Source organism: Doryrhamphus excisus, linkage group LG3, assembly GCF_037039965.1.
Source record: "Doryrhamphus excisus strain RoL-2023G ecotype Guam linkage group LG3, RoL_Dexc_Guam_v1.1, whole genome shotgun sequence".
Classification (NCBI taxonomy): domain Eukaryota; kingdom Metazoa; phylum Chordata; class Actinopteri; order Syngnathiformes; family Syngnathidae; genus Doryrhamphus; species Doryrhamphus excisus.
This window is the reverse complement of record NC_136359.1, coordinates 20970623-21229913: the sequence shown is the minus strand read 5'-3', so window position 1 is coordinate 21229913 and position 259291 is coordinate 20970623. Positions and strand designations below refer to the sequence as shown.

The window sequence follows — 259291 nt, the reverse complement described above, 5'->3', positions numbered from 1 at the left end:
TGCGAGACCTGGTTAAAACCAAACGATTTTATATCCCTTAATGAGGCATCTCCACCTAATTATTTGAGTTCTCAGGTTTCACGTCCTAATAGGAAAGGTGGGGGTGTTGCCCTCATCCATGAATCTGCTCTTAACCTCAGCACGTGGTCAAAATCTGAAATTAAAACATTTGAGGTCCTCGTTTTGCGATCGACCGCATCATTACCATTTTATCTAGCTCTTCTCTATCGTCCTCCTGGTCCGTACTCGGGCTTCTTGGATGAATTTTCTGAATTTATTGCAGACCTGGTAACCCACGCAGACAATATTGTACTCATGGGTGATTTCAATATCCATGTCAATTCTCCTGAAGAGTCCCTTAGTGTGGCTTTTCAGACAATAATCGATACCTTTGGTTTTGTTCAATTAATTAATGAGCCAACTCACATCAGTGGTAATACCCTGGATCTGGTTTTAATTCGAGGTATTAGGACCTCCAACGTAACAGTCCTCCCTTACATAACCACTGTGTCTGACCATTACTTTATAACATTTGAAATCTTGACCCAATGCCAGCGCTTGGACCGGAACCAGTGCTCTAGCAGTCGTAATATTAGTTCTTCGACTGCTACTGCACTTGCTGAGTTACTGCCCTCAGTGGTCTCCTCCTTCCCTTCCTATAAGGGTCCTATAGACAACCTTACAAATGATTTCAACAAGGTGTTATGTAAAGCTCTTGATACTGTTGCACCTTTGAGATTTAAGTGTCATGCCAAAAGACTTACTCCCTGGTTTACAGCTGAAACTCGAAGGCTGAAACAATTTTGTCGGAGATTGGAGCGCAGATGGCGTGCAACTAAACTTGAGGTCTTCCGACAGGCATGGGGAGATAGTCTGACTAAATATAAACAGGCTCTTGTTGCGGCAAAAAACAACTATTTTTCTAGACTAATTGACCTCCATAAAAATAACCCTAAATACTTATTTGACACAGTTGCATTGCTAACCCAGAAGAGGACCTCTCCTAGTAGTTCCCCCTTCTCAGCCGACGAGTTCTTGCGATTCTTCGCAAATAAAGTTGAGCTCATCAGGAAGGAAATAAAGGACACCCTACCGCCAGATGGGCTTAACATGTCAACCGCCATGACCGCTGCTGGGACTACTTCCAGCCTCTGTCCCACTAGTTTCTCCTACTTTGAGGAAGTATCTCTGGATGAGCTTACAAAACTTGTCAGCGCAGCAAAGCAGACAACATGTCTGCTTGACCCGCTTCCTGGGAAACTTGTTAAAGAACTGTTCCCAATTTTAGCCCCCTCACTCTTAAATATAATTAATCTATCACTCTCATCTGGCACTGTGCCTGCAGCTTTCAAGACTGCAGTGATTCGACCCATGCTGAAGAAACCAACCCTCGACCCCGGGAGTATTTCCCACTATAGGCCGGTGTCTAACCTCCCATTTCTGTCCAAGATCCTTGAAAGAATTGTAGCACAACAGCTCAATGACCACATGGCTTTGGGTGATCTTTTTGAACCTTTTCAGTCTGGTTTCAGGGGAAACCATTCCACTGAATCAGCCCTTGCAAAAGTGACAAATGATCTTCTTCTTTCTATGGACTGTGACACATCTACAATATTGTTATTACTTGATCTCAGTGCTGCTTTCGACACTGTCGATCACTCTATCTTACTGGAACGCCTTCAAACATATGTTGGTGTTACTGGTCCGGTACTCTCTTGGTTTAGATCTTATCTTGAGGATCGGACGCATCGTGTCGTCTGTGATGATATGACTTCAGAGTTCTGTGATGTCACTTGTGGAGTTCCACAAGGTTCAGTGCTCGGCCCTCTTTTATTTAACATTTACATGTTACCGCTTGGCGACATCATTCGCAAACATAAGATTAGCTTTCACTCTTATGCTGATGACACTCAGCTTTATGTCCCACTAAAGTTAACTGACCCGCACGACTGCTCTAATTTGGAGGCTTGCCTCATTGATATTAAACATTGGATGTCCTGTAACTTTTTACTCCTGAACTCTGATAAAACTGAGATGGTGATTATCGGCCCTGCTAAACAGAGCCGCCTGTTTAAGGACACCACTCTGAGTTTTGATAATAGTATAATTTCCCAAAGTGACTCTGTAAAAAATCTGGGTGTGATATTGGACCCGACTTTATCCTTTCATAAACACATTAAGAATGTTACTAAAACAGCATTTTTTCATCTTCGCAATATTGCAAAGATACGACCTATTCTATCAACTTCTGATGCAGAGACCCTAGTCCATGCATTTGTCACGTCTCGCCTTGACTACTGTAATGTACTGCTTTCTGGTCTTCCAATGGCGAGTCTCAAAAGCTTACAGTTAGTACAAAATGCTGCAGCGCGACTTCTTACAAGGACACGTAAGTGTGACCATATTTCACCAATACTAGCCAACCTGCACTGGCTCCCAGTTCACTTAAGATGTGACTTTAAGGTACTGCTTCTGGTTTACAAAATATTACACGGGTTGGCACCTTTTTATCTGGTGGACCTAATTGTACCCTATGCTCCGTCTAGAAACCTACGCTCACAACACGCCGGTCTTTTGACTATCCCGAGAGCCAGAAAGAAGTATGCAGGCTCTAGAGCCTTTTCCATTCGGGCCCCAACGTTGTGGAATGATCTACCTGTTAATATTAGAGCTGCTACCTCAGTAGAAATGTTCAAGTCCCGACTTAAGACTCATTTCTATACTTTAGCGTTTTGTTAAAAATATTCCCCGCCTGCTTTGACTGCCGCTCCTTCTCTCTCCCATACCGCCCCTCCGGCTGAGGGGGCGGGTCCAGGAGAGGCTGTTTTGGAAGTCTGCCTTGACGAAATTGGACATCGGACGTGGCCTACCTTGGAGGCGCTGCAGCAGAGGGATAGTGATCATCTCAAGACCCACGGCTGCCCAACTGTCCTAATGGCATCACATCTTGGACCTGGACTATTATACTCTATGTTTTTATTTAACTGTCACATGTAAACCTCTCCACATCCATTGCAGCCTGGTCATCCTAGAAGGGGGATTCCCCCATCTGCGGTCCCTTCTCAAGGTTTCTTTTTCCCTAATGGGTTTTTGAGTTTTTCCTTGCCCTGATGGGGGTTCAGATCAGGGGATGTCGTCTGTCGTCTATTGTCTGTCTTCTACTGTTGCCTGCTTGTTAAGCCCTTTGAGGCTCTTTTGTGATTAAGGGCTATATAAATAAACTTGACTTGACTTGACTTGACTTCTCAGACACACATTCGCATTTTCTCACATTTCTTTTTTGTTTAAACACTCTCAAAATTCAAATTCATTTTAAAATTTTTACGATTATCTTACTAGGATGGACACAAGAAATTATGCCTCACATATAATTTCACTTTTCTGATCATCATCCTCATCCAAAACACAATGGGCGGGTTCTCCCTCAGCCAATAAGGACTGTTTTGACTCTATATTTAGGTAGCTAAAAACAGAGCACCAATAGATTGTGCTAATACACTACAAGGTTGTAGAATACAGCTGGGATAGGCTCCAGCAGCCCCCACGACCCTCGTGAGGAAAAGCAGTAGAAATTAATGAATGAGTAAATTTGCCTAACCTAATAAATTGTAAATTCCATCATTTAATAATTTATTCACAGCATTTTGTAGTGTAAAACAGTTATTAAATGACAAAATACCTAAATATGCATTGTTATGAGGATGCAATACTGAGTTCTCCACAAAGAACTCCCACACCATGGATTTAAACCTCATTTTTTCATTGACTCATTCTCTTCCAGATTCTCCATGGTGACACGCAAAATCAACCGATGACAATATTGGCAACAGCTGTTTCCTCAGGATGTAATGGCTGAACACCCGGTGCTTCTTTTACTGTGATGCATTTCACAAATCAACACTGTTTGTTCAAAATAAGAAACATACTGCAATATGCAATAGACGATGAAAAAATTTCATTCATTCATTCATTTTCTAATATATATTTATATATTAAAAATGAATATAGAAACATCCATGCATCCATTTTCTCTGCCGGTTATCCTCACTAGACACGTTTCATGTTTTTCCAACTTATATGCACCCCTTTTAATTTGCAGCTTCTTCACCCTGAGATTTCATGCTTCTCTGAGTCGAGTCATCTCATATAAGCAATGCATCATCCCTGTGTCCTTTAAGTGAAGACTGCTCCAGTCTTCCCAGAGTAATATGCTATTCTGGTCTGTGGTTTACAAACATAGCAAGTCTCATAATGGTTGTGTCAAGAAATAGCATGCGCCAGGAAATGTATTGCTCTTGCATACTGTGGGTTTTTTTATATGGTGAGTGACTCAGAGAAGCCGTTTTGCATTGTGCAAGATACAAATATGTTTGCATTATATGTATTGCACTTGTAGTGATGACTGATGAATACGCAATGTCAGAAATCCCTAAACAAAATGATCGTTGTGCATTATCTGTCTGAGTTGACCTCCATTTATTCTCTATGACCTTACACAGACAGGCCTCTTCATTTCAATAATAACTGGGGCTGTCTGATAATGGCTGATAATACGCCGATCTTGGCATAAATATGTGATATCAATAGGGTTCGGCATCATTGACACCAATGGAGGAGCCCGAGGCTATGGGCCTCACTGCTGGGTTTTTAACGTCATCTCACTTTTAAAGTGAACAAATTTGATGCTAAAGAATCGAATCGTTCAACCATTGAAAATAAAATCTGAATTATAAAAATGTTATCAATTCCCATCCCTAACAGCAAATAACAGCATGCAATTGAAGGAAAATACATTTCTGGGGATCACAATAGATGAAAATATGAGCTGGAAACATCATATTACAAATATACAACATAAGGTGGCCAGAAATATTTCAATATTGAACATAGCAAAATTTGTTCTCAATCAGAAATCACTCCACACTCTTTATTGCTCTCTCGTTCTACCATATCTTACTTATTGTGTGGAAATATGAACTAACTATAAAAGCAATCTTCACTCACTAAATGTCCTGCAAAAAAGGGCAGTAAGGATAATTCATAATGCCGCCTACAGAGAAACAATACAAGCAGTTGATGTTTGCTAAATACAAGGATGAAGAGTCTTGAACCAGTCATGATGTGCTATATATATCACTATATTGACACTTACTATGGTACCCATTATGTCATTGGATGCTCATATCATCTCGTATTTCAGTACATGACAAAAATAAAAAAACTATATTAGGAAAGCAGGAAGTGAACAAATGTAACAGTTACTGATTGTAAAAGTACCAGATGGAGGGGTAGGATTTAATAAGCTTTGCTTCTTCCTACTACTATGAGCGGTTCATTCAAAGTTCCTTTGACCCGTTCGTTCATGAATGGCACACCACTACTCAGAATCAATATGGGCAGATCATTTATAAATATTCATTCATTCATTTTCTACCGCTTATACTCACAAGGGTGCTGGAGCCTATCCCAGCTGTCTTCAGGCGAGAGGCAGGGTACACCCTGGACTGGTCACCAGCCAATCACAGGGCACATATAGACAAACAACCATTCACACTCACATTCATACCTACGGACAATTTGGAGTCGCCAATTAACCTAGCATGTTTTTGGAATGTGGGAGGAAACCGGAGTACCCGGAGAAAAACCACGGATGCACGGGGAGAACATGCAAACTCCACACAAAGGTGGCCGAGTGTGGAATTGAACCGAGGTCTCCTAGTTGTGAGGTCACAGTGCCATTTAGAAATTCATTCATTCATTTTCTACCGCTTTTTCCTCACGAGGGTCGCAGGGGGTGCTGGAGCCTATCCCAGCTGTCTTTGGGCGAGAGGCGGGGTACACCCTGGACTGATGGCCAGCCAATCACAGGGCACATATAGACAAACAACCATTCACACTCACATTCATACCTATGGACAATTTAGAGTCGCCAATTAACCTAGCATGTTTTTGGAATGTGGGAGGAAACCGGAGTACCCGGAGAAAACCCACGCATGCACAGGGAGAACATGCAAACTCCACACAGAGATGGCCGAGGGTGGAATTGAACCCTGGTCTCCTAGCTGTGAGGTCTGTGCGCTAACCACACGACCACGGTGCCATTTACAAATATATATATATATTTATTAACCTGTGCATGTGTTTTTGGTTTATGTTTTCAGGGACTTTCAGGGATTAATCGATGCATCAAAAAACTATTCTCTAGATTAATCGATTACAGAAATAATGGTTTAACCCAGCCCTAATGTGAGCATGACATGATTGTGTCCCTATGACTGCAGGCAGATTTGCTGATGTTATTTTGGCAGACTGCACACGGAACGTTGCAACACTGAATGTTGTAAGCCACACGGACCGCCTGTGTTTCGGATTGATGTCTTTGCTGTGACACATCATGTTGACTCTAACAAGTAGGAGGCAGCAAAATTGTTCAAATGATCACCGTGTGAAACACATCTGTAGGGTTGCTCTCAGCATCAATCAGGCCTACACTGTTTTTTGTCCTCCACTGTTTTCGCCCCTCTACTTCCCCTCGGCTGACACACATACAGTATCCATTATCCAGTTACTCTCCAAGAGGAGAACAGGTAACACAGAATCCATTCCAGAACCCATTCCTACTATTCTTGTCTCATCCATTACGGGTGCACTCACAACAACCAATTGAGCCCTCGATCAGCCTAAAAAGGAAGTCTCCGTGAACAGTTTCTATTTCCCTCAGAGTGGACAGCAGAGTGACAATGACTGATGGACTGGTATAAAAATGCGGTGCTGGGGCGGGGAATGGTGTGGTTTGAGGAGGGGTCACATGGACAAGGACAATGTATCCGTCTCATAAGCAGGGGAGCCACGTTAGCACTCATTGTGATGCTGACAACACCCTTTTTTTTAACGTCTGGGCCCCTGCCAAGAGATAGAGGTGACTTCATTATTCAGAATGCTGCAGGCTGGCTGGCTGGGTAGCATCTGGTGGAACCGTTTCAAAAGCTACCACTTCTATTGCGAGGCCACGCCAAAGCTAATTCTATGCCTGAGAGGATATTGTAAATTCTGTATTTAAGAAGTGACCGAGTCTGTTTAGAAAGCAGAGGACTGAATAGCTACTTCTGTATGCAGATATTGGACTCTTCGTAAGCAAAGGAAAAATAACACAAAACCTATTCACCAGTAAAATCAGCATAACAATTCAAGCCCATATCTAATCCAATCAGTTTTTTAATGGGGATTTTAAAAAATACGTCTTATCAGTGTACAGAGACACAGCGGTTTCTGGTGAACAATAAATGATATGCAATGAATGCATGAAAGAGAGTAGTAAAATAATTCATACATTGAAATAGATAAGATAGATAGATAGTTTGGTAGATAGAGCAGCCAGGTGAGGGCTTGCTGACTGGGGCTGCAGCCCACTCTCAACAGGCCCACTCTACACCCTGGCATTTTAATGCATGACACTATGTAGGGACGGCAAAGAGGAAGGGATAAAAAATAAAATGAAATAAATTACTAAATAAACAAAAAATGAAGTGGAAGTGAAAAACACTGTAGTTGGGATAGCAGTGACAATTGGGAAGTAGACTCAAGTGTGATAATATAATAATATATTATAATATAATATATATATTATATAATAATATAAAAATAATATAATAGTATTAAATATATTAAATATTATTTTTATATATTATATTACATTAATATTATTATATTAATATTATTAAAAATAATATTATTATGGGCGGCACGGCGGATGAGTGGTTAGCGCACAGACCTCACAGCTAGGAGACCAGGGTTCAATTCCACCCACGGCCATCTCTGTGTGGAGTTTGCATGTTCTCCCCGTGCATGCGTGGGTTTTCTCCGGGTACTCCGGTTTCCTCCCACATTCCAAAAACATGCTTGTCTATATGTGCCCTGTGATTGGCTGGCCACCAGTCCAGGGTGTACCCCGCCTCTCACCCGAAGATAGCTGGGATAGGTTCCAGCACCCCCGCGACCCTTGTGAGAAAATGAATGAATAAATAAATAAAAATAATATAATATATTTTTATTTGTATTGATCTTGGTTGGTTGGTTGTGCTTTGGATATTTTTCATGTTTGAAATAAAGAAGAAAAAAAAAGAAATATTACACTGATTATTAAAGTAAGCATGGAAGGAATTGTGTACAATTTAGCGATGATTGTACAAACTGCCCTCCTTAGGTGTAGGTATATTGGGATATGAGGGCCATGATCCACTGTAAGTTTTTGCCACACGGCCAGGTGATCACGCCTACAAAGAGATCCTGCAGCTATAGAGTTGTGGCAGGAGTTGTGTGTCACCATGACAACGTGTCTCCTGACAGTGCCCTGTGGAAGAAATATCACTGTGCTGAAGTAACCTCCCCTCAGTTACGGACAAAAATGTTAGTAGCTGGTAGCGCTCAACCATTTCTTCTTCTCCAGGACAAGATTTTTTTCCAGATGCCCAAACAATCAGAAAGGGGTTCATTAGAGAACATTATTTCACTCTTATTGGCACCAGGCATTTACTGAAAAAGTCTTAGCCTTAGTGTGCGAGCGATGCACTCCATTTCTGACCAAGCGCTGCATTGGTGGTGCCCCGATTCCGCAGCTGCCAGACTTTCTTGGGGGCCCTGATACCTTCATCTCAACAACTTGAACGTCTCACTTTTACGAGCCACATTTACATGGACCCAAATATTCCAATTCCATCCGGATTATTTGCTCAAACAGAAAGAATGTAACCTTTGTATACACCTCATTCCAAAAGAAAAGTACCAATCCGAATGAATATATAATGGGATTCCCAGGGGTGGAATATTCCTTTCCCCAATCCGATTGAGGTATCTTGTACCCGCTCAATCGGAAAGTTGTCAGACTGCGTTCTTCTTTGTGGTGTTTTTCTTCTTCTGTTGTTTATTGGCGGTTGGCAAGCAGCTTTGGTGTGCATTAGCGCCATCTGTGGAACAGAATCTAAACCCTTCTATACGCCATTCACAAGTCCACTTTTATTCAAAAAGAAAATACATATCTATATAAAACATGTGCCGAGCTTAATTATAAAATATTAGCAAGATTGAACTTTATCTTTTCCTGTTCCCGGGTGCGTTCTTTCAGCGAATGCTGAGATATGACGGAACACGCAGTTCGAGACGTTCTTCGCTTTAAAAAAAATGGAGGCGAGCAATCGGCACTGGACTGCTAAGGAAAGTTTGTTTTTGATTCAAACTAAATTTCAAGACTGGACGAAGGAAAAACTTGTTATTCCAACAAGTGAAAGAAAAACTCCAGGAAGTGGGTATCACGTGATGTTGGTGTTTACGCTTTACTGGGCATGCCCCATTGACTATTCTGGTTGATTATAGCGCCGCATGTAGACACGCCATTGGAATATTCCTTTCCATGGATACCATTGCTTTCGGAAAGGTCATTCGGAAAGAGAAAAACTCCTCATGTAAACATGGCTAATGTCTAATTTTATGAATTTTTATAATGTGTTTCCTTGCAGGGAACCATGGTTAACAGAAGAAGCACCACCTTCCTTATAAGGCTTCCACTCTGTTATTCTCACTCAATCAGGATGACAGGGTCATCTCCAGCCTTTGTCCTTGTCAACACTCTCACCTAAGTTATCTAGACAATTACTAACATGATGTCAGCTGGTCCTTTTGTAGCAGGGTTGAAGCAGTGTTTACACTTATTTATTTATGGCATGCCTGAAAAGCATGAAGACTAGCTGGCACTGGTCACTCATTATGCACTTGGCACGCAGTTAGTGATGGAAAATGGTGCACATTGGCATGAAACGACCACTTATTTACACCTCATCAAGTACTCTTTACGTTTACGTTAGTACATGACAAGGCATAAGTTGAAAAAGAATGCACAAATAGCAAGAATTAGGCAATAAACTAATAAAAAATGGCATTTCACACTGGGCTGTTTTTGTGAACATGAAATATCAAATATCCTCCAAACTGTTGCTGAAGCCAGAAGCAGCAGGCTCCCGGCGGGAGAAGTGCATTAATGTCAGACAAACTGTGCGTGCACAGAGGTAGCGAGAACTACAGTGCTCACCGATGTCTGGACCACGGTAGTGCCGCAAAAAAAAAAGTGCAATGATCATATTTCCACCACTGATGTTGTGCCAAGATTGTCTGCAGTTCGTAAACACGGCACCATCATGTCCGGTTTCTGAGCTCCACGACACTAATGGTGCTTCTGACGAAATGTGTAGTTATGGTAATGGTAATGGTTTTATTTCATTTCAACATGCATCAGATTACAATTGAATGCATCACATAATTAGTTCACAGTTCCACATGTCCAAAAGGAGTAGGAAGAAGCAAAGCTTATTAAATCCTACCCCTTCATCTGGTACTTTTACAATCAGTAGCTGTTATATTTGTTCACTTCCTGCTTTCCTAATATAGTTAAATTTTTTTTTTGTCCTGTACCAAAGTACAAGGTGATATGAGCATCCAATGACATAATGGGTACCATAGTAAGTGTCAATATAGTGATATATATATAGCACATCATGACTGGTTCAAGACTCTTCATCTTTGTATTTAGCAAACATCAACTGATTGTATTGTATAGTTAGAAAGTACTTTGGGCATGTGACAAACAGTGGCGTGGGAAAAAGACACGTGCATATAGGTGCAGATTCTGGAAGATCTAGAAAGTTTTCTGTGCAGGTTATTGTATGTAGCTGCTTTATAGGAGTCTACAATTCAATACAAAGGGTCAAGAAATGAGTATAATAGGCCCCCCTTTAATTTAAACCAGCAGATAGCTAGCTGGCATGTCCTCATGAATACTAACCAGACCATTCTTGTATATTGATAATCGCTGTATCACCAGTATCACCTGTATCGTGGGATAATTGTTATTGGACCCTTGTATCATCAGGATCGAGCTAACCAATGAAAAATGGATGGATGAATGGAATTAATTGGACGTCTTTCAGTTAAGAAGAGATTTAGTTTTCATTCAATCAGTTCCAGACTGTGAATTTCCATAAAGTAGGAGATTGAATATTTTTGTAGAGCATAGAAAACCTGTTAACAACCTTCTGAATACAGCTTTTCACATTACACATCAGATAAAATCCCTATTGTGATCTTTGCACTCATAGTATCTGGGCTAAATTTAGTCCAAAAAGAATAAATAACATGTTTTAAATATGCATAATTCGGACTAAAAGGCCTTTGCTAACTGCAAAACAGCAAGGTACCGCAATATGAGTTTTTAATGAATCCATTTGTATAAAGCGTGACTGTGTGAAGCCATGAAAGTCAAAGCAAAGGAAGACCGTATTCAATTACCAGTACATTGTTTTCTCAGACAAACTTTTGCTTCAATCTTTTTAAACACACCCAACAAACGGAGACATATTCTGTATTCATCACAGCCTGAAGGCATCTTCACACCTCATCGGTTTATCGCAGTTATTCTCAATTCTGGAGCTGTCTCCTCCGCATTTCAGCAGCTTTGAGTATGTGGGACAGCTGCAGTCCAAACAAATGGTGCAGAGACCTTGCTGAGGGCGGGTTCCTCTGAGTTTCCAAATCAGCCTGGAGCTTCATGTGGAGAACCAAAGCGAGCTGACGAGCTAGACTGCATGGAGCCAAGATAAAGTTGTACGAGCTTTTGGTATTTTGGCTTGGGAAATGAAATCAAACAATGCAAAATCACACTTGAAATGGAACATGATGAATGGAAATGAGTGTGTTGTTTAGTATAGAAAGCCGTGTGCGGTATTGCATCCTCAGTTATCACGCACACCAGTAACCAATGCACAATTTCACATTTTCACACACAGTATTAGCTCGGTGCTGACTGTACAGCGCGAAGGAAGAGCAACACTGCGCCTAATTGTGTCTTGGAGCTACAGCGCTCACATCTCAGGAGATCTCATTATAAGATCCGCAAGCTGTTCAGGCACGTAGCAATTCCCTCACTCTTACATACCATCATCTTGGACAACTGTCGGAGATCTCTTTCGCCACTCCACTCAAGTATTGACAGAAGAAAAGCATGATTGGTTTATAAGGAAATTGCAACATCTACAGACAGAGATGCACATTGGAAAAAGGGTAAACGGCAATTTGAACTCGCCCTTCGATGTTAATAGCACAGTTATGTGCTTCAATTTCTTTTCACACTGTAGTTTTCCCTCGATATTGACTAGAATTGCCAATGCAGCTGCTACGAATAATAAAAAACGTTGTAAAGATCCAATTAATACTGAATATATTATATATATATATATATATATATATATATTCAGTTTATTATTGTTAATCATGAGCCGGTTGTTCCAACAGTCACATTGGTTAGAGCAATCAAAGTGAAATGTTACCGCATTGCTTCTTTGCAGCACAACTTGTGGTTTTATTTCATTTGAACATGCATCAGATTACAATTGAATGCATCCCATAATCAGTTCACAGTTCCACATGTCCAAAAGGAGTAGGAAGAAGCAAAGCTTATTAAATCCTACCCCTCCATCTGGTACTTTTACAATCAGTAACTGTTACATTTGTTCACTTTCTGCTTTCTTAATTTAATTTAATTTAATTTAATTTAATTTAATTTAATTTAATTTAATTTAATTTAATTTAATTTAATTTAATTTAATTTAATTTAATTTAATTTAATTTAATTTAATTTAATTTAATTCATCAAAAAAATCAGTAACTGTTACATTTGTTCACTTCCTGCTTTCCTAATATAGTTTAAGTTTAAATATTTTTTTTTATCACGTACCGAAGTACGAGGTGATATGAGCATCCAATGACATAATGTGTACCATAGTAAGTGTCAATATAGTGATATATATAGCACATCATGACTGGTTCAAGACTCTTCATCCTGGTATTTAGCAAACATCAACTGCTTGTATTGTTTCTTGAATTGGCTCATCGTTGTGCATTGTTTGATTTCCTTACTCAATCCATTCCATAGTTTGATTCCACATACTGAAATGCTATGGCTTTTTAACGTAGTCCTAGCATATAAGTGTTTCAAATGTAGTTCTTCCCTGAGATCATATTTCTCCTCTCTTGTAGAGAAGTATTGGATGACATTTTTAGGTAATTGGTTATTTTTAGCCTTATGCATTATTTTAGCTGTTTGAACATGAACTATATCAGCAAGTTGAAGTATTAGTATAAGGAGTTAGTATGTTCTCTGTAGGCGCCATTATGAATTATCCTTACTGACCTTTTTTGCAGTACTTTTTTTGCGGCTCCCTGCAGATTTGATGAATTTATCTCCAAATATAGGCTTGTTTTTCACAGAAAACGTCGTATCGGTCACTCTAAATTTGTAATAATGTATAACCTGAATCAGCTTTATTCACCATGTACTGTATTTTAACCACAGTAACACCCCCGCCCCCCTTCCTGCGGTCCTCTGCCATTCCCAAATTGGGATTTTGAGTTTTTCCTTGCTCGGTTGGGGGTTCAGTTTGGGTTGCAAAGGCCTTTGAGACGCTTTTGTGATTAAGGGCTACATAAATAAACTTGACTTGACAGCCACTATTTTTTATTTTTTTAGCCAAACCAGACTGTGATTTAAGTGCAAAGAACAGACGACCGTTGCACTGTTGAAAACTGTTAGAAGCTCTCGCTTCCTCAGAAGCAATCTCTTCCTCAGAAGCAATGTCTTCCTCAGAACCAAGTAGCAAGCCATGCGTCAAAAATATTAATTTTAATGGACGTATCAATTACTCGCAATTTTTTTTTTCCAATTCACTGGTGGTCCCAGAACTCTCATGAAATGTGAGATTTCAGCTAAGTGTTTGAGTGTTTATGCAGCAGTGTTTATCTTTATGCTGCAGGGGTAGTTTTAGTTGGATTTTTAAAATATTCTGCAGTTAACACTTATATACCTTTTTATACATTTTTACTTGGGACATTGGGTATGCGGTTAATGCTAAAGATTTTTATGAAGGGGACAGTTTGTCTCTGATTACTTAAATGTCCATTGGGTAGTGCTATTAATCTGTTCCAGGAGGCCCGACTCAAACCAAAATGACCTCTAACCAAAACATTTTTTCCCATAGAAAATAATGTAAATCCAATTAATCTATTTGAAACCATATAATACACATTTTAAAGACAATCACAGGAGAAATGTGCATAACGAACACTAATCAGGCCGTGTGTATGTACTGTGGGTGAAGGAAGTATACATGGATAACTAGTCTAGTCAAAAACCGAACCCAAAAAGGCCACAAAGGATAGTTCCACAAGAGATCATAAATACATGTAGAGAGCAGATATGCACTGTGAAGTGTTCCCACATGAAGGAAGAGAAGCACAGCAAGAGTCGCTAATGAAATACAGATACTTTTTAGTGTCGAGGATTATTTGACTTGCTGTTTGTGTCACTCTCCTAAGACTCTGTCAGGAGTCCCTAGTGTGCGGATGTTTGAGATTTTGTGGTGTTACCAAGTAATGTGCAAGGGAGCAGCTTCTAAAGATTTATGGCAGGGGGCCGGAGGGCCATTTGCGGGCTGCTGCTTGACTTTGAAAAACCCTGCAAAAATGGGGAAAATGCAGCAAAAGAGCAAAATGTGAAGATAACAAGGAGAAATTTTGATACTAATAACTAGTAATAACTAGTAATAACTAGTATTAACTATCCTGTCAGGTGAAATAGTGATATCGACATACATTGGTGTATATTTACAGGCCAAACACACAAAGAAATGCAACATCTGTTTATAGCCTTGTGAAAACAAAACATTAAAAACTGATATCTGACATACCCATAGATTAAAAAAAACTAACAAAAAAAAATCACCAGCGAAACAGATGAGAATGAGCATGTGCAAAAGTGGTTTTATATCCAGTTTGACCTTTTTATGGTGCCCAAGGAGAAGGTAGGGGAACCCACGGTGATTAGGATTCATTGTGGTGTGTACATTGAATATTTGAACATATGAAATGGTCCTAGAGCCAATATTTGTCCAGACAGTTCACTCAAAACTACAAATGTCATGTCAATTATAGCGGCAAGGCAATGCATCAGCAATTACCGTGATTGTTAAAATTCCAAGGGGCTTTTGCTCCAAATCTATTTGCAGTGCTCTACTCTGTCTTTCTACCTCAAACCGACCTTCGTGCGAGAGGCGGGGTACACCGTGGGCTGGTGCGATAGCAGGGATGTAATAAAAAAGCAAAGAAACGTGGAAGTACCGACAGCCGTGGTAGGATGCGCTGAAGAAAATAATTTTGATGAGATTGTGGGGCATCGTGGAGACAAGGCATCTGAGCCCGGTGACATCATAATACTAATTGAATGAGTGACTTTACTCTCAGGCCACACGGTGGATGAGTGGTATAATTTCAGAAGATGGGGAAGTCCTGGAATCGATTCTCCGGTGTGTTCCGGTGAGTGTGAATGGTTGTTTGTCTGTATGTGCCCTGTGATTGGCTGGCCACCAGTCCAGGGTGTACCCTCTAATGAAGATAAGCAGCATAGAAAATGGGTGTATGGATGGAATTTACTCTAATCACGAACTTTGGGTCATACTGATGATTTCCAGTATGTGTTTATCTATTACCATTTTCAAGCTACAACCTTTTGAAAAAGTAACATCAAAACTGAATATTTTCTTGAAAGGGTTGGTAATGGTAATGGTTTTATTTCATTTGAACATGCATCAGATTACAATTGAATGCATCACATAATCAGTTCACAGTTCCACATGTCCAAAAGGAGTATGAAGAAGCAAAGTTTAATAAATCCTACCCCTCCATCTGGTACTTTTACAATCAGTAACTGTTACATTTGTTCACTTCCTGCTTTCCTAATATAATTATTCCTAATATTTTTTTACTTTATTTTACTTTTATTTAATTTTTTGTCACGTACCAAAGTACGAGGTGATATGAGCATCCAATGACATAATGGGTACCATAGTAAGTGTCAATATAGTGATATATATAGCACATCATGACTGGTTCAAGACTCTTCATCCTTGTATTTAGCAAACATCAACTGCTTGTATTGTTTCTTGAATTGGCTCATCGTTGTGCATTGTTTGAGGGTCTTACTCAATCCATTGAGCCATGCTATGGCTTTTTAACGTAGTCCTAGCATATAAGTGTTTCAAATGTAGTTCTTCCCTGAGATCATATTTCTCCTCTCTTGTAGAGAAGTATTGGATGACATTTTTAGCTAATTGGTTATTTTTAGCCTTATGCATTATTTTAGCTGTTTGAAGTTTAATTATAAAACATGGTCATGGTAGTGTCAGGAAGTAGTGACGTGTCGCCATGACCATTAGTGACTCGAATGACAACAAGATCCGGGAAGTGGAGGTAAAAACCAGGGCAGGATGGAAGTGGGTTTCTGCAGCATTGGCCCAAAAATCCAAAGACATGCATAGGAAGGCAAATTCTAGGAGTAACCCACCTTTAAAAGTGGGGGAAAGCTAATCTATATATTCCTGGCAGAAATGTGTACTCCAGAAGAGGAGCAGAGAATGACGAGAGCAGTGGACTTTGGATCTCAAAGAGCCTGGTTTAGTTCCATTACTATTTATATGTGAGAAAAACTAAATAAACAGGGGCACTTGTAATCCATGTCTCCACAGAATGATACAAAACACAAGGGTGCCTTACTTATATTCTACAAAAATAAAACAAGGTATTCTTAAAACCTGTTTTTGTGTTTTCTAACACTGAGTCTTATTTCATACGGTCATTAGGCCAAAGCCAATCTCTGAGGTGCAAGTGACAGGAGCCACCTCCACTCTCCACCCCCCAAAGATCTGAATTAACCTCAATAATCACAATGCCAGTCGTAGTTTCAGACAGACCCAAAGATGACATCTATTTGCATAGGTTGTCAGCAAAAAACTACTGATGCAGGTCATGTGGATGCTAGGGAAATGGGAAAGGCAAATTGAATTGTCAGACAAGCTCTGCTTTGCCATATAATACAATGTGTTCATTGGCTGCCCTCCAGGCCTCTAATAACACGGATGAATGGAATCAATCAGACCTTATAGTGGGGTCGTAATAGGATATTCACATATTCATGTATTTTGGGGAACAATGGAAACAACCTTCTAATAAAGGAAACAGATTTCTAGCTCTTTTAAAACGTTTCCTAGACCCCATCAGGCCACAACTTTAGGTACACAAGGACAAAAATATTCAAAAAAGTTGGGGTGACCATATTTTGAGATGCAAGTCTAAGTCTTGTCATTAAATGTTGTTGTCGGGGAGGGAAAGACGTTCCTGGCCTGGGAAGTAGATCATAGTCATGGGATCGACTATATGTATGTGTAGATTGTATCCATCCATTTTCTACCGCTTATCCTTACCAGGGTCCCAGGTGTCAAGGTACAACCTGGACTGGTCGCCAGCCAATCACAGGGCACATATAGACAAACAACCATTCACACTCACATTCATACCTATGGACAATTTGGAGTCTGCAATTAACCTAGCATGTTTTTGGAATGTGGGAGGAAACCGGAGTACCCGGAGAAAACCCATGCATGCACGGGGAGAACATGCAAACTCCATACAGAGATACCTGAGCAGGGAATTGAACCCTGGTCTCCTAGCTGTGATTGTGTTGCATGGAATTTGGCACTGATAAAAGAAAACATTGGAAAGAAAGTCTTGATTATTGAACCAGTTTGGTTTTCCAAGTAAAGGAAGTTTGACACAATATTGGCATTTGCAAACGTTTACAGAAAGAAATAGAAAAAGGTGGTAATCGACCAAAACAAAAGACTTACAGAAAATCGAGAAACAGGACAAATGATGGGGATGTGGAACGAGGTAAATAAGAAACAAAGTGAACAAGCTGCAGTGACAAAGATACAAGTTTTTGGAAAAAAAAATATGGAAATACAAGTTATATGTAGTGTGGGTTGGGTCCATTTTACAAAATTGAAAGGGGAAAAAAAACTATTTGTTGTAATTTTTTCATTTTGAGTTTGGAAAAAAAATACTGGAAAAAAAGTAGTTTTTAGGCTGCACGGTGGTCTAGTGGTTAGCATGTAGACCTCACAGATAGGAGACCCGAGTTCAATTCCACCCTCGGCCATCTCTGTGTGGAGTTTGCATGTTCTCCCCGTGCATGCGTGGGTTCTCTCCGGGTACTCCGGTTTCCTCCCACATTCCAAAAACATGCTAGGTTAATTGGCGACTCCAAATTGTCCATAGGTATGAATGTGAGTGTGAATGGTTGTTTGTCTATATGTGCCCTGTGATTGGTTGGCGACCAGTTCAGGGTGTACCCCGCCTCTCGCCCTAAGACAGCTGGGATAGGCTCCAGCACCCCTTGTGAGGATAATCGGTAGAAAATGAATGAATGAAAAAGTCATTTTTAGGTTTGGTTGGTTGGTCCCTGCGTTTGTTTATGTTCCCTTTTTGAGGTTTACTTTCTCTTTGGATGCTCTTATTTTTGTACTCACTTCCTGCTTTGCCCTGTTCCATTGTCCTGCTTTTCTATTATGACCCACACCTGTTTCTAATTTCAGTTATGTCTATTTATTTCAGGTGTGTGTGCCTTCCTTTGTTGGGTCATAGTCATTTGTTTGTTGTTTGGTTTGCAGCATCTCTGCTGTTTCCTGTTGCTGTACAGTTGAATTAATATTAAAAGATACATTTTTGCCTGCACATGAGAACATAAATAGCAATATCATGTCAGTTGACCAGTCCATTTCTGCACAATAGTACCTTTATTTTATTAAAATACTCCATAAATCTCACATTGGGTACAAAGTGTCTCCTCTTGTTTTAGGGTCCCTTTAAATGTATCTTCCACCTGTGGTTCATTTATTCTTCTTATTCAGTCTTATGTGCACATTTGGTTTCCTTCACTGGCACCCCAACATTGTTGGCATTCATTAAACTGTTGGAAAGGAAAATGTTATTAAGAATATAAATGTTCTTGCTTCACTACGTTGCAGTGATATTGTAGGCAGAGTATTGATTTGAGCTACGGGTTGCTCTCATTTGCAAATATGTGTCCTACTCAAGAGTGATGGACTTACTTGGCCCTCTCCACACACCCCAGAATACAAATGAGCTTTCTTTTATCTATCTAAATAATCAGGCGTGTCTGCTCAAATAGACACAGCCACAGATGCCCTTGATGTCATTTTTGGGGGACATTTGCACAACAAACATGCGTGACTGACAGTGCTTGTCTTTCTTTCGCTTCTCCAAGGAGGAAACAAACAGATTTTCAGGCATCTGACAAAAATTCAGAGGACAAGTCTAGGAAATTGAGGTTGAATTTGGCCAAGGTTGTTCTTGTATGTTTTCATTTTACTTCAAGACAACCTGAGCAATCTGTTGATGAATTGTTGTAATAGTAAATACGGTGATAAAGTACAAGAATGGTTGCTTCGCTAATGGAAAAAACACATTTGATTACCCTGACTGGCTGGACGATTATCGTCAATCGGTGTGACTCACTGTTCTCCCCGTGCATGCGTGGGTTTTCTCCGGGTACTTCGGTTTCCTCCCACATTCCAAAAACATGCTAGGTTAATTGGCCACTCCAAATTGTCCATAGGTATGAATGTGAGTGTGAATGGTTGTTTGTCTATATGTGCCCTGTGATTGGCTGGCGACCAGTCCAGGGTGTACCCCGCCTCTCAACTGAAGATATTTGGGATAGGCTCCAGCATGACCACAACCCTTGTGAGGATAAGCGGTATAGAAAATGGATGGATTGTTTCAAGTTGTCTTTTATAAAGAAAGAAGGTTATTCGGACATGATGTCATACGTATACGCCCATATTTTGTCATTCTTTCCCAGTTTTCCTGTTTTAAGAATTTCCTATATTTTTCCTGCACAGATTCTGATCCGGTCTGCACCAATTGGGCAACATTGGCATAATGCAAAGTTCTTACAGAACTTTGAAGGCTTCACTTCAGGATGAACTTTGAAGAACTTCAAAATCAGTTGTGCTCTTGACTACTTTCGACATACCCTTGAGCAAGGCTCTCAAACTCAGTTCAGGGGCCCAGTCACTATTGAGGGTAAACTGAATTTTTTTTTTTCTTTAAAAAAATAAAATAAAATGTGCCGATATGTATTGTTGTCAATATATGGAGTCATTGAATTTTAGATCTTAATTTAGTACATTATTGTTTTAAGTTAAAAAAGAAAACAAGGACAGTCTCAACTTTATTCTGTTACAGGTTTTGCAACATATATTAATTAATAAATCCTGTTTTCATGGTTGAACACCGACTTATTACACAAGATTATGCATATTGAAGGAAATTTGGTGTTCAACCACAACTTTTAAGACATTATTCATTCATTCATTCATTTTCTACCGCTTATCCTCACAAGGGTTACAAGGGGTGCTGGAGCCTATCCCAGCTGTCTTTGGGCGAGAGGCGGGGTACAAACTGGACTGGTCGCCAACCAATCAAAGGGCACATATAGACAAACAACCATTCACACTCACATTCATACCTATGGACAATTTGGAGTCGCCAATTAACCTAGCATGTTTTTGGAATGTGGGAGGAAACCGGAGTACCCGGAAAAAACCCACGCATGCACACAGAGATGGCCGAGGGTGGAATTGAACCCGGGTCTCCTAGCTGTGAGGTCTGCGCGCTAACCACACGACCGCAATGCACTGAATTAATTAACTAAAATAAAACTAAAATAAAGCATAAGTCATTCATGTTTTAACTGTGAATCTCCAAGGTTTGCATTAAGAAGAGCCAGATTAGTTGACTCAGGCACCTGGTTCGGATGTCCCCATGACGCCTCCCTCCGGAGGTGTTTCGGGCACAACCGTTCAGTACGAGGCTTTGGGGAAGAGCGAGGACAAGTTGCCTCAGGATCCTCCAGGAGGAGCTGGATGAAGTCGCAGCGGAGAGGGAAGTCTGGGCCCAATTTCGAATAAGCCGAATTAGATGGATGGATAATTATAAATGTAGTTTTCTAAATTGGCCGCTCGGTGTCAATAATTGTTTGGTGAGACAAGCGCCATACTTGAATGGAACGATGAACAAATTATCTCACAACTGGCACAATAAAATAATAGTAATTATAATAATAACACAGTTGCGGCTGTAATTCCTAACGTCACTTCCTGTTAACAACATACAAGTTGTATTTTTGTCTCTAATGCCTTATTTTCTCAGATAATATATACAATATTGGGTAATACAGGTGAAAATACGGGTATTATTTCATGTTCAGAGGACTCTAATGATGTTAAAGAACAATTAGAAGATCTGAACCAGATTTTATACCCCATAACTAGAAAAATATTGTATTGTATATGAAAGGTCTTGATTCATACATGATGTCTGCTGTGATAAAACCAGTTATGGCCACACTGCATCAGTAGTGATTTATGGTTTGTTTGTTCTGCAAGAGAGAGAAGGTTATCCCTCGATACGCTTAAACAATTGTGGCGCCAGGTGCTCTTGACTCAAATTGATTCTCTTCTGTTGTCTGCTTAGAAAAAAAAATGTACTTGCTCAACCATAGAGTTCAATTTCTTTTCAGCCTCTTCAGGCCAAGATGAAATAAACAAAATAGTGTAGATAGGGAAAAGGGTTAAATTGCAACAACAACAGAGCAAGAATGTCATACTATTTATGTTGGCATCATTAATTAACTCATGGAACACTGGACAGTATCATTGTGCGGTAATATTTTTATGTGATTGAGTGGTACACAACGTTGCTGGTTGCTCCAGGTTTAAACTACACAATTTCCATCATTAATCATTCTTCTTGCGAATCACCTGGGAATGTTGTGTGTTTATTCAAAGCAATCGGAACAGATTTGTCAAAGTCAACGTCTGACTCACAGATGCACTAGTCCAAAACCGTTGTACTTGGCTCAGAACGCAGGTGGAAGATAAACAGAAGCATGCCATTATGAACCACTTTGTTACAGTGGAGAAAGGAACATTTGGTACAGGTTGTTTGCTTGATTATTTCTATGTTGTAACAATAAAGGCTTCAGTCTCTCCATTTATTTTCTATAATGCTTGCACGTTTTAATTTCATGGGTATCCACTAGGGATGAAACTGAAGCATTTTTGCCAGACATTTTGTCATTATTTGTATTTGTGTTTAAGGAAAAAGCTCATTATGTATTCAATCTTCATGCTCTGTGATTGGCCAGTCACACAAAGCGTCCTCCTCTCCGTGGATGGACTCCGCACACGGATGCCACAGAGGAGCTGAGTGGTGCCTCATTCATGTACACGGTACAAATGGAAAGTTAAAAAACGGCTCGTGTTTTGTTGGTCATTACAAAAGCACTAGTCACTAGTCAACAATAAGAGCTCATTTATTCTTGGCACAGCTAAACTCATTTAGTAACTCACCTTGATAGGTTTGTGGTTTTGTTGGACATGGACAAAAGTGACAAGTTATTTTCAATTAATTTGATTATATGGGGGTCGAGTGGTTAGCACGTAGACCTCACAGCTAGGAGACCCGAGTTCAATTCCACCCTCGGCCATTTCTGTGTGGAGTTTGCATGTTCTCCCCGTGCATGCATGGGTACTCCAATTTCCTCCCACATTCCAAAAACATGCTAGGTTAATTGGCGACTCCAAATTGTCCATACGTATGAATGTGAGTGTGAATGGTTGTTTGTCTATATGTGCCCTGTGATTGGCTGGCGACCAGTCCAGGGTGTACCCCGCCTCTCGCCCGAAGACAGCTGGGATAGGCTCCAGCACGCTCATGACCCTTGTGAGGATAAGTGGTATATAAAATGGATGGATGATTATATTGGTATGAGCGAAAGAGGGACTCCAAGTTTTTTAGAACTTGTGAATTTTAACAACCCGTCATTTGAGAGGTGATACTCTTAGAGAGCAGCGAACATAAAGGTCACAAGAAAAATTGGGTTTTATTATAATAATGATAAAAAAATACAATTCTGAAATATTATGCCACTTACACCAGTGGGAGGGACGGAGGCGTGGGTGCGCAGTGCTCGGCCAGACTGCGCCTCTCACAAAAATTGCAAAGTGGACTGGCCACACGTTGTTGGCACGGTCTACAAAATTAGAGCCCAATGATATAAAGGCATTTTTTGTTAGCATACGCTAGCTTACATTGTTCCCTCAAAATGAAATTCAACTTTACAGCAAAATGAGTTTAACATTTTTGCATCTACTTTCTCTAATGATTATAATCACAGTCCTAGTTTGTCGTTTTTTTTTTTTTTAATCAGAACTTGCTGCAGTCTAATAGCAAATAGGGCGCATATGCTAGGATGGACTTGTGTTTTTTTATGGCAAACCCACTTTCAACTTCTGGATGTATTTTTATCCCAGCAATTTTCCAATTGAGGCAAGAGCGAGGATGTGTCTAGCAGCAAAAAAAAAAAAAAACATGGGGGCCCATTTTTATCTGGTGTTGGCTCTCTGCTCACCAAAAATCCCTCCAGTATCCTGTAAAGAAGGTTTTACGCTTGATTGATGAAAAAGTGAGACATGAACACTCTAGTCATTCTTTTTGAAAGCTCCATCTCTTGTGAGAGACACTTCATAATTTATTCAGTTGCTAAGATGCCACTCTGTCCTGAAAGACCCGATGACTCAGAAAGCATACAGTACTTTTTGAAAGCACCCTGACTACAGGTGTTTTTTTTAAGATGAGATTCAACATCTCATCAAAATGCCAGCTTGTTGCTGCCGTGCTGCCAATGACGTCATCACCCTGTCGCTGTCACCTGACCAGAAGAAAAAGATGAAGCTCTGCATACGTAACAATGGTGGACTACACAGCTGTGTTTTTGCTGCAGTTGCATTCTCTTGATCTATTTTTGTCTTACACTACAAAGTGACTTGCAGGAGTAGTTTCACTTTGTCATCAGTTCAGACAAAAGTCACTCGTTCACAATCATCTTCTTGTTTTAGTTTGTGTCTAGAAGAAGATGACAGACCTTCTTTCTTCTTCTTTAGTTTTGGTCATGTGGTTGTGTCTGTGTGTCTGTTTAAAACGCTACATGTAGGTGTGTCTTTGTTTTACATCATTTTCACCATGTCATCTGACCTGAAAGTCTTTGCTAATGGTAATGGTTTTATTTCATTTGAACATGCATCAGATTACAATTGAATGCATCACATAATCAGTTCACAGTTCCACATATCCAAAAGGAGTAGGAAGAAGCAAAGCTTATTAAATCCTACCCCTCCATCTGGTACTTTTACAATCAGTAACTGCTACATTTGTTCACTTCCTGCTTTCCTAATATAATTTGTTTTGTTTTGTTTTGACTTTATTTTACTTTTATTTAATGTTTTGTCACGTACCGAAGTGTGAGGTGATATGACCATCCAATGACATAATGGGTACCATAGTAAGTGTCAATATAGTGATATGTATAGCACATCATGACTGGTTCAAGACTCTTCATCCTTGTATTCAGCAAACATCAACTGCTTGTATTGTTTCTTGAATTGGCTCATCGTTGTGCATTGTTTGATTTCCTTACTCAATCCATTCCATAGTTTGATTCCACATACTGAAATGCTATGGCTTTTTAACGTAGTCCTAGCATATAAGTGTTTCAAATGTACTTCTTCCCTGAGATCATATTTCTCCTCTCTTGTAGAGAAGTATTGGATGACATTTTTAGCTAATTGGTTATTTTTAGCCTTATGCATTATTTCAGCTGTTTGAAAATGAACTATATCAGCAAGTTTAAGTATTTGTGATTTTAAAAATAAGGAGTTAGTATGTTCTCTGTAGGCGGCATTATGAATTATCCTTACTGACCTTTTTGGCAGTACATTTAGTGAGTGAAGATTGCTTTTATAGTTCATTTTCATTAATTTAATTTTCTACCGCTTATCCTCACAAGGGTCGTGGGGGTGCTGGAGCCTATCCCAGCTGTCTTCAGGCGAGAGGCGGGGTACACCCTGGACTGGTGGCCAGCCAATCACAGGGCACAAATAGACAAACAACCATTCACACTCACATTCATACCTATGGACAATTTGGAGTCGCCAACTAGCCTCGCATGTTTTTGGAATGTGGGAGGAAATCGGAGTACCCGGAGAAAACCCACGCATGCATGGGGAGAACATGCAAACTCCACACAGAGATGGCCGAGGGTGGAATTGAACCCTGGTCAAAACATTATGTGTTACGATAATTTTGACTATAGTAGTTTACCTTTTATGTTGTATGACTGTTTAAAAGGGTCAAATTGTGCTTTATTTTCATCATTCTGTACAGTTAGTCACGGTTTTATTATACTATAAGCATCATCAGTTGAAATCAACTAACTGAAAGGTTCATAGGTTCCACCTTATGGACTGAACTACTAATTAGTAAACTCCTATCAAGATGATAGGTAATGCACAGCTTGGGAAGACGTACTGAATCTTTCCAAGGGAATTCTCAGAGCCAGAGGACGTGTTTATTCTTGCACAACAGGTTTTCATGCCGTTGTCTCGATAGATCAATGTACATGCTTTGTAATATAAAAAGAACATACAGGATAAAGGTCATGCACGATTCAGTCAATCTAAGCATGAAACATGACCTTCAGTATTTTCAAGCCTCCTTGAACATCATTGATACTGTGGTTCAAAATGTAGGCCGCATTTAAAAAAATATGCCCTGACACCGGAAACCATTGCAAAGTGTTTTTTTGACATTCTTTCTCACTTGTAAACTGTATCACAGGCTCTCAGCCAGTATTTTTCCTTGTGATGTGATTGCTGCTGACAGCTGTTAGCTTGAGTGTTTGATCAGGGGCTTAGGGGTTTGACAGTGATGGTGCTGCCCAGCCCCAGGGACCCTGAATCGGTCACTGTTTCCTGGTGTAAGCCAAGCATTTTCTCCTTTCAACACTGGTCAAACATTCCCAAAACCTCAGCACACTCACAAACATATTGCACATGCAATGTCAGAAGGCCCTGTCAGTGTAAGCCAGATTAGTTCAAGACGAGGCTATTTTTTTTACTTTCACTTTGCAAATGGACAGCTGTTTCTGGAGTTACGACAATGGCTGTGGTATTTTGACTTTCAAACTTTAATTATGAAATTCATTCATTCATTTTCTACCGCTTATCCTCACAAGGATCGCGGGGGTGCTGGAGCCTATCCCAGCTGTCTTTGGGCGAGAGGCGGTTGCCAGCCAATCACAGGGCACATAGAGACAAACCATTCACACTCACATTCATACCTATGGACAATTTGGAGTCACCAATTAACCTAGCATGTTTTTGGAATGTGGGAGGAAACCGGATTACCCGGAGAAAACCCACGCATGCACGGGGAGAACATGCATACTCCACACAGAGATGGCCGAGGGAGGAATTGAACCCGGGTCTCCTAGCTGTGAGGTCTGCGTGCTAACCACACGACCGCCATGCAGCTCCTAACTGAATTAATTAACTACATTCATTCATTCATTCATTTTCTACCGCTTTTTCCTCACGAGGGTCGCGGGGGTGCTGGAGCCTATCCCAGCTGTCTTTGGGCGAGAGGCGGGGTACACCCTGGACCGGTCGCCAGCCAATCACAGGGCACATATAGACAAACAACCATTCATACTCACATTCATACCTATGGACAATTTGGAGTCGCCAATTAACCTAGCATGTTTTTGGAATGTGGGAGGAAACCGGATTACCCGGAGAAAACCCACGCATGCACGAGGAGTACATGCAAACTCCACACAGAGATGGCCGAGGGAGGAATTGAACCCGGGTCTCCTAGCTGTGAGGTCTGCACACTAACCACACGACCACCATGCAGCCCCTAACTGAATTAATTAACTACAATAAAACTAAAATAAATCATAAGCCATTAATGTTTTAACTGTGAATCTCCAAGGTTTGCATTCGAACTTCCCGATGTCCTGGCTTTGTGGCCTTCATGCTAACCACTCACCACCATGCGGCTCTCAATGGTAATGGTAATGGTTTTACTTCATTTGAACATGCATCAGATTACAATTGAATGCATCACATAATCAGTTCACAGTTCCACATGTCCAAAAGGAGTAGGAAGAAGCAAAACTTATTAAATCCTACCCCTCCATCTGGTACGTTTACAATCAGTAACTGTTATATTTGTTCACTTCCTGCTTTCCTAATATGGTTTAAGGTTTTTTTGGGGGGGGGTTGTTTTTTTGTCACATACCGAAATACAAGGTGATATGACCATACAATGACATAATGGGTACCATAGTAACTGTTAATATAGTGATATATATATAGCACATCATGTATAGCACATCAAAGCAACCTAGTTTGCTTATTTAAAAAAAAATACTTTCTTAACATCCGATCCATAGAAAACTAAATTTCCTCTGTCCAGCTATTTCTCTCTTTCAGGGCATATGTTCCAGGGGAATCTCCAATACCCTGTATATGTTTGAATTTTCAGGAGCAGCCATGTTAAATCTTCTGTCAAGGAAGATAAGGAGGTGAGAGGGCTGCCTGTCAGAGCGAGACACTGATCCGAAATGTAATAAAACTAACGCTCCCGCTGACACCTCAATGGGAAAAAAGTGTTATTGATGCCCCAAAAACCAAGCCAAAATATAGAGGTGTAGCCAGAGGAGCCAGACGAGAGCAATCAACCAGTAATTTGTCAGATGAGGGATCATCACAGTCACATGTACTTCCCCAAATTGCAAGAAAAATGTATTCCTTGGTGCTGCCATGCTGCATTCGGGATCACTGCCTTGACCACACACCACAATGAGATTTTTCAAGCAGCACATAATGACCAAATTGTTGACCTTTTCCATTTGTATGCAGTTCAGACCATTTTTATTTAATGACCGATTGGAATAAAGAGTAATGTTTCCACCTGGCAGCTAAGTGAGTATATCTGTTTACACTTTAAAGGGCACCTTTTTGCTATAATGGAGGGAGGGAACGTTGGATATTTGTACACACACAGCATTCATAATTACTGGGCACATTTTCAACCATTAATTTCATTTAGGTTTTTTCTACAACTACAGCCCTGCCACTTTATATTCAAGAACATTAATGTACATGCTTAAATTGGACCTATTATGCTAATTTTCCGGCCCTTTGTATTGAATTATGGACTCCTGTAGAGCAGCTACACAGGATAACCAACACAGAAAGCATTCTAGTTCATTCATTCATTAATTTTCTACCGCTTATCCTCACAAGGGTTGCGGGGGTGCTGGAGCCTATCCCAGCTATCTTCGGGAAAGAGGTGGGGTACACCCCAGCCAATCACAGGGCACATATAGACAAACAACCATTCACACTCACATTCATACCTTTGGACAATTTGGAGTCGCCAATTAACCTAGCATGTTTTTGGAATGTTGGAGGACCCTACACTTATGGAAAAGTGTAGGGTCCAGTCACTCATGCATCTAAGGGTTAAGTCGAAAGAACATAAGAATTTGAACCACTGTTGTGCATGACATCTCCAATTTTACAATTATTTATCTCAGCAAGCATTAGAGAGTTAACTCTGCATAACAGTGCATTTGTTTTGCTTTTTCTTTGGCTTTTTGAGGGTTTCTGGCTATACAAATCCAAAACTCAGTAAAATCATTAAACTCAGGACTGCGAGAAGAAGATGCAAAAACAGGACACGAGCTAGCATCCTAGCAAAATAGAAAGTTTGGTAACTTGCTACTACTTCCTTCTTAATGGGGTTCATGCTGTTGTGTACCACCAGTCTTTATTATTTTCAGGAAAAATTGTACATCCACAATTATTCAGGCTTTACTGTGTAAAACATGTATTTACTCTGAAAAACATAGCTTGAGAACCTGAATATTCAATGTATTGACCAAGTTGGAGTTTTCCAACCTTGTTGGCAGGCAGACACGTATACACTTCAAAAACATTCTCTGCTGTACTACCTGATCAATGAAATATATGTAGTAGTAGTGTAAACTAGAAATCATAATTCATGTTCAAATCTCACAATACCCATAGTTAATAAATTACTGAAGATATAAAGTATGTTACATAAACATGTTTCACAAAATATGATGTGCTTTTTTATAACCAATAGCTAATATTTTTGTCTGTTGTTACAAATTTCTTATTATGCCCTTAAATATTTTAAATATAATACTGTTTTCAAATGAAATATGGTTACATAAGTTCCTTGGTGGTTTTAGTTTGAAGTTGTGCTCCAGACAGTGGTGGTGCGAAATAGCCTTGGGCATCCTTTAAAGTCTGGTACTGATCCCAAACACCATCTGTTGGTGTCTGAAATATAGTTCATTCATTTATAAATTCGACTTAAGTTGAATCTCATTAGAAATGTATCTAAAGGTTGATGAACCCTCAGGGACTGAGCAGCTTGCGGGTTTGAAGAAATGAACAAACATATCTTGTCATTACTTTGACAACACAGGAAGTAATCATCACTTAAACCAAGGGCGTATGAAACACTGTCACTTCTAAAAGTAATCCTTAATCCCTCGACTCTCTGTAAACAATTTCCGAATTGCCCTTGGTGGGTCAGGAATCTGTGTTGGAAATTTCTGGATTGACATAAAAAGAATCTCAGTCACCAAGCAAGAAGAAAATGAAATGAGTCAAGACCTCATAAAAGTCTGCTTCTGATATTGGACTAGATGCACCATTGCAGGCACTTGCCACTGTGGTGACCTTTTAGAAATGTATGCAGTCTGTGTAAATGTATTCCTTTAAAGCTCTGCAAAGTTGACTGGAGATATTTCACTGTACACTTTGGGAGAAAAAAAAATATTTCCATGCATCTGTTTGACATAGAGTGAGAAGTCGTAGAGCAGAGACATTTGGTTCTCATCAACAGTTGTCCAAAATCCTTCAGAGCCTGGTCAGGCGGCTGTCAAGCAAATGCAAGGTAAAAGGCAAACAGGGGTTAGATGAATGGAGATTGTCTGTTCTGGGCTGCTCCTTTAAAAATTGAGAAGGTCCTCCACTCGGTGGCGAGTACAGAATGGTAGTAACAAGTATCATATTACTACAAGACATTTAGTAGAGTTAAAAGAAAACTATTTTCATTCATTCATTTTCTACCGCTTATCCTCACAAGGGTCGCCGGGGTGCTGGAGCCTATCCCAACTGTCTTCAGGCTTCGAGAGGGGGGGTACACCCTGGACTGGTCGCCAGCCAATCACAGGGCACATATAGACAAACAACCATTCACACTCACATTCATACCTATGGACAATTTGGAGTCGCCAATTAACCTAGCATGTTTTTGGAATGTGGGAGGAAACCGGAGTACCCGGAGAAAACCCACGCATGCACGGAGAGAACATGCAAACTCCACACAGAGAGGGCCGAGGGTGGAATTGAACCCTGGTCTCCTAGCTGTGAGGTCTGTGCGCTAACCACTCGACCACCGTGCAGCCTGAAAACTATTTTAGTTTTATTTAGTTTATTATAGTTTTCAGATAGCTACTTAAAAAAAATAATCTAGTATTATTTTTTTATTTATAGTGTCTTCTGTTTAGTGTTACACATCAAGTGTCAATCATGGGAACTGGGACTAACATTGCAGTTCTCCCGACATCTTTCAAGTGTTTTTATGTAGAGTCTTACTTTCAATGCTTACTTTTATCATTAAAAAATAGCTTAAGGATGAGCAATTATATCTGTATCTGTATTTGTTTGTATTTGTTCACCCATCAAAATTATCTGTACTTGGAATGGGTGGGGCATAAACTGGAAGTAGGTGCATTTTTTTTCAGAAAATGGGAACAGGAAGTAGGTATTAAATCGGTCCATTATTTTAAATCTGAAAAGAGCATGGATTGATGAGAAGTTGCTATATTTATTATTATTATTCAGCTATATGTGTACTGTGTATGTGGCCTGTCAAACTCATAATTTTTTCATATCAACTCTTGTACAACTCTCATTTTTGTCTTGGAACAAATCTGTAGAAAACTTCAGGCTTGTTCACAGGCTCATAAAAAAATGCGGTCCACAAATGGCCCACGGGCCACACTTTGCCTGGTTGACAATGCGGACACATACCAGGTTGAGGTGCGCTTCGGCAGTAAGCCTCTCGTGAGGATTACACATTTTGTGTGATGAAAGAAACACTTCATCTCTTTCTCCTTTAATGTGCATCCTGTGGGAATTCAGAGCGGAGTTACGATGCATACAAACAAAAACAAAAGTATTTTTAGCAAATGAGTGGCACAGCACTTATGTCATAGAGTCTTTCCTGTGGAGTGTTTCCTGTAACGATCCAGTGTATTGGATCCATCTGATAACATGGGCTCCATAGGCGACTGTTGGCCTGCACACAACAAAAGTTCCTCCTCCACTAAAAGTGCAACGTTGTGTCTGCATGCTAAATAATATTAAACATAACAATAAGAACTGATGGAAAGGTTGAGAGAAATAGTTGGTTGACGAGTGAGCACAGACAATGTTCTCACAAAAGATGAAGCGTTAGTAATTGCAAACGTGATTAGGCATAGTATAGTACAGGGGTCGGCAACCTTTACTATGAAAAGAGACATTTTACCCAATGCCCCCTGAAGAAAAATAGCCTGGAGCCGCAAAACATATAGTATGTTTAAAACAACATTGGAGGGAATTTGGGGGTATCAAAGTAGTTCAGATAAGAAAAGACGAGTTGGAGTACTCTTGCTAGTATTGGAGATAAACTTACATAAATGTATGTGTAAACTACTGTAAACGTAAAAACAAGTTCCCATTCCGCTGTTTTTAAATTATCTCGAATTTTTTTTTTAGATTTGTAGGTAAGTATTACTTGTTTTTCTTCATGTACTGAACTGGATAGCAGTCAGAACTCACTCAGGATGCATTCATGGTCTCAGACAAAGTTGGATTTTTTAAAACTCATTACAAAAGACGTCCATTTTCCCCACTCGGGTGTTAAAAATATTCAAGCATCGCAAAGGGAGCCACAATAAAGAGGCTGAAGAGCCACATGCGGCTCTGGAGCCGCAGGTTGCTGACCCCTGGTATAGTATGTACACAGTGGTTGAGGACTCTTCCTTGTATTTCTTAGATATCGACTCCCTCTACTGCTTATTTCTGTGCATTGTTCTTTACTCAATCCGTTCCATAATTTCATTCAACAGACTGAAAGGTTTTTGGCGTTATAGAGTAAGTGCTTTAGGTTTAAAGTTTTTCCCTGAGGTCATATTTCTTCTCCGCTGTTGAGAAGAATTGTATAAAATTTTTGCATAGCAGTATTATTTGCTTTATGTATAATTTTAGATGTTTGAAAATTTACCAGATCATCAAATTTGAGTAATTTATGCTGCTGTAGCCACACACACACAGGGCGCCATCACCTTGTACTGACATCACATTGTTATATTGTAAATTGAAATTGAATTAAGAAGCTATTGATATGCTGTCCATTTTATGCCGTATCATCACAGATTTAAGGTGAAGGATATGTGGAATTCAAATTTAAATAGTTATTTTATGGACCAAAAAGCTGCAAATTTGCAGTTTTGTTTGGATCCAATGTAAGTGTGTAGAATTGTGTAGTTATAAATGGGAGCTTTGGCCATGGGTGCATGGGGTTATAATATATATGTAATGTTTCTCCTGCGTACAACTGTTATATTGCTGGGTTGTCATACAGGTATTATTCACTTTTACCATGGAAACAGATATTAACACTTCAAGGCTACATCGCAGCCCATAATTAATAATTATAATTATTATTATTAATAATAATTTCAGCTCTTACAATATTTACCTTTTTGAATGACCATGATGTAAATTTGACATTGTTTACCTACCGAGTACTTAAGTGAGCAAAAAAAAAATGACTGTTTTTTGCGGCTTGGCATGTTGTAAACTAAAAAGGAGGTGGTGGTGGGAGGCAGAGGAGGAGGTGGTAAAGGGAGTTCATCTAGGCTCCTGGCCAACATCCCCACGGCAACATGGAACGCTGATGGACTTGATAAACTAGGACTTTGGGCTAAGAAGCACACTGACAGCGCTCCAGCACTTTGGAGGAAAAATAAACTTGGCTGACCCCAGCCGAGAGATACAGTATCTGCTCCATTTTTCCTGAAATAAGTCAGAATGGTTTATCACAGAACTACTAAATTTGTATTTACTTCATGTCATTGCATTACTTGATTTTTGCAATTGAGGCGCCATTTTGCACCAGGATAGTCTGGATGTGCAGAGAAAACTACCTTTTTTTTAAAAAATGATAAATGGTAAACTCCAAATTGTCCATAGGTATGAATGTGAGTGTGAATGGTTGTTTGTCTATATGTGCCCTGTGATTGGCTGACGCCCAGTCCAGGGTGTACCCCGCCTCTTGCCCGAAGACAGCATGTCCCTCGACCCTCGTGAGGATAAGCAGTATAGAAAATGGATTGATGGATGGATGGAACACCTTCAAAAAAGAGGGGAAAATGAGGGAGGAAAATAGGGAAAATTATTTTTTTTTCCATCAGACTTTAGCAGCTACTTTAGCAACTGATGTTGCCCAAGTGTTGCTCTGAGGAAGCAATGTTCCTCTGGAAATCCTTTTTCACATAAAAGTTCCAACATAAAATACAATAAGAAATTATTAAAACGGGATGACAGCAAGAAAGATGGGCAAAATACAGCAGTTTCCTAAAGAAAACAGGAAAGTTGACAGGTATGCATACAGAGAAACAAGCAGTCACATTCACATTAACACCTATGACCTATTTTGAGTTTCCCATTACCGTATAATGTTCATGTTTTAGAGATGTGGGAGGGAGTCTGAAATTCAAACCCTCAACCCTGACTTCAAGGTCTACATGCTAACTCCTAACCCACCTGGCAGCCTGTTAAATGCCATATATTTTTAACTGTCTTTATTAAAGCAGACACTATACACTTCAATCACATTTATTACTATTGTTTATATATTTCAAATATATGGTCATGAAAAAAAAACATCATTGTCCAAATACTTTTGGATCTAACTATGTTGGACTCAATCAGGAGTCACCTTCTCAGAAGGCAGAGACTTTAATCAGACAAAGTAAATCTGGATCTCAAGGGATCCAATGAAGGAGATGTGAAGGCCAGGGAGGATGGGGTCTTAAGGCTTTTATCCAGTGACAGTGATGTGTCTCCTTCATTTGTGTCCAATGGAGGCAGTCTTTGCTCGGAATGCCTTGTCACAGACACCGCGATACAGTCTATCAAAATAAAAGGTGATAAGAAAATGACCAGTTATGTATATTGAGTCAAAAGACACACAAGTACTAATCAATATCATTCAATATGCTTTATTCTGCAGAGCATCTTAAGACTGGCTGCACCATCCACTGTTTACTCTAGGCTAAAGTTGCACGCAATCAGACTGTGTGCCTAGACCGTAATTTATGATGAAAGTGTCATTTTCAGAATGATATGCCACGCTTGAAGGAGCTCAATTCTCAAGGAAAATAGAAATGTTCATCCCCAGGAAGGAAAACAAATTCTCCTTGGGTTCTGTGCACTTTCATTCACAAGTTGATTGATCTGGGATGCCATGAAAGCTACAAGCACAGCAACGCATTCAAAGTGGCAATGGGTGACGGATGACAGGAAGACGATATTTGAGATCACTGTTGGGAAGCGGAGAACACACTACATCAAGGTACATACGTATATACATACTTGTGTGAAGTACAATTACAAGGCGATACAAACTCATACTTTGCTTCAGTAAGATATATATCATATTTACTTTACTTAAAGGGGGGGCTTTTATGCCTTTTCTACTTGTCCACTTGTATTCTCGTGATAAACGATGCCAAAATTTCACATAATGTGGTTTGTACATTAATCACCCTCATCAATGTAACATAATGTATAAATGACACTAAGTGACCAGTGTACTACTGTGATACTACATGCTGTGATACTACATACCACAGCATGTCTTTCAATGCATTTTTCGAATGCCTTAAATTTGTGTTGTAGTATATTTAGCTATACTATTTACACTTCAAAATGCTTAATTTAGCTACAAAAATATATAAAATATGGGTATTTGATTAATAATAGGACATATTCAAACATGAAACAGCAATGATTTCTTAATTAATGTTTTGAAAACAAGTAAGAATAAAGCTGTGAAATTCCAAGTGCGATGTGGTGAGGAATTGTAATTTGGACAGGCCACCGTTGCATCACTATGAAGCTTGGCCCAATGGATTACGTAGTAACAAGCATTTAATTGTGTAAACTTGCCTTTTTAGTTGAAGTTGTAGACAATGTTGTGTATAACTAGACAAAAAAGTTCTTTATCACAACCTCAAATCAAATGACTGGGCTGAGCATTCTAGTTTGTTGTTTTGAATTCCTCATGGAAGTAGGCTTGGAGGCCAACATGGTTATCTATAGGTAGTTGCCAAGGCAACATAGCAAAAAGGGAACAATAACCATAATGAATATCTGGCGGATCATAGCTCAACAGAATGTTAGTCAGGGGTAAAACATATAATTCTGTAATCTTTACACCCGGAAATATTAAATTCGACCAGGTTAATTATTTAGTTGTTTTGTATGTTTATACAGCAAGATGGTTACAGCAGAAGGTTAAATGAGGATTGTAAAAATAACATTCATTGATTTTTTTTCAATGTTTCAATATGATTTATATAGTGTAGTCCAAAGTTCCATTCATGTCATCTGGGCATCCATCCATCCACCGCTTATCCTCATGAGGGTCGCAGGCATGCTGGAGCCTATCCCATCGGACTGGTCGCCAGCCAATCACAGGGCACATATAGACAAACAACCATTCACACTCACATTCATACCTATGGACAATTTGGAGTGGCCAATTAACCTAGCATGTTTTTGGAATGTGGGAGGAAACCGGAGTGCCCGGAGAAAAAACCTACGCACGGGGAGGGTGAATTGAACCGAGGTCTGCTAGCTGTGTGGCCTGCGCGACCACCGTCCAGCCCTTGTCATTTTGGTATATCAGAGTAATTTTTTAGAAATAAAGACAAATTTTTAATGCTATTAGGACCCCAAGTGCTTGGATAATGACAATTAATGTTATGGATTTTTGCTTTGCACACCACAATAGATTTGAAATAACAATCAAAATGTGTAACCAATCCAGTTTTTGCTTTGGTCAGCAGCTACTTCATCAATAAACACCACCAAGTCCAACTCATTAGCATCCACTCATGCTTATGCATAATAAGTCCCTCAACAATATTTGTCATCTGATATACTTTGCTTTTTTTTTTTTTAAGGAAGCTCACAGTTTGTTGTTGACTTAGTCTAAAACTGTAGGCAGTATGAAAAAAAGGCCTGATAAATACTCAAGTCTTCAGGTTGTCTTTGGGGAACTGCACTTTTTTGGAATTCTGCCCATCATTCACAATTCTTATGTGAAACATGAACATATATTTATTTCCCTTTTCTGTGTATTATAACATGAGAAAACGAGTTAATATGAGCTAACATTGCACGTCATTGGAACACAGCTAAATCTTCATCCAACTGACTAACAAACTAATTTCCCCATCACATCAAGATGTCTGAAATCAGCCTTTCCTGTATGCATGAATATGGTATGGCCCGTCGGGAGTGCAAAGCCTTTTTACCTGTCAGAGGTGATAGCAGAGAAAGAGAACAAATAGTCTTTTTAAGCAGCCTTCTTTTTCATCTTGCCAGTTGTCTTGGTAACCATGGTGAGGCCCTTGGAGTTGAGGAAACTGCACAAGCTGTCAATCTAGAGAAACAGCTGTAATCATCTTTTATTTTCTGGTCACTGGAATGAAAAAAAAAAAAGAACAGAGAACCTGAGAATTATTTTTGTTGAGCAGTGGTGCATCTCACCCAGACATTGGTTCTGTCAGTTGCTGCTGGTTCTGCCAAATTCAATCAATTTCAACAAATGTCATACTTTAAGAAAGTGCAAAAAGCAAAGGTCCAAAGAAAATATGACTTTAGGATGAGAAACCTACTCACAAAAAGAAATATTCAGCTTTTGGATAATTTTTTTTTAGGATGAATCTAAAACTTAACAAACTTAATTTGCACATGTTCGACAGACCTGGTCCCTGATGTATGGATCTGATGCAGTACTGTTTTTTTTCCCAGAGTCAGGCCACAAAATGTTTTTTTTTTCTTTCTGTTTAATAAATGAAATGAAATGAATGATTGCATATATCTAAAACTCGTCTTTTAGAGGTTTTAGTGTGATTTTAGTTTGATTTTAGTGATTTTAGTGGTGTGTCAGAGATTGGCACTGAGGTCATACGAAGAAGTCGTATGACTTGAGCAAGCGATATTTACTCAAACAGAGAACAATAGTCAGCAACAGTAGGTATAAGGAAAATCTCATTTTCTAATGCTTTGCGGATTTTTCAGACAGGTTTTGTTTGGGGCCAGAGGGGGTTTTTTTCACCTTCACGGTCTTAAGAGGCTGCTCATGCTGTTTTTTTGTTGTGCTGCTTCGGTTCTGTGTACTTTCCCGGCTCTGTGCCAATGACATTCATGAATGGCTTTGCATGTCTTTTTTGGACTTTTTGGACTTGCAAGAGGTCGGTCCTGCTTCTTTATTGTTAGAACTGTTGTTATGATCACGTGGGTTCTGGATGCGGGAGAGAAGTCCTGGAGTGGAGTTTGAAATGGGAAGCTGGCATCCGATTGCTATAATGGATGTGGGGTGAAACTATACAATAATACTCCCTTTTTAGCTGATATCGGACCAATAGCTGATATCAACACTATTCATTCATTTTCTACCGCTTTTCCTCACAAGGGTCGCGGGGGTGCTGGAGCCTATCCCAGCTGTCTTCGGGCGTGAGGCGGGGTACACCCTGGACTGGTCGCCAGCCAATCACAGGGCACATATAGACAAACAACCATTCACACTCACATTCATACCTATGGACAATTTGGAGTCGCCAATTAACCTAGCATGTTTTTGGAATGTGGGAGGAAACCGGAGTACCCGGAGAAAACCCACGCATGCACGGGAAGAATATGCAAACTCCACACAGAGATGGCCGAGGGTGGGATATCAACACTAGTATTTATTAAAATAACAAAAATGCAGACCCTAATATTATACTGTACTAAATTTGTTATTTTCAACTGCTTGACAACTTACTTATATATTCACTATCTGACCAAAAAAGATGGCAGATTGATGCTAAAATATGAAAGTACATGATGTTAAAAATGTCTCAAATTATCACTCAAGTAAACCATTTCTGTTCTTTGGGACATTGACAAAAGCATCAATCAATTTATTTATATAACACCAAATCATAGCAACAATTAAACAAAAAAAACAACAACAAATATACACCCTTAAGCATTCCATAAGTTGCCACCACTAATAAATCTCCTCGTAAGATGGAAAATATAATAAAAAGCTGTGATGTGACCAACATTAACACCTTGCACACTGAACGTGGTTAGAGTCACTGTTTGATCATTTTTACAGTGATGAAGAAAAGTATTCCAGCCGGAGTGAAAAATCTTGTACAATGTAGTGTGTAATAAGTCATAAACTCCCAGTGATAATGCATTAGCTGGTGTCTCTGTCTCTATAGCAACTGAACAATCAGTTGCCAGACTGTGTCTCTATAGAGAAAGGATTTAGTGTGTGAATGTTTTCAGCTGTGGTATGGTGAAGCTTGACAGCCCTGCCAGCTGATTTTTTTTTTTTGTCTACCCACTTGAGAGTGGCTGTTTAGGCACGGTGCAAGGTGTTGTGGGAATGTGGAACCCCAGCTGCACTTTGCAGATACACAAGCTTGCACGTTGCTGCCCAGACCCATCAAAATGGTGCTGTTTGGCTGCTATCTCCTGGGGCACCGCAGCAGTAAAAGCGGGGGATTAAGCCTTTTTATAAAGTATTTTCAGGGCCAGAGGTGTGTTCAATAGCAGTCATGTGTGCCATTTTCTTCAACAAGACCAGACTTTCAATTGTATAATGCTTCAAGCTTAGACTTTCACATCCTAATTGGACTACACAAGGGACTTTGAGCCCTCTTACCTTCCAAAGGGATAAAATGAAAACAATAAACAATAGCAAAGACATAAAAATAATGTTTTTGTTCCATTGTTCGAAAACCTAATTATGCTCTTAGAGGAGAATAACCGGTCAGTCAGGAGAGGAAAGCAGTGGAAGCATGTAGAAAACAAAGCCAATGTGCAAAAATAAAACAAAATTCTGCTTCAACATTAATCTGTATTCCCTGAGTAAAATATCACAAATACATTTTAGGGTTTTAAACTGCATTTTGTCTCAGCCCCTTTATTCTATTGTCCAAGTCCAAATCCCTGACCAAAGATCCATCTGGATACAGGCTATAACCGCATTTCCACATTTATTGCACAATCTGCGACAATTAACAATCCCATTGACCCCTGTGTGATAAATAGCAGTCGAGGGAATCCCATTTGTTAGGGTCTTATCTTTGAGTCCCCTCAGAAGACGGGATAATCCGTTATCAAACCGTAATGGAAATGAGTAAAAGCCAAACACATATGCGGTTTTAAGATTTGTAAAACTGTTTGCACTATTTTCCCCAAAATATTTATGTTATATATTATTTGTCCTACATCCAACCCTTGCATGCTTTTAATCTCCATGGTGAATAAAGTCAGTGTGACATACAGTGTATGTGACATGTATAGATATCATAACCTAATCAATATCCAAATATCTAGATTGTGTGCAATAGTAAAAAAATATTCCTCGTTATTATGTTATTGTCTAACATTATTTACAGTTAATGTTTATCTCAACCTGCTGCAGTCTTGTGGACGCTGTCCATGGTTCTGATGTTTGTAGCGCTGTGCAAAGTCTGCTCTCTAGTGGGGACTTTTTGTAATGACAAACATTGTCTCCTGTTCCGGAAATACAGGAAGTTTATGTTTCCACCCGACGTAGTATACGCGACGTACCCCAGGTTCGTGTATATTTACATCCTCTAAATCGTCTTCGGTAAGATTGTCACTTTTAACGTGTAAGTACAGTTTTGCATGGTAAAAAAATATTGAATTATGTTCGTTTATCACTGACTGCGTTGTCCGGCAGCACACATTGAACTGAAGAGACGCAGGTTCATAGCCGTAGCTTCCTATAAGGTGCTATGGTGCGTTGTTGCCGGTGGAATTTAATTGTAAAAAAATTAATGAACAAAATAAGTTTATGCCCTTCCTAAGTTAGCTGTAATTATGGGAAGCAGTGCTTTAATTTTTTTTACAGATGGATTGTTATCGTCAATTTATAAAACTACTGTGATTTACTGTATTTAAATCATTGACAGTGCGCACTACTGATAGCACTTGGAGTATAAGTATTCAATCATTTTATTTTATGGGTTCATAATATTTGAAATCATTTAACTTTTAAGTTAATTTTGGAGGACAGGTTTTGAAAATGTGGCAACAAATAAATTGAACATGTACACTTGTTCATACAACAGGCATGCATTACATTTATGATGCTATTATAGAAGTACCTATCTGCCTGTGTTGTGTTCACCTGACTTCTACCACACCAATTCAGTAAGCCGATGGACTGACATCAGGTAGCTGAGATGCTGAAAGATCTTCCCCGGGAGGCTCTGTTGAGGCCATTGACCAGGAATGAGGTGGTGGGCATGCTAGTAAGGTTGACCATCTTTGGAGCGGCCACCTACTACAGCATCAAATGGGTGGTGGAAGCAATGGACCCTACCTCCAAACAGAAAAACCAAGCCAAGAAAAGGGTATGTGTTTCAACCTTGATCAATTGATTTGATTTTTAATGAATAATTTTTTATAATTTTGTATTTACAATCATTATGTGACACCGGAACACATTCAATTTTTCTGTGCATTATAACGCCAGAAAACACGTCATTGGAACACACCTATTTTGACTACAAAGCCCTCTAAGATTAAAAACATTCCGCCCCCCCAGGCAGAGAATCACGTTGCTGTGTTCAAGCCAGATCAGGCTATAGTGAAACATACACACACACACAAAACAGTTAGAATGGCCGCTGTCATTGGGATGCCGACTGGTGGAATAGCATCGATAGTATCTTTCATCACAAGATGTGTGCTCCCTGTTGAGCAAAATAATCCTCAGGTTAATAAAAAGAAACATTCGGAATAAACTAGCATCTTGCTAAGTCTTAGGAGCGATGTTGTCGGGTCTAAATTGAGAGGTGGTATCTTCAGTCTGTCCTGTTGTTTTGTTAGTAGCTTGTGGAATCTTCAACTATTCAGCTTATTGCCACAATCTTCAACAGTAAACATGCAAGGCATGATTTACAGTGGTATGAAAAAGTTTGGGCACCCCAGGATAAATCACTGGTTGTTTGGATCAGCTATTTCAGTTTAATATATCATATAGCAATCAAACATATTGATGTATAAGAGGTGAAAAGAAGTTTATAGGATTTACAGAAAGTGTGCAATATTTTTTTAAACAACAGGGAGATGCATAAATTTGGCAACCCTTTTGACCCCTGACCTGCATACACAGGTGAAGCCAATCATGAGAACGGGTATTTAAGGGGACATATTATGCTCTTTATTCGACTCTAACCAGCACACAAAACTTTATAGTTCTTCCAGAATCTGCACATGTTCGGCTGTATTTTGGGGGATTTTGTGGTACCTGTGAAAACGTTCTGTTTTAAAGTCACACTTGCAAATACTTAAAAGGAGTTCCAGTTTGTGCCGGCAGAATTCTGCATCTATTAAAGTTTATTGAGAACTTTGGATGATGAGCTATAGAGGACGCTCTTACAGTAGTCAAGTGTGAAGGTGGTGGATGCACGGATAAGAATTTGAGCAGAGGAGAAGGGAAGTGATGGTCGTAGGCAGGCAACGCTTTTGAGGTGAAAGAAAGCAAGTTTTGTAATGTGGTTGACGTGGTGTTCAGAGGTTATTGTCGAGAAAAACGCCAAGGTTGTGGATGTAAGTGGAGAGTGAGTGTAGGTATCGAAGGTAGAAGTCAAATTCAGATACTTTTTTGTGGCAGATTTGGGACCGATGATGAAATTTGAAGGAAGTTTGAGTGCATCCAAGATTTAATTTCAGTGAGGCAGTTTGTCAAGGTGGAGTGAGTTATAGTGGTGATGTACTGTGATGGATGTCATGGATGACAGCGTAGCAGTGAAAGTGGAGACCATGCCGGCAGATGATGTTACCAAGGGGGAGCATTTAAAGAATGAAAAGTAGTGGGCCAAGCACTGAAGCCTGGGGGGCACCTTGTGATAGTGGAGCAGTGGAAGAGGTGCAATTGTTAATACTTATAAATTGTCGTCTGTTTGTGAGGTATGATGTTAGCCAGGAGAGGGCAGAGCCAGTAATGTTCAGGGAAAATTCCAAACCGGAGAGGAGAATGGAACGGCTGATGGTGTCAAATGCAGCTGTGAGGTAGCTACGGAGGAGAATGCTGAGGTCGCCACAGTCTGAAGAAAGTAGGAGGTCATTGGTGACTTTAAGGAGTGCTGTTTCTGTGCTGTAATGAGATTAGAAGGGTTCAAACAGGTCATGGGTGGATGTTAAGATGGATGGCCACAGCACGTTCCTGAATTTTAGACTGTAATAGGAGATTTGGGATCGGTCGGAAGTTGCTCATGGGACAGTGGAGTGAACTGTGACAGGGGCAGAGTGGTATAGGGGAGCAGATTAGTGATTGAAGAGGAGGCCATGTTGGAGTAGATAGTGTCAATCTTGCTTTGAAAGAATGATAGAAAAGTATTGCATTTGTCAACTGAACTCCACAAAAAGAAATGAAATCCCGTAAGCGACAACTAGAAAGACTCGGCAAGAAAACTGGTTTGACTATCCACCACCAAGCCATTACTGACTACATTCATCAATACAACGATGCTATCAACTTAGGTCGGCCCCCCGACTACTCCAACCTCATACACTCTGGCTCTTCAAATCACAAGACTCTCTTCTCTACAATAAATAAGCTTGTTGCAAGATTTTCGTTGTATAAACTATCTGAAAGCCATATTTTCTTGAATCGTTAATTGTATTAAAATATTTTTTTGCAGCGCAGTTGACAAGTGTGATTCATATGAAGATGCTTGGCCAAAATGTGGGAGTTTTTTGCAGTTGGGAGTTGAATTTAAATGAATTGGCGTGAAATATTGTAGGCTGCACGACGGTCGAGTGGTTAGCACGCAGACCTCACAGCTAGGAGACCAGGGTTCTATTCCACCCTCGGCCATCTCTGTGTGGAGTTTGCATGTTCTCCCCGTGCATGCGTGGGTTTTCTCCGGGTACTCCGGTTTCCTCCCATATTCCAAAAACATGCTAGGTTAATTGGCGACTCCAAATTGTCCATAGGTATGAATGTGCGTGTTAATGGTTGTTTGTCAATTTGTGCCCTGCGATTGGCTGGCGACCAGTCCAGGGTGTACCTGGTAGAAAATGAATGAATGAATGAATATTGTAGGTTTTGATTTCTGAATTTCTCTATGGTGGAATCTGAAGTTTTGGTCTACTATTAATCAGCCATTATGCCCCCAGGCGGAGAAGCTTATGAAGAGGATTGGTGTTGAAGGCGTCAAACTTACTGAATATGAGATGAACATTGCAACCCACCTCGTTGATCCACAAACAATGAAGGTAACTATTTTAATCCAATGTCCATAACATCAAGTGTTATTAAAAAACGAACTCGTAGGCCGCAATGGTTGGTACACCCACACCATCTAATCAGCACCTTTGCAAGAGCTGCATCAAACAACTGGTTGACACTGTAAGCTACTGTAATGATTGATTTAACATATAAGTATATATCAGTATGACTTTTGTTTGCACTACTGCATTGCAGTGTGGCGTTTGTAATAATTTGGTCCCTCTTGGAGCAAATTCATAAAGTGACAGTGACAGTTTTATAATACCCCTTAATTGCTTTGCAAAGACAAATGCTCACATCTTAACTGCATGTTGCCTTCCCCCTTGCAGGTGTCCTGGAGAGATATAGCAGGACTAGATGAGATAATCAATGAGCTACAAGACACAGTCATTTTGCCCTTTCAGAAAAGACACCTTTTGGCTGGATCCAAACTGTTTCAGCCACCTAAAGGTACATCAGCAATATGTTGTTAAACTGAACTACAATGAAGTTATTAGGTTTTGTTTATTATTATATTATATTGTTGTTTATTATTAGGTTTTGTTTCAATTTATGCAAATATGTTATGTTTAAAAGCATCAGGCTTAGGTCATGCATTCAAAGTTGTAAAATATTTCAAAATGTGCCTGCATTGTTTTGTAGTTTTTTTCGTAAAAAAAATATTGTCCCGTATTAGAGACCATTTTGGCAGAAGGCACAAATCAAAGGAAATACAGCTGGAAAAAGTGTATTCCAGATTCTAAAGCGTTTTCTGTGTAGGTTATTGTGTGTAGCTGCTCTACAGGAGTCCACAACTCATACAAATGGGCAACCATGATAGGCCCCCTTTACAAAGTGTAAATTATGACCTGTTCATATTTTGTCCCTGCAGGTGTTTTGTTGTTTGGTCCACCGGGATGTGGGAAGACCATGATTGCTAAGGCAACGGCCAAAGCTTCTGGCTGCAAGTTTATCAACCTGCAGGCGTCCACGCTTACCGACATGTGGTACGGCGAATCCCAAAAGCTGACGGCTGCCGTCTTCTCATTGGCGGTCAAACTTCAGCCTTGTATAATTTTCATTGATGAAATTGGTGAGTGAAACAATGACTAGATTATTTTAAAAATGTTTAATAAATACATATATTAGGGTTAGGCGATATTTTTTATGTACCTGTATACCGGTTTAGATTCTTCCCATGATAAGAAAATGACTTATACCGGTATAAATGATAAATATGAACAAGCCGAGTTGATGACTGCCTGCTCGGCGCAGTGGATAGATAAGATGAATGAAATGTTGTCATTGTGAGGAGTAGGAACATTTGTATTTACTTGACAGACCGCTCGGTCGTGGCACAAAATCATTATAAACACTGAATAATCCCTTCCAGACCAAAACAGGTTGAATTGGCGATAAACATAAAACATATAAAAATATATTACATATGCAGTTGGAATTGCATGTGTGACTACATTTTCCTTTATCACAAGCACAGGCATTGTTGAAGATTCAGTAGAAATGTGTGTAGTTAGCCAATTTGGCTTAAACGAATAGTTTATTTGTTTTTATTTGACATGGAGTTGTGTGATAATTTAGACCAAGAATAAGTACAATTTGCTTAAATATCCATGCATCCATTTTCTATACCGCTTATCCACGAGGGTGGAGGGCATGCTGGAGCCTATCCCAACTGTCTTTGGGCGAGAGGTGGGGTACACCCTGGACTGGTCGCCAGCCAATCATAGGGCACATATAGACAACCATTCACACTCACATTCATACCTATGGACAGTTATTTTTAATGATAATAAAACATAATACTAGTCCAAATTCAAACACAACACAGTGATCATTTTTTTTTTTTGAGTGAGGGCGCGAGCTTCGAACGGTGATGTAGCGAGCGCAGTAGTTTTTGGCAGTCCGTCATTTGCACAGCTCATATTCATTCATTTTCTACCGCTTTTCCTCACAAGGGCGAGAGGCGGGGTACACCCTGGACTGGTGGCCAGCCAATCACAGGGCACATATAGACAAACAACCATTCACACTCATTCACATTCATACCTATGGACAATTTGGAGTCGACAATTAACCTAGCATGTTTTTGGAAGGAAACCAAAGTCCCCCGAGAAAATCCACGCATGCACAGGGAGAACATGCAAACTCCACACAGAGATGGCCGAGGGTGTAATTGAAGGAATTGAGGTCTGCGCGCTAACCACTCGACCGCCGTGCACAGAGCTCATATCAAACAGTAAAATTGAGTCAACTGCATGAACAAATTCCACATGCTCATCATAAACATGTGATCAAATTACTTTGTGCCACAAGCAGCACTGTCAAAATGACATTTGACAGCAACATTTTCCAGAAGTGTCACAAATAATTGGTTCAGGCTTCTAAACAAGCATCACTGTCCCGCATATGCTCGTGTTACACCTAGGGCTGGCTGACAACACAGCTGATATGGTTACAACATAGTTCAAATTACTGTTTGTAAAATGATGAATGATTTTCATCCTCACACTCTGAAACTTCATCAGAATGTATTAACATTTTAGTCATCAAGCAGGCACATCAGTACATGAGGAACAAAGCCATGCATTTCACACAAAAACATTCCTTAAATTGTGGTTTAGTCTTCAAGTCTGCTGTGTTGAATCAGTACACACATCCTGGTTTTGTCTAATGCTGCAAAAACTATTTGTGATCCCACTTTGATTTTCATGTACACATGAATCTTCTCTACATTTGTCTTTGTTAGAGTCATTTCTCAGGAACCGCTCCAGCCTTGATCACGAGGCCACTGCCATGATGAAGGCCCAGTTCATGAGCCTGTGGGACGGGCTGGAAACATCCTCAGCCACTCAGGTATAAATTGAAAGATCTGACTCGGTGCCAGCAGCTGTTGGGTGTGTTTAGAGCAGTGGTCTCCAACCTTCTTTTTTCTTCTACAAGCTAATTTTACAAAATGAAAATGGACCACAGATACTGGTACCTTTTGCAGTGGTGCCACATTTTACTTGTTGCTTCCAGACTATCATGACATGTTATTGTTCTCACTTTAGGTCATGATCATGGGGGCAACAAATCGACCACAAGATGTGGACCCTGCTATCCTGCGCAGAATGCCCACCACTTTTCATGTTGGTCTTCCTGTAAGAACTCTTCTTCTGTTCCTTAGTTCATTTGCTGTGTCTAATCAGAATATGATCCTAAGTTTGAGGGATCTTGGATTGCCTCACTTTTTCTACATTTTTATTCATAGAACAAAGCATGGTTCTACATAAGGATATTATATATAAGTACAAAATAAGATATCTTTGAATCCGGTCTTGAATCCGGTATACAGTATAAGTTTAATCTTTTACATGTCACACATCTATGGTGCGTTCAATGACCACTAAACAAAGTGGGAAATCTCAGCGTCCTATATTTATTAAATATAACTATGAGGAAAACTGCTGTTTTTTTTAAATATCACCATCATCTACAATCCTTGTGTGAGACATGAACACATGTCTTTGTCTCCTCTGTGCGTTCTGAAGATATAAATGATGTTTGCTAAATACAAGGATGAAGAGTCTTGAACCGGTCATGATGTGCTATATATATCACTATATTGACACTTACTATGGTACACATTATGCCATTGTATGGTCATATCACCTTGTACTTCGGTACGGGACAAAAAATAAAAAATAAAAAACCTTGAACTATATTAGGAAAGCAGGAAGTGAAGAAATGTAACACTTACTGATTGTAAAAGTACCAGATGGAGGGGTAGGATTTAATAAGCTTTGCTTCTTCCTACTCCTTTTGGACATGTGGAACTGTCAACTGATTATGGGATGCATTCAATTGTAATCTGATGCATGTTCAAATGAAATAAAACCATTACCATTAAAAACCGATAAAAAGAGGCAGCTCATCAATGCACGTAATGGGACATACATAGTCCGCCTAGAAAACACCCCCAAAAATGTTCTATGGTTTTACGGTTATTAACATGCTGTGACCATTTAGTCATGGGTACGTTCATGATAACATGTAATACTTACAGTATTTTGCCCTACTTAATACATTAATACGCCGGTAACGTTATGTCAATGGAGCGTTTTGGAGGCATTATAGGCGGAATAGTTGCATCCCACTACATGCATTATTAGCTGTCTCTTTTTAGCTGTTTAAAGAATGATAAATTGCAATTATGCGAGGACATAAATGAAATCATTGAGTAAAATCTTTTTCAACTTCTCAAGAACAGGTTTTGCATTCAATGTCACGGCACTTGTGTCCTAGTTAATGTGCTTTATTTTTGTCTTAACAAGAGTCGTTGTCTTTTTCTGCAGAACGCACGACAGAGACAGGACATCATGAGGCTGATTTTAGCTGGAGAAAATGTAAGATATGTGCAGTGCAGAGGATTTAACACTACTGCCCTGGCTGTGATTCTCTCATTTTACCATCCTACTTTCTCCTGAGCAGCTGAGCAACACCATTAATCTGAAGGAGATAGCCGAGAAGACGGAAGGCTACTCTGGCAGCGACCTCCGGGAACTTTGCCGCGATGCCGCTATGTACAGAGTTCGAGACTACGTGCGTAAGGAGCAGATGAGGCAGATCGCTCAGCAGTTAGGAGAAGTCCAGGAGGAAGAAAAGTAAGACACTCACACATTTCTGATGAGCTTCTATTTGCAGAATAACAGTAGCAACAACCTCAAACTGCAGCTTGAGGGTAGGCTCTCATGCCGACTGTACATTTTTAATGCTACAATTTACAAATTATTCATGTTGCGGTATTTAGATCACAAAGCACTCAAAGTGATTGTGATATTATGAATCATGAATTGAAAAAGTATACAAATTCAAATGATAAAGGTCAGTGCTAATTTAAGTGTTCTCGTTAGAGGGTGAGATATTTGAATACACCAAAAAGTGTGATTCTTGTTGCTTTCATATCAGGATAACTAATGTATAACAACTTATAACCACTCAACAGACACTCCATTGTAATGGTAATGGTTTTATTTCATTTGAACATGCATCAGATTACAATTGAATGCATCACATAATCAGTTCACAGTTCCACATGTCCAAAAGGAGTAGGAAGAAGCAAAGCTTATTAAATCCTACCCCTCCATCTGGTACTTTTACAATCAGTAACTGTTACATTTGTTCACTTCCTGCTTTCCTAAAAGTTTTTTTTTATTTTTTTAAAATTATTATTATTTTTTTTTTTAGTTTTATGTTTAGTTTTGTTTTTTGTTACGTACCGAAGTACGAGGTGATATGTCCATCCAATGACATAATGGGTACCATAGTAAGTGTCAATATAGTGATATATATAGCACATCATGACTGGTTCAAGACTCTTCATCCTTGTATTCAGCAAACATCAACTGCTTGTATTGTTTCTTGAATTGTGCATTGTTTGATTTCCTTACTCAATCCATTCCATAGTTTGATTCCACATACTGAAATGCTATGGCTTTTTAACATAGTCCTAGCATATAAGTGTTTCAAATGTACTTCTTCCCTGAGATCATATTTCTCCTCTCTTGTAGAGAAGTATTGGATGACATTTTTAGGTAATTGGTTATTTTTAGCCTGATGCATTGTTTTAGCTGTTTGAAGTTGTGATTTTAGAAATAAGGAGTTCTCTGTAGGCGGCATTATGAATTATCCTTACTGACCTTTTTTGCAGTACATTTAGCAAGTGAAGATTGCTTTCATAGTTATTAGCCCATATTTCCACACAATAAGTAAGATATGGTAGAACCACAGAGCAATAAAGAGTGTGGAGTGATTTCTGATTGAGAACAAATTTTCCTTTGTTCAATACTGAAATATTTCTGGCCACCATTCAATACACATACGTAATATAATAATGACAATCCTAATCAACTGACTATATTAATGAACTCTGCTCGCGTGAACTTAGTTTCATGTTCTCTTCTGCAGACCAGTGGATGAGGAGCAATTGCGTCCAGTCACCCAGCTCGACCTCCTCTTTGGGCTGGATAAGATGAGGGAATCCAAACGAGCCACAGCATCTATGTTACCGAGCGTTTCTGAAGTTCCACTGGACTGAACTGAAGTTGCAAGGACTTTTTTAAAGTATTTATTTTTTCTGTTCTTAATTATCCACAGCGGTTTTACTCCTCCAATCATCGGTATACTATAAGTAAATCCCTGCATATTTGTGATTCAACATTTGGAACTCTACAAATGTATAAATTTTTGGTCAAAAAAGTAAAAAAATTTATTATATATTTTTTCCTCCAGTAGTAGGCTGTTGTCTCAGTAGAAAACACGTAATTCCCCATACGTCAGTAAAAATTTATAAATAGATAAGAGGTGTTCTTAGACCAGTTAAGAACTTCGCCTAGTCCACAAAACACATGGAGACTGGTTGGGCAAACTCCATGCACCTTCTGACATTGAAGGACCCTCCTCTCCAGATCCCTTGAATAGACCTTACCAGGATCCTGAGAAGTGTGATCCAATTTTAGTTTATGCACCCTTCAGTCCCCTTTCTTAAAAATGGGAACCAGCAACTTGGTTGCTTTTATTGCAAATGTTGATCCCAAATCAGAGGAGAACATCAGCATCAAGCTAGCAGGTTTGGAGGTGGAGGAGCATCTCAATTGACTGGTGGTCTCAGCAACTGTAAACTATTGTCTTCAGGCTGGCAGCATTGGTTCTTAAAGCCTTATTTAATGAACTATATATGAAAAAGGTCCACTTTTTCACTCCTTCCACTCCTCCAGCTCTCTAATGGGATCCATTATTACAACATCACTCCTCCATGTTCAACCATAGTCAATGCAGAGCACTTGATGAATATGGATGAGCTGGATGATTTTTTAAATAGTGAATCATGGTGGCAGCTAAAAGACAGTTTGCATGATGTTCCATCTGCCATCTTAATGAGTGCTATGCTTTTTACTTAAATTATACCAGGGATGATATACAGACAATTTGACAGTTATGTGTTTCTATAGAAATAGTTGAAAAATACACACAGGCCTAATTGTTTTCAATTAATGGAATGGAACATTTTGTTTCCCCTCCTGGTTATAAAATTCCATATAGACTTTCCTGACCCTAAGTAGTACAAAACATTGATTGTCGACACTTTGTGTTTTGCATATGTTCCCAATATTATGTTTGTGTTATCCATACTTGTGTATTATCATAAATAAGCATTATTTTTGCTGTCAAGCCAGGTCTAATATAGCTGTTATTGGGCAAATAGGGAAAAAATAACTTGTTTTGCACACTTTGTACCAAAAAGGGTATCTTTGTGTAATGTAATGAATACCTCGTCAACAACTGTATGGTCATAATAATAGATCTAAGTCAGGGGTGTCCAAAGGTGGCCATTTGCGACCCATGGTACATTGTCAAAACAATGTGAAAACAAGAAAATAGCAAAAATGTCAGTAATACGACAAGAATAAAATAGAATTCTTAAGAGAATAAAATCAGAATATTGCAAGAAAAAGAGGTCATCTTATGGGAAAGAAAGTTTTACGAGAGTAAAGTGATAATAAAGCAGCGGGCAGACCAACATAGATTTGTTTACAAAATCTGAAATATCAAAGTGGCCAATCCCTCCTTACATTTTTCAATATGCAGCCCTCAATGGAAAAAGTTTAAATAAAGACACCTCTGATCTAAGTGATGGCACTCGTGAGTCAGAATATGCAAGGATTTGGATGTAAATATCAGCTTCTCATACGGCACGCATCATATGTAATAATGTACAGTATTGAACATGTATGTCTCTACGCAAGCACACGGGGGCGCTACGGCTGTACTGCTTCTCACATTTAGGTGACCATGAGCCTTGCATGTACCATCCAGTCACTGATTGTTGCTCCAGGGTTCATTTTCAAATCAATACGTATTTATCTGTGGCTTGATTAGAATACCACAGGTGACAAAAATATCAGATTGTTGCCGTGTCAACCAGTGCAGCTTTTAAAAAAATGTGTCTTTATTTGACTCATGTTGTACTGGTGCAGGTTGAACTGCATAATGTATATATTTATTACATTTACAAAGAAGAAAATGTCGGTTAAATGTTGCATCAGTCATTTCTTGTATGGATTTGTTACAATCACATACATAATAAACTGTCTGTGTTGTCACACGTCAAAGAAAATAATGATTGACATGACAATGTTTGTATTGTATCATCTCTGCAGTATTCTTATTGTATTTTAGAAGCTCAACGTAAAGATGTTGCGCGTCGATCGATGGTTCCATTGTTGGCGCTGCTTAACAAAAATGTCACATCGCCTTTCATCAAACCTGTTGACAGTCTAAATATGTGAAAATTATAGTCTACGGCTGTAATAGCTGTCTGGCTAAGTGGTCAGAGGTCATGAATTCCTAATTATATGCTGCTTCAAAAAAATCTTAGAAGAAGTAAAAGCTTTTTATGTGACAGCAGCAATTTAGAATGCAATAATGGCTTCTCATCTGGCTTTATGTGTCCTAACAATCAGATCTGCTCTGAGTGACCCTGCCGTGTGAGTGTGCAGAGCATTTGTCCCATAAGTCAATTTTTACTGACACTTGCCTTTAAAGCTATTGTGCATAATTACAGTCTGGTATTAACATTTAGTACCCAATCAATACTATGTTTAATTTAATCAATAGTATATTTGCAGAGATTGTAATATGAGATGACAGGTGACAGGTCCTTATCAGGGGCGTATTTAGTAATTTTGGGGCCCTCCACATCCACATTTATTTATTTTTTTTACCAAATGTGAGTGTGTAATTTTGGCCACTTTTTCCTGCTTTTGAAATCTGTTAGCTACAGTAGTTACATTGCCATGTTTATACCCCTCCCCGTAGAAAATGATTTGAAATATTAATGTGGATCTTCTATCAAGTGTGAATATGAGGGATTATTACCTCCGCCAAGCACAGCACGGAGGTTATGTTTTTTTTTTTTTAGTTTTTTTCCGCTTACCGAGTCAGACACTTCCAAAGTCAAAATTCCCAACTTAGCATACTAGCATTTTTATTTTTAGCTCTTTTCAATGGTAGACACTTTATATAAAGGCTAAGCTAATACTATTATTCTATGTGTTAGCATGCTAACATTAGCATAGTAGCATTTTTTTATAGCTCGACACTTATATAAACAGCATTATTATGCTAGGTGTTAGCATGCTAGGTGTTAACATGTTAGCATTGATGGCACGATAATATTAGCATTGTCTTATTTGAGCTCTTTTCATAGGTAGATTATTATATAAACACTTAGCACTATCATGATAGGTGTTAGCATGTATTGTTTAGGGGACGTCCGCACTGTCTCGCTTTACCAAGTCAGACCCAAAGTCAAAATTCTCAACTTAGCATACTAGCATTTTTATTTTTAGCTGTTTTCAAAGGTAGACACTTTATATAAAGGCTAAGCTAATACTATTATTCTGTGTTAGCATGCTAACATTAGCATAGTAGCATTTTTTATAGCTCGACACTTATATAAACAGCATTATTATGCTAGGTGTTAGCATGCTAGGTGTTAACATGTTAGCATTGATGGCACGATAATATTAGCATTGTCTTATTTGAGCTCTTTTCATAGGTAGATTATTATATAAACACTTAGCACTATCATGATAGGTGTTAGCATGTATTGTTTAGGGGACGTCTGCACTGTCTCGCTTTACCAAGTCAGACCCAAAGTCAAAATTCTCAACTTAGCATACTAGCATTTTTATTTTTAGCTGTTTTCAAAGGTAGACACTTTATATAAAGGCTAAGCTAATACTATTATTCTGTGTGTTAGCATGCTAACATTACCATAGTAGCATTTTTATAGTTCCGCACTTATATAAACAGCATTATTATGCTTGGTGTTAGCATGCTAGGTGTTAACATGTTAGCATTGCTGGCACGTTAGTATTAGCATCATCTTATTTTAGCTCTTTTCATAGGTAGATTATTATATAAACATTTATCACTATCATGATAGGTGTTAGCATGTATTGTTTAGCGGACGTCTGCACTGTCTCGCTTTACCGAGTCAGACCCAAAGTCAAAATTCTCAACTTAGCATACTAGCATTTTTATTTTCAGCTGTTTTCAAAGGTAGATACTTTATATAAAGGCTTAGCACTATTATTTTATGTTAGCATGTTAACATTAGCATAGTGCGCCAACAGGTTTGTTTTGCTCCCGTCTTCAGTCAATGTGCATATGTGCAGTAACATGGAATAGTCCATTGCATGAGACAATTTTAAATACATTTTGATGTCGTTTTAAGTGTGTTTTTTTTAAGTACAGTCATCTGTTTTGATGAGACCTTTGGGAGCCCCTGGAAATATCAGGGCCCCAGCAAATTACCTGCTTTTGCCTAAGTAAGTCCGGCCCTGGTCCTTGTAAAGGTTGTGCGTCATTTAATAGAGGCGTCATAGTATCCGTAGGCCAAAGTCTTGTTTGATTGACAGCTGCAGGCTACCAGTGTCTTAATGCATTAACTGAGAGTGGCGCAGCATCAAATTCACTTGCCAACAACACCATCATAAATTGATGCCCTCATAAATGCTCAGTGACCATGATCATTTAAATGATGGAGATCCTCGTCGAATCACAAGTACACGGAGGAGAATTGATACTTTTTATCATTTACGGCAGTTTCTAACTGGGAGAAAAATTTTAACATAATGTAGGTCAAACACCTTTGGGGGAATCCTTTGTTTCATATTCATAAATGACATTTGTTTGTTTTCTTAGTCTGGATGTTGCGAAAGAAAAATGAAACTATGACAAAGTATAAACCTACATAAATTAAAATTTCATGTAAAATGTTGTTCTTCCCGTGCATGCGTGGGTTTTCTCCGGGTACTCCGGTTTCCTCCCACATTCCAAAAACATGCTAGGTTAATTGGCGACTCCAAATTGTCCATAGGTATGAATGTGAGTGTGAATGGTTGTTTGTCTATATGTGCCCTGTGATTGGCTGGCGACCAGTCCAGGGTGTACCCCGCCTCACGCCCGAAGACGCGACCCTCGTGAGGAAAAGCGGTAGAAAATGAATGAATGAATGTAAAATGTTATTTTTTAAATACTTCTTGGTCCCATGTTTTATTGTCAAATTAACAATAATGATGTCACACCTACATTAGACATTACATAGGCTGTTTTGAGAGTGTGCTATTCATCACTAGGAATACATCACCGAAGAGAAAAACATCGGAGTTTAATTATTGATGGACGTATTCCATTGCCTTCACTGCCAATGATGCTGGCTTGCCCACCCGTGTGCTTCATAGGTGGCGAGAAAATTAGCAAACAACAGAAAATGTAACGCTGAAAGACAATTTTAAATGCAGACGCGTGTACGGGGGCGATATGACGGAAGGTTGAGCAGAGCAAACGTACTTCAACGTACAACGTACTTCCACTTCAAGAAGTGGATGACCGATCGAAAACTCAACAACAGATGCTAGAGGTGTGACTGCACTAGATAAAGATAACATTTAAAAATAATTTTAAAAAATGGAAACATACAAAAATAGGGCATTCAGAAGGTGCATTCAAGCGGCAGGTTTCAATGACAATGATATAAACATAATAATATTGCTACTGTTTCGGCTGTAATTCACTCCATTCACTGCATTAAATAGCTTGTTTTGGGCTACATGGGGGTAGAGTGGTTAGCGTGCAGACCTCACAGCTCGGAGACCCAAGTTCAATTCCACCCTCGGCCATCTCTCTGTGTGGAGTTTGCATGTTCTCCCCGTGCATGCGTGGGTTTTCTCCGAGTACTCTGGTTTCCTCCCACATTCCAAAAACATGCTAGGTTAATTGGCGACTCCAAATTGTCCATAGGTATGAATGTGAGTGTGAATGGTTGTTTGTCTATATGTGCCCTGTGATTGGCTGGCCACCAGTCCAGAGTGTACCCCGCCTCTTGCCTGAAGACAGCTGGGATAGGCTCCAGCACCCCCCGCGACCCTTGTGCGGATAAGCGGTAGAAAATGAATGAATGAATAGCTCTTTTTCTCTGATTGTGTCCATTATATTTAGTAATACAAATGTGAAGATGACTGTAGGGGTGTTATATCATGTCACAAGAGCTCTAACAATGTTTTAAAAACTGTATTTAAAAGGTATTTGACAGGTTTTTCTATGCTATAACTACAAAAACATGTTTTATCAATAAAGAATCCTGAATATGACTGAATATTGTAATATTGTAAAAAAATAATATATGTATAAAAAACCCCTTGAACATTCAATTATTTAGGTTGGGTCTGGAACCACTTAACTGCGATATAATTAATTAAGTTATTTGGTTTTTGGGAGGAATGTTTCAAAATGGCAGAGCCTCAACTACCTCCCCTGACCACACTTCACTAGCATTGCTGCTAACGTTGTTTAGACCACATTGCCTACCGCTTATATGCAAGCTACAGGAGCTCTGAAGTGACACATGAGACACACCGAGCTAACTAGTTAACATCCAATTTATTGCTTCTAAATGTAATACTGTAATGGGTTTAAAACTGAGCGAGGAAGAAGGACAAAATAAGCAGCAAAAATGTACCACTTCCACACAGGTAAGAGGCCTTAGTCAGGCCACTAAATAGCAATCATTTAGTAATTCATTGAGGTTGTTTTTTGGTAAAGTGGGAAAATGAGGGAGCGATATTTGAACGCCTGCATGTGACTGACATCATCAAGCGGCTGCAGTTCCTCTTATCGGTATGTAGTCGGAGCCATGTTTGCACGGTTGATTACTTCTCCAATGGAGCACTTGTAGTTCCCTATTAGTTTTATCTTATTACAATAATAATTACATAATAGCAAAGAAATCTATTTAGGCCACCTGAGTGTGTCTTCATGTTGTGATGCATGGATGTGTCTTTTGTGTCTCTTTATGTGGAGGGTGTGAATCCGTTTTGCAGGCTTATTTGCAATCATAATGACATAACTGCTCTCAGCCAAGCCCATTCACATCTTCAGTGTCACAGCCTAAATGTGTCGTCATGAATGTGTGAGCTACGCCGCATGTTGCACGAACAGATGGCGGGGTGAATATTCACAGTTGTGTCTTTAAAGGGGCAGAGTGCAATATTTTCCTTTGCGTACGTTCTTGCAAAGCCGTGCCTCTGATGATGAACCATTGATCAGTTATTCATAAATTATTGGTGAGTTATTCATAAATGAAGTGGAAGTGATGTTTCCGTTCCAGTTTCTCTTCAATCAAAGGACAGCCCTGGTCGATAGACATGATGGAAGAATCTCCCAACTGTAGCACAGCTGCTTAGAGATGTCAAAGACTTCCCATGGAGGGAGAACTTAATGTCTGATAGACCCACTTTGGTCTAACCACAGCCTATCTGTACAGTTGCACTCGGGTCCGGTCCGGCGGTCTCTGACTTTTTCTCCATCAGATACGAGATGAAACAAGCTTATAATGTCTCCACTGTTCTTCGTGATGGTGCTCGAAGAGCTTCAGCGCTATCAGACGTGATTGAACGGGCACAGAAAAATCACATTTCTCAGCTTGAGATCCTGATGCCCACCAATGCTTGGGATTTCAGAATAGGTGTGGCTCTCTTCCAAAGGTGCATCTCATAATCATCGGAGCAGGAAGTAGCACACTGACTATGAAGATTCACGGAAAAAGAGTGGAAGTTGTTTTTTTTTATCATAGTGATAAAAGAGCAACTCATGTGAAATAATGTCTGTGGCTCCGTGCAAATACTGAATAGGTCAAAGGGAAAAGTAAGATATTGAAAACTGACATTTTTAAAACTCCATTTTGAATTAATGAGACATTTTGAGTCAGTCGCAGTCATGCTAAGATCAACACACCCTGTGTAAACTACACCCTCGGAAGGGGGGTGGGAGTACATTAATATGTCTTTAGGGGCTCAGTGGCTTATCACTAGGGTGGTACCCTCAAAGACTGTATATTTGTAGCCACAACACGTCTGAGTGTCAATCAGAACCGCAGTAAAAACGTATTTCATTGTATAAATATCAAGATGCATGGTGACTCATTGAAGTCATTTATATACATCGAAAAAAAAAAAAAAAAAACCTGCTTCATCTTGATAACTCATTGTGCGTGGGTGCTGTACGCCTCCCCCATTTAGAGAGCCTGCATCCTCAGGGTCCTTGCTGAAGCCTATCCGGGTCAGGGACTTTTCACTTGCATTTTATATGTCTTTGCACGACACTGAGGCTTTGCCCTAGATTAGCCTGCTTCCAAAATCTTTGCAGGCTCTTAAAGGAAAGACTATAATGATGCGAGACTTTGCTTGTTTGCACTCTTTTAAATGTGTCAGTTTCTATGCTGACACTGGAATTAAAACCAGTCACAGGGCACATATAGACAAACAACCATTCACACTCACATTCATACCTATGGACAATTTGGAGTCGCCAGTTAACCTAGCATGTTTTTGGAATGTGGGAGGAAACCAGAGTAGAAAACCCACACATGCACGGGGAGAACATGCAAACTCTACACAGAGATGCACAAGGGTGGAATCGAATTCGGGTCTCCTAGCTGTGTGACCTGCGCGCTTGTATAGGTATTGACTTCATTCATTCATTCATTCATTTTCTATGGCTTATCCTCACAAGGGTCGTGGGGGTGCTGGAGCCTATCCCAGCTGTCTTCGGGTGAGAGGCGGGGTACACCCTGGACCGGTGGCCAGCCAATCACAGGGCACATATAGACAAACAACCATTCACACTCACATTCATACCTCAGACAATTTGGAGTCGCTAATTAACCTAGCATGTTTTTGGAATGTGGGAGGAAACCGGAGTACCCGGAGAAAACCCACGCATGCACGGGGAGAACATGCAAACTCTACACAGAAATGCATGAGGGTGGAATCGAACATAGGTCTCCTAGCTGTGTGACCAGCGCGCTTGTATATATATTCACTTCATTTATTCATTAATTCTTCATTTTCTACTGCTTATCCTCACAAGAGTCGCGGGGGTGCTGGAGAGGCGGGGTACACCCTGGACTGGTGGCCAGCCAATCACAGGGCACATATAGACAAACAACCATTCACACTCACATTCATACCTATGTACAATTTGGAGTCGCCAATTAACCTAGCATGTTTTTGGAATGTGGGAGGAAACCGGAGTACACTGAGATGCCCAAGTAACAGAGATGCCCGAGAGTGGAATCAAACTCGGGTCTTCTAGCTGTGTGACCTGCGTACTTGTATAGGTATTCACTTCATTAAAAGCAAAAAAAGGCCATCATTTACATAATCACACCTTCACCCTGAAAGAAATGTATTGTATCATGGAATGTTACTAATAATAGACACCCAACACATCAGGAACAGTTTCTAGTTTTCTATTTTTAATACTTCATCCATTTGTTCATTTGCCTACAATGATCACACACCTGATGCCAATCACTGATTGGCATTTAAGCGCCTCACTCCCACACACCTGTACCAGATTGTACTGCCTTGTACTGGTTGTACTACCTACAGCCAGTTTGTTTGCTGGTAGCTACGTTGACTTTCTGCTGTTGTGAGTTTTTTGCCTTTGTCTGTCTCTGTTTGGTCCATCTGCCATCTGTCCATGTGCGGAGACACACTCGACCGCCATGCAGCCCGGTCAAATTCAAATTGGAAAATATAGCATGTAGTGTTATGGTGACTCAAATGGCCCTGAATAGTAGGCGTGACATTCCTGTCACCCTCTCAGTTAAATATTTTTCTGTGAATTTTGCATATTTAAAGTCCCATTTAAAAAATAACCTCTCCAGTACCGCAGGAGACATACTTGAGCCACAGCAATTTGTGAGGACAGTAGTGCAGCACATTGGCAGGTGGCAAACGGGTCAATCCATCACCACCTCGGCTGAACTATTTTTCTTGGGTTATTTTCCCTTTCCAGAAAATGTCCCTTATTTTCAAATGCAAATATTAACATGTCTGGTCTGCAGGGGTCAGTCGCCGTACAAAAAAACAACAGAGTGCAAGTAAACTTGAGTTGAGAAAGTCCAAAAAAAGTCCAAAAACAACATAATATTTATTGGACTATGACTCAAAGTCTTTCTATCTAAACGACACCAGTGATAAATTGAAAAAGTATGACCTCACTTACCTTCTCTGTGATGTGTGATGATCACCCTGGGGCCCAGTTCTCCGTGGCAGTCGAGAAAATAACATCTTTTACACATTGGAACCCGTTTATGTCGACTACCCGTCTATGTCAAACAACTCAGCAAGTCCTGGTCGACTGGGTTAATTGGCGACTCCAAATTGTCCATAGGTATGAATGTGAGTGTGAATGGTTGTTTGTCTATATGTGCCCTGTGATTGGCTGGTCGACCAGTCCAGGGAGTACCCTGCCTCTCGCTTGAAGACAGCTGGGGTAGGCTCCAGCACCCCCGCGACCCTTGTGAGAATAAGCAGTAGAAAATGAATGAATGAATGGTTATAGTCCATACAACCATGTCCTGGAAAAAGAAATAAACCGCTTAAGTACCACATAACAGACATGCAACAGGCTGACCAAGGAAAACATAAGAAGTTTATGGCAGAAACATTGTGAGAAATGTAAATAAAGACCCTAAAATAACTGTTAGTGACGTCAGCGACAACCTGCATAGAACAGTAGTGAAGGTCTCATTATCTAATGTTCATAGACGACTTAAAACAGAGGATGCAAACTATGGTAATGGTAATGGTTTTATTTTATTTGAACATGCATCAGATTACAATTGAATGCATCACATAATCAATTCACAGTTCCACATGTCCAAAAGGAGTAGGAAGAAGCAAAGCTTATTAAATCCTACCCCTCTATCTGGTACTTTTACAACCAGTAACTGTTACATTTGTTCACTTCCTGCTTTCCAAATATTTTTTTTAACTTTATTTTACTTTTATTTAATTTTTTGTTACGTACCAAAGTACGAGGTCATTATACTGTCAATACTGTCAATATACTGTCAATATAGTATGTATAGCACATCATGACTGGTTAAGATCAACTATATCAGCAAGTTTTATTATTTGTCATTTTAGAAATAAGGAATTAGTATGTTCTCTTTATGAATTATTATGATTATGAACTATTCATTAGAAAGAAGAGTATGAAGGGGAATGGAATTCTCCAAAAAACTACAGGGATGAACCCAAATCATTTGGAGACAAGTTGATTAATTTTTGGCTATCACAAAGATGTCTGTGTGGCCTTCCAAGTATGTTTCCTCACAACATCGCTGACCCTCCCCCAAACCAGGCAGGCTTGAAGACATCGCATTAGCAAAACATTCTCGAAAGTGTCTCAAGAGTATCAGTCTGTCAAATGATGTGCTCGTGAACCTGCTGTCATCAGTTTAGAGCACAGCGAGTCAAGATGGAATCTGTCAATTCTGCTGTTCTCTGGAGCAAAAGCCACATTTGTGGACACCAGACCTTTCATGTCACCGCCTGCTTGGAGGTCAATTTGCGGACTCTGGCAGTTCTGTTCCTTCCACAAGATGGTGATTGTGTGACTGGGCTTCTGCCATCCTGCTGCTGCTTCACCCCCGGTAGACTGGCCTGTCTACTGGTATCTCCTCCACACTCTTGACACTGTGCTAGTAGCAACGTATTTGCCCTCTAGAAATCATTTAATGCAACCACTACTGGGGTACTACGGAAATGTAAAAGTCACCCCAAAGGATGGGGGAAAAGAAACGGTCCGTGGTCATCACCCGCTAAACGATTCCTTAATAGGGATTGGGATGCTAATTGCCCTTCCTTCTCCATTGTCTGTCTGCCACAATCGTTTTTAGCTTCAGACATAGGAATACTCGTGATAATGCTAATATGTCCCAAGTGTTCTGTTTCTCCCTTTTCTTTGGAAAATTTGTCGTCAGTTTTAGTTACATATGTCAAGTATTTCCATTAATAGCAACATTTATTTACCATGACCTTTGTGTGTGGATAGGGCCGTGTGCATGAAGTTAAACTTATTTGTTTCCTTTTCGGGCCGCATGGCGGCCAAGTGGTTAGCGCGCAGACCTCACAGCTAGGAGACCAGGGTTCAATTCCACCCTCGGCCATCTCTGTGTGGAGTTTGCATGGGTTTTCTCTGGAGACTCCGGTTTCCTCCCACATTCCAAAAACATGCTAGGTTAGTTTGCGAAACCAAATTGTCCATAGGTATGAATGTGAGTGTGAATGGTTGTTTGTCTATAAGTATGTGCCCTGTGATTGGCTGGCGACCAGTCCAGGGTGTATGGTCTGGGGCTGTTTTCACTTGCTGTGATATTCTGCTGTATGCATTGAAAATGCTAAATTGCTAAATCTAATAGTTGGTCCAAAAGTGTGGCCACTATTTTGCAATCCCACCGACTAGCTAGAACTACCTTCTTCTACACCAAAAACTGACCCAAACTCTGCTCACCGGATAAAGTGGGGGAAAGTCACAGTTGATGTACTACACCGCTGATAGGGATGTCATACATTCATTCATTTATTTTCTACCGCTTTTTCCTCACCAGGGTCGCGGGGGTGCTGGAGCCTATCCCAGCTGTCTTCGGGCAAGAGGCGGGGTACACCCTGGACTGGTCGCCAGCCAATCACAGGGCACATATAGACAAACAACCATTCACACTCACATTCATACCTATGGACAATTTGGAGTCGCCAATTAACCTAGCATGTTTTTGGAATGTGGGAGGAAACCGGAGTACCCGGAGAAAACCCACACATGCACAGGGAGAACATGCAAACTCCACACAGAGATGGCCGAGGGTGGAATTGAACCCTGGTCTCCTAGCTGTGAGGTCTGTGCGCTAACCACTCGACCGTCATGCCACCCGGATGCCATACAACTTCATGTAAAAAAAAAATCCGAACTATCCCTTTAACAATTCATCAACGTTAGATAATAGTCTACTCTGTTAGCAAATGTAATTGCAAAGTGTCACAGACGCATCACACCTCACAGAAGGTAATCAGAAGGTGTAAGGCTGAGCTGGAGAATCGGAAATCTCTTTGGGATTAGTGCTGCTGTTATCGAGTTTCACTTCTTAGTAGGATGAGAGCAGTCAAAAATAAGGCGGGCTGCTCCACTTTTAGTTGGAGTGAAACTACCAGTGTGAGCCTTATTATACGCAATCTACATAACAACATTATAAAACCAAGCATTCAGAGAAGACAAAATGATGAATTAAATATCCGATACAGATATTTATGCTGTGGAATCAGACTTTACATTATTATCCTGTGTATATAGAGAAAGGGTGAAAACATGTACTGTATATGAAATGCAATTAAAAGAGTACACGATCTTTGGTTTATCACTTGGGACGCAGCTGATTGTGATTCCCAGGTACATCTGTTCTTCTCACACTGCCCTTGGCCTCTTCTTCCCCACTGAGCCTCCTCTTTCGTGATCTGAGAGAGAAATCTTCAAATTCCCCATCCTAAAAAAAAGAGGCTTTGTCTAAGGGAATAGAATTATAACAGCATTGCCGTGTCTGAATTATGACCCTTATATAAAACATTACAAATGTCATTCTGACAGGGGAAAATAAAATATTACTAATATGGTCATGCATCTGAGATGATATCCACCGGCAACTATTGGTTCTTATCGGTATTGTGTAGTCAAACTTATTCATAAGCAAAGTTAAAGACAAACTGGGTTGACCAAAGTGCTGCACAAGCCATATAAAAAGTTTTGGAGCAGTCACAGAAACGGCTTTGTCCCGTCTTGTGGTGAGTCTACAGACAGAAGCAGTTTATCTGAGTGATGACATAATGCCGGGCGGCACGGCGGTCAAGTGGTTAGCGCGCAGACCTCACAGCCAGGGTTCAATTCCACCCTCGGCCATCTCTGTGTGGAGTTTGCATGTTCTCCCCGTGCATGCGTGGGTTTTCTCCTCCCACATTCCAAAAACATGCTAGGTTAATTGGTGACTCCAAATTGTCCATAGGTATGAAGGTTGTTTGTCTATATGCGCCCTGTGATTGGCTGGTGACCAGTCTAGGGTGTACCCCGCCACTCGCCCAAAGACAGCTGGGATAGGCTCCAGCACCCCCCCTCGTGAGGAAAAAGATGAATAAATGAATGACATAATGCCTGTGAATATTATCATTCATCCAGCTCGTTATATTTTCTGGTCTAATCTGTGCATTTTTTGGGCGAGGACTCTCCCACCGATACTACAGACTACATACAGATCCTTTCGGTTTTTTTTTACATTCCCGCGATTCACCTCACTGTTAGCGGTGTTAGCGACTGTTAGCTGTTAGCGACAACACACCATGTCCCCTCCGGCCACTCCAAACGTGATTGAAGGGGACCTATTATGCTTTTTCCATTTTTCTGACTTATTAGTGTTGCATTATCGTGTTAAACTATGCCAAAGTTTCAGATAATAAAGTTCGCGCATTTGGAATTGAGCCCTGAAAAAAGTTTGGGATTCCTCTGAACGCTTAGTTTTGTCTAACACCGGCTCAAGCTGTAGGCTTGTCCTGCTCCCACTCTGCTGTTTGTTTTAGGTTTCACCATGTTAGCACGGAGCAATGGCTTCCAGGAAATATTTGTTCAGGTTTGATGGAAAGCTAACTAGCCTAAAGAGGCAAACATCAAGCAGAAGTGGTTGGAGTTGCAGATTCCCGACCAGCAAAAGGTAAATATGGGACTGTTTTGTGAACATTCTGCTGGTGACCCACCACCTGTCCTCCCACCACAAACTGCTTTTATAACTCTGAACTTTTGTCCTTAAGAGGGGGTACTGTCATGCTCTGTGTAGTAGTATACATGACATTTTAGTTTAACTGTTATGCTTTATTTCTGGTTTTATGCTCTTATTTTGGAGTTCTTCCTGTTTGTCCTGTGTTTGTGTTTAATGCACTCGGATTTCATTTAGTGTTAGAGTATTTAGTTTAGTCTGTGCTGTCTGTCAGCGTTTGTTTCTGCTGATAATTGGATCCCTGCCGCTGCACAGCAGCATTCATTTTTTAAAAGTACTTTTTACCTGCAATCGGGTCTCATCTTTCTTCATACCTTGGGGTCACGCTGCAGCATCACCAAGCCAAGATGTGACAATTTTAATGTAACTCATGCTGTTTAATCTACCATCCATGGCCAACAAGTTTGAATCCGCTGGTGTTATGATACTGGCGGACGTGGCTATTTAGATGAAGGCCAATGGAATCATTAAACAGCGCGGTGGGATTTCCACTTTGTGCAGTAGAAATAAATAAAATCTTGGGATAAGGTTGACTTCCTACAGCACTACTTTGCAGAGCTCAGAAATACTGTAGGTATTTTAACCTAGCACATCATATTGATTGATTGCCTTTAGGGCAATTTAATGGGTGCAGCACAACATGTTACCCAGTCTTGTATCCTTTGGAGAATGTGGATGTTTACCTAATTAGAACCAGCTGGTCAGTGCTTGTAATTTACAAGCAAATGGACTTGGAATAACAATTCTAATTAGTGACGCTTCCACTAGTATTGAGCGATTTCCGTGAAAAAGCATGTGATCGACATATACCGATCAATGTCTTTCAAAGCGTGTGGCCTGCACACTAACTAGTCACCACCGTGCAGCCTATGTAAAATATGTTTTTGTCTGAATTAACATTCATTCATTCATTTTCTACTGCTTTTTCCTTACAAGGGTCGCGGGGGTGCTGGAGCCTATCCCAGCTGTGGTCGGGCGAGAGGTGGGGTACACCCTGGACTGGTCGCCAGCCAATCACAGGGCACATATAGACAAACAACCATTCACACTCACATTCATACCGATGGAGTCACCAATTAACCTAGCATGTTTTTGGAATGCACGGGGAGAACATGCAAACTCCACACAGAGATGGCCGAGGGTGGAATTGAACCCTGGTGTCCTAGCTGTGAGATCTGCGCGCTAACCACTAGACCACCGTGCCGCCCCTGAATTAACATGATTTTATAATTCCTTTTTTCAGAACATAGGAATTCTGGGCCCCATGAAAAAAAAAACACTTTTTAATTTTTTTATTTTATTTTTTCTTTTTTTAGTATTTTTAGTTGCTCCTGGCAGTATGGGCCCTTGGAATTTAGTACTCATAGTACTCTTCTTCTTAATTTATTTCAGACATGCATACTATGTTACATTATTGTTTCTCACATATACATACACACACACAACACCTCATTACTACACGTGTCTGAAAAGGAGCAGGAAGAAGCAAAGCTTATTAAATCCTACCCCTTCTCCACGCCATAGCAGTTACCAATTCAATAAGTGATTTTTTTTCCCACACATATAATCACAGAATCTTACATAAGACAAAACAACAAAAGAAGAGTGGGAACATCGGACACCCCAACAAAACCCCAGGACATTGCTGAAGCACACCACCAACTCCGCCAGCCAATCCACCTGGCCCCGACCCCCCTAGCCCCGGAGTGCACCCACCTAGTGCCCAGCACCCCAGCAGTCCCCCAATAAGAAGCCATTTTTGTTGGACCCACAAGTATGTGTGATCCCTACTCAAATATATTGAACATTTTACAAGTAATACATGTAATTGGTGTTGGTCAATCTCACTCATGGATGATTGGTATCGGAATCTGCAGCATAAAACTCTGACCGGAACATCCCTAATACTAATGTCATTATTTTTACCACAATGCTGCAGTGAAATATAATTGAAAATGCCACATTTCTCCGGAAAAGTAAAATCGTAGTTAGTGAAAGTGGCCCAATGAACATATTGAACAATAAACTGAGGAGTGTAATTGAAACCACTGCTGCTCATTTCCCTCCAAAGAATGACATTTCCTTTACTTCCCTCCCCGCTTTCGCACTTCATCACAGGAAAACAGACAAATTGGAACCACACTGATCTAATCAGGATATAGAACAGGCTGTGCCGGACCGTTGCAGCATACATTCTTATGTTTTAGAGACTCTTCAAAAGACTCCTAAAGAAAAGGACAAAGGCACAGCAGCCACTGAAGAAAACGGAGATGGGATAATGACAACTAATTATTCATTCACTTGGGTGAGGGGAGATCATGTGGTTTGCCGCTTCTCCAGCAATATATAGGAGCAAAACGCTGTGACTCACTTCCACTTTTGGATGCAGCTGAATAAAACCAGACACTGGTATCGCAGCAAGATGTCATTTTTTTCTTCTGCGGCTGATTTAAATATGTCAGCTACACTGGGAAAAAGGTTATTTATACATGTCCAATCATTTATTAATTAAAACTCATACTGTGTATTTATACATAATGGCTCTTCTTGCGTCCAAAGCGTGTCTTTCACACCACATAGAGCAGGAAAACACACCATGCACAAATCTGTACTTCTACATAGATTAACATGTTTTGGAATTCTATGCTGCATTCCAGACTTTGCTAAAGATGTACAGATGACTTTGGTTGTACAAGAAACTCGGAAAAAACTTGACTTTTAAGAAAAGTACAATGAAAAATGATTGCAAATGTTACACTCGGGGCTGCACGGCAGTCGAGTGGTTAGCACGCAGACCTCACAGCTAGGAGACTCGAGTTCAATTCCACCCTCGGCCATCTCTGTGTGGAGTTTGCATGTTCTCCCCGTGCATGCGTGGGTTTTCTCCTGGTACTCCGGTTTCCTCCCACATTCCAAAAACATGCTAGGTTAATTGGCGACTCCAAATTGTCCATAGGTATGAATGTGAGTGTGAATGGTTGTTTGTCTATATGTGCCCTGTGATTGGCTAGCAACCAGTCCGGGATGTACGGCGGCTCTCGCCCGAAGACAGCTGGGATAGGCTCCAGCACCTCCCGTGACCCTTGTGGGGATAAGTGGTAGAAAATGAATGAAGGAATGTTACATTCTTCGGCATGCTCAAGACCCCACCTCCAACAGCCAAGGCAGACATTGTATGACTGACAAAAAGGGCTCATTCCATTCATGCCATTGTTCTGTGGAGCAAATGCTGAAACAATGCAAAGTGCCTGCCTGCTTTGGGGTGAGAAATTAGTATAAAAAGTAGTGTAACAGACACGTATGCACATGTCTATCCATCCATTTTCTATGCCGCTTATTATCACTAAAGTCGCGGGTATGCTGGAGCCTATCCCAGCTGTCTTCAAGCAAGAGGCGGGGTACACCCTGGACTGGTCGCCAGCCAATCACAGGGCACATATAGACAAACAACCCTTCACACTCACATTCATACCTATGGACAATTAACCTAGCATGTTTTTGGAATGTGGGAGGAAACCGGAGTACCCGGAGAAAACCCACGCATGCATGAGGAGGATCTGTACACAATTCCTGGAAGCTGAAAAATCCCAGTTCTCCAAAACAATAAAACTGCATTTGAGTGACCTGTTCTTGTGGCCAGCAGAAGCAACATCTGACATTGATATGCCACACGTGTGAGATGGATAGCAAAGGAGACTCCGTCACAGATTTTGACAGATCTGTGAAGAATATTTGAGGCATTTTTTGTACAAAGAAAACTTTATTTAGTAAATTCAGTTCATGAACAATGGGTGCAGTCTATCATCTCAAATTGTGTACAAGGTAAATCTGTGCTCCCAACCACTCCTATTCCGGTGGCTACATGTATAATATAGTAAATATAATATGAATATAGTAATATAATATAAATATATAATATATAGTAATATAATATTTGACATCAACATCATAGAAAAAGAATAACATGTTGGGTTTGTCGATGTCCTGGCATCTCATGAAAACAAGCTTTCAGGACACAGCATAATGTATATCAAGCTGTTTTGTAAATGTTGTGCATTTTTAACATTAAAATTCATGGATGGAGTTTATACATTTTCATGCATTTTTTTTTTTTTACAGATTTTCAAGCGCATAATCAAGAAGGATGTTTCACTAATGAATATTCAGATAAGAACTTGAAAGGGATTTAGAGGAACGAGCTGGAAATGCTGCTCTACTTGTTTTTGACACTGATGCTCTGCATCTGCATCGTTCCACCATTAAGATAGCCTTCACATTATATAGCGTCAGTATAAACAGGGAAATTCCCCCTTTACAGCAAGCAAGCAGCTCCCAGGATGTGTGGACCACATTTAATCTGCTGCAAGTGTGACTCTTGTATTAAAGGTTAACAACAAACAGTAAAAAAAAAAAAAACAATTGGAAATTGGATGTCATTGACTGAATGAATTTGGTGATTGGATTGTGCTTTGTCTCCAGCTCCCTAGAAAACAAAAAAGCTTCCCATTTCATGCTGTTATTACATTCAAAAAACACATTCTGGCTGCCATTTTCAATAAAAAGCGACGGCAACAACGCCTTGTGGAGGAAAAAGTGTGAAAAGCTGTGTCAGGGTGCAGTGAGCTCGCACGTGATAGTGCCACTCTAACCGTTAATCGTTAATACTACGGATCGTCAATAAAGAGACTAGTTTGTTTAAAAAAAGAATCATACTAAATGTGTTGTGGTACAAGAACGTAAATTCAGCAACGCTTTAGTTGTATTATTTTTAATCCATTCATAATAATATTCAATTCCACAAATTAATGTTTTTAACAAAAGGATCAGTACCAGATTGGATCGGCAAGTCTAAAAAAAAAAAGCAGGAAGTGAACAAATGTAACAGTTACTGATTGTAAGTACCGGATGGAGGGGTAGGATTTAATAAGCTTTGCTTCTTCCTACTCCTTTTGGACATGTGGAAGTGTGAACTGATTATGTGATGCATTCAATTGTAATCTGATGCATGTTCAAATGAAATAAAACCATTACCATTACCATTACAAAGAAATACAGCTGAATAGGTGCAGATTCTGGAAGAACGAGAAAGCTTTCACAACCCAATACAAAGAGACAAAAAATTAGCATAATACGTCCTCCTTAACACATACATAAGGTGTACTGTATTACGGACCCCCTAGCACTACACTGTTTACAAAGAAAAAAGGAAACAGAACCAAAACAGTGAGTTGAATTGAACTTTATTCAACTATTTAACTTAACACTCGCCACATTTCTTTTTCTTCCACCAATTCATCATTGTCCTCATCTTCTATATCTGAATTAAACAGCTGGGCAATTTCAATTTCCGCATGTAGGTTTGGATATTTTCCTCCCTTTTATAATAAAGTTTCATTTAAACATTTATTTTGTGCTCAGTTGCGTTGTCATTGACTAATTTGTGTGACAAACAAAAAAAAAATAAATCAGGAATGGTAAAATATTTATAGGGCTTTTTTAAATATTTGGTTAAAATAGAACAAGCACATAAACAACAGTAAAAAATACTAGACGTTAATAATAAAAAGAGTGGAGTTCACACACTTAAAATGTAAAGACAACATGAAGGATTAGGCCAACAGCTGCGTGTCCTTTAGAAAGCCACTTATCAGTGAAGCTAATGGGATAAAAAGGCATCAATTTGTTCGGGAGCATACTTATTGCTCTCTGAGAAAAGGTCATGCGAATTTAGACTGATGATCTAATTTTCAGCATAAACAAAAGCCAGATGTACTTCTTGCATAGTCTATACACTTCCAACCGCTAACAGAGTACAAAATATCTCTTTGTGGCATGAGATAGTCATTTTTGGTAGAAAACTATCCAAACAGTCTTGTTTACCTCTCGCAGCAAACAATTAGCAACGTTGAAAATACATTCACCGACCTGATGGTGACACTGGAGTTCATGCCTGATGAAAGTAACATCATCAAATGTTTGCACCAATGTCAAGACATTTTTGTAAAAAAAAAAAAACAGCAGCTCCATAATGTCATTGGGATTGATTCTCAAAGATCAGAAAGTGTCTGCAGCAAATGTCATGTCACGCCATCAAACAGTTGTCGAGACAGTTCGGTGCAGAGGGACAGAAGAGCAGTCGGCAATGTCATGTCAATCAGCCACTGGCAGGACACAGGAGTGTCATGTGTGAAGTGAATAACTGGCAAATATTGAAGCACAAATTAAAACTGGAAAAGGATTTAACATGGATTTTACTTTATTGTACTTTATTTTAATAGTCAAGTCTTGTATCACAAATATTTTTCTGATGGCTTCAATTACTTTTAATGTTTGAATAAATGTAATCCGATCATTTATTATGTCTGTTGTATTTATTTAGGGATTTCGTTCCAGACAAAACGGAAACGAATGAAAACTAAAACTTGAAAAGGATTTAACATGGATTTTACTTTATTGTACTTTATTTTAATAGTCAAGTCTTGTGTCACAAATATTTTTCTGGTGGCTTCAATTACTTTTAATGTTTGAATAAATGTAGTCCGATCATTTCTTATGTCTGTTGTATTTATTTAGGGATTTCGTTCCAGACAAAAAAGGAACAAATGAAAAGGATTTAACATGGATTTTACTTTATTGTACTTTATTTTAATAGTCAAGTCTTGTGTCACAAATATTTTTCTGGTGGCTTCAATTACTTTTAATGTTTGAATAAATGTAGTCCGATCATTTATTATGTCTGTTGTATTTATTTAGGGATTTCGTTCCAGAAAAAAAGAAATGAATGAAAACTAAACCTCGAAAAGGATTTAACATGGATTTTACTTTATTGTACTTTATTTTAATAATCAAGTCTTGTATCACAAATATTTTTCTGATGGCTTCAATTACTTTTAATGTTTGAATAAATGTAGTCCGATCATTTATTATGTCTGTTGTATTTATTTAGGGATTTCGTTCCAGACAAAAAAGGAACAAATGAAAAGGATTTAACATGGATTTTACTTTATTGTACTTTATTTTAATAGTCAAGTCTTGTATCACAAATATTTTTTCTGATGGCTTCAATTACTTTTAATGTTTGAATAAATGTAGTCCGATCATTTATTATGTCTGTTGTATTTATTTAGGGATTTCGTTCCAGACAAAAAAGGAACAAATGAAAAGGATTTAACATGGATTTTACTTTATTGTACTTTATTTTAATAGTCAAGTCTTGTGTCACAAATATTTTTCTGGTGGCTTCAATTACTTTTAATGTTTGAATAAATGTAGTCCGATCATTTATTATGTCTGTTGTATTTATTTAGGGATTTCGTTCCAGACAAAAAAGGAACAAATGAAAAGGATTTAACATGGATTTTACTTTATTGTACTTTATTTTAATAGTCAAGTCTTGTGTCACAAATATTTTTCTGGTGGCTTCAATTACTTTTAATGTTTGAATAAATGTAGTCCGATCATTTATTATGTCTGTTGTATTTATTTAGGGATTTCGTTCCAGAAAAAAAGAAATGAATGAAAACTAAACCTCGAAAAGGATTTAACATGGATTTTACTTTATTGTACTTTATTTTAATAATCAAGTCTTGTATCACAAATATTTTTCTGATGGCTTCAATTACTTTTAATGTTTGAATAAATGTAGTCCGATCATTTATTATGTCTGTTGTATTTATTTAGGGATTTCGTTCCAGACAAAAAAGGAACAAATGAAAAGGATTTAACATGGATTTTACTTTATTGTACTTTATTTTAATAGTCAAGTCTTGTATCACAAATATTTTTTCTGATGGCTTCAATTACTTTTAATGTTTGAATAAATGTAGTCCGATCATTTATTATTTCTGTTTTTTTTTATTTAGGGATTTTGTTCCAGACAAAAAAGAAACAAATGAAAATCAAAGCAATTTTTTAATGTAAATCCAATTAATCCATTAATCCAAAATGGATTTATTTGTAAATCCATTGAATTCATTAACTCAATTAATCAAATTAATCTGTTCTGGCCGAGTGGTTAGCGCACATGACACACACCTCAGAGAACTGGGTTCAATTCTCCGCTCGGCACCTCTATGTGGAGTTTGCATGTTCTCCACGTGCATGCGTGGGTTTTTTCCGGGTACTCCGGTTTCCTCCCACATTCCAAAAACATGCTAGGTTAATTGGCGACTCCAAATTGTCCATAGGTATGAATGTGAGTGTGAATGGTTGTTTGTCTATATGTGCCCTGTGATTGGCTGGCGACCAGTCCAGGGTGTACCCCGCCTCTCGTTTGAAAACAGCTGGGATAGGCTCCAGCACCCCCTGACCCTCAAGGGGATAAGCGGTATAGAAAATGAATGAATTAATGAATTTACATGCAGAAAATGCTAAATAATGCTAGAAATGAAAATCAGTTTTACCTTTATTGAAGACTTTATTGAATGAGGTGAGGGGACTGCAGCTCACTCATTTTGGTCTCCCCCAGTTACTCCATAAACCTAAACTGGTCCAGAACTCTGCTGACCGTCCTACAGCAACTCCACTGGCTGCCAGTAGAGCAGAGAATAGAGTAGAAACTCCTCTTCAACACCTTCAAGACCATAGACATCCTCCTCCTTTATACGCCTCAGCACCGCAGAGCAGAGTGCCAGACTCTAGAACTCATTAGCATCCAACACCCGAAATATTGACTCACTGCCCATCTTCATATCCAGACTCATAACTCATCTGTTCAAAATTGCATACTCTTTCTCTGACTTGTTTATGTTTTTATTTAACTGTGTCATGTGAAGTGTCCTCGGGTTTTTAGAAAGGCGCTTACAAATTAAATGTCTTTTTATTAAATGAATAATACATTCTTTTCTTCTATAGGCAGGCACTTTATCATAAATGACAAAAAAGTTGCATTCAAATATAAAATCTGATGAGTCCTGACTCATTTCCATCCCTTACTCATGGAACCTGGTCCTTGAAGCAGATGATTCACAGTGAACTGAAAAAACATCCAGGAGTCCTGTTAGAATGAATCATGCTGTTTGTTGAGGTGGCATTTTCTCAAACGCTGAAGCTTTTGTAGAAGATATCTGGGTCAAGCACATGCAGATAAAATGCCAAGCCGAATGCCTCAAGCTCTTACAATTAATTTCCTGTCAGTTAAATTGTCGTCTTTTCAGGTAACCTCTATGTGAATTAAGTAAGGTGATGCATTTTGGGGTTAAGTAAATGAATAGTTATGGTTGATCAGTCATATAAATGACTGTCTGTCAGCCTCTGATGTCATTTGCTTAATTCTATGTGTCTTCTTTGTTCTCATAATTTTTTTATTAATTCTTTTCCATTGCCACTTCGTCCTCTGGTGTGGATGTTCCGTACCTTGTTTTACTAGACCAAACTTGCATTCTATTTAAATCTATTCTGTTTTCCGTCTACCTCACTGTGTGAAAGGAGGTACCGATTGAGCATGTCATTGATCTGACACAGCAGCAACAACATATCCGCACTCTCACACCATGTCGCTGATCTCTCCATGCAGAGTTTTTGTGGACAGCAGTACAAAAGTCGAATCAATGCAGGTCATAGCTGATTGATGAGGCCCACTTGTCATTAGCTGCCGCTGAGAGATTGCTAAGAAGGTCACCCCCCCCCCCAAAAAAAAACCCAAACAAAATAAACCATGAAGTCTCTGACAGAGGAGGCATCACCCTCTCAGTGCCCACAGTACGCATGGCTGATCTGAGGCCAAGTGGACCACCATCAGTGTACTCACTTCATGCAGCATAGACTGACAGTTAATAATTCAGACTGAAAGTTCACATACACACCATTTTTTTCCAAGGTGAGCCTCACACATTTGTACATTCATGTGTACCTAGGGTTGTAAACTTCTGAAAAATAAATGAGGGACATTGTGATTTTTACATTTTTACCTTTTTTGTGTGTGAAAACATTTTTATACAAGCGTGGAGAAATCATCCATTTTTCATTTGAACAAAAATATGTGACCGACGGGTGTGTTATGTTGCCCAAGTGTGTCCAATTGCATTACTTAAAAATAACAGTTTAATACAAGCAGCGTTTGTCCCACTTTTCATGACAGTACTTTGTCCTATGCTGCACAGTACTACAAAAGTAGTATTACTATTATACTGTTTTTTTTTTTACAATTTTCCTTTCATCTCACAGTCCATTCCAAATGCTGATACTCTGTGGGAATGAATAAAAGTAAGATTTGACGACCTTATAGTGCTAATGTGCATATTTGTGAAAAGCCAAGTCCAGGCTTGTACTGGTGGATGGTTTTTGAATCCTGAATGATGCAGTTTTGTCCCACTTTCTTCGACCGTCCTTGAATGCACCTTCTCCTGTTGTCACAATGCACAAACAGATACTTATTCATCTCCAAGAAAAAAATCACTGTACTGTATTTTTGCCTTTTTCCTTTCACTTTTGAGTTCTAATGTGCATATTTGTGGTACACAAACTCTTTGAAAAACAAGTCTGTATCTTATTCATTTCATGATTTATCTTTTATACGTCATTCATATATGGGGTGAGGTGGATACAGAGATAGCAGATGGGGCCAATACAAGCGTTAGAATAAAATGTAGATAGAATGAATATAACATTAGTTATCACCCTTATATCCATTTGCTTAGACAATAGAAAGTGTTTGATTGTGCTGAAGAGGGAATGTTCCCGTGACCCTGATCAGAGACCCCCAGGTACTGGAGATGCCTGGATGCGCCAACAGCGACCCTGCAGATGTTCATGTTAATGTTAAAGAATGTGTCAAGATAAGAACTCATAAAACAATAAAAGTAATGACTCTCACATACACACACACATATAGACAAACAAATACAGCTCGTGCAACTGCCCCCCCCCTTAGAGTTGCACGACCATGTAGTAGGGACCCCCAAAAGAGAATAAAAAGAGAGGAGTCTAAACTGCATATTCACTGGGTATGTGGTTTCACTCCCCTCGCTGCGAGTAACTTTCAATATTGTTGTGCATTTATTGGCAAAATCCAGCTTGGTCTTCTTATTCTTGTAACTCTACCTGTTAAACCTTGAAATTACTATAGTAAATACTCGTGATATGTATTCCACATTCACAGTTTCCAAGCTTACAGGTCATCAAAATTGTTTACATCATTCAATAATTGACAATTCAATTCAATATGGCAATAAAGATAATTACACATCCTTCCATTGTTCTGTACATAACACGATAAGTATGTAAAAATAGCTAAGTAGCATTTATTTTATTATACCTGCAGTTCATGTATTATGTCCACGTAGCATTTCCTGTCAAACATTACTGATATAAAAGAAATGATTATGCAATAGACAATGCAGCTGAAGTCAAGACAACATATTAAAAAGGTTTCAACAATTGGCACATTTTATAATTTATCATGAAATAAAAAATAATAATAAAAACACACATTTTCATACTACGAAGGGTGTCCACATGAAGGTTTTTTTAAATTTAAATATGCATCCCCTTTGAATAAATCTTTTGTCATGGGTGGTTGTATTCGATAACTGGATTCCAAAATGCTCTGCATTTTGGAAGAGGCTGATGAGTAACAACATTTATTACAAATTGTCCGTACATAAAAAAAATATACAAAAAGGTACAAAACAGACAAAATATAGCATAAACTACCAGGACAAGCCTCTGAGAAAAATACTAGAAAAAACACAGAGCTGCTAGACACGGATATAGCAGAAGATGAATAATAAAACAAACAAACGAAAAAAAAATCACTGCACTAAGCTAAGCAGGAAAAATAGAGAATAACATAAGGTGCTGCTGAAACAGCAGGAGAACAAAGAACAAAGTAGCAACAAAAAACACTGGGGGAATTAGCCAAGCAGGGACTACAGAAGTACCTAGGGTTAGCAAGCTAAGGTAACACAGAAAAACATGAAGGGAGGCACTGAACACAGACCTGGAACCAACAACAATCTGGCAACAGGTAAGTGGAACGGCAGGGCATAAATAGTCCAGATGAGATTGTTTGCAGGAGCGTGATGAGCTCCTCCCTTCCAACATATTGAAGATAAAGTAGGCAGCAAAGTAGCACCACAGCACATGACCTCTTTCACACGAGTACAATGCTTATTTTACTTAATAATGCTATATTAGTGTAGTCTTTCATGTCCTATACATTTTACATTGCAACGCGTTGTGCTCTTTGGTTCTACCATATCTTACTTATTGTGTGGAAATAAATGGGGTAATAACTATAAAAGCAATCTTCACACGCTAAATGTACTGCAAAAAAGGTCAGTAAAGATAATTCATAATGCCGCCTACAGAGAACATACTAACTCCTTATTTATAAAATCACAAATACTTGAACTTGCATAATGCATAAGGCTAAAAATAACCAATTACCAAAAAATGTCATCCAATACTTCTCTACAAGAGAGGAGAAATATGATCTCAGGGAAGAAGTACATTTGAAACACTTCTATGCTAGGACTACGTTAAAAAGCCATAGCATTTCAGTATGTGGAATCAAACTATGGAATGGATTGAGTAAGGAACTCAAACAATGCACAACGATGAGCCAATTCAAGAAACAATACAAGCAGTTGATGTTTGCTAAATACAAGGATGAAGAGTCTTGAACCAGTCATGATGTGCTATACATATCACTATATTGACAGTTACTATGGTAACCATTATGTCATTGGATGGTCATATCACAAAAAAATAAAAATAAAAAAATATATAAAAAAAAACATAAACCTTAAATTGTATTATGGAAAGCAGGAAGTGAACAAATGTAACAGTTACTGATTGTAAAAGTACCAGATGGAGGGGTAGGATTTAATAAGCTTTGCTTCTTCCTACTCCTTTTGGACATGTGGAACTGTGAGCTGATTATGTGATGCATTCAATTGTAATCTGATGCATGTTCAAATGAAATAAAACCATTACCATTACCATTACAATTACCATTACCATTACCATACTTGAGTACACTACTTGTACAAGCAATTAAATGATACAATACATGTAACAATACATGTAAACCATTTGATACAAGGGTCACAGTTTGGTGTATCAAACAATATGTAACACAAATTTTTGACTTTTCAACTCAATACGACATGCGTACTTTTGTTTCTGAATATGTGATACTTTGTTTTTCAAGAGACGGTTGGCATAGCTGTTGATCATAATTGCCTTATGATTTGCATGCACAAAACAACATAGCTGAACCAGTCAGGTCAGTTACACCCGCCATTTTTCCACTAATCGTGTGCACAGTTCCTGGAGAGAGAAGACGTTCACACCACCTATGATCATGCAGCGTGGGTATCAGTCTGGTTTGCCCTGCCATGTGTTGATGGTGACTTTTGGGTCCCGGAAGCGCTGAGGCGTGTCTCCTTCCACGCTCAATATTATTTTCACCCTGGTGAGTCAGCACAGGCTGCTGTTGACATTCAGTCAGCAGCCCACTGACTGTATTTATCCTTTTCTTTCTCTGCCTCATGCATGCTTATACTCTCGCTTGTTAATGCTTCGATTGGCTTAGTCTTTCAGTATCCTGCGGGTTCGCACAGCTAAACAAAAAACATGCAGATTCTGGATAATGCGGAACAAGAAATTGCAGTAGTAAGAAAATAATTAATCTGATTATTTCTTTGATTTTCATTGTCATTGTATTGTTTTTATATTTATCTCATATATATATATAGGTTTTTCAGAGTATAATTAGAACCTTTGATTAATAATGAACATATATCTTCATGTCGGTAGAGGGGAATTAGTCAAACTCAATCATTATGCTCATTGGCCGAGTTGATTAAAATTTGGTCTGATTTTAAAAATGACAACAACTTAACAAATTGCATGCTATCCTCATTAAAATATGAAAACATACAAATGTTTGGGCGGTTTTAGTTAAAGCAGACACTGTTTTTTCATCTGTGTGATTTTGACAAAGATCAGATCACATTTGATGGTGATTTTATGCAGAAATGTCAGAAATTCCAAAAGGTTCAGATATCCATATATCCATATCCACAGCTTGTATTATATATGTTTTGGTTTTAAATTTACCACACACATTACGGTGTATTTGCAACAAGTACCAGTGTTGGATCGGTATCACTGATACTTTTACATACGTACATCAATGCCTGAATCCCTGAATGTGTTTTTTTTTTGTTTGGTTTGGCTGGTAGAAAAGTACTTGTAATACTGAAGGCGGTGCTTTTGAAAAAAATACAGCAAGGCTGTCAAATTATTGTTATATTTGCCATGTTTTCATGACTCACCAACTTCACACAGCTCATAAAATAATGACTAAAGAATAAAGTCTCATGGATCACTTCCACTCATACACATATAGCTGAATAATAAACAAGACATATAGCAAGTTCTGATCAATCCAAATTTCAGACTTAAAATTCAATTTTATTATTATTATTATTATTATTATTATTATTATTATTATTATTATTATTATTATTATTATTATTATTATTATTATTATTATTATTATTATTATTATTATTATTATTATTATTATTATTGTTGTTGTTGTTGTTGAAATAATAATTTTCATGTGTTACATTTTAATGCTGCAAAAATAACTTTCAAATCTCTGAAAGTAAATACTATAATAACAGAAATTAAAGTAGAAATATTATTTGTAAAAGAAAGATTGGCCTGTAAGAAAGTCTCTTGAAGCAGTTTCTTTTCAAGTCTTACCATACAAATAATTAATAAAATATGAAATATCCAAACCAGGACATTTCCATCACTTTCATAAAAAACAAAAACAGGACGGGAACCCTGGGAAAACATGACATCATGTCACCCTAATTAAAACGGATTCCAGTCCGTTTGCTCTACTAGTACAGTTTGTATGGTTAAGTGTGAAAAGAGTGAAAACCAAACGGGACCGGACAAAAAAAACAAGATCAAGACGACCTAAGATATTGGTCTTGGTCCTCCTTCACGCGGACTCCAGTCCAGAATCGCATCAACAGACCAAGACACCGGACATCATGTTTTCAAATGTGGGTGAAACCAGGTAGTTCATTGCAAAACCTTACAGAAAGCTTAAATGTAAGTTATATAAATGTAGGGACTGGTGGTCAGTTCGGGGGTCAGTCTGTTTTTTGGTCATGGTAGGGAAGGAGCCCAAACTTGTGCGAGAGGTTAAGACATTCCGATTAGTTATGGTTATAGTTATTAGTTATTAGTTAAATCGGAATTGACCTGCAGCCCAAGTAAATGTGCAAGCGATGGCTATGATGTGAAGCAGCCACTTAAAAGGGCTCAACTGTATTGCTTCTATTCAAAAGCTGCACCAATATTTGCCTGAATTTACAGTACTATGAATTATTTTACTTGCTATAGAAGGGTTGGGTTGTTTTTTTTTTTCCATTGATGCGCCATAAGAGTGTGAGACTGAAAGTAAGTGTCACTAGAAGCATAAAAGGTGTTTTTTTGCTAGTGTGAACTCACTTATGAAGTCAAAGCTGGCAAGTAGAAGTATGGAACAATGTGCGACAAGTGACAGTGACACATACGCTGTCATCTCAACTTTCAGGTCAAAATGTAGAGTTTCTGTGTTATGAATGTGTGTAGTTATTCCGGCCTGACTGAACTACTGTACAACAACAGTACAGTTCAACAGTCCAACACAGTATAATGACAGATGTACAGTACATATAGAAACCTTTCTATGATGGTTATTGTGTGTAACTGCTCTATAGGAGTCTACAACTCAATTCAAAGCGCAATAAATGAGCATACTCGGTCCCCTTTAAATTACATGATGTCTTTGAACGCAGCCCGTCAATGTTCATAATAATAATGATAATAATAATGATGCTACTATTAAAGATACTAGGTTTTTATACTAGTGTGGTCGTTTAGCTTGATTGATGTTTTCAGTTAATTTGGAGTTATTAATACAAACAAATCAATAATCCTGTTCTGTCATTTATCTTTCTGTTAATTAAATACAGTACAAATGGGCATATTTCATGCACAGTCGCTAATTTTAATTAATTATAATTAATTTTTTCATTAAAACTCAAATGATTTGACAGCCGTAGTTTTTTAATATTTTAATTTCACTCTAATTAAGGTATTAGTTTCTAATAGAAAGAGCTCTGATGATACTATGGAGTTTTGAACCACAGCAAATCGCCTCAGTTCGCCATCATTCATTCTTGCATAACAAATTTTTAAATTTTTTGTTTTTAATAAATGCATTTTTTTGTTTTTTTGTTGGAAAACCTGATGCGGCCCAGTCTCACCCAGACCCAAGCTCCAGTGGGCCCCAGGTAAATGGAGTTTGAGACCCCTGGTTTAGACCATCATGAGACATCATTACTACATCATCTCTTCTGTTGATGCTCTTTAGATTGTACCATTGTACCTAAAGCAGCGGCAATGAGAGTCTGTGCAGTCTGCCTTGACAGTAATTGGAGCTCTGAGAGAGTATACTATGTGCATGCATTCTTGTTTGTAAAGTATGAATGTAGAGTGGGGCTGGCGGCCTGAGGCGAGGCCCCTTGTAAAGAGAGGTGTGTGTGTGTGTGTGGGTGGGGGTCATGCCACAACAAAGACAACCTTTCGAATAAAAGCCATTTCCCTGCGAGTAGCCCAAACGAGGAGGGATCCCGTAGTTACAATTTAATTCAGAATTCCGCTAATCTAATTTTGTTGCTTCATTTGATTGCTTCATTTCACACAATAGTAACTGACTTTTAAAAACATTATTATAGTCAATAATCTGAAACCGGACACAGAGTCCAACCATCTGTGTTTGGTCTAACAAAATTGTGTAATCATAATTTCATCGTCATTCGTCATTTGGGGGTCAAGCTTGCCTCGTTTAAATGTTGCATGTAGCAGAATTCAAATCACTGCCGAAACTGCTTGTTATTACACATTTCTCGCAGCTGCAGCCTGCTGCCTGGGCTTCCTAATTGCCATATCTTGGCACTAACTGCTGCAAGGTGAACATTTAATGCTTGTCTAACCGTGTACTCGTATGCAAAGTACGATAAGTGTCCATTCAATTAGTTTGTGCAGTGGTGGCGGTGACTTGTCTAATTGGATGAATTAATATAAACCAAGTTCAGCTGAAGTTCAGCGAGCTTCTGTCGTACCAAGATCAAGATCAACACCTTCCTTGTTTAGTCTTTTAGTCTCTGGTACTAGAATCTTGGCCCCTTTTTCGCTGTAAATGGTTCAGGTGGATGAACCGTTTGCATAATGAGGTGAGAGGATAATGCGCAGTGTCAACGACTACAGTGAATTGTGTGTTTTGATAAAAAAATGATCAACACTTTAAATTCCTGTTATTTTCTGATCAACGACGTAACGCCTGTTATGTAATGACACAGCTCCATCTGGCTGCAAAGTGAATCCAACACCAAAATTCGATTCAGTGGAAAAGGGGTAACACACAACCAGGCTAAAGGCTCTACACGGCCCAATTCCATCCATTCATGGATCATGTTACCTTATGTTATCATTCATTAGTAGTATTGGGCATTGTTTGAATTTGAGCAGTTCCGATTCCGCATTTCAATTCTGATTCCTAACGATTCTTGATTCCGATTCTTTTCTGAAGGATGATCATAAAAACGTTCACAATTTTTAAAAAGCATATGAAAAAACAATTGCACATATGCTGTTATGTGTTGTAGAGTGTCTTATGATGCAGAAAAGACAAAGTGTAACTTAGCCATGTTAGTTTCTACTAATCTGCATGGAGGAAGTCAGTGGTTAATTTAGAATATATTGATTTTTTTTAAAACAATGCAATAGTCATTTATTGACTATCCAGAGTATGAGTGGGACCTACATAGCAACAGCGCCATCACTGTTGCTAAGGAGACATATATGTACAAATGGCCAACTTGAAAATAACAGTGAAGTAGATGAATATCCAACACCCAATGTGAAAAACTAACTTCGTCATTGTAAACAAGGAGAGTGAATAGAGTAACGCAAGGTCTGGTCGAGCATGAGTGTCAGGTAAAGTCCAGTGTAGTCCATCATAAAAACGCAGTAAACCGTGAATCCGGGTGTGTTTAATCCTGTGAGTGGTGCATCCTTTTTTGTGCAATCCTCATTTTTTGCTAAATTTCAGCCAAATTAGCAATTTCCCTGGCACACTATCCATGGTTGAAATGGATAAACAAATGCTCACTCGGCATTTCTTTTCGTTTGATGTTATGCCGCTGCCCCGTCACCAAACATAGGCACCGGAAATTTAAAAAAATGAAGTATTCCGGGAGAATCGGAATGTGTGAAACGGTTCCAATTGATTCTCGATGCCCAACCCTATTCATTAGTGGTATACATTTTATACTTTAAATGTGTTTAGTAAGCGTGTGTGTGGCATATTTAGGGCTTCAACCTGGACTGTTTTTGTGAGTGAACAATGGCAATTGAAGAGAGAATGGGAGAGTTCCGGGGCTGAACCTAAGCAAGGATGATGCATCATAAATCCTGTTCCTTTTATACATAGGTTTGAATTACCAGCTCATGTCAATGGGAAACAATATACAAGACTGTTATGATTCATTCATTCATTCATTCATTCATTTTCTACCGCTTTCGGGCAAGAGGCGGGGTACACCCTGGACTGGTCGCCAGCCAATCACAGGGCACATATAGACAAACAACCATTCACACTCACATTCATACCTATGGACAATTTGGAGTCGCCAATTAACCTAGCATGTTTTTGGAAACCAGAGTACCTGTAGAAAACCCACGTATGCACGGGGAGAACATGCAAACTCCACACAGAGAGATGGCCAAGGGTGGAACCCTGGTCTCCTAGATGTGAGGTCTGCGCACCAACCACTCGACCGCCGTGCAGCCCTACTGTTATGATTATGTTTTTTTTTTGTTTATGTATCATGCATTTCCATTTCCATTGTTGGTTAAACATGAGAAAACCTCTCATCTTTACCTCTTAACTTCTGACTACTTTAGTTTTTGAAAAGGCTATTCTTGAATTGCTGCAGTTGTTCTTCACAGCCTTAAAGTTCAGTGATGTGAATGAATCTTTAATTTACTCATTATACCCGACTTCCTGTGCAAGAGTGTGGGGAGTCTGTTCCAGCTGATATTTGTCAAAAGCGAGGTTCCACCCTTAACAGGTAGACCATCGCTCACAGGAACGACAATCATAAACAATAGTAAAATGTACATAGAATCAGGGATTGAATACGCAAGAATACCACACTACTAAACAGTTCACAGGCCGACATAAGACTTCTATGAGTATTTCCACCCCTGCTGCTTTTCAGAGCTGCTCACAGCCCGGAGAATCAATGGGATCAGTGTCAGACGAATCAACTGGCTCAGTGCACTAACAAACCACCTGCAGCCTTCCACACAGAACTCTGACATCTCAGTAATAGAAATCAACTTTTAGCAAGAGTCTAATCCATAAACAACCAACAGAATATGTATCCTGTATGTACTTTACGTACTAAAGTTGACTTAATAAACATTGTATAATTCACGCAGCAATTAACCGATGTACAGTCCAAGGTGTACCCTTCCTCTCATCCCAAGTCAGCTCTGATATTTACCAAGTGACCCTGAACAAGATCAACACTAGAAGGAGCTTAATAGTTTTTGACCGAATAATTGACCAGGACTGGCAGACCGGAAGGACGTAGAAACCAATTATGGACACAAAACCAGAAGACTTGTTATTCAAATTTGCTACAAAGATGTTACAATGAATATTTTCCTTAGCACTGCTAAGGTGTCCTTGAGCAAAGGTTACCGAATTCTCAGCACAACCTTGTTTACACAGTTCGATCACTTGGATGCAACTGCATTAACAATTGGCTTTGTTTATTAGTATAAGGATTTTTTTTTATCAAACATTTTTGGAATGTGTCCGTCCTGTGAGCCAAGAATGTAGGAATTCCATATTTGAATGTGCGAATGATGCAGTCATCGTTTCAACATAGACCTGTCAAACTTGTTTTCAGTGGAAAACTGCCATATTTTGCCCATTTCTACCTATAATTTCTCATATTTAAATTTTCATGGGAATAAAAAAATCCTCTACAAATTCTTGCAGAATTTTCCGGGAAACGTTTAACAGGCATGGTTCAACAGTGAAGGAATAGCACTACATTCTATGGAACGACTGCAGGTTTGAAGCAGAGCAGAACCACAATGGTCAGTGGTCAGGGTCTAGACCAGGGGTCTCAAACATGCGGCCCGTGGGCCAAATGTGGCCTGCAGGACACTACCTTGAGGCCCCCGCCTTGATATGAAAGTTTAATGTTAGTGCGGCCCACGCAAGTTTGATATGGATATATTTTAATTATATATTAAATATATATTTTTGAATATATATTTTGATATGGATGCTGTATGGTATAATGTACCCAGAAAACATTATTATGTTTGATTAATGTTCATGTTAAAGGTTAAATAACTGTTAATAGTTATCCTCCCTATCCGTGTGGAAGTGGTAAGTTTTTAGCTATTTAAGTTTAAAGGAAATAACTTGAAGGCTACCGTTTAGGTCGCTAGCTCTCTAGTTTGCGAGTTAGCATGTGTCTCAAGACCCTGCAGTTGCGCAATATGTTGTAAATAAAAAGAGTATAAATGTGACTATAGTCGTGTTTTGTCATGTCTACAGGGCTCTAATAATGCTTTGTTCATTTTAATCTGAAAAAAGATAATTTGTCTACCCACCAACTATATGTATGTGGTTTCTTATGTTTTTATTAGTTGCCGTTTTATTATTTATTAATATTATTTATTTATTTATTACTGATTGATTGATTTTCTTTATTCTTGATTTGTTTATTTATTTTTCATCTTATTTTGTGTAGAAAAATAAAAAGTAAGATATTTGAGAGCAGTGGAATGTTTCATCAGAGCTTTTATTGTAGAAAATTGGAACCAAGCTCCAGCTCCAGTGGCCCCCAAGTAAATTGAGTTTAAGACCCCTGGTCTAGACCATGCTACTATATATGTGCTAAAATGTTGTGATTTCATAGTTACACAAGTGTCCAACCAGAGTAGAAGACAAAGACACCAGAGGTCCAATCAGAGTGCCTCCGATCACATCAGTCTCTCTTTCTGTCTTTTATCATCACCCTCTCCCTTCCTCGCTCGATGTCACAACCTTGCATCTTATTGATGGGAATGTCACAAATGAACTTGAACTTCCCATGGTCACATTTTGCCAGGGATGTACTGTACTTGCAGCAATAAATCCTCTCCTAATGACTGACTGACTCTTTTGCTTGGTTCACTCTCCTGAATGACAGTGGAAAAGTTGAAGAGGATGCAGCATGATTCTAATCTCAAATCTCAAAAATTGCACTTCAATGCATTTTAGTTATCACAAGACTAAGAGAAATATGATGTATGATTTTCTGTCATGAAATATTTTTATGTTGTTATTTTCCATAGGGAAAATATTTTTAAGGTGTGTGTTGCTGTCAAGTAATCAAGGAATTGCTACACTGTTTGCAAATGTTCACTCATGCACATTGTATAATTGATGTGCAACGTGTTTCCGGCTACGTATGGTGTGTGTTCAAGCTTCACCATCGGGGAATAACCAGATGTTCCTTTCAATGCTGTCTGCCTCAGCTGCTCTTCAGCAAAAAGCATTGCGGTAGCACAACATGGTGAACTGAGATGTTCAGTATGTAGGACTAGATAGGTTAGTGACACTATTTCAGTAATTGACAATTACATTGTTATTTCATACTCCATCACAAAAATACCGCTGAATCGTCATGACGGTGTGGGTTGATTGGTTTTGTAGATATACGTATGATATCAGTCAGCTGACATTAAGCTCCCCTAATGATTCAGTCTTGGTTCCCCATAGCGTTTCAAGCTATACACGGAGATATCTGATTATGGATAAATTAACTCATCGGTAAGATGGTTATGTCGATAACAAAAGTTATCTGTTCACTTGTAGTGAATAAGTTAGAAACATATTCACATGAAATGATACCACTTTGTAACCATGCAAACATATACAAAGAAATACACTGCATGTATGTCATGGGTATTGGTATCAGACGATTTCACTCATGCATCATCGATATCGGTATCGGCAGCATAAAACCCTGATTGGAACATCCCGAATATTCATACTTGCACTATAAACCCGAATGTTCAAAGTACTTAAATAAATGAAGTTATGCATACTCAAAGTTCTAATAACTTCATTATGTCAAGTTTATTTAACATGTTGTTCCATTTTGAGTACTTTTAACTAATATGTTTTGATTAAATTGAACTATGGCTATATTAAGTTAGATTAACTTAAAGTTTTCAGTTTATTTAACTTGCAATTTTTGATTAATATGAACTTTTTGCAGGGCGGCACGGCGGATGAGTGGTTAGCGCGCAGACCTCACAGCAAGGAGGACCAGGGTTCGATTCCACCCTCGCCATCTCTGTGTGGAGTTTGCATGTTCTCCCCGTGCATGCGTGGGTTTTCTCCGGGTACTCCGGTTTCCTCCCACATTCCAAAAACATGCTAGGTTAATTGGTGACTCCAAATTGTCCATAGGTATGAATGTGAGTGTGAATGGTTGTTTGTCTATATATGCCCTGTGATTGGCTGGCAACCAGTCCAGGGTGTACCCCGCCTCTCGCCCGAAGACAGCTGGGATAGGCTCCAGCACCTCCACGACCCCCGTGAGGAAAAAGCGGTAGAAAATGAATGAATGAATAAACTTTTTGCAGATTTGTGTTACCTACTTAAAATAATTAACTCGTAGTTAATTAAAAGGTTGAAAAGTATCTATGAAACATGAATGAATCAAACCAAGAATCAATTAAGAATAAATCCATTGCATCAGATAGATTTGTACTGTCTGGGTTACACATGCGCATGCTTCTTCCTATGGAAAGAGTTGAAATGAGAACGAAAATTAAAGAATGGAGAATGCATGGCAGACAGAATGCAAAAAAGAAAGCTATTTCTCTTTTCACCCCAAAATTTAAAAAGTATATCTAATATCAACTCCAAATATTTAAGCACTAATATACTCAAATGTTTGAGTTGATGAACTCCAAAAAAAAAATGTGGCAACCGATTGCCTTACTTTTTTTGAGTTCTGCTAACTTATTGGGGTTTACAGTGTGGGATCAATGAGCTTGGATCTACTGTATACTGTAGTTGTAAGATTTATAATTAACTTTTCAAGCTAACATAAAAAAATATTAAGTGTAATGAAATCACTTGTGGTTTAACCTTGTCAGCCTCCGGTTTCATTATATTATTCAGATGTTTACTTTTGATTCTGCCTGCCTCAATTCCACCCTAAACCTAACAACACTGAGGTCAACAAGATTTGCTGATTTAATAGACACGTCATTAAGCCAAAGGGGCCAAACAAATGCTGTAATAGGATGTCTGAAAACATTGTTTCCAAGAAAATGTCAAAGTCAAGCATTACAGGTTAATAAAGGGTTCTAAACATATAATACTGTACATGTATATGCACATGATCAGAAGAGGAAGCTGAGCAAGGCTGTTTTTGCTGCCGGTGTACTCAGTAGAGCCCTGTTCACATTTTACCTTGTAGGCACTTTGAATACATCCTGCAGGAGGGCCCCTGAACTCAAACGAGTTAACATATATTCTGCCACATTCTAAAATTCCCATAGATGTGGTGGACAGCATGCTTTATTTTGGCATTACCTGCTAATGCACTCACTGATGACTTATTTCAATGGATGCGTCCATAGTTGCAATTGAATCTTTCTATTGGTTTGCTTTCTGTGTAGACATTAGCCACGTTTACATGAGGAGTTTTTCTCTTTCCGAATGACCTTTCCAAAAGCAATGGTATACATGGAAAGGAATATTACAATGGCGTGTCTACATGCGCCGCTATAATCAACCAGAATAGTCAATGGGGCATGCGCAGTAAAGCGTAAACACCAACATCACATGATACCGACTTCCTGGAGTTTTTCTTTCACTTGTTGGAATAACTCCGTATTGCCAGTTTTTCCTTCGTCCAGTCTTGGAATTTAGTTTGAATCAAAAACAAACTTTCCGCAGCAGTCCAGTGCCGATTGCTCTCCTCCATTTTTTTTAAATCGAAGAACGTCTGGAGCTGCGTGTTACGTCATATCTCAGCATTCGTTGAAAGAACGCACCCGGGAACAGGAAAAGATCAAGTTCAATCTTGCTAATATTTTATAATTAAGCTCGGCACATGTTTTATATAGATATGTATTTTCTTTTTGAATAAAAGCGGACTTGTGAATGGCGTATAGAAGGGTTTAGATTCTGTTCCACAGATGGCGCTAATGCACACCAAAGCTGCTTGCCAACCGCCAATAAACAACAGAAGAAGAAAAACACCACGAAGAAGAACGCAGTCTGACAACTTTCCATTTGAGCGGGAACAAAATACCTCAATCGGATTGGGGAAAGGAATATTAAACCCCTGTGAATCCCATTATATTCATTCGGATTGGTACTTTTCTTTCGGAATGAGGTGTATAGAAAGGTTACATTCTTTCCGTTTGGAATGGAATTGGAATATTTGGGTCCTTTTATACGTGGCTACTGTCAGCAGTGACTGAGCCACACTTGTCATGTGTTATTTCCAAGCGCCTCAATCATCTGTTTACATGTTCGCTCTTTCCAACACAGATTCCATCCTGGAGTTGTGACATCTTGGTGTTACATCACTAAATTTGAGATGACACTTTTTTTTTAATGTATTAATGTATGTCCAATGACATGAGAATACATGGGCTCTGCTACCAACCAGGCAAGCTGTATTCCAAGCAGAACTGAGGAGGGTTGCAAATAAGACGTGAGAAATACGTACCATCTGGTGCCGTTCATTTGATGATATTCTAGTTTTGTAGTGAGTTTTGAGTGTTAGCATTGATTCATTGTTTACAGGCGGCATAGTGGACGTGGTAGCCTGATCTGTCCAAGTCAATTTCAGACTTAAAATAATGTACAGGTTCCATATGTCATGTTTGTGGCTGATGCATAAGCCTTAAATCTGTAGCTGCCATGAAAAAAAAAGCAAAAGCAAAGTTACTTTTTGATGAGACAGTCTTTGGGAGTGAATGAGTTAATAATTGCTTCACGGTGGTCGTGTGGTTAGTGCGCAGGCCTCACAGCTAGGAGACCCGGGTTTGATTCCCCACTCGGGCATCTCTGTGTGGAGTTTGCATGTTTTCCTCGTGCATGTGTGGGTTTTCTCCGGGTACTCCGGTTTCCTCCCACATTCCAAAAACATGCTAGGTTAATTAGCGACTCCAAATTGTATGGTATGAATGTGAGTGTGAATGGTTGTTTGTCTAAATGTGCCCTGTGATTGGCTGGCAACCAGTCCAGGGTGTACCCCGCCTCTCGCCTGAAGAACGCCGGGATAGGCTCCAGCATACCCCCCGTGACCCTCGTGAGGATAAGCGGTAGAAAATGAATGAATGAGTTAATAATGAACTTTATGCACATCTCTGTTTACTTCCACCGACACATTTTATGTTAACCGTTACACTTGACTGCCAAGCCTTAAAGGAACAGTAACCCCTCACAATACACACACTCATGTATGAACATAACAGCCATCATGGTGAAAATGAAAATAAAGATCATAGGAAGCTTCTGCAAAAGTGAGCCTCTTGTGTTTTTTTTAGGAGAAGGTTAAAATATTTTTTTTCAACCACTTGTATTTGAATACCAACCAGTTTCTTGACTACTGATTGATTATCTTCACCTTTCATTAGATTGGGCACACACCTTTTGACATTTCCTATCATATAATACCTGCGGCTTGAAATACTAAACCCAGCATTGATTAAAGGCTTGAACTGCCACCTTGCTTTGAAACCTCAATCATATTTTCTCCTAAGTTTTGGAGCTTCATGGTTTCTATATTCATGTGTGAGATGACTATAATTATGAATAGAAATTGATTAGATGGTAAGGAAAAGCTTGTTTTTAAATGTTCATCCCCATTTTTGAATAAACATGCAGACTTACATCCACCCTGTCAGTCGTTGTTTTAACATTTGTTTGCTCCCATTATTCAATAAGAGCTTAGAATGATTGTGATTACAGACGTCGTCCTTGTCGAGTTGTTTTGCATAAGAGTCTCTTAAGTCTCAGAGAACTTGAGCGCCTGTCTGGGAATTGTAAAGCATTTTATTGTGTCCTCTTTTTCTGACTATAAATAGGTCTATATCAATTCGAAACATCAGTGAATATACTGCATACATCAAGTGTGAAAAGTACAGCAATTAGTCATATAAGTCATCTGTGAGTGATTGCACCTTTTACTTGAGAAAAAATGTCTCATTTTGGAACATTTTTAATCTTCACAAGCTGTGTGTAAAATGATTATGCTGTCCAAAGACGTCCACACACATTCACAGCATCAACCCACAATGTGTGTCTGGATATCTTTTTCACACAGTGTCACAAATACAAATAATGATGCGATTCAGATTTAATGAGATGATTATTACAGTACTACTTGAAGTAACATTAGACAAAGGAAGATCCCACACGTAAAGTTGCAGGGGTGGACATCATAATGGATTAGTCAGGTGAAAGTTGCATTGTTGGATCTTAAGGAGGGCCGAGTGGTTAGCGCGCAGGGCACACAGCTAGAAGACCCGGGTTTGATTCCCCACTCGGGCATCTCTGTGTGGAGTTTCCATGTTTTCCTCGTGCATGTGTGGGTTTTCTCCCGGTACTTCGGTTTCCTCCCACATTCCAAAAACATGCTAGGTTAATTAGCGACTCCAAATTGTCCATAGGTATGAATGTGAGTGTGAATGGTTGTTTGTCTATATGTGCCCTGTGATTGGCTGCCCACAAGTCCAGGGTTTACCCCGCCTCTCGCCCAAAGACAGCTGGGATAGGCTCCAACATGCCTGCGACCCTTGTGAGGATAAGCAGTAGTGAAAATGGATGGATCTTAAGGAGGTTCTAAGTAGAACCACAAGTTGTATGGGAGTGATACAAGTTATTAAAAACAACCCTTAAAGTGAAAAAGGCTTGATTGATGTCCATTTATGCAAACATCCCTTAAGCTTTTTCCACTTTTCTAACCTATAAATATAGTAAGAATGTTAATGTGAGCCCTGATAGAAGTTTGGGATGGCTCAAAACGCTTGGTTTCAAAAGGTGTGGTAAAAACTGTCCCTTTGTGATGTCACAGAGGGTGGACTTCCTTATATGGCTCATAGTAAGGAAGCACTTTGGGTGTGTGACCAATCACAATGGAGTGGGCATTCCCGGAAGCAGGCCGTGGGTGGAAAAAATTAAAACTGAAAACTTTAACTTTTTGCAGGAAGCACAAGGGAAATACAGCTGAAATAGGTGCAAATTCTGCAAAATCTAAAAAGTTTTTTGTTTGGGTTATTGTGTGTAGCTGCTTTATAGGACAATACAAAGGGTGAAAAAATGAGCACAATAGGTCCGCTTTAAAGGCTGTGGTTTTAAACTTTTAATCAGCTCATGAACAGCCTATTTCAGTTTAATGGTTGTTGGCAATAAATTGCTGACTCAGCCTCCTTAAGATCCAACAGTGTTGCAATTTTTCAACTGGTCTTAAACTTTTGATAAGGGGTGTATCTACTATATTGGGTAATGAGCGTAAAGATGACAATATGGGAGTCCACAGGGACCTAATAATGTTAAAGCCCACATTTAGAAGGTCATAAAGTTTTGTTATGGTCCAATCCTACTTTGTAGAAATTCACTTATCACTGTTTGGTCTAGAACAGGGGCCTCAAACACGCGGCCCGCAGGCCAAATGTGGCCCGCAGGACACTAGTTTGAGGCCCCCGCCTTGATATGAAAGTTTAATGTTAGTGCGGCCCGCGTAAGTTTGATATGGATGCTGTATGGTATCATGTACCCAGAAAAAAAAATCACGTTTGATTAATGTTCATGTTAAGGTTCAAGGTTAAATAACTGTTAATAGTTATCCTCCCTATCCGTGTGGAAGTGGTAAATTTTTGGCTATTTAAGTTTAAAGGAAATAACTTGAAGGCTACCGTTTAGGTCGCTAGCTCTCTCATTTGCGAGTTAGCATGTGTCTATGTGACTATAGTCATGTTTTGTCATGTCTACAGGGCTCTAATCATGCTTTGTTAATTTTAATCTGAAAAAAATAATTTGTCTACCCACCAACTATACGTGGTTTCTTAAGTTTTTATTATTTGCCGTTTTATTATTATTATTATATTTATTTATTATTTATTACTGATTTGATTGATTTTCTTTATTCTTGATTTGTTTATTTATTTTTCATCTTATTTTGTGTAGAAAAATAAAAAGTAAGATATTTGAGAACAGTGGAATGTTTTATCAGAGATTTTCTTGTAGAAAATCGAAACCAAAGCAAAGTTTATTCATTTTTCAGTTTTTAATAAATGCGTTTTGGTTTTTTTGGGGGGGGGGACCTGATGCGGCCCAGTCTCACCCAGACCTTAGCTCCAGTGGCCCCCCAAGTAAATTGAGTTTGAGACCCCTAACCATGATAAACAAGGGATTCTCATTTTGAGATAAATTGAATGAATGGTTGTTTTTTGTTTTTATGGGCCCTGTGATTGGTTAGTGTACCCTGCCTCTTGCAGCTGGGATAGGCTCCAGCATGCCTGTGACCTTAGTGAGGATAAACGGTATAGAAAATGGATGGATGGATGAGTTTAAGTTTAAAGATTGACCCAGCCAGTCAAATCCCTGAACTCCTTTGTTGTTTTTCCTCCATCCCAATCAGTTTGGTTGCATTTTTATTTAAATTGTCAACCTGTGTATTAGATACACATATAAATAACTGCATATATTTGCTTAAATTAAAAAAAAAATCAACTCAGTGTGCTAATGTAAACTGAAATAACTGCAGTAAACTTGATTGTTGTATTCACTGCAAAACACATTGAACATTTTCTAGTAGCTTAGAGGAAGCCATCAGTTTCTTCAAACTGTTGAAATGAACAAACTACTTGGCGACCACTGTTCATTAGAACAGTAATGTGTGTGCACAGCCTGAATGAGTCACTAAGTCCTGCATTGCATCCACATGCTGCTGTGAAGCCACTGATTGTTTCAGTTTGCCCGCCGCCGGTCCCCACATTCTTTCATCTTAAAGTGTAAGTCACATAAAAAAAAAGGTGTTTTCTATACAAGTGAAATGACATATAGCAACGTCTACTCTCATCCCCTCTAATCCATCATGGGGTAGCAAACCACACAAAGTGAGATCTAATATCTCAGTGCACACAATTTTTGGTGATAAACTTGCTAACAGTGCTTGCAGCCATGCTTTAAAGATGACTCGATCAAGTTGCCGTGGCGACTATGTCCTGCTGGACTGCTTGGCTACAGCATCAGTGCTTGCAGCTACATTTATTTCCCCCTCTTTTGGAAGACTAGGTTGAAAGTGTGCAATGTATTTCCATGTAAGGTATATCCTGTATATTGTCCACAATAGGACACAAATTGTGTCGGTATGTTTAAAAAGTATATTTCTGAAGTCATTTATCAAAAGCCAGAAATGTAACACAATATAGTAAGGATGGAAAGCGCCTGTTTTATTTCATAGCCATTTTCAAACCCTCTGAAGAAACCATTTATTTGTGTCCTTGTCTTGGAGCAAGGCATACTTACACACAATCCCTACTAATGTTTCATTTGGCTGCTAATACTTTGTCCATTTCACATTTTCCAGTTCTTACCAGAGGAAAAAAAAAAAAAAAACAGGCTAATTTGTGATATTCTTTAATATTGCAACAGCAAGTGTGAAAACTGAGGGTGTTGAACACAGAGGTGTTATTTTTTTCCTGTGACTGTGATTCATTCTTTTTAGCATTTTAACACTACATGCCCTGTCTGTGGAAGCAGGATCATGGTTGGTAGCGTGAGATCATAATTTGTAGCACCTACGTTTATAGTAATGATGTGCAAGTTTTTTTTTGTTTTGTTTTTATATATATATATATATATATATATATATATATATATATATATATATATAATTTGCAGCTCTGGCTAAACTGTAAAATTAATGTCTCACCATTTTACTTTGTATGTATTGTATTGTGTGTATCACAAGAAAATAGATTAATTCTGAATGGACATATTCCTTTACCTTCACTGTCAATGATGTTGGCTTACGCATATGTGATGACATATTAGCAAATAACAAAAAGTGTAACGTTCTAGGACACATTTGAATATAGCACTTTGCTCCCGGAAGCCTCCCTGGTGAGGTGTTCTGGGCATGCCCAGCCGGGAAAAGGCCCCCGGGCAGACCTAGGACACGTTGGAGGGATTATGTCTCACAGCTGGTCTGGGAACGCCTTGGTGTCCTCCCGGTGGAGCTGGAGGAGGTGGCCGGGGACCGGGAAGTCTGGGTTTCCCTACTAAGACTGCTGCCCCCACGACCCGGACCCGGATAAGCGGAGGAAAATGGATGGATGGATGGATGAACATTGTTTACAGAATCCACTCCCCGTTTATGTCTCAGTCCATCCTATTATGCCATCCATCCATTTTCCTCCGCTTATCCGGGTCCGGACCCAGACTTCCCGGTCCCTGGCCACCTCCTCCAGCTCCACCGGGAGGACACCAAGGCGTTCCCAGGCCAACTGTGAGACATAGTCCCTCCAGCGTGTCCTAGGTCTGCCCCAGGGCCTTTTCCTGCCTGGGCATGCCCGGAACACCTCACCAGGGAGGCGTCCGGGTCCATGTCCCAAGAACCAGATTTGACCCTTATGCTTGCCCCCGTAGGTGGTGGGTCTACGAGGGGGAGATCCCGTGTGGCTTCTTTGGGCTGAGCCCCTCCCCCGGGCCTGGCTCCAGGGTGAGGCCCCGGTATCCCACATCCGTGCGAGGTATGGGTCTTCTGAATCACTCTTGGTATGTCCCGTCAGTTGAGGTGGCTCGGGCATCTAGTCCGGATACCTCCCGGAAGCCTCCCTGGTGAGGTGTTCCGGGCATGCCCAGCCGGGAAAAGGCCCCGGGGCAGATCTAGGACACGCTAGAGGGTCTCACAGCTGGTCTGGGAATGCCTTGGTGTGCTCCCGGTGGAGGACAGCTGGGATAGGGAAGGGAAGTCTGGTTTTCCCACTACGACTGCTGCCCCCGCAACCCGGACCCGGATAAACAGAGAAAAATGGATGGATGGATGGATGGATGGATGAACATTATTTACAGAATCCACTCCCCATTTATGTCTCAGTCCATCCTATTATGATGTACAGTAAAGCAAACTAACCCAAACATTTGGATGAGCGTGTCATGAGGGTCTTTTAACTGATCTGCTGTCAGTGATTTTATTGCTGCCCTCCAGTCAAGAGTCTCCGAGGAGGGCTGACATAAATGCACTCACCGATGCACATTTTGTTTAACCACACAATGTTTGCTGCACAGATAATGCAAATGCAAGACCGTGGTTGGGTTGAAAATATTGATTTCATTGTCAATTACTTCAATCTTATCTCGGCAAAGTGGGCTGTGAGGCTTTTTTTTTCAGTTTTGTGTTCCCCTTTCGGTTTGAGATAAAGTATAGAATTCTGATTTCCACAGAGCTCACGCTACATTTAGATACAGTATTTTTTTTCTTTCAGCTTGTGACCTTTTGTTTACTGACATTTGTAAAAAAAAAAAAATAGTCTAATCTTGGACCACATACACACGAATGAATTGGCTTCATTTGCTCCTTTTTGCTTTGCCTCTTAAATGTGTATTCATAAATTTACATTCAGGCACTGTACAGGACTGTGCAATTTTATGATTTAATTATCCACAATTCATGTGTATAATTATTGCAGAAGCTGTTTTCGTGGCCACTTTGAGCCCTCAAGCATTGTTCCCTTGTCTTCATACATTAGATTAGCAGTAAAAGGCTTTGTGTGCGAGCTGAGCAGAGGTCAAAGGAGGTGGTAGTGTGACAAGAGTAAATATCACCCAATAAGAACAGACTGTCTTTCGGACAATACAAAGTTATTGCATGTTGATATGTTAGTAAAACAATATTTTGTCAAACCTTGATAATCTGATGGCTGCCAGAGCTGTGCAGACAGCTGGTGGAACAGGATTATAATCGGTGCCTCACTGCCAGCCTCATTATGTCTGAGTTACCAGATTGTATTTATGGTTTTAGTGGGAAAAAAAAAAGATATCTCGGTCTCCATAGAAACAGCTGAGACAAGTGCTTAGTGATTTCAAGCACCTTCTCTGACCAACTCCCCTGGACTCAGCACCAAGTAGAAGAAGACCCAAATCAACATGAAATGTTTCTCAGTGATGAATTAGGACCCCTTAATTGCTCATGCACTTGATTGTTAAACTTTATTAGGTACGACCATATGACTTGATATGGCACACAATTACACAACTTGACTTTAATGGATCGTGTCATCACACTGTCCTGATCAGTAAAATCTATGAGGTGAATGATTGTTGGCATCATTATTGTCATAGATACACATCCTGTATGAAGGATACAACACTGTATTTATTAGTGGCGGGCAGTCAGGGCCAGCAAAGCCGTCTCAGATGGCCTAAATCAGTGATTTTCAACCACTGTGCCGCGGCACACTAGTGTACCTTGAGAAACCGTCAGGTGTGCCGTGAGGAATTATCCAATATCACTTTTTATAATTAACATTTATTAATCATCATTTACAAATATTATGTCACTTTTAAAAATGGAGGCCAGCAATCGGCACTGGACTAAGCAAAGTTTGTTTTGATTCAAACTAAATTTCAAGACTGGACAGACGAAAAACTGGCAATATGGAGTTATTCCAACAAGTGAAAGAAGAACTCGGGGAAGCCGGTATCACGTGATGTTGATGTTTACGTTTTACTGGGCATGCCCTATTGACTATTCTGGTAGATTTTTCATGTAGACAAGAGATTGGAATATTCCTTTCTATGGATACCATAGTTTCCCGGAAGGTCATTCGGAAAGAGAAAAACTTGTCATGTAAAAACATGGCTACTGTGGAGTGTCTGTGGTGTAAAGACTGACAGAGCAATGTAATATTGGTACGTGTGGCAACACCTACCTTGTTCCTCCGATAGACTTATTGATGCACGTGTGAGGTCGTGGTGACATTTTGTAACATTTATGGTTAGTGGTGTGCCACAAGATTTTTCCAATGTAAAAAAACATGCCCTTATTTTGTAACCACTTCCTTTCTTGTTCCCTTCCGTTTTCTTTATCCCTGCTCATTTCACGCACCTGCTTCTAATTTCATACTCCCTATTTAGTTCAGGTGTGCGCTCTTTCTGTGGTGGTTTCAATGTCTTTTGTTTGGCTTGTTTGGTAGTTGTTGTATGCTGGTGCTTCCATTAATTCAACGGTTTTATCTGCAGTTTTGGTCGCATCGCAAAGCTCCCAAGCCTGAATGTGACAGTTCATGAGCTGATTAAAAGTTTAAGACCACAGTCTTTAAAGGGGGGACCTATTATGCTCATTTTTTTACCCTTTGTATTGTGTTGTGGACTCCTGTAGAGCAGCCACACACAATAACCCAAACAAAAAACTTGTTAGATTTTGCAGAATCTGCACCTATTCCAGTTTGTGCTTCCTGCCAAAACATTCATTCATTCATTCATTCATTCATTCTCTACCGCTTATCCTCACAAGGGTCTCGGGGGTGCTGGAGTCTATCCCAGTTGTCTATCGGCTGGTCACCAGCCAATCACAGGGCACATACGTATAGGCAAACAACCATTCACACTCACGCTAACTGCCCGCTAACCACTCATCCACCGTGCAGCCACACTGATCAACATTGACAAGTTAAATTTAGTGATGCACATGAGGTGGTTAATTGTGTGCCGCAAGATTTTTCAATGTAAAAAAAAATGCTGGTTTAGACAACATCTACTGTAAAACACAGTGAATTATAATAATCATAATTACACTCAGCTTCATTGTCCAGTTTATTAGTTACCATATTAAAGAACACCATACCTTAGCTGATTATATGCTAGTTACTGCTAAACATCCTGTTTCTGGTTTGTTTATCAATCACACTATGTTGAGCTTTGATGAGGGAGACTCTGTGGACATACATCCTCTACTTTGAGGACAGCTGCAAGCTCAGCATCATGTGGACCCCTAAAATGAGGGAATCATCCTTGAGGCCAGCCTTGTAATGGAAGCACTCACCAGCCTACCTCAAGCAATGTGTCTCTTGTTTGGCTTGACCTACGCACTCCACCTGCAGTGCTTGAAAAACACTTTTAATCTTGTCAATAATCAAACTGTGCTGTGGTTGTATTTGGGAGGAAGTGTTATATAGCATATAAATATGTAGTTTCATTTTCTATGCTGCTTATCCTCACAAGGGACGCAGGGGTATGCTGGAACCTATCCCAGCTGCTATTATCCCATCATTTTTAATGCATTCATATTTGCTTTAATAAAACTAGCATTTTAAGTGCATTTAACTTCATTCATTCATTCATTCATTTTCTACCACTTTTTCCTTACGAGGGTCGCGGGGGTGCTGGAACCTATCCCAGCTGCTATTATCCCATCATTTTTTAATGCATTCATATTTGCTTTAATAAAACTAGCATTTTAAGTGCATTTAACTTCATTCATTCATTCATTCATTTTCTACCACTTTTTCCTCACGAGGGTCGCGGGGGTGCTGGAGCCTATCCCGGCTGCTATTATCCCATCATTTTTTAATGCATTCATATTTGCTTTAATAAAACTAGCATTTTAAGTGCATTCATTCATTCATTTTCTACCGCTTTTTCCTCACGAGGGTCGCGGGGTGCTGGAGCCTATCCCAGCTGCTATTATCCCATAATTTTTAATGCATTCATATTTGCTTTAATAAAACTAGCATTTTAAGTGCATTTAACTTCATTCATTCATTCATTCATTCATTTTCTACCACTTTTTCCTCACGAGGGTCGCGGGGGTGCTGGAGCCTATCCCGGCTGCTATTATCCCATAATATTTAATGCATTCATATTTGCTTTAATAAAACTAGCATTTTAAGTGCATTCATTCATTCATTTTCTACCGCTTTTTCCTCACAAGGGTCGCGGGGGTGCTGGAGCCTATCCCAGCTGCTATTATCCCATAATTTTTAATGCATTCATATTTGCTTTAATAAAACTAGCATTTTAAGTGCATTTAACTTCATTCATTCATTCATTCATTTTCTACCATTTTTTCCTCACGAGGGTCGTGGGGGTGCTGGAGCCTATCCCGGCTGCTATTATCCCATCATTTTTAATGCATTCATATTTGCTTTAATAAAACTAGCATTTTAAGTGCATTCATTCATTCATTTTCTACCGCTTTTTCCTCACGAGGGTCGCGGGGGTGCTGGAGCCTATCCCGGCTGCTATTATCCCATAATTTTTTAATGCATTCATATTTGCTTTAATAAAACTAGCATTTTAAGTGCATTCATTCATTCATTTTCTACCGCTTTTTCCTCACGAGGGTCGCGGGGGTGCTGGAGCCTATCCCAGCTGCTATTATCCCATCATTTTTTAATGCATTCATATTTGCTTCAATTAAAACTAGCATTTTAAGTGCATTTAACTTAAAATATCAATTGCACTTTTAAGTAGATTCCACTGTGCTTCTCTATTATTGATAACTAAAATCGTTTCTCTATTATTGATTGGAGCCTATCCCAGCTGTTTTGAGGCGAGAGGTGGGGTACACCCTGGACTGGTGGCCAGCCAATCACAGGGCACATATAGACAAACAACCATTCACACTCACATTCATACCTATGGACAATTTGGAGTCGGCAATTAACCTAGCATGCACACGGGAAGAACATGCAAAGTCCACACAGCGATGGAATCAAACTCGGGTCTCCGAGCTGAAGCCTGCATGCTAACCACTCTCCACTGTGCAGCCCTAAATTGTCAACAGACCTTTTAATTAAGTAAAGATATTTTTCTGTGAATCACTTAAAAACAAACATGTGCTACAGTACAAGTCATGCACATCCATTCAAACAGCTTCCCTTCTTTTTTCTTTCTTTTTCTTGAAATGGTGGTTGACACGGTGTATAAAGTGTATAACCACCACCATTAGTGTTTAACAGGGATTGAAGCTGTTAATTTTCCACCTCGATTATGGGGTGCAGGTGTGCTGGTCCACAACATGACAGTTTTCATCAGTTTGCCAATGTTCATTCAGCATCTGTTTTTCATTGAAATTTCAATGTCAACCTTTCTAATGGAAAATCAACAACAAACATTCTTTCATTGTTTCATTCACCTTACTATCTGGGATCTTTCAGTCCTTGTGACTTCTCTGATATGTACTATACTCGACAGAAATATGACATCTTTGCTTTTGCTTCCATCTTTCATGAGCTGAACTGAAAGATTAAAAATTGTTTTATGTACACAAGGGACTTATTTTTGTGAAGTAATGTATTGTATACCCTCATTACGTCATATACAGAAATGATGCTAAGCTCCAAGAACTATTCATCTATTCATCCCATACATTTTACTATGCAGCTCTTCACTAGGGTTGTGAGGGTATGCTGGAGCCTATCCCAGCTGACTTCCGGTGAGAGGCGGGGTACTGGTCTTCAGCCAATCACAGGGCAAATATAGACAAACAACCATTCACACTCACATTCATACCTATGGACAATTTGGAGTCGCCAATTAACTTAGCATGTTTTTGGAATGTGGGAGAAAACCCCCATACACATGGGAAAACACTCATCCACCGTGCAGCCCTGTTTCAAGAACTAGTTGTGAATGTAATTTTTGCTAATTTACAGTTTGCTTTCAACAAATCGAACAATGTAGAACATAAGTACAAACGATATATATAATATATTTAAGCAAAGTTGATGAATCATTTCAGGGAATTCACAAGTTGATGTTTAGAGTGTAGTTTTTGGGACTTCCCATCATACTTAAATGCTGCAAACTGCCATTCTGCCGTACACTACGAATTACTTTAGTGACCAATAAGAATATGCACCTGCTGGTTTTTTTTTGTCTTTGTTATATAGACCACACATACACCCATAATAAAGACATTGTTGTAATTTCCAGAGTGTCAGCGAATGCACCTGTTGTCTCATGTTTTTTTTCCCCAGGACAAGCTGACAAGAGACATGTTTGAGTTGAAGATACATACTTGGTGTTGAAATTGCACTGCTGTTGGTGTATTCAGGTCTGAATAAAGTTATTAAAGAGCAGCAGACTGTGTGATTCCCTGGGGGACGCCATTTAGAAAACACAAAGAACTTCAGATTTTGTTTCCTGCTGCTCATTGTCCTCACCGTTCCAGCTTTTTTGTGTGTGTGTAACATTTCCTCCACCTTCTTTGTGTCGACACACACGGTAATACACATTTTCACAGATCGTGTACAGCGATAACGAGATGAAATATGAGGAAAAAAATGACAGTTCATTCACTTCAAAGAACCGGTTGAGATTGTTCACTTTGCTGTAAGAGCCACTATGTTTGCGATCAAGACAATCTTGATGGGTGACATCATAAGTGGTGTACCTCTGGATCCTTGAGTTGGACTTTGAATAGAAAAACAGACCCATTAGGCTGACATGTGTGTCTTTTAGTCAAGTGATTCAAACTCTTTGTGTTTGTCAGCCCGGCTGAGTTTTCCTCTTCAAGCACAGTCAAAAATTAGAGCGCTCAACAGCCTCTGTGTGGGCTTTCACGGTCATCCTGTTGAACTGTTTGGCTCTCAACTCCCTTAGGAGTCTCTGTCGCCCGTATTCACTGAATGCACCTGAATGTTCCGGCTTTGGATAATACAGATTTGTCTGAATGTCTGCAATGTAAGATGCATTTTGTACATACTTTATAAAACGTGGTTATGATTAATACAATCCAGAGAAAGAGCACTGTGTTTAATAATAGAACTGTATTGATTTTGTGATAGACTAGGCATTCTGTGTCACCTCACAGGTGGTGTGATGCACTTAAATGAAGAGGCGGTTGGTTATTTTTGTTCACGGCTGCAAATATGCCTCAACCAAAGTCACTGAACTAAAACGCTTCTGCCCGTCACAATGTTTTTCCAAATGTACAGTTAGACAAGCCGTACTCTAAATCCACTGACTTGGAGAAAGAAGTTGAAGAAAGGAAGTGCAGTACCCTGTGTCAGCAAGCATTGAAATCTCAAGATGAAAGCGCTGTCTAACTGTGTCCTTTGAGGCTAGCGTCTTGAAGGTCATTTGGGCTGCTTGAGTTGTGTTCAGGCTCTGCAAAGCATCGCTACCCACACGAGGGTCAAAACTGTCATACAAATATCACAGAGCCATGTGTCATCATCGGTAACTACGCGAGATGGGTACAGGAAATCAATAAGGCCAAAACCACAGGGGAATGTTTTGCTGCTGAAAATAGCCAGCATTAGTCACTCTCATTCAGTTCTTGGTAAATTGTTTCTCATGAGTCACCTTTGAAGGAAATCAGTTGAAAACAAATACTTCTCTCCATGTAAGAAATAAAAGCTTAATAGCAGTTTTTGGTCAGAAGATACGTAGTACATTCCCTTACACCAGGGGTCTCAAACTCAATTTACCTGGGAGCCATTGGAGCTAGGGTCTGGGCAAGGCTGGGCCGCATCAGGTTTTCCAAAAAATTTATTAAAAACAGAAAAATATACAAACTTTTTCAGTGCTTTGGTTCCGATTTTCTCTAATAAAGCTCTAATAAAACATTCCACTGTTCTCAAATATCTTAATTTTTATTTTTCTGCATAAAATAAGATGAAAAATAAATAAGCAAATCAAGAATAAAGAAAATCAATCAATCAGTAATAAATAAATAAATATAATAATAATAATAAAACGGCAAATAATAAACATTTAAGAAACCACATATAGTTGGTGGGTAGAAATAATTTTTTTCAGATTAAAATGAACAAAGCATTATTAGAGCCCTGTAGACATGACAAAACACGACTATAGTCGCATTTATACTCTTTTTATTTACAACATATTGCGCAACTGCAGGGTCTTGAGACACATGCTAACTCGCAAACTAGAGCACTAGCGACCTAAACGGTAGCCTTCAAGTTATTTCCTTTAAACTTAAAAAGCCAAAAACGTACCACTTCCACACGGATAGGGAGGATAACTATTAACAGTTATTTAACCTTTAACATGAACATTAATCAAACGTAATAATTTTTTCTGGGTACATGATACCATACAGCATCCATATTAAACTTGCGCGGGCCGCACTAACATTAAACTTTCATATCAAGGCGGGGGCCTCAAACTAGTGTCCTGCGGGCCACATTTGGCCCGTGAGCCGCGTGTTTGAGACCCCTGGTTTACATGGTAAAATATTGTAGATACTTTCCAGTTAGCATACAATATGGCACATGTCTTATTGTGTTATTAATACATTGCGTGAGTGTAATTGTGTCCTTAATGTATTTTTATCACAAAACATCCTTGTTAGCAGCTTGCTAATACATGGAAACAGGAAGTGAAAGTTAGATCTGTCACCTGTCTGTGATGTCATCTGAGGTTGACTGTAGTTCTTTGCCTACTGACACAGTTATGGGGCAAATCGAAGAAATATAGTTTTACACACATACAACAATTATAATCATACAGCATCCATGTGAAACTTGCGTGGGCCGCACTAACATTAAACTTTCATATCAAGGTGGGGGCCTCAAACTAGTGTCCTGCGGGCCACATTTGGCCCGCGGGCCGTGTGTTTGAGACCCCTGCCTTACACATTAAAGATGACCCTCAATCTGTGCATTCTAGACAGATATCTTTTTTAAATATGTTACTGTCCAGCAGGCATATAGCAGTATGTCCTTTAGGAGAGATGTCAAATGATACTTGATGGCGTCTTGGTGGTGAGAAACCAAACAGCAGTGTGCTGTGGAAACCAGCAGGAACAAGTAGAACTGAGATTTGTGACTAGTCAGACATCACACTGGGACAGGAAATCCTTGGACCAGCTCAGCACAGGAGATCAGGAATAATGCGCAGTGACAAGAGGCAGGTGCAGACTGACTGTTGCTGTAACAGCTTCAGACAGCATGGAACACCTGAGTGTACTTGAGTTTACATTTACCGACCAGCTGCTGTCGCTCCTCATTTTGCTGTACAAGCCCAATTGTAACAAACTAATATGGGCAAGCATGACTTGGTTGCCACCCCACAAGCTTGTTCAAGGGTGGCAGCGGGGATAAGTAGACTCTTAAAATAATCACTGGCCCTCATCACCGCAGTCCAGCATAAGTGTTCTAACCAGAACCCAACAGACCACCACGCATCTGTAAAATATCGTATTTTCTGGACTATAAGTCGCTCCGGAGTATAAGTCACACAAAGCCAAAAATGCATTATTAGGTAGAAAAAAACATACATAAGTCGCACTGGAGTATAAGTCGCAATTTTTGCGGGTAATTTATTTTACAAAATACTTGACCAACCTACCGCTTACCGCGGGAGAGAGGCGGGGTACACCCACTATGGACAATTTGGGGTTGCCAATTAACCTAGCATGTTTTTAGAATGTGGGAGGAAACCGGAGTACCCGTGGAAAACCCACGCATGCACTGGGAGAACATGCAAACTCCACACAGAGATTGCCGAGGGTGGAATTGAACCCTGGTCTCCTAGCTGTGAGGTCTGCACGCTAACCACTCAACCGCCGTGCATCCCCCAATGGTTATTCAGCTACACAAAAAATAAACATGAACACAAAAGGTGTCCAGTGTTTATGTAACATTACCATTTTTTTTCATTTATAAGTCGCTCTGGAGTATAAGTCGCAGGAACAGCCAACCTATGAAAACAAGTGTGACTTATAGTCCGGAAAATACGGTATCAGTAATAAATATAGATATATTATTGGGATGAGATAGATAAACAACATTAACACCTGCACTGTTGTACAAGAGTGGCATCAAGCATTCTGCATGTATGCCTAACATACGTAAGCATGCAAAAAAAAAATATTACACCCCTCTAAATATGTTGCAGTATGCACCTTGCAATCTTAAACTTGTTTCATAATATACATCGTGCATGCATTTCACAAGACAGCGGGCACGATCGTGCATCAGTCACTGACTTTTTTTGTCTGCTTGCTTCGGTTGGTATAACTCGTGATAAAAACTGAGTTGGAAAACTGCTTGTAGTACTGAACGAGGTGTTTTTGAAAAAAAAACACAGTCAACAAGGCTAACAGATTATTTCAATGAATCACCAACTTCACACAGATCATTAAAAATAATAAAAGAATCAAGTATACACAGAATCATACATATACACAGTACACATACAGTATAGCTGAATAATAAACAACACATACAGCAACTTCAGATCAAGCCATGTCAATCCATTACTTAAAATGATGTACAGACTTAAGCCCCGCCCACTTCCGGTAAACCCACACCAATAGGCATGGTTTAAATCACTACATTATATTAAGTCTGAAAGTAACATGGATTAATGAGACGTTGCTGTTGATGAATATTTAATAATTAACAGATAAAAGATAGATAAAAAATTAAAGATACAATCATGTCAATGTTTGAAAATTGTTTTAAGAATGCAACAAATATTTTGTGCAATGTTACTGTCTACTAAAAAGGCTTGCTCTGCATTAACTCTATAATGTGGTCTACTAATGATGACCGATGAGGAATTATTTACACTTTATTATGCCTTTTTTAAAGTCTTTTTCATAAGCAGTGGACTGCTTTCTTTTGGGTGCAGAAGGCCATCCATCATGAGTATTGTATTTTCTTCCGCAGCGACCAAAAAAGAAAAAAGAATCAATAGATAAAAATAAGCTGTTCTATGCTGGTGGCTGCCACAAACAATATGACTAGATGGTTATCATAAAACGTGGATTTGAAGCATTGAACGTCTGATATTGGGAGAAAAAAAAGTAAATGATCTAGATTGTTTTTTTTTTTAAGAATTAGACTTCTGACCCTGACATTGCTCAGACTTTTGGCTCATATCTGCAGTTAAATAGCGCACAGGTCCTCCTGGGGGAGACAGTGAACTGTGAAGGGTTGCGCAAAATGCTTTCAATGTGAGTGTATACCTGCCAACATGTACATATTTATAGTACTCAACATGCAATTTGACTCTTGAATACGCTTGCATGCTCTCTATTTTGTTGCATTTTCCCAGTTTCAGTTTCAAGTAAAGAACAAAAAAATAAATATATACTATAAGATGAAGGGCGGCATGGTGATCGAGTGGTTAACGTGCAGACCTCACAGCTTGGAGACCAGGGTTCAATTCCACCCTCGGCCATCTCTGTGTGGAGTTTGCATGTTCTCCCGGTACTCCGGTTTTCTCCCACATTCCAAAAACATGCTAGGTTAATTGGCGACTCCAAATTGTCCATAGGTATGAATATGAGTGTGAATGGTTGTTTGTCTATATGTGCTCTGTGATTGGCTGGCCACCAGTCCAGGGTGTATTCCGCCTCTCGCCCAAAGACAGCTGGGATAGGCTCCAGCACCCCCGCGACCCTCGTGAGGAAAAGCGGTAGAAAATGAATGAATGAATGAATGAACTATAAGATGAAAACATTAACTATGTCCTTAGCGGGGGCATAACAGAAAGTTAGTTAGTTAATTAATTAGTTCTCACAGGAACGATTCACCTTCCAGCCATTAGATGATACAGTGCTTAACCAATAAATATCAGCACCTCAATGAAAAATAACACTTTGGTCCAAGTAAACACAATATTCCAGATGCCTTCAAAGCCACACCTCTACCACATCTTGGACAAAATGGCTTGATTATTTCTGTGTGCCACAATAATCAATTAACCGCACGATTAAAAAAATTGACTTGAAAATTTTGTCACCCTCCATATATATATTGACATGTGCATGCATGTTTGTTTTCCTCTTGACAGTAGTTTAAAAGGTGACTATAGGGGTGTTATTTCATATCTACAGGGCTCTAATAATGTTAAAAACCACCATATTTATAAAGTCCCGACCGGGTTTTCTATGGTTCTAACTACAAAAATATTCATTTAATTCATATTGATTCCTACTTCACAGAAATTCAAGCAAAGGTTAATTGGTTTCAGACCCGACCACAGTCATACCTCGTCTGGGACGACTGTATTTGCACATAGTATTGGTATCGGAAGCAGTATTGCCAATACCAGCATGAATTTTACTCAGTATCAGATCGGAAAAAGGATCATTGATATAGTGTGTCACTACATGCAAGCTTACGTATGAATGCAATGGTTCCACACTACTGCAGTTAAACACAACATATATTGCAGTAAAATCAATAAAACATGAGAAGGAAAGACATTATGTATACTTTGAAGTGTACAGGGTGCATGGCCTCATGTTCGGCTCCTTTGATGCTGGCAACCTTAAAAAGCATGCTTTTACCTCCCAGCCAAACCTAATTACAGAAAGCTGCCTCAAGAAAAAAAGGAGAGAAAATAAATTATTTCAGCTGTCACTTTCACACTTTGCAGATAACTTCTCTGCATGTTCATTTGCTGCAAGACCATACCTGCAGGAAGTCATACGGACTAACTGCAGACTCTCGGGCAGTGACTGGCCCCCGATAGTGGCCGTGGGAGGAAGTTGATATTTCAGGACGCACTACACAAATTAGATTAGCATATAACTGACATGTTTACTGTAGTATTTATAGCTTCTATTGGACAGCTTCTATTTGAAAGAGGTTGATGAGGAAACACACACAGTGGATCCCAAAGTTGATTTTTTTGATTTGTTTGACATTTTCACCTGGGAACTAATTAATTTTTTTTTTCCTGTGGGATTTTTTTAAAATATAAAAACTAGTCAACTAGTATGAGAATGTGATCGGCTTTGTTGGTTTCACTAAACGCACATAAAATGTCTTACAAATCTCATTTCTGTTGCTTTGTGATATTAATAGGGGGTGAGCTAGATAAGGAGAGGTTAATTGCACAATTTCCCACTGATAAGTAAAATGTAATATTTGGCCGCTGGATGAGGGTGGGTGCTTCCAAAAGCAAAAATGGAGAAAATGCGAGTTAAGCAACACTGCATATTTTAGTGTTGGTCTAATCCATAAGGTTTTCGACATATTTTGTCATTGTTTATTCATATTTTGTTTGGTTGGATGTTTCCTGCCTGTAAAGTGGATGTTTTTTTTCCTGCTGTTTGAATTTCCCTATGCAAACCCCAAAATAATACTCTGACCATGAAAGGTCCCAGCACAACCCTCCTGTCATCAGCCATTTTGCCATCTGCCGTATACCCCCAGCTGGTTCATAATTATCCAGAGCGCATAGATGACATTGTTTTTGAATAACTCATCGCCCTCAGTGAGTTATCCTGCAGCCACCAAACAGTCACGTACGTATTCTGTGGAACTGTGCTCCCATCCCCAATCCTTCTAGTTCCACTCCACAGCAGCCCAATACAGCAGCTCCCATTCCAACAATTGCAACCCTGACGTACTGATAACATTTCTGACACTGTCCGTGTGTCCGTGTATAATAATAATAATACTAATACATTTTATTTATGTTGCACTTTATATTACAGAAATCTCAAAGTGCTAAAAAGAAAGCATAAAACCTACAGTGAAGCAATAAAACAACACATCACAACAAAAAATAAAAATAAAAATGAAAATAAAAATAAAAATAAAAATAAAAATAAAAATAAAAATAAAAATAAAAATAAAAATAAAAATAAAAATAAAAATAAAAATAAAAATAAAAATAAAAATAAAAATAAAAATAAAAATAAAAATAAAAATAAAAATAAAAATAAAAATAAAATTTCTACCACTTTTTCCTCACGAGGGTCTCGGGGGTGCTGGAGCCTATCCCAGCTGTCTTTGGGCGAGAGGCGGGGTACACCCTGGACTGATCGCCAGCCAATCACAGGGCACATATAGACAAACAACCATTCACACTCACATTCATACCTATGGACAATTTGGAGTGGCCAATTAACCTAGCATGTTTTTGGAATGTGGGAGGAAACCGGAGTACCCGGAGAAAACCCACGCATGCACGGGGAGAACATGCAAACTCCACACAGAAATGGCCGAGGGTGGAATTGAACCCTGGTCTCCTAGCTGTGAGGTCTGCGCGCTAACCACACGACCGCCGTGCCGCCATAAAAATAAAAATAAAAATAAAAATAAAAATAAAAATAAAAATAAAAATAAAAATAAAAATAAAAATAAAAATAAAAATAAAAATAAAAATAAAAATAAAAATAAAAATAAAAATAAAAATAAAAATAAAAATAAAAATAAAAGGCCTTAATAAAAGTTGAGCCTCAAGAGATCCAGAGGTATAAATGAATACATGGACGATATCAATACTCAAGTACAATAACCCATTTCATTTGATTGCAATGCTTTGGTAGGGTCAGTGAACGTAAGCATCCATTTTCCAAATGGCTCATCATTAGGTTCACAAGGAAGCCAGAATCTGGCATGTAGGGCGTGAGTGTTACACACACACGATTCACACTCACATTCACACCATCAGGGAATATAGGACGTTTTCACACGTTTTACTCAAGTATATTTGACCCCAAAAGTCTGGTTCATTTCTTAAGTGCAACCGCAAGTGTACAGTGTGTATCAGGCACCAGGTTCGGGTCCACTGGGAAAGGTGGTCTTGGCCGTGGTTCAGTTGTGGTGTGAAAATTGTCCTCAATCCATTCCAACTAGTAAATGAATCAGGAACAATATTATTTCAGAGTTATCTAGCAAAAACATTAACTTATTTTCTCCTTTTCTCCTTTGTCGATAATAGTCACTGCATTTGTTTTCTTTTGAAGCCTTTTGTTTTTTTGTGGGTCACTTCTGTTGTGCCTCTTTGTACTCATGCTTTCGCCTTTGCTGTGTTGCTGTTCTGTATGTGTTCTCAATGGGGCAGGCAATCGATGAAAATATTTAATCGGGATCAATCACGTTTGTCCATAACTTAACTTATAATTAATCATATGGGTGAAAATTTGATAAGAAATCTCTTTGATACGCAACCACAACGATAACTACATCAAATGTTATGTCAAGGGAGGTCAATTTTTGAAATATGGGCCACAATTTTATTTTTAAAATTACACACAATTAGAAATCCCCTAATTTTTGCATGTTTAACAGTACTTGAGGGCGGCACGGCGGTCTAGTGGTTAGCGCGCAGACCAGCTAGGAGATCAGGGTTCAATTCCCACCCTCGGCCATCTCTGTGTGGAGTTCGCATGTTCTCCCCGTGCACGCGTGGGTTTTCTCCGGGTACTCTGGTTTCCTCCCACATTCCAAAAACATGCTAAGTTAATTGGTGACTCCAAATTGTCCATAGGTATGAATGTGAGTGTGAATGGTTGTTTGTCTATATGTGCCCTGTGATTGGCTGGCCACCAGTCCAGGGTGTATTCCGCCTCTCGCCCAAAGACAGCTGGGATAGGCTCCAGCACCCCCGCGACCCTCGTGAGGAAAAAGCGGTAGAAAATGAATGAATGAATGAATGAATGAACAGTACTTGAAAATACTTGATAGTCAGTAAGGATAATTCATAATGCCGCCTACAGTGAACATTCCTTATTTCTAAAATCACAAAATACTTAAACTTGCTGATATAGTTAATCTTCAAACAGCTAAAGTAATACATAAGGCTAAAAATAACCAATTAGCTAAAAATGTCATCCAATACTTCTCTACAAGAGAGGAAAAATATGATCTCAGGGAAGAACTACATTTGAAACACTTATATACTAGGACTGCAAAATTTAAACATTTAAAAAAAAAAAAACCTTAAACTGTATTATGGAAAGCAGGAAGTGAACAAATGTAACAGTTTTGGAGGGGTAGGATTTAATAAGCTTTGCTTCTTCCTACTCCTTTTGGACATGTGGAACTGTGAACTGATTATGTGATGCATTCAATTGTAATCTGATGCATGTTTAAATTAAATAAAATCATTAGCATTACCTTATAACTTACCATTACCTTATAACTATGACAGTACTACTACCACTACACCCCCCGCCCCATGTCACCTTCAAAGATCCAGATAAGGGCATACATTTATCAGCAATGAGTTTATTGATTAAAACATAGTGGACAATCAGTGTTGCTATAACTTCTTCTGCTAGTTTGTTGTAGAGAAGGTAACATTGTTTTTAACCCCAGGCTTTGTTTTGTATATCTCAACAAAACCCACCATCCCAGAAGATTGTGAGTACCCCAGCATCTTTGATGATCAACTGCTGATTGAGAGCTCAATAAGATTTCCATCTATCCATTTTCTACACTGCAATAAATCTCTGTCCAAAGTCCGCTGGAATAAACGCCACCTCACAGGTAAACCGAATGAGGACAAGCACTAAACAAAAGATGGATGTATTTGATACAGGCATACAGTAATACAGTAATAATATACAGTAAATTTATTGCGGTTAATTAGTTCAAGACCAGAACTTATTTATAAAAAATATATTTTGTAGTTGAGCATAGAAAACCCGTTGATGACCTTCTCAATAAGTTTTATGTTATAGTTTTATTAACTAACACCCAGATAGTTACCTATACACTCATATTACACAATATAGTAGGGATTTGTATTTGGGGTTATTGTGTCTGTTGTGAGATAATTCAAACCTGCAATAAAACCTGTTGTTCCGGCTATCAAATCTGAGTGTCCACTGAAACATTACAGTAACATTACTGACACCTAGTGACCAGTATAGAATACTACATACCATCAGTGTCTTTGAATGCCTTATGTTATTGTATTTTAGTTAATTTAGACATATTGAAAAAATGATGTAAAAGCATGATTCATTAATTTACAGATGATACAACGAAGCCACAAAACAACTACAGATAGTATATAAAACGGAACATGGGTTTCATTTTCCATATAGACTCTTATTTTCAATGTGACATAAACATACACTCACATACACTATTTTATTTAGATGTAAACGCTAACAATGTAAGCAAATAATACAAAGGCTTTGAAACAAGAGAATTGTGGGCATATAACATGTGCTGCTTCAGTCTGTGTGGGCTGGAACTGACCAACAGCTTACAGAAAAAGACAGAAGAGTGTTATAACAATCCAGCCTGGAGATAAAAGTGTGCATCAACTTTTTTTTTTTTATGTCTGCCGAGAATAGAAACAGTCTGACTGACAATATTGTACATTAAATGATGGAAGGACACATATACCAGAATACATTTCAAAGCAGAACACAATCTGTGATAACACACTGAATCAAGTCTGTAAAGAGGGCCTATCCTGCTCATTTCAGAGGTTTTTTGATGATATTGGATCCCAGAGAGGCACTATAGTAATTGTTTTACTCCGTAAAGCTTGAGTCTCGGTGGCAGCTGATCAGGTGTTGACTCAAGCCTCCCTCCTGATGATCACATGTTGTAAAGACGTAAAGTGGAGCAGCAGAAAAGCAGTGACAGTACGGGCGTGTTAAGTCCCCATTCAATGACTTCCCCATCCCGCTCACGTTTGACAAAGTCAAACATGGCACATAATCCTTGGTGGCGTAGCAAGCAAAGACAAGAATGTAGGGGGCATTCAAGGAAAGCTGCTTATTATTTATTCATTCATTCATTCATTTTCTACCGCTTATCCTCATGAGGGTTGCGGGGGTGCTGGAGCCTATCCCAGCTGTCTTTGGACAAGAGGCGGGGTACACCCTGGACTGGTGGCCAGCCAATCACAGTGCACATATAGACAAACAACCATTCACACTCACATTCATACCTATGGACAATTTGGAGTCGCCAATTAACCTAGCATGTTTTTGGAATGTGGGAGGAAACCGGAGTACTGGAAACCGGAATTGAACCCTGGTCTACTAACTGTGAGGTCTGCGCGCTAACCACTCGAGCACTGTGCAGCCCATTATTTATTTATTTATTCATTCATTCATTCATTCATTTATTTGTTTGTTTGTTTATTTATAAACATTCAACCCAATGAAAATGGCTCCACGAGCATCACTGGTCTACACTGCAGAATGTTAGCCTGGTTTTGTTGAAGGAATACAGTGGCTTCTAGGATTAGAACTGTCTCAAGTTATTAAGCCTCGAGGAGAATGGGAATCAGATGAGTTTGTCTTAATTCCCTCAAAGCTGCGAGAAAGATTCTTCTTTCTAAGGTTTGATTGATTACATCTTAAAAATCACAGCAGTTTAAAAGTAACTTTTCTATTTGCATATTTCACACCATGATAATCAAATTGTACTGCTTATTTGCTTCTGTTGACATATTTAGCTTCTTGTGCGGTGGCTTATTCAGCACACTTTTTTTGTTTCCTGTATTTCCCACTTCCAACATGCCTCCATAACAGGTATTTTCCAAATTTTCATTCCTTCATTTTCTAGCGCTTATCCTCACGAGGGTCGCGGGGGGTGCTGGAGCCTATAACAGCTGTCTTCGGGCGAGAGGCGGGGTACACCCTGGACTGGTGGCCAGCCAATCACAGGGCACATATATAGACAAACAACCATTCACACTCACATTCACATTCATTTCCTAAAAATTGCAGAGCTTGTGCCTGTGGTAACACACAGCTGCGTTGCTTTCTATCTGCCGGAAGTGAGCGCTGACTGTGCTGCTTTGTTGTGCTGCGTAGGGGAGACAATGAAATGGTAGAGTTTCATGCCCATTCATTCATTATGCCGCTTGTCCTCACGTGGGTGGCATGGGTATGTTGGAGCCTATCCAAGCTCCTTTGGTCGAGATGATTCTTACAGAAGAGGAATCATGTCAAGAGGTTGTTCTTGAAGAACACAACCATGTCTACATATGCTGACAATATACCAAATAGCAGTTTAAGAACATAACATTCTTAAAGTGTCTGATATCTTGACAAAAACCATTCAGGAGATGAAAACATTAGATACTTTTTCTTTAAACCTTGGGTCCGATAAGTGCGAAGAAAGGGTACACCACACATCTAAAAGGAAATCTTTGTTCTCCCAAAAAAAACCAAATAAAATCACATTCTCCGGAAAACCGCTTGAAACTGTTATGTATCTGAAACGGAACACAAACCACGTGATTCAAAGTAGGACCAATTTAACATCCCTGGATGTGAAGGCCGCCATCCAAACTGTTCAGGAAGCTATACAAATATATTTCAACATGGCTAACATCATTACAAATGTATGCACTGACAACACTTGAGATTGAGAGCAATGTGCACTGAACCAAAGTGGGAGAAAAAGAAAGGGCCCAAAAAGTCAAACAATGAATGGAAAAACAAGAAAACGCTTTAGAAGACCCCTTCCATTTTTCCCAGGACAATACAGGTATTCCAAACGCAACCTTAAATAAGTTAATGGTCCACAAAGATGAAGATACTAAGCTCTTAATGTGTGGGGTCAAAGACGATACATTTGACAAAAGACCCAATTGTAGCACAAATGAATGCTTCAGCAGACAAAAGTTTCAAATAACCGATTCCCCCTGTGGTCAAGCACAGGAACAAACATCAAACCAAGCATTGCTGTTGAGAAACGTTAAAGGTTTCTGTGATTGTGGCAGAAGGACCACAAGCTCTGGCTGCCTGAAATCCAAGACTGCTGCATCATCGGGTATGATCTGCTGTCAAAATGGAACTCAGGGGTGTTTGCACTGCAATGACAAGAACACAATCCAAGACCCACAGTCATCTTACGACCAAGAAAGCAAGCCTGTGCCACAGTGACCATCCTGACAAAGATCCCGCAGGCATCATCCACCGAGACTAAACAAGCCATCGATGAGCTGCACTGGCGGGGCGACAAGGGTTTCGAAACCAGTTACAAGAGCTTTTTTACTGTAAAAGCCTGAGATTACTGGCACACAAGTCTGTTCCAACAGAAAATTGACCACCTATCCACCTCCGTCCTTGTCGCTTGACCTTTGCAAAGCGAGCCACCACAGCAAGTGCAAGAGTTCCTGGAAGCAGGAGTTCCTATCAACCACAACCTTGACTACATTCCCTATAACAGGGATATTGACAAGCGGAGCTATTTCCGGAGGTGCACACAAAACTCGTATTTTCCCTGTGTAGAGCTGTGGTAGTTCGAAGTAATGCCATTTCGAATTTTCTTGCCACCTTTGAACGCTTGATAAAGAGAGTCCTTTCCGCCACCAACACTGCATCATCTACCTTGACAACCTCCTGGTCAGCAAGCAGCAAGCTTCTAGAATATTTTTGACAACCTACAGGAGGTCTTAAATGCCATCCAACAAGCTGCGCTTCGTCTCCACACTAAGGCGAGAGATATCATTTTTGGGGCATGTCATCAAGGATCAGTGGGTGGCATTGATGCAGCAAAAACAGCACCATAAGGGACTGGGCAGTGCCAAACAACATCAGCAAAGACCTGCAGATTCTGGGCCATTGCCATGACTTTGCCATGAAAGGACATATATTATATATTATATATATCACAACTAGGAGACCAGGGTTCAATTCCACCCTCGCCCATCTCTGCGCACAGTGTTCTTCTTCAACTGAGTGCTTCTCAAATAGTTGGGCAGGTCCCCCTGGGGGAGACAGTGAACTGTGAAGGGTTGCGCAAAATGCTTTCAATGTGAGTGTATACCTGCCAACATGTACATATTTATAGTACTCAACATGCAATTTGACTCTTGAATACGCTTGCATGCTCTCTATTTTGTTGCATTTTCCCAGTTTCAGTTTCAAGTAAAGAACAGATGAATAAATATATACTATAAGATGAAGGGCGGCACGGCGGTCAGTTGGACACCAGGGTTCAATTCCACCCTCTGCCATCTCTGTGTGGAGTTTGCATGTTGTCCCCGTGCATGCGTGGGTTTTCTCCGGGTACTCCGGTTTCCTCCCACATTCCAAAAACACGCTAGGTTAATTGGCGACTCCAAATTGTCCATAGGTATGAATGTGAGTGTGAATGGTTGTTTGTCTATATGTGCCCTGTGATTGGCTGGCGACCAGTCCAGGGTGTACTGTAAAGACAGCTGGGATAGGCTCCAGCACCCCCAGTAGAAAATGAATGAATGAATGAGTGGTCATATTTTAGCATGCTAATGGTATAAATAACATGATGTGTTTATAGTATATAACAAACAACAATTAATGAAAGTGACGTCACTTAATTACAGCGTCACATAACAGAGAGCAAAGCCAGCTTGTGCATTACATTGTCAGTATCCACAGCTTATCAGCTTTGTCAGTAAAGCCTGTGGGCAGAATATGGCATGGAAAAGATTCCTTTTCTCTCCTGCTTTGCTTTGATGGATATACAACATTAGATGCACATTTCCCCCTCTTTATCTCCCACCCAGCATTGTGACACACACTAAGAGGTGGCTCATGATGCAAACCATATTTACCGCAAGACAGTCCCCTTCTTAGATTCAGTGGTGCTGTGTAAGTGTAATGCCTGTTGACATGGTTGCTTGGGACTGGAAATTGTGTTCAAGTCCCGAATTTACGCTTCCGGGATTTTCAAGTATTTGCAAGCCACTCTGCCCTAAATATCCATACATCAGGCCACTAATCCTCGCTTAAATATGAAAGAAAAGGAAGGATTATGATTATGTTGACTATGCTAACCATTTTGACAGAAATGCCTATGGTAAGATGAAATACATTCTTGTGTCAAATTTGAAGGAGTTACAATAATTATCGATACATACGAAAAGCACATCTTAAAGAGGACCTATTATGCTTTTTCCACTTTTCTGACCTATAAATGTAGTTAGAATGTTGTATTCTCATGTTAAACGATACCAAAGTTTCAGATGATGAGGTTTGTGCATTTGGAAGAGAGCCCTGAAAGCGGTTTGAGATGACGAGTTTTTTCTAACACTGGCTCATTGTGAGGTCACAGGTAGTTGGACTTCCTTATATGGGCGTGCCGGGGTATGCCCGCCCTCCTCCCCGCTCTACTGAACTCTTGTGGAATATTTCACCGTGTTAGCATTGTGTTTATTTTGTGTAAGTAAGCGATTGTCATGTAGCACTGTAGAGCGTGCATAAGGGACGTCTTATCTGTATGAATGCAAATTAGCTCACCGATGTCTGGAACACTGGTAGTCCCACAAAAGGTGTAATGACCACATTTCCACTACCAATGTTGTGCCAAGATTGTCTGCAACCTCACGTCCAGCTTTTGAACTCCACAAAGTGTGTACGACAATGAGTGCTCCTCCTCGGGCAGTCGTGGTGAATGCAGCGCCCTTACGTCCCAGTTCTCCTGAGCTCCACCGCACCAGCAGTGCCTACGTTACCTACGTCGATCTTGAGCTACCAGTAGCTCCTAACTACTTTTTATGTATTCATTTATTATCAACTCCTATAGGGACAAAATTAGAAAGTGGGGTTCCAGAAGTAGTCACAAGAAGTAGCTTGGAAGAGTGACCAAGTGGAGTGGGCGTGCCCGGAGGCGGGGAACAAATTAAAACAGTTTTGGAAAAACAAGGTAATACAGCTGAATAGGTGCAGATTCTGAAAGATCTAGAAAGTTTTCTGTGTGTGTTATTGTGTGTAGCTCCTCTATGGGAGTACATAACTCAATAAAAAGGGCTGATAATTAGCATAATAGGTCCCATTTAATCTTATTTCATCAAATACTTGGGCGCTGATTGTGTAAGTAATTACAGGTGAATCAATTATTTACCAGCTCAGCTATCGAACCCTCCGTTTCTCTCTTCAATTGCCATTGTTCACTCGTAACATATTCTAAATTTAAGCCTAACACACTTACAAAAACATTTAAAGTATTAAATATATAGGTACTCACCAGTATTGAACGATGATGTAAGATGATCGATTTGGAGTCACTGTGTCGTTTTTAACCCCGATCGTCAGGCTAGCAATAGAGCCCAGCAGGCCAGACAAGGTGTTTGTTCGAGCCCATCCATCCATCCCTCCACAACCAAGGTAGGGGCAGCATTCTAAGCATGGAATTCCAGATTTTCTTCTCCCGGCTCCTCCTGGAGGATCCCATGGCCGGATGCGACCTGAAAAATCTCAGCATTGTACACATATTATAAGTGAAAGGACATTTAATGTTGCTGCATATGTTGTGTTTCACACCACACAGAGAACTGGGGGGCCCGCAAAAAGCGCTTGGTTTTAGGAGATTTTGTACTTGCACAATATTGAGATTTAAACCCTGCCTCTCTGGCTCCAAATGTTTGTTGACGATATATTGTACTGTTTTGATGCTACCCACATTTGTTAGTAAATCAACAAAAAATGGTGTCATTACATCAGGATGGAGACAATTGAATTTCTCTCAAAATAAATCTGCAGTGCTCTTTTGCTTCACTGGTTCCTCCATGTGATTCCTTTCATTATCTTTTCTCTGAGCATGTACGAGTCAAGTAGGATTACACCTTCCTGCTGCACTGACGGCATGTATTGAGGTCAAGTAAGTTTTCTCCTCTTGTCAGAGGTTTTGAAATGCACTCCTGCACAGTTGAAAGCGCAACAAAGATCATACGTCCTCCTTCTTCCTCTTAATGTCTGTGCACTACAGTGCAGTTTCATCAAGAAACCAGCAGATAGCTGTCCCCCAGACTATGAATCAAATATTCAGCTGCAAACAAACAAAAGAATATGAGTGTTTCTTTGGGTAAACAGTCTGTAAAGGCTTTAAATAAGGCTTCAAGTGTGTTTTTGTCAGAATGATGACAAACTTTTTAAGAAAATACTGAGCTTAACCAAATGAACGCAGGACTGGCCTCAGGAGCTCAGGAGAACTGAGCCTGCCCGAGGAGGAGCACTCATTGTCGTACACACTTTGTAGAGTTCAGAAGCTGGACGTGAGGTTGCAGACAATCTTGGCACAACATTGGTAGTGGAAATGTGGTCATTACACCTTTTGTGGGACTACCAGTGTTCCAGACATCGGTGAGCTAATTTGCATACATACAGGTAAAACGTCCCTTATGCACGCTCTACAATGCTACGCCGCGCACCCATGCCCTTGTCCCTCCCACCGGCGCAAGTGGCAAAGAGGCGAGAGAAGCTGAGTATAATCTTAACCAAATGAACGCAGGACTGGCCTCAGGAGCTCAGGAGAACTGAGACGTAAGGGCGCTGCATTCACCACGCCTGCCCGAGGAGGGGCACTCATTGTCGTACACACTTTGTAGAGTTCAGAAGCTGGACGTGAGGTTGCAGACAATCTTGGCACAACATTGGTAGTGGAAATGTGGTCATTACACCTTTTGCGGGACTACCAGTGTTTCAGACATCGGTGAGCTAATTTGCATTCATACAGATAAGATGTCCCTTATGCACGCTCTACAATGCTACATGACAACCGCTTACTTACACAAAATAAACACAATGCTAACACGGTGAAATCGAAGTCCTCAATTACGGTCCACTAATTTATTATTATCATTATTATTATTTTAAAAGGGATTGTTTAAGTAGATGTTGACATATATGGTCGACCACTTTTCTCAACATAAAAGACGTTATTAGATTGTAGATTATTACAAAATCTTTGTAGTCAAGACAACAATACCATAACAACGCTGGTAGAGCCATGTCACAGGGGCAGCAAGCCTGGTAATGGGCTCTACCTTCGTAAACCAGGCATAAGCACGGCGCAGCACCACACCAACGGGGTGAAGCCAGCGCACTCTGCAAGTTTTGTGAGCAGCGCAGTCAAGTGCAACGCCGCGCACCCACGCCTCTGTCCCTCCCACCGGCGCAAGTGGCAAAGAGGTGAGAGAAGCCGAGTGGGGCCCGACTGGCCTGCTCATTAGAGGCCAGCGTCATGCACCACGTACGCCACATCGTGGGACACGTCATCTGTTCCTGACAGTTAAATTAAACACAGCATCACGCTATTCCAGGCATATTGCTTGTTTTCCACCAGCACTCTTGCAAGTTCCCAAAGTTGCCACTTTGGGAACATGGGCTCTAATACAGGAGTACTAACACTTTACACAAACTATTCTATCTCTTACTATAAAACATATAACGTGTATTAGATCTAACCGGTAAACCGATTAAATGATTAAAATGTCACATTCACAGTTTGACATTTTACAGGTAATCAAATTATCATTCACATAGTATAATTCACAATTGAATTCAATATGGCAATAACGATAATTAGACATAATAGCTACGTAGCGTTCATTAGATATACAGTTCATGTATTATGTCCAGTTAGCGAACTGCAAATGCTCGCATTCATCAACCATTAGATGAGAAAATGAAAATGACAATACATCTGAACATATTAAAAATGTTTCTGCAATAGGCACATTTTGTAATTATTCATGAAATCATAGGAGGAAATGTTGAAAACACATTGGCGGCATGGATCAGATGGGATGAGTTGTTATCTCCCAACCTGGAGGTTGCGGGTTCCATCTCCCGGCTTCCCTTGATCATGTCCAAGTATCCAAGTATCCAAGAGCGAATCAGGAGGGGAGTTTAATGTCAGCTGAAGTGAAGTTCAGGGGACCCAAACTACCTTTGTTATCCACCGGTAGCTCCCGATTCACGTAATGGGCACCCCTACTCTAGTATGGAGTAGAGTATAAAGAGAGAAGAGTATAAAATATTTTATTGTTAGCGCTGTGACATTGTGTCAGGATGACAAATCGGGCCTTTTATTGGGGTCTAAAAAAAGCGCTGTGCACCATACAGCAAGACGTGGCTCGGCAACCCTTCTCTCTTGACCTGCCTCTAACTAACAGGCTCCACTGTCCTTTATTACCTAACCACTGAATCACAGCTCAGAACCATTCACAATACACACAACATAGCTTATGAACACGGACGAATGAAAATAAAAATACAAAGACAAATTCTAAATCATTTTCTAATTACGGCTCTGGCATAAATGAGCAAGCAATGGTTAGTTTCAGTTTTGATTTCAGCTACAGGGGTCTCAAACACCCGGCCCGCGGGCCAAATGTGGCCCGCAGGACACTAGTTTGAGCCCCCCGCCTTGATATGAAAGTTTAATGTCAGTGCGGCCCGTGCAAGTTTGATATGGATGCTGTATGGTATCATGTACCCAGAAAAAATTACTACGTTTGATTAATGTTCATGTTAAAGGTTAAATAACTGTTAATAGTTATCCTCCCTATCCGTGTGGAAGTGGTGAATTTTTGGCTATTTAAGTTTAAAGGAAATAACTTGAAGGCTACCGTTTAGGTCGCTAGCTCTCTAGTTTGCGAGCTAGCATGTGTCTCAAGACCCTGCAGTTGCGCAATATGTTGTAAATAAAAAGAGTATAAATGTGACTATAGTCGTGTTTTGTCATGTCTACAGGGCTCTAATAATGCTATGTTCATTTTAATCTGAAAAAAATAATTTGTCTACCCACCAACTATATGTGGTTTCTTAAGTTTTTATTATTTGCCGTTTTATTATTATTATTATATTTATTTATTTATTACTGATTGATTGATTTTCTTTACTCTTGATTTGTTGATTTATTTTTCATCTTATTTTGTGTAGAAAAATAAAAAGTAGTGGAATTTTTTATCAGAGCTTTTCTTGTAGAAAATTGGAACAAAGTGAAGTTTTTGAAATTTTTTTGTTTTTAATTAATGCGTTTTTTGGGTTTTGTTTTTTTTTTTGGAAAACCTGATGCGGCCCAGTCTGACCCAGACCCGAGCTCCAGTGGCCCCCAAGTAAATTGAGTTTGAGACCCCTGGCCCTAGGGGGTGTTGAAATTAGGTTCCACTATATAAACAAATCTGGTTTAAGATAAATACAAGCCCATATAAGGTTAATTCATATCAAAAGAGGATGCAGCCTTGATGGATTTTCTGCAGTTTGAATATGAGAAAAAAAAATGTGAGGATTTACCATTATGAGCATGTGTGTCTTTATTTACAAAAGTAATAGATGTAATTCCACTGAGTATTTAAACAGGCCAATCACAGAGCAGTTGTATATACACTTGACAAAGCTTGAAAAAGAGCTGCTGATTACAAAAAGATAAGAGTCACATATGTTTCGGAGGAAATGTGCAGTAAGTAAAGTCGAGGTAGAATCAGCACACACTGTTTGATTGGCAGCCTGTGACACACATTTGCACAAGCCGTCAAAAGAGTTGTAACGGTTGATCACTTCTCATCTCAAAAGAACGATAGAGATACTTGTTGACTACCAGTGTGAAGCAGCCTCTGGAACACATTGTCCTTTAAAGTGTTTTTAAAGTTTTCTTGCTGTATCATCAAGGTTAGCAAGCCGACTGCAGTGTGAATAAACAACAGTCGTGAAAATAACTCATTCAAGTGCATGACTGTGTGAAACATGGAACACTTATGGTAATAGCTACGGTACCGTTCACTATTCAGAGTCTAAAAATATCTGTTTCAGGCAACATATCGTTTTCTTTATAAGAATAAAAACTGAGGTTTTCACGAGAATAATATGTTCAACCCAAGTTGTCACCTGTTATTATTTAACCCCACATTGTGAACATTTGTTTTGTTTCGGTGACAGGACTACTTTAAAACTATGATTTGTGTGTGATACCAAATGATACGTAAGTGTACAGCAAAATACAACATTAATGTGCAGTGAGGTTCAAATTCTGACTCAAATTCTTCTTAACCCCATTTATTTATTTTTTTAATGAAAACTATATTATTTATTTAATGTATTTATTTGGATTTTCTTGTTTATTTACTTCATTATGACTTTTGGAGACCTGCTGGAAATGTGTATTTAGCTGTACTACTATGATGTAAAAGTGCTCCTTATTTTCTCTTAGCTGATCGGCCGCCCTTGTAAAAAGGTGGCAGCGACAAGCACCAGCTCACGTATACTCCTTCCACGGCGAAGCAGTGCACCTCAGCTGTCTGTTTCACAAAAATAGTGTTGTAAGACGTACAATACAGTCAAAACACAAGAATGCATGGTGTATAATAAAAGGGTAGGCTAAGCTAACATAGCCTACTCCGTATATCAGAAAATGTTCAAATTCCGACTCAAATTCTTCTTAACCCATTTATTTATTTTTTAATGAAAACCATGTTATTTATTTAATTTATTTATTTGGATTTTCTTATCTTCTCTTCTTATTCCGCCGGTCTCGCCTTGTTTATTTACTTCATTATGACTTTTGGAGACCTGCTGGAAATGTGTATTTAGCTGTACTACTATGATGTAAAAGTGCTCCTTATTTTCTCTTAGCTGATCGGCCGCCCTTGTAAAAAGGTGGCAGCGACAAGCACCAGCTCACGTATACTCCTCCTTCCACGGCGAAGCAGTGCACCTCAGCTGTGTGTTTCACAAAAATAGTGATGTAAGACGTACAATATAGTCAAAACACAAGAATGCATGGTGTATAATAAATGTTTCTGCAGACATCTGCAATCAAAGGGTAGGCTCAGCTAATATAGCCTACTCCGTGTATCAGAAAATGTTCGGTTTTTACTTAAGAAAATGTAAAAAAAAAAAAAAAAAAAAGTGATTGGACAGCTCATACAGAATCACATTCATATACAGAATCAATACATTTTAAAAATAAATAAATTTTTAACGATGGTGTCACCTCCCCTGCCTCCCCTGATATGGTTAGCATAAGATGCTAAAATGCATTGTCCTCGAGGGCAAACACTCTTTTTTTGTAGTATACACAAATTGTCTGGCTTCCATTGTCTTTATCTCGATGTGTCCATGATATATGGTGTGATCACCCAACAACAAATGCACAAAAGCAGTGTCAACTTGGATATTTCAGTTCTCTACCATTTTGTTTCTAAAAATAGCTCACAACTGAGTCCCTCTCTTGCTCTCTCACACACACACACACACACACACACACACTAAAGTGATCAGAGAGCTTCCAACAGTGACCCCCATTCTGTCAGAATGTTTCTTATCTACATGCCCGCTGCGTTCACACCACAATCCACGAGGTACACGAGAACAAGTGCGAGGCCACCATGTTGCACTCTGTGAGTCAGTGTATGCTGGCAAAACCTTCCTTAAACCCTGAGGGCTTCGTGCACACCCACCGCTGACAGACGGCGGTTGATGTTGCGATATCGGCAGCGAAGAAGGTCGCGATAAGTGGAGCGCAGGTCTCGGTTGAAGAAGGCATAGATGAAGGGGTTCATGAGGGAGTTGGCGTAACCTAACCACAGCAGCGTGCGCTCCAGCCAGATGGGCACGCAGCTGCACTCGACCCCACAGATGAAGGGCCTGGCAGTGGACAGGATGAAAAACGGCAGCCAGCACACAGCAAAGACCCCCACGATAACCCCCAATGTCGTGGCTGCTTTCTGCTCTCGTTTGAAAATGGAGATGTTTCTGCGTTCACGGTTCAGCAGTCGGGACAATGCGGCGCACTCCTCCGCCACACCAGGAGGCTTTAGGCCCTGCATTCGTAGCGCCTCATTAGCCACTGTTTCGAGGCGCTCACGGCGGGAAAGGTCAGTGAAGCGGTGCTTGGCCCCACTCTTGCGGGCCGCCCGGAAGATTTTGTAGTACATGACCAGCATGACCAGCATAGGGATGTAGAAGGCTACGGCTGTGGAATAGATGGTGTAGCCAAAGTCTTGGCTGATGAGGCACACGCCGGCTGTGTGGACATTTTTGGCCCAGCCGCAGAATGGGGGCAAAGTGATGGAGGCAGACACCAGCCACACGCCCAAGATCATCTTTGCCATCAGCTGACCATTCTGTCGGGCCGGGTAGGTAAGGGGCCGTGTGATCCCGAGATACCTATGGGTGGGACACAAAAACAGCATTAAAATCGGTGACTAAAAGCTACTGTTTTGTACCCTTGACCAGTGGAAACGACACCAGGGTCCATTTTCTATACCGCTTGTTAGGGAATGACAATGTTAGGCCAATTGCATAATAAGTCATTATTACTAGTTACTGTAACGTTAATGTTCATTCATTCTTTCATTTTCTACCGCTTTTCCTCACGAGGGTCGCGGGGGGTGCTGGAGCCTATCCCAGCTGTCTTCGGGCGTGAGGCGGGGTACACCCTGGACTGGTCGCCAGCCAATCACAGGGCACATATAGACAAACAACCATTCACAATGGCTGTAGTAACGCATTGATTCGCTCTAGCCACCACCCTCTTTGCTTCTCTCTTTAATTACCATAGTTCGGTCATTCGTCAATAAGTGTTGCGGTTGCTCCCAGAGTTAATAATAATAATAATAATAATAATAATACATTTGAATGTGAGTGTGAATGGTTGTTTGTCTATATGTACCCTATTATTGGCTGGCGACCAGTCCAGGGTGTACCCCGCCTCTCGCCCGAAGACAGCTGGGATAGGCTCCAGCACCCCCCGCGACCCTCGTGAGGAAAAGCGGTAGAAAATGAATGAATGAATGAATGAATAATACATTTTATTTGTATAGCGCTTTTCAAAATACTCAAAGACACTTTATAGAAGAATGGAGTTGAATAAAAGCAAGTAAACACAGTAAATGATACATTAAAATACAACATTCATTCATTAATACACAGTTAAAACATGAGTAAAAGCGGGACAGGGCACAGCAGTCAGTTGATGTTCATAATGCACTCAACCTCCCTGACAAAGAGCCTATTGCAGCCTCTAAATTGTTTGTTATTTGTGGCTCGTGGCACACTGTAGAAATACAATTAAAGAATAATAATTCATACCTATGGACAATTTGGAGTCGTCAATTAACCTAGCATGTTTTTGGAATGTGGGAGGAAACCGGAGTACCTGGAGAAAACCCATGCATGCACGGGGAGAACATGCAAACTCCACACAGAGATGGCCGAGGGTGGAATTGAACCCTGGTCTCCAAGTTGTGAGGTCTGCGCGCTAACCACTAGACCGCCATTAATGATTGAAATTGTAATTTTATTAGATTACGCTGTTATTTCTAATGCCATTATTCCCAACACTAATCGCGGGTGAGCTATACTCGGGGCGAGAGGCGGGGTACACCATAGATTAGTAAACAGGCCAGTAGTGGAGCCTTAGTTATAGACTCATTAATTCATTCCACAATGTCCAACTCTAACCAAAACGGACGCTAACCAAATCATTCATTCATTCATTCATTTTCTACCGCTTATCCTCACGAGGGTCACGGGGGGTGCTGGAGCCTATCCCAGCTGTGTAACTGAGAAGGGAATGAATAATGGCTTCACTTCATTATGAAGTGCTTTGGGTACTTTGAAAGCACTATAAAATGTAATACTTTATTTGTATTATTAATTTTCCATCTACAGTAAAATTTAAGAATTTGGCACCAGTGTTCCAACATTTTTGCAGGGCACTGGAATTCAATTGAACGGGAATTTCATTCTGACAATATTTTTAAGCAGCCTGGTGAAAATGCTCTTTTCATTCACTGAAATATATTTATTAAGGCAGTCAATTGATTGAAATATTTAATCACGATGAATCACATTTGTCCATAGTTAACTCAGAATTAATCACATTTAATCGCAGACAGAAATAAGTTTTTATTCATTCATTTTCACGTGGGTTGCGGGCATGCTGAAGCCTATCCCAGCTGTCTTCGGGCGAGAGGTGGTGTACACCCTGGACTGGTGGCCAGCCAATCACAGGGCACATATAGACAAACAACCATTCACACTCACATTCATACATATGGACAATTTGGAGTCGCCAATGAGCCTAAATGTTGTTTGGTCCAGAGACTGGAACTGGAACAGAACTGGAGGTAGCAGAGATGAGGATGCTGAGGTTCTCATTGGGTGTGACCAGGATGGATAGGATCAGGAACGAGTTCATCGGAATGACATGACATGAGAGGCCAGACTGACATGGTTCGTCATGTCCAGAGGAGAGTGAGGGAACTAGTTGTATTAATTTATTTAAACGGTTTTCTACCTTCATGTAGTAGTGTTTCTCTTAGTTGTACTGCTTCCAGTAGTGTATGTGTATGTTTGTTTTATTATCCATATCATATTTCAGCTTCTATGTGTGGCCAGGTTTGATCTGTGCAGGGCCTTCAGAATCAAGAGTGCTGGCCCATTTCATTTCAAAACTATTATCAATAGGGATGTTTCTGACTCAATCAGATTTCAGATTTGCCTCATGAAGCCAACTAGCCGGCCCACAATAGCGTCACAATTTTTCCATCTTCTGATTTGTTGATGAAGGCAAAACTGAACAAGAAGCCAAGTGAGGCCCCCAAAGGCTGATGGCGAGGCAGAAATGGACAGCTCTGGTGAGTATTTATTATTTTAAGTCTGGGTGATTGGCAATATACGTTAAGGTTATCATTGTTTTTCAAACAATACTGAACCTCACAAAAAAAAATCACGGCCAGCTAAGTCGCCACTGAAGGCCCAGAGGTACACAAGGTACATCCAGGTAGAGCATCTGTCTATGACTATGAATCTATGGTTATTCTGACAGTGTAGTACTTTATCTAGAACACTCTCACTTTGCCCTAAGCTCCTTGATAGCTAACTTGCTCACTACATTAGTGTCAACATCAAGTGTGTCAAATCAATCTGCCACATTTTGTTCTTTAAAAAGCTGAAATTTCAGGTGATGTCAAACATGTGTCATGACCCTTCAAAGAAAGACATTACAATAAGAGGTCATATAAACCATAATTACCAGGAGGTGACTGACTTTAAAGGAACGTTGCAGCAAAAGAGGGAGCCATCAATCAAACAAAGCAGCAAGAGTGCAAAAAATAACGAAAATGTGGTGTTGGAAAGAAGAGCTGTTTTTCTCACAAAATGCAAAGGTTGTGTATGTTGCAGTGTAGTATTTTGGCAGTATGCCGTAAGCGTTCTGCATTCAGCATCAAATGCGTCATTAATTAAAGCTGTATATTTCAGTCTCTAGGCTGTTTTGTCTGGTTTCTGCTCTGGTTTATCAGAAGATAAAACGCTTTAAGGAGCACAAACCAATCCTCGCCCATGTCCACAAGAGATGCTATCGGCAGTGTGGAAATCAAATTTAGCTCGGTCAGCCTGGTCAGCTTCACCACTTGCAAAATTGCAGACACTTTAAAAAAGGAGGTATTGAATATATTACATATACCTGCCAATGCACCCTTATGGAAAAAAAAATATTGCAGTATATTGGCAAATATAATGCAATGTATTAGGAAATATATGTCCATATATGGGATCTTATGTTTATATTTTCCAATATAGTGCAATATATGCATAGATCATATATGTGTATATATTGATACATATAAAAAAATATCTTGCGATCAAGACCAAAAAAGGACTATATTTTTACATATATAAAATTGCATATAATTTGGGATATATAAACTCATATATTATATATTTCAATATATTGAAAGCGGCAATCATTTGTATATTCTGCAATATATTGCCATATATTACATGAATATATAATATATTGTATAATATATGTACAAAAATATATTATTCCATGTATTTATAATATATAATGTATTGGAAAATATAATGGAAAAATAATAAATGATAATATAATACAATATATTTAAAGTAATATATTGATAAATATATTTTCTTTTCGTAAGGGCAACTACATTTGATCTAACTGTAAATTATTTTGGAGTTTTTTTAGGATGATGCAAGTTGTAAAATGTGCTAACTAATTCAAATAAACTGAACAATGGCAATGTTATTGGATTATGAAAAACAGCACTAATCCATCTTGTCTGTTTAATATGCCAGCCTTAAAACATTAGATGCAGTCCAGCACATTAAATTTATGACAGCTGAAAGCGCCCAATTTAATTTCCCCCATGCATGTCTCACAGCTGATGTAAAATGATCACTTTAAAACGCAAAAATGCACCAAAAACGGCAAAGTAACTTAACCGCAACTTTACCAGCATGCCTTGCAGCAGGAATATACAATGGTTTTTTTTTACATAGGTATTCAGCATAGATATTTATTTTTATGTAGGGATTTCATGTGTCTTAAAGTGTTGTGTTGTTTAGATGGCTTTTTAGATGACTATTTTAGTGACTAGGTGCTACACTCTTAAAAATGCTGGGTTAAAAACAACCCAATAGGGGTTGTTTCCCAACCCAGCGCTGGTTAAATATTGGACCAACCTCGCGTTGGGTTATTTTAACCCAACAAGTTGGGTTGGTTATCTTAACCCAACAATTGGGTTGTTCATATGACCCAACGATGGGTTCATATTTACTACACTGCTGGGTTATTTCAACCCAGCAAATTGGGTTGCCAATATACCATTTATTTTTTATTTTTATTTTTATTTTTATTTTTATTTTTATTTTTATTTTTATTTTTATTTTTATTTTTATTTTTATTTTTATTTTTATTTTTATTTTTATTTTTATTTTTATTTTTATTTTTACTTTTACTTTTATTTTTATTTTTATTTTTATTGTTATTGTTATTTTTATTTTATTTTTATTTTTATTTTTATTTTTATTTTTATTTTTATTTTTATTTTTATTTTTATTTTTATTTTTATTTTTATTTTTATTTTTATTTTTATTTTTATTTTAAGTTTTTAAGTTTTATTTTATTTTTACATAATGGAAATCCCAACCCAGCAGCAAATAACACCCAACAGAGATAACCCAGTGAATTGGGTTCTCAGAATACCCAGTTCAATAAAAATTACCCAATTAAATGACCCAACAGGCTCAACCCAGCGGTTGGGTCAAAAAAACAACCCAGCATTTTTAAGAATGAGCTACACTTATTTTATTTGGAAATGTCCGGTGGGCCGTAATAGGACGCTTAGCAGGCCTGATGTGGCCCGCAGGCCGCAGTTTGCCCACCCTTGGTATAAACAGATTCTGGACAGAGAATCCTTTATTATCTTTATTATGTGTGCGTGGATTATTTGTCCAAAGAACACACAGAACAATTAACAAATTGTATCGGTCTCCTTTGTTCACCGAATAAGCACAGTGGGCCGTAAGCTAGGTCATGATCTGTACTCTGTTTTGGTCTGCAGCCCTTTGCTGGACTCCGCCCCACTTGCCTGGACTTCGCACTTGCAACTAATCAGTCATTAGATCTTCTTAAACCAAGCCACCTTGATATATGCATATATGTATATATATATGCACGGTTTGTTTGCTCCTGACATTTTTGCTTTGTGGTTTTGTATTCCTTGCTGCGTACTTTTCCTGTAAGTAGCTGAGATATCTAGTATTTCCTTGTTTGCTACTTTGTACTTTTTGTTTGTAATTCTAGTTTCCCAGTGACCTTCTGTCACCGCCGTATGTTGTTGTACTTTGTTTTTTCTGCTTTCCGCCTTTTGTTATCATTAAATACTATTTTCACCATTTTTGCCTCTGTCTCTGCTCCAGTGTTCACAAAACCTGGCACACGTGCCAGCCACTGTACCATGCTAACAAGTATCAAGAGCAAAGGCATCCCGTCAGCCACCAGTTCCAGCCGCAACAAAATCACCATCGCTCACTTGTGAGGGAGGCACCAAGCCAAACAGAGTTTGCTCAAAGAGTTGACACTAGACACCAGACCCTAATGAAGATCCACAAGCATGGGTGCCCAAAGGGTGGCCCAGGGGCTATCCGTAGCCTATGGCTCATTTTTCATTCGCCCTAGGCACATTGCAGAAACAATGGTACAAACAGAGCAAAAGGTTCAATTAGAGAAAGCTGAAATAACCAATAACCATTAATTTGGGATTTTCAAAATCCCATTAACAAAAAACACATATAGATTTTTAAATTCTAAAAACAAAAAAATATATACATTTTTACTGTACAGAGTTCCCTCGCTCTCACTCAGTTCACCTTTTGCTGGCTTGTTGATCTCAGTGCAAATTTAGTGCTTTTTTGCAGCATATGAATGCTCTTACAAGCCGAGTCTAGCCCTTTAAGAAGAACTGCATTGTGGGACAAAACCCACAATGTTGACGAAACATTCTGTGCCCAAAAGTCAAAGGTGGATGCTAACCATCGCACAAAAGGTAGGACTTCTGGACATGCTCCAGAAATGTAGTAGTTACACAGCTGTAGGGTGCCTTTACAGACTGAATCTTTGGATTGAGGAGTACTACAACAATATGTTTTAACCAGGATACAAAAATGCTACAGTACAGCGGCACCATGATGGAAAGGAACCGTGAAATACATGTAAGTTACTTAATAATTTCTTGTGTCCAACCTTGTAGGTTGATCATTAAAAATCAAACAAACAAGGAAGAAATGTGAGAAAATGTTAATGCCTGTCTGAAAAAAAGCGTATAAAGTGCAGGGTGACTGGTTTTGCAGCCGTACAACACATGTAATAAACGCTGTATATCCAAATATCACAGGAGGTGAGTGTGTCGGGGGGAGGGGTTATTTCTTAGGTAGGTTCATGGCCGAGACCAAGGATTATGGGCTCAAAAAGGTTGGTGGCCATTACAATAAACACACAATTACCTTCCATCCATCTATTTTCTATGCTCCTTATTAAGCTACCTATGGACAATTTGGAGTCACCGATTAACCTAGCATGCATGTTTTTGGAATGTGGGAGGAAATCTAATTACCCGGAGAAAACCCACGCACGCACAGGGAGAACATGCAAACTCCACACAGAGATGCCAAGCGGAGAATCGAACACAATTAACTTGTCCTCTAAAAAGATTCCTCTCTTCACAGGAAAGAGCAAGATGGCTCAGCTCATCTCACCTAAAATTCAATGCACTTCCAAGTCTCCTTTGAAGACTACTTAAACTTATCAGAGGGATCAGTGAGCAATGTCAAATAGAAACATGACAGATCCCAAGATGGGAAGATCTTATGCAGTGGGAATTCCCGGAGATTTATAATGGATTCCAAGTAAATCAATATTTCTCTTTGCATGCATTATTCAGTAATGATGGTGGTTATTTAGTGTTTGTGTGTCTGTGGGCATCTCTAAGACCATCTATGACTCATCGTTATCCAACTGTTTTCAGAAGCACCAAAAATGTCAAACATTTGTTTTGTTTATGAAGGCATACAATCAGCAGTGACTTGTACGGTTTCCATATAAATGCTAAAGATGTTGTCAAACAACTTAATGTGCTGTGCTATGTGTTTATACTGTAATGACTATAAAAGAGGAGGAAATGATAATGTAGTCATCATCCTCACCGAACCGAGTGTCCCAAGGTGAACCCACAGTGCTTGGAAAAATCCTCCTTAGTATCACCCTGCCCTCCCACAAGGCAAGAGGAAAACGAAGAAAAAGTAACACATAATGAATGTTTATAAATTTTCAACAACAATTTGCAAAAAGGCGGCACAGTGGACGAGTGGTTATTGCGCACAGACCTCACAGCTAGGAGACCAGGGTTCAATTCCACCCTCGACCATCTCTGTGTGGAGTTTACATGTTCTCCCCGTGCATGCGTGGGTTTTCTCCGGGTACTCCGGTTTCCTCCCACATTCCAAAAACATGCTAGGTTAATTGGCGACTCCAAATTGTCCATAGGTATGAATGTGAGTGTGAATGGTTGTTTGTCTATATGTGCCCTGTGATTGGCTGGTGATTGGCTTGTTGGTCATACCACAATTTCTGTTTCTTCTGGGCCTCCTAGGTTCTCTCTGTCTTCCCCTTGCTACCTGGCCAAGCTGTCCCTCATGTGGAGCATGTATTGCACTCCCCGCTCACTGGTGTGGGTTGTTGATGCTTCCCAGGTCTGAGTAGGTCCCGTGGGCCTTGAACATCCCAGCCATACAAAGTTCAAAATGCCAAAATCCTGTTGAGGTTTGAGGAACTTCACGGGAAGTCTCAACCAAACATTTGTACCATTCTTTGGTTCAATGTTTCCAACCGTCCATCCATTTGAGGAGGTAATGGTGTGGTCTTGATGGAGGTAATTCCTAGCTCTTTATGGAACAACTGCATCAGTTAAGAAGGGAAATTGGTCCCCTGGTTAGTCAGCATCGCATCCGGGAGGACGGGTTCTGAGAATAGTTGAACCGGTGCATGCAGAAAGTGGGAAGTCTTCAGGAAATCTGGTGGCATAATCGTACACAACCAATGGACCCACAATGGCTCTCACCCAAAAAAGTGGAAAAGGTTTGGACTCCTCTATCATATCCATACAAACAGATTTTAGTACATGTTTTGAATGTGCTGGCAAAAAAAAATATTATTTCAAATACAGCAGCTTGCCATTAAAAAAGCTGTTAACGATGTCATAAAATGATTAATGGATTATTTTGTTGAGGAAGTGAGTGAGTCTGATGACATGGTACATATATTGCTCAAGGACATGACAACAAGGATGGAACATCTGCAGTGTTTCCCATACTTTAATTTATTTCTGACGGCGTGTCACAAATAAATTTGGACTGCCACAGATACATTTTATGCTATCTTTTCTTTCTTTTTGTTAAGATTGTTGTGAGTGATCGTATCCCAACTTGACGTTTTCTGATTCGAACCTCTGTACGGTTGATGGCATCATAATTTAACACTACACAACTGACTTGGTTGCGCATTATAACACATGTGTTGATCAGTATAGTGAGATATTAGATATACAATGACATGTACATTATTTTCAAAATCAGCACCCATCTGCATGGAACCCAGGAAACAACATGAATGTTTTTTTTTTATGGCACGCAAACTCGACAAAATAAAATCAACTTCAACATTCTGTTGTCAAATAAGGTAAAAATTAATTAGATAATAATGTCCACAAACCAAAAACCTGTTTCACCCGTTTACATACAAACACTGAGTCAGTCTATTTGAAAATCCCAAATGCAAATGAGATGATGTCATCATATACCCACATACCATGTCAATAATACACAATGCTGCACCCAGTTCAAAAAAGTACAGGATTTTTTAATATGTATATCATATTCATTGCTGCACCCTGTCACAGACCAACAGTGTGGCCAAACTAATGGAGAATTCCATTACTTCCACTGGGCTACCAGCTAGGTCACTGTGAACGGTATTATTTTTTGAAACACTGTAACCGGCCATAGTGGGCAACAGCCGTCTGTCTCCTGGGCTATCTCTCAAACCTTTTATGTCTGAGAGGGAATACACGGTGAAATATTTACCGAGCTGTGGTTGGGTTTGGGTGGCAGAGTGGTAAATTTAGAATACTAAAAAGAGGAACAGGACAGTGGGGAAGTCAATTTACTTTTTGCCACAGAAACTTTCCACTCATTCACTCATCCTTTCATTTTTTCCGACTTCCAAGGCCATTGATGGAGTTCTAAGGAGGTAAGGTTGTGAAAAAAAGTGAAGTGGGACACATTTTAGAGCGAGAGCTCATGCTTAGTTTTTTTTTTATATTATTTGAGACTGCTGAAAAGGAAATAATACAAAAACTCCCCATTGTTCACAGAATGCTGATTTCTGTCACATATATTTTTGGTAGAAGATTCTTATGATAGCTGTGTTCAAAGTTTTATTCGATGCTTGACTAAGTCCCAATGTAATATTGCCCTTAAAATAAATTTGTCAACTTCCTGTACTGTGCATATATTGTAAACTGAGCTAGGGTTAAGGCTAAGAGCCCTTGAGTATCAGCTCTTCTGTTCAGTCTAATAATCAAATATACCACATCCATATCACATGTAACTATCTACCCAATAACAAATAATATAAATTTAAAGAACGGGAAAAAAAAACCGTCAATGACAACCACTTGTTTACTGGAAAGAAGAAGTGCAGATTTTTTATGGCCGTTGCTGTGCAGCTCACCACCTGTCCTATCAACTATCCTATCAGCCTTTTTACTGGCTCCCACAGCAATAGAGATGATAGACAACTATTAGTGTCACAGTGATAAATACGTTCTAAGCGCCTGTGTGCCCATCGCTGTCAGAGCAGGGTGTCCTTGGAAAACAAAGCAAACACTTCTCGCATCTCAGCCTGCACAGAATAGCGTCAAATGCAAAAAATAATGTACAGGGAAAACTGAAATGCTATAAATGAACACAAAGTGGTTGAAGTTAAGAAGGTCAGGATGATAAAGGTATGCCTACATTTAAGCCAGCTGTTCCATATGTTGAGTCAAACATTCCAGAAACAGTGACAGGTGATATCATGCGCCATCAGTTTGAAACAAGAAACGATTGTTAAAACGAAGTTATTCCTGTTTGAGCAAAGATCCAACACAGCAACAAGTCACAGTATTTTTGTGTGCATTTAGAAATCAGTCTTGAATGGCTCTGCGTACTGTTTTAGATTTTTTTTTTTAACACTGAGACCAGGGTTCAATTCCACCCTCGGCCATCTCTGTGTGGAGTTTGCATGTTCTCCCCGTGCATGCGTGGGTTTTCTCCGGGTACTCCGGTTTCCTCCCACATTCCAAAAACATGCTAGGTTAATTGGCGACTCTAAATTGTCCATAGGTATGAATGTGAGTGTGAATGGTTGTTTGTCTATATGTGTCCTGTGATTGGCTGGCGACCAGTCCAGGGTGTACCCCGCCTCTCGCCCGAATACAGCTGGGATAGGCTCCAGCACCCCCCGCGACCCTCATGAGGAAAAAGCGGTACAAAATGAATGAATGAATGAATGAGTCCTACTGACATCACTGCAACCCGGACGTCCATATATGGGCATGTCCAGTTGAGTAATGGCTACCATGAAATTGTTTTTATCTAGTGTGAGGCAAAGCTAATTTTGTTTAGCTTAGGCAAGCATCAGACAGAAGTGACTGGAGTTTCTGATTCCTGGTTAGCAAATGTTAAAACATGGGATTGCGACAAAAAAAAATAGTAAGCAATTTATTGCAAACCATTTAATTTGTTTAAGAACACGACCTTGAAAAGCCAACAAAAATGTATTTCAATGTCATTTTATGTCACGTATTCACACTGTCATGATCTCTTGATGGCAAAGGCAAAAAAGCTTTCTCTCTTTAAATGCAGTCAGATTGTTGAGCTGCATAAGCATAGGCCTCTTGTAGTGTGTAGGTTGAGCGCTCCTATTAAACTTCTTAAAAGATGCTGAGGGTTATGGGGCAAAAAAGTCAAGGGTTAGATCAAAAAAATATTCCAATAGAACGTTATCAAATCCAACCCGATTCCAATATTGCAGCTTTGAATATTGGTCAATACGTTATACATTTATTTATTACTTGTTTGCATGAAATGTTAGGAAAGGCTCGATCAAGTGATATTACTCAATTAGAGAATAATAGTCAGCAACAGTAGATATGACAAAACGTCTACGATGTATCGTTTTTATCAAAAATAGCCATGTGTAGCGAGGCTCAATGAACCCGTTGCAGCCAATGACTTGCAAAAATTCTTCAAATGTGCGTCGAGGTTGGTCAGATTAGATCAGACTGTGCAACCACTGGAAACTTGTGCATGACAATTTTTGAAGTTTTTTTCAGACTTTAACAAAGAACAAAGCCATACACTGACCATGTACCGTTCTGAATGCTGAACTGCTTTTTCCTTTAGAAACAATGGAGCATTTTGATGCTCTACTTAGAAAAGCGTTAATAACCAACAATGTAAAATGTCTTGCTGTTTTTCAACTCGGGAGTGTCAATGCAAATTGTGATAAATTATGGACCTTTAAAAGCAGAGTGTTAAAGGTAGGACAAAATGCTAAATGTTCAGTTGGTGGTTTCAAAATGTTGATTGTCTTGTCTAATTTGGAAGGAAAAAAATTTGCATTAACTGAGTTGCATGCATTTATTCACATTTCCCTTCTCAGGTCCCACTTTGCATGCCCTGGGTCTAATTTGAACAAGTCTTGCAGTGGACAAGGTTTGACAAGTGATTCAGATTTTCCAAAATAAAGCCAAGTTTTTACGAGATTTCATATTGTATTCACAGTATATAGTACATTTGAGCCCAATGTTGGGATCCTTCCGTTTGAATAGGTCGGCTTTAAAGTCTTACTTTTGTCCATTTGCAGTCACTATGACTATTATGACGATAAAACCCTAAAATAAAACTCGAAAAATGCCAACAGTGTTCAATGTACATAACTGACCTTTCTATTAGCCAAGCTACAGCAATTCTTGTATCAGATCACAAGAAAGTATATTTATCTGGCACACAATGACTCAAGCCACTCCCACGGGACATACGGAAGAGTGCATACTGCTAGTTTTCAATTTCGCTATGAAGACTCAATAACATGCTGTTTTGCTGTCAGCATTTTTTAAGTCATGTGCTGGAAGACACAGCCATCCCAATGAGAGTGAACATTGTAAGTGTTGTCGCTGTTTCTAAGCTGCTGGTGTTGACGGAAGTAATATTAGCTCATTTGGGCTGTGTGAAATCAATGTACTTTCGAAATACATTCCGGTAATGTTTTAAATCATCAAAATGAAGATAAAAGATGGGTTTTATAGTTGAAATAGGTGCCTCCTATAATGTGCTCGGTTTCCCTTGTTAGAACGCAGAAAAAGGAAAGAATAGTGTTAATGACTGACATGAGGATTGGGATTGAAGGGCAAAATTCCCGAAAAAGTGCACAGTATGCATGTTAATTTTATACCAATTTGAAAAGGAAAGTTTAATAAAATAAGGTAGAAGTATAAAAATACTGTATATGTACATCTGTGTAATACTTGCTTTTATAGTCAGTATAGTTACTCCAGACTCCATTCACTGTGCAATATCTGATCAACCTCCATGTGCAATATTAAGGGCTCTAAATGCAATATACTAAGTTCTATGTGAAGTATTTTCATAATGCCTCATATTAACTCTCTAACAAGATCTCAGTGTATAGACTGGTTATATATCTCATCTCGTTTCATATTATCTACATACTGTATTGTATATAACTTTGGGAAAAACTGTTGATTTTGTTAATACTTGGGTTGTTTACATTGTTTATTTTTCTATATTGTGTATTTTGTACTGCTTAACTGATTCTGTACTCTTGCTGCTGTGCAATACAAATTTCCCCACTGAGGGACGAATAAAGGCATATCTTAATCTTAATCTTAATCTCTTAATACAACCAGTGATAAAGCCTAATTTTTAAGGCAATTCCCACTCTCTTGACACTGCAAATAACACGCAAATAACATGTTGAAACACACATTAATGTACAGTACCAAATAAAAACATCCATCCATGCATTTTTCTACGCTGCTTTTGCAGAAAAAGAACTGAAAAACATCACACACATTGTGTGCTTCCCTTTTTGGTCAGTCGTCACAATTCCTATCCCGGAGGACTCAGACAACATCATCTGGCCTTGATACTTCACTGGAGTCTTGATGCCTTCAGTCTCATGATGGCAGCCTGAGAGAGCATCTCTGAACTCTTCCAGGCATTTTGATATTTTGAATGCACTCGTACAAATCTCATGATCAGTGATCCATGGAATATTGGTCAAGCTACCCTACATCTGAAGTATGTATGAAATATGAACAGCTCTGGGTTTGATTATATCCATTCTATAACCAGAGGCTGTAATGTGAAAGTTCACAACACAGTTAATAATCTGGTAATCTTGGCGGCTTCATCCACTAATATTGGACATGTCTAAGTTCCATGTATGGGCTGTGTGTTGAGCACTGTATCTCATAGAATCGTTTTTTTAGTCAGTAAATCTGTGATTTCGCCTTTCAGGTCTTCAGCACTGTCTGTTGAATCTGGGTCAGAATGTATTTTAGTGCATTTGAAACGAGCAAGAGGGCGTGTTTTCTGCTTCACTGAAGTCTGCATTAAGAAAGCAATCTACCTCATCACATTCACTTTAACTTTCTGAAGGACTGTTATGCCTTCAGACATCTAGTGCAGCAATTCAATTCTATACTGGACATAAAAACAGGCCCCCATAGAGATCGAGAGCTACAGATGTAGCCAAAGCCCTGTTCCCAAAGAACAGTATGGTTCTGATTGTTGTCAAAATATACGTTGTCAAAAGTCGTCCTTTTGTGGCAGTAGCGGCACATGGTATGGTCATGAAGCTTGGAGCTAGACCCGTGGTTCTCAATTATTTTCAGTCATGCCCCCCCCCCCCCCCCCTCGATAATATCTATCTAAGCATTTATCTGTACTGTACAGACTGAACTTGACTGAAACTGAAACCAGGTTATTCATTCATTTTCTACCGCTTTTTCCTCACGAGGGTCGCAGGGGGTGCTGGAGCCTATCCCAGCTGTCTTCGGGCGAGAGGCGGGTTACACCCTGGACTGGTCGCCAGCCAATCACAGGGCACATATAGGCAAACAACCATTCACACTCACATTCATACCTATGGACAATTTGGAGTCGCCAATTAACCTAGCATGTTTTTGGAATGTGGGAGGAAACCGGAATACCCAGAGAAAACCCACGCATGCATGGGGAGAACATGCAAACAGAGATGGACGAGGGTGGAATTGAACCCTGGTTTTTTAGCATATAAACATATTCAAGAGTAAAATTGTATGTTGAGTACCATAAATTTGTATATGTTGGCAGGTCTGCACAAACATTGAAAGTACCACCAGCCTCAAGCTGCCTCAAGCCCCCAAAAATAAAAAACATATTTTGAAGGTCGTGAATAGGGTTTCTATTTCATTTCAAAATAAGGAATCCTACTTTATAAAAATGTACTTATCATAGTCATGTCTAGAACCTATGATGAGGTTATGGCTTTTTTTTCCCACACAGATTCATTGGTGGATTAATGAAAAAAACATTGGTAAATTTCTTCGTAATTATTATTATTTTATTTTTATTTTATTTCATTAAAAAAATTGTGGGTAGGGGAATTTTACTCAAATACAAATAAGTTTTCAACTTCAACAAATACAAATGCAAATACCGGCTGGGTTGCACAACCCCGCTATTATCTTGAATTCAATAGTGTTTTTATTATCATACCTGCAAAATAACCAAAAAATTGACTTCAAGGAAGCCGCTAGTGGCAGCATTTTGATGAAGAACATGAGAAACACACTCACAAAAGGTGATGTCCGTGTTGATTTCCTGCCATATTGTGTCTTTGTCTCTTTATGAAGGTAAAATAACCTTAAATGTTCATTTATCCCATTCATTTATCATCCATATGTTACATATTTTATGTTACTTATATGTTTTATGCATTTAAAAATAATAATTTAATGTACATTTTCAAGACTTATGGAGTAACTGCACTAGTAGGCAAAGAACTACAGAGTCAACCAGCTGATGACATCATAGGCAGGCAATGAAGCTCACTTCCGAGTCCGGTTTCCATGTACTGCCAAGCAGCCAACAGGGATGTTTTGTGCTAAAAAATACACAATAATTAATAAATAAATACTATAATTAATAAATACCTATTATGCGATGGGCCGGTATTGGGAAAAAAACTCCCTGAAAATGAGAATTCAGAGCCATCCCAAACTTTGTTTCAGGGCGTATAATCTGAAACTTTGGTATCGTTTAACACGAGAATACAACATTCTATAACTACATTTATAAGTCATAAAAGTGGAAAAAGCAGAATAGGCCCTTTTTAAGAAAACATCTGAACTCTGGCAGTGTATTAATATAGTGACAATATGCGTGGAATATTGTACCCTAACCAGAAAATATACGGATATATACCAAGGCAAAATTTTGGTGTGAATTTTTGACAAAAACATTAATTGTAAAACAGAAACACTTTATCTCTATCGTTTAATGTGTACCATGTGGGAATTTGGTTGCCGAGTTATGATGCATACCACCACCTACCAGGTATCACCAAATCTATCTGTGGCGGTCCGAATGTATCTGTTGCGGGCCGCCACAAAGCAGCAGGGGATAAGCAAACACACACGGCCTCTAAATGGTATTCAGCTTACCATCTTCATGTCCTTTCTGCTTATCCAGTGTGTCAGGGACAAGCAGGCGAAAATATTTTGCGAAGTTCTTCTCTGGAGAGACAGTGCAGCTGGGGAATATGTACCCGCAGCAACACACACACACATGACCTGACACAGCTGACGCATCCTCAGGTAATGTGATGTGACGCCTAAGCTCTGCTCTCTCAGGCACTTTTCCCTTCTAACTTCCACCTTGACGAAATGTGAAGGATTGGACATTTCCAGAAAGGCCAGCACGATTGGATCAAAGTCACGTCATGCTTGTAAATGAATTCTTAGCAAACAGAAAGTGTGTTCTGGTAGGAAATATACAGTAATATTACCGGGAATTCCCAAATCCAAGATCACAAGCATGGTTAATGCGACAAACCTTTACAGCTATTTCATGCTGAGTACAAACACTTTTCATCTTCAAAGAAAAAGACGACATAAAAATCCAGCATGTGAGCTGGCGGCAATGACTGTTAAAACTTCTGTCAGTGAATATATTTTAGAATATCATGAAATAAAATGCTGGGAGGTTGCATTTGGCTGGTTAATCATTGATAAGTGCAGCTTGTTCTGCCAACTGCAGCTGTTTCTGTCCTGTTTGACTACCGGTTTGACTTTTATTATAACACAACCTCAAGTCAATTGTCCATGCATCATGTGCTTGGTTAGGGCGTGTGTGGGAATTGGCTTCAAAATAGAGAAGGAAAATGGTGGAACATAGTCGAATCTTTCCAGGATTCTGTTTGACCCATTATTTGTTGAAAGGAATATTAAAATATTAAAAAGGAATTTAATGAAATATTAATGGAAATAGAAATAACCTGTTCAAGGGCCAACTTGTCACCATAATAAAATCTTTTGTCAACTGTCTATTGAAAAAGTGTAAAAATAAGTTACTACAAGTTAATAATTACTAATAAGTTAATACAATATTAATATATATATATAACTTATAACACAACAACTGTAAAATATGAAAATTAAAAAAAACAATAAACAATAAACCGGGTCCTCCGGTTTCCTCCCACATTCCAAAAACATGCTAGGTTAATTGGCGACTCCAAATTGTCCATAGGTATGAATGTGAGTGTGAATGGTTGTTTGTCTATATGTGCCCTGTGATTGGCTGGCGACCAGTCCAGGGTGTACCCCGCCTCTCGCCGGAAGACAGCTGGGATAGGCTCCAGCACCCCCCGCGTCCCTCGTGAGGAAAAAACGGTAGAAAATGAATGAATTAATAAACTTATGGGCTGCATGGCGGCTGAGTGGTTAGCACGCAGGCCTCATAGCTCGGAGACTTGAGTTCAATTCCACCCTCGGTCATTTCTGTGTGGAGTTTGCATGTTCTCCCCGTGCATGTGTGGGTTTTCTCCGGGTACTCCGGTTTCCTCCCACATTCCAAAAACATGCTAGGTTAATTGGTGACTCCAAATTGTCCATAGGTATGAATGTGAGTGTGAATGGTTGTTTGTCTATATGTGCCCTGTGATTGGCTGGCCACCAGTCCACCTTTCGCCCAAAGACAGCTGGGATAGGCTCCAGCACTCCTGCGACCGTCGTGAAGATAAGCGGTAGAAAATGAATGAACGAATAAACTTATGACTGTAACTTCTTTGTTCACCTACTTGTGTTGTCCTCAGATTTTGGATCAACATTTGCAATAAAAATGAGTGTTCTAGCTGCACACACATGCAACTTCTCTCTGTAATTACTAGGGATGAACCGGATACTCGTTATAAACAAGTATCCTAGTATAAAGTGTGTGGGTTATAGGAGACCAACAACTCAATACAAAGGGTTGAAACATGAGCATAATAGGTCCCCTTTAAGAGCAGTACAATGCTCCCACTAAGGAACAAGCACGCTGGCTGAACTAAAGATAAGAAACAAAAATTAGTGGCATGAGCATGAGAACATCAAATTAGAGTATGCAGCAAACAGAGCAGGGCAAAACTGGAAATAATACAAAAATAAGAGCAAGACAAATGAACTAAGGCATGAAAAAGAACATAAACAAAACTGTCACACGGGCTGAACTCACAGCATGACATCATAGTCAACCACAAAGCAGTGATCACTTATTCATTTTGGGTGAGATATTTAAACCACAAAGTGGAAAGAGATGACTGTATCACTTTTCCAAAAAACATCACAATGACCCACCCAGTCTTTAATTTTTCAAGTTGGCGAGAGTGGGGGAGTAAACTTCTTCAAGGTTGACAAGTCTGGGATCCTGAATGTGAATGGTTCAGTAGGAGAATATGAATGATTATACTTCATATTTCCCTGTACTAGTCATATACTTACAGAGTCGCATCAGGATTTCTAATCTCACAGAACACTATGATTGCTGCGAAATGAATCTTGCACTGTGGCAACTATGATTTGCCTCATATTAATTCATCTCTCATTTATTGGGCAGGTGGGTTGCAATTCATTCAAATCCAATGAAGAAAATGATTTGTCACTAAAAGATGGCAAAGAACATGGTGAAATGCAAAATGTCCCCTCACTTAGATGTGGTTATGGTGTGTTCCTTCTCGTTTATTGTTCATGTTACTGTTCAAATTTAACGCTCACTCAACATCAGATGTGTAAAAATTGCAGATGTGAAGCAGCTCTACATTCTTATGTTACATTAGCCACGTATACATGGACCCAAATATTCCGATTCCATTCGGGATATTTGCTCAAACGGAAAGAATGTAACCTTTGTATACACCTCATTCCGAAAGAAAAGTGCCAATCCGAATAAATATATAATGGGATTCACAGGGGTGGAATATTCCTTTCCCCAATCCGATTGAATCAGAAAGTTGTCAGACTGCGTTCTTCTTCGTGGTGTTTTTCTTCTTCTGTTGTTTATTGGCGGTTGGCAAGCAGCTTTGGTGTGCATTAGCGCCATCTGTGGAACAGAATCTAAACCCTTCTATACGCCATTCACAAGTCCGCTTTTATTCAAAAAGAAAATACATATCTATATAAAACATGTGCCGAGTTTAATTATAAAATATTAGCAAGATTGAACTTTATCTTTTCCTGTTCCCGGGTGCGTTCTTTCAGCGAATGCTGAGATATGACGTAACACGCAGCTCCAGACGTTCTTCGATTTTAAAAATGGAAGCGAACAATCGGCACTGGACTGCTAAGGAAAGTTTGTTTTTGATTCAAACTAAATTTCAAGACGGACGAAGGAAAAACTGGCAATACGGAGTTATTCCAACAAGTGAAAGAAAAACTCCAGGAAGTCGGTATCACGTGATGTTGGTGTTTACGCTTTACTGCGCATGCCCCATTGACTATTCTGGTTGATTATAGCGGCGCATGTAGACACGCCATTGGAATATTCCTTTCCATGTATACCATTGCTTTCGGAAAGGTCATTCGGAAAGAGAAAAACTCCTCATGTAAACGTGGCTAATGTCTGCAGATCATTTATTCATTCATTCAAGGGTCACAGGGGTGGGAGGGACAGAGGGAGCCTGTCCCAGCTGGCGGGGTACACCCTGGACTGGTCGCCAGCCAATCACAGGGCACATATAGACAAACAACCATTCACTCTCACATTCATACCTATGGACAATTTGGAGTCACCAATTATTTCTAAGAAAATAAAAATATAAAAGAAGCTGAACCAAAGCACATCAGCAAAAATTGGAATGTTAGTGAACTCGACATGAGGATGACGGACTATTAATAACCAGACAGCTGATAGTGAAGTGTACTATTGTTTCCTTGTCGTCCTATTTATTCAACAATCTCCGGGGCCAGGAAGAAGAAAAGGGCAAAGTAGAGAGTGACTTTAATGTGGCATAAATCAAACTTCAAGTTTGGCATAACAATGACGGGGCCCATTATTCATCGACGGCAAACAAGAAGCCAACGAACAGATACAAATCATAGAGATAATAGGTTTCTTCTTGCTCTTGTGAGACTCAAAATGCCAGCATACATGATTGGATTTTACTTTGACGTGGTGCACTTGTCATATGTATTTGAATATAATATGCTTTCTATATATAAGAGGGTGTTATGATTACAGATTTGGTGTATGGTGTAATTTAAATTTCAACATTTTTCTAATATGAAAAATGCAGTGGGCATGTTTTTTTTCTGCGTGGGTCAGTGATTCACCATTTGGCATTGAACATACTTTTTTTCTTTTGGGACAATAGAAAATTGAGTTATGTTGTCTGCATCTTTGGTGAACAGCCCTTGTCTATCTCAAAAATGGTAATGGTAATGGTAATGGTAATGGTAATGGTAATGGTAATGGTAATGGTAATGGTACTGGTAATGGTAATGGTAATGGTAATGGTAATGGTAATGGTAATGGTAATGGTAATGGTAATGGTAATGGTTTTATTTCATTTGAACATGCATCAGATTACAATTGAATGCATCACATAATCAGTTCACAGTTCCACATGTCCAAAAGGAGTAGGAAGAAGCAAAGCTTATTAAATCCTACCCCTCCATCTGGTACTTTTACAATCAGTAACTGTTACATTTGTTCACTTCCTGCTTTCCTAATATAGTTTGTTTTTTTGTTTTTTTTTGTCACATACCGAAGTACGAGGTGATATGACCATACAATGGCATTATGGGTACCATACCCATTGGTGACCCCTATCCGAGTTGTACTGCAGGCACAACTATTCTCTAGATCAGGGGTGGGCAAACTTTTTGACTCGCGGGCTGCATTGATTTAACAAATTTGACAAGGGGGGGGGGGCATACTATACATTTTACACGTAACAGTCCACCTGGAATTATGATCATGATCCCAGGTTGCATATTATTAATAATAATAATACACTTTATTTGTATAGCACTTTTCAAAATACTCAACGACGCTTTACAGAAAAATTGACTTGAATAAAAGCAAGTAAACAGAGTAAAAGATACATTAAAATACAACATTCATTCGTTTATACGCAGTTAAAACGTAAAAAAGCGAGGCACAGCAGTCAAGTATAAAAGTTCATTCATTCATTCATTTTCTACCGCTTTTCCTCACGAGGGTCACGGGGTGTGCTGGAGCCTATCCCAGCTGTCTTCGGGCAAGAGGCAGGGTACACCCTGGACTGGTGGCCAGCCAATCACAGGGCACATATAGACAAACAACCATTCACACTCACATTCATACCTATGGACAATTTGGAGTCGCCAATTAACCTAGCATGTTTTTGGAATGTGGGAGGAAACCGGAGTACCCGGAGAAAACCCACGCATGCACGGGGAGAACATGCAAACTCCACACAGAGATGGCCGAGGGTGGAATTGAACCCTGGTCTCCTAGCTGTGAGGTCTGCGTGCTAACCACATGACCCTGTGCCGCCAGTATAAAAAGTTAGACATTAAAAACAGATTTAAAGAGGTGGGTTTTTAGTTGTTTTTTGAAACTGGGAAGGTCAGCGACACACAGCGAATGGGGCAAAGAGTCCCAGTAGGGTGGGGGCAGCAATGGAGAAGGCCCTGTCACCCCATTAAGTTTAAATGAAATACTTTGGAAAGAACGGGCGGGCCGTATTCTAACACTTGGCGGGCCGGATGTGGCCCCCGGGCCGTAGTTTGCCCACCCCTGCTCTAATAGCACAATAAACATTCCAACATCTACTCTATTATCTACTGTGGTTTGAAATAAGTCATATAGTTCTTTATATGTCACATGCACATACATAGTACCGCTAAATTGCTCCATTTAGCCCATCCTCGAGGAGCAATGGGCACCTCTGTATTATGCCCAGGGACCAAATCCAGACCTTTGTCAGCATTGTGGTGACTGAAGCTGACTGGAAATTAACCTTCCATGTTTTTAACTGGGGTAGCACAGGTGGGTAGCAAGCGGTATAAAAAAGGGTTGGATGGATGGATTTATGATGATGTTTGTCTTGGACAGGATTGTTTAAAGTGGCCATTTGCAGCCCACGGCTCATATTTTGTATTGGCTTGCAGAACTTTGTAAAAATTAAAATGAACAAAATGCCCAGCAACATTTGGAAAAAATAAAGCAAAAAGCCATAATGTAAGGACAAAAAGCTGAAATATTGACAATAACTACTAATGACTAATAATGACTAGGTCTGTCAAATTATTCTGTGATTACAGAATAATCAGAGCAAAGCACTCTTGGAAGTAGGGGTGTGTATTGGGAAGAATCTGGCGATACGATACGTATCACGATACTAGGCTCACAATACGATATATCACGATACTGTTAACAAGGCGATATTTTTTTTGTTTTTCTTGTAGTTAAAGATTATTTCCTGGAAAAACTAAATTACACCAGAAATATGGTACGCCGCAGGGGCCGCTGTTATGTGCTGGCATTCTGCTATGTTGAACTGTGTTTATGTATGAGGACATTTCACTTGTGAATCTCGTTCAACGTCCTTGCCTAATTGACTACATAAGTGCTGCCACCTAACGATCGGAAGTTTCAATTAAAATCAGAAATGAACCTTTGCCGTGTCTGCACTTGAATAAATACCATATACAGTCCATGATAAATGCCAAAAAATATCCATATCATACTTTTTAATATCAATACAGTATCGTGTAACGAAGTATCACGATACATCGCTGAAACGATATTTTCTGATGGGGATGTCATACAACTTCATGTCAAAATATCCAAACTGTCCCTTGAAGAACACATTTAGACTCATGCAGTGTAATAATAAGTCGTACATATATGTATATGGTGTCCTGTGATTGGCTGCCGACCAGTCCAGGGTGTACCCCGCCTCTCGCCCAAAGACAGCTGGGATAGGCTCCAGTACACCCCGCGACCCTCGTGAGGAAAAAGCGGTAGAAAATGAATGAATGAATGAATGAATGAATATATATATATATATATATATATGAACCAAGGCAAAATTTTGACAAAATGTCTACAATAACTGAAAAACACGTGAACGTCCTCCACTGTATTTGGATGTATTAAAAGCTCCAAATGAACTGAAAATTTAAATCAAGCTAAAAGATACCACACGTCTGAACATTTGCCTAACTCTATTTGCCTCTCTAACAGGAGAACATTTGAATCATATTTTTTTAACCATGTTATTCTGATCCATGGCTGCACGGTGAGGGAGTGGTTAGCATGGAGGCCACACAGCCACCGAGTTCGATTCCCTGCTAATAAAACTTTGTATTCAAATAAAAAAACAATAACATGTGTGTAAAGGTTTTTTTTCATCTTTTTATAAATTGTAAATTGCATCCTTTGATTTTTCAGTGCAGCATTTAATAGAGGAGTTTGGACACAATGTAAGTAGAAATAAATAACAATTCAGTGTGGTATGCATTCACTGGACAGTTGTGCAATCACATTTTCACAAACTGGGGCAACTGGAGAAAACCCACACTGTGAGGCAACAGTGCTAACTTCCACCCAGCAACATGCATTTCATAAACACTACCCGAAGATAAGGATATGTCAATAAAAAAATATGCTTTATCTTGAATTATACTATTTGATGTGAACAAAAGTGTGCATAATATGCTATTTGTATGATTATAATCTGCTTACCAATCATTATGTGCACTGCCTGGGCCGGATGACCTTTATTTCCCTGGATCGGTATCATCAGTGTTCTTGCACTGTTGTCACAGCTGTGTTTATTTATCTGTAATGCTATGCTATTTTGTTAGTCTTTTCAAACTGGTGTACTTTACATGGAGATTGATCTGTGGATAGTACAAATATGATTTGTAATATGATTCAATGTGTGTTGCAAGCTGAGTAACTGAGGGTTTATTTCTCATTGTTCATAGCAGTGTACCGGCAATAAAACACATCTCTCGTAATGAATAATCGTGTCATCAGTCATAGTTTGTTTAGGGTGAGCGCATTGTGCTCAGACTGGAACATAGATTACACTTCCACATTTAATGTACTGATTTATGACATGTGGTGCAAAATCAAAGTATGTTTAATTAAATTTGTGTCTCAAAGTATTTTCTTTGTGTCTTGATTAACTTCATCAATTCCTTTCAATGTTTTTTTTCCAGCATTCAACTGATTATAGGACGTATTGTAATTGATGATGCAGGGCAGCTCTGTGCCACTGCAGTACGAATAACACAATACGACACTTCAGTTAATACCTCACAACAGTGTATCAAAACTCGACATCATGACATTTTTTATTTTGTAAAACGGCTAAAAAAAAAAAAAAGTTATGTATATATGTTTAAAGACAAAAGTTTGTGTCATGATTGGTTATAACATTTAATCTTTTTCTCATTCAAGTATGCCTTGTTTCCTATTTTTCCCATTTTTGTGGGTTTTATTCTTTAATTGTATTTCTACAAGCGTGCAGACCTCACAGCTAGGAGACCAGGGTTCAATTCCACCCTCAGCCATCTCTGTGTGGAGTTTGCATGTTCTCCCCGTGCATGCGTGGGTTTTCTCCGGGTACTCCGGTTTCCTCCCACATTCCAAAAACATGCTAGGTTAATTGGTGACTCCAAATTGTCCATAGGTATGAATGTGAGTGTGAATGGTTGTTTGTCTATATGTGCCCTGTGATTGGCTGGCCACCAGTCCAGGGTGTACACCGCCTCTTGCCCGAAGACAGCTGGGATAGGCTCCAGCACCCCCCGCGACCCTTGTGATGAAAAGCGGTAGAAAGTGAATAAAATGAATGAATGTATTTCTACAATGCGCCACGAGCCACAAATAACAAACAATTTAGAGGCTGCAATAGGCTCTTTGTCAGGGGGGTTGAATGCATTATGAACATCAACTCTGGGAGCAACCACAACACTTAATGACAAATGACCGAACTATGGTAATTAAAGAGAGAAGCAAAGAGGGCTAGAGCAAATCAATGCGTTACTACAGCCATTGTGAATGGTTGTTTGTCTATATGTGCCCTGTGATTGGCTGGTGACCAGTCCAGGGTGTACAGCTGGGATAGGCTCCAGCATGCCCGTGACCCTCGTGAGGATAAACGGTAGAAAATGAATAAATAAACAACCCTTCTCGAAACAGAGTCTGATGGTTATTAGACTGTTCCCGGCACCAGTAACAACCTTCAAAGGTCTTTGCGTGTCAGTCGGATGCTCTGCTTCAGGGCCGGTGAAATTTGTTTGGGTCTCCTACTTGGCTTATTTGTTCCATAACCCTCAGGATCTTGTAAGAAGTTTAAAATGTCTTACTGTGTCCAGCCTGCGAGACGCCTTGCCTATGCAGTTCAAAGAGAGACACCTTTTTTGACTTTGCCATCAAAAGATTATGACAGTGTGAATAGAAAAAAACAGAAAATTACACTGAATCCACATTTAAAGGCTGTGGTTTTGATCAGCTGATGAATAGCCTATTTCAGTTTAGTGGTTGTTTGTTTAGTGAATTGCTTATTCATTTTTTTTGTCTCACTCTCATTTCTTCTTTTTGCATTTAGAAGCTTTACTTAGAACTTAGAACAGTGAAAAATGCTAATTCTTTTGATCAGGAGTGTATATTGCACATCTATTTCATTAGTTTAGCACAAAGTCTTTTGCAGGACATGGATTTCCAGCCTGTATCATCCACAGTCCTGTGATTAAAAAAAAAGGTCAGTGAAACAATAGAACACAAAAACAACCGACTTCTGTATTTGCTGTTATTTCTTGACAGACTCACTGTCAAGTTATATTCCAATCTTCTATGTCCTTTTCCATTTGCGGTGCCACCAAGTGATGACTTGTAAAAGGCTATACAACTCTTTCCTGGCCAGCTGCCATCTTTTCTTCAACCTTTTTTTTCTTAAAGGTCAGGAGTAAATTGGGTAGACATGAAGAGTTCCTTTAAGCTTATTTATTTAAAGTTTTTTCTTTGAGAAACTGTGTGACAGAACCAAAGGCAAGGTGACAAAGATGGAGGGCTTCTTCATACACCCACTTTCACATCATCATGACAGGGAAACAGAGGAGATGGACTTGCTGGCTCCTGCTTTATTTGCCTGTGGCACAAATACTTTATTCAAAGGCGAGTCACTGTTCTGCAATAATGTGACCGTCCTTAATGTATTTGGGGTTTTAGTGTCAGTTTCCAATTTGGTGCTGTAGAGGGATTCTGCCCCTTGCAGGAAAATGAATGCAGAATTAATGGATGAATCAACATTTACATTTAGTCTTTGCATTTTCAACAAAGGCAGTGTCATAAACATGCATATTTAAATTTAATTTTGGCTCTGTTCAGGCACATTTCCATCAAGTGTTGCAAACAAGTGACAATAGTACAATTTGCATTATTTGACCATTATCCGACATGTGCTTGCACTGTGTAGACATGCTCTATTTATTATTTATTTGCTTTGGACATGCTGAACAAGCTACATTAAGAAATATCATGTTTGCATTTGCACAATTCAATATGACTGAAAAGGTGTGGCTTAGACAGCTTATTTAATCCTACACTTTCATATTGACTCATAATTAATTCACAATATGTGGTGAGGGAACTGCACTTTTTTTGGAGTTTTGCCCATCTTTCCCTTTTCTGTGAAAAATAGTTAATATGAGCTAGCCAACAATGGGCGTCATGGGATATATGTACTATATTGACGCTATAGCCCTCACAAAAAAAAAAAAAAAACAGTTAACCCAGATAAACAAGGGCCAACAGTAATTGTATTTTACTTCACTTAGTCACTTTTATGCTTGAAAATGCTTAATTTAGGCCAAACATTTATGAGCCAAAAAGATTTGGGGCAAATAATAAGCTATCAACAATGAAACAATCTATCCTTCCATTTTCTATATCCAGTGGTATGCTGGAGCCTATCCCAGCTGTCTTCGGGCAAGAGGCGGGGTACACCCTGGACTGGTCACCAGCCAATCACAGGGCACATATAGACAAACAACCATTCACACTCACATTCATACCTATGGACAATTTAGAGTCGCCAATTAGTCGAGTACCCGGTTAAAACCCACGCACGCATGGGGAGAACGTGCAAACTCCGCACAGAGATGCCCAATTAAGTGGAGATACAAACCCATGTCTTCCCGATCTCCCGAATGCACATGCTCCAAGGACAATTATGCAAATTAGTAAATGACGTCATCTAGACCCCTCCCCCCACCCCAACCCTCATCCTTCTATGTTACTTTTCTTAGATTTCCAAGGAACTACAAAAAAAGGACCCTCACTCCCAACCGTTTTGAATAAATCATTCATGTTGAACTTTTGAATAATTGAATATGTAACATATTACTCACAAGGAAGGTAAAAGTGACTCAAGCCAAAACAGATTTTAACTTTTTAAAGGAGATTTGCCCATCATCCTCAATCCTTATGTGAGGCATGAACACATACAGTATGTCTTTCTCTTTTCTGAGTGTTGTAAAGATATAAAAACAGCTAAAAAAAAACAAACACACACAGCCTAGAATGCATGTACTGTAATGGGAAACACTTATTCTCCCTATTAAGACTTCTGAGAAAAACTCCAAAAAGCACCAACAACACTCCATTTATTTTATGTATTTATTATTTATATATATTGTAATGTAATGTGCATATTAACCAAGCACCTACAACATTGTTATTATTATTAACGTAGTTGTGCCAATCAAACTACATTACTGGTGTATCGACACCTTGCCAGCTACCAGCTAGCTACTGGCCACACTCTCACACATATTTGTAGAGCTGGTCCAGTGTTTTGCGACCAGAAAGAAAACAACATTGCACTTCCCGTAGCTAAGGTTTCGTACTCAACAAGAAGAGGTTTTATGAAGTTGAGTAAAAAATTTATATTTGAATAAATCAAAGTTAACTCAACAAAACTTACAAATAGATGTATATGCAAGTGCAAGTCATATTTGATTCACAATAACTTGTTAACAATAATAATAACGCAATTAGGGCATTCAGAAAGAAAAAGACGAAGTGCATGATTGACACACATTATTTCCAGGCTTTCGTGGGTCACATCTAGACCCCAGGCCTTGAGTATGACACATGTGCTCTAAACAGTCTTACTATGGGGTCCATTAGGAAGCTGTCATATCACACAACTGTCCTGACCTGGGAAACTCCTAGACACTCGATACTATCGTGCAGTTTGTTGCAGTTTGGAAAATATCTGTATGCAAAATATGATGATAAAGATTTTTTACAATTTTTTTACAAATTTTCTACAAATGTTTTATAATTATTATACTTTTTTTTAAATTACATTTTTTACATTTTTTATATATTTTTTAATTACAATTTTCTTTACATTTTTTTTCATTTTTTAATTTTTTTGCAATTTTTTTGCAATTTTTTTGCAATTTTTTTGCAATTTTTTTACATTTTTTTCATTTTTTTACAATTTTTTCATTTTTGTACGTGACTGTATATGGTTCTTACTGATTATTCTTTCTCAAGAATGGACAACAGGCTTTTTGAGTTGCGTCACAAACAAACACTGCCATTTTACACAAGGATCCGCACCGCACTGCTTTTAGCATGGCAGCCAACACTTCCTCCTCAATCTCCCCATCCCCCGTTGCGCCTCGCCGGCCAGGGCGACTTGGCTCCACTGCCCTGGCTTGGCTGTCATTCATCAGCTCACAGGAGAAAGCGTATTAATTAATGGACTTTTCTTTATTACATTGCATGAATGTATTGTGGTGCGAGTGTGCGTGCCATGGATTTGACTTGATGGATTATTTAGCAACTCGGTGAACTATCCTTCTGGGTTCTCCCATGAAAACGGTCTCGTTATCTAGTAGGAATTAGTGACCAGTTAATCATGCGTTACTGTTAATAATGCATGTTTAGGGATGTGGGAGAAAGTACTGGAAACAACTCAAGCAAAACATGCAAACAATCCCAACGGAAATTCGAACCTGAGATCTCCTGACTGTGAGGCTCATGTGCAAACCACACGATGACTGGTAATAAAGTCAAAAGATTTGATTTTTGTGAATTACCTGAAACCCTTTGAGAACTTCATTTCTCATTCTTTTACTTTGATATGCTAACAGTGTGTTTTAAAATGTCAGGCAATTCTTCAAATATATGAGTCACTGCAACATTGCTGGTAAAAAACAAGAGGATATGTACATTACAAGGCCTACAGCAGGCTCTTCTCTCAAGACATCAGTGGTGATATCTGTATACTGCACAGGTTAGAGATGCTGAATTCCATCAGAGTGGTCTCTCAAAGGAACATCCTTGGAAGTCTGTGAGATCAAAAATTCATTGGTCCTATACACAAGGGGGGGTCACTCTTCTGGCCGCATGATGTTCATAGTGTTACTTACTAGATTCTGAGAGACACTCAACTTACATCTCTCGAATCCGTACCAACCCATTTGTCCAATCCCGAGTCACATAGTGCATACACGTTCCCAGCACAGCAACAGCTCTTCTTGTAATCGGCACAATCCATCCCAGTGATTTTGACTTTCCCAAGTTAGAATTTAGGACTTTATTGACTTTCCATACTTTACACTGGAATAAGCTCACTACACACCAACAAGATTTTTTTTTGTGTTTGTTTCGTCTTTTTTCCTGATTTCTGAGTCACCATAGCAGATCCGCATACTGGTTTTGGATTGAGCACTTCATATTCCGGATGCCCTTCCCGACGAATACAAGTGGAGATTCGAACCCAGGGCGTTTGCGCCAAAGTCCAGAATGCTAACACTACCACGACTTAATCTATATGAATGGCAACAGGTGGCTACACAGGTTAATTATGCTTATTCCGCAATCTAGTGGAGGAGAACTGAATTTGTCTGCCTCCAATTCCTGTGCGTTCCCGCATACAGTCATCCCTCGCCACATCGTAGACGTGATATGTAATGTAATACAAGGAGCGGGGCCTAGGATGTGACGTGTGATATAGAATAGCAAGATGGACTTGAAGGTGTTTGGATGAGTGGAGCAAGCAGTGATTGGCGTGATGCGGCCGACAGCAGCTCTTTCTCTGCTTATTATAAAGTGATTGAATGAAGCCCATTATTAGTCTCTCCTTAACCACAAACAGCAGTATTAGCATGTCAGTAATATTACATTGATGAGACAATAGCCACCACAGGAAGTAGGCTGTCAGTATGCAAACATGTGAGTCTAGTTTATGTCTTATTGTTATGTCTACTACATTGGATAATAATAATACAAGGTAAACATAGTTATAGAGGGTGTTAATTAATGTCGAACAATGCTAAAAAAAAAAACATATTGAGGTCGTAAACCATTTTTTAATGCTGTAACTATGAAAATATTCAATTTATGAAGAAGAAATCGTACAGTGCAGTCAGTTCTGGGACCAATCAAATTGTGATTTTCCCCTTCATCTCTGTTCCATTCAGTTTGAATGGGAAAAAGTACTATAAATTCCTTAACAACTGATTAGTCTTCATAGAACATGCACCACAACAGATTAAATATGTTTGGGTTGTTCATTATGAATTACAAGGGGGGGAAACATCCTCCTCATTCGTTAAAAGCAGAGGCTTTCATTCTGAGCAAGTTAATTTAAAGTTTGAGGAAGCTGCATTTACAAATAATGTAGGTCAGGGGTGTCAAACATGCGCCCCGCGGGCCAATATGTGGCCCGCAGGACACTAATTTGAGGCCCCCGACTTGATATGAAAGTTTAATGTTAGCGCGGCCCGCGCAAGTTTGATATGGATGCTGTATGGTATCATGTACCCAGAAAAAATTATTACGTTTATTAATGTTCATGTTAAAGGTTAAATAACTGTTAATAGTTATCCTCCCTATCCGTGTGGAAGTGGTATGTTTTTGGCTATTTAAGTTTAAAGGAAATAACTTGAAGGCTACCGTTTAGGTCGCTAGCTCTCTAGTTTGCAAGTTAGCATGTGTCTCAAGACCCTGCAGTTGCGCAATATGTTGTAAATAAAAAAAAGTATAAATGTGACTATAGTCGTGTTTTGTCATGTCTACAGGGCTCTAATAATGCTTTGTTCATTTTAATCTGAAAAAAAATAATTTGTCTACCCACCAACTATATGTGGTTTCTTAAGTTTTTATTATTTGCCGTTTTATTATTATTATTATATTTATTTATTTATTACTGATTGATTGATTTTCTTTATTCTTGATTTGTTTATTTATTTTTCATCTGATTTTGTGCAGAAAAATAAAAATTAAGATATTTGAGAACAGTGGAATGTTTTATCAGAGCTTTTATTGTAGAAAATCTGAACCAAAGCACTGAAAAAGTTTGTATATTTTTCTGTTTTTAATAAATGGGTTGGTTTTTTTTGAAAACCTGATGCGGCCCAGTCTTGCCCAGACCCTAGCTCCAGTGGCCTCCAGGTAAATTGAGTTTGAGACCCCTGATGTAGGTCTTTTTTGGAGGAAGGCTGTACTGACATATGTGTATGAGGAGAAATAGTTTTGTCAACTTTGCTGCACTATTACAAATCTAAAAGGCAAACTCCACTTTATGAATGTAAAAAGGCATGCAGGGTATATGCCCAGAGTTCAAATATAGGACAGTGATAAAACAGGTCTTGGCATCTGATCCCAAATGCCTGATTGAACATTTTCCTTGATCTGGTCGAGCAGATTAATTAACTGTGCTGTAAATTAATCACAGTCTGCGTGCGCATTTGCTGCTCCAGTGACTGTAACCACAAGTACAATATCAGCTGATCTGGAATTAGGCATTCCCTGGAGTAAAAATGCCCTGCTATTTGATTCGTTTCACCCACGGCTCATTATCTGATATGGCAGCGCATGCAGTGCACTGAGGTCATCTATTTGTCTCTTTATGCGTGATTTTGGGTTCCACCCTGAACAAATAAGCTTTAGGTGTTTCATTTAAGGACATACCTGTCCACGCTGATGACACACAGGGTCATTATGGAGGCAGTGCAGCACATTACATCCATGCCGATGAATATGTTGCAAAAGACTTCTCCAAAAAGCCACTTGCCGCCGGTGAGGTCCGTCACGATCACAAACGGCATCACCGCTATGGCCACAGACAGGTCAGCCACAGCTAAAGACACCAAAAGGTAGTTGGAAGGCTGCCTTAATTTCTTCACCACGCACACTGCGATCACGACCAGCGTATTTCCCATGACGGTGACTGCCGTGATGATGGCCAGCATCACCCCGATTATGATCTTCTCCGGGCGTCCAAAATCCTGTAGCTGCTCCCCGCACGACTCGTTCCACATGGTTGTAGGAGCGATGGTGACCGGAGCGTTGTAAAGAAGCTGCAAAGTGCCATTGATAACTTCGGAAATATCCTCCTTCTTGTTCAAAGGGAGCGCAATGCCGGACGTGTTGAACATCACGACAACGCTACCCTGGAATGAAGAAAAGGGACGCCTCGCCAGCGCACTCCAACGCGCATATTTGGATGCGTGTGCCCTGCTTTCCAGTCCGGTTCGCTGCTTTCACTTTGATGATAGCTTCTTGGGTTTAAAGATGGTCCAGCTGCTGGAAGGCGAGACTTTTCTAAACAGGGCCACTTGAGCTCCAAACGCAAGAAAAAAAGAGAATGAGCGCGTCACTTCGATTGGCGCACCAAAGCGCACGTCTCTCTCTCTCTCTCTCTCTCTCTCTCAAATGATGACAGTCCAGCTACCGAGAGATTTTTATTTTCATGCATAAAATGTTTGTAACTTTACTCAGTTATTGATTCATGAATTTATTTAGTCCTACGACAACTTTACCATCACAGTCATTATGTTTTTTTATTTTACTCAGAAACAAATTAGTACACACTGAACACATAAAGTGAACAAACTTCAAAGTTCATCCCAGGGGTCATCTACTGCCTGATTATATTTTTTTTATTGGCCCGCAGCACATTTTAGAAATGACAAAGGTGTAAAGAAAAAATGCAAGAATGCATAATGGAATAAGAAAAGGAGTGAAAGTTGGTCCTCAGTTTAAGGTGTTTTGCGGCTGGGAACGAGGTCCACGGTTGATACAGTTGGCCCTCGGTTAAGGCGTCTTACATTCATTCATTTTCTACCGCTTATCCTCACGAGGGTCGGGGGTGCTGGAGCCTATCCCAGCTGTCTTCGTTCCACATGGAAATACTTACATTGTAAGTATGTCCTCTGTCAGTTGGCTTCCAAGTCGCCACCGAGGGGAAAATTTAAGGTGGAACGGACATATGAGTAGTGCAAGTGTCCTGACACTCACGGCTAGGAGACCTGAGTTCAATTCCACCCTCAGCCATCTCTGTGTGGAGTTTGCATGTTCTCCCCGTACATGCATGGGTTTTCTCCGAGTACTCCGGTTTGCTCCCACATTCCAAAAACATGCTAGGTTAATTGGCGACTCCAAATTGTCCATAGGTATGAATGTGAGTGTGAATGGTTGTTTGTCTATATGTGCCCTGTGATTGGCTGACGACCAGTCCAGGGTGTACCCTACCTCTCGCCCAAAGACAGCTGGGATAGGCTCCAGCATCCCCTGCAACCCTTGTGAGGATAAGCGGTAGAAAATAAATGAATGAATGAATGAATAACTGCATTTATTTTGTGTAAGCAAGAAGTTGTCTGTGTAGTATTTACAGAGTGTGTTTGCAGGGAGTTTATAAAACTAGAAAACTAGCTCATCAAAAGTTTAAGACCAAAGCCTTTCAAAAATGTATATTCAATATAATTTTCTGTCACACTGTCATGATCGCTTGATGGCAAAGGCAAAAAAGTTTTCTCTGGCAGTTGGATTGATCCAATTGAAGCCTTTTGAGCCTTGGTGGTTCCTAGGTTATTTCTGAGCATCCAAATCAATATCCAGTGTTTCTCAATTATTTTCTGTCATTCCCCCAAAGGGCAGATTTTTTTTTTTCAACCCCCCGATTATATTTATTCATTTATCTGTACTGAACAGACTGAGCTTGAAACTAAAACCAGGAAAATGCAACAAAACGGAGCACATATAAGCATATTCAAGAGTCAAATTGCATGTTGAGTACTATAAATTTGTACATGTTGGTAGGTCTGTATTGAAATGAAAGCCTCTGACATGATGCAGCATGATGAGAGCAGTCTACCGAGTAATCACTCAACTGATGACAAATGCTAAAGCTAGGGGACATTAAGGCCAGATGGGAAAGCTTGGGAATTTGGCTGTTTGCATCATCATTATCATCCAGGCAGAAACAGTAGTGTATTTTGCCTCCCGGCTCTGGGAAAGTTTTGCTTCCACAATCCACCACAGCTTGTCATCCCTGTTCAACCATCTAAAGATGCAGGCCACCACATCCTCGGTTTGCTGACTCCAAATTATCTACTGTGCAGTCTGACAGGCAGGTCTGTAATGAATGTCACATCAGATGAATGCCACTTTTTCCCAGGCCTCCTGCTGTCAAGAAAATTTGGTTCATTTTCACCAGGGCGATTACTAATCTGTATATGTAAGGAAGAAGGAGGGGTCAGATTTCCACAGTGAAAAGCCTCTCACTGCTTAAGCACAGCAACCATTCTGTATGTGATTCTTCCCGTGCTTTAGATGATCCCAGAATCATCCATCCATCTATTTTCTCTGCCGCTTATCTTCTTTAGGGTATCGGTTTGGAGAGAAAACCCGCAGTGGTCTCCATTGATACATATTCTAAGTAGTGCAATTTGATGTGTGTATGTGTGTGATTTGTGATAACAGGATACATAACGTGTGGGAAATGTACACTAAACGCCTTGAGTGTGTGTTTGTTTTCCGCCTCAATTGACGTTGCAGTTATTTTTATGTGTCAGTAGATGGCAACACATACCCAGCCAGAGTTTGTATGGTATAACAATGCCATTTAATTTAATACGTCATTATCAATCATGTATTAAATGTATTTGCTTTTGAAAGCATTGATAACATCAGCAATGTTGATAGTCATTAAATGTTGTTTAGTGTGTCTATATGTGGAAGAGGAATGTACATATTTTATATATATCATGTAGATTAGATGTGACGCATTCAATTGAATGTGGCCACTAATTAAGACTTAATTTGTTACTCGTTGTGTCCGCTCGAGGGCGACCAATGCCTATACTCCACTTTAAATTTAAATTTACAAGAAAGTGATTGACAGGTTGAGTAAACCAATGACTGACTGACCTGCTGATTGTCTCACACAAAGGGCGGATACAACCAGAAGAGCATTGACGTGGTAGGTTGGTGAACCTTGGCGCATATTTTCCTACACGTCAGGAACCTGTTTGGAGCATCTAAATCTGAGTATGTATACGTGTGTGTGTTTTATTCGAGTTCGTATCGTTATTTGTACTTTACTGACCGAGGATAAATGACATTGCTGTGTGTCTTAACTTCACTAATTGCCTGGCCTTGTCATCAGCAGCCGCACGTAGTTATCTTAAGTGTTCGTTTTAGTTCATGCTAATGCCGAAACGTGCCAGTTGTCGTTATTAATTATCCAATTCAATTAATTAAACGTATCAGAAACTAATTGTCTATGTACTTGGCATAATTGAGACTGTACATGTGGGTTTTGTCACGTTTTACATTAAAAGAAATCCCGCAAAATGGCGCCATCGAGCCTTTCTGACATTACATTAAAAAGGAAGCTAGTAGATTGATTTTACTGGAGAAGTTGGAGAAGATTTTACATGGGAAAATGGTGCTTTTGGTCCCCATTGAGTCAAGACAAAAGCTGTGATCTAGTGGTATGTCGGCCGTGAACGAACGACTCAAAAGAACTTTTTTGTGAACTGAATGAACGAGGTCATCGCCCCTAAAATACCCGTTCAGTCCGTTTGTTTGCAAATGCTTTTTTTGGCTGGAGAGTCAGTTCACCGTTCCTTTTGCAGGGCGGGACTCTGCGTGCTTGATTGTCTTATCCTATCGTCGAAATGAACGGATCTTTTTGACTGAATGAATCGGAATTATCCGGTTTACTGAAATTAACGGTTTTACACACCACTACTTTGACCCATGGACCTTGGCGATTCCAACCGTCCTAGAACCTGCGTTGTGAAAACTATTTTAAAATTGAAAAGTAGAACATGTGTCAATAGAGGAACGAACCACTGTAGGTTTTCCCTAATTGACTAGCCCCTTCCCTCAAATGGAAGGAGATGCAGATCATTAAAATCACCTGCAGTTTGATGCAGTGTGTCGGCCTTCCATGGCACGGGTTTGACACCCATGGAGGAGACATTTACATTGTTTGAACAATCTAAAAGTCCCGGGAAGAAAGTCAACTGTCATATTTGCCTCGAACTGCAGTTTGTTACAAAACCCATACATAGCATCGAAAAATCAGTGGATGTCAAATGTTTTTTTACATATATCGGGTATATTATCATATGCATGTTTGTTAGCTAGATTACGACTTCATCTTAAATTTTGCGTCAAATTTATACCTCCCTGCCTCTCATGCCTTCCTGACTTTCCTTTTTAGTAAGAAAGCCAAAGGAATATCTTTATGAACACAGTTGCCTATATTTATAGGGCGACACTTCCTTGTTGTCACAGCCCGGATAATTTCAAGTACATACTTTTTTTTTTTTAAACCACAGTAGCTCTCACGTTGCAGTGATCGCCATCTGCACTTCTCGACACTGAGAAACACAAACACAATGGACAGGCAGGAGCATGAATTGATACGAGAAAATAATAGTAATATTGCTCCTTTTCCCCCCACCTCCCAGGTGTTGCAGTTAACTAGAAATATTGAGTTGACAAAATGGATCCAAACAGGCCACCTGACTTGAGTGATATGGCAGGCATTCCTTTGCGTGGACGCAGTAGAGGACTTGGTGCAGGACGAGCTTTAGGTTTTATCGCTCCTTGGGGTACCCAACAAAGTCAAGCACCCACTACTCTCGCTGGACGGGGTAGAGGGCTGCACCCTGATGATGGAGGACGCGGTCGGGCCAGAGGGTGGCTCTTTTCCACAACGGAGCCAAACAAAGGTGCATCAAGAGGAACAACCCTCACTAGCAGGGAGCTACACTATGCAGAAACACCCAGTCATGAAACTATGCTGCAAGACCTTACACAAAATGTCCCGACCATGAAAGAGGTAATTCGAGCCTGAATGCATCTCTGTTCAGTGCAAGTGTTTTTTTGTTTTTAAAGTTTTTACTTTGTTTACAGGATAATTTCCCGACACACGGTCAAGGATCTACACTGGTTTCCATGTTCAGGGGAATGGGCTTGGAGCCCTCACGGGGAAGAGTAACGTTACCCATAGGTGTGTGTCTAAAAAAGTGTATAGTTACTGTGAAAAATGTTGCAACACATGTCAATTTATCTTCAGACTTGATCATCCAACCACTGACTATTCTGTAGAAAAATTATTTTGTCTGCAACATAGCAACTGTGAATTGAATTATGTTATGGGAAAAGTGTTGATCCAAGAGGATGCAAGAATGCCCCACCAATTCTGAAAGAGATGGGTTGGCTATGATCCTATTATCAAACAGACTTGCATCAACGCTTTCTACTTCTAATGTGGTGTGTTGTGGTAAGCATGCTGTAAACACCAAACACTGCCCCTGTATCGTTTGGGGAAAATGGGGGGCTAACAGCGGGAATATGACACACTGACTATAAATACTGTTGTCTCTGACTGAAAACATGCATCAAGCATAACCCAAGCTTAAATCTAAAACTTCACATGACAGACTTGATCAAAATCAGAATATGCCTTTGCACATTTAAGGTTTTAAGTAGTGCGACAAAATGCAAAAGCAAGAAGAGAGAGTGAGACAAAACTTGTAATTTAAGATAATAAACTGAAAAAGGCTGTTTTTTACCTGATTAAAAGTATAAGACAACAGGCTATAAAAGCCTAAATCTGCTCAAAATTCTTTGTCATATTATCACAGTCATGCCTTCTTGAACGTGATCAGATCATCGAGCTGCATAAGCAAAGCCTTTGGCAGCGTGCCATTACTGCTGAGGTTGGACGCAGTAAGATAAGATATTCTACATTTTTTTGAAAGGGCCTAAGCATTACGGAACAAAAAAGTCAAGTGACCTGCACTGAGCCGGAGGATCCGATTGGCTTTCCGTCAAGACACAGGCCCTTACTGGTGTCGACCGCAGTGCAATAACCGTCAGACGACAACTGCGGGAAAAGGCTTTCAAAAACAAATTCAAAGACCTCGTCTCCTTCAATGCCACAAAACTGCCCGTCCACGTGTAGCACCGTTTAAAAATATAGAATAACATATAAAATCTAAAACAAAAACAACAGGCATCATTAGGTTACTTATGACAAGAAGATTCCACTTGATGTTTCTACCTGGCTCTGTGGGGCCATCATGAACCTTCAGGTGGTGCAGGGTTGTCAAACGACAGATGGTTACATGGAGATTACAGCGGGCATCCCTTATGACTGAGGGCCCTCGTCTGTATGGTAACAGCTGGGCTTTTCTACAGGACAACTCTGCAGCTCACAATGCAAAGGACATAAAATGGTTTGTAGGTCAATCGGAATGACATGCTGTTGCTGACTTATTTATAGTATTGTTCAACCTGTGGAGTTGTTGATCATTTGTCAGTAAGAAATGCTGTGTAACGCTAAGTCATTGACGGGTATGAAAACATCACCCTGCCATTACAGTATCGCTATTCTCATGTCAACTGTGAAGCTGAGTTGCCATTTTTGCAGGAAGAGGAGCAGTTGGAGAAACAGAGGAGTTGAAGAAGCCAAGTGCAGATGTATGTGTGGCAGCCAGAAGGTTACAGATGAGCGGTGCCACACAAGAAGTGATGGGCAGAGGAAGCAGGTAGGACTGGCAAGATCACATGCTCACTTCTAATAAGATTTGTAATTTCTAATTTTTGTATTAACAGTATTTCTCATCAGTTTACACCAGTTACACCAATTGCAAACAAAAATTAAAAAAACGTAATATCACATGAATAAATGTAATTGGAACTAGTAAAATTACTTTTGATGTTTTAGTTCTGAATGTGTTACGTAAACGGGCTCCTGTCATTAATTGGGAGAGGTTATTGTGACATGTCCACACATGTAGTAGCATGTTGTTCGTTTGACTTTTGGATTATTTTGTCCAAAGCCTTAGTAGTTTTCTATGGTAAAATGTGTCATGATTTCTATTGTGCATTTCTGAGAGTCTGTTGAGTAGACCCTGACCAATATATCGGTGGCCCGATATAACATGTGACCGATTAATCAATATATGTGAAAAATATACCCATTATAATTGATATATATAGCTTTTTTCAGTGCGTCACTCAGTCCCCTTTGGAGAGGAGGAGAAATAAACTTTTTTTTTACACCATGTAAAGCTGTGACATTGTAAAACAATATAACACTACAGTTTAGTGCCACGCTGTCAAGAATTTACGTTTTAGAGAGCGTTTTAAAGTGAAGATACTGCATATGGAGCTATACACAGCCTACCTGTGAATCAGTTCACACATCCACGCATTAGTTTTGTTTAATTCCCTTTTGTATTAAGTCTGGTTATGTGATACAGCTTTTATTTTTATTTTTTCACTGCTGTTTTCGTCACCATTTGTTGTCAGCAGCTGTTTGCAAATAGTGGCTTCAGATGGAACTTTTCACTAGCTCGTAAATATAACTCAATAATATTGGTAACGGGACGAGTAAAGTGTGGGGGTGTTACGTTAGATGCAGTGGTTAGCCAGGGCCAGGGAACACTACAAATTTATAGCACCAACTAAAAGTAAATGGCAGAGGCATGTTCTTATTTTGACAGTCTTACTAATTTAACTTCCTTATTTTCATTTGGTAGTCTTCTACTTGCATTGAAATGGTATTTTGGGTATTAAGAATTTATCTTCATGTACAGTATATATCTTGTGTATCAATGCTCTTTTCATATACAGTATATTGGCCAATATATCATCTGTATCGGCTTTTTTCAGCCCTCAATATCTGCATCAGCTCCAAAACTTCCATATCGGTCGGGCTCTAGTTGAGACTACAGGTTTATCAGTGGTGTCAGAAAAAATCAGTTTAAAAAGTAAAAATTGTGAAAACGCTGTGAAAACCAAAAGTAATTTGCACTCAGAACTGAATGAATATGGTCTGCCTTTTACAGCTTTCTTGGTCAAGAAATCCCCCCAAAAATGATGGGGCTCGGAATAGCAGCAATGCCCCTGCTTGGAATGGCACGAGGAAGTCCTTTACGTTCTTCTCCGTTTCCTCTTGATACTGGTTCTACTAGCTCTGACCCTGCAGTACATGGTCGCTGTCAGATTGCTGACACAGGTAATCTGCCTCAAAGTGTGTGCACGTCTGTCACACATTGTCTAGTCTTCATGTGTACTGGATGAGAGATCAGAATTGATTCCCTGCTGATTTTTTTTTTTTTTTTTTTTTTTTTTTACAAAGACATGAAGTCAGTTTTTGTTAGCCTTATTTTAACAGAGAGAGATAACATTTTTTTAAATGCCAATTTTGTTTAGGAATTGGGCCCCCTCTGTCCACTGCGCAGGCAGTACCAGACCCCACTGAACCAGGAAAGAAAGAGTTTAAAATAGAGACACTACGGTAAGAGGATTTTTTTTTTATTTTTTTGGTTGTTGCCTTTTTAATGTTAAACTACAACTAGGTTTTACCGCTATATATATATATATATAGTCTGAGTTATTTATTTCTTTAATTAGCAATATTACAGTACTGTATTGTTTACATAGCAATATCAAAGTTGCTAACCTACGGTTGTGGGCACCATCACTTTACGTTGGCCTGCAGAGCAGTTTATTTTAAATTAAGGCAGTAGAATGAAATGAGATGGTTTGTAATGTTATGGCTGAAATTGAATGCCAATATTAATGTACTGCTGTGCCAAAATATGTTGGTTTGTGTGTTTTAATGGTCAGTGCACCGCTCAACAAGGCTGGATCCAAAGGAACTCCGATAACTATTGGCTCCAATCACATTTCAATCCACTGCAAGAACAAAGCTGTTTATCAGTACCATGTGACATTTATGTAAGTATCACTTACTATGGACTTAGGTTTTCAGCAGACTTTTAAACAAAAGAGCAACAAAGTTATTTGTGTACTGTGTGTTTAGATGTACTTTGCTGTATTGTGCATATTAAAATTATGCCAACAATTAATGTTACCAGGTACAGTGCAGATCGTATGACAATACAGTGTGTGTGTCTTTGAAGTTTCTTTTCAGTGCTTCAACTTCTGCATGCTACACGCCATGCTTTCCACTCTCTTGCTGTGGAGCCATTTAACACAAGGGAACGATGCAGACAGAGTGCTGATCAAATGCACCTCTGCCACCTTGTGGCCATTTTTACAGCTTAAAACTCCACTAAACATGATCTATTCTATTTACTTGAGTCATCACCTCTGCTTGCCTCTTGTGCAACAACACAAAGACATATAAATATGTATTTTGGTAGCAAATGAAAAGATTTGAGAATTTTACTTTTAAAGCTTTTAAAGTTTTAAAGTTTGTCATTGAAGGGTACTTGTGGGTCCCACAGCCAAACCAGTTCAGAACTGTTTTAAAGTATAAAACTGTGTATATACATAAAGCATATCTCCTCTGCATTTATTTCTACATGGAGGAATTAACCAGATAAAGAATCAAAATCATCCACACACTTGTATGGTTGTCATAGGACACTGAAATTTACTGAATATTTGAAATGTCCAATTTCAGACCAAATATTGAATCCATGTCAATGCGATTTGGCATGATGAAGGATCACTCTTCAACCACTGGGGAGGTCATGGCATTTGATGGCTCTATACTCTACCTTCCTCTACAACTGAAGAATGTAAGTATACAAAAGGTTTCACACCGGTGGCCATACATTTATATGCACGCATAATTCTGTGGCCCAAGCATGAACAGCATAACCCACAAATCCATGTTATGGTAGAGAAGTACATTATTATTTTAATAATCGAGTTTAGTAATAAAGTATTCTACCGAAATTTTTGTTGATTAATTGAGTAATCGGACAAAACAAAGACAAAATAATAAAATATTTGACTAAGTAATGAAGGGCCAATTGGTTGAATTATTTTATGTTTTATTTCTTAAGTTGACATAGTACATAGTGTAAGTGGTGGTTATGTTTAGAGCTATATACAGTGAAGAAAATAAGTATTTGAACACCCTGCTATTTTGCTATTTCTCCCACTTAGAAATCATGGAGGGGTCTGAAATTTTCATCGTAGGTGCATGTCCACTGTGAGAGAGATAAACTAAAAAGAAAAATCCAGAAATCACAATGCATGATTTTTTAACAATTTATTTGTGTGATACAGCTGCTAATAAGTATTTGAACACCTGAGAAAATGAATGTTAATATTTGGTACAGTAGCCTTTGTTTGCTATTACAGAGGTCAAACGTTTCCTGTAGTTTTTCACCAGGTTTGCACACACTGCAGGAGGGATCTTGGCCCACTCCTCCACACAGATCTTCTCTAGATCAGTCAGGTTTCTGGGCTGTCGCTGAGAAACACGGAGTTTGAGCTCCCTCCAAAGATTTTCGATTGGGTTCAGGTCTGGAGACTGGCTGGGCCATGCTAGAACCTTGATATGCTTCTTACGGAGCCACTCCTTGGTTTTCCTGGCTGTGTGCTTCGGGTCGTTGTCGTGTTGGAAGACCCAGCCACGACCCATCTTCAATGCTCTGACAGAGGGAAGGAGGTTGTTCCCCAAAATCTCACAATACACGGCCCCAGTCATCCTCTCTTTAATGCAGTGCACTCGTCCTGTCCCATGTGCAGAAAAAAACCCCCAAAGCATGATGCTACCACCCCCATGCTTCACAGTAGGGATGGTGTTCTTCGGATTGTACTCTTCATTCTTCTTCCTCCAAACACGCTTATTGGAATTATGACCAAAAAGTTCTATTTTGGTCTCATCTGACCATAAAACTTTCTCCCATGACTCCTCTGTATCATCCAAATGGTCATATGCAAACTTAAGACGGGCCTTGACATGTGCTGGTTTAAGCAGGGGAACCTTTCGTGCCATGCATGATTTCACATCATGACGTCTTAGTGTATTACCTACAGTAACCTTGGAAACGGTGGTCCCAGCTCTTTTCAGGTCATTGACCAAGTCCTGTCGTGTAGTTCTGGGCTGATTCCTCACCTTTCTTAGAATCATTGAGACCCCACGAGGTGATATCTTGCATGGGGCTCCACTCCGATTGAGATTGACCGTCATGTTTAGCTTCTTCCATTTTCTAATGATAGCTCCAACAGTGGACCTTTTTTCACCAAGCTGCTTGGTAATTGCTCCGTAGCCCTTTCCAGCCTTGTGGAGGTGTACAATTTTGTCTCTGGTGTCTTTGGACAGCTCTTTGGTCTTCGCCATGTTACAAGTTAAAGTCTTACTGATTGTATGGGGTGGACAGGTGTCTTTATGCAGCTAACGACCTCAAACAGGTGCATCTGATTCAGGATGATACATGGAGTGCAGGTGGACTTCTAATGGGCAGACTAACAGGTCTTTCAGGGTCAGAATTCTAGATGATACACAGGTGTTCAAATACTTATTTGCAGCTGTATCACACAAATAAATTGTTAAAAAATCATGCATTGTGATTTCTGGATTTTTCTTTTTAGTTTATCTCTCTCACAGTGGACATGCACCTACGATGAAAATTTCAGACCCCTCCATGATTTCTAAGTGGGAGAAATAGCAAAATAGCAGGGTGTTCAAATACTTATTTTCTTCACTGTATACGATATGCAATCTGACTGCACACAGAAGAAAAATTGTTGAGTCTAACTGGTGTGAATGAAGCAGGCAAACAGATGAAGTAAATGCTAGATTTGATTTTTGGTTTTTTTTTTTAACCTTGTTCCGAACTCACAAGAAACTGTTGCATTGAACCGAGTTGTGTCCAAGTTCCTTTTTATTGCGTGACCTAGACTTCTTTAGTTGAAAAGGCTGTTTCTTTCTCGGTTCAGTGGCAGTGTACCTACATATTCATGTTCAATATTGGGCTTCCAAGATGGTCACCTGTGGCTCATACTATTTGCAGTCTGTATCAATCCCTGCGTGCAGTGTGGTGTCTTGCCCTAACGTCTTGGGTAGCGTCCTCCATCCACTTACCTTCATACTGCGCAGGAGTACAGCGGTAGCATAAAAACCTGATGCTCTGTATCCCTACAACCAACCATTCTATCTGTCCACTCCTGTGTGTTAAAGTGATGTAAAATATTCATTTTATTAAAAAAATTTGAATGGATTTAATCTAAAATAATAGCCTTATAGCCTTTAATGTGGCTTTGATACAGGGATGCTCATGTTTTATAGTTTTTTCTGTTAGAAACTCTGGTAATGTCCTAAAGGTAGCATGTGGTTAATGCACAGGAGGTGGTTCTCAAGAGTTTCAGAAGAACCGACAACGAGGAAATCCAAATAAAAATTCAGCTGACAAAGATTTTGCCACCCAGCTCTGATCTATGCATCCCTCTCTACAATGTTGTACTCAGGAGGTAAGCTTTTTAATTATCATTTTAGAAGAAAAAAAAATGTCAAGTACATTTACTTTGAACGTCCGCCCCTCTCCCCTCCTCACAAGGATCATGAAAATACTTGGACTGAAGCTGGTAGGGAGGAATCATTATGATCCAGAAAGTGCAATAGTTCTTGGAAAACATCGGTAAGTAACATGTTAAATTGTTGTCATAGGGGAATCATTCAACTTATCCTGTGTCATTTGTTTTTGTAGCCTGCAGGTGTGGCCAGGCTATTCAACCAGTATCAAACATACAGACGGCGGTCTGTACTTGTGTGTGGATGTCTCTCACAAAGTCTTGCGTAATGACTCTGTACTGGATGTCATGTGAGTTAATGCTACAACAACCATTCACACCTACATTCATACACATGGACAATTTAGAGTCTCCAATTAACCCTGTGATTCGCAAACCTTTTTTTGCAGTGCCTCCCTTTTGGAGATGAAAAGCTTTCAATAAATACGCTTAGCTTGCAAACATTATTCCGCAGAGTCAACATAAACATGAACAACAAAGATGATGTCAATCACTTTCCCAGTTCAAAATTTACAATGGCGAGTTTAACAAGAATAAACAAAAACCCTAAGTTTTGTAGATGGCCGTGTGTAAGAGTCAAGTTTATTTATATAGACTTAATCACAATAGGGCTTTAACTAGCTGGCAAGTAACAACATTCCCTGATCTGGACCCCTGAAACTCAATAACTCATAACTAATTTGAGGGGCCACGGGTCACATGTCATGACCCCATTAGACCTTACCGATGCTATGGAACACTAAAATGCTAACCCTGCTTATGATAGCCATCTTGAAGTAACCTCTTTTCGGACTTTGGACTGTCTAGTCTCTAGTCCTTGGATTTGGGATCCAACACATGGCTGTATGGTAAAAGCAGACATTTTAAAAAGATAAATCACCGTTTATTATCAATTCCTTAAAAGTTGGGTTTGCAGCTTGCTGCACAACACCGAAAGTCTTTCTAAGCACTCGGTAATGTGGCCAACCACAGTGGAGTAGCTGTGCCTGAAGGCAGCTGTGGGTGGAATACATTTAAATAAACCGTTTTCACTGGAAGCATGAAATCCAAAGAAATAAAGCTGGAATAGGTTCAGATTCTGGAAGAACTAGAAAACATCCCCTTTAAAGTAATTTTGAACCGTGAAACACAAAAGCATTAACTTTTATACATTTTCTTGATATTTTAGCTTGACTTCAGAATTGTTTGACTGCTGAACGGTTCAAGTTCTGAGGTTATACTGCATATTGTGAATGCTGTAGTAGGGATCAACCGATGTGTTTTATTTTCAGGCTGATGCCGATAGTTAGTAGTAGTAGTTTATCCACTTGATGGATCTTCTGGACTCTTTATATTGACACAACGTCTCATGCATACACATTCTGATACCTGACTTTTTTTAGTATTGAAATCTTACCCCATATACACAAAGGAAATATTTGGTATGTAAATTTAAAAGGATTTTCATTGACTTGTTTCCTTTTTGCCAGGAACATTCTCTACCAGCAAAGCAAAGAGAAATTCAGAGATGAATGTACCAAGGAACTAGTTGGTAGTATTATCATCACCCGATACAATAACCATACCTATCGCGTCGATGCCATTGAGTGGGACAAATCACCCAAAGACACCTTCACGCTGATGGATGGTACAAAAACTACATTTGTGGACTACTACAGGTATTTTTTGAGGTTATCAAAATGAGTGTCAGTTTTTTTAATCTTCAAATAAGACTTCCAAGTTGAAAAAAAAGGTAACATTTATTGTGGAATGCACTACAGCAAGAACTATGGGATTACCATCAAAGAGATGGACCAACCTCTTCTCATGCACCAACCAAAGCAGCGGTCCAAGCCAGGAGGAAAGGTCATTTTTCAGTCTAGTTTATGAACAAAATAATCTACAACGTATATCATAATCTAATCATATGGATTCTTTTATCCATACTTTAATTGTCTTTTTTTAACAGGAATAAGATCATTAACACATTGCCATATTGTTGCCGCATGTAGTAATTTAATAACACTTACTAATTGCAGCAAGTCATTACTGGAGAGATCCTCATAGTACCGGAGCTTTCTTACATGACTGGAATCCCAGAAAATATGAGGAAGGATTTCAGAGCAATGAAGGTAAATTTGATCAGCATGTTTAGAATTGTTTTTTTAAGAATGAACAAATTGATAAATGGATAAGCATAAGTATGTGATACTGCAACTATTACGTGTTATCACTATACGTGTTAATGCATTATCACAGCATGTATATCAAACGTTACAACAGGCTTTAACATTGTATCCCAATGACATGCATTGTTAGCTAGCTCATATTAACTCATATTCATGTGTTATAATGCACAGAAAAGGGAAAGAAATGTGCGTTCATGTTTCACAAAAGGATTTTGAATGATGGGCAAAATTAAAAAAAAAAAAGTGCAGTTCCCTTTTAACTCCACACGTGTAAACTGTTTTTATCAAATTTGATAAGGATTTTCCAGATTACATACCTGTATTTTTCCACAGGTTTAGTATGCATAATGTCTTTGTGTTTGATCTATGTACATGTTTTAGGACCTGACAATGCACATCAATGTAAATGGTGAGCAGCACACACATTCAATAAAGCAACTTCTGAAGAACATAAGCACCAACCCTGACAGTCTGAAGGAAGTCACCCAATGGGGCTTGGAGTTTGTCTCAGAAATTCTTCTGGTAAGGCCATACTATTGGCAGATGATATTAATCTTATTTTGCACTAAAACGTGTAAGGCCAGCTTGGTTAAGTTGAATTTCATTACTTTTCATTACGTTTCAGGTGAAGGGTAGAACACTGCCTATTGAAACCATTTGCGTTCAGACTTCATCATTTACCACTGGTGCTGATGGGTCTTGGTCCAGAGAGGTTGTCAGGCTTGCTTCAATCAGCTCTGTAAGTGACAGGCATGAGTAAAGAAATGAAACCTAGAACAGATAAATATCTCATGTGGAAGTTTGACTCTGCTGTCCCATTAGCGATATGCTCACCTGCAAAACAGCGGCATGTGTTAATTGATTGGCAGGGTAAGGTGGGAAAGTCAGTTGATGCACTAGACTGCTTTTGGGGATGTCATACAACATGTAAAAAAAACACAACTATCCCTTTTAAAGGGCACCTATTATGCTCAGTTTCGGTTTTCGGAATAGGTGTATATTCTGGAAGTATCTAGAAAGTTTTTCTGTGCTGATTATTGTGTGTAGCTGCTCTATAGGAGTCCACAACTGAATACAAAGGGTTGAAAATGAGCATAAAAGGTTCCCTTTAAGTATAACAACATAGTAGTGGGTATTCCACAGTTGGCTAATAGATCTAATGTCTGGTACATCTTTTCAGTTTCATCTTGGTATTTGTCTTGTATTTATTTTTTCACTTATTGACAAATTATTCTTTAAGATCCCCCTAAAAATGTGGGCCATCTTCTACCCTCGTCGCTGTGCAGACCAGGCTGAAGAGTTGATTTTGACCTTCAACAAGGTGGGTGGCCCTCTTGGTGTGCAAGTGGATCGTCCTATGTGTGTGGAGCTGAGGGATGATCGCACAGAAACATATGTCAAGAGCATCCACTCTCGGCTCACTAGTGAGGTAAGATGTTATACAAGAAATGTTTTTTAAAAAAAATAACTGCTTAATGTATAACTAAACCCAACCCATTGATGTTTTAACAGCCCAATTTGCAGCTTATAGTGTGCATCTTAGTAGGGAACAGAAATGATCTCTACAGTGCCATCAAGAAGCTTTGCTGTGTTACAAGTCCCATCCCATCACAGGTAAAAGTAAAAAATCAGAAGCAAAAAATGGACTTTGCCTGTCACGATATAAAAAGTTTGCTGCATCAAGTATCATCAATATTCAATATTATGGCTACATTTTTTGACATTTTTTTTTCATTCAGTTTAGTCATGAAGTGTCATTCACGTTTGAACCACTAGTGTACCTGTGTGAGACATTAGCTCAACACAGAAGTTACCCGTATGTGTGTATGTTTTTGCAATGTGGCCAGCGAAACAGCCAACTCTGGGTGCTCACAATTTCATTTATATTTGCTGACCAAAATCATAATTAATCACCATCAGCAACTGTCTCAAATATGGCCATTTTTACTGTATTTAATGAATAGAAAGGTAATATGTATTTGCATGTATTAAGAGCTCCAAATGAACTGAATATCAGTCAAGCTGAAATACACCACAAAGAAAATTGTACATCTAAATTACCTCTTTAGGCGCCAGTTTTTTCAAGAAAATATTAAGTTTCGATATTAACATTTCACTGTACGTTATCTTTTGGGAGAAACGCAAATCCTTTGGGATTCCCATTCCCACTGAGAATGTGAAAGACAGAAAGGAGTTATAAAACAGTGTCAGGCTCTGTGGGACTGTGAGGATGCTCCACTGAGTTCCACTGTGCTATGACCACAGAGCCGTCGGACCCGAGGTGTACTTACTCCAGTGCACATGCGTTAATAATGCTTAAAAATGTTAACATAATTCATGAAATAAATTAGCTAACACAGTATATAGAATTTGTTTCTTGACTCATTTGTGTTTTCTGGTTAGGCCATCAACGTCCGTACAATTTCCCAGCAGCAGAAGTTGAAGAGCATTGCTCAAAAAATACTCCTGCAGATGAACAGCAAATTAGGAGGAGAACTTTGGACCGTCAATGTCCCCCTGGTGAGTCCCATGCTTTGCACCAACACCTCTTTACAGTAATTTCAGTACAGCGCTGAAATTAGTAGAATTACCTTGTTTTTCACAGAATACTGTGAGGTTTCAGCATTTTATTGCATATTATTAGAAACTGAATGTTGGTTACCTGTGACCTAATGATTTGGGGAGACAATTTTGTCCCTCCTATATTGTCATTGCAATTTAAATTATTCCATTTAAGTGTATCCTGTTGTTTTTTATGAACACAAAGCATCACTCTTCACAATGCCTCCAGCTCCTACTGCTGCTGGTATGTTTCACATAAGGATTGTGAATGATGGGCAAAATTAAAAAGAAAAAAATGCAGTTGCTCTTAAACTTTGCCAGCCCTACTTGTAGTGTACAAAGCTGTAATAACAAGCCTCACAGACAAAGCCATTGTAATGTTAGTGAGCGAGGATGAACTGGTAGCACCAAATCCAAAATTGTGTTTTGTGCAGTTAATTGTTGTGCCAAAGTGAAACATGCTTTTCACTTCCAATAGAAAAATTTGATGGTGGTGGGAGTTGATGTCCACCATGACACCAGCAAGGCTCACCAATCTGTCATGGGCTTTGTCGCAAGCATGAACAGGTAAATAATTTGCCCCTTTGTTCGGTTTTGCATGTTTTTATTCCTTCTGTGTATGATTGGTATTGTTTATGAATAGTAGTTACTTGTGTCTCTTGAAGGTCTTGAAGTTTTTTTTGGTTTGTTTGTTTTTTATAGTGCACTGACTCGTTGGTACTCCAGAGTAACCTTTCAGAGACCCAGTGAGGAACTCATCAATGGCTTCACTGTTTGTTTATTGGCTGCACTGCACAAGTACCATGAGGTATACATCAATACTGATTGGTGATTTTTTTTTCTAATGTAATTTACGTCGCAATGACAATGGCCTCTCCTTGTCACTTATATGGAGGTACAAACAAAATTGTGCAATCACCCATCCGTATACGTATACACGATAAGAGGGGTATTGGAAAGGGAAGAACAAGAGTACAGCGCAGGAGGAAAAAACCATTCTAAACTACGCTCCTGCTGGGGGGGGGGAGGTACAGTCAGTACAGACTGACTAGGCTTTGCCTGCAGAGGGGTTCCGACTCAACTGCTGTGGTTTTCTTCAGCTGTTTGGGTTCCAGCCCAACCCGCTGGAGGAAGTAAAGCACTGATTTTGCCAGGAACCCACAGCAGCCGACTTCAACAGAGGTGGTTGCGTGCCACCCTTTTGAAACCACTTCATCGCTTAGGTCTTGGTACTTGACTTTCTTCAGTTCGTGGGACTTGGCTGGCCTGTCTTCCTAGGGCACCGTATGCTCAGCGACCTATAATGGTTTTCGTGCTCCTCGATATCAGGACCATGTCTGGTCGGAGCAGGGTCCCTGCCACATCCTGTGTGAAGACAAGCTTCCTTTTCGGGTCCATGGTCAGCTCCCAATTAGAGGCACGCTGCAAGGGAAAAGGGCAGGTTCTTGGCTGAGGTAATGGTCCATGATTCAAGGTCATTAAATATGGACGCCACATTCATGAGCCACTTGGCATTGACCATTCATGGTGAAGTGGAGAGGGCATGATATGGGGTGTTGTTGCATATGCATGTTTAGAGAGCAGATTAAGCACAAAAGGTGTGAATGTGTGGGTATGTCACTTTTTATCGGTCAGGATATTTTTGGTCTGTACGCACAGTTTGGGTTTCTGGCATTCAAAGACTTTTAGTCAAATTCCCATGCAGTTTTTTGTCAGGTTTGGGCCCAGGGCAATGCCTAATCCCAATCAGCAAAAGACCTGTTATGATTCCGAATAGGTAGGTGTTTTCGGTGTCTTCAAAGGGAAGAATCGCCATAACCCTTCACTTCCCCCGACTGGCCATCATGTAACTATCAGTGAACATTCCGTCAGGGCCGACAGTTGCCCCCAACCTTAGGTTCTCGTTGAGAAGATTTTGTCAATTGCATGAAGAGACCACTTGATCAATTTAATGATTTAGAAAACAATGTATTCTAGTAACAGTTTGTATTCTATTAATATTTTTCTCTATAGATGAACCACAATTTGCCAGAAAGGATTGTTGTGTATCGGGATGGCGTGTCTGACGGACAGCTTAAGATGGTTGAGCAATACGAGATCCCACAGCTGATCAAATGCTTTGAGACATTCCCCAGCTATGAGCCGAAGCTTGTCTTTATTGTTGTCCAAAAGCGAATCAGCACCACCCTTTATTCCTGGGTTGGAAACAGCTTTGGCACACCTTCACCTGGAACTGTTCTGGATCACACACTCACTCGGAAAGACTGGTCAGTAATTAAGTCTTTTACATAAAAGTCTAAAATTGCAGCAAGATTGTTTTAAAAATATGGCTGCCATCAACAACGCATGGGGCTTGAATCTATACACATTGCACTGAATATTTTTTTTCATTCTTTTTTTTTTTTTTTTAGACCATTTTATTTTTCTTTTTAGTGTTGCCAACACCGGGGCAGCTAATGTCCACCAAAGCAGAAAAGAAACTGCATGTCATAATAGTGACATCCCAACAGAAAAGTACTTCACAAGCCATTAAAGTGGCTGAGTAATGGAATTCCTTTCTTTAAAATCTTTTTACACTTATTTTATAAGCATAGTCTGTGCTTTTTGGGTTAGTAAATAAAATGACCATTAAATGCCATTAAATTTCTGAAATTAAATTTGTTCTACCAATTGAGAAATTGATGTAGCCTGGCTTACTTTTCTAATGTGATGTCAACATCTGCACACATTGCTACAAAATCTTCAACAATGCCCATGCTTGTAATTTAAGGAAGATGTCACCAATGTAATTTAATGTGTTGTCAGTATAATATATTTTTTTACACCATTATACTTTGTTTAGAGAACGTAGAATGAACGTGTCCTTTTAACAGAACCTGCATGCATGTTAGCGGCTTACATTAAAGCGGTAAACACTCACCCAACCTGAGTCACACACGCAGTCGCACTAGTATGCTCTGCTATACTGATATAATCCCACTAGGTTGCATTCACACTCCCTAGGAGGACCTTTTTGCCGTCATTTTGACATGTTTATTTCAGTAGAGCATTCCTTTGACAAAATACTTCTCTATACAAAACGTTGCTTCTTGGCGCTCCCGTTGATGCGAAAGTCATAGGTTCCTATTTCAAACCATTAAACTAAAGTGCAGCTGTTAAAGTTGGTCTTCCTTTTCCCCCACACAGGGTGGACTTCTATCTTCTGGCACATCAAATTCGACAGGGTTGTGGGCTTCCTACCTACTACATTACCCTATACAACACAGCAAACCTCATGCCAGACCATTTGCAAAGGTATCTGGAACCTGTTTACCCTAATATAATTCAAAATACTTCTAAAATTTGTTGATTTTGACAGTGTGTGTGTGTGTGTGCGTGCAGAAAACAAGAGAAAAGGCTATGTACATGTATGTGTCTGTGAAAATAAATGTTACCAAAATGAGTAGCTCTTGGCCATTTCCATTTTGTAGCTCTCACAAGGAAAAAACCTTTGTGAACGCTAATAAAGACAGTAGTACATTTACACTGCATGTATGTGATCGGTATTGGTATCGGCCGATTTCACACATTAATTATCGTTATTAGCAGCATAAAATCCTGATCGGAACATCCCTAGTACACACTGTCCCAAAATGCAAAATGATTTCAAAATTGTGCACCCCAAGTCATACACATTCCTGGATGTTTTGTGGCCAATGATGCATATTTTGTTGCTTTAATTAAACAACCAAAGGTCAGCATACATTTTTGTCAATATACCAGTTTCTAAGCATTCTTAACTATTTTTTTTACCACCGCAGGTTGACGTTCAAAATGTGCCATTTGTACTGGAACTGGCCAGGCACTATTCGTGTTCCAGCACCGTGCAAATACGCACACAAACTAGCTTACCTCTCAGGCGAGTACTTGCACTCTGAACCAGCCATCCAGCTGGCAGACAAGTTGTTTTTTCTTTGAATATTATACTCTGACTGTTATACTTGTTCTACTGTTTTAAAAGAAATACTTCTGTTAAATTGTGTTGTATGTTTAAAAGAAAAGTTAAATACTAAAGTTAGTACTATTGTACTTTGTTGTTTTATTATGTATGTTTAATAAAAAAAATTGTTACTATGTTGACTAAAAAATATTACATTTTTCCAAAAAAAGACCAATCCATACACATCTTAGTCAAACAGCGACTATGTTGAAGCTGCATTGAGATACAGTGGGGGCAATAATTATTTGATCCCTTTTACCAAAACATAAGTAAACAACATTTTGTAACATTCCCATTTGAGTATGCCTTACAGCACATATGTCAGAGTCAAGGCCCGCGGGCCACATCAGGCCCGCGAGAGGGTTTTACCTGGCCCGCGTGATGATATTAATCTATTATTAGATTCGGCCCGCAGATAAACTGTACTACATTTCCCACAATGCAACAGGGACGCGCGAGCGGGAGTATAGCGGGAGGTGGCTTAATTTATTCAGCAGTCATTCAGCATCAGTCATTAGCATAACAGCAAAAGTTAATTTACAGATACCCATCAACAATGGCAAAACGGAAGGTGGACGGTGAAAACGGGCTTTCAAACAAGGTGGGAGTTGGAGTACATGTTCACGGAGGTAGCTGGAAAACCTGCGTGTCTTCTATGTGGAGAACGTGTGGCGGTGATGAAAGAATATAATATGAGACGGCATCATGAAACAAAACACACAGACAAAAACATGGAACAAAGGCTACAGAAGGTTGAGGAATTAAAACGAGGCCTCAAATCTCGACAGTCTGTTCAGAAAAGCCCAGTCGAAAAAAAAACTCATAACATAAATTTTATGTTATGAGTTATTTTTATATAAAGGACATTTGTATTTTGTGCCTGCTGAAATTGAAAATGACTGACAGAGTCATAAGAAAATATTGCTTTATTTATCCAATCATATTGTAATATATTTATGTTTTCAGTAGGTTAAATCTTGGTTTTAATGAAGATTGGACAGTCCGGCCCTCGGCTTGTGGCCAAATGTTTTATTTGGCTCTCCGTCCGTTTGACTTTGACACCCCTGCCTTACAGGATACCACAGTATAAATGTACTGTATAAACTAAGTATAATATAGCAAGATTCAAGTCTCATCTGCACCATAGGTATTGAAAAACCAAGGTTCCACTGTAGTCACCAGAAGGAATTTTGATCCATTGATCTTTTTTTGGTGCATATAAAGTTTTAGTGGAGAAACTCTTGTTGGCAAGCACAGAAGTAAAGATGTCTCTTGTAGTTAGTGTTGCACATGAATCAGGAGGCATTTTTGGCCCACTCTGACAGCTTTTAAGAGATCTCTGGTGCTTTGGATGTGCTCTCTGGACTATTTCTCTGTAGTGACATAACATAATGGGAAAATTCAACAAAAATAGCTGAAATTGAGACTGAGTTGATCAAGGTAAAAGTAATGGTTACATTGGAACATATCACATAGTAACACCCCCACCCATACTTTTCATATCAATTGCAATACATTTGTGCCTCCCAACAGAGTCAATGTTGTGTACGACACTAAGGCCCTCTGTGTTGCTAAACCTCTAATTAACCAGAAGCCAAGGAAAGGAGTGTTCCCGCCTTCAGCAAGCACTATTGTCAAACCACATTGATTAGTTAAGAGACAGACTATCTGAACAAAACAATGTAATCCACATCCCTTGCAAGAACACAATTCCACTCAGCTAATCTTAAACGTGCTGTACTCCATGTCATGTTAGACAAAAACACAGCCAATGCTGTCCTGATTGAGTCTAGTCCTCATTTCATCTTTGAAACATGACAAAACCAGAGGGGTGGAGGTGCCATATTCGGGGACAATATATTCATCCATAAATTGTCATTTGGGCTTTTTTCTTATATATATATAGTATATGTTACTCAAAGTTGTGTTACAACAGACTTTCATACTTGATATTACCAGTTACCCCCACCACAGCACTGAGACAGATCTGGTCAAGGTGAGAAATGATATCCTTCTGAATACAGATGAAGGCAAAGTCTCACTAAGTTGTGGTAGATCTGAGCGCTGCCTTTGACGCAGTTGACCATGTGATCTTATTACAGAAGTTAGAAAACTGGGTGGAGATCTGTAATACTGCTCTACACTGGTTCAAGTCCTATCTGGAGGACAGGAAGTACTTTGTTGGAATTGGTAACTGTGTCTCAGTTGCCTGTGGGGTTCCCCATGGGTCAATCGAGGGACCCGTATTGTTCGTTCTGTACGTGCTTCCTCTAGGAGAGCTAATACGCAGCTACACGACTATGCAGACAAAACTCAGATCTAAGTGTAACTAATGGCTGGTGAACATGGTCCTGCAGATTTACTTTGTCACTGCAAAAAGCAGATCGACGGGTGGATGCAAAACAACTTTCTCCAGCTAAACTCGGATAAAACTGAAATCATTGCCGATAGAAACAAAGAAAGTTGGAGTCTTATTGCAGACTGACAGATGAGGCAAATGCACTTCGAAAATGACATTGTAAAAATCAGCATGGTAGTGGTAGATCTTCGGCTTTTTACTTGGTCCGGTTTTTCCACTCATTTTTATCCCTCTTACTCTCCTGTTTAGTTTAAAATTTCCATACTTTCCGCATAATGACCGTAATTTTATCTTAATACTTGATTTAACAAAATTCTATCCGCATGCGATGGTTGTGTAGCCTTTGCATATTCACTGTAAATGCGTTTCACCTGATTCGACTGGCTAGCTACACAAAATTAATTGTTTGGATTTTATAATTTGTATGTGAAGAAGCTACTTGAACGTCACGAGAAAAAAACACAAACGCCTTTGAACGGAATGCCTTGCTGCTGTACCATATGACCAACAATTATTTTAACTATGCCTGCTGTTTGGACGTATAACATACAAGTGGACAATTACAAAACGATGTTTCTAGCATTGACGTTTCTACTAACTGCAACGTTTGTGGGAAAAAAAATCTTCCATCCGGGTATTGGGCAAGGCTAACAGGAAGTACGACCACTTTCACCGGAAAGGCGGAGCAGCGTTTATTGTTGCTCGTGAGCTGCTCTAATGGCGGTGTCTCGTCGCTCCGCGCAGCAGCAACAGCAACAGACTAGCATACAGTCTCCGCCGAGGAACAGCTCGCTTTCAGGTGGTCCTTCGGCACTTGCGCCGATGGCGTTGGTCAACTCACCGCCAGAAACCGAACGGGAATGCAGCGGAGGAATCGAAGCGTCTGTGGCATCCCCAGACTTCCCTGCCCCAGCAGTACTAGCGAGCAGTGCCAGCTCAAGTACGACAACCTCCGGGGGCAGCAGCGGCTCAAGCCCCGGATCTGGGGCCACAAGCCCCACGGACGGAATGAGCGGAATCGGCGGCGCGTTCAGGGAGTTGTTCGAGGCCTGTCGCAATGGGGATGTGTCGAGAGTAAAGAGGCTCGTCGACTCCGTGAACGTGAACGCTAAAGACATGGCTGGTCGAAAGTCGACTCCTCTCCATTTCGCTGCGGGTAATGTCAAGCTAGGCTATGCTAATTTGGAAACGCTACATCAGCTGTTTGCTAACTAGCCAATTGATTGTATTGGACCAACGTTTATGTGCTGTCACTTGTCTATGTGACACAATATGAAGCGATTTTTTGAGTAATTGTTAAATAGCTAATGTGACGTTTCGTTAGAGCAGCTGTCAACAAAGTTATATAGGTCGTTTTCTTAACAGTCATCTATTTACAAACAACAAATTGGCTAGCTTTACCGTCATTAACATTGATTTTCCAATTTATGATTAGTTGTGGCATAACCCCCTGACTATCATGTCAAATTAATAATTGTCATCCCTTCAGGTTTTGGCAGGAAAGATGTTGTGGAGCATCTCCTGCAGACAGGAGCCAATGTCCACGCCAGGGATGACGGAGGACTAATCCCTCTGCACAATGCATGCTCTTTCGGCCATGCTGAGGTTGTGGGCCTCCTCCTGTGTCAGGGCGCAGACCCCAATGCCAGAGATAACTGGAACTACACCCCTCTGCACGAGGCCGCCATCAAGGGAAAGATTGATGTGTGCATAGGTAAAGATGACATTTTCATTTGTGTCCACTGTTTGGGATTGAAATACATAAGTTGGTTGCTGTGTAGGCCAACACTAACTGTTTCGCCAACTTTGAAAATATTTTGGAAAAAAAAAAAATAACTACACAGAGTTCTTGGTTTCTCTGCTAGTGTTACTCCAGCATGGTGCCGATCCTAACATACGCAACACTGATGGGAAATCAGCTCTGGATCTTGCCGACCCTTCTGCCAAGGCCGTACTAACTGGTCAGTCTACCTTCAATTGTTATTATTGCTGCATTTGGAAATATGTTAATAATTACTTACGCACTAATTATTACTCTCAATCATTATGATAAATATTGATTGTAATCAATTAAGTGAATGAATTTCTTGTCTACACCTGACATAGTCCTGTACAATTTGCTATGTAATATTAACTCATTCAATCCCAGCCATTTTTCAAAACACAATCCCTTCAGTAACAGTGGCCCTTTTAGACGGTTTTGACTGATCTTTCATGTAATCAGCAGTAGAACAGGTAAGTGCCAGGAAAAAAGCAGTTCCCGACTAGAAAAGGAGAAAAGATACATTTCACTTGGACAGAAATATTTTTGGATTTTGTGATGGCTCATTTTGTGTCAGCACAAAAATGACATCACAATAACAATTTATATTAATTGAATTAATATAACGCCATGAAGTATTTACAATTTTGACATTTGCAACTGAACTATGTGTGCGCGCATGTGTATGAATGCCTTAAAATTTCTCTACAATGCCTAACCTTCTGCAGGCTACACTCCTCCAGCTTTCTGGAATGTAATTTTTCTGTTCACGTGATCTCTGCATCACCACGTGGCCGTTTTATGGATTACAATTGCTTTGATGTAAAATCATTAGTAAAGAGTTGTCTTATCACCTGTGTTTTGCGTCTCATGCTCTTTGTTATTGAACAAGTTGACGAGTAACATTTTTGTCTGAATAAGTAGCTCATTTATTTTGAACACCATCTAACAAATGTTGCAAGATCAAATACGTATTGCTGTGTCAAGTCTTAGTCATGCGATTCATTATAATCCACAGGATTATGGGATTTCTTCCATGTGGTTGAAGATGTGTTTAATCTAGTTCTTCAGTTCTCTCATTACAATGTCCTTGCAGAGTCAGAACACCTGCTGAAATTTAGCAAGGATTACATCATGCCAGCACCTAATCTTGATGTGATGTGTCCCAAACAGGTGAATACAAGAAGGATGAACTCCTAGAAGCAGCGAGGTGAGTATCTTCTCCCCTTTCATCAATTATTTTTTGTGAAACAGTGTGTGATTGGGCCGCACAGTAGAGGAGTGGGTAGCATGTTGGCCACACAGTCAGGGGATCGGGAAGACCTGGGTCTCTGATTCTGTGTTTGCATGTTCTCCCCTTGCGTGCATGGGTTTTCTCCGGATACTCCGGTTTCCTACCACATTCCAAAAACATGCATGACCCAAGCGGGGTACACCCTGAACTGGTTGCCAGCCAATCACAGGGCACATATAGACAAGCAACCATTCACACTCACATTCATGCCTATGGACAATTTGGAGTCACCAATTAAACTAACTTGAATGTTAGTTTGACATGCAATGGGGGAGGAAGCCAGAGTACTCGGAGAAAACCCACACAGTGAGAACATGCAAACTCCACACAGCAATGGCTGGGGGTGGAATTGAACTAGGGTCTCCTAGCACTGTGGCCTGCACGCCAACCTTTGGGTCATATTTATTATTATTGCGCTATATATGTATGTATGTAAATGTAATAATTTCTTTCATGATCTGCGTAAAGTTGGTAATTGACCTTTCCTGGCGAGAGACAAGCTGTGATCCAGCCTGTAATGTCTTTAGTGTCCCTCCTGAGCTGCCATACCTTGTGCAGTGACGTTACGCAGTGTTGTATTCAAGCACATGTTGTGGCGTAAAAGGATGGCTACCATCTAAACTCATGCAAGTCATGCAGTTTGTCACATATGTAGTAGTTGGTTAATATTCTGTAATATACGTTGGTAGTGTCTAGTCTGTTTTATATCTTCCTATTGTGTTGCTGTTTTGACACCACAAGCTGGAAGGTTGTGTGAGCTGGTGACACCCCTCAATACACTACTACACTTGAATACCATGTAGTGACATGACACAATGATCTTTGAATTATAATCTCAATGATAACCTTTTTTTGATAAAAAAAAATTGGGTCGATACGGTCGATAATTCTTGACCAGCAAAATTTATCGTGATAGGCCTCCTTAAGTGGAAAAATGCATTCGCTGAGTGTTTGTTTACGAATGAATGACTGACTATTAATGAAATTGATATTTTGTTTATAATTTCAGGAGTGGAAATGAAGAAAAACTGATGGCTTTACTGACTCCATTAAATGTCAACTGTCATGCCAGTGATGGGCGAAAGGTAAATCAAATCTCAAACAAGCCTAAAAAGAGATCTCATGACACTCTGATACAATATGGTGTTGGAGTTACAGCCTTTTATTCAACTTGTTGGGGGGAGTAGGAAAAGGCTTGTGACACATTAGGGGTTTACAGGTATACTCATAATGTAAGCTGGTTAGTTTTATATTTATTGAAAATGTTTAATACTTTGCAAGTGGTCTTCTCACATATGATTTTCTCATGCAATAACGTTTGTCCTTTTAGCTGTTCAGACTTTTCTCGTTTCATCCGTCCTCTGTGTTGTTGCATCGGTTGAATTTTGTTCACATTGTGGACAACAGTTTTTAAGTGGTTCTCATGATGTTTCATCCCCAGACCACATGTCTCAACAGAGATATTATAATCTCCATGATGATCTTTCCATACTATTGGCACATCAAACCTTTTAGAATACCGTATGCTTGCCGTTTTTTTTTCCTTAAATGTTCTTTCTCCCTCTGAAAATGTAGTGAAAGATCAACAAAGCATAATACATGGCTTATGTTGTCTTCATTTTCTTTTCATTGCCAGAACGTTTTACTTCTTAGCACTCCACTGTAGAAGGACAATTTTATTGTGCATTCATGTGCATACTCACAAAATGCAGTAAAGTGTTCCCTTTTCCATTGCAAGGGTTATGTTCCAAAAGCACCAGCAATAGGTGAAAATCCACAAAATAGCTACCACCCGATTTAAACACTAGTTTAAGCCTTTATAATCCCTCCCAAACTCTTCAAATGCATTTAAACCATTTAAAAATGTTTCTAAGCATATTTCAAATTTACAATAGCATATGCAAAAATTAAAATACATACATACAACAACCCATATACAACAATATGGGTTCTCGCCGTAAAGATATGGTAGTGTCATGATAGACACAGTGTAATGCTTTTTGTAATAGCTGCATTGGCAACGTTAACACGCCAACAACACTTCCATCACAATAATCTCACAAGCTCACACACGCACGTTCCTCTGTCACTTTCCACGCTAATAGCAACTTCCTCATTATCCAACCATCACATTCACACCGAGGTGCGTTCACAAACATCTGGATTCTGAATACCTATATTACAACACTCGTAGGTCATGTGCGCCATACAAATGAAGATGTGTTTTCCACAGAACTGCAATCTATAGTTGGTGTAATTGCGCAATCGTCATGACACATTAGCAAAAAGTGAACAAACAACATTCATAGCAAAACAAAAGAAAATGTTTCAGACTACAAATAACTTTTTTTTATTCACAAGACGGACATGCCTGTGTTTTTAGATGAGTATGTGTATTAATGGAGATGGGTCCACAGCAGCCCTTGCTGCTCAGTGCGGTGACACACGCTTCCATGTTAGTCTTCACAAGACGAGTCACTTTTTTGGAAAACCCTGCCTAGAGGGGTCTGATTACTCACTGAATATTTCGACAAGGTCGCTATATTGGTAACACTTCCTACTTTGACTGTATTCTCAGGCAGACCAATGCATTATAATGTTTTTATGAGGAGGGCAAACAGTTAGCACCAAATCCTATTTGTGGCTGGCAAACACAAATAAATGAATGTTTGGGAAAGCATATAGCAGGTCAAACCACGCTAACTGGAAATGTACAAGAGGTGGAAAAGTCTTGTGAACTAGTGAATTGTTTCGTGATATTAGAAAATCTTCCACTCACCCAGTCTGCGGTCATTGAAGCTGCGATGGAAGAGGTAACACTATATACTAAATCATCACAAGCTTATTTCATTCACTTATACTTTTCCTCTGCTTCTTTTTACTCTGACTTTTGCTGTAGTTTATTTTTATGATCGCATAAATTAAATCCAACTTAGATTTGCTCTGGGATTTAAGCACCGTGTACCACTGGAATGCTGAATACTGTGGTGGACTCGCTCACCCTCAAGCTGTTTAGACTGAATTTAACACTCCGTTTGACAACTCAAACATTGATTATGCCCAGTGTTTAGTACTTCTCTAGAGGGGAGAATAGAGTTATCTGTGACTCCGATGCTGTCATTCTGTAATTTATTTTTTCGTTTTGTTTTCCGTGTGACTCTGGCAACATTTGTCGATCAGTCAACATCTCAAAAAATGCTGGTAAGTTGACCTTGATAACAGCCACTTGATTGATGCACTGTTGTGATCTTTTTTTTTTCCTTTTTAATCCATTGTTTTATTTGACCAATAAGCTGGCTGTCACTTGTTAAATTGCACATCATGGGTGTGTGGGTCACTCATGTATCCCACCCTGATGCTCCTCTGTATGTGTGGGCGTGCGGGTTTGTGTGCGTGTGTGGCATGTGAGTGAGTTTTGTTTGTGTTAATGATGACAACTCCATCTTTTGGATTTGGAGAGGAGCTCAGTTTGTTTCACTGCCTGCTTTCTCCAGCGTCCGTCTTCTCCTCTTTACACTCACCCACACTTTCATTCACTTAGCCTTCACACAGTAGCTGATCTTTTTTTGTAATCGTATTGACATGATTTTTGATGAGTACTCATGCATGCCCAAAGGCTCACCCCTCTCTGCATTTTGTCAAGCAATTATGTCTGGTGAATTTTGTGTCTATTTCTCACCTCCTGATGAATTGGTTGGTATGCAGGAATGACTTTTACTTGTCCTTGAGTCTGTTCTTCACTTCATCTCAAGGACTTTTGATTGCTTAATGCCATTGCACCGCTGATTTTCACCTAGGATATGCAGTTTCATTTATTTTCTTTCTTTCCCCCCCTCTTAATATCCCTGCATGGAAATTGGATTGAGAATGCTAATATATTTGATTGCAAGCATCATCTTTGCAACATTTTTTAAATGACGGCAATGTCTCTTGCTTTGAATAACATTTTATTTTCTTGGCTGAAAATTGTAATTCTTTAGCTCGCAGAAATGCTATCTGAAACACTTAAAACCTTGCATGCTTTTACGGTTGGGATTTGATAGCATTTGATCAAATCCAAATTAGAATTGGCCAATTGATTGCTTGATCAATTATTTTAATTTTGAAAAGATGAGAATATAGTGATATAATTGTTCAATTTCTTTTATTCATGGTTATGGGTAGCAGAAAGGAAACGGCCATCGTGCCCCAACCGTAACATCTACCAATACATTTTTGATTTCATACTGGTATTGTCTTTCCCTGTCAGCACACTACTAAATTTTCAGCTTCATATAGCACTTACATATACAATTAAGACAAATGAATGAGATTATTGTCACTAATTTCTGACAAAATATTGACGGCATATTAAGATTGTTTTGCCCACCCCTCTGACTTTTTCGCCGTTAAATTCACCATTCATCTGCAGCTCGCCTAGCATAGCCGGTAGGGGTGTCCCGATGCATCTTTTTCACTTCCGATCCGATACCGATATCAGCATGAATCATGCGTACTTGTATTATTTCAAAGTGCGGAGTATTATAAATTGCTTGATAAAGTGATATTACTGAAGAATAACAATTAACCATAATAAGCAACAGTATGTATGAGCATCGGGGTATAGTTTTATCCACAATGCTGTGCTGTCCAGGCATAAAACAGCAAGCTTCAAGTTGCTCAATTAGGTGTATAAACCACTGACAGGGCTGATCATCTTTTCTTTTAATAGCTTACGACTTCAGGTCGTCCCATGGGAGTATCCTCTGTAACACTGCTTTGAATGAGTGATGAGTTAGGTTGTATTAAACTTCTCCCTTTCTGTTCGACCACGGGAAACTTGTGCATGACAAGTGTTCCACTCAGCTGCAACATCTTTTTCTGACTTAAACGAAAAATTCACATAACTGACCTCACCCCTACTCCATGCTGAACTGCTGCGATCACGTGAGCTCTATCCAGCTGTTGGTATTGACTGCTTATATTGGAGATTGTAGATACAGGCAGATATCATTTGAAACTCGTTTTTTTGCTGATCTGATCGAGACACCCCTAATAGCCGGCCCAATCACACTGGCTCTGGCCCTAATCAGCCGCTTGCTCTTTTGGCCATCGAAGGCAGCACACAGTCAAGCAGCTAACCAGCCATGTTTTCCTTCCCATGTGTGTTAATGAGTTGTGCTCTCTTCCAGTCAACTCCACTCCACTTGGCTGCCGGCTACAACCGAGTCCGCATTGTTCAACTTCTCCTCCAGCATGGAGCTGATGTTCATGCTAAGGACAAGGGGTGAGAGCTACAATGCAGACCTTTTTGAACAATGGAACATTTGTATTCAAATCTAACCTCTAATTTTACTACTTCAGCGGCCTGGTTCCTCTTCACAATGCTTGTTCCTACGGTCACTTTGAGGTTACTGAGCTTCTGCTTAAGGTACATTTTATTTCATGAGCCAATCTGCATTTAAAATGTCTAAATATTTGTAAATTTTTGCCACTGTGCTTCTATTGTGTCCACTCTCCCCCCCCCTTAGCATGGCGCCTGTGTCAATGCTATGGACTTGTGGCAGTTCACTCCTCTCCACGAGGCAGCATCCAAGAACCGTGTCGAGGTGTGCTCTTTGCTCCTGAGCCATGGAGCTGATCCCACTCTGCTCAACTGTCACAGCAAGAGTGCTGTGGACATGGCCCCCACTCCAGAGTTGAAAGAGAGGCTGACATGTGAGTCATATTAAGCAGTTTCCAAAACCAGAAAGACCATTGTCTGCTGTTGATCACTTAACTGTCTTTCTCTTCCGTGTAGATGAGTTCAAAGGTCATTCACTGCTGCAAGCAGCACGTGAGGCAGACATGGCCAAAGTGAAGAAGACTCTGGCTTTGGAAATCATCAGCTTTAAGCATCCTCAAACCAATGAGACAGCCCTGGTCAGAACCAATGATGCTCCACATTTCCAACCATAATGCTGATTTTCCTTTTCAGTAGACATACTAAAATAATCTGTCAGTTAAATTATACCAACAAATTACCCAAATCAGCACTAAAACTTGGGCTGACATGTATGCTTGTAACATATAGACTTATTTCTTTTTTTTGTTGTTCATTTTAGCATTGTGCTGTGGCGTCCCCCCACCCCAAAAGGAAACAAGTGACTGAGTTGCTGCTGCGTAAAGGTGCCAACATTAATGAGAAGAACAAGGAGTAAGTCTATACAATTTTTTTTTTTTTTTTTTAACAGCTATGCCATATATGACATTACAAAGTACTCGCAACCACAGATGTAAAATGTCTTCAATTCCCGTCTGTTTTATCTCGTAGCTTTATGACTCCTTTGCATGTTGCTGCTGAGAGAGCTCATAATGATATTCTGGAGGTGTTGCAGAAACACGCAGCAAAGGTTTGAGTTGGACCACCTTCAGTCTTTTTCTCTAAACCTTTCAGACTCTTGAAAGCATGTTTTCATTCTCTCACCTCCTCCCACGTTAGATAAACGCTGTGGACACACTCGGACAGACAGCTCTGCATCGGGCTGCACTGGCTGGTCACATTCAAACCTGCAAGCTGTTGCTAAGCTATGGGGCCGATCCGTCCATCGTGTCCCTGCAGGGTTTCACTGCTGCCCAGATGGGTAATGAAGCTGTTCAACAGATTCTCAATGGTAATCACGCTTTTTATCTTCTATGTCAATATGGTTGCCTTTTGACAAATGTTGTTTTGGTTGTTAAAAGCAGCATTTGAATCAATTTGGATTTTTTTTCAGACAATGTGCCCACACGTAACTCTGACGTGGACTACAGGTTTCTTGAGGCAGCCAAAGCAGGAGATCTTGACACAGTGCAGGTGAGTTGGTCACCATTGTTGTTTTTTTCCTGCAGAATAAAGTCATCTTGGACTATATGACTACTTGGACTCTTGAAGTCTCGCTTAACCCACCAACCACAACTCATTGTCTCCTTCAAATTATCACATAGATTATATTATCAGATTTTAATTTTATGTTGTCTCTTTGTGGTAGCAACTGTGCACCCCTCAAAATGTAAACTGTCGGGATTTGGAGGGCCGCCACTCAACTCCACTCCACTTTGCTGCTGGTTACAACCGAGTGGCTGTAGTTGAATACCTACTTCACCACGGAGCTGATGTCCATGCCAAGGACAAGGGGTGTGTTTTTTTCACCTGTCTTGAAAAATACCCAATACACCGTTTTTCTAGTAAGCCGGTGCTTACTGCTGTTTCTTCTCCCATCAGTGGCCTGGTTCCACTGCACAATGCATGCTCGTACGGCCACTATGAAGTTGCTGAGTTGTTGGTCAGACACGGAGCTTCAGTCAATGTTGCTGACTTGTGGAAGTTTACACCACTTCACGAAGCAGCAGCCAAGGGCAAATATGAGATCTGCAAGCTACTGCTCAAAGTGAGAATCCTTCTATTCATTATGGTATAATTAGAATTAAGAGAATTGATCATGGTTTTCTTGCAGAACTTACATTTTAAAAAATATTTGTAATCTTAACACAGCACGGAGCGGATCCCTCCAAGAAGAACCGTGACGGCAACATGCCACTGGACATGGTGAAAGATGGAGACACTGACATTCAGGATCTCCTTAGGGGTGATGCGGCCCTGCTGGATGCAGCGAAAAAAGGCTGCCTGGCCCGTGTCCAGAAACTTTGCTCCCCAGAGAACATCAACTGCAGAGACACTCAGGGCCGCAACTCCACACCCCTTCACCTTGCAGGTATATAAACTGCTTTGTCGTTGCCACACTTTATTCAGCATTTTTACAGAGGTCTAATTGTCGACCATAGGCTGGTCACAATAATAATTTTAGCTGGATAATTATCCTACAATTGTCGAGAATCAATATTGACATTTGTTAAGACCGTTTTTCATTAATTATATGGCATCATTATGTGAGTACAGCACATCAAAAGCAAACTTTAATTTCTTGAATATTTAACATTGTAATTGGAATGCCAAGCACTTGACTCTAAGAAAAAAAAACACTTCGATAAAAAGCACACACAACAATAAATAAATTGGAGTTTCAAGTCTCTGTAAATAAAATTGCACTTGTATCAATAATGAACATTGGGAAAGACAGCAAAGAGCGAACGACACTGAGTGTGCAGTTTTGCGCAATTTTGTACATATTTGCTTTGCCGACCAAACACCTGCTACCAATTTATGTTTTTGATCGGTCGGTGTTCTCGTTGAGAATGTTCACTGAATTCCCATGTCTTCTCTTCAGCGGGTTACAACAATCTTGAAGTGGCTGAGTACCTGCTGGAGCATGGGGCTGACGTCAATGCACAGGACAAGGGAGGCCTTATTCCTCTGCATAATGCTGCCTCCTATGGCGTGAGTGTCACTCCCAAATCCCAAAAGACACAACACCAAATAAGTGCCTCCTTTCATTCATTTTAAAATCTGACTTTGGTTGTTTTTCCTTTCTTCCCTCCCTGACAGCATGTTGACATTGCAGCTCTGCTTATCAAGTACAACACATGTGTGAATGCCACAGACAAATGGGCATTCACACCCCTCCACGAGGCAGCCCAGAAGGGTCGCACACAGCTCTGTGCGCTCCTGCTAGCTCATGGCGCTGATCCAACCATGAAGAACCAAGAGGGCCAAACAGCCCTGGATCTGGCCACGGTAACATTAACATATGACCATTTTCTCTTTTCCATGTGATTTTATGAAGGGTAATTGATGCACCTAACAGCATACGTATATATATTACAAAAAAATCATTGTGTTTTACTGATCAGATGTTTCATGTTATAAGTAGGGCTGGGAATCTCTGGGTACCCCACTATATGATTTGCGATACATGGCTGATGATAATGATAATATCTTGACTCAGTGATAGGGTGAAACAACAAAAAATATTTAATAGTCCATATTTTGCAGCCTTCGACTGGGACAGGCTCCAGCTTACCTGTGACTCTGAGGACAAGTTGTGTAGAAAATGGGTGGATATTTTGCAACATATTTTAACCAGAATACAACTTGCAGTGGTGCAAAAACAAAGACTGTTTTAATGCAACGTAACTGTAAAACAGGATTTTATTTTAAACTTATTCAGAAAACCCAACCTGACTAGAACACCTTCTGTTGCTTCCCTAATAGGCTGATGACATCCGAGCCCTCCTCATGGACGCCATGCCCCCAGACTCTCTCCCCAGTTGCTTCAAGCCACAGGCCACAGTGGTCAGCGCCGCTGTCATCTCCCCGGCCTCCACACCATCCTGCTTATCTGCTGCCAGCAGCATAGACAACCTGGCTGGACCTCTGACAGAGCTGGCCAGTGGTGCTGCTGCTGGGAACTCTGGAGTAGCAGATGGAGCAACAGGCACTGACCGCAAGGAAGGAGAGAGTAAGAGTTTACAAACTTATATTTGGTGCTTTGGTCCAAAATGTTGTAAAATGTAAAAAGAAAGGGTTGTAAACATTCAACATGTTTCCTTCAATAGTGACAATGGTGGACATGAACATCAGTCAATTCTTGAAGAGTCTTGGTCTGGAGCACTTGAGGGACATTTTTGAAAGAGAGCAGGTGAGTAATGCGCGATGCATTATTGAACAGAGACAATTATATCACACAATCACACAATTCTGTCATTACATAATTACTCGTCTTCCTTGAGGGATGTTGTGTTTATTATATAGCATCATTTTGTTATGGTCATAATAATACTACGGTCATTATTGTTATGGTTGACATCACCATTATGTCACAATATGGTTACATTGCCTTGTACTTCTGTATGTGTAAAAAAAAAAAAAAATCATCATTTCAATTCAATTAATTTCACAATTTCATGTGATGCATTCCATTGTAATCTGATCTAATGTTCAAATAAAATGAAACCATTACCATTGTCCACCAGCTGTTGCATTCGACTCGCTTGAGCTTTGGAGAAACCTTACTTAAACTCTTGTTAAACTCATTAAGTCATTAATAAGAAAAGATTTAGCTGATTTTTCTTGCCGTTTCTTTTCATTGTAGATCACTTTGGATGTCCTTGTTGATATGGGCCATGAGGAGCTGAAAGAGATTGGCATCAATGCTTACGGTCACAGACACAAACTTATCAAGGGTGTAGAGAGACTGCTGGGTGGCCAGCAAGGTTGGAACGCATCTTCAAGGTCATGGCCACTTGTGAATTCTTCTCTTCAGCAACTTTCTTGTTGTCTTTCCTCAGGTGCAAATCCATATCTGACATTCCACTGTGCCAACCAGGGCACTATCCTCATAGACCTCGCTCCAGATGACAAGGAGTATCAGTCTGTGGAGGAGGAGGTAAGTCGCTGTTGGATGGCGTGCCACAGTTTGATATACTCAATTGACACCTGTGATCCAAGAGCTGTATCCAATATTCCACCTTTACACAAAGTTAATTTCAGTGACACATTGCTGACCAATATTATTTTGGATCAGCACCAAATAATACACATGGACACTCATGTCTTGCATATGTATTAACTTTATCATCTTTTTGTGTTTTGGTAAAAAGGTGCTTTTAAAGTTTTTTTTTTTTCATGGTTGTTCAAACCAATTAAACATTTTATTGTCTTTTTCCCAGATGCAAAGCACCATCAGAGAGCACAGAGATGGAGGCAATGCAGGCGGTGTCTTCAGCAGATACAACATCATCAAGGTGTGGATTGTTTTTACACATATTTTTTATTAACGGTTGTGTTGTTCTGCAGACAGGAGCTTAATTTAATTGTGATTTGAATCTCACCATCACATGATATAAATTGAGTTTTTAACTGTTAATTCAGATCCAAAAAGTGGTGAACAAGAAGTTGAGGGAACGTTACACACACAGGCAGAAGGAGATCGCAGACGAGAATCACAACCACCACAATGAGCGCATGTTGTTTCACGGTACGCACACCTGCTTTTATTCCTTTTCTTTTTTTCCCTCTCTGGGCCATTAAATCTCTGTAAATACTTGATTATGTTTTATTACTTAATGTCAGTTTATTTTTTTTAGAGCCCTCTATGAAGACATAATATTCTCACTTGTCTATGGGTTATCAGCTGGAAATGTGTCTTCTCTCAGGTTCCCCATTCATCAACGCCATCATCCACAAAGGCTTTGATGAGCGTCACGCCTACATCGGAGGAATGTTCGGAGCAGGTATTTACTTTGCTGAGAACTCCTCCAAGAGCAATCAGTACGTTTACGGCATTGGCGGAGGCACAGGTTGTCCGACACACAAAGATCGCTCCTGCTACCTGTGCCACAGGTGAGTTTGGCTAATCTTGAAGGGGTTTTAAAAAAATGGTTTGGTTACACTCTTCTTTTAGTGGACCATTATCTAACTCTTGCTTTTGCTTGCTATTTGCAGGCAGATGTTGTTCTGCAGGGTGACCCTAGGAAAGTCCTTCTTACAGTTCAGTGCTATGAAAATGGCCCATGCTCCACCGGGACACCACTCTGTGATTGGGAGGCCCAGCGTAAATGGCCTGGCCTATGCAGAATATGTTATCTACAGAGGAGAGCAGGTACATTTGGAATTCAAAAATTTGAATCACAGAAAATGTATGCTATCCCAATTCATGTTTTTTCTCTCTCTGTAATTCCCTCAGGCTTACCCCGAGTACCTCATAACCTACCAGATCTTAAAACCAGAGAGTGCGGCCCAGTCTGCTGCAGGAGCTGAACAGAAGTCATAGTTGCACACTCACACACCCAGACTGAATGCTTTTTTTTCCCCCCGTTTGTACTGACAATGCATAAAAGGTGTTTTTTTTTTCAGTTCCCCCCCCAGTGAGCTCCATGGTGACCAGTGCTTTGTGAGCAGATATGCTGTATAATTATCTTCTATTTGTCTCTTTTCACTTTGTGTGCATTAGCTGCATGTTAACACATGAGCATGTGAGGCCCAGTAGTGTGTGTGGGTTACTTATCTCGGTAGTTTGCCACCCTTTTAGCCTCATGCCTAATGATGGTGGAGAATTACCAATGTCTCATATCTCTTTACACACACACACACACACACACACACTTTGAAATATGACGATGAATACAGCCATATCTGGGTTCATGCTGTATAGAGGATTCAAGGTGAACACTACAAAAGGTCATGGACAGTTATCCTGGAATGTTGACTGTGAACTTTCAGGACAACTGCTGACTGTTTTCAGTGCTTTTTAGTTAGGTTGCACACGCTGTGTGGAAGGTTGAGATACATTTATTGGTCTGTGAGAGTACGCTCAGTAACGCAGCTTGTTTGCAATATAAAACCTCCTAATAGGTTGAGGTATATGCTACACATATGGATGCTCTACATTCAAAGCATTATGTATGACAGAATATCTTTAGTGTTGAAACATGCTTGTGATGTTTTAAAAACCGATAGCCAGTGAACTCATCGAAGCATCTTGCTCTCACCGTCTTTGCAAAGACATCCCAGGATTTGCACTTTTACATAGATATCTATTTAAGTTATTTTGAATTTAAATACATTTTCAGGAAAAATAATATTTGTACAGGTTGTGTAAATGGTTGTTTATAACGGTTGCTGTTTAACAGTGTCTTAAGTTGAACATGAAATGTGGATTTTTTTTTTCCTTTCATGTCTTCATTTCCTTTTTTTTTTTTTTAATAAATGTCACATGAAAAGCTTCTTGTATTTGTCATTGAATGTTTTTATTCCATTCCGTGAAGTTTGATTTTAAATGATGAGTTGGACTCGAGTGTAAATTGTCCTTAGGTGAGAATGTGAATGTCTTGTGTGTCCTGTGTTTAAATCGAGGAAGTCTCACCGGAATCAGATGGGATTGGCGCCAGTTTGCACGTGACCTTGATGAGGCCGCGAGGTGGGTGGATGGTTATTCAATAAATCTGAAAAGGAATTGCTTTTGGATCTGTCACTAGTTGAAACTGTTCTGAAATAACTTTCACCGACGTTTTTAACAGCCCTCAGTCTGTGTATTAATGTTTTGTATTAATATAATAAAACTTTTTTTACAAAATAAAAAAATGAGTTAAAAAAACAAGCGCGTCGCGGGCAATATACGTCATCACTCAGCTGACTACAACTGCTTCGCATTACACTACAATGAAGTTTTGTTTTGGTCCTTTGTTAAAACCTACAAACTTTTTATTTATTTACAAACATTAACACTCTTCGAGTGGACTATTGAAAGGCTCTTAAAATGTATTTTTAATTTGGGCGTTTGATAGAGCTTTCAATGCTCCTTCCCAGAAATGCAGCGGAAAACACTGCTTGTCTGTGCTTTTCTAATATGCATGACGGATTACTCTTACGCGTCCTTTGTCATCACCGTTGACCTCGGAAGACCCATAGCACAACTGAAACACTTCTGGAGAAGCACAGGTTTCTGGTAAACGTATATTAATATATGTATAAATATCTTACTATTCATCCCAGCAACACCAATACTGGAAAGAAAGAATTGAGTCATTCTAACAGAGGTGTTATTATATTGTATATTGTTTTTTTTTACTTGACTACAAATATGAAAATGTGTATTATGATGTATTGTAGTGTAATTATTGTTTAAAGATAGTTTAACTCTAAAATATCAGAAACTAATCAAGTGCTATGTTGTTAATTAAACAATCGTCATGTGTTGTGTGCAGTCCTCCTCTCCCTCACACTCAGGCTCACCAATATGACCTGAGCATTGACGAGCAACAGAACCTGGCCTACGTGGGCTCTGTCCCCCATGGAGGAATCCAACAGGTTCGAATACATTGGATGTTGGAACTGGTCACTGGACAGTAAGTGAAACAGCAGCTGCTAATCCATGCTTGCTTATTATGAGTTGTTAGTGTCAGTGTCTACTCTGTACTTTCAGAGATATTGGAGGACAACCCCATTACAATTTTACAAAACTGGACCAGCTGATTAGTCTCTTATGGGTTAATGGACTCCAACCAGGTACTGTATGTACTCAGCAGGCTGAAAAACGTACTGTCACATCTGTAATTTATCTCTGGGAAAAGCCTCAAGATGAATTACAGATGAGACATTTGTTTTGTATGTACAGTAGATCCCACTTATTTGTGATTCTGAATTCACAACCTCGTATAATCACATATTTCCATCCGGGTTGCAGACGTTGTTTATGGGTGTGTTCATTATTTAGGTTCTTTTGCTATTTGTGGAGGGTCTTGTAACATAACCACTGCCAATAGCGGGGGTCTACTTTATCTGCCTTTGTTCCTTTTACTTGCATGTTCAACACACTACTAGAGGTGACTGATGTTGGCAAAAACTGGTGAGCATAAACACACTTTGTGACCCCCCCCCCTCCCAACGCTTTCAGGATTTGAACTGATGGGCAGCGTCTCAAACTACTTCAACAACTTTGAAGACAAAGCTCAAGTGTTCAAGTGGAAAAATCTGGTTTATCTCATAGCCAAGAGGTACATTGGTGAGTGAGTGATTATTATTATTGTGTTCTGCACAAAATTTAGCATTGGATAGCCCATCACTTTGTGGAAATGTTGACTGTGATTTGCAGACAGATATGGTCTTGGAAGTGTTTCTCAGTGGAACTTTGAAACATGGAACGAGCCCAACAACCACGACTTTGATAATGTCAGTATGTCAATTCAAGGTAAGTACATTTTTAAATTACATTATATTATCCATATAGAGTATGGGGATGTGAGTGTTAATAGGTGTTTGTGTATAAGTCCAGTATGTACACTGCCTCTAACTCACCCGTAATCTTAATTAGGACAAACAGTGTTGAAAATTGATACCAAAATATGGTAAATCATTGTCAGTACGATGTATCACTAATCTACACCACTTACCTAAGGATTCCTAAATTACTACGATGCCTGTTCGGAGGGTCTGTGGGCTGCCAGCAACCTACTGAGGCTTGGAGGTCCAGGAGACTCCTGTCACTCGCCCCCACACTCGCCTTACTGTTGGGCAATGCTTCAACACTGCTACAATGGCACCAACTACTTCACTGGAGAGACAGGGGTCCGGATTGATTACATAGCTCTGCATAAGAAGGTGCGCTTCTCTTTTCTGTAATAAAAATATTGTGCACTCAAGAATTTTGTATTCTTCTGTCCTCCAGGGAGGAGGCTACTCCATGCCCATCCTTCAGCAGGAGATTCAGACAATGGAGGAGATAAATCAGCGTTTTCCGATGTTCTCCAACCTGCCTGTGTACAATGATGAGGCTGATCCACTGGTGGGCTGGTCCAGGCCTCAGGAGTGGAGAGCAGATGTGACCTACGCTGCTATGGCGGTCAAGGTGAGGCGCAAGGTGGGCCCAGGGTAACAACAATCATTTAAATAGGAAGATGTTAACTTATCATTATCATTATAAATCATCATAAATTCTGCCTGAGCTCTACATTGTTATTAGAGTTTGGGACTATTTGATGCTTTTTCAGACCACAAATCTTGGCCTAATTATAAAAACAGATGGGTAAAGTATTAGACAAGAAAAAAAATGGCATTAGGACAACATGGGGCACATACACATGTGATGAAAATGGCTATAGGCAAGCAGACTACACTCAATATTGTATAGATGAAAATCCCCCCCACTCTCTCTCACAAAATGTGGAAAAGAAAATAATGAATGCCTTGTTTATCGTGGTTAATTGGTTCTAGACTCAATTATGATAAGGGAATTTTTGGAAGAAGGACTTATGGAAGTGGAATATATTTTCAGTCAGAGCATAGAAAACCTGTTTATCAGGTTTATTTTAAATATGTTTTTAACATTATTTTTAACATTATTTTTAACATTATTAGAGCCCTCTGGAATTCAAATAACTCACCTGTGGTCACCTGTACACCAATTTTAGCCAATATAGTAGATATAATCAGTGAAAATTAGCCATTCATGAATTGAAATTTAAAAAATTATTGGATGTGTCGCAGTAAATGTGTTCCAGATGTGTGGAGAGCAGGAAGTGACATAGAGGATTCAGAGTTGAGTTTTAGCTTGATGTGGGTTACAGACACAACAGGGGCTTTTGTTATTATTCATTCATTCATTCATTTTCTACCGCTTTTCCTCGCGAGGGTTGCGGGGGGTGCTGGAGCCTATCCCAGCTGTCTTTGGGTGAGAGACGGGGTACACCCTGCAATCACAAACAACCATTCAACCATATAGACAAACAACCATTCACACTCACATTCATACCTATGGACAATTTGGATTTGCCAATTAACCTAGCATGTTTTTGGAATGTGGGAGGAAACTGGAGTACCCCAAGAAAACCCACGCATGCACGGGGAGAACATGCAAACTCCACACAGAGATGGCCGAGGGTGGAATTGAACCCTGGTCTCCTGGCTGTGAGGTCTGCGCGCTCACCACTCGACCGCTGTGCAGCCCCTTTGTTATTATTATGATTATAATTATGCTACTGTTATTGTGCCTGTTGTGAGATAATTTTTTATAAAAGTAAGTTGTTACTCTGATCTCAGCATAAGTGTATGTTGTGGAAGTGTATCATGACTCTTCCTTTCAACAGGTGATCAGCCAGCACCAGAATCTGAAAATAGCAAACAGCACCATGAACTACACCCTTCTGAGCAATGACAACGCCTTTCTCAGCTATCACCCACACCCCTTCACTCAGCGTACACTGACCGCTCGCTTTCAAGTGAACAACACCCAGCCTCCTCACGTTCAGCTCATCAGGAAGCCCATCCTCACTGTCATGGGCCTCCTGGCTCTTCTAGGTGAAGGCTTGTTAATTATTGCATAGCTCGGGTTATTCCAAGTTTTCACAGTACAGTATATCATGTTCCTGTTGTGATTCCTCCTCTAGGTGAGACACAGGTCCTGGCACAGGTTTTGAACTCCTTAGGAACCAATGACAGCACAGTGGGAGTTCTTGCAAGCAGTCACCAGCCCCAATTCCCATGGGGCCCAGACAGCTGGCAAGCGACTGTGCTGGTTTACAACAGTGACGACAACCGCACCTCCACCAACACTGATGATGTCACTGTGTCACTGAGAGGACTGGAGCCACACACAGGTTGTTTGCATGCACTTTTTGTTTATACATCACCACTTCACTAGAATATATCCTTGGGCGAGAATAATAAGGCGCTTTACACATGGAGCCAGTCATGGACTACTCTAATCACTCATTAAAGAACACCAACTCAATCCCACATGAGCTGAAGGATGAATAGAACCAAATAGAACCACTACACTGCTACAACGGAGTACTTTTACATGATGCATATATCTCTCTTTTTTGGTGCTCAGGTCTTGTGTATGTCACCTATCTTATGGACAATAATGTCAGCAACCCATATCATCAATGGCAGAGCATGGGAAGTCCCAGCTACCCCACAGTAGACCAGTTCAGACAGCTCAGGAACACCCAGGTTTGTACATTTCCTGTACATTATGTACATTATTTATAAATAAGAAATCCTACTTTATGATAATTCACTCACCATCGTTGAGTCTAGACTCAATTAACCGTAATTATTGTACATGCGTTTTTTTGCCATTCACGGGTGGTCTCAGTATAGCAGGGATATTGTATCTCGATGTTATTATAAATATAATAATTAGGTAGTAATTAAGGTTATATGTGTGTTGCTAACATGTCAGGACCCTCTTGTTGACGGACCCTGGCCAGTGCCTGCAGGCAACACTCTGACTTTAAAGGCAAGACTGTGTGTTCCCTCCGTGCTCCTGATACACATATGTGCACGTCCGAAAGCAGTTCCAAACCAGGTTAGTAGTACTGAACGTGAACGGTGATGCTGTGACATGTTCTGACATGTTCTGTACTGTTCATGTACTTACAAAATGTTCCCTTCCAGGTCAATGGCTTACGCTTCATCAAGATCACCAAAGGTCAAGTCCTCATTATCTGGTCTGATGGCTGTGTAGATTCCAAGTAGGCGCACAAACTGAATGCTTAATTCTGTATGAAATGAAATTCATCCATGGAGGATTTGTTGTTCAATTCTTAAAATGTTCAATCTCGTGCAGGTGCATTCTGACGTTTGAAGTGGAATTCTCTGCAGGTCAAAATGAGTTCAGCAGGATTAATAGCCACAACACAATTTTTACATCCTATGTCTATTCACCTGGTAAGATGTTTTTTTTTAATATTTTCAAGTAACAATATGTTGTCATTTTAGTTGCCTTCAGAGGAGGACTTCAGAGGAGGTGCAGTGGCTTGAGAAAAATAATTTTTTTGTTTGAAAACATTTTTCAAACATACTAAGCTACTTTAATCTATGCTAATGGCAATATAATTTACCTACGCTGTCTGTTAGAGAGTTCAGTGTTTTTGAAAAAGTTTGACAAAAACTAAATGAATTAGAGTCCAGTGTTTCCCACAGGACTGTAATCTATTTGTGATGGAGGTGCTCTTGATGACATCATTGCCTAATTTGCATAAATGGCCATGACTCGTGCGTGCCATTTTTATGCTTTATTCCATGGGAGACAAAAATGAAGCAGAAAAACCTGAACACAAAACAATTATATTCAGAAATACAAATTAACATTTTTCTGTCACTTCTTTTGTTACGTATGTATTTGTGGTAGGGTGCAACAAATATACATTTATAGATATAGATCCTTCTGCAGTGTTTGAAGTTGTTTTTATTTTTACAGTTGCTTCTTCCTTCCATAAAAGGATCAAATGAAGACTTTTCAATCATATCATGAATGAATTAGCCCTATTAATAATGACCTTCTTGTTGTGTTCCATAGTGGACCAGGAAGTGTGCGGCTGGTACAGAGTTCGAGCTGTGGACTACTGGGGCAGGCCTGGCATGTACTCGCTGCCTGAGAGGTACTCGGGGGAGATTTAGACATGGCTCACTTTTTGGAGACGTACATAAAACATCTATTTTATAATGAATTACGAAAATATTAAGAACCCTTAGTTCTTTTCTTGTCATTGAATTGATTTTGTGTTTTAATAAAGGAAAAAGCTTCTTTTAAGTAGAATTCCAGACGCAATTTTAAACATACACAAGGACAACTGCATGTTTCCTTACAAAATTTATTGCCACTGGTCCAGAATGAATAAACAATACAGATGTTGCCCATCAACGTGACAATGATAATGCTGTTTAGAAGGGGATTTTTCTACATTTAATACATTCATTCTAGTCGGAGTAGATAAATAACTGGTAGTAGTAGAATTGGCCTTGAAATGCTGTAGCATTTACACCTTGGCAAACATGAAATTAATGCATGGTCTGTCATAAAACAGAATTTCAGGTGTTACAGTTGAATCTGGAGTGTTGACTTCCTCCCTGCTATGAGCCTGGTTGGAGTTTAGCAAGCTCCTGATAAAAGTGAAGAAGAGAAGCAAAATTAATTGTTATATTACAACATGTAAAATGGAACAACAAAAAAAGAAACACATACCGGACTGCAGCACAGGCTGGAACTGTCCCGCCATGCAGATTTCCTCCTGTTTTTGGCGCACGATTCTCTGAATAGGAGGTGACAGGCCACGGGGGTTACGTGAGAAGACCAGGGCATAGCCGTCTTCGCAGCTTCCGTCCTCCTTCAGGGTGCGGCAGGCATAAGTGATGGCGTAGTTGTCGTAGTCTGTGTCGATGACCCAGTAGTTGTCACCTGGGAGACCACAGAGTAGAAAGAGCAGCCTGCATTCATTGAATACATTGAAAAATGTGAACATATGTGTAAACACTATAGGACAGGGGTGTCCAAACTTTTCCACCAACAGCCACATACTGAAAAATCAAGGATTAAAAGAGCTAACAAATCATTAAACATTACTAGTGTATAAACATTTAAATACAAAGCACTATGCTGTTATTAGTTATTAATATCAACATTTCAGCCTTTTCTGTTTACATTGTGCCTTTGTGCCACTATTTTTATTTTATTTCTCTACCCTGCTGCTTACTAGTTTCATTATTTCATTCATTTTTGATACAGTAAAACAGTACAAATTGGGGATACATGCCTTAAGTAATGACATGAATTAGGGTTCAATTCCATTTAGATTTTAGAGAGATTACAAATTCTTACAACTGTATACTGTGGTGCAGTGTTGCCTGAATTTTGATGTATTTTAGATTTATTTAAGTTGACGCTGTCATGTACAGTCTGTGCTGCATGCTAAATAAGTATGGAAGAGTAGTACAGTTGATATAGGATTTTTGCAGGGGTTACATTCAAAAAACTGAGTAATAATAGTCACTAAAGTAAAAATAAATGTGTGTTTTTGACACACAGCTAGCTTTATGTTGATGTTAATCAATAAAATCAACAATAAAAGTGAGTATTGCAATTATATATTATAATTTATATATTAATATATTATATTTTATTACAGACTTCGGATGAATGAGATGTTTCAGCAGAAAACGTGGATTTTTTTTGCCTTAAAATTAGTGAATTGCAGGGCGGTAAATGTTGAATTGTTACTGTGCAATGATTCACGCTTTAATAGGAGGTCACACTTAACACAGTAGTTTTTGTTTATACTTTTTTACATCAATATATCTACTGTGTGGTTATATTCTCATAAAAATATTCACCGAAAAATGGCCAACAATAACAATCTAGTGATGGAGTAAAGCATTTGCACATATTGCAGATGAAGTAGAACTATAGTTTATCGTGGAACTATTAACCTTACCTCCACTGGACAGATAGCTGGCCAGTCCCTGGTAGTTCATGAACATCTTTCCTGGGTTTCCGGGGTCAGGCACTGTGTACTGAGCTGCCATGTCAGCACACACCACCCAGAAACTGGTACAGAAGGAAAGAAAAAGTTCCCATTTGCATGTAGGAATCTCTCAGTGCTTTAAACCCATGCAACAACAACAACAACCAGTGCTCACCCAAACAGAGTGACTCTGCCCCTGGATGAAGCCACCATAGCGCCATCATCTCCAACAGTGTACTCAGCAGAGATGTTGTCCTGCAGGAACAAGCCCTCAGGATCCTTCTTCTGCAGGGCGTACCATTTCCCTGCATACTGTTGAGGGGAAAATAAAGTATGCTGTTTTCTGATGCAGTAGAAGTGGGAACAACTAGAAGTAGTTGTGTTTATCCATGACCTTCAATTGCTGAATGTGTCTTTCCCTGAAAGAAAGGATGTGGACTTACTCTTTGGGGGTCAAAGTCTTGCTTGACCGTGAAGCTGTCCACCACACAGTCGGCCAGGCTCTGCTCCACACTAGCGAGGAGCAACATTACCAGGGCAAACATTTGGAAGTCCATTCTAGACGAGAATGAAGTGAACACATTAATTTAGTTTGCTCTTTGTTGTCATTATAAGATTAATATCTACTCCATATTTGCTTGTCTGCCTCTTCCCCCCCCAAGGCCCCAAGCCCCATCATCCTACCTTAGGTATAAAGTGAAGCTGAAGCAGGAAGGTCCGGTTCAGAGTTGTGATCGACAAACAAACATTGCAGCTTTTTATACCCGACGCAGACTGTGACGCATAGTTTATTTTCATGTCTTCAACCTAAATACAGAGTGTAAATCTACCGTTAATCCATTTAACAAAATCCCCCGACATAAGCTGGTGAACCCTCACATTCAGCAGTGTATACATAGGCTTTATGTAATTGTTTGCAGGGCTACATAAGAACATACAGTACATAATGGCAGATGCGCTGGAGGGAAGAATCAGTCTGAGCCTCAAGGCACATGGGCAATCTGTTTTTCCACGTGGTGTGGTGTTTTCTTATGCCTCCATGTAAATGAAGTCATATCAGTGTTGGCAATGGTTTAATTTACATTGAATTACATCACATAGAAAATTCTAAATTGTACATGTCCATAAAGGAGTGGGGAAAAGCTAAGTTTATTTAATACTACATTTGTTGACTTCCTATGTTCCAAATGTATTCTTTGTCTGTTTCAAATACATAGGAAAACAATGAAGTGGCATAACAATAGGAGTCATAGTTGTAGTCAATGTAAATAAATTATCTAACAGTCATGATAAATGATAATATTGTGACTATCAGTGACTAAATCCAAAGAGACAAAATCATCACATGTTAATTATAGTTAATTGTTGGTGTAGTTAGATACATTAATGCCCTCATCACCGCAACTGCAACACTTCCCCAACAGGAAGTTACTCAGCATGCCTTGTGGGTTGTAAATTAAGTATAAAGTATTTATTGTTTTACAAGTACATTAGTGAGTAAGCATCTATGTATATACCCGCATAGTCTGTGTGGTACAATTACATTGTGTGTTTTTCAACCAATCTTGCTCAAATTTTACATAGATGCTGGTCCGCCTCCCAAAAATATGTACCAAATTTTATGGCAATCTGGCATTATACTATTTTCAGGAAGCATATGTTTGAAATATTCAATGAATTTTTTACAAGTATTAATATTATGAGAAACAAACAAAACAGCAAATAAAATTGTATTTTTTGGAAAATTACTTTGAAGAAAAAAGGGAATATTTTGGGAATAAAGTCAAAATATTTAAGGGGACCTATTATGCTCATTTTTCGACCCTTTGTATTGAGCTCCTGTTGGTTTGTGATGTGTGAGTAAAGGTCTAAAAATCAAGCTGATTCGCTGCATACAAAGACCGCCTCCTCAGGCTAGTTGAAATTTGCGTCTTGACTACTTTCCGTGCAAAACAAGTGTTACCATCATTGTCACGTTTTTCATCAAGGTAGTGAATTCTGAATTGTGAATATGTGAAAATCCACTGTATATTCTTCCAGAATTTGAGTATTATCACTGGTTTAAATCTCTCACTTTGTAAACTCGTATTGATATAACACACTGATACATATGTATTTACGATAAAAGTCAGCAAACACGCTTTGTTGAGATATGGACACGTTTTTAAGGTGATGAAGCAGAGGCTCAGGTGTACCTGTTGGCTATGGCTTGTTCTGTTAAGTAACTTGTCTATAAATACCGAGGGACTTGATGTGCGGTTACAAGAACCCTTTGACTGTGTTGATTATAATAGTTCTATAGTGCAGGTGTACCTCATGGCGTGGTTAGGGATCAAGGTTATCCTACTGTACATAAAACTTATTACAAAAAATGAATCCCATTGTAAAAAATGTTATAATCTATTTTTGACAACAGTAGGTATAGGTGCTAAATGTAGACAGCTTGGCGTGTGTGTGCAGAGCTATTGTTAACTTGGGACAGGTTCATGTGAGGTAAGATTAGTCTGCCGCTTGGATCTGTGAGAAACAGACATGTGATGTTAAGCAGTATTAACTCATCTTTGTCACTATGAGCACTAGTTATGCTTATCTAGCATGTTGTCATCTACAGACCAAATGTTTCCAGTAGTTCACCAGCAACATATCTACTGTATATACAAAAGGAATACATCGTCTAAATCTGCACTTTAAATGACTATATCAAACATATATACATAAATATTTGGAACAAGTTTCTAACCAACCATTGTTGGTTGTTGGTCAGTGGAATGTTATTTTAATAAAATGCTATACCCATCCATCCTACATCTATCAAATTTATTTTTATTTGCAAATTCAGGAGATATTAGGCTGCTATACTTGCATCCGTCTTCTTAAATGAAGTCTATATGTTCCAATATTTTCACCAAACACATTTGTGAATAGCATTCTTAGTTGAATAATTATGCTAAACATGCAGTACCAGTGGTTGGGTGAGTAGTTAGCATGCATATTAAAAAGACTACAATGAGTGTTTGTGACATGGTTTATTAACAAATCTGAACTTAATATTTAGAGGGTGCAGCTTCCGTTGCAATCAGTTTGGAGTTCAGGAGCCATTAATTAACAGAGGGTTTTCCTAATTAGAATGAGAGGGAGTACTGAAAATTGTCCAGGGAAGTAAGTGATGGTCTACTTCAGAATGGTGTCTTCATTCGCTGTGCAGAGAGAAAATTTTACATTAGTGCCCACGTGAAAAACAAACATGTTTAAAAATGAAAACGGTACCTTCTGCTATCTGCTTGGCAATGCGCTCCTGCTCCTCACGGACCTTCTTCTCCTCCTCTTCGATCCTCCTCTCCTCAGCTGCAATAGGCTTCAGGTTTTCTGAGCACAGCAACATGTATTTAGGAACAATTCTACAAAAATCACAGAATTAAGTATTGCAGTAGCTACGTTTTGGACAACTTACCATATCTCCTTTTGCCATAGAAGATACCAACAATCAAAGCCGAATACCTGGCAGTCTGGAATAGAAATGTGAATGACACAGGTGACAACACTGACAGATTATGAGGACTTTGAGGACCACAATTTGGTGGTCACATTGAAATTTAATTCATAAAGTTGCAGTGAGCACCAACAAGGACAGGTGTCATCTCAAGCATTAGGTCTGGAGCCGCTTGCAGCTCTTCAGTCTCTGTTATATTTTTTAATATACCAAGTGGGGAAAATGCACATGATTTAATTTTTGTTTTTTAAGGAGACTTTCTGTGAGATTGTGACTACATCCTGGCTGAGCACGAAAAATGGAGGGGGAAGTGGGTGTTTGGCTGCCCGCTTCAATTGAGTCGTGACAGACACGTCTTCTCCCCCAACATAGTAAAGTAACCATCAATATATCCCCCCCATTAAGAAATAGAGTTGTTAATTCTGCAGACACATGCCTTTCTTTGTCTTCTCTGCTCCACTGGCTTACATTTGTGCTTCATACGTGGCGAGAAACAAAACGCTGAAAGACATTTTCAATATGTTCTGAAAATTTGTCATTTTAACATACATCTACATATGTTAACAGTGGTTGTCCCTGCAGCCTACCCTGCGCACAACTAGCGACCACATCTCACTGATGTGCGCCACAAACGCCTCGTCCATTGATTTTCGAATGGGACCTACGTGACAGGACGATTATTGAAAGGCTCTGCAAACAACACGCGAAATATGTGCGTGTTCAATTATATGCTTGTGTACGTCGTCATGCACACGTTGGCTTGCGAATCACGACGCGATCCGCGATGTTGCGCCCAGAAAGGACCAATCAGCAGGAGTTTTATTGACCCATCAATGAGCGGACAGGATGCTAGGTTCTCCCAGGTATTTGTTGTTTTCTGTCGTTACAACTGGTTCAATTCACAAAAGGTACACACTTTTAAATGTTTATAAGATGTTTGAACTGTTTGAAAATGGCTCTTTTGATAGTAAAGGTTGCCGACCCCTGTACTAGGTTAAGCTACTAGACATTCACACACGCCAGTTAACTGCAATGACAACTGAGTCTTATCCAGCATCTTCATTGAAACAAGTCGAGATTAAATCATAGCATTTGCACAAGTGGACAAGCTTTAACATTACCACCGTTTCAGGGGGAAGCAACACAAATGTTACTATGTGACTTTGATAGTCATTGTGCTGGAATACCTTGCTCAGTGACAGCTAACGTTAGCTAGCTCGCGCGTTAGCTACTGACTCTGTGCGACTGCTGAACTACGGAAAAATATAACTACATCAACAAAATACAAATAGTATACTGTACAGAATGTTAAGGAACACTAACCTTAATCAATGGAGACACGGCAACCGGGGGAGCCATTGCTTAATCGAGGCTAGCAGCAGAGGTCACTTTACCACCGCAGAGGATTGTGGGAAGAAAGTCTGCTACTGCTTCTTCTTGTTGTGTTTATGGCAGATGGCAACTATTACTTTGGTGAATTAGCGCCCCCCTTCAGTTGTGTCTTAGCTCTGCAGGCACGAGCCCACGAGTGCCACAGGGGAAACATACGAATTGTTTCTATGTGTGTATATATATACACACACATTTATATAAACATTTCTATATTTGTGTGTGTGTTTATATATATATATATATATATATATATATAACATTTATTTTTATATTTGTGTGTGTATATATACACACACACACACACACACACATATATATATATATATTATATTATAATATTATTCCTATACATAAATTCCTCAAACAACTTCCTTTGGTATGTCCTTCCACCCGTGATCAGTAGTCCTTTTAGTGCTATTTCTTCCATTTCGATTCACATCAGTTCCCTTCTCATCACCTCTCTTTGACAACTTGTCTACCCTTTCATTTCACCCTCCCTGACTTGCCCCCCCCCCCCCATGTTGTTTATCTATGATATAGGATGTCCGGTTTGCTGTCTGAGTGAAATGATGAGATACCTTCAAGAACTGATGCTGAATGTGAGCATCAAGTATGTGGCAAGAATGTGATTTCTTCTTGATCTCTTCTGTCATTGTTGTAATGCTGCCCTCGTGTGGACATTAAGAAGAATGTTTGCAAAACCTTTCACTCAAATGTCAACGGCGGTTTGTGTTGAACATTACCATTGAACTGGTTAAAAAACAGCTGAATGTACACATATTAAAAACAATCAGGTTTATTACACTGCATCAACAAAGACGGGGGACATTTACATGCTGCTTAGGATCATAGGATGCTCTTTTCTTGTGATCATCCATCAAAACCCAGAACATATACCGCATGTTCTTATTCTCTTGACATGCTGTGTCATCCTAATTGAAACCAGACTATTTATGCTGCAAGAAAGAAACCCAGGATGCTACAATTGTTGACTGCTACCGCTGTAGTAATGTAGTAACACAATAACAGTGGTCTCCCATACTGTAGTCTCTGCCATGTGTATATTTGATTAAGAAGTCATGATGGATTCAGTGGTCCAGGGTAATAATATAAGACTAAGTTCATTAATGTAAATCTATTGTACTGAGAACAATATAAAAATATAACTTCTGGTTGCAAAAGTTCAGTCTTTAATATAATGAAGTTTCTTTTCCAGCCTGCCTTGTCAGGTTCATTCAGGCAACCTAGCAGAGGATCTCACTGAACCTCCACACAGTTCTCCAAGCCAATTCCAGTTTAGTTTGCATGACAGTGGCCATTTCCAAAGCAGTGGTTGAGTTTCTGTGCGGTCCGCTTGGCAAACCTTACTTTCCCTCGATTCTTCAAGGAGGCCGTGTACTGATTGGACTTGAGTTTGGAGTAGTAGTCTGAGAACTTGTTGAAGAGGATGGATATGGGCAGACCGTTGAGGATGATTCCAAAAGCGATGCAGATGAAAGCGAAAAGGCGGCCCAGGATGGTTTCTGGGTAGATGTCGCCGTATCCCACCGTGGAAATGCTGACCTGTGAGAAGCATCAGAAGCATCTTCATGTCAGGCAGAAATGTTTAGTTTTTTAGCAACTTGCTTTTCATTATTTTAAATGGGATCTATTATGCTCATTTTTTTACCCTTTGTATTGAGTTGTAGTGTCCTATAGAGCAGCTACACACAATAACCCACACAGAAAACGTTTGAGATTTTCCAGAATCTGCACCTATTCCAGCTGTTTCCTTTGATGTGCTTCCTGCCAAAACGATCTGTTTTAATTTATGGCCCGCCTCCAAGCATGCCCACTCCACTGTGATTGGTCACATGCCCAAAGTGCTTCCTAACTATGAAGCATATAAGGAAGTCTGCCCCTCTGTGATGGCAAAAGTAACTTCTACATTGTGACTCTGATTCCGTATGTTATCAATCATCTTACATTATCATTAATACGTAAACCTATACATTTTATATTTAAAATGCATTTAATAAGTGTGTGAGGCCCCTCGGCCATCTCTGTGTGGAGTTTGCATGTTCTCCCCGTGCATGCGTGGGTTTTCTCCAGGTACTCCGGTTTCCTCCCACATTCCAAAAACATGCTAGGTTAATTGGTGACTCCAAATTGTCCATAGGTATGAATGTGAGTGTGAATGGTTGTTTGTCTATATGTGCCCTGTGATTGGCTGGCGACCAGTCCAGGGTGTAACCCGCCTCTCGCCCAAAGACAGCTGGGATAGGCTCCAGCACCCCCTGCGACCCTCGTGAGAATAAGCGGTAGAAAATGAATGAATGAATGAATGAAGTGTGTGAGGCATATTGAAAAGAGAAGAGGAGAGTTCTAGAGTCACTTTTATAGCAAACGTTGATCTGAATTCAGTTTGAAGAAGGTGAAGGAGCCATCCATGTGTCAAAAATATATAAATATGAATTAATATAAATATATATAAATTATATATAAATTTGACTTTTGATCTTTTGTTGGTGGTCCCGGACGATAACCCCTACAAAAAGCTTAGTTGGACTGTAAAAAACCTTCACTCTCAATCCTCTGGGAAGAGAAGGAAGAAGCAAGTCACACAGTATTTTGTGCATTAGGGTAAATAGCCAGGCGTATGTGTGTGTATGTTATTTCACCAATGTATCCTGTGATTGACTGGTAACCAGTCCAGGCTGTATAGGCTGTGATGGGTGACCCAGAACAGGATAAGCGACATCGAAAACAGACAAATTTGTGCACTTCACATTCATACCTATGGACAATTTGGAGTCGCCAATTAGCCTAGCATGTTTTTGGAATGTGGGAAGAAAACATTCCTTAACATTCATTAAACTTTCAGACCGTTTTAGTGTAGTAAATACATCTGCATCTTATACTTTTGATGATGTGTGTTTTTATTTGAGGAGCCCAGAGAGGGGCTAACGTCATTGCAGCACCCCAATGAATGCATTGCTCAGATGCAATACAGTATGGGAAAACTTTTAAGGAGTTGGTTTTTTATACTCATATTGATACATGTTTATATATTTGAGTATGAAGTTGCTGTATGATGACTTTAGTGACTGCTATATTGTTATATACAATATTTTTATACACTATACTGTTATATACAATCACAGGGCACATAAAGACAAACAACCATTCACACTCACATTCATACCTATGGACAATTTGGAGTCGCCAATTAACCTAGCATGTTTTTGGAATGTGGGAGGAAACCGGAGTACCCGGAAAAAAACCCACGCATGCACGGTGAGAACGTGCAAACTCCACACAGAGATGGCAGAGGGTGGAATTGAACCCTGGTCTCCTAGCTGTGAGGTCGTCACGCTAACCCCAGTGGAACATTACATTTGATAAAGACATCCAGTACTCACAGATGCCCACCACCATGCGTGAGGAATGCTGGTGAAGTTGGTATGAGGCATGTCGTGCTCCACGGTATAAACCATGGCAGAGAAGCTGAAGATCCCCATGGCAATGAAAAGGAACAGGCAGCCCACTTGTTGATAGCACTGGCGCAGAGTGAAGCCGAACGCCCGCAGGCCCGTGGAGTGTCGTGCCAGCTTCAAGATACGAAAGATCCGCATCAGTCTCATGATCCGTAGAACTTGACCAAGCTTTCCCACCTGCCCCACCGCTTGCATGTCGGCCTCGTGCTTCATATAGTTTTCTTCGTTGTCAAAGAACTCCAGAATGGCCTGCAGGTACTGAGGCAGGATAGCGATCAGGTCCACGGTGTTGAGAACGCTCCTGCTGAAGGCTCTGAGGTCAGGGGTGGACATCAGGCGTAGCAGATACTCCATAGTGAAGAAAGCAATACACATTGACTCCACGTACTCCCAGTAGGTCTTTCCACTGAGCTGCCCCATTGGAGTCCTGTACTGCATCTCCTCCACCGTGTTCAATGTCATGGCCACCAAGGAGATAAGCACAAAGAGACTAGACGCCACCGCCATCAGCTTGGCTTTAATTGAAGAAAATGGCTTCTCCATCAAGTTCCAGATGGCTCGTCGCTTCTGGCCCATGAACATATCTTGAAAGAGTTCCTCGTTCTCCTCAATCTCCACTTCAGCCTCCAGCTCCCTTTGGATCTTCAGTTGCTCGTTAAGCTCGTCCTGACGCTCCTCGAAGGAGATGCGGCAGCAGCGGTGAGTGTTCTTTATCCTCACCCCCCAGTAGTTGATCTCCTCCAGAAAGTTTCGGGGGCAAAGCTCATCCTTGATCCACAGCACGCCTGTCCGGTAGAAATTGAAGATGCTGTGAAAGACGTCGGGATCTCTGTCGAAGAAGAATTCATTGTTGTTGACGATGTAGTCATCGCACAGATCCAGCTTCATGTTGTGGTCGGTATAAGTGGCCAGACGCCCTATTCTGGTTTTAGGGTACCGGGCCGCCATCTTGTAGGCAATCTGAAAAGGTTTCCCACCAACGTTGATGTTGATCATGTAATTCTTGGATGGGCATATTTGCCTGGAAGAAACAGGCTGAGCATCATCATCTTCATCTTCATACTCAGTGTAGATGTCGTAGATGTCTTTGCTCAGTTCTTGCATGGAGTTCCATGTCCGCACGCACTTCTCCGTTGATGACGGATAAACAGTCTCGGATGATCTTCGATTGATGTCGGAATTTGTGACTTTGTAGTTTGGGAAAAGACTCTGTCTTCTGTTGAAGAACTGGACCACCTTGCTGGTGCTCCCCATGTCAGTGTCCAGGCAGGAGAGCAGACAGAGGACTCAAACCTGCCACCATTACTTCAGTCTAATACCCTTTTACCTAAGCGTGGAGGACATGAGCAGGATGCCTCATGCCCCCATTAATGTTGCTGACTGAGAGGATCCATGTGCTTACAGGACATCTAAATACCATTATCCCCTGCTGATCCCCAAGGCTGACATGACGTTGGTTGGGTGGCATATCTTAATAAATGCACATCAGACCCCATTTTTTTTCATAAAAAACATAATTTATGACCGATTGCTAGCGACTGGTGTTCATCAAATGGGTGATTTAAGCACAATGTTGCTGATGTGTTTACATTTGTTATAGTGTGTTATGTATTATATAATCTGTTTGAAATCCTCTCAGATTACTCAAAGGAATCATATTGAAAAGCTAGTATTGGAACATTCCACACTTGTTTCATGTGTAGGAGTAAGCGATATTGCGAATTTGGGTATTAATCCGATACCAAGTGAATACAGAACCAGTGTTGCCTATACTGATACTTTTTACTTGAAATTCACAAATTTCACAATTTCATGGGACTATAGCTACAGCTCTAAAATGTCTTATTTTGAAATATTTTGATTGGAAAAAAGAAAAAAAAAGTGATAATTTTAAAAACGTATGCAGTGTGTGTGTTTGCCCACTTCCTGATTGATTATTTTTTTGCACACTTAAATGTTGCAGATCATCTAACAAATGTAAATATTAGTCAATGACAACACAACTGAATACAAAAAAAAAAAATTCTACTATTAAGGGAGAAAAAAAATCCAAACCCCACCCCCGGTCATCTCTGTGTGGAGTTCACATGTTCTCCCCATGTGTGGGTTTTCTCCGGGTACTCCGGTTTCCTCCCACATTCCAAAAACATGCTAGGTTAATTGGCGACTCCAAATTGTCCATAGGTATGAATGTGAGTGTGAATGGTTGTTTGTCTATATGTGCCTTGTGATTGTATATAACAGTATAGTGTATAAAAATATTGTATATAACAATATAGCAGTCACTAAAGTCATCATACAGCAACTTCATACTCAAATATATAAACATGTACCAATATGAGTATAAAAAAACAACTCCTTAAAAGTTGTTTGTCTATATGTGCCCTGTGATTGGCTGGTGACCAGTCCAGGGTGTACCCCGCCTCTCGCCCAAAGACAGCTGGGATAGGCTCCAGCATACCCTGTGACTCTTGTGAGGAAAAAGCGGTAGAAAATGAATGAATGAATGAAAAAAATCCAAACCGACATGGCTCTGTATAAAAAAGTGATTCTCATGACTTAACTGAGATGAATTGAGATCTGGAATGTCTGGAAAAGTTTATAAAGCCATTTCTAGAGTTGGGGACTCCAGATAAACACAGTGCCAGCCCTTATCCACAAATAGTGGAAAAAATTGAACAGTGTTGAACCTTTCCAGAAGTGGCCAGCCAACCAAAATGACCCAGACAGTGCATCGACGACTCATCCAAGAGGTCACAAAAGACCCCACAACAACATCCAAAGAACTACAGGTCTCACTTGCCTCAGTTTATGACTCCACTATAAGAAAGATACTGGACAAAAACGTCTTGCATGGCAGACTTCCAAGACCAAAACGACTTCTGAACAAAAAGAACATTAAGGGTTGTGTGAATTTTGATAGAAAACATGTTGACCTTTGTGAAAATACTGTGGTCGGACACACAACAAACTAAGTAAGAGTGTGTCATCTGGCGTTGAAGTAATGCCACATTTCAGGAAAAGAACATCAGTGGTGGTAGTGTGATGGTCTGGGGATGTTTTGCTGCTTCAGGACCTGGAACCAGTTATTCAGTTTGGGGGAAATTACTTCTTCAAACAGAGCCATGTAGGTTTGCATTTTTCTCCCTTAATAATAAAAAACTTTCATTTCAAAACAATATTTTGTGTTGTCATTGATTGACTAATATTGAAATGTATTTGATCATCTGAAACATTTAAATAAATAAGAAATCACATCACTCTATACTTGGATGGATCGGCCGACCCACGGTGTTAAGTTCGTACCCTTGTCTTGAGCGAGGAAAGACGGTGGATGCATAAAAGAGGATCAAGGCATTAAGCCAAAGTCTTCACTTCCTAATTGGGGATGCGGGTGCTGCATTGTTTCCGCTAAGGTGGGCAAAGGTCACACAGTCTCTCAGACGTGATGTATCGTTTTTTTGTCTGTAATTGCTTCAAAGTAACAACGTGTCTGAGCTCTTTTACTTAACTTGCGCCTGTTTTTACCTAATTAGATGTCAAGCATCAAATGTAATTTTACAACCTAACAAATCCTCTTATTGGACACCAGATTATTGTCCTGCTGTTTACTAGAGTGTGGTACTCTCCAAATGAAAACCAACAACTTTATTCACCATGTCGGTGCCAGACTACACTAACCGTGTAAAACAGTGAAGGATTTGTTCAAGCTGTGATACCAGACTTAAAAAGGGATAGTTTGGATTTTTTGACATAAAGTAGTGAAGTCCATCAACAGCGACTGACTCCACACTTCGTGTCCTGAGACGAGTTCTGGTCGGATTTCGGTGTTGAGGAAAGTAGTTCCAGCTTGTTACTGGGAACAGCTAAGTCAAGAGTTTGGATTCTCAAAACAAAATACAGTAAAGTCTCATTATATCGATATTCTCGGGAGTCGGAAAAAATACCGATATAACCGGACTATCCATATATCCGATCCTGCGCCGAACTGCATTAAAAGTGGGCAATAATGCACTTAGATCAATCTTTGCTTAAGGATTTCAATACCATAAAAAGAACACGGCGAACGACTGCTTCCAGTCAACTTTATTTTTCACACTTCCATCACCAGAGCGCACTTGACCTGGTTCACAGGTCATTCTCAACCCGCCCCACATAGCTGGCCAAACACATGCCTGCAACAGAAGAACCAACTGCGTTCGTGGTTTCTCGAACCACAAACGATAAAAAGATATCTGAATACAACACAATTAAATACATGTATTTGTACGCTTGTGTCTTCGTTGGAATAGGTGTGTATGCTATGTCAGTTGGTTCTTCTGTTGCAGGCATGTGTTTGGCCAGCTATGTGGGGTGGGTTGAGCATGACCTGTGAACCAGGAAGTGCGGGAATCGGTGTGTGTGCTGCGCTCTGGTGGTGGAAGTGTGAAAAATAAAGTTGACTGGAAGCAGCCGTTCGCCGTGTTCTTTTTTGGTATTGAAATCCTTAAGCAAAGATTGATTTAAGCTGCTTTTGTATCGATATAAGCAGACCAAATTGGCTGGCGGGAGATGAAAAGGGCATTGTAGTAACCGGATTATCATAATAACCGTGTATCGTACTAACGGAACTAATTATATCATAAAAGACTAGAAATTTGCCGGGAAATGAAAATAGTATTGTAATAAGTAGTAATTCGTTATAACCGATATCGATATAACGAGACTTTACTGTATGCGTTCAAAATAATAATACATTTGCATCACAAAAATACCTACTAGAAAAAATCTGTGCAAAAGTCCATTGCGATCCCACCTGTCCATTGTTACGCACTTTTCACCTCACCGGTTTCACAGTGTTTACTGCTGGTATAGTGAAAGTAAACATGTCTGACTGCAAAGTAGTCTTGTAGGCATTTTTTGTGATGCAAATGTATTATACTTTATTGTTTGAGAACCCAAACTAGAGCTGGGTGTCATCAGCAAAGCAGTGAAACTGGATATTGAATCTTCTGAAGAAGATGGAAGTGGAAGGAGGTAAATTATGAAAAATAGGGTACCGAGGATAGAGCTCTGAGGCACACCTGTCAGGACTGTGGAGAGATTGGGTTTAAAGGACATGAGCTGTATGAACTGAGTGAAATATGAGTGGAACCAGTCTATTACAGTATAAAAAATTATTACAGAATTACAGTAAATATGTAATACCATCACTGTAATACTTCCATTGTTGTAGTATTAATGAAGTGATAGCATTCTTCACTTGTGTTGTATTAGGATTCATATCATCTGCTCGAGATTCCTGGCTGTCATTAAGTCTGAAAGACTTACGGATCAAATGGTAGTCCTTTTAAAGCTGCTTAGAAACACAAGAATGTGGATTATAATCCTTCCTTTGTCATATACCAACCAGTCGTGTTTATTTACTGCAGGAGACCGCAAACAGCAACATCCCATAATATAACAATTCTTTGACTACATCCTTAAATTGAGCCACTCAAAATACTATAGAATCTCTGTGGTTTTTCTAGTAATTATGTTGTTTAAATCTATTTTTCATCATGTTGTGTAGCATACAGTCAATTGTGTGTCAATAATTCTCATTTTTGCCTGAAGGAGAAATCAAATTACATTTTACATACCTTATAATGATATTCTACATGCTTTTACATACTTTTGTTCCATCTGTTAAGTTATACTAACCAGCATTTATGAAGTTTTTGAAAATAAAAGTTGAATGTTTGGCACGTTCTAAGATAGAATGAATACAGTAACATTAAAGGTTAAATTGATCTATATATATATACTATATATATATTACAAGAGTATTAAATACTACATGTGCCATTATGTCTTGTATTGTGTTGAATACAAACAACTACAAAACAACTACAAGCTCTTGAAGAGGTACTTTCCTAAATGCATCATTCATCTTTTTTTTTTCTTTAAATTAGAAAAAAAGTCAACAAACTCATATCTTATTTTGAAAGGACAAAAGCGGAAGCTACTTATTGCCAACTTGATTAGCAAAGAAAGCGCTATTTTGTGAAGGGAAACCAAGGTTGTTGGTGCGCGTTGAGGGTCTTGCCAGCTGGAGGTAGGTCCAAATTAATCGGTAAACAACGAATCCCACGCTCTTCTCGTTTGCCTCGACGAGAAGCTTAACACAAAGGTTAAACGGAAATCGAAATGTGAGCGTTCGTCATGAACAGCCGGTAAAGTGCACGCTAACTAGCAACGTCGAGGCTAACGCTGCTAGCGGTTCCGTTACGCGGTTCATTCGAGCAAAGGATTGGAAAATTCGTTCAAATTGTTGAGTGGCTTTATTTATGTTTGAGCGCCATTAAGTTGTGTCTCGTCAGTGTAGTGTCGGAAATATTTAGCCGAGTTGTACTGTTGTGTTTAATGATGGCCCCAATAGAAACAGGAAGAGATCCGGTGGTGTTGCGTTCATGTTCACCTCTTCTGCAGAGACCATCATGTAGCAGTTGTCATCCAGAAGCAGTAACTAGAGAATTTAAAATCCTAAAAAGTGGCTAATAAAACGCTATATACTATTTACAGCCATGCTATTTGTAGACATCATCTTTGGTTTGTTGTGTAGAGCTGTATTGTATTATAAGAAGTGTGTTTTTTTCGTACATTAAAATTCTAAATCAGTCTGACAGCTGTCTGTCATAAACATTGGTGCTAAGTGTTTTATTGCAGCTTTTGGATTGATCCTGTTTAGACTGTACAAGTGAATGTAATATACGGTGGCCCACAATGTCACCATAATGTCACCATTGTTTTTTTTTAACACCATAAAAAAACAATGCTACAAATGCCAAAAATGCAATGCAATGCAAATGAGAGAAATTCTGCAATTTTAACAAAACTCAGCAGAAGTTTGCTAAGCTGTCAGTCTGACATGGATGGGATGCCCAGAAGAAAGTTAGCAGTGGGCTGTAATGTTTTATAGTATTGTAGAGCACTGTCAAATTTGCAGAATAGGCCATAACTAAAGGGGGGGGGGGTATATAATGCCGCAAAACAAATATGGTTAAAAGTACTTGTAAACTTGCTTTTATCGCTTTTTTGTCGTTTTCTTTTATGTCACAATGTTGGTCTCCAGAAGTGTCCAATAGCACCAGAGATGTCTCTAGAGTTGTACCTATTAGCTTTATTTTTTTTTGGGGGGGGGGGTGACGACTAGAGAGACAGAGAGACCAGAAACCTTTGTCTTATGCTCTGGCTGGCAAACACGATGTATATGAGTGTGCTATTATGCAGTGGAGTTATGATGCCACTGTACAAAATTGTAACACAAGCTGCACAGTCCCATCATAATGTGTGCCAAATATGTGTTGCGGCCCACCATATATAAATGGATGTATGGGAAATTGACACTGACACTGAATTAAGAGGAAATTGTCAAAGCAAAGCGGGGATAAACGTCTCCAGAACAGAATATTAAAGGGGACGCATTATGCTTTTTCCACTTTTCTGACCTATAAATGTAGTTAGAATGTTGTATTCTTGTGTTAAATGATGCGAAAGTTTCAGATAATGAAGTTTGTGCATTTGGAAGTGAGCACTGAAAGAAGTTTGGGATGGCTGAAAGCGCTCTGTTTCAAAAGGCGTGGTAAAACTGCCCCTTTGTGATGTCACAGAGGGATGGACTTCCTTATATGGTTCATAGGTACGAAACACTTTGGACATGTGACCAATTAAAACAGGCAGGAAGCACAAATCAAAGGAAATATAGCTGGACTAGGTGCAGATTCTGCAAAATCTGAAATGTTTTCTGTGTAGGTAATTGTGTGTAGCTGCTCTATAGAGACCACAACTCAATACAAATGGTTGAAAAAATGAGCACAATAGGTCCCCTTTAAAGATTATTCATTATATAGGATTAGTCTTATCTGTCAGTGAAACATTTCCTTAGGAACTAAAGGCCCATTCTCCATGGATATGGTCAAGTCAAATTGCACCAAATCCCCTTTCGGCAAAGGTCGGCCATACGTGTATACTGTGTAAAATGAGACATCCTGTGTGATCCCCTACGCAACATGACTGACCTTGTCTCAGTCCTCATCCTCACCAAGTTATCATGGCTGTAGTGAGGCTTGCTGGCTGGCATTCAGCTTTATGTTATTACATGCATTAATATATTGTGGATCAATGTAAACAAAACAATTACTAAAAAAAATCCCTTTATTGTTTCTTCAACCAGGTTGTGGCTGGTTGCAGGGTTTCTGGAGCAGAAGAGTCGTGTCATTCCCCCTTCTGTCCTCTCGTACCCCCCCTCCCCCTCCTTGTGTGTTCCCCTGTGTGTTAGTGACCCCGCAACCCCACCCGCTCCCATCTGAACCCCAGTGTCGTGTCGCTACTCCAATCCGAAGCCGCCCTCTCACCCCATGCTTGGGACAAAGCCAGCTCACTGCCAGCCCAATGACTGCCTGGATCGTCCTGCCTGTCAGCCTGTCTGCCTTCTCCATCACAGGAATATGGATAGTGTGAGTGGTGCATTCTTTCATATTGAAATATCACGTGTCTTATTATTATTATTATTATTAGCAATAATTTCTGTAGAAACGCTACATAGACCAAAGATACACATCTTAAAGGGGAACTGCACTTTTTGGGGGGGAAGCAATATGTAAAGCTAGGAGAACACACACGTGCAAGTTTAAATACTACTTGTGGAGTACCCCAGGGGTCAATACTGGGACCAAAACTGTTCAATTTAATATTAAAATGATGGTTTGATCATCATAATTGAACCTAAGTAAAACTAAAATCATGCTGTTTGCTAGTTAGCTAGTAGAAAGGACACGTACGAGCAAATACAAATAGATGCTGTCGGGGTGAAGGAAAATATATTTCTTGGGATTATTATTATAATAGATGCACAGGCATTGTTTGTGGAAGATTTAGTAGCAATGTGTACTGACGCATCTGATTAGAAAAGTTAGCCATTTTGTTGCCAATAAATAAATGTGCTTTACAATTTGAGACAAGTTTATTTCATTATGTGGCTTAAGAGTTGTACCTTTTTATACAAGACTCTGCTGAATTAAAATTTTAGATTTGTTCATTAATATTTCTACAGGGGCCTGTGGCGTTTGACTTTGCAAGCATCTTAGTCTCTCCTAATTTCTACATTACTGGCTTGCCTTGCTCCTCAAAAGGCTTTGCTGTGTGTATGTATGCTAGCGGCCCCGCCTCCTCCACAGAGACAAAGCGACTATATGGCTGACGAGAGGTTTCATTCTGTTCATCATTGTAATATGATGCGTGTAGGTACTGAACAGAGTGAACTCTCTTCCTGCCTGTTTTGGATGCGAGAGATAATGAAAACAGACACGCATGCACATGGCAAGATATGGAGACCGGCAAAACTATTTTCTTCATTTTCATTTATTGTGTAATTTATTTCATTGCAAGAGTTTTTTTTCTGAACGAGAAATCTTTATTGTAAGTTACAGCATCTACGTTGCTGTGATGCGTGATGTACTACCACTACAGTGTCATGATATATGAATGTTTCTGCAGATACGCTATGGCTGTGATGAATCACCATGTTTGTCCAGTGGAGAACTGGTGAGCATTTCACATCTCTTTTTTTTTTCCCCTAACACGAGACAGTGATGCAGAATGACCTTGTTGTTTCATGGTTGCAGGTCTTACAACGTAACGTGCACAGAGGAGCTGCTCCGACCAGGGTTTCCCAAGACCTGTTGCACCATCCAGGACATCCCCCTCATCAGGTCTCTTGTCTAACCTTCCTTCCATTCTTCAATGCCTGCACAAGTACATTATTCACTATAAGGCCCACAGGCATTGATTAGCATGCTATGGTTCTGTGGTCCTTTATACAGGCAGTTCTCCTATAATGCAGTGAGAGCTGTTATAGTAAAAAAAAAAAACAAAAGTGTATGTGATGAAAACTGTGTTGTTAATTCTTTGTTTTGTTTTCATCTATTCCAGTAAATGTGGTTCTTACCCTCCTGAAAGCTGCCTGTTCAGCCTCATCGGCAACGTTGGAGCCTTCATGGGTAAGACCTTCACATTTGTCCTGAAAATGTGTGATGGTGATAAGCCATTGTGTGTATGTTAATGTGGTGCTGACCAGTTTCAATTTTATATTCTAGTGAATTAAATACTACTACTTTTTTTTTTCCTTGTATAAAGTTGCGGCTAATATGTGGTGAAAAACGACATTCCTCACAATGCTTGGTGTGGTCATGTTCTAATCACCTGACATCGCTTACACTTCAGAACTACTAATCGTTTGAATATGTAATTCGGATAACGCTACTACCAAATAGACAATCATAAGGGTCCAAAAAAGTGCAGCAAACTACCAAAACATGCCGCAAAGCCATCATTCTCTGCGTTTGCTAACTCTGTTGCTAGCGTTGCAAACAATTGAATGCACAACATCAATCATATTTTATACGAGAAACCAAATGTAAAAAATAGCTGGACTTGGAACACCACAAATATACCACAAAGATTGCAGAGTCTGTTATGATTAAGCAAACCGATTAGGAAATGTAACATAAAATATGAATTCATTTTCTACCGCTTATCCTCACGAGGGTCACGAGTGTGCTGGAGCCTATCCCAGCTGTCTTCGGGCGAGCCAATCACAGGGCACATATAGACAAACAACCATTCACACTCACATTCATACCTATGGACAATTTGGAGTCACCAATTAACCTAGCATGTTTTTGGAATGTGGGAGGAAACCCACAAATGCACGGGGAGACTCCACACAGAGATGCCCGAGGGGGGAATGGAGCCCAGGTCTCCTAGCTGTGTGGCCTGCGCGCTAACCACTCATCTCTCACATAAAATCTGTCTGTCCATGGACACACAGTGGCATATAGAGTTCGACATTAATGCACCTTTCTGGGTCAGAGTGGGCGGATTCTGCCGGCCAATGTGTGGTTCTCCCCACCTCCACGGATGCACGGCAACATAGGGTATCTGACATTTATGCACCTTGCGTGGCCGCGCTGGGCAGCTTGTTTGGGGGAAAAAACATTTAAGTTTAATAAGTTATTAATCTTTATGTGTAACATCGTTGTGTACTAAATATCACTTTTTGATGACATTACATCGGTGTGGTTTATATGAGAACAAACCCGGACAGGCTGCAGTATGTCCAAATGTTGCATCACAGCACTCCCACCTTAATGCACCTTCACAGGCTCCCAGTCAAGTTCAGTATAGCATACAGATGTAGCAAATCCCTCCATGCCTTGCCCTCAGCATGCATTACCAACTTTCCCGAAAGCTGCGGTCTGATGCTGGCTCGTAATACTGTCATCACACGGTGATACAACTTTCAGAGTCACAGCCCCCTTTTTACATGGCTTGCATATGATGTCATCAGCGGTGGACTCTCAAAAGTGTTTGAGTTAGTTTTGTGTGTATATAACAAACACATAAGGAACACACTTAGGTTAGATAGAAGTTGCCCTCCTACGGCGCTTGTATTTTGGGGAAACTCCTTCCCTCACATCCCCTTTTGAAAAAATATGGAATGAACACAATCAGTTTTTTATTCCAAACAAAGTGAAAGAACTTCACAATTTTTACCCTTGCAAGTCATGTCTTGCCAAATTCATGGAGGGGGTCTCATCACAATGCTTATTTTGCAAAGTAGAAAAGGAATCAATAAGGTATGTATTCTATGAATGTCCCATTTCTCAAGCATTTTGGACCAAACAAAAGTTTTGTGTGCATAAAACACTTCTAAATGCATATAAATGACAAATTAAAGGACTAAATGAGCATTCAAGGTTATTCAAGGTACCATGTGGTATTTCTGGAGTTATTTCTTGAATTCTTGAATACTGTTTCTCATCTTCTTTGAATTGAAGAAACAGGGTCCGTTTCAGTTAGTCAGACCTTCTGGGACAAATAAATGACGCAAAAGTTCCATTGTCTCTTCCACCCCTGGTATGCTGGTACACACATGCCCACAAACACCAATGCTGTGTGGTGTCCATGTCAGCCTTCAGAGCCATGGAGGGGCTTGAAATAGCCTGAGCGCTCTTTAATCAATAATTAATGCGGTTTCCTTCCACCCCCCGAACCTCCACCCCCCCGGCCCTTTCCCCTACATGATCCCTCTATGGCCTTCCTCCATTCCTCCTCCTCTTCCTGTCAGGTTGAATCACTACTCATTTTTGCCCCCATTTTCCCAGTGCTGCCTTTCATTTTGGTGCTTTGCTTCAGTGTTCACCTTTTCAGCAAATTTCCTCTGGAATTATTTACTCACTTCCTGTTTGTATGTTTTGGGTAAAAATGACATTTTGTACGCTGTAAAACTCTCTTAGCATCTCCAGTGATCTTGTGTTGTCGTCCACAGTGGTGATGGTGTGCCTTCTGCGCTACGCCCAGGTGATCGAACACAGCCACAGATGTTGGGTGAACACCAGCGCTCTGGTGTCAGGCTGCACCAACGCAGTGGGTCTGGTCATGGTGGGCAACTTCCAGGTAAAGTCCCTGCCTCCTGCTCCTGACATTTAGAGCCACAATAGAGCACACAGGACTCTGTTTGTGTTTATTCGTCTGACAGGTTGACCACGCCAAATCTCTTCACTATGTCGGCGCCGGCGTGGCCTTTCCAGCAGGGCTTCTCTTTGTGTGCTTACAGTGTGTGCTCACCTATCGGGTGGCAGTAACCGCCCTCGACTACTGGATGGCTCACTTCCGTGTGGCTCTGGCACTCGGCGCCATGGTCTCCCTCGTTCTCAGTATCCTTTAATTCATCAGAACTTTACTACTGTTATCCACCCATGGCCAGATGTTTGGGAATGGCCTTAACCACTCCTTCCTAGGCGGCATCTTCTTTGTACACGAGAGCTTCACGCTCCAGCACGCTGCCGCCATCTGTGAGTGGGTCTTCACCGTGGACATCTTGGTCTTCTACGGCACCTTCACGTACGAGTTTGGCACCGTCACGGGCGAGACCATGATGGCGGGCCTGCAGCAATGCCTCCACCACGGCTCAGGGGTGATCTTGGGCCCCAGGGCTCGGGACTCCACGCTGGGAAGCGGCGCTACCACCAAGGGCCTCAAGTCGCCCGGTGGAAGCAGCACATCCACACATCTCAACTGTACCCCCGAGAGTATAGCCATGTTGTAGCTCTGCCGCTGCTGAGGAGCTTCCTGGACGGTCAGCACATGCAAAGATGATGAAAAGCGGCATGCGAAGGAAGAGACTAAGTCCTGTTTTCATAACCAATCCAAGCAACTCCTGTCTGTAATGCTGTAATATCCTCTTTTATCCCCATGAGGTGCAAGACGGCTTGTTTGGAGCTTCAGTCTGCCGTCGTCATGGGACGTGTTCTCACAACATATAAGCAGGAAATCATACAGAAAGTTAACTACAGGTGAGGTTCCAACTCCAAAGGTTCTGCTGCAATACCACCATTATTATCTTCACGAGTCATTCATTCAAAAGCTGTACGCCCTTTTCTACCAATTGCTTGTGTTAAGTTTTTCTTACTGAGTTGTAGTCGAGACTGATTTGTGTAGTGATGCTAAAGGAATGTGTCGTTTGAGCACTGAATGTTTCCAAATGGATGCGCACTACCTCTACCATGGAGGTCATGTGGTTTTTTTTTAAGTGTGCTTGTGTCTGTTAGCAGGATGATGCTAAACTAAAAGATGGAAGGTATGTAGATCTTCAGAGAACTAGGATGCCTTGGTGGAGGTTTTCTTCTCCCACATTGTCTTTTGTTGGCTGATGTGGCCTTTTCCACTTTTCATCACCGATTCATGGATCTGACGTTTGCTTATCTCTGCACGGACGGCACTTTCTGAATGACAAGAATATTCCGGTAGTTTGTGTCGTAGGCTAGAGGATTTCAAATGCCTTTTTTTTATTCCTTCAAAAATTGTCTTTGTAGTTTCTGACGAAGATCCCGACGTCGGTTTTGATTCTTTGAATTTTAACACATTGAAACACTGCATCCATGTATCTTCTATGCGCCAGGGGCATGCTGGAGCCTATCCCAGTTGACAATGTAGAGGCACCAATTATTTGGAATGTTATATTTAAAAGTGTTTAGGATAAGGCTGGTCCCTGGATCCCCGTATGCCGGTTTGAGGAGCTCAATGGTGTTTGAGTCAGAACGGACAAAGCTGCAGTCACGTTAATTCTACAGCTTCACAGGCTGGCATTGCAAACATGCAGCGGAGTACATCAGTCCTTTCATGGCGTCACGGTGCCAATTCCTCTATCATGATTTCCTTATATCCCACACATAATTAATTGTTCACATGTATGTGTCCCAATAACAGGTTAGACCCTCACAGTATTCTGCATGAAGCCATCAGTTTCACCACATGTTTTCTCTGGTCTTGAACAGCAGGCCGCAGATGAAAGTGCTTGTTTCTGTTGTTTTGCACCTCATGCCAAAAAACTTGTTTCAACTTGCTGTATGGATTTGTATGCATTAATGATTTTTAGCCTTATCCCTCATTATGTGCCAGGGGAAATCCACGTGGTTTATTTGACTCGTTTGTGTTCCGCCTTAGCCCACCTCACCCTTCTGAAAACAAAAGGTGTGATACTTCTACTGGCAGCTTGTATGAGCCATCATGTCAGGTTGGACTTCTTATTCTGCATCAATACAATCTGCCATGTGGCCAAATTCAACACTGGATTTTTCAATCTTTTATGTATTTTTCAGTAGAAATGTGCACATCAGTACAAAGGTCCTGATGGAGAACTTTTCATGTTGTCAACTCGGACCAATTTTTTTTTTCCCCCTCTACATTCTGTAAATATGTAGGATCTGTTTGTCATCTAGGTATTTTGATTTGACAGAGATTTATATTCAAATATGAAATAAAAACTTAAATTATGACTGTGTTTGTAGGCAAAGGAGTTGGAAGTAGAAGGCTGCACAACTGGTGCATTGCAGTATGGGAATCATCAAGGAAATCCATCCATTTTCTATACCGCTTATCCTCATTTGGGTTGGGGTGTATGCTGGAGCCTATCCCAGCTGACTTTCGGCAGGAGGTGGGGTCACCTTGGACTGATAGGCAGCCAATCACAGGGCACATATAGACACATGTGGGAGGAAACCGCAGTACCTGTAGAAAAGCCAAGCGGAGATTCTAACAATCTCTGGACTGTATGGCCAGCATGCTAACCACACGGCCACCGTGTGGCACTCAAAGGAACTCACGGCAGGAAAGTATTTTTTTTTTTATTAAAAAACAAAAAATGAATGGTCCTCAGTTTGGCTTTACACACACATATTGACTTAGTTCATCGAGATCAGCGGTGGGCAAACTTTGGTGGAAGAGCTATCCTTATAAAAGGTGGCATCAAACAGAATGACACTTGCTCACGGTGCAACAAAATGCAAACTCATCCACAGCAAGTTAACACATCACATTAATAAACTAAGCATGTCATTTAAAACTTAGGTCCACAAGGCATGCTGGGTAATCCAGCTGCAACAATAATATAAACTATGAACGATAAACATGAACTTTGAATCTCAAGAGTATGTTAACTCCTTGTTTAATATGTTTGGCGGGCCTGATGTGGCCCGCTGGCTGCAGTTTGCTCACCCCTGATCTAGATCGTACAAGCACCAGCCCTGCGATTAAACCCCTCGTGAGGCTTATAAAAGGTATTTTAAAATGGAGTTCTACATCTAACAGCATACACTTCACACGAGCTATGAAGAAAAAAACTACACATTAAATACTAAACCTGGAAATAAACAAGAAAAGACTAAAAGGTTTCCACAGGTATGAATCTTTTTAGAAATGACAAGCCTTTAACTACTTCAGTGTGTCATTTCCAGCTAAAAGAGACACATTCGCCTAATAAAAGTTATCAGAGTATGATTATATATATTTTTGGCTTAAGTGTATACTTTCATGAAATCGTGGGTTATATTGGACACTAAATCCAGTATGGTCTCCACTGATGGAACTATAGCCTGTCGTTTATAAAAGAAAATATATATTTCTGTAGGAAAGTATAGAAACATGACTTGAGGTGAGTCGTTACTGCATATCCAAAGCGGTCAAGGATGTCTTTTTCCAGCATTCAGGTGTGAAATGTCACTGACCATTTTGAAGTACCTGAATGTTTCATGGTGGTGAAACATCACCGTCATGTGTACATGGCTCCATGGAGGTCCTCCAGTCTGTGCTCCCTCTGTTTCCGTCTCTCCTGTTAACACACATGCATATTAGCCATTTTTAACAGCCATGTCAAGCAAGAGAATGCTGTGGTGTGTTCAGGGCACTCACTTTGTCTTTCTTGAACTCTTCATACTCTTGATTGTCAGTGGGTAGTTCAAGTCGACACAGTGGGCAAGAGTTGGTCTACGTCGGAGGAAGAAACTCATGTTAAAGAATGAATCTTAGCAACACATTCGTCACCGAGGTGTGTGTTTTTACCTTGCCCAACCACGGCAGTATACAGCCAGCGTGGAAAAGATGCTTACAAGGCATTTCTCGAACAGTCTCCTGCTCTTCAAACTCCAGCAAACACACAGGACACTTCATGCATTTGTCTGAAACAGCAGTATAGCCGACACTGGTAAGTAAGACATTGGTTTTGTAAGAATTGGAGATATTTATTATTAGATATTTACCTGCTTGCTGTGGAGAAATAACCACCACACTAAGAGTCTGTACGGCTACTTTGGCAGCTGGCGGAGGAAGACGCTGGTCCCAGTCTGACGAATCAAAATGTCCTGAGTCCATTAAGTCCAAACCCTGCATTAGAGACCTTCAAATACAAATACACGTTAACATAACATAATATTAACAACAATAAACACACAATTAGCAATGTCTGACAACCTGGCCAGTTCAAGGAGTGCATTCTGGCGGTACTGTTCTTCGGGGTTGGTCGGCTCACAGTCGTGTTCGTCAAAGTAGGATGCCATGTTGCTCTTTAGTGGAAACATCAAAGATAAACATGCTAACAAGCTAGCGCTCACGAGCTGTCAATAAAATCCAAATACCAAACTAGATTTACTACTGGCGACGTCAAACTATGACACTTTAGCTACCGTTCTTACCCCTTTTATTTGTACGAATAAACAAACAATATTCAATGACGAGCCAGAAGTATTATTATAGTTCGTTTCTACTTGCCTTAAAATCTAGACGGCTGGCGACAATAAGCAACTTGTCATTCTTCCGGGTATGTCCTCAATCACGGGGTATGACACGTGGTTCGGAAGTGACTGTCAGGTGGTATCTTTCTATCCAATCATCGCCTCGCTTTTTTTTCTCACACAGAGCAGTTCTACAATATCTAAAGGAAATAAGGTTATATTGTAAAATCTAGATTGCTCTCTTAATTTAAATTGTATTACTTTTTCAATTGCTAATGCGGGTTTCACAGTTAATATACATACATACTCCGATACGGTGGGTGGCGGTATGCATTGTTAAGTCATTGGTTCAAACCGCCATTATATGGGTTAAGAAGTGTTTTCTTCCTCTTCTTCTTAATTAATAGTGCTATTTATTCCTGTGAAGATCCAGGGAAGGGTTCCTAATATTTGGTTACATGTGGCTATATGTGGAAAACAATACATGTTTACGTTTAGGCTCCCCTAACTTTTTCAAATAAGGGAAAAGTTATGCGGCCCTCACAGGAAAAAGCCACCCCGATTTACAGTAAAGGAAGAAATAAAACCATAGGCAATGATTTTGATACCAAAAGGGAATTTATTCCTGTACTCGGTCTATAAGTGAGGGACACCACACTTTTAACGTTCAAAAACAAGACAGAGAAATGATATATATGAAACACAAACATATGAAGGGTACATGGTTTTGGTTAAATAACTTAAAATCGTTTGACAGCTAGTGCATTAACTCCTATGAGACAGAAAAAGACTTTCAAGAACTCCCTGCACATTCAGCCTGGTGGTTATCTTATTTTTGCTCTTTAAATACCACCAGGTGTCAACGCCAACAAACATGCTGACTGACAGCCTCACTGTATGTAATACATTTGACAACACACACAAGCCATTTTTTCCAACTAGTATTAAATATCTCTGTCATATTCATACCAAGTATTTCAGCTGCAGATGTACAAAAATGCACCTCTGATTCATTGCAGTACAGTATCAGTAGGAGATATGTCAATATCAATATCTGTGAAAAGTTACACTTGTTTGAATGAAGAATGAATAAACAATGACTGTTTATTCTCTGTGAAAATAAGGAATGATTTTGCAGTGGAATAGAAAAACAAGATTGTTGCTTGGAACAGCTCAAACAATTGTGTAATTTCTGACAGACATACAAGTACTTGAATGATACACATTGTTGTGATGTTCTTCTCGCTGATATTTATGATTGGCGTACATCAAATTACGGTAATAACAAATGTGTCCACAAAGACAAAAACGCACAAATCAAATTTCCACTCAAACCACGATTCAGGTTAATTAATGCACTTTGTCAAACGTTCGATACAATGAACACTAATTTTGTAATAATGTAGTAACAGGTCACCTGCTCCCTGCTAATGCTGTGATTTGCACTTGTTTCCATTCCTAAAGAGGACACACTCAACCAGTGAGAATGTTAAATAGGCACATTTCAGGATTGCTTCAGTCGTCGTAACACTTTCCTCATCTGAAATACAACAAACTCATTAAAGAAAGTAAGAAATAAAGAAACAAGTGTTGCGTGACAACGCTGATATGGAGTACAAACACGCAACCTTGATGATTTTAGGTGTTCTTAAATGTAACTATATCTGTATCTACACCACAGTCTAAAGTTTAGACACTGCATAAAGTAAATCCGTACATCTTCTCTGATACAAATGAACAGGTTTACACCTTACTTTGCTTTTTCTAGACCCAAAAGTAAGACGTGCGCAATACCACACGTATAGTTGGTGCTGCCCTCCTTAACTAAACAGCTTGACAAAGCAGCCATGGCAGTAGGGTTTGTCGTTTTGTTCCTTAAAGGTGCCTTTGTTGAGTTGCTTGAGGCAGAAAGCGCAGACAAAGTGTTCAGGGTGGAACTTCTTCGACATGGCTGTGATACAACGACCTGTGATGGGTTTCTGACAGCCGGAGCACAGCGAACCGCGGCGCTCGTGGTAGTGGACTTCACAGTAGGGCTGGCCGTCGTGTTCGAAGAAACTTCCATTCACAAACGGCGTGAAACACTCCTGTAGAGATACCATAGATAACAGATGGAGATATAGTGTATAGTCAACAGTCACAATGTTATACTACTATACATTCCGTGCACATTCGCGATTCTGCGTTGCAGCCCTGCAAATTTGCAGAGTTTTGGTCAAAATATTTTTTTATTTAAACCAAATCTTTTGCAGAAGACTATAAATTGGCATGACATATAAAATATACAGCATACTATACACGTACCACCGTTAGAAGGCCCACCGTTTTGACATGTTTGTCTTTATGCTTCACTGACTGTGTTTTTTTTCCTCAAGTATTGAGATTTCACACATTGTTTGGCAGTCCTTGAACACAACACAGTTGTGTGACGCAAAAGTGTGAAGTGACGTGAACATAAGTTAATAAATGATCGCAAGTCGTCACCGGAATTACAACAGGCAAGCAGTACATTATCATTCATTCGTTGAAATGCAAACTCATCCACAGCAAGTTAACGCATCACATAAATAAACTAAGCATGTCATTTAAAACTTATGTCCACAAGGCATGCTGGGTAATCCAGCTGCAACAACAATATAAACTATGAACGATAAACATGAACTTTGAATCTCAAGAGTATGTTAACTCCTTGTTTAATATGTTTGCCGTCTAGCAATGGCGGGATTAATATGGTAGGCGGGCTTGATGTTGCCCGCTGACTGCAGTTTGCTCACCTCTGATCTAGATCGTACAAACACTAAAGCACCAAGCCCTGCGATTAAACCCCTCGTGAGGCTTATAAAAGGTATTTTAAAATGGAGTTCCACATCTAACAGCATACACTTCACATGAGCCATTAAGAAAAAACTACACATTAAATACTAAACCTGGAAATAAACAAGAAAAGACTAAAAGGTTTCCACAGGTATGAATCTTTTTAGAAATGACAAGCCTTTAACTACTTCAGTGTGTCATTTCCAGCTAAAAGAGACACATTCGCCTAATAAAACTAAAAATACAAACAGAGTAAGATAATGTATATTTTTGGCTAAAGTGTATATTTTCATAAAATCGTGGCTTATATGGACATTAAATCCAGCATGGTCTCCACTGATGGAACTATAGCCTGTCGTTTATAAAAAAATAGAAAATATATATTTCTGTAGGAAAGTATAGAAACCAAATATAATGCCAAATAAGCCCCTCTACCTGCCCACACGCAAAACTTTAAATTATTATTATTTATTCAAAATGATTTAAATTATTTGTGCAATTTACCGTTTTTCGCTGTACATTGTTGTTCATATTTGACGTCATCTATTCACCACATTATTATTATTATTATTATTATACGGGAGCCAGGCAACAACATTTCGTTGGCAATTTCACTGCTGTGTTATTGCGCAATGACAATAAAGGAAGTCTAAGTCTAAACATGACTTGAGGTAAGTCGTTACTGAGTACCTATACATTTTATGCTATATATATATATATTATTATAATGTCTTTAATAAGTGTGTGAGGCATATTTAAGGCTTAAACCAGGATTGTGTCACGAGTGAACAATGGCAATTGAAGAGAGAACGTGGATTTTTCCTTGCGAAGAAATGAGATGTGCTGTAGTTTGACATGGCTAATATAACTAGGATCAGCATCAGGTACATACCCTGCAAACGAAACACTCCGGATGCCAAAGGGAGTTTAGCGCTGAGATGTAGTTCTCCACAATGGCTCGGGCACAACCACCGCACTTTGGCGCAAACATGTCAAAGTAGTCCTTCCTGCAGTAGGCCTTTCCATCTTTCTCATGAAAACCTTCACAGGGAGAACACGGCCACAACTCACACACCAGCTCTCCAATTAAGGGAGACACATTTGAAGAAAATACCGTCTGGGTCGAAGAAGCATCCACACTGAGCGCAGAAGAAGTGTTCAGGATGCCATGTTTTATCCAGTGCAGTTACAACTTGCTGTAAAGACATGACAACACATTGTGTCAGTGTCGTATAAAGAAACAGAGGATAAAAAAAAAAAGATGGATTCACATTGAGTATGGGCCCGTTGCAGTAGTGGCATCGTGGGGAGCATAGGTTATGGTAATCTCTTTCACAGTACGGCTGTCCTTCTCGCTCAAAGAAGTTTCTGGAGCCGATCTCCTCTTGACAGTGCGTGCACACAAAGTGTTCAGGATGCCACGTGCGCCCCATGGCGATCACCACCTACATAAACGAGCAAATAGACGAGCCGCTGTTGACGTTACCTTCCTCGGGATGCTGCTGGCTGCTACCGGCATCTCACCTGTCCCACGATTGGCTTCAAGCAGGCGCCACACACTCCTTTAGCGACCGTCTGCACACCCAGTTTGTTGAGGTCCGACTGCAGGCTGCCAAGCATGTTGTCCAGCTTATTGACCTGAGTCTTGGCACCGCCGAGAGCACCACCTTTGCCTTGAGTCATCTGAAGGAGGGGTTATTTTGAAAGTGTTGAAAATAGCTTATTATGTCACAGACAACACTCAATGCAAGTATTTGAAAGGTAGAAGAGACGGGAAAAAGAGACGAGGGTTCATGCCTGCACTGGGAAGAATAGTGGGTCATAGTCAGTTTGGCAGCCTACAGACACCAGGACTTTGGGTGCAACTGGTGGAACACTTTCCACTGGTGGTGGCTGTGTTGGGATTATACGAACAGAAGGAGCGGGCTCTGGTTTGGGGGTAGGTGGTTCCTGAACGGGTGTTGGTGTTGGTGGTGGTTGCAGTGCTCTTATCTGCTGAGGAGAAGCTGTGACTTGTTCCTGGCTGTGTGGAGGCAGAGAAAGGGGAGCCGAGGGTAAAGGTGGTGGAGGCATAGGAGCAGGAGCCTGCTGCACTGGCAGCATCTGCTTAGGTTCTTCTGTGATTGGTGTGTTACGAGGAGTGGGAGGTGACGGAGGCGGGAGAACCTTCCTCTCGGGAACGGGGTTAATTTTGAGCTAAAGTAGAAGAGACACACAAAAGGGAGCAAACAACAAGACACAGTGTAGACAGCGAAGGCGAATAAACTGAAAAATCTGAAGCCAACCTTGTCAACCTCACTGCCGGCTCCGTCAGCACGGACGCGCTGAGGCTTGGATGTGACAATGACCCCATCGGTCAGCCAATCATCTGCCTGCTTACGGCGCCGCTCTGAGCGGCTGATACCAAACTTGCCCTGAAGCTCTTCGATGAGACGATCCTGGGAAGTGTTCTTGTTGACAATGATGGGTCCCATTTTCCTGCGCAGGAGACCGTCTCGATACATAGGATGCACGTTGGGGGTCTCCTTAGTGCGCCTAATTACGGATTTGATCTAGATGGGAATGTTGAGCAGTTTCATCAGCAATCCACAGAACTCATCCTTCAGTGTTATCAATGGGAACAGCACTCCAAGCAGGTGAGTCACACGATGAGTATTCCCAATCACAAAGCAGGGATGCAATGGTTGGACGAGGGGTCATGTACGCCTCACTCTGTAGTGACTAATATCTTTCTCTGACAAAGGAGTAACTGTTAACAACCAGACCTCCAGAACTCAGCTTTAGTGGGTTTAGTCAAATTTAGGGGTCTCAAACTCACAGCCAGCTGAATCCTCAATGACATTGTCACATCGTGAAAGCAATGGAGGGGGTGGTGGTTACGAGACAGAGCACTTACTATAATCACGATGCAAGTACAAAAATAATACCACAACATGTAACAGGTACGTAAACACACAGGGCCGCTACTACAACAGGGAATAATAAAAAAAACCACAGTAATACACCTAACTTTAACAAGCTTTTAAACAACCAAGTGCCATAAGACGGGAAGCCAGAAGCACTTCCAACGATGCTGTGTAAAAGCAAGTAACCTGTTCATGTTCTGAACTGTTATTACTGGAGATTGAAAAGACAATTTGCCTTGTTCTAATGAGAACATGGTACCATGTTGAAATAAATTATATGAAAAAATATGTTATGTTACGTAAACAGCCGCAGCCGCTGATTCATGACAGTAGAAAGACGTCAATGTCTTTTTTGAAAGGGGTTTTCATTTGTTGTGTTTCAGTCTCTACAAACGAGAAGCAGGCACTACATGAAGCACTCCGATTAGCAAACACACGTTATCTGTGAGGAACACAAGGACAACCTGCATCGAGCAAGAGAGGAGATGCCTACGTGACCCGATGCAGAGACTCTGTCCATATTGGGCGGCTGGAACAAAGGCAAGTCCAGGGCAACGTCAGGCGTCCCGGGGCAAGTGGACGGCGTCATAGACTCGTCCATCCAGCTAGCTTCCGTCAGTGGTGTCATGCTGCCATCTGTGTATAGTCTCTCAGTATAAGGCGTCATTGTGCCGTCATGGAAGGACATGGACAGCTCTTCATCAGCCCAGTCCAGCTCTCCATTGGCATCGGTGCCTCCATCCACTGACTCATCCGTGATGGTGTTGGTGGTGCAAGTGAACGTGTCAGGGTGCGCACAGTTTCTGTCCATGGGCAAAATGAGCTCCTCCTGCACCTCTGGGGCATCGCTTCCAAGACAATGTGCCTCCATTTTCAGTTGCAGGTCAGCTGAGTGATTTGGTGAAAAACTCATAGCTAGCAGCTTGTCCAGCGCTTCATCTAGAGAAGGTTCTTCTAAAGGGAGTTGGGGCATAGCTGTTGGCTCCAGCAAATGTCCGCTGGGGATTGAAGAGGCCAGGAAGGTCACAGGGGAGGAGACGTTTGCCACAGAGACTGGAGAGGAGGTTGGGTGGGAAAAACTGGTGCGGGGTGGGGTTACAGAGGAAGTAGCAGGGAGAGGTGAAGGTGAAGAGATAGGAGGGCTGAGCAGGTTATGGGGTGGAGCGAAGAGATTCAGACTAGGATCATGAATGACAAAAGAGCCATTGGTCATTATGTCTGGTGAACAGGATTGTTTACAAGCAACAGCCGAGTGTGAAACACACTCTACTGATGGACTAGGTGATTTGGAGGTCTTGTCCAGGACCGTGTTTACCGAGGTCAGTGAGGGAGTAGTGGATGGGCTTAAACTGTTTCTCTGTGGGTTGGAGATAAAAGAGGCAGACTGTGAGATGACTCGCAGTGAATTGTTTGGGGAGGAGGGCACAGGGGCAAACACATCAGCTACAGAGTCATGGTTGCTGGCTGAAGAAAGGGAGGATATAGGACTGTAACAAGGGAAAGGATTCAGATGAGGAACTGATAAGCCTCTGTCTCCTCCATCCTCGTCTATGTGCAGCTCTAGACCAGCAGGCAAGGAAAACATGGGAGAGGCACAGGCAGATGGGTGGGACAGACTGAGGAAAGGGGAATCCACTGGGGTGACGAAAGTGACCGGAGAGACCGGAAGATGAGAAGAGGTGGAAGTTGCTCCTGCTGGGTCCAGCAAAGAGCCTAAAGAGCTGGGCTAGAAACACAGAAATGAGAGTAAGCCAGAACACAAGAAGGGAGGATCCATCAAGAATATGACAGAAAAAGCTTGAAAAGAGCCTTGTGTTAGTTTGTGAAGCAGTCTGACAATTTTGTACCTTGAAGTCAGACAAGGAGGCCATCAGCTCATCTAACTCTCTTGTGGCACATGAAGCTGAAATCCGTGCTTGCTGCTGAGAGGAGCTATCCAAATCGCTGTGGCGAGGGGAGGGGCTGGAAAATACAATATACCAATTACTAGGGATGAAACGATCCATCGGGTACCGATCAATATTGACAGATTTCCATTAAAAAAAAGTGCAAATACCTTGAAAGGTGACACTGAAAACAACTACTGTCCTAAATGGTTGCATTGCCTTAGCATACTGTAGCTCATACCAACCTGGTGGAAGGCACTGAACCCTCTAGCTCATCCAAAAGACTCTCCACTGTAGACCGAGCTTCATCCGGCTTTGTTCCATTTCTATTGGGCTCCTCCTGAGGAGGTGGACTCACTCTGATTTCAGGGGCATTGCCGTTTTCATAGTGGGTGATGCTGGTGGATGGCAAGGGGGGTGCCCTCTCCTCTGTGGAAGCATGAACACTACTAATCTGCAGCTCATCAGCATTAACAGTCCTGACAAAGAAGGTCTTGATTCTACCTGTAGTGGGGAATGAAGGGGAGCTCTGTTGAACCGCATTGAGCTCCAGCAGTAGCCTGTCAAGCTCTGATAAGTTGCTGCCCAGGGCAGAGGTCATGGCTGCTGTCGATGAGTCAGATGATTTCTGTTTGTTGGGGAAGCTGAGAAAGGGAAACGTGTGTTAATAACAGCTACAAGGACAAACAGTGACGACAGAGTGTAAGTCACATGTAAACCTGTAGACGTGGTCTTCTTCGATGTGAGAATTTGGAGAGCTGCTACTGTCCCGTGACCATGAGTTCTTTTGGCCTGAACCTAGAGACTGCGTCCATTTAACAGTCAGTCACTTTGAAAACACTCACTGTTTTTCATCTCATGACAAGCATTAGTAGAATGGAGCACAAATTAAAGAGAACCAAATACAACGAGAGTTCAGGTTCCAAATGTCACATGACTGCTTTTATCCATCTTAGTTCATTCATTAAGTCAGTTAGTTTCAATACGCATGTCTAGCATTGGAGGTGCATTCATGTTGTTATGCTTAGTATGTGATGTTATATGATGTTAAAAGAATAGAAGAGGACCGAAGAAATATCACAAACGGCAAGTGCCAAGCGTTTGCCTAAAAAAACCCTACATAACATACGTGTTACTCATTTATTAGTGTCTAAAAGTTCCACATTTCCAGTTGTTAACTTGTCACACTTGTCACATGTGTACCTGCTGAGAGGAGTGGCAAGAATCTTTGTGGTCTTGCAGCGAACCGTTGAGAGCTTCTGTTGTTGGTGGAGGTGGGACTGGAGGTGGAACTGATACATCCTGGTAGTAGTGTCCGCTGGTGGGGATGGAGTAGGGGGTCTCGTCTGGCAAAAACACTGGTCGCTTTGAAATGTGGGATGTAGTTGATTCCAGGTCAGCTAGTAAGGCATCTGAAATGTAAAGTTTGACGTCAGCGTCAGCACAGGAAGACACTCATGGATCCGTTCATATTTGGTTTTAAGGGTCTGCTGGGATTTTGTTAGCAGCTGATCTGTCTCGGTCTCTCATTCCCTCCACACACCAAAAAGCAATCCGCCTTTTAATACATCATGATGACATCATAATGTTTGAGCCTTTGTGAAACATCTCCTTTACTATAAACGCAACCCTATTGCTGATCAGTTGCTACCGGTCCTCCAGTTTCCTGGTTTTTGTTCTGAACAAAGAAGCCGAAGTACATCTGAACACTGTCCAAGACAGAAGGTATGCTACAACGCTGAGTGGCCAGTGGAACGCAAGAGTAAAATACACTCTTACATCACACAAGCCTGTCAGGAATAGGTCACAATCACTGGCTGCATACTTAAACACTGCAGACACTTGGAACACAGTGGCTCATAATCCTAATATGAAATGAAACACAGGAATAGAGAATAATTCATGTATGGATTGGAATACTATGTTCATACAAAGTGTACAGTGTATCCACATTGTAAACACATTCACAGGCTGGCAATGGCATTTTGGCCAATCAGAAGCCTGATAAAACATGTTTGTTTATCAATATAGTTAGACATTAATAGTACATGACATGCTAATTGGCATGTGTGTGTTATAAACGCTTACGTACTATGTGCGTCCGGTGCATGAAGTTAAAGTAAAAAACTTTTTATTCTGCTGCTAAAAACAAGATCTAATGAAGTCATGGCCAATTATGCAAATCAAACTATGACATCACACCACCCCTCACTGCCCCAATGCCACAGATAGATTATAGTCCTTTGGGAAACATTGATGTGAAATTTGGGATCTGTGTAGAGATGCAATGGCTTTGTTTCACCTAGAAAAAAGGTAAATGTATATGATTTTTTAAAAAATGTATGCTATTCTCATGTCATCGCAGTCCATACAATGTGTAAGAATGACAAAAACCAATTCAGAAAGACAACAGAAACTGTAAGTAAATGATGGACACAAAGCTATTTTAAACTAAAGAGGCAAGATTACAGGCAGTATCCATACATTTATTTAAAAAAAAAAACAACCCAAAATTTCCCAGATTCAATTAAAGGCCAGTATCTGTACTCACATTCTTGCTGCACCTGTTGTATGTGTTCAGCCACAGTAATGTGTGCTGTGAAGCAGACGGACAAAGATAGTCAGGGAACAAGAGCATGATTTACTGCTACTGGGGGAGTGGTCTGCTTGGCACAATCGCTTCACTTGCCAAAGTGCCCCAAATAGTTATCAACATCACTGAATTTCTTACAAACTAACTGATTACAGTCAATGTGATTATACAGTATTCTTATATTTGATTTCAACATGTGTAACAGACTAGATGTATATGACTCTTCTCTCATCTTCTAATGAATGTATCCAGCTTCTACATATGAGACATTATGCCCAAAGGTTACATGTTATGTTGGTCAAGTTTACCATAAACCACATGGGACACGCTGCCTATTTAAAGCAGTAAGCTCAGCGAGTAGCTCATGTCTGTGCAAATGAGCTGAAATATCACGGCCTTCTCAAAATAATCTGCACCTGGTGCTGACATGCTGAACAAGTCTTACTGAAGTTGACTTTGTCACTCATAAAACAAAGCCTGAAGGAAGGAAAAAATTCCAGCGCTGGCTTTCGGTATGCAATTCATACATAAACTCATGCCTCTCATATAGCCATTTTTGGCACTTTGGAAATAAACAATGAAATAGTGTGTTCCTAGAAAGCCTTATACTGCATTGGCAAACAAAGCCTACTGCCTGCGGTCTTTCAAAATAGTTGGAGGCAGTGCCAATTCTTGAAACCACATTTATCCCCAAAATGGGGAGTAGCAGTTACTGCCACCAAACCAAAATACAATATACCAAAGTCGTTTTGAAACTGTATCACAGTTTCATAATGATTGTTTGAAATGTTACTGAAATTAAACATGTCAAAGTGTTCTTTAGAAGACTCCATGGAATATAATACTGAACTTTTAAAAATCATCCTTTCACATGTGACTGGAAAAGTGTTAAGAGGAGGTAAAATATTGAATTATCCCTGTGGAGGGCAGCATTGAGTGTTACACGGTGATGACGGAGGGCGTTTGCATGTCTCACACCAATGTGGCTCACAAAGAGTCAGAAGCAGACAGATTGCAAACATGCACTGTAAGTTGAGCAACAGGCTAATCTTTTCCATTCCAAAGAGGGGCTAAGAGCCAGAAGACAAAGTCCAATTCTACTCCACTTACTGTGTACTGACTCAATCGTGCATTGTGTCGTCTCCGGAGGAAACATGTCATCCAAAGATTTATGACTGATGTTGATCATTTCAGTTGAACACATCAGTCAAACATCTATTAAAAAGCTGATCCCCGGTTAGTTATATGAAGCATCTGCATTTCATTGGGCTAACCAATGTCAGTCCGCAACAGCTCATATGGATACAGTACACATTCTTGTGGCAGTGGGTACTTGTCCAGTCTTGTCAATGCGCCCACAACAGGCTCCACCACGGCCTTTATCAGATGGATGTGAAGGTTGATGTGGAATTCCACACATTCCTCTGTCTAATGTCCCAAAGCAAAGACAACGGGCTTGGAAGGCAATGTATTATTGCCCTTGCCCGGTCGTTTAAAATGTAAAATAAAATAAAAAAGCTGAATGAAAAAAATGAAACGACAATGACAAATATGTTGACAATGACAGGGCCAAATCCACTAACTGGTACATGCTTTGAATTCCAAAATAAAGTTGATACTGACACAGTGCATTTCCGACAGAGAGCATTGTGCAATACAGGCGGGCAACCGCGGCTGTTTAATCTTTTCTATTAACAGGCATGCAATGGTGTTGATTCGCCAGGGTGCATCAAATGGTGAGATGTCTGGGGGGGGGGAGAGGAAATGCAGCCTGGGCCATAAGCCTTAGTTTAGTGCAGCCAGACACTGAAACTGGAACAGCTTGTGAAAATAAAAGCTTCATTCAACATAAAGTCACATACACAATGAGTGTCATTACATACTGATATAATGTAAATAAATACACCGAATAATACTATGCAAATACCACGTCTGAAACAAGACACCCCCTTTGTGAGTGTAGAGCTAACATAAATGCAATTCTCTGCAGAGCATTGATTACAAAGTTTTTTTTAGAGTCGGTCTGTGGGCTCACAAACAGGGGCCACATGAAAACACTGACAGTTCCATGAAAATGATTCATCCGTAGTAATGTATTTGTCTGTATGGAATTAATTTGCCAATTGCATGCCAGCTCAGTCCTACAATGTCATATTTAAAAAGCTGATGCAACTACCCCCCTCACACACAAAAAAAACTATCCAAAACATACCATGCAAATCAAATGGAACTGGACCACCTGGTGGAAATGTGGTTTATTTAACATTCCCAGAGAGGATAGGCAATCTGAAAAGGATTTGTCTATGTGTTTTCAACCATATTTGCCAATTATTTATTCTGTTGGCTCGCTGGAACATAATGCTGTCATTGGCTGGCCCTGGCATTAGTTGCTCAGTTGAACTGAAACAGCCACAACTATTTCTTGACGGGTTCAGTGATTTCAGTCCTCAGCTTTCCGCCTCACAATACAGCTAAAATACTCCCAAATATTTGAGTCCTTATCAGGATTTAAAAACGTGGATGATCTGAATAGGCTGAGAAAGGATTTGGCAGTGTATTTTGATTTATTGTTGGACATGTTTGAGTCCTCTTTAAAGTGACAACACTGCCCCCCCCCAAAAAAAAACCCAAAATTCAATATATTAAATCTAGAACCACAAAATTAAAAAAGGCTCTTTGAAGCAATATAATTAAAAACCATAAAGGTTCTGACAAAAAAAACCTTTAAAATGTCAGGCAAGTCAACCACTAAACCATCAGTGACCCATCACACTGGCATATACCGTACAAGACACAGTGCCACCCAATAAAACTGACCTGTATCCACGCCGGCACGCAGTCATCATCTCAGCTTGTTTATGTTTTATCATCTATACCGGTATAAGTCATTTTCTTCATTCATTCATTCATTCATTCATTTTCTACCGCTTATCCTCACGAGGGTCGTGGGGGGTGCTGGAGCCTATCCCAGCTGTCTTCGGGTGAGAGGCGGGGTACACCCTGGACTGGTCGCCAGCCAATCACAGGGTACATATAGTCAAACAACCATTCACACTCACATTCATACCTATGGACAATTTGGAGTTATCATTGGAAAAATCTAAACCTGTACTTGGAAAAATATGTTGAAAATGTTGATTGTTTTTTTAAAGGATGATATGATCGAATATCTTTGATAATAAAAAAGCATAATTATGGACCAGCAAAATTTGTCATTGTGACAGGCTTAAACACAATGGACCAATCCCATCATAATGATGCTTTGTGTGAGGACTACAAACTCATCAATGAACCAAAGAACTAGGAAGATGTGTGAATCAGTAAAGAAAGAAAATGGTAACTAGATAGTGACTAACTATAAGATGTCCTCAATAACAATAATAATAGACTTGAAGGCCAAGAGCTATTACCACCTACAAGCAGTGTTTCTAACAGTGGCCTTCAGTGCTGACTCTGCTTGTTGTTTTTCTGCTGTTTCCTCAGGATGTAGGGCAGGGTCTGTTGCCTAAGCGATTAAGTCAGCCATGCGGCTCTCTGTTCCCCAGATCCAGAACAGGATGGGTGGGGAGTTCGGTAACAAAAATGATTTACAGCCAGGAGACTTCCCACTTGCATAGAAAGTGAGCCCCCTGGTTTGGACCCGCGGTGCACAAACCCTGCAGCCATCATGGGGTGATGATAGCTAGTCGGGTTACACTAACTGTGCTGTTGAATAACCGGGTCACAGAAACTGCTTGAAGACCTTTTGGTATGCTGTTTGAACACACAACATTTAAGAGTGTGTTGGCCTTACCTCAGCGCTCTCTCAGGAAAACCCTGAGTGCTACAAGATAAGCAGTGCTGCAGGTTGCAAAGGGCATTTGGCGGTTGTTTTCTATGTGCATTCACAATAACAGTAAATACTATAACAGAGGTGGGAGAAAGTCAATGTTTTGCCATTCTCGAGAAAGTCTCAAATCTTCAGTCAAATCTCAAGTAAAAACATGCAAGTCCAATTGAGGTCCTGAGTCAAGTCCCAAGTCACAGGCTTGAAATTTGTGAGTCATAAGCACTGTTTAGTGTTGTGCATGTACATCTCTATCACGCTCCAGCAGTCTGGTGCTCACAGAAATTAAGGGTGCAACAATACATGTATCGGAACAATATGCAGTTATGTATTTATTTTATCAGGCTCTGAAGGCGCTCTGTGCTGAAAGCTCAGTGTATCTGCGATCGACTCCTGTGGCTTAGATTGCAAGAGATAAGAAACATGCAAACATAGATCAGGATCTTCACAGCCCTGTGAGATCAGTCTGTCACACAATCCTGAGGAATTCAAAAGACAGATGTACGGTGGCTTCCATCCCCAACAGACACAAAGTGAGAATAGCCTGAAGGCCCACTGGACAGTTTTATGTCTAAGTTAAATAACATCTGTAGAAATGGCTACCGTATCTGGTATAAGAGTAAGATGCACCCAAGAACGTGTCACCGGAGTTACTGATTCATTCAGTATGGCTGCCATCTGATCTAGACTCTGACGGACTGTTCAGAAAAAAAGCTCTGTCTAATTCCTGGAGGGCTCGCTTTCAGAGGGAATTCCCTTCATTGAGAGGTGAGCACTATCGAGACTGATCCGATTTCCAAACAACTCCATTGATACCAGACACTCATTGCTGATCCTTGGGACTTGGAGCTAAAGATGTGGTCGTTGGCCATGAAATATTGTATGTGCATATTAAATACAGAGATTGTCTTTGCAGATTTAGTGTAAACAACTGACATAAGTGAAGAGTACTGCAGTTAAATAAATACTATATATACTATTCTATATGCAATTTCAAAGCAAATGCAATTATCAAGGGATGTATATGTGAGAGGATAATCCCTCTTGGGGCTACATGCATGTAGCTCAGAGTAGAGATAGAGAGCGGGGTCATGACCCAGAGAGTATTTGGCCTTGGAGCGTTCATCTGAGCGATGTTTGACATTCTTCTGTTGCCTCACCCCGCCTTCAGCCTTTGGCTACGGCTTCTTCAGTGAGAATCCAGGCTTCCTCTCAAACAACAATCATCCCTTTCACTGCCGCAAAGCGGCTACCACTCCAAATGTATCCTGGAGGTATTCGCACAACAGGGGACACTAAAAACACGCCGCTGTGTCTTGACACGTAAACCCCCTGAAAAACGTTAAACTGCTATGGGATACTAAGGACTGTGGAAAGAGACCTACATCAAGTTAAAAAACACGGGCGAAAATAGATCACAACTAAATTAGAAGTTCAGGGGTTCAGTGCAAAAGGTCAAGGGGTTACAGATTGATTTAGTGAATAGTGAATACTCAGGACTACATCCTCTCATACATTTGGGCATATTTAATTGATAACACAAGTTTAATTCAGTAACAAGTGGTTGACCCATTAGAAATATAAGCCAAAAATTTATTGTTTTTTTTAATTGAAGGAAATTATATTCTTTTCTATTCTCAAATTTCCATATAAATTAAAGATAGCATCAATATTAGGTTACGATACCAGTCTAATTTCCTTATCTGAAATTTCCGATACCACCTGTAAAGATTGCCAATAATTGAGCCATGTCTGTGCTTTAATTTTGTCAGTGAATGTAGCTAGAAGAATATCAGCAAACATATCGTCGTCATCCTCCTCACCCGAGCACACGCATGCACACAAGCCGTCAGCCTGGAGTGTTCACATCACAAACTTCACTGCACAAAACGTCTGTGTTGCTATGTTACAACAACATACTTGAATGTAGAGATAAGCCTATTACAGCTTCATATAGAATCATCAATGATGATAATGTAGCAACCTGAAAGTTATGTCAGGCTGGGCGCTTGTGTGTGTGTGTGTGTGTGTGGAGACACTGGCGTTTGCTGATATTCTTTCACAATGGTTGCAACAAAAATTTGTTTATTAAATTAAATTATGTTTGTTTGGGCCACCTGTACTGTATTTCCGCTTCTCAGCTTACATTTATCTCGTATTTTGATTATTTTTTTATCAGTTTTAAACTCTTTTTTGCTGGATTTTGCTAACCAACGACTGGTTTTGCTTATATTTAGTGACATCATATCCTGTATTTTGGTGCTGCTGGTGTTCACTTTTGCCTCACTCAGGACTAGACTCCACTAGACACATCTCTCAGGCGGTCTCGGGCCACCTGTTTGGTCTGGTCCTGGGTTCAGTGGACTTCAGTTGACAAAGAAAACAGACAACGGTTCGTTTAAACCTGACCAAAAACACACCCCAAATTGTCCATAGGTGTAATAGAATATGAGTGGGAATGGTTGCCTACAGTATATGTGCTCTGTTATTGACTGGCAACCAGTCCATGATGTAGCCTGCTTCTTGCCCAAAGTCAGCTGGGGTCGACTCCAGCTCACCTGTGACCCAAATGAGTATAAGACGTATTAAAAATGGATGGGTAGATACTAATTCTGTCATTTTATTAGCATATGGTCTATGGGCCTCATCCCACTGTGTAGAAGCTCATCAATAATACAATGCATTTTGGCTCACTTACTCTGTGTTACATTTGACTAATTAATGATTTAGATATTGACCGTATTTTATTCAATATACATAAAGCTATGTTATTGAGGTATTGGTGTGTTTGTGTATGTTTATGTATGTCCAGTCAGGCCCGTTGGCAGCAGATTGGGGGCAAAAGTTGAGGGGGCAAAGTTGAAACTCAAAGAGAGTAAATTAACTACAATACCGTCACCGTCACATTGCAGTTCAATTTAAATGCTTATATTTAAATGTAAAGTATAGACGGTGTTCAAATCCTGACGTGAGGCGTTAAAAGGGGGGTTGAAGGTAAAATGCTAGCGAGGTCCAGCCTTCAGGCTACCACTAGTTCGTGCTGAAAAAACGAGACTAAACTAAGCTAAGATGAGATAAGATGAAATGTAGAAAAAAACACATTTTGGGTGAATTTCAACACGGGAATGCGCCTCAAGTGAACGAGAAACCCCACGAAGAAATGTTCACGTTACGTTGCCTCCTCCACCCTGCTACCACCCGTTACTTTCGCAACGGCAACATTACTGCAGTACTCACCCAGGTCGTCCATAGTGCTTGGCTGCTTTAGCGTCACTGAACGTTTCACAGTCCCCCCCCAAAACAGTGAACCAAGTGCGGCTTTCCTTGTCCAAACTTCACCGTGGATTCTCCTGGAAGTTTAGTCAGGGTCGTTCACGTGAACGCGCAATCTGTGCACCGTGTACTTCACCAGAGCGCGCGACTAAGTACCCAGCTGTCAGGCGTCTTTAAGTGACATCTAGTGGCCAAAATAGGACACTACAAGCCAAAACTCAGTATGGTTAAAAAAGAACATTAAAAATAACTCCAGATAGGGTTTCTTTCATAAAAGATTGGATTTATTGAATTATAGTTTGAAAAAAAAATATTTGAAAACCAATTGTACTCACTGCTACAATGTGTACTGCAAATGCAAAAATATTTGTGGCATAGTTCAAATGGCAATAACTTAAAATTGGTTTATTTCATAAAATACTGGATTTATTGAATTATAGTTTTTTAAAAAAGCAGCAAAGGCAAATGAAGAAATAGGCTGTTTCTCAATGCACGCAAATCCATTTCATATTTTCAGTATATTTCATTAAAAAGTAAAGCAAAATGAAGCGCTGTCAGTACTATGATGTTGCACTCATCATACCCCACATGGTGAGTGTGCAGGCATGGACCCTGACCACCCAAAATCATAGCCATCTTGGCTGCAAAAAGAGAAAGCAGATAAATATTGTGTACATAGTGTACATGAAGTGTGGAAGTGCACAATTTGAAACAACCATAATCATTTACTACATCAAATTGTTTCAATGAAAGAATATCAAGTTTAATTACTCATTTATCAAATGTCAACCACTTTTAACTTTCTCTCCTCCTTCTCAGTAAGAGGCTGATTGGAGACAATCTTCTCATGCAAACGGTGGTGTTTTCCAATGCCCAGCTTCGGCAAGCCTCTGTTCAGGCCCTCCAGAAGCACACATGACTTACACAACGTTTGACTGGAGATATAGCCACACTTGATGCAGGTCCCCTGCACGGGCATCTTCACCCCCTCTCGTATGGAGAGGTTCTCCCCTGAATGGATGATATCAATGATGGAGCTGGGCCTTATGCTCTCCAGATCTTTTAAAAAGGTTCTCGCGTAGCCACGATAAGCATTGGGAGAGTAGATGCACTCTGTGGAAAAGTAGTCCAACTTCTTGAAATAGGCATACATCACGATCTCCTTTTCGTATGCATATTTGAGAGGTTTGCAGCGTGGTACGACGCCATCGCCTTCGCTGGATGTGGAGATAGCAGTGCAACGCCGCAGACGGGCTATGTCACCTCGCAAGACGTTCATCAGTACCGTTTCCGCTATATCATCAGCATTATGACCTGCAGCAAAACACACGGTGAAAAAACAATTACTTTTGTCATTAAAAAAAATGCAAATTAGTACACCCCTAATTGACAGATTGCTTTGTTCCTCATTCAAATCATGAAAAATTATTGTATTGTGATCACAGTACCAACCTTCGTGGACCGCTTTTCATCAATTCTCTGATGGCAACACCAGGTCTCTTAGTTATTGTATAAAAAAAAAAAAAACCTAATCCAATGGATTTCATTAGACCAGGGGTCTCAAACTCATGGCCCGCGGGCCAAATGCGGCCCGTGAGACGCTAGTTTGAGGCCCCCACCTTGATACCAAAGTTTAATGTTGAAATGACAGCTTAAAGCTGTGTGCACACCGGACATAACATGATTTTGCCCCGCCCATACTGTTACCCTACCCTGTTACCCCGCCCTGTTTTGCTTTGGATTAGCAATGAAGCTAAAGGCTTATGACGCTGGGTACAAATAAATGCAGGAAATGATGTGGAATAAAACGGAAAATACACGTCAAGATAAAGCATCTCATCAAACATGTTGTTAAAGTTACGACGCTGCTCCCAGATGGAACCGAGTACGATGCTAACTTGCTAATTGGGTAAAATTATTAAGTTTCATTAATGTTCATGTTAAAGGTTAAATAACTGTTAATACTGTACATTTGAATCTGAAAAAAATAATTTCTCTACCAACTGTATGTGGTTTCTTACATTTTTCTTATTTGTCATTTTATTATTATTTTACTTATTTATTACTGATTGATTGATTTATTGTCTTTATTCTTAATTTGTTTATTTTTTTATCTTATTTTGTGTATAGAAAAATAAAAATTGAGATAGATATTTGATAGATAAAAGATATTTGAGAACAGTGGAATGTTTTATCAGATATTTTGGTGTGGAAAACCGGAACCAAAGTATTGAAAAAGTGTAGGGTATAGCAGAAGCAAAAGCATTGAAGATTTTTTTTCCAGTTTTTAATCAATGCGTTTTGGGTTTTTTTTTGAAAACTTGATGCGGCCCGGCTTCACCCAGAACCTAGCTCCGGTGGCCCCCAGGTAAATTGAGTTTGAGACCCCTGCATTAGACTGTGTTAATTAGAAGTTAATCTAATGTTGTGCTTGCTGGGTGTTCACGTAGATACAGTTGGGAGTTACCTGTGCAGATCCTGTCCACTTTCAGCATGACAGCTCCTCTATCTAGCGCCTGCCGTCTGAACACGCCACAGAAGGTGCAGTTATTTTTCAGTCCCACTTGCTTCACGATGGCATCCATTGTCCATCCGTAGAGCTCCTCATATGACACAATTTTCAAAGGCAGTTCATACTGCTGCTGGTTCCTCTTCACCGTCTCCAAAGAGTCATCTCGATAACCAGTGATACCCTCATCCACAGAGAGAAGCATCAGCTCCAGACCATAGCTGTACCGCTCATTGAGGAGCTTCATCACATGTGCAAGCACCGTGGAGTCTTTTCCACCTGAAGCAGCAATGCCAACGGTCTCGCCATGTTTGAATAGGTTTGCTGCCACAATGGTCTGATGCACCTCCTCCTCAAAAGCCCAGAAGAAGCACTCCTTACATATAGAGTGGCCTGTTTTTGGACGTTTTAGCACAGCTCGATTCACAGTGCATGTGCTGCACAGGACAGGCATATTTGCTGTTGGAGAAAAGATGATTATTCATTGGATGCAATACTCAAAACATCTTTACACTCGTGACCATCTGACACCCCTCATTTGTAAGATTTTTGTCAATACATTCATTTACCAAATTTGTGGCAGTCTGCTACCTGTTTGCCCTCTCTCATAAACACATAATGGGACTATTTATGGCCGGTGCTTGCCGTTACAACTCTGTATAGTAGGTAGAGTAGGCATCGTAACTCTGCTTCTTAACACACCACATTCTCACATGGTCAAGACATAGGAGGAAATATCAAGGTTGCCAACTTAGTCGCCACAATTAGCGGAAATTCAGACTCCTATAGATTATAGATTTTTTGTTTTCAAAAAGCAACTACCGTTAAATCCAGCAACTTTTGGAGGCAGAAACATGAAAGCACATATTGCTCTTCTCAACCAGCAGCTAAAAGCGCTGTGTTCCACCCATTAAGAAGCAGCACAGGTGGCTCCATCTTGCTTGTGATATTTCTAAACACAAAAAATTACAAAATAAAAAAAACCACAAAAAAAACCCTTAAACTGTATTAAAGAAAGCAGGAAGTGAACAAATGGAACAGTTACTGATTGCAAAAGTACCAGATGGAGGGGTAGGATTTAATAAGCTTTGCTTCTTCCTACTCCTTTTGGACATGTGGAACTGTGAACTGATTATGTGATGCACTTAATTGTATTGTGATGCATGTTCTAATGAAATAAAACCATTACCATAACTTTTTGTCTCCCAAGCGTCCATAAAAACGACATGCATGTATCATTGCCCATTATGCAAATTACAATATAATCATGATATCATCATGTAGCATCCTTGCCACAAATAGACCATATGAAAAAGACAAGTTCAACACATACTGTATTTGATCCCGACTTCTCCAAATTCTAAAGTTTGCCAGGCATTTTATTTGCATTTGTTCCTGCTCAAGCAGCATTGACGGGATAACTGCATTATAATTTTGTTTCATGCCGTTTGCGTGTTTTGCATCATTTCTGTCTATGAAGCCTTTGAACGTGGTCGCGCATTCGGCCACCATAATAGCCCAATATGGGCTAAAAACTATAAAACTATAAACTACACAATCTCTCCTGAATTATACAATAAAGGTCATGTAAATAAACTATTTCCGAGTGAATGCTAGACAATACGTCCGTTCATAATACCCTAATGATCACGATTTGTACTTAGGGGAGATGTTTTTAATTAAATCAAAAACATCTTGCTAGCAACAACAGCCTAACGGCGAAAGTGTCGTTTGAAGAAAAGTTTACATACCGAATGCGTGATGTCAAACGTTGAAGATGAACGACAGAAAATACTAAAAAGAAAATAATAAAATATTAGAGTTAAAATATGTATTTAATCTAAACAATATCTTAGAAAAGTGCTACATTTGTAGTCGCATGCTATGTCGCTGTGGCTTCATCTCTTCTTCGGCTACAAATAGGAAGTGACGTCTGCAAATTTCCCCACTGAGGGACGAATAAAGGCATATCATTCATAATAGCGCTCCCTGTCGGTGCCGCCGGGAAAGACCCAAACTCACCGTTGAAAAACATGACAATGTACAGTATTTAGACATTAAATTTCATTTTCAGTGGTACAACAATTACATTCTCTTACAGAACAGACTCACATGGCTTGGAGACATGTAAGCAAGAAAGATTTATTTAATTGCTTTAAGGATATCACGTCTGCAACAGTTGCAATATGTTGGCCTATTGCTGCAGATTGCAACTAATGAGGGAAAACTGGATGAGAGTGAGTCGGCAGGGGTTGAGTATCATACTAGGAAAGAATCACAAGCTTAGTTGACAGGGTGAAAAGCACCCCTCTGATGCCACTGCATGTCTCTGATGCGCCGAACTGACTGGATCTGCGGGATCTGGGCCCCGAACTCCATGTTGTCCTTATATTCACCCTTTTCAAACAGGTATTGGTAGCCTCTGTAGCCTGGGTACTGATAGCCCACCCAGCTGGTGTGTCAGAGGCACCGAGAAGGGAAATAGATCAGGATTAGTCATGAATCTATGAGGTAGGACTCATTGAATCGACAGGATGGACTCACGTGCCACTCTGAACCCGAACGGAAGAAACTCTTTCTTGGTAACCATGTGCATGGAAGCTTGGGACGTCATCATCAATGATTTCTATCTTCTTTCCTGCAAAGCTGGGATTTTCGTAAAGGACAATCTTGTGCTCCTGGCTGTCCTGGGGATGGACACAAAGCACAAATACAGTGACAGAATTCTTCGTTTTTGTGTTAAAAGTCTGCTTTCTCACCACTTTAATCGGTCGAAATGCAACAATGGTGTCACTGCGCCTGCTGTTGGTCCAGGAATCCCAGCGAGGATACTCCCCCTTCTCAAACACATACTGCTCGCCCTTGCAGTCTGCCTGCTCGTATCCCACCCATCTGAGATCAAGATTAAGAGGAGATGCATGGGTTGGAGTTGGTGTAGAAAATATAACAAATATTTAAACACCCTTGTGCTAAGAAGCACAAAACATCCACATCTTAGCTTTGTATTATACCTGAATATCAAAATAATATTGTTCCAGCCACAATAAAACTCCCAATCTCAATTCAGTTTATTTAACTTGTAATTTTTGATTAATATGAACTTTTTGCAGATTTGTGTAACCTACTCAAAATAATTAACTTGTAGTTAATTAAAAAGTACAAAAATATTAAACACAAATAAATCAAACTAAGAATCAATTCAGAATAAATCCATTGCATCAGATAGATTTGTACTGTGTAGTTTACACATGCACATGCTTCTTCCTATGGAAAGAGTTAAGAAAAAAAAATTTAATTAAAAACTAAAATTAAAGAATGGAGGATGCATGGCAGAGAGAATGCGAAAAAGAAAGCTATTTCTCTTTTCACCCCAAAATTAAAAAATATATATCTAATATCAACTGCAAATATTTAAGCACTAATATACTCAAATGTTTGAGTTTATAAACTCAAAAAAAAATGTGGCAACTGATTGCCTTACTTTTTTTGAGTTCTGCTAACTTATTGGGGTTTTTATTGGTTTTGGCCGTTGTAAATGTAACTAATAAATCTGTATTCCGATTACTTTTTCAAGGTGGCAACAAGCGTTTAGGGTGTAAACCACAACTTTGAATCACTTCCATGCTCACTTTTCCTTTTAATTTTTAAAAGATGTACCCCGCCTCTCACTCAAAGTCAGCTGAGATAGACTCCAGCATACCTGTGACCCAATAGTGAGGACAAGCGGCATAAAAAATGGATTTTAGAATTAGCCTAAAAAGCCACACTCACGGTCCACAAAGCACCAATATGGAGCCCACTTTCTCCACGCCTGCTTCCTCGAGGTTGTTGCAGGGACCAGTCAGCTCATGGCAGCGTCCCTGGAAGTTTTCCTGCTCATAGATAACCAGCTGTGTGGAAACAGACCAAAAGCACACATAATCTTGAATTTATTTTTTTGAAATTGTTGTTTGAAATTGTTCTCAATTGTAAGAAAGTTCATCTTTGATAAAGAAAAAAAATGTCACCTTGAGTGCACTGGAGCCTGGCTGCTGCTGCTTGGATGCAGGGTTCTGGTGGTCTGTGGCCATAATAAATAAATAGGCAAAGATGAAACTGAAAAGAAACATGAAATATTTGATTACTGCAGGATGACACATTGAAAACATGAGTTTATATAACTATTATATTGATGAAACATAATATTATGTTACATTACCTTCACATTGCACAAAGGCATCCATGTCATGTTAAAAAAACAGTGAAAAAAATTCTCCCACCATTCAGTGTGGAAGTGGTATTTTTAAACTTTCTTAAGTTTAAAAAAAATTAATTGGAGGCTAAACAATAGCTTGCTAGCATGCTATGTTTAAAGCTGTAGCCATTTCTTATGTTCCTGCAGCAATCCCATCGCCTGCACATTAGCAATGTGGTGTAAACAAAGAATAATAGGATTGTACAGGTGACTATAGAGGTGTTATTCATGTCTACAGGACACTAATAATGTAAAAAAAACATATTTAGAAACTCATAAACAGGTTTACTATACTCTAAAAATACAAATACACAAAAAATATTAAAACATTCATGTGTCTGATTTAGGATCAATTAACCGCCATTAACGAGCAATGACTGCATAAGGTATACAGTGGACACATACATTTGCAATTCTACGTGCACAGCCCTGCTTTGGCGCAGATTTTTCATCCAAAGTTTTCTGCCAAAACATCTCATTCACCATAAGTCCATAAGAATTTATACATACTTCATACCACAGATAAATTCTGAATTTCAAATTTCTCTTCATCTATCTATCCATTTATAAAATGTACAGCACACACATGTATGTACCACTGTTTGAAAGCCAATCATTTGTACATGTTTAGATGTCTTTGAATGCATCATAGTTGTGTGTCAAAAAGAGACATTTTTATGGGTGTATCAAATAATCACGGCTTTTCACAGTGGTCCCAGAAAGTAACCCTGGGTAAAAGCATGGATCTACTATATATAAATACTGTAAAGAGAATGTATTTGAACAAAATATTAAAAACTAAAACAAATATTTGTCAAAAAAAAAGAAAAAATAGCGTGATGAGAACTTTTATTTTTTATTTTTTTGTAGTATTGATACAACATCCCAGCTACTCTAGTATCAATAATCAATTGATTTATCTCAATCAGGAGTATCAGGGGACTGTTTATGGCCCACGGTTTGTTTTTATTGGCAAGAGACACCAATAGCTTAATATTTTGTGAAAATTAAAAAATACTAATACAGCAAACTAGTAGATAATCTGATTTCAGATCAACATTTGCAATAAAAGTAACAATGTAATTTAACTGATTGATGTAATCCAAGCCCTAAATATGCCTCACACACTTAAAATATACATTTAAAATATAAAATGTATAGGTGCAAGGCGGCACGGCGGTCGAGTGGTTAGCGCGCAGACCTCACAGATAGGAGACCAGGGTTCAATTCCACCCTCTGTGTGGAGTTTGCATGTTCTCCCCGTGCATGCGTGGGTTTTCTCCGGGTACTCCGGTTTCCTCCCACATTCCAAAAACATGCTAGGTTAATTAGCGACTCCAAATTGTCCATAGGTACGAATGTGAGTGTGAATGGTTGTTTGTCTATATGTGCCCTGTGATTGGCTGCCGACCAGTCCAGGGTGTACCCCGCCTCTCGCCCCAAAAAGACAGCTGGGATAGGCTCCAGCACCCCCCGCGACCCTTGTGAGGAAAAGCAGTAGAAAATGAACGAATGAATGTATAGGTACTCACCACTCATGATTGATAATGTAAGATGATCAATAAACAGATGGAATCAGCGTCACACAACTATGGTGCCTTCAAGGAGTGCAAAATCTTAACGCTTGACATAAATACATAATCATGTAAAAATTGTGGGCTTTCTAGGAGTGGTACATGTATGCTGTACATTACATTTTGTTCATTTCAACTGATTTTTTTTAGTCTGATAACAAAATAAAAAATATAAATTAATTTTTCTGTGTTTCTGCTCGAGAGAAACCAGTTTTACCAAGTCATGTTTATATAAAGCCAAACGTTTTGCAACAGCTATTACCAGAAACAAATCAAAACGTTAAAAAAAAAAAATCACATAAAAGTTATAGATGTGAAGTGCTTACCAGTGCCAGTCTGTGCCAGTCTGGTAGCGACGGCGTTGTGCGCTCAATATATACGGAAAACCCAGGGGTGGTAACTCTGCCAACAGTACCCGCTGTGACCATGCCAGCCTGCACAGCGGCCTGCCATAGGCCAGGCAGACTGAAATGAGGGGTCACGGCGTAGCTTCCCTCCCACACACACCCACGCAGTTATTTCATTAGTTGTCACTTTTATCCAGCCTGTCATTGTTCGATATCCCCATGATTCAGCACAAACAGTGCCAAGAGTACCCCCACCCACAATGAGAGAGGGAGTCGAGTGAGCATTCCTGTGTTGGAGCTCAATATATATTTACTTTGTCAAAAGTTATTTTTCATAACTAAATAATGCCAGATTGACTCTGTGTTGTGATTGGCTGGTTATTTTTTGGTGATTTTTCTGATGCTGTTAACCGTTATTTTGCACCTTGTGTCTCAGATGGGTGCTGGAGTTAAGTAGCAAGACATTCATCTACCAATTGCACTACTTCTGCATGCAGTAGTATTGTAGTAGTGTTCTGTATGCAGGACTAAAGAGTGTTTTCAGATGATGGGTGAGCGGACTTGTCAGATACACCCTGGATTGGTCACCTGTCAATCACAAGGTACATACTGTACAGTCAAATATTCAAGTAAGCTAAGCATGGCATGGCTCGGCTTGGGTTGGCCATAATTCATAATTCTTATTCTGTATCCTTAAGGTGGCTTCTTGGAACCAGCCAATCACAACAATAGTTATAAACTTCATTCATTGATTATTATCAATAGGTTATTATTATTGTTTAGTTTCCTTATTTCATTTTCTTTTATTTTTTCATGTAATTTTTTTTACATTGTTTTTCTTTATTGTTGCACAAGCTATATTCTGTTTGTGTATACTCCCATTTGATTATTTTGTATTTTTATTCATTCATTTTCCATAGAGCCCATGCCAACTGACTGTGATCACTTTTATTCCAATACTGTCTTCCCTCGTGCTTCCTTTTCTTTCCTTCATCACCGCATAAAATACCAATCTATCGCTACACAAGCTTTATTTTGTTAAATGACATTTAAAAACAGGAAGTGTATGCAAAACAAAATGTAAACACATGATTTGAACTGTGCAAATTGAATATAGCGACAACTGATTGAAATAAAAATGTACATTGAGCGTCCTTATTCAAGAGCTTAAAAAAATGTCTGATTTCATCCTGTTCTTGGGTTGTAGTTTTTCGGAATGTAGTATTTCTCGCCCCTAAATACCTCTTAATATGCTAGTTTTATGTTTGACTGTATTGTGTGCTGCTGTGATGAAGAAGATGAACGGCAACAGAGAGCCAATGGAAATGTGGAGAATGTGGTGCACTTAGTTTTAATAGAAAGCGTACATTACAATTGACTTGAACTCATCACACATGAACAAAAGACAGTCAAAGAGGAAGAATATAGCGCACAGAAGATGTTTGATTTCTAAGGAGTGTTTAGCTACACTTTGGTTTATTACATAATCAATAAACACCAATTCCATGTCAAATAAGTTTTATTGGCGACTGAAACGTACATGGCACTCCTTTGTGGGCACAAGCGGCATCTGTCATGGTTAGTGAAGGCAGCGGGTCGGCTCTGCATGGAGCAAGGGAGAGGATAAATAGGAAGCTGGTTGGGATTCTGCTCAGCTGGTGCCGGCTTTGGCAGTCGGAGCAGGGGGCACCGGAGCGGGGTCTGGGTCCGGAGCGGGAGCCGGAGCCGGAGCTGGAGTCGGGTCCGCAGCGGAGAAGCAGCCCCTCTTGTGCCACTGCATATCCCGCACACGTCGAACAGACTGGATCTGCGGTACGGGTGCCTCCCAGTCATTCCAGTGCTTGAAATCCCCTTGTTCAAATATAAACTGGCGCCCCCTATATCCGGGGTACATGTATCCGACCCACCTGGTGGAGTGCAGCACATACAAAATGTGATTTACATTTACTGCGATCTGATTGTTCGGGTAGGTCTTACGTTCCGTTAAGAGCTTTGACGCTTGCGACACGATCCTGAAAACCGTGGCCCCACAAACTGGGGACGTCATCATCGATAATCTCCATTTTTTTTCCGGTAAATCCAGGATTCTCAAAGAGGTGCAGCTTATGGTCTGTTCCATCCTATAGATGGGAGAAAGACACTGTGATGCTCAGGTGTTGACATGCAAAAAAAAACAGATCAAGAGTTGATACTTTGGTGGTCAAAGGGTCCTGCGTTGTCTTTTCTTGAGACGGGTTCACTACCACCTTGAGTGGTCTGAGAGACAAAAGGGAGTAGCTGTTCTGACTGTTGGTCCACGTATCCCAGCGAGGGTACTGGCCTTTCTCCAGGATGAATTGTTCCCCCGTGAAGCCATGGCGATCATAACCCACCCAGCTGCCAACAAACACGAAGAGAATGAGCTCCACATATTTCCACACCTTTTTGTCCAATTTGTTTTCATTTTCGATGACTTACGGTCCAGACTCAACGATCACCGAGCCAACTTTCTTGAGGCCCTTGTCTAGTACGTCTTTACATTCTGCCGAAAATTCAGCCTTGCTTCCTTGGAAGTTCTCAAATTCAAAAAGCACCACCTGGACCACAGAGAAAGGTCATGTAATGTTTACAGCCCCCCCCGCGTCCCCTTCGCTCCTCAGACTCAAACCTCCTGGCACTCCCCTGTAAGACCAAGCTCCAAACCTGGGGAGACAGAGCCTTCTCCATCGCTGCCCCCCACCCTCTGGAACTCTTTGCCCCATTCACTCCGTGCTTGCCCTGACCTTCCCACCTTCAAAAAACAACTCAAAACCCACCTCTTTAAATCTGTTTTTAATGTCTAACTTTTTATATCTGACTGCTGTGCCCCGCCCCTCCCCGCTTTTACTCACGTTTTAACTGTGTATTAACCAATCAATGTTGTATTTTGGTGTGTCTTCTATTCTGTTTATTCTGTTTATTCAACTTCATTCTTCTGTAAAGTGTCTTTGAGTATTTTGAAAAGCGCTATACAAATAAAATGTATTATTATTATTATTATAATTACTAAAGTTTACAAAAAGAATACATTCAAGTACTGCTGATACCTTATATGTGGCTCCAGCTCCACCTTGGCTCTTCCCAGCAGCCAGCTGCTCTGGAGCACTTTGTTGGTCTGACATCCTCCCAAACGCTCCTCTATTTTAAACACAAGACGTTAAAATGTCATATTTGCATTTCAATTAAACCTTAAATGCATAGAATTTAACATAAAAGTTGTGAACTTTATGCTTCTCATCAATTCCTATCATTGATCGTGCAACCCGATAAGAGACGTTACCTGGGGTACGCCTGCTAAGAAGTGGTGGCGTCCTTCGTTTTCAGTACCACTTGGTGTTTTGATGGGGTTGAGCCATTTGAGGGCAGGGACAAGGGGGGTATTTATGGTTTATTTCTGACCACAACAGCAGAAAAGGTTGGAGCTGTTGATACAGCAAGTCTGTCACTCACATTGTGTCTGTAACGCTGCTTCTCAATAGGCAGCTGTGTTGGCACGGGGCTGTGCTGCCTGTCCGCCTGTCTGCCAACCAACAGTGTGCAGGCACAGGGGGGGAGAGTGCCAAGAGGATTGCACAAACAGCCTCACTCAGCATAAACACACGAGGATGTGACCGCACTTAACTGGATCATAGTTCCTCCTTAAATTAGACATTTTCTATATTTAGTTTTTGCATATCATTATTGCATAGTATAAA

General features: G+C 39.9%; 14 protein-coding genes across 23 annotated transcripts; 5 read left to right on the top strand and 9 right to left on the bottom strand.

Moving 5' to 3' along the window:
• The first annotated feature begins 39835 nt into the window (after positions 1-39835).
• atad1a (ATPase family AAA domain containing 1a) lies at positions 39836-51736 on the top strand. Of its 3 annotated transcripts, none has more exons than XM_078789867.1 (10): positions 39836-39940; positions 40486-40687; positions 43461-43559; positions 43902-44022; positions 44444-44644; positions 46319-46425; positions 46623-46712; positions 47907-47957; positions 48043-48215; positions 49519-51736. In XM_078789867.1, the coding sequence occupies exons 2-10, from the start codon at positions 40517-40519 to the stop codon at positions 49646-49648; spliced, it is 1143 nt and encodes a 380-aa protein (XP_078645993.1). In that variant the 5' UTR covers positions 39836-39940; positions 40486-40516; the 3' UTR covers positions 49649-51736. The 3 variants fall into 3 exon arrangements, with proteins under 3 accessions (XP_078645993.1, XP_057927734.1, XP_057927733.1); XM_058071751.2 differs by having other exon boundaries at positions 39843-39883; XM_058071750.2 differs by having other exon boundaries at positions 39864-39918.
• Positions 51737-121313: 69577 nt separating this feature from the next.
• On the bottom strand, positions 121314-157437 carry htr7c (5-hydroxytryptamine (serotonin) receptor 7c). Its single transcript, XM_058071399.2, has 2 exons — positions 156772-157437; positions 121314-124989 (listed from the first exon to the last, which is right to left on the bottom strand). Exons 1-2 carry the CDS (start codon positions 157236-157238, stop codon positions 124251-124253), a joined length of 1206 nt encoding a protein of 401 aa, XP_057927382.1. The 5' UTR covers positions 157239-157437; the 3' UTR covers positions 121314-124250.
• Positions 157438-159951: 2514 nt separating this feature from the next.
• Positions 159952-178188, top strand: piwil2 (piwi-like RNA-mediated gene silencing 2). 2 transcript variants are annotated; one of them, XM_058070157.2, is made up of 24 exons: positions 159952-160063; positions 161565-161938; positions 162013-162109; positions 163535-163652; positions 164958-165127; positions 165325-165409; positions 165742-165852; positions 166544-166661; positions 169223-169347; positions 169434-169514; positions 169584-169697; positions 170877-171065; positions 171168-171252; positions 171426-171518; positions 171957-172097; positions 172201-172314; positions 172816-173004; positions 173088-173189; positions 173979-174095; positions 174616-174704; positions 174840-174945; positions 176151-176404; positions 177324-177431; positions 177938-178188. In XM_058070157.2, the coding sequence occupies exons 2-24, from the start codon at positions 161600-161602 to the stop codon at positions 178092-178094; spliced, it is 3102 nt and encodes a 1033-aa protein (XP_057926140.2). In that variant the 5' UTR covers positions 159952-160063; positions 161565-161599; the 3' UTR covers positions 178095-178188. The 2 variants fall into 2 exon arrangements, with proteins under 2 accessions (XP_057926140.2, XP_057926139.2); XM_058070156.2 differs by having other exon boundaries at positions 159974-160131.
• Positions 178189-181142: 2954 nt separating this feature from the next.
• LOC131127861 (poly [ADP-ribose] polymerase tankyrase-1-like) lies at positions 181143-196154 on the top strand. Of its 2 annotated transcripts, XM_058070154.2 has the most exons (28): positions 181143-181631; positions 181965-182189; positions 182341-182436; positions 183411-183447; positions 184541-184616; positions 186712-186732; positions 188703-188797; positions 188875-188941; positions 189042-189228; positions 189311-189432; positions 189615-189706; positions 189824-189902; positions 189992-190163; positions 190266-190345; positions 190521-190666; positions 190754-190919; positions 191024-191243; positions 191757-191866; positions 191975-192163; positions 192641-192887; positions 192985-193067; positions 193521-193641; positions 193717-193814; positions 194098-194172; positions 194300-194405; positions 194584-194770; positions 194873-195029; positions 195114-196154. In XM_058070154.2, the coding sequence occupies exons 1-28, from the start codon at positions 181193-181195 to the stop codon at positions 195198-195200; spliced, it is 3780 nt and encodes a 1259-aa protein (XP_057926137.2). In that variant the 5' UTR covers positions 181143-181192; the 3' UTR covers positions 195201-196154. The 2 variants fall into 2 exon arrangements, with proteins under 2 accessions (XP_057926137.2, XP_057926138.2); XM_058070155.2 differs by lacking the exon at positions 186712-186732.
• A 417-nt stretch (positions 196155-196571) lies between these two features.
• Positions 196572-202841, top strand: idua (alpha-L-iduronidase). Its single transcript, XM_058070158.2, has 14 exons — positions 196572-196874; positions 197134-197274; positions 197352-197434; positions 197823-197930; positions 198021-198116; positions 198324-198526; positions 198594-198773; positions 200011-200221; positions 200311-200520; positions 200757-200878; positions 201111-201236; positions 201326-201402; positions 201498-201598; positions 202230-202841. Exons 1-14 carry the CDS (start codon positions 196738-196740, stop codon positions 202328-202330), a joined length of 1896 nt encoding a protein of 631 aa, XP_057926141.2. The 5' UTR covers positions 196572-196737; the 3' UTR covers positions 202331-202841.
• Positions 202511-205006, bottom strand: LOC131127866 (purpurin-like). Its single transcript, XM_058070160.2, has 6 exons — positions 204856-205006; positions 204615-204729; positions 204347-204483; positions 204142-204254; positions 202896-203108; positions 202511-202813 (listed from the first exon to the last, which is right to left on the bottom strand). The coding sequence occupies exons 2-6, from the start codon at positions 204726-204728 to the stop codon at positions 202803-202805; spliced, it is 588 nt and encodes a 195-aa protein (XP_057926143.1). The 5' UTR covers position 204729; positions 204856-205006; the 3' UTR covers positions 202511-202802.
• A 2176-nt stretch (positions 205007-207182) lies between these two features.
• On the bottom strand, positions 207183-209137 carry atp5meb (ATP synthase membrane subunit eb). Its single transcript, XM_058071823.2, has 4 exons — positions 208985-209137; positions 207623-207677; positions 207439-207537; positions 207183-207368 (listed from the first exon to the last, which is right to left on the bottom strand). The coding sequence occupies exons 1-4, from the start codon at positions 209018-209020 to the stop codon at positions 207343-207345; spliced, it is 216 nt and encodes a 71-aa protein (XP_057927806.1). The 5' UTR covers positions 209021-209137; the 3' UTR covers positions 207183-207342.
• A 696-nt stretch (positions 209138-209833) lies between these two features.
• On the bottom strand, positions 209834-213921 carry LOC131128717 (potassium voltage-gated channel subfamily V member 2-like). Its single transcript, XM_058071822.2, has 2 exons — positions 212455-213921; positions 209834-210616 (listed from the first exon to the last, which is right to left on the bottom strand). Exons 1-2 carry the CDS (start codon positions 213781-213783, stop codon positions 210350-210352), a joined length of 1596 nt encoding a protein of 531 aa, XP_057927805.2. The 5' UTR covers positions 213784-213921; the 3' UTR covers positions 209834-210349.
• A 4582-nt stretch (positions 213922-218503) lies between these two features.
• tmem150aa (transmembrane protein 150Aa) lies at positions 218504-227400 on the top strand. 2 transcript variants are annotated; one of them, XM_058071287.2, is made up of 8 exons: positions 218504-218605; positions 220724-221006; positions 222046-222093; positions 222174-222260; positions 222481-222548; positions 224879-225006; positions 225089-225266; positions 225351-227400. In XM_058071287.2, exons 2-8 carry the CDS (start codon positions 220942-220944, stop codon positions 225656-225658), a joined length of 882 nt encoding a protein of 293 aa, XP_057927270.1. In that variant the 5' UTR covers positions 218504-218605; positions 220724-220941; the 3' UTR covers positions 225659-227400. The 2 variants fall into 2 exon arrangements, with proteins under 2 accessions (XP_057927270.1, XP_057927271.1); XM_058071288.2 differs by lacking the exon at positions 218504-218605 and adding an exon at positions 218657-218723.
• Positions 227401-228408: 1008 nt separating this feature from the next.
• On the bottom strand, positions 228409-229771 carry rnf181 (ring finger protein 181). 2 transcript variants are annotated; one of them, XM_058071290.2, is made up of 6 exons: positions 229654-229771; positions 229357-229448; positions 229146-229282; positions 228949-229064; positions 228799-228873; positions 228409-228718 (listed from the first exon to the last, which is right to left on the bottom strand). In XM_058071290.2, the coding sequence occupies exons 2-6, from the start codon at positions 229440-229442 to the stop codon at positions 228659-228661; spliced, it is 474 nt and encodes a 157-aa protein (XP_057927273.1). In that variant the 5' UTR covers positions 229443-229448; positions 229654-229771; the 3' UTR covers positions 228409-228658. The 2 variants fall into 2 exon arrangements, with proteins under 2 accessions (XP_057927273.1, XP_057927272.1); XM_058071289.2 differs by lacking the exon at positions 229654-229771 and having other exon boundaries at positions 229357-229616.
• A 450-nt stretch (positions 229772-230221) lies between these two features.
• On the bottom strand, positions 230222-247045 carry pxnb (paxillin b). 3 transcript variants are annotated; one of them, XM_058071267.2, is made up of 11 exons: positions 246879-247044; positions 238426-238634; positions 237942-238027; positions 237727-237866; positions 237468-237651; positions 237184-237298; positions 233955-234113; positions 233702-233875; positions 233545-233626; positions 233323-233471; positions 230222-231703 (listed from the first exon to the last, which is right to left on the bottom strand). In XM_058071267.2, the coding sequence occupies exons 1-11, from the start codon at positions 246889-246891 to the stop codon at positions 231437-231439; spliced, it is 1578 nt and encodes a 525-aa protein (XP_057927250.2). In that variant the 5' UTR covers positions 246892-247044; the 3' UTR covers positions 230222-231436. The 3 variants fall into 3 exon arrangements, with proteins under 3 accessions (XP_057927250.2, XP_078645991.1, XP_078645990.1); XM_078789865.1 differs by lacking the exons at positions 237184-237298; positions 237468-237651; positions 237727-237866; ... (1 more) ...; positions 238426-238634; positions 246879-247044 and adding exons at positions 234228-234626; positions 234716-235724; XM_078789864.1 differs by lacking the exons at positions 230222-231703; positions 233323-233471; positions 233545-233626; positions 233702-233875; positions 233955-234113 and adding an exon at positions 234551-237062 and having other exon boundaries at positions 246879-247045.
• A 164-nt stretch (positions 247046-247209) lies between these two features.
• On the bottom strand, positions 247210-251399 carry ctu1 (cytosolic thiouridylase subunit 1 homolog (S. pombe)). Its single transcript, XM_058070405.2, has 3 exons — positions 251175-251399; positions 249382-249882; positions 247210-248228 (listed from the first exon to the last, which is right to left on the bottom strand). The coding sequence occupies exons 2-3, from the start codon at positions 249875-249877 to the stop codon at positions 247693-247695; spliced, it is 1032 nt and encodes a 343-aa protein (XP_057926388.1). The 5' UTR covers positions 249878-249882; positions 251175-251399; the 3' UTR covers positions 247210-247692.
• A 150-nt stretch (positions 251400-251549) lies between these two features.
• Positions 251550-255636, bottom strand: crybb2 (crystallin, beta B2). 2 transcript variants are annotated; one of them, XM_058071792.2, is made up of 6 exons: positions 255558-255633; positions 253431-253518; positions 253195-253313; positions 252183-252315; positions 251968-252110; positions 251550-251875 (listed from the first exon to the last, which is right to left on the bottom strand). In XM_058071792.2, the coding sequence occupies exons 2-6, from the start codon at positions 253491-253493 to the stop codon at positions 251707-251709; spliced, it is 627 nt and encodes a 208-aa protein (XP_057927775.1). In that variant the 5' UTR covers positions 253494-253518; positions 255558-255633; the 3' UTR covers positions 251550-251706. The 2 variants fall into 2 exon arrangements, with proteins under 2 accessions (XP_057927775.1, XP_078645989.1); XM_078789863.1 differs by having other exon boundaries at positions 251968-252315; positions 255558-255636.
• A 1443-nt stretch (positions 255637-257079) lies between these two features.
• LOC131128084 (beta-crystallin B3) lies at positions 257080-259015 on the bottom strand. Its single transcript, XM_058070646.2, has 6 exons — positions 258877-259015; positions 258644-258734; positions 258036-258154; positions 257771-257954; positions 257556-257698; positions 257080-257485 (listed from the first exon to the last, which is right to left on the bottom strand). Exons 2-6 carry the CDS (start codon positions 258716-258718, stop codon positions 257230-257232), a joined length of 777 nt encoding a protein of 258 aa, XP_057926629.2. The 5' UTR covers positions 258719-258734; positions 258877-259015; the 3' UTR covers positions 257080-257229.
• Between the last annotated feature and the right edge of the window lie 276 nt (positions 259016-259291).

Excerpts from the sequence above, each read along its gene's own strand:
- atad1a (XM_078789867.1), top strand. The coding sequence starts at position 40,517 with ATGCTGAAAGATCTTCCCCGGGAGGCTCTGTTGAGGCCATTGACCAGG. Across the intron at positions 43,560-43,901 it reads TTGATCCACAAACAATGAAG|GTGTCCTGGAGAGATATAGC; the intron begins GTAACTATTTTA and ends TCCCCCTTGCAG. Across the intron at positions 44,645-46,318 it reads AATTTTCATTGATGAAATTG|AGTCATTTCTCAGGAACCGC; the intron begins GTGAGTGAAACA and ends TGTCTTTGTTAG.
- htr7c (XM_058071399.2), bottom strand. The coding sequence starts at position 157,238 with ATGTTCAACACGTCCGGCATTGCGCTCCCTTTGAACAAGAAGGAGGAT. Across the intron at positions 124,990-156,771 it reads TGTGTCATCAGCGTGGACAG|GTATCTCGGGATCACACGGC; the intron begins GTATGTCCTTAA and ends TCCCACCCATAG.
- piwil2 (XM_058070157.2), top strand. The coding sequence starts at position 161,600 with ATGGATCCAAACAGGCCACCTGACTTGAGTGATATGGCAGGCATTCCT. Across the intron at positions 165,410-165,741 it reads TTTAAAATAGAGACACTACG|TGCACCGCTCAACAAGGCTG; the intron begins GTAAGAGGATTT and ends TTTAATGGTCAG. Across the intron at positions 174,946-176,150 it reads CACTGCACAAGTACCATGAG|ATGAACCACAATTTGCCAGA; the intron begins GTATACATCAAT and ends TTTTCTCTATAG.
- LOC131127861 (XM_058070154.2), top strand. The coding sequence starts at position 181,193 with ATGGCGGTGTCTCGTCGCTCCGCGCAGCAGCAACAGCAACAGACTAGC. Across the intron at positions 184,617-186,711 it reads ATGCCAGTGATGGGCGAAAG|TCAACATCTCAAAAAATGCT; the intron begins GTAAATCAAATC and ends TTTGTCGATCAG. Across the intron at positions 191,244-191,756 it reads CACACCCCTTCACCTTGCAG|CGGGTTACAACAATCTTGAA; the intron begins GTATATAAACTG and ends TCTTCTCTTCAG.
- idua (XM_058070158.2), top strand. The coding sequence starts at position 196,738 with ATGCAGCGGAAAACACTGCTTGTCTGTGCTTTTCTAATATGCATGACG. Across the intron at positions 197,275-197,351 it reads TTGGAACTGGTCACTGGACA|AGATATTGGAGGACAACCCC; the intron begins GTAAGTGAAACA and ends CTGTACTTTCAG. Across the intron at positions 197,931-198,020 it reads CATAGCCAAGAGGTACATTG|ACAGATATGGTCTTGGAAGT; the intron begins GTGAGTGAGTGA and ends TGTGATTTGCAG.
- LOC131127866 (XM_058070160.2), bottom strand. The coding sequence starts at position 204,728 with ATGGACTTCCAAATGTTTGCCCTGGTAATGTTGCTCCTCGCTAGTGTG. Across the intron at positions 204,255-204,346 it reads GGCAGAGTCACTCTGTTTGG|TTTCTGGGTGGTGTGTGCTG; the intron begins GTGAGCACTGGT and ends CTTCTGTACCAG. Across the intron at positions 203,109-204,141 it reads CAGCTATCTGTCCAGTGGAG|GTGACAACTACTGGGTCATC; the intron begins GTAAGGTTAATA and ends GTGGTCTCCCAG.
- atp5meb (XM_058071823.2), bottom strand. The coding sequence starts at position 209,020 with ATGGCTCCCCCGGTTGCCGTGTCTCCATTGATTAAG. Across the intron at positions 207,538-207,622 it reads CTATGGCAAAAGGAGATATG|AAAACCTGAAGCCTATTGCA; the intron begins GTAAGTTGTCCA and ends TGCTGTGCTCAG. Across the intron at positions 207,369-207,438 it reads TGCCAAGCAGATAGCAGAAG|CGAATGAAGACACCATTCTG; the intron begins GTACCGTTTTCA and ends CTCTCTGCACAG.
- LOC131128717 (XM_058071822.2), bottom strand. The coding sequence starts at position 213,783 with ATGGGGAGCACCAGCAAGGTGGTCCAGTTCTTCAACAGAAGACAGAGT. Across the intron at positions 210,617-212,454 it reads ACGCATGGTGGTGGGCATCT|GTCAGCATTTCCACGGTGGG; the intron begins GTGAGTACTGGA and ends TGCTTCTCACAG.
- tmem150aa (XM_058071287.2), top strand. The coding sequence starts at position 220,942 with ATGACTGCCTGGATCGTCCTGCCTGTCAGCCTGTCTGCCTTCTCCATC. Across the intron at positions 222,094-222,173 it reads GTTTGTCCAGTGGAGAACTG|GTCTTACAACGTAACGTGCA; the intron begins GTGAGCATTTCA and ends TCATGGTTGCAG. Across the intron at positions 222,261-222,480 it reads CAGGACATCCCCCTCATCAG|TAAATGTGGTTCTTACCCTC; the intron begins GTCTCTTGTCTA and ends CATCTATTCCAG.
- rnf181 (XM_058071289.2), bottom strand. The coding sequence starts at position 229,463 with ATGTTTCCACTAAAGAGCAACATGGCATCCTACTTTGACGAACACGAC. Across the intron at positions 228,874-228,948 it reads TACTGCCGTGGTTGGGCAAG|ACCAACTCTTGCCCACTGTG; the intron begins GTAAAAACACAC and ends CCTCCGACGTAG. Across the intron at positions 228,719-228,798 it reads AAGAGTTCAAGAAAGACAAA|GAGAGACGGAAACAGAGGGA; the intron begins GTGAGTGCCCTG and ends GTGTGTTAACAG.
- pxnb (XM_078789864.1), bottom strand. Across the intron at positions 237,652-237,726 it reads CCCTTCATTCCCCACTACAG|AGGAGAGGGCACCCCCCTTG; the intron begins GTAGAATCAAGA and ends ATGCTTCCACAG. Across the intron at positions 237,063-237,183 it reads CCTCCTTGTCTGACTTCAAG|CCCAGCTCTTTAGGCTCTTT; the intron begins GTACAAAATTGT and ends CTGTGTTTCTAG.
- ctu1 (XM_058070405.2), bottom strand. The coding sequence starts at position 249,877 with ATGCCTGTCCTGTGCAGCACATGCACTGTGAATCGAGCTGTGCTAAAA. Across the intron at positions 248,229-249,381 it reads AGTGGACAGGATCTGCACAG|GTCATAATGCTGATGATATA; the intron begins GTAACTCCCAAC and ends GTTTTGCTGCAG.
- crybb2 (XM_078789863.1), bottom strand. The coding sequence starts at position 253,493 with ATGGCCACAGACCACCAGAACCCTGCATCCAAGCAGCAGCAGCCAGGC. Across the intron at positions 253,314-253,430 it reads CAGGCTCCAGTGCACTCAAG|CTGGTTATCTATGAGCAGGA; the intron begins GTGACATTTTTT and ends GTTTCCACACAG. Across the intron at positions 251,876-251,967 it reads GTTCGGGTTCAGAGTGGCAC|CTGGGTGGGCTATCAGTACC; the intron begins GTGAGTCCATCC and ends CTGACACACCAG.
- LOC131128084 (XM_058070646.2), bottom strand. The coding sequence starts at position 258,718 with ATGTCAGACCAACAAAGTGCTCCAGAGCAGCTGGCTGCTGGGAAGAGC. Across the intron at positions 258,155-258,643 it reads GAGCTGGAGCCACATATAAG|GTGGTGCTTTTTGAATTTGA; the intron begins GTATCAGCAGTA and ends TCTGTGGTCCAG. Across the intron at positions 257,955-258,035 it reads GTGATCGTTGAGTCTGGACC|CTGGGTGGGTTATGATCGCC; the intron begins GTAAGTCATCGA and ends GTTTGTTGGCAG.